At 42.8% G+C, this 212,460-nt stretch overlaps 9 protein-coding genes across 30 annotated transcripts; all 9 read left to right on the forward strand.

The window, feature by feature from the left end:
• The first annotated feature begins 5,105 nt into the window (after nucleotides 1-5,105).
• Nucleotides 5,106-17,393, forward strand: HSDL2 (hydroxysteroid dehydrogenase like 2). Its single transcript, XM_031609773.2, has 11 exons — nucleotides 5,106-5,201; nucleotides 9,160-9,323; nucleotides 9,734-9,832; nucleotides 9,980-10,094; nucleotides 11,099-11,202; nucleotides 12,092-12,190; nucleotides 13,751-13,945; nucleotides 14,427-14,498; nucleotides 15,818-15,964; nucleotides 16,533-16,661; nucleotides 17,082-17,393. The coding sequence occupies exons 1-11, from the start codon at nucleotides 5,185-5,187 to the stop codon at nucleotides 17,192-17,194; spliced, it is 1,254 nt and encodes a 417-aa protein (XP_031465633.1). The 5' UTR covers nucleotides 5,106-5,184; the 3' UTR covers nucleotides 17,195-17,393.
• A 25,960-nt stretch (nucleotides 17,394-43,353) lies between these two features.
• On the forward strand, nucleotides 43,354-98,584 carry PTBP3 (polypyrimidine tract binding protein 3). Of its 12 annotated transcripts, XM_090131068.1 has the most exons (18): nucleotides 43,958-44,444; nucleotides 45,478-49,316; nucleotides 49,917-49,995; nucleotides 50,817-50,943; nucleotides 51,987-52,020; nucleotides 66,308-66,383; nucleotides 70,155-70,324; nucleotides 71,166-71,312; nucleotides 77,684-77,848; nucleotides 80,686-80,796; nucleotides 82,215-82,389; nucleotides 84,913-84,990; nucleotides 85,726-85,811; nucleotides 89,425-89,458; nucleotides 90,080-90,172; nucleotides 90,719-90,935; nucleotides 91,948-92,025; nucleotides 92,735-98,584. In XM_090131068.1, exons 4-18 carry the CDS (start codon nucleotides 50,882-50,884, stop codon nucleotides 92,865-92,867), a joined length of 1,659 nt encoding a protein of 552 aa, XP_089987194.1. In that variant the 5' UTR covers nucleotides 43,958-44,444; nucleotides 45,478-49,316; nucleotides 49,917-49,995; nucleotides 50,817-50,881; the 3' UTR covers nucleotides 92,868-98,584. The 12 variants fall into 12 exon arrangements, with proteins under 12 accessions (XP_031465630.1, XP_089987200.1, XP_089987197.1 ...); XM_090131066.1 differs by lacking the exon at nucleotides 43,958-44,444 and having other exon boundaries at nucleotides 44,451-49,316; XM_090131070.1 differs by lacking the exon at nucleotides 43,958-44,444 and having other exon boundaries at nucleotides 44,451-45,582.
• Nucleotides 98,585-106,090: 7,506 nt separating this feature from the next.
• LOC149912856 (E3 ubiquitin-protein ligase PHF7-like) lies at nucleotides 106,091-109,200 on the forward strand. 4 transcript variants are annotated; one of them, XM_090131575.1, is made up of 9 exons: nucleotides 106,091-106,315; nucleotides 106,513-106,604; nucleotides 106,692-106,793; nucleotides 106,954-107,078; nucleotides 107,258-107,420; nucleotides 107,509-107,615; nucleotides 107,832-107,945; nucleotides 108,106-108,224; nucleotides 108,363-109,200. In XM_090131575.1, exons 1-9 carry the CDS (start codon nucleotides 106,264-106,266, stop codon nucleotides 109,115-109,117), a joined length of 1,629 nt encoding a protein of 542 aa, XP_089987701.1. In that variant the 5' UTR covers nucleotides 106,091-106,263; the 3' UTR covers nucleotides 109,118-109,200. The 4 variants fall into 4 exon arrangements, with proteins under 4 accessions (XP_089987701.1, XP_089987699.1, XP_089987700.1 ...); XM_090131573.1 differs by having other exon boundaries at nucleotides 107,509-107,945; XM_090131574.1 differs by having other exon boundaries at nucleotides 106,235-106,604.
• Nucleotides 109,201-112,837: 3,637 nt separating this feature from the next.
• LOC149912857 (E3 ubiquitin-protein ligase PHF7-like) lies at nucleotides 112,838-116,677 on the forward strand. 2 transcript variants are annotated; one of them, XM_090131577.1, is made up of 9 exons: nucleotides 112,838-113,035; nucleotides 113,233-113,324; nucleotides 113,412-113,513; nucleotides 113,674-113,798; nucleotides 113,978-114,140; nucleotides 114,229-114,335; nucleotides 114,552-114,665; nucleotides 114,826-114,944; nucleotides 115,083-116,677. In XM_090131577.1, exons 1-9 carry the CDS (start codon nucleotides 112,984-112,986, stop codon nucleotides 115,835-115,837), a joined length of 1,629 nt encoding a protein of 542 aa, XP_089987703.1. In that variant the 5' UTR covers nucleotides 112,838-112,983; the 3' UTR covers nucleotides 115,838-116,677. The 2 variants fall into 2 exon arrangements, with proteins under 2 accessions (XP_089987703.1, XP_089987702.1); XM_090131576.1 differs by having other exon boundaries at nucleotides 112,955-113,324; nucleotides 115,083-116,675.
• A 2,880-nt stretch (nucleotides 116,678-119,557) lies between these two features.
• On the forward strand, nucleotides 119,558-122,640 carry LOC149912858 (E3 ubiquitin-protein ligase PHF7-like). Its single transcript, XM_090132021.1, has 9 exons — nucleotides 119,558-119,755; nucleotides 119,953-120,044; nucleotides 120,132-120,233; nucleotides 120,394-120,518; nucleotides 120,698-120,860; nucleotides 120,949-121,055; nucleotides 121,272-121,385; nucleotides 121,546-121,664; nucleotides 121,803-122,640. Exons 1-9 carry the CDS (start codon nucleotides 119,704-119,706, stop codon nucleotides 122,555-122,557), a joined length of 1,629 nt encoding a protein of 542 aa, XP_089988147.1. The 5' UTR covers nucleotides 119,558-119,703; the 3' UTR covers nucleotides 122,558-122,640.
• A 3,610-nt stretch (nucleotides 122,641-126,250) lies between these two features.
• LOC149912859 (E3 ubiquitin-protein ligase PHF7-like) lies at nucleotides 126,251-130,121 on the forward strand. Of its 2 annotated transcripts, XM_090131447.1 has the most exons (9): nucleotides 126,251-126,475; nucleotides 126,673-126,764; nucleotides 126,852-126,953; nucleotides 127,114-127,238; nucleotides 127,418-127,580; nucleotides 127,669-127,775; nucleotides 127,992-128,105; nucleotides 128,266-128,384; nucleotides 128,523-130,121. In XM_090131447.1, exons 1-9 carry the CDS (start codon nucleotides 126,424-126,426, stop codon nucleotides 129,275-129,277), a joined length of 1,629 nt encoding a protein of 542 aa, XP_089987573.1. In that variant the 5' UTR covers nucleotides 126,251-126,423; the 3' UTR covers nucleotides 129,278-130,121. The 2 variants fall into 2 exon arrangements, with proteins under 2 accessions (XP_089987573.1, XP_089987572.1); XM_090131446.1 differs by having other exon boundaries at nucleotides 126,395-126,764.
• A 2,876-nt stretch (nucleotides 130,122-132,997) lies between these two features.
• On the forward strand, nucleotides 132,998-136,843 carry LOC149912860 (E3 ubiquitin-protein ligase PHF7-like). The gene is made up of 9 exons (XM_090131448.1): nucleotides 132,998-133,195; nucleotides 133,393-133,484; nucleotides 133,572-133,673; nucleotides 133,834-133,958; nucleotides 134,138-134,300; nucleotides 134,389-134,495; nucleotides 134,712-134,825; nucleotides 134,986-135,104; nucleotides 135,243-136,843. Exons 1-9 carry the CDS (start codon nucleotides 133,144-133,146, stop codon nucleotides 135,995-135,997), a joined length of 1,629 nt encoding a protein of 542 aa, XP_089987574.1. The 5' UTR covers nucleotides 132,998-133,143; the 3' UTR covers nucleotides 135,998-136,843.
• A 2,847-nt stretch (nucleotides 136,844-139,690) lies between these two features.
• LOC149912861 (uncharacterized) lies at nucleotides 139,691-143,452 on the forward strand. 4 transcript variants are annotated; one of them, XM_090131445.1, is made up of 8 exons: nucleotides 139,691-139,915; nucleotides 140,113-140,204; nucleotides 140,292-140,393; nucleotides 140,554-140,678; nucleotides 140,858-141,020; nucleotides 141,109-141,215; nucleotides 141,432-141,545; nucleotides 141,706-143,452. In XM_090131445.1, exons 1-8 carry the CDS (start codon nucleotides 139,864-139,866, stop codon nucleotides 142,715-142,717), a joined length of 1,767 nt encoding a protein of 588 aa, XP_089987571.1. In that variant the 5' UTR covers nucleotides 139,691-139,863; the 3' UTR covers nucleotides 142,718-143,452. The 4 variants fall into 4 exon arrangements, with proteins under 4 accessions (XP_089987571.1, XP_089987569.1, XP_089987570.1 ...); XM_090131443.1 differs by having other exon boundaries at nucleotides 141,109-141,545; nucleotides 141,706-143,451; XM_090131444.1 differs by having other exon boundaries at nucleotides 139,835-140,204.
• Nucleotides 143,453-148,483: 5,031 nt separating this feature from the next.
• On the forward strand, nucleotides 148,484-187,093 carry SUSD1 (sushi domain containing 1). Of its 3 annotated transcripts, none has more exons than XM_031608332.2 (16): nucleotides 148,485-148,839; nucleotides 150,075-150,188; nucleotides 150,799-150,954; nucleotides 151,581-151,733; nucleotides 152,487-152,663; nucleotides 154,187-154,366; nucleotides 156,264-156,443; nucleotides 165,818-165,912; nucleotides 167,462-167,651; nucleotides 168,588-168,682; nucleotides 169,792-169,978; nucleotides 179,093-179,186; nucleotides 180,242-180,497; nucleotides 182,294-182,333; nucleotides 184,244-184,337; nucleotides 185,938-187,093. In XM_031608332.2, exons 1-16 carry the CDS (start codon nucleotides 148,749-148,751, stop codon nucleotides 186,065-186,067), a joined length of 2,232 nt encoding a protein of 743 aa, XP_031464192.1. In that variant the 5' UTR covers nucleotides 148,485-148,748; the 3' UTR covers nucleotides 186,068-187,093. The 3 variants fall into 3 exon arrangements, 2 of the variants coding, with proteins under 2 accessions (XP_031464192.1, XP_089987444.1); XM_090131318.1 differs by lacking the exon at nucleotides 148,485-148,839 and adding an exon at nucleotides 148,851-149,502; XR_016461620.1 differs by lacking the exon at nucleotides 182,294-182,333 and having other exon boundaries at nucleotides 148,484-148,839; nucleotides 185,938-186,027.
• The last annotated feature ends 25,367 nt before the right edge of the window (nucleotides 187,094-212,460 follow it).

A 212,460-nucleotide genomic window follows, 5' to 3' on the forward strand; every position in this document is an offset into this window, starting at 1 on the left:
GAGAGGATTTGTTCCTAAATGCAGCGTGGATGTGACCAGAATCATGGAAGAGAAAACAGCTGTGGAATGATAAATTCACAGCCAATTCCATACCTGAGTGGGATTTGCCGCTCCAGGTAAATAAGTATATGGGGCCCAATGGGATTAATCCCAGGATACTCCAAGGGCTGGTTGACATCATCCTGAGAACTTTCTCAATTATTTTTTCAAAAGTCTTGAAAATCTGGAGAGATCTCCGTTGCCTGGAAGCTGGCAAACATTGTCCCTGTTCCCCACAAGGGTCAGAAAGAAGGTCCTGGCAACCAGAGGCCTGTCAGTCTCACTTCAGTGGCTGACAAAATTATGGAGAAGATTATTCTGGGACGCACTGAGAAACACCTGAAGGAGAATGTTGCTGCCAACACCAGTCGGTGAGGGGAAAGTCCTGTTCAATGAACTTAGTCTCCTTTAATGATAAGTTTACCCACCTAGTACAAGAGAAGACTGCTGATGTCATCTATTGGTGTTCAGCGGAGCTTTTGATAGTTTCTCACTGGATCGCCCTGGACAGAAGGACGCATCAATCAACCAGACAAAAGCTATCTAGACAAAACATGGGTGAACCATGGGCTGACAGCTCAACCTCAAAGGGTTACAGTAAAGGGGTTACATCGGGCTGGCAGCCAGTCACTGGTGGGGCTCAGCAGGGCTTCGTCTTAGGGATGGTTCTCTTCAACATTTTCACCAATTACTTGGATGCAGACTTTTTACACAGGCTTTTTACACAGTTTGGGAATAGATATACACTGACAGAGGGAAGACTGCCGTTAGGTGTTAGGAGGGAATTCCTCGCTCGGAGGGCGGTGAGGCCCTGGCACAGCTGCCCAGAGAAGCTGCGGGTACCCATCCCTGCAGGCGCTCCAGGCCAGGTTGGATGGGCCCTGTTCTAACCTGACCTGCTGGGTGGCAGTGCTCCCATGGCAGGGCTCAGTGGACTCTGAGGTCCCTTCCAACCCAACCAGTCTGTGGCTCTGTGATCCTCAAGAGCCCCTTCCAAATCGGGCTATTTCGTGATTCAGTCTCGTGTGCTGAGCACTCCCTCTGCTGGCACGCACACAGCTGGATTTTTCCCCAGTCAGCCTGGGAAAAAACGCACCGGTGGAGCTGTTGAAGTACAAGAGGTCATCAACACAGAGCCCATAGGGACCTGAAGCCTGAGCTTACATTTTCTTCTTGGTACAATTAGCGATCAGTCCCATTCATTACCTTCAGCAGCATGCAGATAGTGCTTGTATTTTACATAGCCTTTAGAGACAGTTTTCTTTTCACATGTTCAAATTAACTGGAACTGTCACTAAAATAATCTGAAGTTTTTCTTCAGTTTCTGACAATAACAGAACAATGAGTTTTTTAGTCATTTCTTTTTCATAAGCCTCAAAAGCTGTGACCTGAGGAATAGATTTACAAGCAGTGCATTTCTGCTCTCATGTAAAAATCCCATGGAATGCAAATGTCCACAAGAATTTTAGCACCCACTTGCAGGGCTTGTCCTTACAGTGCAGAGCAGACTGGCACATTGCTCAGCCTTGTCAGCTTAGAGCATGAACTTCAAGAATAACACCATATGAAAATTCATAATGCGAGGATCAGGTACACCTAATAGTCAGCACCACGGTATCCCACAGCACAGCCCCAAGGCTCTGAGTGGAAGGTGGTGGATACCTATCTTTGTTCTCATGATGTGCCTCTAGGACACGTGCTCGACCCTGGATCAAGTAGCATAGCATAAACATATGCCATTAGAAAACAGAGATGCCATCTTTCTGTTTTCCCTTGTCTTTTGCTACTGAATTGTTGTTTCATTGGACTTGCATCCATAATAGCTTATATATGGACATGACAGTCCCTGCGTTTCTCCCCTCCACCATGAGCAATGACTAGTACAACCACAGAAGCAGTTAGACACAGCCCTGACCCAGTTGCTGTTCACAATCACCATTCCCCAGGGCAGCATGGCAAGCTTTCATCCCACAGGAAACAGTTTCTGTAATACAGACAGAAAAAACAGACTGGCCAGCCAGATACAGCTTTGTTCTGCTCTGGATGCATCTCCAGCAAAATCACTTTTCTTCTAAGGAAGACATTTGTTTCTAGGATAACACCAGCAGCAGTGAGTGTCATCAAATGGCATTCATTGACAGCTGCTGGCAACATTGCACAGGAGCAGTATTACTGAATGCAAAGGAAACACACATAGCACAGGCAGGAAAGCAAGCAGGGCACCTTGTGCCTTTAGGTTGCAGGACATATCTAATATTGAACAGAATGGTGCACATCCTTTCCTCCTCCCCAGCCTGCAATCCAGAGAAATAAAATGCTTCAGCAGGATAGTTGCACAGAAACCACAAAGGCATGGGGACTGCTGATGACACAGACATAAAAGTAAGAAACTTGCTCTTGATACCCAAGTTCTTCCATCTGCTTCATTTGCTATGGTGTTACAGGGCAGTGTTTGGAAACACACACTTCAAAAATATGCGTTCCTTTCAAAAACACTGTCTACTATCTGCAGGTTTCAAAGCATGTCTCATATGGATCCCTAAAGAAATAGGCACTTGCACTGTGGTTTTCAAGAGCTTGAGATCATCACTCTTTTTCGATATCATCTAATGAGATGATCAGCTCCTACAAGCTTTGTGACCATTGGCAAACTGTGCAGACCAAAAAAGAGTTGCATCCCACTCAGAGGATGAGTTCGCTTTGAGTTCAGCTCTAATGATACAATGGAAATCTGCTGTGCTTCCCCTACTCCTGGCATCAGATCTCAGATCTCATTACCTGATAATTCAAAGACATGCTAATAAGAAATCATGTTCAGTTAGATGGAGTACCTCTCACAGTAATAGAGGGCAGTTTGCTATCTGCAGAAAAAGTGAAAACAGAAAAAAAAAAATTATCCATGAAAGGTAAAAAAATATAATTGTTATATAATTTCTCTTTGATAATTATACAGATAAATGTACAGATAATTATTACAGAAAAATGTAATAACTGTATAATAATAACTGTATTTCCTTGCTGGGCATTACAGCAGAATCGAGTTATGTCTTCTAGAGATTCACATCTTATTCACGCTTACACTGCATCAAGGTAAAGTGAGGACCAGCATTTTAAAGCTGTGTTCTAACTACATATGAAAGGCCAGTACTCTGTTAGTAATGTTTTCCTCCCAAAGTTTGAAGGCAGCACCTTCTTCAGCCTCATTTCAAATTATTGTATCACATTTAACTTCTGACCTTCTTAATACAAATGCGATGTTAGGAAGCCTTGTGAGGAAAGCCAAAGATGGCTTTAAGTCACCAGAAAAGAAGAAAGAGGATCATCAGAAAAGAGGGGAGCAGAGGCAGACTGACCAGGAAACAGTAACTCAGTTCCAGGAAAATGCGCGAGTTTTTAGAAATTCCCCTTTGCTACAGGCTTGCTGTTTTGATCTACACAGTAGAAATGCTAAATCATGCTCTTTGATTAAATCCCAGCCATTTCAAATATCACAGCCTAATAAAGTATTTCCGCATGCATGTATATTTAATGCATACATTAATTAACAGTGAAGCACATTACTGAGAAAAGGTGGCTGACTGACTGAAAAAGAATTTGCTTTTCCAAGCCATTTCTGAAGGTACAGCCAAGGGCTAAATCATAACTTTAGTTGTTGAATAACATTTGTGTGTCTGCGTGTTTTGTGTTTTGCTTTTCATCATTTTGCCGGTTTATCTTATAGCTCTGTTCCAAAGTTTTGCTGAAGGGAACTGAGAAATGATTTGAATAGCAATAAATGTGGAAATCACAGATCCAAAACACTGCCAGAACTCAGCACTGCTCAATAAATTGTACATTTTAACAAGTGAAAAAGCACCAGCTTTTGACTGAGATGAAACCATGCAAATCAGAAGAAAGAAACTGAGTTACTGACTACAAAATTCTGCGGTAAAAGCAGTACAATTTAAGAAAAACAGATCAGAGATGTACACAAAAAAAGTCCAACAGATTGGCTGGACGCTACATGTACGGCAAACATTTCATTAGCTACTGAACAAAGCAACAGAAACTCTCGCACTCTTCTTGTTTGCAGATCACGAGAGTTCAGAAAAGCCCATGGAATTACATGTGATTTATAATCTGATTTATCAGCTGTATTGTGGCATGTTCTGAGACAAGGTGGGGGATGAAAGGATAGAGCACAGCTCTGTTGAAAAAGACCAGGGGCAGCGGTGGAAGGAAGGCTGGACATGAGCCAGCAATGTGCCTTCACAGCCCAAAGTCAACCGTATCCTGGGCTGCGTTATAAGAAGTGTGGCCAGCAGGGCAAGGGATGCGATCCAGCCCCTCTGCTGTGTTGGAGAGGCCTCACCCGAAGCGCTGCGCCCAGATATAGAGTTCCTCAGTACAGGAGAGACCTGGCACCGAGCCACTCTGGAGCCATCGGGCATGGCCACAGCCTCTGCCCCACCGCCCACAGGCGTCCCTCCGCCTGACCCCAGCCCCTCCCATCCCACCGCTGCCCTGGGACCCCGAGGTATCAGCAAATCGCCCAGGCCTGTCATTGGCGGCTGATGAAAGCGTCAGGAGCGGAGCGGACGCGCGGCTCCGGCCGTGAGGCGGCAGGCTGCTGGCTGCGCGCCCGCGGCTGTGATGGAGGCGACCGGTGGGCGCCCTGGGGGGGAGCGGGGGTGTCAGCAGCCGCGCGGAGGGGCTCCCCAGGGAGCGGCCGGTAGAGCGCCAGTTGTGAAGATCAGATATCTCGGCAATAAATTGTCTCGGCTGCTCGTCGCGTCCTTCCGGTCTCGCTCCTTCAGCGGCGGCGAGAGCGCGGGGCAAAGCTGCAGTTTCTCTCTGTCGAAGGGTAAGAACGCCGTGCGCGTGGCGTGGCAGCGCGGCGCAGGCCGCCACGGCTCCGCTCTTGACGCTTCCATCAGCCGTCCGGCACGGCTACGGCCGCTTCGCCGCCTTAACTCCTCCTGCCGCAGCTCCGAGGAAAGGCCCGCGCAGCTCCTGTCGTGCTCGCAGCCCCCCCCAGCGGCAGTCCGCCCCGTGCCCCCGCTCGGCTTGGCTCCGCCCGGCTCCCCGGGCCGCGGCTGCGCGGAGGGCGGAGTGACGGGCTGCGCGTCCTGCGCCGAGCCGGCAGCCGCGCTGAGCCGTGCCGCCATGCTGCCCAATACTGGGTAAGGCGTCCTCGGCGTTCCTCCTCCCTTCGCTCCTTCGGCGGGGCCGCGAGCTCCGAGCCACCGCCTCCCGCGCCTCGGGGTCCCGGGGCGGAGCCGCGCTGGGGCGAGCGGGGCCGGGCGGAGGGATAACCGCGGGCTCCGCAGCCCGCTCTGGGCGGGGGGAGGCGAGGCGGAGCCGGGCGCGGTGGCCTCGGAGCGGCTGGGCGGCGGGGCCGGGCCGGGAGCCCCGCTCGGTGCTGTGCGCTCACGGGCCGGGCTGTGTGAGAGTCCGGAGGGCAAAGTGCGGCCGTGGTGAGCTGTAGGATCTGCGCTGAGTGGCTTTTGCAGCGTTTCTCTCGTGCCCGGCACTGCTAATGAACGAGGGCATACGGTGTCCTTATTTGTAGGTTGTAAGTAGTTGTCATGAAATGCTGTGTAAGTGCAAAAAAACGTCCTCGATGCAGCCTGTGAGCTCCTCTGATTGCAGCCGTGCCCGCTGAGTAAGGAGCCCAACTTCAGGATTTTAACGACCCTGAAACCGCAGGGCTGGGAAGTGAATGTGGCATTCTGTCTGGTTAGCAGAATTCAGCCCATTGGAGCCTTCACAATATTGGCAACTTGAAACAACTTCCTACCGACTTTGTAATAACTTACACTGTGGAGTGCCTTAGGAAAGTCTTGCAAAATGCTTCACATTCTGTGCAGTTTTCTCAGTGACAGTGAATAAACACGAGAAGAGGCTGATGCATCTGGCTTTGCTGGCACTCTCACACTGTACAGAAGGGGACAAATTAAATACTTACAGGAAAACTAAGCAAGAAGGTTTAAAAAGCAAGCAAACAAGAAAATCCCAACACAATAAAAGCGTGAGAGTATTGAGTCAGCTCAGTGTTTCAGTGGGGATGAAATGAAGGTGAATTTTCCCTTTTAAGTCTCTGATGTTGATGAACAGTTTGTGTGGGCTTTTGTAGGAAACAGAATCTGCAGGACTGATGGAGCTCCAGAAAGCCCCTGAGGGGCTGCTCTTGGGTTTCTCCAAAGGTGTGCATTCTCCAGGCTGAGCTAGCCCAGTCCCTAAGTCTGTCCTCACAGGGAAAGCGCTGCAGCCCTTGGCTAATTCTCCTTCCTTCTGCTCAACTCCTACTTATCAACGTATTGAGAGGCCACAGTTCGAACACAGGGTCAAAGTCTGGTCTTACAGATGCTGACTGAAGGGGCACAATCCCTTCCCTCCATCTGCTCTTTATGGTTCTTGCATCCTCGGATACTGCTGGCTTTTCCTGGTGGGCATACTGCTGAGTTACGCTCAGCTTGCTCTCTGCCAAGTTCCCCATTGCTTTTTTAGCTTTGCAGCTCCCTGGCCATTCTTTCTCCAGCCTGTATCATTGCAGGGACTCCATCTTCAAAATTGCGTGACTGTCCTTGCTGACTGTCATGAGGCTTCTTTTGACTTTCATCTGATCTGTCAAGGCTCCTCTGGATGGCAGCCCTGCCCTCAAGCACATCAGCCATTCGTCATACCTCCCCAGTGCACTTTGTATTCTCCTCTAGGTTGTGATCCAGATGTTGAACAGGACCAGTGCTGAGGCAGATTCCACTTAATGGTAGTCTCCAGGCAAAGTATTTTTTATTACCCACCACCCCCTGAACCTTTCTTTTACCCCTCAGGCTGTTCAGCCACCCAGACCGTTACATATTTACTTGGATACAAAAATATTTTGAGAGATGGCAATGAAAGCCTTACTAATGTAAATGGCACCAACTGTTCTACTTTGGCTGCAAATTCTCTCATTCTATCACAGAAGGTAATCAGGTGCAACTGACCTGATTTTACCTACGGCAAGCCCATGCTGACAGTTTCCAGTCATTATAAATACATATTCAGGGGAGGAGCTGGTCCATGATTTTCACACCAACTTGGGGAAGGCTGAAGAGCTAGCAGATCAGTGAATTGGGGGGGCATTTTTTTCTGGCTTCTTTGACTATGTGTCACCCATTCCCTTTCCCCTAGTTGACAGGGGACTCCAGTGATTCCTATGGCTTGTCAGGTATGAAGAGAGGGGCCTTGCAAGGGCATGAGCATGGCTGCTACAGCCTGATCTATGGAATGTCTGGCTGTGTCCTCTCAAGAAGCTTCTAGTTCAACTCATGTTTGATATTGTGTAAAATTTCTTCTCTTGAGAATGATGATGCATTGGAACATCTGCCCAGGGAAGCGTGGAGTCACCATCCCTGGTGATGTTCAGGGATGGGTTGACAGTTGGACTAGATAGAATTGAGAAGGTTGGAAAAGACCATGATTACCTCTCATCTATGGCGAATTTTTCTTGTCCTGGTAAATTGTGTTCCTAAGCAAGGAAGTGCTGGTGAAGACCAAGGCACCTAGCACCTTAGGCACTACCAGTGTCTGTTCTCACTGAATCACCCACACCACTCAGCAATGCCTTCTCCTTGTTCACCATCTTCTTACCCATGTAACAGCAGATAAACAAGTTACGACTGACTTTCATTACAAGTCTCAGCTGCAGGTGAACTTTGGTTTTCCTCACACCACGCTGACGTACTCAAGCAGTATTCTCAGATCCTTCTTTGTAGCTCACTGGTGCTTCCACTCCCTGTGTGACAGCTTTGTACATGGGGACTTAGTCACGAGTTAGCTGTGCAGCTGTGTCAGCCTGCTGGTTCACCTGCACTCTAGGACCCAATTCTGCAGAAGGCAGTGGCTTGAATTCACAGCATCACAGAATGGCCCGGATTGAAAGGGACCTTAAGAATCATGAATTTCCAGTACCCCCCACCACAGGCAGGGCCACCAACCTCCACATTTAATTGGCTCCTGCAGGGCTTTGTTGGCTTCCAGGAATTGCTGATGACATAGAATGCCAATGTAGAGGAATATTCCTACCCCTTCCTGCCTTGTTTCATTTTTTTGCCCTCTGAAAGCAAATGCCCTTCTGCAGGCTGTTTTAGACGGAAGTTTTCAGACTGGAGGGTGAAAAAGAAGAGCCAGAGAAACACTGATTACATTGAGTGTAGCCCAAACTGGAAAGGAAGCTGTATCAAATTTGCTTTCTGAAAAACCTCAAAGTTGCTGCAGCATGTGGCTTATAGGGATTCTTTAGTGGGATTGCTGTCTTGGACCTCTTGTTTTTTTCATTCAGTTATGGAAAGCAGCATGGGCTTGATGCAGAGCATCAAAGCCTAGATTCCTTCATTTGGAAAGCCCATGGTTTGTAGGGCTTTACTGTGAAATATGCTGTAGTATAGACTTTTTTTGCTCTTCAAAAATTCCATGGCATTTTGTGTGTAAGAAAAATGTCTTTCTGGTGCTCTAGAATTTGTTAGTTTCTCCAGAAGGTTCAGTTGGACAGATTTGTGGGGAATTATTGGATTAAATGCAGTTACTGGGAAACTGAATTTACTGTAAAAGCCTTAAGAGAAATCATGATCATTTCTGAAAATCTGATTTTTGGCTCTTGTCTTTGGCACCCCACACTGGCATGGTGATTCCGGACTTTGCCTTTATAGTGCATTGAGCCACCTGTCCTCTGTGTTCAGAGGGCTGAAAGAAACAGAGAGCTGCGGTGAGTGTCAAAACATTAGAATTGGTTGGTTTTGTTGTTTTTAGAAGTAACACCTTTTCTGTTTTTGGAGAATGCAACAGTTCTGTTGGGGGCAGTCTTGGATTATTGTACAAAAAGGGAAAAATGCAATTGGGAGACCTGTACAATCTTCCCGTTTCCTTGTATTGATAAAGGAAGTCATCATATGTTCAGTAGTGGTGAAAGGCTTTGCTACAGCTTTATCCATTTATTCTGTATTATGGGTCTGTTTTCTTTGTAAAATGTTGAAGGCAGTTGAATGTTGAGAAGACTGCACTGATTGTTTTTGTCCTGAAGAATGCAAGAAGTCACTGAATTCCAGATTTTGCTTTGTTCCCCCTCTTGTTTTCCCTCTACCTCCCACTCATCTTCAGGAAACTAGCAGGCTGCACGCTCTTCATCACTGGCGCGAGCCGGGGAATTGGCAAAGCCATTGCACTGAAGGCTGCCAGGGATGGTGCAAACATTGTGATCGCTGCCAAGACAGCAGAGCCCCATCCTAAACTTCCTGGAACTATCTACACAGCTGCAGAAGAGAGTAAGTTGTAATCAGGGTGGGCTTCAGATGGTGGGGTGTGTGCATGTCCTCTCTTAATTCTCTTGTATGAGTGGGAAACTGCTTAGACTCTCCTAGCTCCCATTCAGCTTTATAATAATAAGCCCAAGTGCTTCTCTTCTCTCGCAGGAATTCTGTGAGGTATTAAAGTTTGATGGTAATGAATACACATTGCATAAATGTAAAAATGCCATGTTAATTAAAATGTGCGGTGAGTTATGCACGTTCTCAGTGTCAGGATTTTGTCATGGCATCCCTATTTATTATGCAGTATGTGAAAGGGTCACACTTTGAAAGGTGTAATTTTTAACGTGTTCACTGAATGTGAGATTTTCAGTAGTCAGTTTGTGCAGTCTGAGACAAACTCTGTGTGTAATTTTCTAATCACACAGTCGAAGCAGCTGGAGGAAGGGCATTGCCATGCGTCGTCAATGTGAGGCAAGAAGAGCAAATTATTAGCGCCGTGGAGAAAGCTGTGAAGACATTTGGAGGTATGCTGAGGGCCGGGGACAGGCCACCAAGCAGATTATTCAAAGAAGAAGAGGAAAGAACACCCTAACCTGCTTTACTCCTGTTTTTGTTTGTTTGTTTGTTTGTTTATTTCACTGCTAATGTGAGGTGACTTATTTTAAAACCAGGGATTGATATTTTGGTGAACAATGCAAGCGCCATCTCTTTGACTGGCACTTTGGAAACAGAAACCAAGAAGGTCAATCTTATGATGGATGTCAATGTACGAGGAACCTACCTCACGTAAGTGCTGAGACAGCGAACTAAAGCCATTTTAACAAAATGTTTAATGCTATCTCAGCTTATCTGAGATATTGGTGCAGAAAGTAATAACTAAATACATGTATGTATATAGTGTGGCTTTTTTGTCTGTGGAGAAGGCAGGGAGAATTTCCCATCTGACAGAGTATATCTGTTGAAGTCTTTTTGATTCCTGTGCAGTAAGAAATCTGTTAGTGAGTCTCAAACACTGTCACTGGAAAGAGTTGAAACCCCAGCTTGTTTAAGCGGGTGGTAAAAGACAGCATCTACTTTAATGATTTTACAGTTAAGAGCGTTTTCTCTGTGGCTGACAGTATGCATGTATCCAGATTAAATACATGAGTAGCAGGCAGTTAGTGTAGACCATGGCAGTGCTGCTCTCCCTAACATACTTGGTATAAATTCTGTTAGATAGCCCATGAAAATGTGCACCACAGTTGTAGAAGTGGCAATTATACTTTACAGATTCACATAAATTCCAAGTTGAATTAAATATGTGACTTCCAGTTTCTAGAGCATAGGTTTCAAGTTTTTCTTGAATAGTCATCATAGCTTTTCACTATACCATATTATTTCTTAAATGTGATTTTAAAAATGAAATAAACGTGTGATCAGAACACAATAAATATGGGACTAGATGATACTCTGCAATGGTAATTTGGCTTGTTACCACATCATGGTTTATTGCCCTTCCAGAACTATTACAAGGAGACTATTACTTCTGAGCATCTGGAAAATCTGCTTTAGTAGAGGTTGCTGCATTGCTTGGAGTATGCAGCCCAGCTATTAGACACGAATGCTATTCTCGAGATAAGTGAGATAGGAGATATTTTTTTCTGTTCTTTTCATCAGTTAAATATTTGATTACAAGGGAAGGGTTTTAGCTTATCATTGGACCTCCGTGAAAGTGAAACTATTGCTCTGCTGTAATGGTAAGTGTTCTGTAAAATAAGAGATGACTGTCTTGCCTGATTCCTCTCTTCCAGGTCTAAAGCGTGCCTTCCCCACTTACGGAAGAGTAAGAACCCCCATATCCTGAACCTCAGCCCACCTTTGAATATGAAACCCACGTGGTTCAAAAGTCACTGTGGTAAGTAGCATCCACTGCCTTTTTTGTTATGTGTTGAGAAATGTATGAATAACTAATGAAAAGTGAAGGAATGCCAGCCAAGAATTCCAGATGCTGTGTTTTTAGTGATCACTAGAGATTGACAGGTTCCTCAGGGTGTTTTGCACCTTACTTGAAGGAAATTGTTTTCTGGTAAAACACAGTGCAAATCTCATGCCCTGATATATCCTTTATGTTTTCAAGAACGTTTTACAGCTAAGAGTTACAAATTTTTCATAGGATTTCTTAAGACTACACAGTGTTTTCTATTTCCAATAGAGATAGAAAAGCAAAATCTTTTTTCTCTGTGCTTCTGCATTTGACTTGATAGCTATAATGCTCAGTGCTGTCTTTTTAAACAGAAATTATCTTTGAGGAGTGAAGGAGACTCCAGTTGTGTCTTTAGGCTAGAACATATGTTGCTCATTTTAAACCTGTAGACTACCTTTTAAATTTCAACACTTGTAACACGTTTAAATTCCTCTTGCAAGTCCATGTTCCTTCCACAGAAGATTCCCTTCTCAAAATAGACAAAAAAAATTTACAACGTGCTTTTTTCCTTTTCTCTTTTTTTTTTTTCCTCTCTTATTAAATAGTGGTGTAAAGGGTCTCTGAGAAAAAGAGAAGAAAAACACCATGCAGTTAAGGTTCAATCATTGTTTCCATTTGTCAAAAAATGTAGACATAAGAACTACAGATCTTATCTGCTGGGGATGGGGGGAGTTGGGAGAGTTTCAGTACTGTAGGAAGATACTGCTTTGATCACAGAAAGTTGATTTTCCATAACTTATATCCTTCAAAAGTAAAATTCTGTGCATAGACTCTAAATCTGTATCTTACTAAATGTAGGATTTTTGTGTACTTTTTGTAGCCTACACAATTTCTAAATATGGCATGTCCATGTGTGTCTTGGGAATGGCAGAAGAATTTAAAGGAGAAGTTGCTGTCAATGCTTTATGGCCTAAAACAGGTGATTATTATGAATTTTTGTATTTTGTCTTATACAGGTGTTTTATTTAGCTCTGAATAACTGCTGGGACTGATTCAGGAAACTGAGCAGTTCTGCATATTTTTTTGTGATCAAAGATGTTGTGGGGGTATTGGCTTTCTTTCCTAGTTTTCACTATAGCCTTGCCACTTTCATTCAAACTTACCTTCAGCCTGAGTGCATTCTGCTCTTTCTTGACCTGTCTTGCCATTGCTCCTTTCAACATGACTCAAGCCTTGGTTACACAGAATTGCTGAGTACTAACATACTTTTATTTGTAGGTATTAAATGTCCAGTACCATTTGGAATCCTCAGCTAGTTAGATTGCCGGAGAGTAGATGAAACTGACAAAATATATACCTCTGTAGATGTAAAAAACAATTAAAAAATCCCATTCCTTGAAGTTTTGGCTCAGTGGGCCAGCAAGTGCTTTTTCACACAACCATCTAACACTTCTTGCAAGTCACAGCACATTAAAGAGCTCTATAGTAGAAAAATAACTTGTGTCCATCTTGTACTAGCTCCAGTTTATTGTCCATGGGTGAGGATCAGGGCTGCTGTTCAAGGTTTGGTCAGCTGCTGAGCAAAGAGACAAGTGTCTTGAGAGCATTAGAAGCATTTAAGTGAGCTCTCAAAATTGTGTATATCAGTGTTTCCTTGATGAAAACTGTTCATGTGACCTGAAGTATAAAAGTTTGTGATGTGCAAACAGTCTAGAAAGAAAAATGTTGCTTTGAAAGGTTTTATCTGCCAAAACTAAGAAAGTTAACTACTTTAGAGAGTGAGAGAGAGATGACTTTCATAATATCTACAATACAATTAAGTTTCTAATTTAAAGAAAGTCATATATATTGTGATTAGCTTCAATGCTGGAGATTACTACTGTGCTGGTATGGTTCTATTGGTTCATCCAACTCTTTGAAACATATTTTCATGTTTCAAAGAGTTGGATGAACCAATAGAAATACCATCAACCAGCAAAGAATGCTCAACCAGCAAACAGTTCTCCAAGTGTAAAGATTCTTTTAATTGAAAAGTATTAAGGAACCAAAAGATGAATAATGGGAAGAACTCCTTATAACATTCATATTATTTAACCCTTCTATCAATACTTTCCACACAAAGACTTCCTCTGGCTTTATTCAGGACATGAAAAACTAACAGGACAACTATCTTTGTCAAAGTGAATGTGCATCAGTAACTAAAATATTTTCTGCAGCAATTACCATACTGAAAATCTCAATACTTAATTTTAGCTCCGCAATAACTGATCAGCTGATTTGAAAAAAAGAAACTGAGGTTTATCAAAGGTATGTGTACATACAGCTAGATGTTTTTCGTCTTATAAAATACAGGAAACATATTTGCCTTTCTTCAGTCTGCTGAAATGTGATGGCCCAGTAAGATTCCTCATAAGACAGTTTTGTCTTATGATAAACTTTCATGTGAGAGGAAAATAAGTTTTGTTGCCAGTTGCCAAAGACATAAGAATTTCATGTCATCAGCATTAAACTTGATTTTCCTGTCCTCCAAATTTTCCAGCCATACATACAGCTGCTATGGATATGCTGGGAGGATCCGGAATAGAGAAGCAGTGCAGAAAAACTGACATAATTGCAGATGCTGCATATTGCATTTTAACAAAACCAAAAAGTTTCACTGGAAACTTCATTATTGATGAAGTCCTACTGAGAGAAGAAGGCGTTACGGATTTTGATGTCTATGCAATTGCACCAGGTAAAAGAGATCTTTAAAAGGAGAAGTTTGGGAAGGAAGGAAGCCTGTATGGGAAATGTGAATATTCCATTCCCTTGGCATCGTAAGTGAGTCAGTGAAAAGATGCTTTGTCTCAAGTTTGAGAAAATGAATGGGAAAACTATATGGGAAAACACATAATAGTCCACTGAGGCTCTAATCATCAATGTCCATAAAATTAAAAAAAAAATCATTAACAAAAAGTAAATAGACTTGTATTACTACTTACCGAATAGCGAGATAGCGTATCTTCATCTTCAAATGTTTCTCACTGCATTTGTAAGAGGCTTCTAGGTCTGATTTTAAATGTACCAGATCCTAAACATGTCATCTCATGCTATGTCTTCTTTCAACCTGTAATTCATTTACTTGTAAACTGGGGTGCTGTTTTCTTCAGAATGGATTGCTGTTTGTGCAGTTCACCTTTACTTGGGCTTACTGTTATTGTTCAACTCCCCTTTAGGTCACCCCCTGATTCCTGACTTCTTCTTGGATGCTGAAACTGATATGACAGCCACAAAATCAGAAAGCCATGGTATTGCCCTACTCTGCATGTACAAGTTGATTATTTGTGATGATAATGAATTTCTGCTCTATTTCAGTTTATTTATTTTTCTTTTCTCCCAAGCATTTGGATTACATTCAAGCTATTTGGCAAAATCTCTTTTTGTATTTGGGATGTTTGATTTATGGAAGTGACTGTAGTGTCTGCAACTTTTATGGTTTATAATCAGTGCCTTATTTTGAACAATCTTTTTTTTTTTTACCACCAGAATTAAGTAGTATGAAGATTATGAGTAAATATAAAAAAAACGGAAAAAAATTTAAAAGCAATCAGCGTATTTTGCAGGAGTGTTACATCTGTCTTGCAGCATTTAGAACTTGACAGAGCCTCTCTTTCTACATGAAGTTCTCACAGTCATACATGTCATGAATGTCTAGAAGATGAAGTAGAGAAGTTTTTTACACAAGCATCAGTTTCACTTTTTCAGAATAGTAATGTGTTTAGTTGGAGGGCAAATAGGAATACTGAATAGGTTTTATAGGAGCACCAAAACAAATACAGGAAAGGGAATAAAGAGGCTACGTTTGTATAGAGTCCATTTCCCTTGAAAATACTGTTTGTGAGTGTGCTCTTGAACTTTTCTGTCAGGAACTGATGCTGCTAACTGCCCGGACATCCAGCACAGGTTATTTAGTAGCAGTTCACAGAGTAGTCCTAATCATTTCCTGATACATAAGACACCTAACTGACATTCTACAAGACTTTTAGAGGTTGCTAAGCTTTATGTGCCTTGTAAATTGCAAATGTTCTTTCTTAATGTTAAATGAACACATTCACTGCAATGTAGAAAGTTGCTGATTAAAGTCGTAAATTGATTTACAGCTTAGAAGCTTTTGCAGAAGAATTGCTGAAAATATATTCTGAAAATATTCTTACAAAGATACACAAGTGAAGCATTTCAAGATGAAAGTTACATTACTAAGGCACTGATAGTTTTGTTTATGCTGTCAGGAGTCTGTTGAGTAAATTATGAAGAAACTGTGAGTAGTCAGAATTAAACTTTTCCTGTGGTTTCATTTTTAATATTTTGACATAGTCAAATGTCTTAAAGAAATGAAACAAATTACAGAATTCTTCAGTGCTGTATACCAGTTCCAGTTCCAGTTACTGAAAACTTCCTTTATTATTATTAATAGTAAAATAACAAAATCTTCACTTTTCCCCAAGAACTAAGAAGTTAAAATCTTAGAAAATTGGCAGTGGTCAGCAATGCTGCATTTATACTTCTTCACATATTAAAACAACAGTGTTTTGGTATTTTACAGAGAAAAATCATCTGTCTCTTGTAGGTGCTTCACAGGCAACAGATGGACCCAAGGTTAATACAGAATCTGCTTCAGCTGGGCCTGTTGCAGAAACATTCAGAGTTATTCAGGGAGAACTCAATAAGGAAATGGTGAAATCCACCCAGGGCATCTTTCAGTTTGAATTGTCAGGTAAAACCATCTCTTGTAAAATCCTCAAATGCTTGGTTTTCTAGCAAGAGGCAATCTGGGTTTTCACATGTAAATGCTCATCTTTCAAAGCTGGTCTAGGAACAGGACATCCTTGGGTATGCTCTGTAAGATGCTGCTTTTCAGGGCCAACTTCAGCACATGCAGGATTTACTGTGCTGCTCTTGTCACAGGGAGATGCTTTCTGTGCCAGCAGCATGTACTGCTCTTTTGAGGTCTGTGGTGTGTTTTCCTAGTGTTATGTTTTTGCTGTGTCACACTGCTGGCCGTGCTGCACAGGGTCAACATGGAAGTTCTGTTCCAAGCCCTCGCTGTCTCCAGCTTTGCCAGCAGCTGCTGCCTTGGGCTTGTCCCCTGACACATGGCACTGTGGGGCATCTGCTGGGGCTGATCTTGTCTGCACAGAAAGTGTGGGGCAAGTGGCAGCTTCTGGCACAGTACCTCCAGTGTGTCTAGCACGAAGATAGGAGAGGAAAGCTGGCTGGGATAGCAAAGGGTGGGGCACATCAGTCCTTGCGGTGCTGCCACAGGTTCTCCCTGTTCTGCCCAGGTGATGAAGGAGGCACTTGGTACCTTGACCTGAAAACTAGCAGCGGGAGCGCTGGGTTTGGGAAGCCTCCTGCAGTAGCTGATGTTGTGATGAGCATGTCGAGCGGTGACTTTGTGAAGATGTTCACTGGTGAGTAACAAATGCATTCGGCAAAACAGAGGCAGCTGTTGGTGGCAGGAAACATCCTGCTGATGGATGAGCAGACAGGTTCATCTCTCTTTGTGGTCTTGGAATTGGATTAGCTGCGATTGGAAGTGGATGGCCTTTAAGTTCCCTTCCAACATAAGTCATTCAGTGAGTCTATGATTTTATAATAAAAATTTCTACTGCTTTGTTCAGTAGCTCTGAAATTTTCAGAGTGTAGCTTCAGAAAGCATCCAGCCTATCTGTTGAACTTCTTTTCTGCACATCTCTATTTTTTTATAAGTGTGTGCTGCTTTTACAGTAGAACTTGGTAGTGAAGTAACTACTAGATACTACTATATGATATCAAAGTTTTTTGTCTCCAGTTCCTTTCCTTTTCCTGATGATTCTGTATCTTCTTTTTAGGTAAACTAAAGCCAACCATGGCCTTCATGTCAGGAAAATTAAGGATTAAAGGTAACATGGCCCTGGCAATAAAGCTAGAGAAGATGCTGACACAGTTTAATGCTAAACTGTGAGGGGGAAGCTGTACCAGCAGAACATCCAGCCTTTCTTTTATAATAGCAGTGCTACATTTTAAAATGATCATCTACTGTTTTTTTTTTTTTTGATGAAATATAATAACTGTGGATAAAATATTAGTTTGTTAGAGAAGAACAAATTAGTTTGATAAAGACTGGAAGGTGTTTGTGATTAAACAATTCCTTCTTGAGAATACTTCCTTTATGTTACTGGTGTTTTCTTTTCTTACACTTCTTCAGAGCAATGCAACACATCTGAAGTGGGTTTTCTTCTACACATTTGCTTGCATGCATATCCCATAAGAAGTCTGGGAGGAGCAAATGTCACCTTGCAGATGTGTTTCTGAGATACAAATGCCCTGCAGAGATTCCTGTGCTGACATAAAACACTGTGGATGGTTTAGCAGGGTACCACATAGCCTTGGTGATGTGTCTTTTTTTTTTTTTTTTTTGCTTTCCTGGGCTTATTACCCACACTAGTTCTTGTACCTCTGTGTTTCACAGAATTAGGCTACACACATGTGCACACAAACACACCCTCATCCCAGAGTGCCACAAACAAGGTAATCCCTCCCACAGCACCTGCATGTAGCACCAGAAGATTTAAACGAGAACTGTATAAACGAGTATCAGACACATCACCGTCCTCCTTTAGTCTGGAAAGTATGGAAACTCATGAGAAAAAGCACAAATGCTCTCTAAATGGACAAGAGCACACATACTCCTGGTTTAAGAGCATGTGCAAAGCCAGATGTATCAACCTCTCAGTGTTACGAACAGAGCTGCTCAAAATTTAGGGCATTTTACTCTCGTAACTATGTAGAAATTCTTTCAAGACTTAGAATTTATATTCTAACACATGTAATGGTCAAATAGTTTATAGTCTTCAAAGCCTGTGCTCATGCAAAATTATTTGTACTGTAAAGGTTCCATCCCTGTTGAATTCTAGTAATAATACAGAAAATGTTGCATTCACTTATGTGCTCTGGAATCTCAGGGCCATGAAAAACATGAAGGTAGATTCCTTTCTTACCAGGCTTGACAACTTGGGGCACAGAGGGGTTGAGATAAGGAGCAGGTTATCTATGTGGGACAGCACAGGTTCGGAGGCACAGCTTGCCTGTGGCTGTATGGTTGTTCCCAGAAGACTTGGCCCTGGAAATCAAAGACATCCTGGGGGAAAATGAGCTGGCTACATTGTGCAATTATGTGTGTGTAACACTGGTTGCAGCAATGCAGTCAGGAAGTATGCCTTAGGATTGCCAAGGCTGTTAGATCTGGAAAGAGATGTGAGCAGATGTGGCTTTTTCTCACCTAGATAAGACGAAGAGTATTGAAGGGATAGTTCAAGAAAAAAAGAATCTTTTGAAAGAAGTCACAGAAGTGCTTTGCTGCATGATCTGAAAGGATGATGGTACCAGATCCTCTTGGTGGGAGCACGTGTTAAGATTTGCATGTTAATAACTAAAGACTTGTATCTAAGTTAGATAAAACTGCTCTTCTCTGAGCTGAATAAACATCAGTTGGGGGAACCTCATGTATGGGAAGAGTATGGGTGAGAAGGAGGTGGTGTGTTTGGAAAGTGGGTGTGGCTGGGATCTGGGAGATGCAAAGTTAGCTGCCAAAAGATGAGGGTTGAAAACAAAATTGGAAAAGAGTTTTGCTGATTCCTCAGCTGGTGACCTTCCTGAGAACACTAAGTGGGGAAAAATTAATCAAGTGAAATTCCAGCTCCTTCCCTTGAAGACTGAGGAAGATTTTAAAAAGGTACATTTTCATGTTGGACTACATCTTTTTTTCCCATATGAATACAAGACCTTACCTTGAAAAACGGGGTACCTTTTCCTTCTTTGATCCAGTCTTGCTCAGATCTGCAGGAGCTGGAGGGAGCTGAAGATCTTACAGGATTTTTGAGCACAACTTGGAGAAGGCAACAGGGCAGCAGCATCTCCAGTGCTGTGGGCTGCTCCTGGTAGCATTGTTCAATTCCCTGCAGCTGGAAGTTGCTTGCAAAATGCTGAACGTGCAGCGACTAGCACAGTGACAACCTACAGCGAGCTCTGAAACCAAAAGACACACAAAAGTAACAAGGAGTCAAGCATGCCTACAACATAGAAAGGAGGTTGTTTTACATGATGCAGTGTAAACCTTTTGGCCTCTCATGTCCCATAAAGCACTATGACTCAGTTTTCAGCAAATTTTCCATCCATCCATAGCATAGAGTCAAGCAGTTTCCAACCTATTTATTTCTACACTGTGCTAACGTGATAGATGTCTCTTCAACTTCACCTGAAGGCAGTGGAGCCTTTCCTCCATCTCACTTTTTGCCTTCCCTCTTGGAATAAAGGACCTATTCTACCACAATTGCATTTGTGTAAAAATGAATATTTGAAACCCTGTTCTTCTGATGACTCAGCTGATCTCCCTTCTCTTGGTAGTAGCCCTATGTTTTTTCACACCTTGTACCATCCTTAGTCATCTGCCTGTGCTCTCCTTTCTCTCTCTCTTCTCTACAAACATTCCAACAAAAAACTCAGGGTATTTAAATATCCTTGGGTGGTTCAAGTATTCTTTCAGAATGTAGGAGGAAGGAACAATTAGCAAGATGAAATGTGCTTTAAGCACCCATGTATAAGTAGCTCCTGCTACACTCACAAATTAGATTTAATCCAACATCTGTGAATAACAGCTCCCCTCTGTCTTATAGTTTAGCAGTTCTTTTGGAAACCTTAATTGTGAGTATTGTGTGACAAATACTTGATGCAATTAGATTTGCTGGAAAGAGTAACAACTGTCACTTCCTTTGGAACAAAAGGAAGTATACCATATTGTGTTTTTCTGTCTAATGTGACAGCACACAAGATAATAAACAGCAGACTAGCTCTATTGGAAGACCTGTAATATATTCTTTCCACAAATAAATTCAGGTTCAATGGATTTACTACAGTTAAATTTTCTCATGTACCTCAAACAAGATCAAGGTTTGGCTTTTCAAAAGACGTGTTTGCATGTGGGAGGGACCTCTGAATATTATGCATAGAGCTACAGCCTCTCTTCAGCCCCTAAATTAATGAAGATCTGTCTAAGTGTGTTCAGTACACAATCAAAGCGCAGTCAAACCAGTCCTGGTTAATGCAATTATCAGCTACTCTGCACTGTCTGTGATTTCTCTTTGTTGGCATCCATAACACAATGTGGTCACAAGGGGAGCACGCAGGTGCACAGCCCTTGGCAGCCCTTACTCCTGCATCTTGCTGGGCAGAGGTGAGAATATAAAGAGGCTCAGCAAAGAAGGCATGGAGTGCCAGTATCAGGTGTTCTGATGGTGTCATGGGCACTCTGGGGACGTTCCCCTCCTAGGAGGTGTATTTATGGGCTCAGTGAGAGAGTTCTGAAGACCCTCCAGGAAAGCATGGTTAGGGAATGGAAGATTGGTATATCATGCTGGTGACATGCATCCTAGCAGAACAGAGAGCACACCATTCATTCACACTCCCACTGCTGCTCATTTAAGCTTCTCCTACAGTATGCAGTTCTGATTTACCTGCAGTCAGTAAAGAAATCATAGCTTCTTCCTATTTATTTCTCATTTGTCTGAGCAGACAAATAAAACAATTTGTGTCAAACTTTTCCCTTTGTAACACCTGCTGTAGCCTGGAGGCGTCTCCCTCAGACTCAGACAGATAAGCATTCTGATCCTGAAGGATTCCAAATCATGTCTCTCACCATAGCCTCACTGACTTGTCAGGCAGCTTAGACGCTCTGTTACACTGGGGCAATGAGCATAAAGGTTAGACTTTTATTTCTCAGATTAAGTCAACTTAATTGCATGTGTCCCCTAATTGTTATCATGCACACAAAAGTGCAGAATATACATAGTTCTGTTGGAATTCTTTATCTAGTTAGGGACCATATTTTCCACAGCAAGGCACTTCACTGCCAGTTGTAAACACTGTTAGAGAAAAGGAAGAGATCATCTTTTTTTTTTTTTTTTTTTTTCAATTGAAACATACCTTTTTTACAGTTATAAATCATATGTGAAGACCATCGTACTCGATTAGAATGCATGTGTTTTGACTTAACTAAATGGTACTGTGTGTGGTAATAGATCTTTGCAAAGAGTCTGCTCTGCTCTCCAAGCAGTTTTGAAAGTTGTGTGCCTCTAAGACTTACTGTTCCGATTTTTCTGTTTAATAACTCTTTTATCCACATTTCTGTGCCTAATTCAGTCATACTGTAAAAGTGAAGGTAGTTACATGGACTTACAGCTCCTTTGGGGTTCAGCAGCAACCTGGAGACATGAAGAACACGTGCTCAGAGATTCATACTGCCCAAGTGCTCTTTTCTTCATCAAATGTCTTCTTCCTATATTAGAGGGGGCCACAGTGGGGCTACAGGATGCTTCTTTTGGGTGATTTTATCACCAGAATGAGGAGATGACTATATAGAATTTGTCCACATGGGTGTGTTTGTGGGAATAGTAAGGATGGGGTCATTGTGAAGTGTTTTGGGGAGCAAGATGCTAAAAGACAAACCCCAGCATCTGTGGATTCCTCCACTGACCATTTAACATTCAGTGGAGATAAACACCCTATTATATTTCTATATATGTTCTGTATATATTCTAAATGTAGCAGTAATAATAAGCTCATGCTCAAAAACAATCACGTATTATTGAGAGCACTATTCCAGACCTGAAGAGTTGTTTTTTTTTTTTCTTTATCTACGACATGATGATGAAGGATCATTCAAATTTTAATAAAAAGCACAACCCAGACATGACAGAATGCACAGCATGATTTCCTTAGGGGCTAATGGAGGGATGCCAGTCTGCTGTGCACCAAAAGGTTCCCAAAAAACTTACTTTCACACACTTATTGACTGTAAAAAGGAAATGTTTCCTTAACACCCAGTGTAATGAAATTAACAGAGTGACAAAGATGTAATCCGTAGAGGAAATCCTCCTTAATATCTTATGGAAAACAGAAAGTGGATCGTGTAAGTAGTCCACTAGGGATAAAAACCTAAAGCAGCCATGACAGGAAGAGAAAGCTGCCCTGAAGCAGTGGCACCTTATGAAAATACTAGTTGTTAAAACTAACAAAAGAAAGATGTCTAAAACAGTCTGAAAAGTAGGTAAGTGCAATCAGCTTTAAAACAGCTGGAGGCTACTCATGTGTGGTTTTCTTCTAAGCCTGAGCACATTGCTTAAATTAAGAAGAAATAAATAGAGTTGGTATGTGGGAGAACATTGCAAGGTCCTCTGGAGCTATCTCACAGACAAAGCATATTCCCAGTCCCTTGATGTCTCCACCTGACCTTGGAGATAAGAGAAAAATCTCGGAAGGAGCTAACAGCAGAGAACTGCTTTTTGGTTATGAGAAAATTTTAATCCTTCATCAACTGAACCCCTACAAATCGGATCAGGAGGCTTAAGCGAAAGCATTACAACAATTCTGAAGGGAGGATATCAAAGTCTCTTCCTTACTTCTAACTAATCAGTAGATAAAAGTGAGCCTTCTGTTATTTCAAAATTAGAAGGGGAGTTTATTGTTATTAACTCGAAGCCGAGAGACAAGTATTATATGCAAGAGTCACAGAGTGTTATTCTGACACCTGAAGGCATGGTGATGTTGGGAAACACGTTTTCTTTGCGGTTATGCCTTGTTCTGTGCAATTCAGCAGGAACTAGAGATGGGTCTGAAGCCAAAAGACAGTTTTAAGTCAGCATAATGGTAAATGCTTTGTTCTCACCTCTTGATTTAATAGACAAAAAACTGTGAATCCTATAGGGAGTATATCATAAAGGACTACTTCAAATAAAAAGAATTTAAAATGTTTCTTCTATTTTGATGGAGTGAATAAAGAACATCCCGGTTATCTAGATTGCTGTAGTCTAAACCTGTGAGCAGCAAAATACATTTCTGCTCCTAATGATTTTAGACATCTCAGAAGTAATGTGACTCACAGTGAGTAAAGAATCTCTTTAAAAATTTGACAAAACTGTTTAGTTATTACAAATAGTAGTGGGATGAATTAGCCTTAAAACTTACAAATTTGTCAACTGCATCTGCACTGGATTTTATTGATTCCTGGTATTTTCCTGTTTGACCTGCAAAAAGCATTCAGTTGCCATTTCCTCTGTAACTCCATCAGGCTATTTCATAACAGCAGAGCGGTTCCATTATGCACACTGGCAGGAAAAAATGTGCTCTTAGCAGAAAGTTCTTGATTTCAATGTTTAGCAAGAGGTTTCTGCAAAACAAGAACTGCTCTAACAAAGCTTGCACTTGACCTCTATTTGATGTGTTCTGGTTGCTGTAACCTGAATTGCCTGGGAGGCTGGTCAGCCATGAACACAAGCTGAGCACAACCTGTTCCACCCTTGTTCCCAGGAGCCACTGGTACAGAATGCACAGCCTGATCGCAGGTTTATGATTCAGATCTCCTCCACCATTCACATCTGCTGTGAAGGGTGAATCCTGCAAGCATCGTGCTGCAACAAATTGCTCTGACACAAAGACACGGGATTCCACTTTCCCTCTCCCGCTGTCCTGTTCCTTGGCTCTCATGCAAAGCATTGCTGTCAGCTGAGTCAGAGAGAAAATCAAACCAAAGGAGGGAAAGGGTGAGGGAAGGCTACTTTCTGTCTTCAAAAATTTCCACTAACTTCTAGAAATTAGAGTTGGTTTTCAAGAACTCCTTTGTTGGCATATTGGAATGAGATGTCAGCGTAACACTATCAAGGTTGCTGTGTCCTTGGCCTTCAGGCAGGTATGCAAGGAGGAGGGTATGGTGCTTTCCTCCCTCATTCCTTTGCAAAAGGACCAAAACTATCCGACCTCTGTGCAAAAATCCAGAGAAGCCAATTATAATGGGACCTTAATATGAATCCTAATCATAAGTAGCACATAAATACATGAAGAAGAGTCACTAAAAGTCCTGTTTTCTCTATTATAACCCCCAAATCAAAGCATCTGATTTCTTAGCAATTTACAACAATAAATATTCAACACTGTATGTTTCACAGGTGGTAGAGAAGATCGGTATCAGCGCACAGAATTAATTAGTCATCACTCAGGTCTAATATAGCCAACATATGGCTAAGAAACACAATTCTAGCTTGCATTATGTAGCACAGAGATTTCAAAGGGAAGGCATTTTGATTAATTTAACCAAAATCAGGCAAAGTTAAAAGCAACTACATGAGAGAAACATGATGTCCAGATTTTCCTTTACAAGCAGATTTATTTCTGCAGAGGAGTTACAGGATATCCTTAAGCAAGGATAATGAAAGCAAGTCCTGTTGGATTTCTAACAAAAGCAGAGAAGCCTAACTACTGCCTTAAAGTTCTAGCTCATCTCCTTAAGCAAACTAATTCAGATGTTACTGTTAGTAGACAGCTTTACTTAGTGGCCAGAAAAGAAGAAGCAATGCAAATATTACATGTAAGTCAAGTACAAGAATAACTGGTGGATTTATAACTGTTTTAAAACAATCTGACATTCAAAATGCTTCTACTTAGGACACTTCCAGATTAGATTCAGTATTGTCATAATAATGTCATATGCTGTCTTAGAAAGTTAATTGAGATTTAAGTTCTGGTTTCACTCATTATACCCCTGAAATGAAACCATAAGTAACATTATATGAAGGGTCAGAAATTAACCTAATGCTTCAACTAAGAGCTGAGATATGGCACAGAAACTTACAACTAGCCCTAGCAAGCCTTTCTGCCAGCAGGCAGTCCTTGACTCCAGTGGAGAAAACAAAAATGCAGTATCTTTGTTATTCGTATTACATAGTATTTCTTCTTAATTTTGGACACATACTTCCACAGTGTTTACTCAGCCTTGATAAACATGTTATGGAAAACTGCATGGATGAATTAGTCTAACTGCTTTTTGGTAAGCAGTAAAGGTAAAAGAGGATCATTAAGTGAATAACTGTTTTTCCGTGCAGGAAGTGGTTAATAAATGCTGAGTGTTTTGCAGTGAGTTAGGGTCTTTGATAGAGAGTGTGGCAAAGACAGTGACTCTGCAGGCTGTCATCTTCTTGGCAATTACTATCATGAAGTGTGCTCCCAAAAGCGAATATTTTTCTTTTTTAAAGGCAATTAGCATACCAGGAATATGCTGAAAAGTCATCCTAACTGATCCTATTATTGTGCAAATCAATCAGTGTCTCTATTAGTAACTGCATCCAACAAAGTACAGGCCAATATAAGATTTGTCACTGAAATATCTTGTCTAATTTCATTCTTAGCATGCAAAGCTGAAGCAAATAAACATAACTGCCTTAGCATGGGATAGGATCTGGCAGAAAACTGGAAGGAGTCACTGTACCAGTTCCATATTTTCCTAGAAGTGAGTTGGAACAAGATACTGCAAAAGGAAAACACTGCAAAGCCACACACAGAGGCACACACTGCTGTGTGTAGTGCCCAGAGTTGCAGGATCACGAGGCACTCCTGCAGAAGCTGAACAATAGCTTACTAGAAGGGGAGTTTTCCCTACGAAGAGATGCATCTTATTAAGAGTAAAGAAACATCTTCAAAGCAATATGTAAAACACTAGTTCATCAGCCAAATGTTTCCTGCTGTTACAAATCCATAAGGATGTCATCTCCTCCAACCACAATTCCAGAGAAAATGCAGACTGGAAAACCTTCTACCAGGCAAGACCAGTATCTTTAGCCTCCTGATCCATGCAAGAACCTGTCTTGGGAAAGGCACATTTTATTTATAAGGAACTGCTTGACAGGTCAGCTTGCAGAGCAGTTATTTTATAGATCAAAGGGAAGAGAAGGGAAATGTGCCAGGAATCAGAATGACTGTCTTCTGAATTATGTGGTATTCTAACAAACAAGTCAAAGGAAAACTGTGAGAAAAGGTCCTAAGCTGACTGCAATGATTAACTGAACATAAAAAAAAAATAAACCCAGAATGAGTATAAACCAAGGAAGTTGAAAGAAGATCTGATAAGAAATTCAAGGAAAGGGAAATTCAAGTGAAAATAAAGAATTTTGCTCATTAGAAAAAGCATAAGGACACCCCAGCATGATGAGATAATACCAAATACAAGCAGGACTGTGTCAAATATAAGATAAAATAACTTATTTTGGGGATAAAAAGAGTCAGTTAGTAAAAAATCCCTCTGAAATGAAGCAAAACAAGAGAGCTGTGATGCTAAGGCTTGAGCAACAACTCAAATCTATGAATGTTCTTTATGGAGAAATACTTACTACTACAAATTAACAACAACAAAAAAACCAGTCATGTACTGTGAGATGTGCAGGATCAGAACAGGAGAACCCTACACAAATATTAGTCAGCATCCTCATTAAAATCAAAACGAAAACTAGTACGTAAGGATGTGGTGCTCAGAGACATGATTTAGCAGAAGATTGTTAGAGCTAAGGTAATATGGTTAGGTTGTGTTTGAACTTGATGATCTTTAAGATCTTTTCCAACCTAAGCTATTCTATGATTCTATGATTTTGCAAAATCAATGCTTTGTAATACTATCATAGGGTAATACTATCATAGCGCTTGCTTGGATTGAAAGAAATTGACTGCAAATACAGGTAATAAAATGAGTGTTAAAACTAATCTAGGACAAGGAGAAAATAAATACAACAAACCCCTAAACCCAGGAGAAGCTGGTAAAAGTGTTTTCTTTGTTACCTAGTTGATGCTAAAGGATTATAAAACATTACTCCTCGTTAAGGTAAGGGGAGCCTGTATCTAGTGACTCCAGTGGTTGTTATTATAACAGAAAGCTGCCTGAGGCTATGCAGTGATTTCAGTCAGACACTGTGCAGGCACAAAGCACTGCCCACAGGGATCTAGCTGTGAGATGGGACTTGACAAGTACGTCAACAGCAACAGCACCTGCCAGCACCACCATTCACCACTCTTAGTCAGTGTCACCTTCATGACTGATCAGAGACCTCTGACTCCAGGTTTCTGCACATCCTCTCTGGACTGCTGTTCATTTTTCTACAGAATCCTCCCTTGAGATTTGGATTCTGAAATTCAGCTGTCTTCTGAGTCTGGCTCTGCCTGGGATCTTCTAGTACCCATAGCTAGTGGAAAAACTCTTTCCTAGAAGATGAGGAAACTGAAAACTTCAGGAACACTCCCAGCCCTCGTGGGTATAAAAGATGATGGACAAAATGCTCATTTTTTCTAGACTCGTTATTACTTTCATTTCAAGAAGGAAAACTAAATGCATAAAGACAATTTAATTAACTCAAACATTTTTCAGTGTTCAGTATTATTTGCACTGGTTTTCATGTGGAAATATCGCAAAAAGGAAACATCACTCCCATTTTTAAGAAGGGTAGAAAGGAAGACCTGGAAATCACAGGCCAGTGAGCCTCATATTTGTTACCTGGGAAGATCACTCATCATCTTAGAATTTATGTTAAGGGATATGTAAAAAGAGGAAGTGATCCGAGCCAGCATGTCTTCACCAAGAATAGATTGTGCTTGACCAGTCAGGTGGCCCTCTACACGGAGTGATGGCATCGGTCAACAAAGGAAGAACAACTGGTGTCATCTACCTGGACTTCTGCAAGGCCTTTATGTGCTCCCACATCACACTCTTTTCTCTTAGTTGAAGAGTTATGAAGAACAGCTCCACCTTAGGTATCTTCTTAAGTTTTTGATCACAGAATCATAGAATCATAGAATCCTCATAGTTGGAAGGGACCTTTAAAGGTCATCTAGTCCAACTCCCCTGCAATGAACAGGGACATGCACAGTTAGATCAGGTTGCTCAGAGCCTGGTCCAGCCTGGCCTTGAAAGTCTCCAGGAATGGGGCATCAACCACATCCCTGGACAACCTGTTCCAGTGCCTCACCATTCTCACTGTAAATGGTTTCTTCCTTCTATCTAAACCTCAGTCTACTCTTTTCAAGTTTGAAGCCATTTCTCTTTCTTCTGTCACAAGAGACCCTGATAAAGAGTCTGTCCCCTTCTTTCCTGTAGCTCTCCTTTAGATACTGAAAGGCCACTATCAGGTCACCTCACAGCCTTCTCTTCTCCAGGCTGAACAGCCCCAGATGTCTCATCCTGTTCTCATAGGAGAGCTGTTCCATCTCCTGGATAATTTTTGTAGCCCTCCTCTGTATGGGCTCCATCAGGTCTATGTCTCTCCTGTGCTGAGGACTTCACATCTGGATGCAGTACTCCAGGTGAGCTCCCACCTGCACAGAGCAGGATCACTTCTCTCGTTCTGCTAGCTATGCTCCTTTTAATGCAGCCCAGGATACAATTGGATCTCTGGGCTGCAGAAGGCACATTATTGGTTCACATCCAGCTTACCATCCTCCAGCACACCCAGGGTTGTGCTCAATCATTTAATCCTCTAGCTTATATCAATAGTGGAGGCTGCCTTGATCCAGGTGCAAATCCTTGTACTTGGATTTATTGAACCTCATGAGGTCCTTTTGGGCCCACTGCTCAAGCCTGTCTAAATTCCTCTGTATGGCATCCTTGACACTCGAGTGTGTCAACTGCACCCTACAGCTTGGTGTCATTTGCAGACTTGCTGAGGGTGCACTCAATCCCACTATCAATATCATTGATGAAAGTATAAAAGATTATCAGTCCCAGTACAGACCTCTATGGGACATCAGTTGTCACCATTCTTTATCCATACATTGAGCCATAGAGCACCACTCTCTGGATTCAGTCTTGCAGCCAGTTCTTTGTCCACCAAATGGTCCACCCATCAAATTCATATTTTTCCAATTTGAAGAGAAGAATGCTGTGGGGTATCATGTCAAAGGCCTTACTGATGTCCAGATAGGTGATATCAGTGGCTCTTCCCTTATCTACTGATACAATTACACTATCACAGGGGGTGATTATGGTGGTCAGGCAAGACTTGCTCTTGGTGAAGCCATGGTGGTTCTCCTGTATCACCTCCCTGTATTCCATCTGCCTTAGCACAGCTTCCAGGAGGACTCGTTCCATGATATTCCCTGGCACAGACAGGTTGGTAGTTTCTGGAGTCATCTTTTTTACCCTTCTTAAAACTGCGCAAGATGTTGCCTTTTTTCCAGTCCTCAGGGACTTCACCTTATTGCATGATTTTTCAAATAGCATCAGGAATGGTAACTACATCAGCAATTCCCTTGGGACTTTGGGATGCTTTTCATCTGGATCCATAAACGTGTGGATATTTGGGTTCCTCAGGTGGTCATGAAGCTGATCTTTGCTTACAGCAGGAGTGACATTGCTTTACCAATCCCTTCCTTCCAAACCAAACATTTGAAGACTTTTGATGAGCAGTTATCAGAGAAGACCGAGGCAAAAAAAAAAATTATTGAGTACCTCAGCCTTCTCCTTGTCTGTTGTTTCCAGCTTGCCTCTGTCACTCACTAGGAGGGCTGTGACACATCTCTGGGCTTTCCTTTTCTGGTTGAGGTACCTGTAAAAGCCCTTCTTGTTTTTCTCATCCCTTGCCAAGCTCAAGCTCAGTTCAAGCTGGGCCTTGGCTTACCTGATCCCATCCCTAGATTGCTTAGCAGTTTCCTAATACTCTTCCCACGGTACCATTCCTGTTTGCACTGCCTGTGCATTTTCTTCTTGCTCTTCTGTTTGACCCACAGGTCCTGGTTCAGCCATGCTGGACTTGTGCCTTCCTTTCCCAACTTCCTACACCTGGGGATGGGAGAGCTCTTGTGCCCTGAGGAAAGCTTCCTTGAAGATCTGCCAGCTCTGCTAGACAGGAAGAGCTACCATTAAATAAATACACCAAGTGTGAACCTGTACCCATTCTCTGTTATATTACTTTTACCACTGCAGCTAAAAAGCCAATGGTAATTTCAGGTATGCTGTGGTTCTCTTTGTAAAGGCAATGCAGGCTTCTACTGACACAGCTAATTGAGCAAGCCTCTTCCAGTTTGCATTTTAGAGATATTGATGATGATCCTTCCATTAGTCTCAGCTAGAGAATTATATACTGGCAAAAGGATTATTTTTTCATGTTTTTGTCCGCTATGTTTTATGGAGATATGTCCAGCAAAGAGGTTAAGAAATTTTTCCAGGTTCCTTCTTAATCTGTACCATACATGCAAAACTTTTTCAATGTTGATTACATCTAAATAACAGGCAGTCTTGACATGTGGCTATTTCTATTTTAATTACATTTCTGCACTGAAGCAGTGGTGAGGCTGGTGCACTGTACTTGTGTTGTAGATTCTGCAGGCTACATTATGTATATATCATACTTGAAAGAGAAAACAGTAAGAGCAATATCTAGCCCATAACCTTCATTGTACCACATCTCAAAATAGTTTGATAAATGGAGAACACTAATTATAACAGCAGACCAAAATGCAGATGGCTAGAAAAATGTTTGACTAAGTCAAGTGTCAAATGTAATTTCCTATTTCTGTTTAATGTCTCACTGGTGGTACACCTTTTAGACATTTGTGTTTTTAAGAAAGCCAGCAAAACCAATATCAAACAAAACAAAAAGACATGGTGAAACTATCATCTTAATCTTCAAAGCAAAGCTTTTTAATAAGGCTGCAATAAATTAGCAGTGAGTATATCTACCATGAAAACAAAGCTGAACAAAAAGAAAACATTCATTAAATAACATCAACATCAATAAGATGCAGCCTCCCCCTTTTACATTCACATACATAGTCATACAAAGAACTAAAGGGCCGATGTGAACAAGAAGATTAATTAAAAATACTCCAGCTACATCCTTCCTTAATATCATATGCCAGGGCTAGCTTCAGACAAGGCTAAATCACCCGTGTCAACCAGAAAACTTGTTTTTTATTTTTATTTTCCAGTGACTTTAAAAATGAGGTACTCCTACTTAACGTTCTTCTATGACTACACGTTACTGTTTTCACAGATCAGACTATACACAAAATACTACATCTAGTGCTGAGTAATAGTGTGGCTCTCCATGTTACTTTTCTTCAAAAAGCTGCAATTAGCTGTTGTTGTACTAAGGATGGATATTGGCAAGAGGATGGGTAAGGAGTGAGACAGAAGGAATATTCAGAAAGGATGAAAAAAAGCACTAAAGGAGTGACTAGATTTCAGCATTTATTGTGATAACAGTAAAAAGGGTATTGGTATTTCAAAGCAAGTACAAATGGGTATCTCTGTTTCAGTGAGAATATGCAAAATTGGCATTCAAGATAGCCTACAAGGTGGAGGCTGAGGAAAAGAAAGGAAAAACCTGGCACCATCTGTTGTAAAAACAAGTTTTACAAAGCTTGAAGAGAAGGCCAGCATCGTCCAAGGGCATGTACAGGAAACAGTAATCAGGGCTGCCCCTGCTGTCTTGTGCCTACTGCTCCATGCAACTGATTACAGAAATAAGCCATAGCAGGGTACACATTAGGTAGTCATTGGTGCCCACATCCAGTGAACTGTTAAAGAGCATGCTGGAGGCTGAGTATATCTCCAGCCACCTGATAAAGACCTCAGGAAACTGAAAGTGTACACCCCCCTGCGTTTTGCTGTAATCAGGAGAAGGCTTTTTCATCTCACAACTTATCTTCTGTAACTTTCTGTTTGTAATTCTGGTATCTAGAAAGAATGGAGTGTCATCCTGCATATTTGTTCATAGTATACTGTTTTGTACAGTATGTATAATAATATAGTAATTGTATAATATAGTAATATTCCTCCCTCAATTTCATGTTTAAACTACTTTTGCCTCCAAATATTCCTAACTCTCTGTTTAAATCTTGTGGTTTGGAGCCTAATTTAGGTTTTGAATTAGCAGAGAGAGAACTGTTACCCAGTTTTGTCTCTACTCACCCTATCTCTTTGTCCAAGAGATAGAGACATTCAGTTTTTTATTGAAAGGAAGAGAGAGATAGCTGAAGGACACAGCAAAGAAGCAGAAGTTTTCACCCTTTCATCCCTTAGTGACCGTGTATTTTGTAAGGATAAGAATATCTGACCATTCTTTCAATGTCATGTTGGAGGATCAGTACAGAGCACCATTCCCAAGAACAAAAGCACACCTGTTTATCCTCGCACTTTTCATACAGATAACTGAGCTTCAACAGCTTTATTCAAAGCATTCCTACAACCTCTGTAAAAAAAATCCCAAACAGTACCAGCACCGGAAACACACTGAACAATTTTACTGTACACAGCTCTGGCAAAGGAAGAGAGACTTGTCTAGGATGTTCTGCTACAAGATATTACTAAAACTGGTCCTGTTCCCTTCTGGGAAGTCAGCGAGAGTTAGACAAAACAGGAGGAGTAAGAATTTGCATCAAGGCACTCCTGTTTCTGTTCTGTATCAAGGTCATATTAGCAAAAATCAACAAGAGTACTCACTAACATAACTTTTGACTTTGCTCAGCAGTCTTCCATGGGGAAGTGAAGCACAGACTACTCTGACACTTCCATCTGCTTGAATTACTTTCATACATAAAGAAATAGGTGAGCTACATGTTCAGTCCTGTTCACGTAACACATGCTGGAGGTACCACTGAGATCAATAAGACTGTTTGACAGAATACAGGGAAAATAGAATTTCACCTGTAGAACACATGGCATGAAAATACTAACTTTTAAAAACAGATTTTGTGTGAGTGTGTGTGAAGCCTGCTCTTCTGGTGTGCTAAGTAAGTGAGTGGGCAGCAAGAAATTACCAACTTTGGATGAGCTGTGAATCTGTTCTAGACTGCCCTCATTGTATCTATGACTGTTCTATCATCCACAGGACTCCTACTTTTGAATGGGTGCACTTACTGGATTTATATTTTAGAGGACTCATAAGTATAAGCCTAGTGAAAGACAACAGCAGTAGGAATTCTCTCTAAACATACGAGGTATTTCCTAGGCATGTTTACAAAAAATATAAGAACGTGGTCAATTAACTTGGTTCTGACACAATGCCCCTTAAAGACTTCTCAAAAACAAAATTAATCACTGCTACAACTGACCATATCTTCTATTAAAGCTCTGAAAACACAGTTTGATACCAGAAATACACCACTAAATGCATATGAAGATCTAGTAAAGTGCCCCAGGCTCAGAAATGAATGCTTCATAATTTTGACCAAGTATCTCACAGAATTTGGATTCAACCCTCGAGTCTGTGCAAAAGTCCTGCAGAATTGGGCATTGGTGCTTCAAGCACTGCCCTGACAAGAAGGTGTGCTAAAATGACTGCCACCCAGTGAATTATATAAATTCAGTTTGTATCTACAGCAAAATACAGTAAAGTCACTGCTTTGTACTACATACTTCTTTCAGAAAGCAAAAGACAATGAAGTTTGCTACAAATCATGCTTACAATGTTAAGATTTCATGCTGTGGTCAAATTATATGTGTATTTAAAAATAATGGAACATACCTGCTCACAAGATTTTCCTACTTTGAGCTTTCAGGAAGAAAGAACACCAAGAAATACTCAAATAAATATGCAGAGACATTAGTGCAACTGCTTGAACTAAGTTTCTCAATCTTCATTCAGCTTTCTGAAAGAAGCAGAAGTGAAAATCAAAAAAGAGTAATGGCTAATCCTTTCACTAGCCTGTCTTAACAGTTGTAAGATTTTGTATCTCTAGTGTAATAAGACTGAGTCAATCAAGCAGTGATCTGAACAAGAGGGTTGAGAGCACCCTCGCTAAGTTTACAGAGAACACCAAGTTGGGCAGCTGTATTCGTCTACCTGGGAGTAGAAAAGCCCTGCAGTGGGATCTGGGCAGTTTGGATCGATGAGTTAAGTCCAACCACAAGACATCCAACAGGGCTCAGTTCTGGATCCTGCAGTTGGGTCACTACAACTCCATGCAGCATTACAGGCTCAGGAAGGAACAGCAGAAAAGCTGCCCAGGCAAAAAAGGCCTGGAAGTGTTAATTGACATTCAGGTGAATATGTGCCTGCAGTGTGCCTTGGTGGCTGAGAAAACCAATGGCTCCTGGCTTGTATCAGAAATAGCATAGTCAGTAGATCCAGTGAAGTGACTGTCCCTCTGTACTTGTGCTGCACCGGAAGTGCTGTGTTCAGTTTTGGGCCACTTACTACAAGAAAGACACTGAGTTGCTCAGTTGGGTGCAGAGAAGAGCAACAAAGCTGGTAAAGGGACTAGAAAGCAACATATATGAGGAGTGGCTGAGGGAACTGGAGTTGTTTGGTCTGGAGAAGAGATGGCTGAAGGAAGATTTCATTGCTCTCTACAAGTAACTTAAAAAAGGGTGGCAAAAATCAGTGAGTGTGTCAGTCTTCTCTCAGCTGACAAGTGATAGGATGTGAAGAAACAGCCTTAAGTTGCAGCAGAACAGATTTAGGCTGGATATCAGGAAGCATTTCTTCAGAGAGAGGGTGTCAAGCATTGGAACAGGAAGTGGCAACCTTCCATTACCAGATATTCAAGAGATGTGTGGACATGATGCTAAGGGACTTGGTTTAGAGATGAGACTTTGTAGGCCAGACTGATGGTTAGACTTGGCGATCGTGAAGGTCTTTTCCAAACTAAAAGATTCTGTGTTTCTGTGGTTTTAATTTCCATCACTGTTCATGAGAAGATTTCCCCACAGCAGCACAGTCAGAGTTGATTTGTCATTCCTCACAACTTACGGGGAGATAACTGAATGATTAAGGAAGAGCCAGAGAAGTGGAAAAGCACTTTCCTAAAACATGAGCCAAGTCTGTGTTGGACATTTTATCCCCTGCCAGACTGTCAACTTCTTTCCAGCTCTGTAAGGTCAAGTCTTCTTATGACTGGACTTCAACGGAGCTGACAGAAGCAATTTCTTTAAGAAGGGAAGTACTTTTGTATTATTTTCTAGTTGTGCCTGCAAAGCAAAAGCACTCCATCTCTCATACTTCTTTTGTAATTTTACTGTTCATTTGACAGCTACTAAAAGAAATCAAAATACAGAAATTAACTGAAAATTCTAAACTCTGTTCAGTTTAGTGTACAGGAGAAAGCCTAGGACTGAAGCTCCAGGTTTAACTCTAGCAGTTATCAGCAGTGACTGTTACCAGCAGCAATTAAGTGCTCTTCCAATGGAAGAAGCAAAAGACTGGGCACAAAATTACCAGTCATGGTCTCTGTTCTTGAGCATTACATAGACATTTGGAGCATGATTCAATAAAAGACACAAATACTCAAAAGTTGCATTATGCAGCAGTTGAACCAGTTTTTGGGTAGCTGGCTATGGCTTGAATCTTAAGTCTTTTTAGACCCACACAAGTGCAAACGGAAAAATGTCTTTGTGAGTGCACTCTCAGAAAATGTACACCCACTCAAAACTGTTTGTGGCCACACATCATCACCATAGACAAGTAAATGTCAGTGTGAACTCTTCAACAATCACCAAAACAGCATTTGGTTCCAAATAATTCCAAATGTCTGCAGAAGAGTAGCCAAGTAATAGATAGATATTGCATGTAAAAAGCAACATTGTGCAGTTACAGATGTTTCTTATTCCAGATGTCCAGATATCTAACATTTAGCAGATGTTCCCATGGCCAGGACTTTTCATCCACTAGTGTGTATATCGGTACATTTGGTTACTTACAAAGTTCAGGTGAGATAATGCTTATACATCTGTTATTAAAGAAATTCTGCAGATCTGGAAATTATAGTTTGTAAAGCACAATTTGGGAGTGAACTCTAAAATCACACTGCGGCATCTAGTAAGACAATCAACTAACAAAAAACATATGTAAAAGAAATGAGTCATAAGAATGATGGGACACAAGATCCATCAAAGACTGTAAGGGGACAACACAGACACAAAAAATCTCATAGTAAGAAAAGTAAAACATAAGCATGCTAGAGCTTTACAGTAAATATGTGTTTCAGTTTACTAGATAATTACTCATTGAAAGTTTGGTCCACTGATGGAACAGAATACTGTAAGCCTATATGTAGATCTGAAAGAATACTGAAGAAATTTTTTTTACGGAGAAAAAAGTTGTGTAGTATTGATATTTCAGTACAACAATTAACAGCTAACTGACCATCTCAGAAGTTTTGCTTCCTCAGCACTTTCAAATGCATTATAAATAAATAAATAAGCTATCTGCCAGAGGGTACTACCATGTAATGTGGAATAGAAAGGCATTAGAGATGGTAATGAATCTACTACATGTGTTATGTCAAGATGGAACAGAAAGGCAATTCAAAGAGGTAAGAAATCTATTATACTTGAGCAGAGCTCTTGGTAAGTAGAAGTACAAAGAGTTTTTTCTAAAAAAGATGTTGTCATTTCTCCATTATTTAGCAGAGCGGTGGCCTCAGTTATAAAAGGCTGCATGACTTTGTGGAAAACTACACAAAAGAGAGAGGACAGCACTTTGCACACTGAGTGGCAAATCTTCATACAATTTATTTGTACCTTTACCAATCTGAATAGGTCCCACTTCAAAACTCTTGGTCACAGAACATCAAGATGTCAGTATGATAAATAATTCCCTATCCTGAAAAGTGGACAGCAAAAACTGGTAAGACAGGATAATAATAATAATAATAATAATAATAATAATAATAATAATAATAATAATAATAACATACACAAAACTACAAGAAAAAAATACATGTTTCTCTTTGGTCAACAACCAAATCGACTAAGAAACCCTAGGCCAAATGGTCTTCAACATTAGGAATTTAATTAGTATTATCAGAATTATTAAGGCATCAAAATATTCTTGCATGTTATATTGTGGCAGTAAGTACTGTTAAATGTGAAGTAAATCACGATGCCAAAATGCATCATTGAAAAAATGCATATTGAAGAAATAAAACAGACTATATGAAATAGAATTTTGGTGTTATTCAAGGGGTTTGGAGATTTATTATTTTTTTTAACAAAGGAAACTCACATACACACAAGGAAGAAAAAAATAATATTTTGCCCAAACAGCACAATAAAAATGTAATGAGAAACACTGGATGATATTTGCTGACCATTTTGAGGCATGTATTCTAAATTAGATTGAGAACAGGCCACAATCTCACATGCATCTACAGAACAGCCACTAGATTTGCAATGAGTCATTACATATACACCCAAGCTTGTTGACTCCTGAGAGAAGGGCAGCAAAAATGACTAAGAATGAGATCTCTGCTGCCATACTCACTAGATGGATCCTAGACAATTTTATTTTTCTCGTAAGATGAGGATTATCTCAGAACAGGCAGGTGCAGCAGGTTCTGTTTAGTTCTATTTTATCAGCAAAGAAAACTAGTTATCCACAGAGGTGAAACAGAAAGTCCCACATTCAGTCTGAGCTTCTCACTTGTCTTCTGACCTATGTGATTAAAATGGCTCCCTCTGAGCTTAAAACTGGATTTGGGGTGGCATTCCAAGGGTTTCCCATGAACTGTCCAATGCCCAATGCTTATTTTAATAACAGAATTTATTTAGTGCTCTGAGAGGTGGAATTTTGCAGCTCTAGGTGGTTCTACTAACATGCTAATTTTCTAGCATAATTTTATATATCCAAGCTTGCTAGATCTTGCTTTAGAGATTAATCTTTGGTAACAACAAACACAAATGATATTTTTTTCTGCTACTGCTTTCTATCATGTACCATTTCCTAGTGCATTCAACACTCAGACCTGCAAAAATCATCTCTGTCTTCACACAATCTTTTATCCTCTGTGACTCAGATCTTGCTAGAGTATTCCAGCAGTTCAGGACTTACAGCTCACAAGTTAGCTACGTTGTTTTCATCATGCATGATTTAGTTGCTTTGGTCTCTTAGCAATTCCATGAGATATACAAATACTATTTTGCCAATTGTCAACAAATGCTATTTAGGCTCAATACTGTCTAAGAATGGTTCCACATTGAAAACAGGATATGAACTAAAACAGAGTGGCTATCAAATCCTAACTAGAAAATCATTTTCCACATCAGTATATTTCAGACTTTCTTGTGAAGCAGTTTTAATTGAATTCCTCAGTAGAAACCTAATATGTGACTATTGCAATAGTACATATAGTTTAACACATTTGTTCTTTACACTTGCTAGCTGAACAGAAATTTGTCAAGCTCATCTCTCAGGAAAAAATAAAGTTAAAATCCTTTTAAACCACGGCCACACAAAGGCATTCCAGCATGACTTAAATTTGGCATTCTGATAAACACAGCTTTTAATAGCCTGGAAAAAAAAAAAACATTTCTCCTTTTTGTGCAGTCAGTAAGAGCCTGCTAAGATTCTGCACCCAGTTTCTGTACTGCATCAGTCTCCTGAGTAAAGGACAGGAATGTAAACCACAACATCTAATTGCCACCTGGGTCCACTCAGCAGAATTAGTTCACTTGGATGAAATGCCTTGCTAAGCATCTCCCCAGAATCCAGCCAAACTCAGAGATGCAGCTTGTAATGCAGTGTACTGCAGGGACCAATGGACACAACCAGGAGCAAACAGCCATATGGCTGTTGAAAGTGATGTCAAGGTTGGTTGGTTTAAGTTCATGGCTACTTTCTCCATATGTCTGCTGTCTGCATTGCTGAAAATTATTATCCTCACTTTGGCCATCAGGACTGACCCCAGCAGGAAGCAGAGAAGGAGGTTATTTTTTTAAACTGAGTTTGAGGAATGACCTTAATAAGTAGTTGGGTTAAAACAGCAGAGGACACAACAAATTACAGCGAGTTGTCAGGCTTAACTGGGACTAGTCTTGAACCACGGTTGTTAGTAAAGTTCATGCATTGCCAGTTAAGAGCAAACTATATGTCCTAGTCATGGGCAATAAAACTATTTATTTATTTTCCCCTAACAAATTAAACAAAGAAAATCCCAATAGAAGTTGTATTGAATTTGCAGAAACAGCACATCTAAGTACATACACCATTATACAGAGAACTGAAAAGGTTCAGTATGAGAATTTCATGAAAGACAATGATGCAAAAAATTATTTCAGATAAATGGAATCTAAATAAAATGGAGAATGGGATATTTTCTCACTACATTAAATACAGGTTAGAGGATCTTTTAGCTGCCAAAAACAAATAAATGTAAAAAACTCAAATTCTTAAAACCATATAGTAATGAGTGTGTTTCTATGAGTTAGAACTGATTCAGCACTCACTTGACACACCTGGTTGGTACAATAAGAAATGTAGCAAAGATGTGTAAACTACGAATCTGTTGTGATGATAGTACTGTTCAGAAGACAACTATGAAAGCCAACATTTGACCGCAATTGTGTGTATTGCTTAAAATGACTTAACAGTAAGTGTTAGAAAAGAGACAAAACTCATACTTTTTACTAGTTAGTGTGGCAAGAAAAGAGTAAAGGTGATGCTAAATTGCTCATCACTGTTAAAGTTAAGCATATTCTTTCTGAGATGGTCATTAATTTCTCTGTTACGAAATAAATACAATTTCTGACTTACAGATGTATAAATTAAATCACGGAAATGTAAGCAGTCATGTCAGGTGAGACACAGGGAAGAAGGAGATTTGGAACCAAGAGTTTTATGTCTAATTTTGATACTGAGTCAGTTTATACATTATGTTCTCTTCTTGGCAACAGTATATGAGAACTATTACTTGAAGACTACACAGTGATTTTGTGGCAAACATTAAAAACTGAACCAATCAGAAAAGAGAAAATGTTTTAGGTGTCCAGCATCATAAAAGAAAACCTTTCAAATAGGTGAGCCTAAATCAAGAAGAGTTTCATGCAATTAGTTCAAAAATATATAGCTAAAGAACATGAAAATTCTGTTTATTAGGGATGTTGTAAGCAAGTATTATTGATATTCCTTTTGACCTTATTAATAAGATACACGTAAGATAAAATATGCAAGGTACTAGTTTGTTTGTTTGTTTGTTCTAATTTGATATACATAACTTCAAAGACAGTTATTTTCTATAAAACACTTTGCTGCTGAAAATAGGTAAACATATGTTGTTGACATTATGTTAACTGATTTTACCTATCTAAACATTCATATACTGAGTGGAATAGCTATTGCACACTCAGGCTTTGATGCTACAGTTGGATCTATGCATACAGACTGCTGCCATTGCTAGAAGTTCTATTTAACTAAATTACACTATACACTTTAACGTAAACAAGACCATCATCCAGTATATATGTATTTATAAAAGAGTCAGATGAAAAACAATATGTCCATTCAACATCATCACTCACTCCCTATTTGTAGACAGTACAATTCCACCAACTTCCCTGAAGTTACAGTAAATATTTGACATTTATCAGGAAGAGTGCTATTTACAGGAAAAGGAAAGTAACAGACACGACTGGCCAAGGAAGCAAGCAGAAAAGAAAAGGATGAGTAAAATTGCTGAACAATTAGAAAAAACAAGAAAACGTACCAGTGAAAGCAGCCAAGTGAGGGTAGAAACAACTCCCAGTGCCTAATCTTACTTCCTAGGAGTGTTTTCTTTCACATCCTTTTTACATCTTTCCCCCTCTCCCCTTTGCTTCTTCCTTTCCATGATGAGAATGTTTAATTTTTTCTTTTTTTCTTTTGTTCCCTGCATGTGATACAACCAGATCACATGTCTTATCACAAAGGGTTTATTTTCTTTTTATATCATAGCAACCTATTAAAATTTCTATTGGCATTGTGAACAGCAGCTGGAAATGAATTAAAAAGCATTCATCAATGGCAGCATGATCTAGATAATTACTGGTGAAACACATTCATTTCTTTTTTTATGGTGTAGAGATCAATTACAAGAGAACACTCGTAATATTTCCAAATTACATTGTGTATTTCACTTGTAACGCGTGCCAAGGAATTAAACAGCAGGGCATTTTTCACAGCCTGACTTCCAGAGAAAAGATCTTTCAAAATTGATCATGTAACACTGAAATATATGTGTATAAACAATTGCTGATGTATACGTATGTTATAAAACATAAGCATATTCTAATGTGTACGTACTAATACACTCTGATATATTGACTACACTTGTAGATTCCAATGCATATAAACAAATACTCCTAATATATATACTAGAATCTATCTCTGTGCTCTTTTATCATCCCAAATGATTCAGATATTACAGATTTTAGTTTGATGTTAGGAATAATATTTATTTCTTCAAATGCATGTTCGTCAAAGTACTTCTAATCTTACCTTAACAGTCATTATGCTGGGCAGGTTGTTTTTTTCTTTTTTTGATGGCCATGGTTTGTCTTGTTCTGTATTTCATGGGGAAACTGAAAAGCAAGTTTTTAAACATTTCTATATTGTTCAAAAAATCTGTTTTCAAGAATTCCTTTTGAAAAATGACCAACTAAAACAAACAACACATTCATATCCTCATTTCTTCCACAGGTGACATTTAATTTTTATTTGAGTTTTAGTTCTCTAAAATTCTTTAAATTCTTATTTGAACTGAACTGAAAAAAAAAAACCTATTGTATTTCTATTCACCCATATTTAGAGCAATTTAAAAAATAGCTTAAGACAATATGATCTTTACTGCCTGACCCAGTACATTCAGCTGTCTGAAGTAGCAATAGCATTGAACGTTTTGTTCATGGAAGAGTGAAACTGTGGAAACCATGGTGGTTTCAGATTGTAGTTTATATCAATTGTTTGTCATTTCAATGCATTTTGCAATGAACAATGTTTTGCTTTCACTAGAAGGCAGTTAAACAAAATCTAGTCTAAGTTGGAAAGCATATAAAACTTTCTTTTAATTTCCACTTGAGATTACAACTTTTCCCAGGTTAGTGAATTCAGATGAGTTTGAAGTACATATGAAACTGTACTTTCAAACTAGAAAAATTTGGGAGACTTATTTCAAACTTCCCTGTTTCTGCAAGTGACTTACTCTTGCTTCCTGCCCTATGAATCCATTCTTCACCCTGAGGCAGAAAATCAGCACAGAAATCCACTTTTTTTACCTTGCATTAGGGGGCAAATCTAGCTTAAAAAATAAGGGTTTTTTTTGTTTTTTTGTTTTTTTTTTCCCCAAAGGTCAGTTCATACTTAACATTGTGTACAGGCTGGCCTCACTAGCAGTTGTGCTTACAATGCACCACCATACTTTGGGGTACAAAAAGTAGAAAAGGGATGATGGGTCTTGCCACTGTAGACTTCACAGCTTTCAAATGGATTAAAAATTCATCCTATTTATGGAATCATAAAATCATTAAGGTTGGAAAAGACCTCTAAGATCATCAAGTCCAACCATCATCTCAACCCCACCATGCCCACAAACCCTGTCTCTAAGTGCCACATGCACACATTTCTCAAACACCTCTAAGGCAGTGACTCCACCACCTCCCTGGCCAGCCTTTTTCAATAACTCACCACTCTTTCTGAGAAGAAATTTTTTTTTAATAACCAACACTGACTCCCCACAGGACTCGTGCTCCAGATCCTTCACAGCTTTGCTGCTTTTCTCTGGACACACTCCATCGCCAAGATTGACAAGACTCTCAGCCTACAGCTGTTGATCAAACCCAGACCAAAGCTTTGGCATATACGTTCCACCATCTCCAAAGCACCCACTCTCCTGGGCGCTCTTTGTTGCGGACAAGAACCAGGTCAAATTCCTTGCAGCTTCTCATCCTGCAGTGGGTGCAGGTGACGGGACACAGGTATCGCTTCTTAGGAAGTGCTCACAGCTCACTCCCCCTGTGCTCTTTCATCACTTAATGGGAGACCATTAGGTTGCAGACCAGAAGCCTCAGTGACGGACTGCATCTTGCACTGCATGAACTCCAGGAGATGCAAATATTTAGCAAATCCCACTGCTTCCCATAAACGGTGCTGTCACACATTCTGTCTGCGTGAGGCACTGAATGTGAAACAGTGAAAGCCTTTTCCCCACTTTGTGTCAGAGGATTCATACTGTAAGGGCACCAAGCCTGTCAGGTGGGCACTGACACCACACACAAGGTTTGCACTGAAGCAGTCTCTCCTTCTGCCACTCACACCAAGAGAGATGCGAGCAGCCTCCACAGCACACGCACTTCTGCGGGGACACACTGGACAAAGAGCTCTACGGGAGCGCAGCAGCCGGCCTCCACGCCCCGCTGCCGGCTGTGGGAGGCACAGGGCTCGGGCTGCGCCAGGAACCGCCTCGTGACTGGGACCCTTCTGCCTGGGGCTGCGGATTTCCTCCGCGCCCAGAACGAGGAACAGCGCGGCGAAACGCCACCAGCTGAGGGAACGGCACCACAGCCGAGGGCCTCCCCTCTTTCCTCCGAGGGCCTGAAGCGGCTCGCCCGCTCTCCGCATCACCGCACAGCCAGCCGCGCCCGAGAGGCAAAGACCGTCCCCGCGGCAGCGGCCCCTGCGCACGCGCGGCGAGGACGGGTCGAGGCTCCCTCAGCGCGCCTGCGCAGCGGCGGCGGGACCGGAGGGGCGGGAAGGCAGTGGCGGCCGCGCCCCTCTCCACGCCCACCGGCGGCAGCTCTCGCCGGCCCCGCGCCCCCCGATTGCGCAATGGACGGGTGAGTCCCCGCCGGCGGAGCGGGCGCTGCGGCGGAGCGGCGGCGAGGTGCCGCGGCACTTGATCCCGGGGGCTGGCGATCCTCGGGGGGCTTCACGTGGGGCGGGGCGGGGAGCGGCCTCGCCTCGCCTCCCTCCTCCCACTTCGGGGGAGGGGAGAGGGGCCCGGAGGACGGCCCCCGCCCGGGGGAGGCGAAAGGTGGGAGCCGGGCGGGGGGGGGCGGTGCTCGCGAGGGGCCGGGCCCGGCGTGGGGATATTGCCGCCCCGCCGCCCCGCCAGGTGCTCGGCAGGACGGAGTCGGCTGGCGGCGCGCCGATCGCTTTCTGCTCTCTGGGTTCGTCCCTTTTTCCTTCTTGCCTCTCCCTAGCCGGCTCGGCGGCGGAGTCGCGTTGCGATGCCGGTGCCTGACTTCCCTCCGGCGCCGAGACGCTGCTTTATTTCCCTTCCCTTTTCCTGGAGCGGCGGCCGGGCGCGGTGGGTGCGTGCCGCGGGCGGGCAGTGCCGTGCTGTGCCGGGCAGTGCCGAGCCGAGCCGTGCTGTGCCGTGCGCGGGGCCGGGCAGCGCGGCGCTCCGCTCCGCCGCGGGCATTGCCGTGCGCGGGGCCGGGCATTGCCGCGGGTCCTGGCTGGAGTTTCAGGACTGGGTAATAAAGTGGAGCGGTGATGCGTGCTGTCAGCTTTGCTCGTTGCTTAGGTACGAACGCGGTTGTGGATGGGTTTTTTTTCGTTTGTTTGTTTCGGGCTTTTTTTTCCTTTTTTTTTTTTCTTTGCCTGATGCTTTTTTCAGCGTGCTGAGAAATTTGACTGTCCCGAGAAGCTGTTCTTGACGTAAGTTCTGTCAGGTAAAAGCGGGCTGTTCTGTTCTTTCTCCTTATGCGTGAAAGCGATCACTCAGGGCAGTACATCTTTATGTGAGATGTAGGTATCACCAGCGCTAAGTTCACACTGCGACCTGGAGCAGCCGGACTGCTCCCGGGATCCACGTACTCTGAAGCAGAGAGTCAGAAGCTTCCTTCTCTCCTTTTTACCTCAAGACTGGTGGCAGTGCAGCCCAGCCTTCTCGGATGCCTTTCGACACGGTTGGGGTGGAAGCTGTGATAGGGAGGCAGGTTGAGGGCAATGCTTGAGTAAGTGCTGATTAATCCAGGAAAAATGGTGTAAGGAAGATGGTGCAAGGTATCTTTTTGGAAGGTACTTGAAAAAATGAAGCATATGTTCAGTGCCATCAGCTTTTTTTACCCTTTGCTTCAAAATAAGCTTTTGAGAAACTTCAGAAGGAGTCTTAGAGACTTAACATCACACTGAGAGTGAGAATAAGGCAAAGTCTGGGGACGTGTTACAGGCAGATCAGTGGAGCATTTTGAAAGAAATTTTCCTAGACAGAGCTTTTCAGGTGTTTTGGGAGTGATGCAGGTTTTGATGATAACTGCAGGTTTTATGCTGTGGTTTGTGATGCAGCCTTGGCACTGCAGGAAGGCATGCTCTGCAGGGTGCTTGAAGGGACTGGGTTTTTGTTGGAAGGTGCTGAGGGCTTTCTGAGAGCTGAACTTGATTGCAGGATGTCCGAACTGTCAGGCAGTTAAAACACAAGCTGCTGAGGCACTGGAGTAAAACTACCCTACAATGAATAATTAAAATAATAATAATAATAAAATCTGTCTTGTATTTTAGTTGTTAAATACCTTTCAGAATAAGAAGAGTGATAGAATAAAATTGTACTCTTTGGAACCAGGGGATGGTACTTACAGGGAGTAGTTGTGTCCTGTTAGATGCAGAAGCTACTTTGAATACAAAACTTAATTCTAGTGGGGATAAGAAAGCATGAAGTTAAACAAAGAGGAAATGTTTTTGTTTGGATCAGGAACCTTCTCTCCAGCAGCAAGCTGAATGTGAGTCAGCACCGTGCCCTGGAGCCCCAAAAGGCCAGCTGTGCCCTGGGGTGCATCGGGTCCAGCACTGCTTGCAGGTGAGTGGAGGGCTTATCCCCTCAGCTCAACGCTGTGTGGCCTCTTGTCCAGCACTGCGTGCAGGCTGCGTGCTGGTGTGAGAAGGGCATCAGACTATCAGAGTGTCTGAAGACAAAGATGGGGAAGGGTCTGGAGAACAAGAGGTGCAGGGAGCAGCTGCGGCCCCTTGTTTTGCACGGCGTAGAGCACAGGAGCTGAGGGGATGCTTCATGGCAATGAGCTGCCTATGAGCAATAAGCTCTGCTCTGTGACAGCGACAGAGGGAGCGATGTGGAGCAGTGCCAGGGGATGGTCGGGGGGGGTCAGGGAAAGGCTGTGCCCCAGAGGGCAGCAGGCATGGCACAGCTCCCCAGGGCAGCAGGCACAGCCCTGAGCTGCTGGAGCTGCGGGAGCGTTTGGGCACTGCTCTCAAGTATAGGGTTTGGGTTTTAGATAGCCTTGTGTGGAGTCGGAGACTGAGCTCGGTGGTCCTTGTGGGTCCCTTCCAGCTTGAGTTGTTCTGTGATTAAATGAAAATTTTCCCTTTTTATGGCAAAGCAATTGGCTGTCTGTTAATATTATTGCATTTGGAGGTAAATGTGATCCAAGTTAAGGTGATTAAGTTGAAAGCCATTAGCAACGATATAAGCTATAATTTTCAATTGACTGTTGATGGCAGAGCTTGTGTGTACATGTATATTGTATATTCTTTAAGTGAAGATACTGACTTTCTTAAGGGGAAAAAGTCAGGAATAGCAGTAAATACTGAAACTGAATATCTATTTCCTAGTTAAATTCATCCACTCCATTATCGGACCAAACCTCTATGTTTTACAAAGCTTCTGAATTCTGGAAGCTGATGTTGAATTTGGACTTGGTGATCTTTCGGGTCTTTTTCAACCCGAGCAATTCTATGATTCTATGTTCAAGCTTTTAAAGAGATGCATATATGTAATTATCCCTAGAGTTCACAAATATTTACGGGATTTGCATTATATATTTTTCATATGATAAGAAAATGTAGGATTTATAATTCTAACATAACTCCTCTGTTGATATCTGATTCTAATGCAGTTTGAGTTATATGTCCAGGAAAGATGTTCATACTAAGTAAATATCGGGTGAAAACGTCCCTGCACATGAGAATACTGTTCAGTGAATAAACTTGCTTACTAGCAGCATCTAATATAATTGGAAGTATGACTTTTCTGACATCAGAAACATGAAAATAGCGAATTCTAAATCACTCACAAATTCTTTACTCGTTCTTAAAATATTGTTTACATTATTTCATCTATAGTCAAGAAAACTTTTGGTGCCCTGGGGGGGAGATCAGCAATTGAGTATGCAGACTCTCACCAGGGGCTGTTTATGAATGTTCCCACTGCAGGAATGCCGTGCTAGCTGATTGCCTTTGGCAAACATAAGTGTGTGTAGACTGACATGCTTATTAAACCCGCATTGTATCAGAATGTGAGGGTGGGACTTAGCTCTATAATGAAAGTAAGCCTGTAGCTCTGCTAAGGAACAGTGTTTCATGGAATGTCACTTTTGCTTTCAGTTTTTCTGATGTTGACCATTGTTCATATGTATTTTAAATTTCTTTTTGTACTGCATGAGCTTTGTGTTTGAGACGTTTTTCCATATCAGTATGTGAATACAGAGTTCATCTTATCAAATCTGTGGATGCAAGTTTTACATTGCAGTTGAAGGCAACATTTTTGACACTGTTGCAAGTAGGTAGATGAAAAGGAAAAAGTGTTTTGACTGTTGCTGTTGATAGCATTCTTCCTTGCTATTGCTGTTTACCATTTAACTAAAGCTGTTCTAACAGGTCAGTTGCTAGAAGTGCAGCACCATCCTCAGCAGCTCATTTCTGTACTTGCATAATAGTGAAGCACTTGTGTGTGTGAGCTACATGGTAAATTGTGCTGGTACCGTGCTGCCACGCTGCTGATAGCTTCAGGGAAAGCTGTGAAAGTAGGTGGGTGGGGAACGGTATGGCTGGTTCCTCTCACTTTAGCCTTAGATCAGCATAAAGTGACCAGGAAACCGCACCCTAAATTTCCGGTGATAGCCGATGGGATGAATGCTCATATGCTTCAACAATCTGACCATTATCTCTGCAATTAACTTTCTTAATCACACCATACTACAAATAGTATAACATGGTGATGTTATTCATTATAAGACATGTGTATTGTAGCGGCATTTGAAGGCTAGGAGAAGACATACTTCCTCAAAAGTGCATACCAGAAGCACAGGAATCAATATAATGCTTTCTTACATAGATTCTAGTCATGTGGTTGACCCCACCAGATGCTCACGCAGTAATCCCCACTGGGATCTTATCACTGTAAACAAACAGCCCTTGGGATTTAGATTGCTTTTACCATGGAAACAAGGGTGATCCACAGACAGTTCAACAGGCAGAAATCAAATCTTAGAATTTCTTCTGGTTTGGTATCAGACAATGTAGAGAAATCAGGGACTTGGTAACCCTTTTCTTGACTTTAGGGGGCATGGTTGCTACGTGTACAATAGCATGTGAAAAGTACGCGAAGCAATTTCCCTCTGTAACCAAGACCAGGCTGCTGCTGATTTGTTCTCCTGTATCTTGCAGTGATTTGATAGAGAGCATTGCTCCAACTTTGATTCTTGCTTTCTGTGTAACTCCTAGATTCCAGTACTTTTGGAAAGCATGGAGGATTTCAAGAATGTTTATGCAAATGTCAGAGAGACGATGTTTTTGTAGGGCTCTTTTTGAGTAAGCATGTGAATTAAGCTTCATTCATTATCAGACAGCAGACTGACACACACCTTCGAACTCTTAACCAGAACATGTTGTACACTAGAAACACTTAGAATGCAGTTTGCCAGTCAGCGTTAAATGCATGTTGCCACAGTGACCCAAAAATCACTGCAAATTAAATGAATACAGCATTTGAGATGCATGCCAGGTAACTTAGTGCAATCTGTAAGCTGTACATAACCCCTCTTGATTTTCGTAGGTCTTGTTTTCCTATCAGGCTTTTCTTGGCTTGATGAGGATTTTCCTTCTAGTTTCATTTCTCTGGGATTTTTTGTTCATTTTTTTTTTTCATTTTAGTACCTACTATAATGCATATGTTTTCTTACTTTTTTAAATGTCACTTTACTTCCCTCTCTCTATTTTCCAGTCTCCAGTCTCTCTAATTTCTTTTTCTTGCTTTATGTATGCAGACAAGATACTCATTCAGATCTTGTGTTACCAGAAGAATTACTCTAGCTTTACATTTGTTCATTCTGTCTTGGTTCATTACCTGTCCTTTCCCAAAACACCATCAGATTGTAATCTGTAGGGTTTCTTTGTTTATTTTGTTTTCAAGTTATTCATTGCACAGTATAATGCACTGGATATGGTAGGAACTGTAGTATGAAAACTTCCTCCATGGAAGCCTCGTGAACTCATACGTACATTATTTGTTAACCTTTCATTTGGCTTCTGGCAATGCTGACAATGCTGACAATCTTCCTATATGATTGGTAGAAGTACACAGAAGCTTGCTGTCCATATAGGATTGGGCAATTTCAGAAGATAAGTATGAATGCAGGTACTCTCTTGAATTTTTTTTTTTTGTCTTTAAATGTTTTTTTTTTTTTTTTTTTCCCTTGCTCTTTCTGCTCTGAAGGACCAAATATTTATAGGGAAAGGGTGCCGAAGAGTAACTGAAGATATACACTGAAAAAATACAGATGTTGCCCAGTCTTATAGGTCTGTAACATTGTTTAGCTTGTGCCCTAAGGAAGAGTCAGTGAAAATATACATTGTTTCCTGATAAACAAAATAAACTGGTGTCTATAATTCTATTTAGGTACTAGTTATGTTTTTTGTTTGTTTGTTTTACCTAGATGAAAAGGTAATTTTTGGCTACCTGTTGCTTTAGAAATGGAGTTGTCTTATCCATCATTAGTCTGGAAGTGTTTGGTAGATCAGTTACTCCAGGCTGATCTTTTCTGTCTGAATGACACCACTTCCTCCAATAATGTGTTATTCAGTTTATTGAAACAATTTTTTTACATATAATGGTTCTCTTTTCCAAAAATAGAAAAATATATATGGAAATAAATTTGGGTACTTAAAAAGTCTGAAAGTAACTTGAAAGTAGTTCTTCACTGCTAAGTCTTGTCTGCAAAATCACTTGAAATACTTTGCTTTCTGTTGGTCAAAGGATGAGACAGTAGCAATGTAAATAGTGCTGTAGAATCACTAAGGAACAAGGTTGTGATTCCGTGGGAATTCTTGTTTTGTGAATTTTATTTTGCAGCCATGGGATTTATCTTTTTTTTTTTTTTTTTTCTTTGTATAAAATAGATGTTGTTAACACATACTTGTGACAAGCATTGTTTGGACTGTTGTGAACAGTGTTTTATTGGAGGAGCTCTTTATCATGGTACGAGTCATCATATTAGTATTTGTCTTAAAAGATATGAATGGAGACTGATAATAAACAAAGTCTCAGTAGGATCCGGAGTTCTCAAAAAATGCCATCTGAAGCCTAGATTAAAACTGTTCTAGTGTAATGAGTGCCAGTAACTTGACTTTTAACTAAAGCAATCTGATTTAAAATTGTAGGCTGCTCTAAGGTGATAACTGGTTGAATTACCAGTGTAAATACCTAGAATGCTAACACGATCTGTCGATTTAAATATTAATAGAATTCAAAAATAAGTTTTCTTATCAGAATCAGGTCTGTCCCCCCTACCAGAAGGAAGTCATACTTAACATTAAAGTCATTTTACTCTGACAGTTATATCACTTCAGTATACTTTGATCAGGAAAAAAGATAATTTTTCATGTATTCAATTCAGAGTTTCAAGAAATGAGGGCTGTTAGAGGATGCACTGGAGGGAAAGTTGCATTCTGCATGAATGATGATATTTGGTGGCCCTGCATGAGGCAGGGGGGTTTGGAGATTCATGATCCTTGAGGTCTCTTCCCCTGGCCATTCTGTGATTTGAGGGGACTGAATGACGGAGGGAGAGGCGCTTGTTGCTGCATACTGAAAAGATGCAGCATTCATTTCTACAGGAGATGTGGGCTTTATGGATATAGGGAAATATGAAACTCTACTGTAGTTTACATTAAAGTTGTGTGCTTTCATGAGTCTGTAGACAATCGGAGAGATTATTTTGTCCTTTTTTGTATGATTAACTATGCTATTACCAAAGCTTTTTTTCTGAAAAATGATTCTAACAGGGGCTGTTCTATTAGTGCTTGTTTCAACAGGTGAAACAGACTTGAGCTGAGGATCAAAGACTACTGCATGTGAACATACCATGCAGGAAGAAATGACGAACGAGGATGAAACAAAGCAGACCAGCGAAAAGGAACAAGAAGAGTGGGTATCATAGACATGACTGTGCTTTTCTTTCAAACAACACTACTCTCCTAGAAAATCTTAAGCAGTAATTTGAAATTCAACTTGTTTATGAAAGTATTATTCTCTATTGTTAATCTTGATGCAAATCTTTCATGTAGCTTATTCATGTGATACTTAATTTACGTGATGCACATAATTGTGCAGACTTCTGTTACTTTACATCTGCTTGATTTCAAGTGTGCAATTCTCAGAGTTTTTAAATCTCGCAATTATATGATTGTTTTGTGAATATGAATCTTCATTAAAATATATACATCCATGGCATTTGTTGTGGATAGAAGCTTAAAATGTGAATCCAAAAATTAAAAACTCGAAAAGAAAAAAACATCCAAAATATGTGTCTTTGGAGTGTTGTGATCAAGTTGAGAATAGGATCACTGTTATGTTCTTGAATGATTTTATCACTCCGAAGTAAATATTTACCAAAGTAGTTTAATGGTTTTAAATGAATGATCATTCGAAGAGGAAATCTTTTTGGTAGCTTCATATCAATTCAGGTTTTTTTGGATGCATGGGAAGGGAGGTTGGTGGTGGTGTTATGGGGTTGTTTTTTTTTTTTTTTTTCCCTTCCAAATATGCTAGTCATGAGCTAAGTTTGGTACATTATTTAGTTTTATAAAACAATAGAGATAATAACAGAAATGGGTGTCCTTCATTCTATAAGGTTTAGCTGTTGATAAATACCTGTAATACTGTTCATGCTTTTTGTTATTGTTATTTTCACAAGGAACTATTTTTAAAAACTAATGGTAAAAAGGGTATGGTTTATATAGCAATTTTGAAGAACTTTGACTGGTTGCTATTGTGATCCAGACTGTCATGTGTTGTTTTTTCTCCGTACTGTACATTGTTAAACCATTTCCTTTGCAAGAGAAAAGTCCACAGCTCATCACAGTTCTACTTTTGCAACTGTTTTCTTTCTTTCTTTAGACTTTTTACCACTATCTTTGCAATAATTTGCCCTCTAACATCTTTCATTTTCTCTCATTTTTTTTATACAGCCTTGTTACAGATGTTTCAGCTGTTGATTTAAAGGTATGAATCATTTTTCATCTTTTCCTGTGCACTTGTTCCTTCTTTTAGTATAAAACAGTAAAACACTTGTGGTTGGCAGGGACCTAAAATATAATCAATGTTCAAGGCCCTGTGCTGTCAGAATATAATGCTGCTTATTTTTACTGTTGTTTAACTGGTCTATTTTATTAGTTCTGCTTTGCTTAACCATATTTTTCTGAATATTAATCATTCACAATAATATATTATAAAATAGATAGTCCAGTAATGGCACTTCTATACTTCAGAAGTGTGTGTAAGGTTTTTTTTTTCTGACCAAATGGAAAACAGATAAGCTTGCTGATGATTTAAGTAGGAGACTGTTTGTTTACATCATGTAAATATCTTCAGACTTGTGGATAGTAAAATGTAAAATACAGCAAAACTATACGTGGTACCACATCATACAGATAATGTATTTGCGATGTGGAAAAGTATTAAGATTAAGGAAATGAGGTTCTCACAGCATAGGATTCTGTGGTGTTTATTTACAGATGCCTTCACACATTCAATTGCTTTTAAAGAATTAGGATGGAAATTTTGGTAAGGATTGTGTTGAGTATCATATTTCTTCTTTAAAGAAGGAATATATCTGAAAAGAATCTACTGAAGTAACTTTCTCTTCGAACAGAAAGCCTGTTTTAACCTGTTGGGAAAACTGTAATTTTCATCTTTACATATTTAAGTGTTAAGTAGGAGGCATTCATCTTTCTTGCTAGTAAAATTTGTATTTATACTATCATAAAACAACATTACTGAAAATTATAAGCTAAAGGTAGCAGTACAAATAAAAGCTGTCTTTTTTTTTTTTTATGCACAGCAGGGTTTGTGTGTCACAGTGCCTGCTTGGTCTCTGCAGCATTCAAAATTATACATGGATTCTTATCCTTTAGGATGAGTTTAAAGTGATGAGTTCTAGCTAACAGGCAGGTATTATGGAAAAGAAGTGTTAAATTGGTAGAAATAGCAGAACTAAAATCAAAATAGCAACATGTGCTCAGTAACTCACTACACATATAACAGCTCAGGACTGTCTGCCAGCTAATAAGGGACAAGCTGGTAGATGCTTTCCACCTTGTAAATATCTAATCTACCTCAGCCTGAATGAATGAGACACAACAGGGATATCTGGCCTTGGAGGATATCCCAGGACACCTGGGGTCAAGCTCATGTGGCTGTAGCTTTCACACTCATTGCCTTGAACTTCTGATGCTCACTGCTCCTTTTAACAATGAAGTGGAGAGAACCACTTTTCTACAACTTTGTAATGATCTTCACATTAATTATTACTCTTTTACAGAAGGGATAAAAAGACGAATACTTGATATTTGTCCAAGTTGTTGTGAGTTAATTAATGCATTTATTCTGCCCTGATCAAAACCATGGCATTATAGAGCTTTGAAGTCCATGTTTTATGAAGCTGAAATTCTTACTGCTTTTCTCTAGACTAATGTGTTACCATCTGCATTTTTAGGGTATAATTCTTTGTAGATATTTTGAAAGTTATATTAGTATTCTGGAGAAGGAAGAAGTGTGATTACTATGCAAAATAATTTGGCATTTGTTAACTTTATTAAAATAAGGAGATAATTATGCCTGTATTGTGTAAACAGACAAGGCATGTCTAATAGCGTTGTCTCAGAGTTGTGATCAGTAGCACAGAGTCTAGGTGGGGATCTTTAGGTAGTGCTTTTCCCAAGGGACCAGTACTGTGCCTAATCTTGTTCAACATCTTCATCAATGACCTCTGTCAAGGGATAGAATGCACCTTCGGTGAATTTGCTGAGGATATGAAGCTGAGTGGAGAGGCTGAAACACTGGAAGGCTGTGATGCCATTCAGCAAGACGTGGACAGATTGAGTGGAGAGGAACTGCAGAGGGTTCAACAAGGACAAGTGCAGAGTGCTGCACTTGGAAGGGAATAACTGCATGTATCAGTACAAGTTAGGGGCTGACCTGACTGGAAAGGAGCTCTACAGAGAAGGAGTTAGGTGTCCTGTTGGACAGTGGGTTGAGCATGAGGAATCAGCATGTCCTTATGCCCAAGAAGGCCAATGTTATCTTGGACTAAATGATCTCCAGAGGTCCCTTCCAACCCCTATGATTCTTTGATTTTCTGGCTTTGTGTGTATCCTTGTATCCTCTAGTAATAAAATCTGTTTCACAAAGCCAAAAACAAAAAGAAATGTTTCAGGGATGTCTGTCCCAGAAATGTAAAGATTTGTTATCTGAATCTTAGTCCATTTTTTTAGCCATTTTTTTGTAGGTTTACTGCCACAAGTTTTTGGAAGGCAATTTAGAGAGCAGTGAATGTTATTTAGGTCAAGATTCCTTGTCTACAAATTTGTTTTGAATAGGATTGGCATTTTTGCTTCTTCCTTTACTTAGGTAATGATTTTTCTATTGTGTGTCTATGATGATACACTATATTTACGTGCTTGCTGTGTTTAATGTGTTTATATCTCTAACATTTTAGTCTTATTTTTAGATCTGTCTATGTAATTCTGGGGAGAATACTCTGTCAAATTATTGCTGTGTGCTTATTTTCTTCTGTCTCAGGTACTCTTTGCAAGTGTTGAAGACAGGATTTTGGGCCTTGTGAACTTTTGGACTGTCACATTCTCAGTTTACATAGGAATGGCAATGCTGTTAAAGTAGACAAATACTTTAAGTACTTCTTAGTTAAATAACAACTTTCAAATCTGTTGAACATATGTCAATCAAACTGAATTTCCTTCAGCAGATCTTTTTCCAACAACAATTTTATTTTTGCCTGTTCACTTGTTTGCTTCTTTTGATGGAGACTGTCCACTTCTGGGATTACTTGCTAGCTTTGGTTGAGGTGACATACTAATGCATAAAAGTGCATGAAACGTGGAAAGCATGTAAGCACATCTGAATTTGAGCCTGGCACAAGTAAGTTATGCTGAAGTCAGAAAATGTTTGAAAAGAGTTTAAATGTGAAAAACTGAGCTGGCAAGTAAACCTGTATATGTAATCAAAGTTGTGAATCAGAATCCAGTACAGAGAAACTGTTTCAAAACTCAGGCTTAATACAGAACAAGTGAAGCTGCATTCATTAGATCTTATGTGTGAGTTACAAAACTTTGCCAATCTGGACTTGATATTCATGCTGCTAACTGTGAAGCTTTTGTCCCTGTCATTGGTATTTTCCTCCTGTCATAGTAGAAAAGTACACAGAGGTTTCTGTAATGCTGATTCAAGGCATCATGAGAGACTGAACCTAGCATTAGCTTTTTTGATGAAGTCCCCTTAACACCACTGTGCCTTGTCTGTATTTAACTTTTAAGTTGGATGGTGCTAGTATTTCTGTGAATGAAAGTGTAGTTTTAGTAGGAGAAAAGGAGTCTCTCATTAAATAATAAGTGGAAAGAGACATGTAAATATTGCAAATATTACATTTGTTAAATTTTTTGGGGAGAAAGATATTAGAATAATATTGATTGACTGCAAATATCTTTTGTTAAGTGAAAAATAAATGTTAATTGCTGAATTTTATTAGAGACAACAAGTACTTACTATGGAATATACTATATAAATTCTGACCTCTTTATTAGTAAGTTCTGTGCAATATAGACAAAATTGCTTCCCCTTTGCATGGCTGCTTAGGCTGGCCTTTGCAAAATGTTGCTAATCATGATACGCTTTCAGGAAGGACCTTCAACACTTCTATTGATGCTGATAAAGTGAAGTTTCATTCTGACCTCCAGATGCTGTTCATCTGAACATGGAGCAGATTGAGTATTACTTACAGGAGGAAGAAACAACCTTGTCTTTATTTAAAAAATTGTTTTCCATCTTGGCCTGTTGAATTTGATTCCCAAGATGGAGCAGGGTAGAGGGAAAGCAAAAGATTCAATAAGCTGCTTATTCACCTTTGTGTCAGTAAGCTGTTAATTCAGCTGGGATGCATTGTGCCATCAGGTATGCAGCCACAGCTCTGTGATTCTGCTGTAGAGATGATAAGTTATTTTTTTATTCAGTTAGGTTGTCCTTTTGACAAACAGTGGGGAAATAGTATGGAATATATGGGAAAAAGAGTCTAAGCTGGTATTCCTGTTGAAGATTTTGCGACAGAAAATTCAGTTCTGGTGTCAGTATGGATAAATTTCTGTTATCCAATTTCATTGCTAGGTTTTTGTTCAAACATTGGTCTTGGTTGTGCCCTAATTTAATCCAATCTGAGTGTTGTAAGAATATAGGATAATAACACTGTTAGATACAGGTTTTCTTGGTACGTATATGTAGTGTTTACAAGTGAGGACCAGTGAATCAAACTGCTGGTGTACCTTTTTCTATTCTGACCGAAAATTGAAAACAGCAATTCACTTTTTTAGAAAAATATTATAACAAGTGTCCAAATTGTATTCCTTAATGCTGAAGATGACCTAGGCAAGCTGACTTTAGGAAAGAGAAAAAGCACACAGTATTATAGTTATGTTTAGAAGAGCTAATATCTGTGCTTAACTGAAACGGTGATTGAGTTGTTGTCAGTTTAAGTACTTTTCATTACTGTGTCCTTGCATAATGCTGGCCTAAGGTTTGAGAGGGGTCAAGCAGACTAAATGACTCTTTAGTTCTTCCTGAGCTTATTGCTTAATGAAAATTCATGGTGCTTACACCTAACAAATATTTAGTTGCATTTTGTTTTTTTGGAAGAAGGGAATAAAAGGATTTTTAGAATCTGCTCTAAGATGGCAAGTGGAAAAAGAATGTTTACAGTCATATTTAGTGCAGGATGATGAGGTCCTTTGATTTTTTTTTTTCATTCTTTTTCATTATTGTACTTAGTAACTACAGTAGAAAAAAAATGTTCAGTTAAATAAAACCATTGAGTGTTTAAAAAGCAAATACCTTGATTTCTGGTTTCTGTTATAGCAGTTAGGGGCAAACATGATTACTGAATGGCTATGGTGAAACTGTATGCAAAAAGCTGAAAATGGCTGGAGTATGACTTCAGGGTTTTAACTGACAAAGTTGCTTTTTCTTTATTTCATCCCCTATATATAAAACCAGAGTACACATTATTTTGAGCTTGTGATTTCTTTATTTTTGTCAAAATCTAAGATAGTTTTATGACTTAAATGATGTTTTACCTCAAATACAAGGAGTCAGTTTTGTTCTAGAATCATACCACATGTCTCTATTTCAGTTGAAAGTTTCTACGGGGAGGATGTGTTTTAAATTTTTAAAGCATTTTACCTGTGGCAAGGCAAATATTTTAAATGGAAAGACTGTGACCTGTGCTGCCAGGTAGCTGTGGAAGCAAAAACTACTGTTCAATATGTTAGCCATTATGGATGACCTGAGGATGTATGTGCAAGAACAGTTGGATTCTTCATTTTTATCCTTGCACTTCTACGGTGTATCCCTAGCTTCAAATGACTTTAAGTTAGCAGGTTGTCACTATATTTTGTAATTTCTCTCTTTGTTTGTAGAGAGAATACTGATTTAACAGTGAGATACAGTGTATTAATAAGATTGAACTTGAATATACAGTAAAATAGTATGACCCGTACAAAATAACTTTCCTCTCAGTGCTTACTTGCCTCTTTCATTGAGTTAGACCTGCATGAGCTGCTTCTCTGCTTGGTCCAGAGTCTGTTAATAATTTAAGTGATAAAAACTATACAGGATTCCTTTAATACCTTTAAAATGGTGCTTTCCATGCAAAGTTTATTGGTTTGTGTTCTACTTCTGGAGCTCCAGCCATTGTCATGGATGCACTGAGAATTAACATTCCCTTCTTACCCAACTGTTCTGTGGTAATTGTAACTGTATTCAGGTCTGATGAAGAGAGTGACTGATTTTACAATCTTGCAATTTAAGCCGAAAACAGAAAGGAGAATACTTACATTTACTACAAAAATATTTATCTGATTTTTTTAAAAGGCCTTTCATAATTTTCTTAATTTTGATACTTATGCAATAATAGAATATGTACCAAGAGGTGTTTTGGTGTTGCTGCTGATGTTGCTCTGCTGGCAATCTGAGCAGCACTTTTTTGAGGTTAATTTGACAACAGTAACCCTGAAGTGTTTTACAGTGCATGAATAATTTGTCAGTGCTCTGTAGTCTAATCTGTTAGTCATGCTAGCTTCATTTTCCTGGTTAGCAGAGGAAAATTGAAGGCACTTGGAAGGTTGCCTTCAATTGGAGGCAGCAACAGTACTTAAAACAGCAGTCACATCTACTTTGGAGTGTGCTAGTATCTCTCAAGTTATAACATCTTAACTTGAATGTTTTAATTATTAAAAGAAGCAAAAAGAAAGTATGATGCCAGTATTCTTGGAAAAAATCAATGATGTTTGGTATTTAATATTTTTAGTAATATTAATTAAAAAGAAAGAAATGGTCCACAGCAGACAGTTATTTAAATAAGGTGAGAGTAATAGAAACTTAGTTGCTAATGGTAGTGTCATCTCTGTTCAGTTTGGTGTATGTAATTGCTGAATTTGGCCAAGATTTAGAGGCCTGAATGTTACCCAGAGCACTGCTGCAATTATCTTGGCTGACAACAGGTAACAGTTGGCTAGCTGATGTCTGTGTTGGTGGGGCTGGCTCCTCCCACATCATGAAAGATGTATGTGTCACAGCCACGAATGTTGTCAGCACATTCAGCTGCATTCGTTGTGCTTTACATACTTGTAAAGTGAAAGCATCACTTTATCTATTTGTTTCTCAGTCTTGTCTGCTTTGAAAGGCAGAATGTAATATGCTAGTCATTGCTACCTGAAATAACCTGTGTATTTTCTAGATATGGAGGATAAAACAGGGTCTTTTTATGGTTAGTGAGTGAGAGTTTTATTGCATTTTCACTGCTGCATAGGAGTCAATGCACACAGCGAGCACACCCACAGCTGGTTTGCCCCTGGGCAGCATGGTGATACCTCCTTCACCCAGCAGGATCCCAGATGAGTCACCTGGTGCTTTCCCTTCTCCAGAAGCCCTCTGTTACTTGCTAACTGCAGCAGTGATCATAAATTGAAACTCAAAACACTTCATTTTTATGCACTTTGGCTTTGCTTGCTGAAAACATCTGAGCATGGAAGAATTTCTCAGTATCAATCTGTTTGGTAATTCTTATGTCTTCTATGTTGTACATTAAAACCATATTGTATTTTTAATGTGAGTTGTTCATACAGCAAAGGAGGTAAATGGCCTAGGTGTATAATGTGCAGGAAGTGTATTACATGTCTGTGCTGGTTGGCATGGTGAGAAGCAGGAATTAAAGACACTGCCTGAGCTTTCCACTGCCTCCTTCCCCTCTCTCCTCTCCCTTCCTCCCCAGCAGGGCATGATGAATGCTATAGCTTGGTAGAGCAAATCTCCTTTTCCATATTCTTTCTGCTGATATGAACACTCACCATGTGTAAACTGCAGACAAGCGTAAATCATATCCTTGGTGTGATTATAACCATTGTACTTTAACATTTAGAAAATACTTAAAAATATATTTATTTTGCATTTCTTTTAAAATTGCTGCATGAATCTTGAAGAAACCACACAAAAAAAGAAGGCAAACAAAATTGTCTGTAGTCTCAAATGAGAAACGCCTGTTTTTAAGAAGACAGTGAGACAGTTTTCAAAATTATTTTGTGTACAGTTCTTGAAACTATTGAATTTGAAATTGTAGTTAAGTATTTCATGCAGTATATTCAGGACTTCTTAGAAGTCTGCACTACATCTTCGACTTCAAGTATGGTATCTGCCCTTAGAAATTGTTTAAGCTATTATTGTGTTATAGTAACTTCATATTTCAGCAGTGTACATCGTCTCAGCTTCGTTAATTATTTGATATTAAATCTCTTCTTCTGAAGAGAGACCTTTGTCTCTTCTTAATGAAATCAGTGAAGCTAATACTTTGGTCATTTTTTTATTCCATTTTTAGTCTTTTTAAATTAAAAAAAATTTTTTTTTTTAAATTGCCATTGCATGGCTTTTTAAGAGTGTACTGTATCTTGTTTCTGGTGTAGCAGGAAGCTTCAATAATTGATAACAGAGACAGTAGAGCTGACTGTGTTGCTAAAAGAACCATAGAGCATTCAAGCCTACAGAAGAGCAGCTATCTATGCTAAAACAACTTTCTTTGATGGTGTCTGATGATCACGCTGTTGAGCCAATGTGTTTGGGAGGGAACTTTGCAGTGGAGGAAGAAAGGTTTGCCTGTTTATGATCATTGACTATAATTTCCTTCTGTTTCAGCATATTGAAATGTCAGTTTTCTGTGTTTGTTTTTAATGCAAATATATCACCTTGAAATTTTTATTAGTTTAACTTCCATTTTCTTTGAAATGTTTTCATTTTGACATCAATAACATTGTACCTCACATTAAATCCTCACTTTGAAAGTAGAGTTTTCATCTCTGCTGTTGCAAATGGAGTCTATGGAAGAAAGAATAAAGGAATGTGAAAAGTTCTTGGAAAGATTTTTGCAGAAGTAGAAAATAATGGGAATTTTCTCACTTGATCGTGACCCTTAAATTTTGTTTTTTCCAATGAGATTCTGCAAAAATTAATAGGGTGTGCATTAGAACTTCATTTAATGAATATTTAATAACAATTTGTAGCTAGTATAACTTGAAAACATTATTCACAGTGTAGATTTTGGGACAAATTCTTTTGCTTCTGAATAGAATCACATAGAAAAATATCAAAGCTACAGTTTATATGCAAGGAGAAAGGTGTGTTCAGGATGAATTATTATTTTATTGGGACAATTTTTTTGTTGTTCTATTTGTCGCATGGTAGAAATGCTATGATCATATCATTATTATTATTTTTCATCTTGGAAGCAGTCCAGAAAGGAGATATTCTGTAGGAAAACAAACAGTATATCTTTCAGATGAAATGTGAGTTAGTTAATTACAAATGGAATAATCTGTGACTATACTGGAAGATCTGCGGCTAGCAAGAAAGACAGGAGGTTGCTCTAACTTTTTGTTATAAGTGCCTGAGTTATGGAATCTTTGACACATTGCTATCAGAAATCTTAAAATCATGGAACAGTTTTCAAGGAAGTTTCATGTAATTTCAAGGAAGGTATCACTTGCTGTAATCTGCAGTTTTGTAATATGCTTTTAGTCAGGGAAATTGGCCACAGTAGATTAAGAAAAATTGTTTCATGAAATTGTCATTGGTTGTTGCATCCTGTAGACACCACTTGCTGGACTAGTAATTTGCCACTACAGATTTTACTTATTTTAAAGAAATGCTTAAAATTATACTTTCCACCATTTTTGAATTCCTACTCAATAACTAAAGAATCAATTTGATCTAGTTGTTGGATGCTCTGTTGCTCTTATCAATGCTCAGTAATTCCAAACAAATGTGGAAATCTTGTAGAGAAAGAGGAGAGGTGTAAGTCAGCTTGTGATTTAAGAAAAAATAATCTTAACCCATTATGAGGTTATTGATGTGTTTGGGATGCTGGTATGAGAATGGGGACAAAAGATACCGTGGTTAACTCAGACTGTTGTGGTGTGAAAGCTGAAACAGCAGCATAGGTGTAAGGGCCTTGTAAGCTGACATCTTTACTGGAAGAAGTTCCTGCCAAGTGTGTCAAAATCAGTGGCAAGAAGGATATCAAGAGTAACTTTGCAGACAGGATTTGGTTGCTCTGACTGGTTTCCCAGCTGGAGTTTCTAAACTGCAATTAACTAAAAATAAGCCAACTGAAAGCTTGTGTACAGAGAGAAAGTAGGAGCTCTGGCAAGACTGAGCCACAACAGAAAGACTTAATAAGGATTTGTAGCATAATATCTAGACGAAAGTAACTTCTTGTGTAGTCATTTTTAGCACTTGCCTTTTTAGCAGAGCAGTGTTTAGAGCTTTGTCCTACGTCATACTTTATTATGCTTCAAAGCATTTCTTTCAGTGCTTTCTGGGAAAGGGAGAGGACTGAATTGGAGAACTTGAATTCTGTCATCCCTTTGTAGACTTGTGTTAATAAATATGTAGGAGGACACTGGTGGTCAAAATGTCTTATTTCTTTCCTTCTCCAGACTAACCCCAACACTTGCATGTTGTGCTTCAGCTTACAGGAGAACTGTGTCAATCTTTGCATTCTTCTAGAATGTTTCCACATTGGGTTTGATTTTTGTTTCAGACAGTGACTGAGAAAGCTGGTCAGCTCCATGGTCAGGTAAAGGACAAAATGTAGAACATTGTCTCTGTGGTGTTCTTGTGCTTCTGAAGTAGGTTGGTCATCTGTCTGCAAAAAGTTTGTTGATAGCAGTTCTCTTGTAGCAGGCTCTTGTAGGGAGCACAGCATAATAAGTAAATAGACTGTAACTGTGTGTGAGTAGGTAAGTAATTTAGTATTAGGACAGAAAGTTACATATCAGAACAGTATTTCAGTGGAGTATTCAGATAATAGAATAATAAAAAATTGTGGATGTGAGAAAACAAGTTTTGTTATAAAAAAAAAAAAACAACACTCTAGAATCAGTGTGGCTCTCAGGCCAATTGTTCTGTAGCATCTTAATTTAACATGTCATTGTTTTGTTTACAAAAATTTAAGTACAATCTTAAGTACACTTCATGATACGCAAGCAAATTGTTGATATGAAGATAGTTATATATTTGTAATGATGACTGTTTCTTGTATTGTAAGAGACTCAACACCTTCATTAGATCAAGTAAAACAGCTGACAAGATGGTGACCTTGTGGGTTAAAAGAGCTTTCACTGTCATGGCTATCTATATTCCTAAGTTAATGGCTGTCAAAAGATAGGTAGAACCTATGCAGCTGTGTTAGGAGATACTAGTTCAATGATGCATCTGCTCAGGTGCAGGCACGTGTCACCACTGAATGTTGTGATTACACTTTCTAATGGAATGATTAGTCCCACTTTTCTGAAGCAGTTCATTCTATGCTATAGCTTCACTGCAGTTCTTCAGAGTTGTAGTATAGACTGTTGCAGACACCTGAATTATTTTGTATGTCCGTGTGCATATGTGTCAATAACTTGGATTTGTTTCCTTGATCTGGTTTGCAGCACCAATCCACAAGCAGTGTGGAATTCCTTACTCGAGGAAGCTGCATTCATGGAATGGCCCACAAAGATTTCAGAATATGCTTGGACTTGTTCTGAGATGGCTGAAATATCATTAAGAGGAAGATTGTTTGATTTACAGACTTTCTGTGTTATCTCTTATAGTGAGTTACAGCCTTTGTGATTTGCTGTGAAGGCTTGTCTGTTCTTCTTGGTGTTTTAAACCCTGAATGTTAATATTTTTTGCGGAAGCAATCTAAGAATTTTGCCCAGAAGTCAGTGTCAAACATTCCAGTTACAATTTCATGTGACATACCTGCAAAATATCCTATGCTGTAAGTTGTTGATGCTTCCTTTTTATTGGAAGCAGTAAAATTTTGGTTGAAAGCAGACCTTTTTTGTTTGTTTGTTGTGCAGTATAAATCCCATGAAATATCTATATCTAATAGTGCATAGTTTGTAGATTTTTCTCAGCCTTAGACAACTTAATTTGACTGGTAAAAACCGTGCCTTTATATACTTACTTAATTTCTGCATATATTTTAAGTAAATTGCTTGTTAAAATCATAGGTTCTGATTTCTGTCTGAAGATGCTTATTTGAATCCTGAGTTGAATCAGTTGTGAAAGCCTTTTAAAATGTAAGGGATTGGAAAATTATTTTGTTCTGAAAAAGCCTTCAGCGTATTTTTTGGGTATCAGCTCATTTAAATTAAATATGAAATTGTGAGAATGCATATTACATCCTTGAAGCTAACTTGATCTGTTAAAATAATCATAGGTATGTTTGGTGTCAGAGTTCTTAACAAATAGCTACAAGATGGTCTGTTAAGGCACCTACTGCTGGAGGTTGTCATGCTGAAACAACAACTTTTGATTCAGCCTTCTTAAAAAATGCAGATATTTATTCTGTTGAATAAACACTTATTTAAAAAAAAAAAAGCTAAAAAATCTGTCAACTGAAGTTACAGCAGTATTTTATAAGCAAAATATCCTACTTAGAAGTTCAGAACCCAGGTGTTCGCATACTCAAGATACATGTAATAACTAAAAATTAATACTGGTTTTGAGTGTTAATTAAGTTCCAGCATCTAACCAAACAGAATATGAGATTATTGGAAATCCAGCAATCATTTCATCCACAAACAGTTATAAAGTTAAAGCATGGCCATGCAAATAAATTTGAGTAGGGCTGTATGACTTACAGTGTACTGTATTTCTCAACTAATTAGGCTGCTCCTTACATTAGCTTATATTTTAATTGGAAACAGATTTAATTGGGGGCAAGTGAAAACAATTAGAATCAGAATTCCTTTAAATGTTTTCTATATTTTTTTCTTTTTTTAAAAGATTATTTCTCAATGCTTACTGTAATAGATGTTGCATTTGTACTGTCAAGATGTGATTTCTTGATTCAAAAGTATTTTCTGCTGCCAGTGAGGGATGAACACAGTCTTGTTTTAATCCTGACTCTAACACTTGTGATATTCTGTGAGCAGCTAACTTTGCCTGAGAAATTTTTTTTACCACCCTAACCTAGACAGACCATTCTGTTGTGAATGACCTTCCTAGACCCCACTTGGAGTATTGTGTCCAGTTCTAGGGCCCCCAACATGGAAGAACATGGAGATGTTGGAATGGGTCCAGAGGAGGGTGATGAGAATGATTAAAGGGCTGGAGCAGCTCCCCTACAAGGACAGGTTAATAGGACTAGGACTCTTCAGCCCGGGGAAGAAAAGGCTCCAAGGAGATTGATCTTATAGTGGCTTTCCAGTACTGGAGGGGGTCCACAGGAAAGCTGGGCAGGGACTCTTTATAAGGGCAGGTAGTAACTGGATGAGGGTGGCTCTAGACTAGATATTAGGAAGAAATTCTTTACTGTGGAGGTGGTGAGACATTGGAACAAATCCACCAGCAATGCCATGGATGCTGCTCCCACCCTGGAGATGTTCAAGTCCAGGCTGGATGGGGCTTTGAGTAACCTGGTGTAGAGAGGTGTCCCTGCCTGTAACAGGGGGTTGGAACTACATGATCTTAAAGGTCCCTTCCTACCCAAACCATTCTATATTTCTGTGAACACTGGGGAAGCAGCAGGAACCCATGGCAAACTGCAAGGACAAAAAGGACTGAATAGCTGCTTTATGCAGTTTATAACCAGTCCTCAATGGCAAATACTTCTGCAGCCCATACCAAACAGTATGGCTTACTGTTGCCAAAAGGATGCTTTCATAGAAAAATCTCTCCTTGCCCTTCCCTTACTCTAGATCTTGCTTTCAGCTGATAAACTTATTCAAACTGCTGAAATTCACTAGTGAAGGATTGAATCATCTCATAATGAATCTCCTAGGCACCAGAACTGATGCAGCACAAACTGCTTATTTTGTGGAGCTGGTGGGAATACTGGGGCAAGGGCAATGGGAGCTTCTCCTTTCAGGAAAGTTGTGTTGTTTTCTGAATCTGCTTACTCCATTTTCTAGATTATCTCCCTCAGTCTCAATTTTTTCATGTAAGTACTCTTATAGAGCGGTGTACTGCAAATTTCAAGAACATTAATTGTCTTAGGAAGTACCTTTCTGGCATTTTGAGGAACTGTGTGGAAAGATGATGCTTGGCTATCATACTAGAGCAGACCTAATGGGTAAAATCAGTGCTCAGTTGTCAGTTAAGTCTTGGATTTGGCATTTTTGGACAAATAAACTGTATTGCTCCAACTCTTTTCTGTTAGTGGGTAGAGTCACAAATTCTCCATATTCCTAAAGAATGTACTATTCATTACTACTTTTTTTTTTTTAATAAGTATGGATGATCCACAATCAAATTCTCTGGCTGATAACTAAGTTTAAAAAAACTATTACAGGTATATTGAAAATGTTGCAAGTTAGTGTTTCTAGATCAGCACAACTGCTGATCAGTGTGGCTATGTGTTTATTTGTATCTGGAAGCAAAGTTGAGCACAGACTCAGAGCCTGCTACCAACTAATTTCTTTTAATAATCATTTTTTAATCTTTTAAAACATGGGCTATAGTAAGATAAATGAGAGAATAAGTGTAACATGTCTGAATTTGCTAACTAGCATGAGATCGAATGAGCAGTTGTACGGTTAGCACTGTTTTTCTGAAAAATAAATTCACAGCAATAGTGGATAGTACACATAGAAAGGAGATTTTCTTCAGAAGTAGTTGTTAAGCTTTGTTTTATCAGGCTTTTTCTCTGTAACAACTTTTACTGGTAAACTTGTCTTTTATTTTTCAGCATGGACCTGACAATGTGCTTTCTTCCAATGACAGTGGAAAGTCTCTTACTGTGAGCAATTCTACTCCAGCTAAAGGTATAAGAAAAATGTATTTTATCACAGTTTATTTTTATCACAGTTGTTCTTCAATGTATGTATTTTCTCTGAATTTTTATTTATTTAGTTAGATCTTAATTGTCACAGTTAGCATTCTCACCAGTCTTGAACTGCGTAAGGTGACTCTAACAGTAGAGGCACTGGAATCTACCCAGTTTTGTTCAGTTGCAGTGTTGAGGAGCTCTAAAACTGACTTGTTGGGATGCGCCAAGAAACACCAATTTTGTGTAATCATGATCAGGCAAGTAGCCTTCTGTGGAAATTCTCTAACACCTGCTCCATTTTTCTATAGTTGGACACTTAAAGGAATTTCTTCTTAAGTATTCACTACCATCTAGACTACAAAGCCAGGAGATGAATACATAATACTGGTCTCAGTATTTAGTGGAGTATAGGGCATGTTGTATGGATTTGTGATAAACATTTGAGTTGGTTTTATTAAATGTTTTTGTTCATGCTTTCTACCCTGCTTCTAAGATTTGAGCAGCAGCACACAGTCCAATGATATATTTTGCAGCTGTTTTTCTGCCAGTTCATGTCCCCAGATGAACTCTCCATGGACAGAGATGAATTGCAGGGCTTCTATTTTATTTATTTATTGCAAGAGAAACAGTAGAAAAAATTATATGTATATTTTTCTTGATCAGAAGGTTCTTTGGTCTGATTCACCACATTTATGCACAGATTGTTCTTCAGCACACTGGGTTTCTTTGAGAAATGGTGGGAAACTCAGTAGAAAGACAGGGTAAGGAGACATTATATTTAAGTGATTTGTGGCTCAAAGTCAAACCACTGCCATGGTTTCTTTGTATGGAACTGATATTACCACCTAAAAAAGATCTTGCTCCATGTGTTGAGAAAGATGCAGGAACTGTATTCTAGTACAGGAAATTTTAGGTCAAGCAAAAAGTTAAGTGTGGGAAAAGGCTGGGACTATTTCCTTTAGAAATATTTTCTGTTTATGTGGGCTTGAAGTATTCATGGCCCATGACTGCAAAAGTTAATTTATATTACTTACAAATAATTAGCTTGTGACAGACAATTTTCCATCAGTGTTTGATTTTGTAGGAGTGCAAGGGACAGTGCAAACAACCTCCTTATAAGCACTTAGGATCTGCTGGCTGTGTTTCCAATGGGAAATAAGATTAAGGGAGGAGACAAAGGAGCTAATCTGAACATTCTTCTTTTCTATTTCTTATTTGCACATGTTGCATTGTTCATAGTTCTATTAATTGTTTTAGTATGACATCCAGAGCCTCTCGCTTGTTGTGAAATAGCGTAAGTCTATAATTCAGTAATTTAATAGCTGAAAGATATTTCAGGCCTGCATAGATAGTACTTTTTGTAAGAAATTGCCAGCTGGCAAGGAATATAAATTTGTATTTAGTTCATTTGGCTTTTATTAATTATCAGTGTAATCACTCATATTCACAGTGACTTCCAGGGTTTCTAAATGCTATTGATCTTTAAAATAAAATGGATGTTTGTGGCTCCTAACAAGTCCAGAAAAACCCTAGTTCTCACTGATGACTCTACTTCTTTTAATAACCTTTGCTGAGATGAAGCTTTTTACTAAATGCAACAGCTTCAACTGCAGAATTTCTTATATGTAGTGATCGTTTATCTAGAATCTCTTTGCATTTCTCAATTTGAAGTTATTCACCCAGAAAATACATCTATACAGTCATGAATCATGATTGTAATGAGCTTCTGTTTGTAGTACTGGGCTCTAATTTAATTTTGTTTAAAGGTGTCTCTTATCAATATCCATTTTCTCCCAATTGAGTGTGGAATTCCAAAGAGGAGATGATCCTGGGCATGCTTTGAAGAATATTGTATCCATTTTGAAGCTTAGATGCCAGTAAATGCAAGTGGATTGTCAAGATCCATATCAGACAATAGCTAGAGAAAGTTTGGTTTAAAATATGCTGAGGTCTTTGTGTTTGGGATGGAAGGAGGGCTATCTTTTATTATTAATTTAGTGAGTTAACTCAAATCCCAGAAAACTTAGTGTATTTACAGTGTTACAGAAAATATGAAATTTTTAGGTCAGATGTTAGTCCTTAACACATATATACTAAGGGGTAGCTAGTAAAATGGATGATGTATGCTGCAGATACACAGGCTGAAATTGTTCTGTTAAGCACTGTCCTTTTTGTCTGAATGTCTGATCAGTGAACTCCTCTAACAGGCAAGATGCAGAGAGATAGTGCTGTGCTTGCCACTTAGTTCCATCCTGTCACCTTCAGAAATGATTCAGAACTCACAAGATGTCTCTCTTGCAAGAGATGCTCATCTTAAAGTCAGTATCTTTGTTAGGTTTCATTTTCTGCTTTATTTAGTCAAGCGGTACCCAGCTTAGTAAAGTCAAAGACTTCATCCTATCTTTTTTGAACCTTCTAATTACATTTAGCAAAATGGTACAGTTCATTGGGGTTTAATAGTAATATACCCTGTCCTGGTTTTGTACTGATGCATGTTTAGTATATTTCTCTTTGTCTTAAAATCTCCTTCCCAGCAAGCTTGCCACTTTTTCATGTTTTCTAGAATGCAGAAGGAGTATACAATAGCATTTAAAATTTCTTGATGGATAAAGCAAAGCATAACAAACTCTTATGTTATATGGGCATTAAATACCTTTCCTTGTGCACAAAAATAACCTGGGTGAAACACTGCACTGCAGTCAAAATCTATAAGAAAATCTGAAATAACTTGCTAAATTCATACAGAGATTCGTCATCTTTTGTGCTTCTATGAAATGGCAGATGCAACAGATGAGGTCTTAAGCTTCTCTCTCTTGCTGGAGTGAAGCTGTTTGTAGCACATAAATAGGAGGAAAACAAAAGTAAAGCCTGTGTATACCGTAGTATGCAGTTACACTTAAATTCAGTTTTGGGATATTTTTCCAAGTCTTTTGTATCTCTGTATCTTCCTCTAGGAGTATCTATTACTAGCATCTGTAGATTGGCTGGTGAATTTCATTTTTATTACTTTAACTTGTATTACTCCATTGTGATACCCTCTAGAACAATATGCCAGGTTTTTTTATTGTTGTTGTTTTTTGAGGTGCTCTGCATAAAAGTGCTCTCAGGGAATCAACTCTTGGGAAAGCAACTGTTGATCACTTACCAGTAACAGGATTCAAATAGGCAAATCTAAAAAAAAAAAAAAAAAAAAAAAAAGCCATTTGCCAAATGGCTCTATGGATTTCATGCTTCACTGCCTTGAATACTTTTCAAAGGGAATTCTTTTAAACTGAGTCATATGGGACAGCAGTCTTTCTTTAATGTTTTTTTGTTGTTAATTATTTGAGGTAGCAGCTAAGTCTGGCTGCAGAACTAGCAATGCAGGAAGATAAGTTAGTAATAAAATAATGAATATTACCTCCCAGTTACTATAACTTGCCCTTTTTTTGTGTAATTAATGCTCTGTAAATATCTTTTGTGCATATTTGGAAAGAAGTTATTAGCATATCCAGTTGCAAGACTTTAAACAAAAAACAACAGAATACAGGGAAATGAAAGAGAAGGAAAAAGGAAAGTGGAAGGACCTCACATTTATTGTGGAGATTTGGAACAGGTGAAGGGAACCTTTTTAAACTATGAGCTGACCTTTCTTAGAATTCAAAAAGCTATAGGAAATAGTTAATGTCTGTACTGAGACAGCAGTTTCTCCCATTTAGGTTTTGGCATTTATACTGCATAATAAGTTTGTCTTATTTGTTTGTCCTTTTTTCATAAAACACTTTAGGTGATGGGAATGACAAAACAAAACTTAAAGGAGTGAGATTGCCATGCATGCCTTCTCGTGTCCTTCATCTTCGTCAAATTCCAGATAATGCCACTGAAGCAGATGTCATTTCGTTAGGCCTCCCTTTTGGCAGAGTAACCAATGTACTGATTCTAAGAGGAAAAAGTCAGGTAACAATTATAACAGCATGCCTGCTCAAGTCATTCATTTCTTTAATGCTTTTGGTACTGTGTTTGACTGAAATGATTGCAGTGATGTCTAAGTACTTCATTTATGGCTCAAAATTTTCATTCTTTCACAGTTGGGAAAATGTCTTGGCATTCATTTCTTTTCATATATTTTCTGATTACATAATGGTTTAGAAACTCGTTGACATTAGCTGTAAACATAATATACATCTTATGTAAGAACATATGCTGATTGAGAACTACTTTGCTGATATTTATGTTGACAGCTGTCTTGAAATCATCTGCTTGATAAAATAATTAACATGAAGATTAATTCTTTTATGTAAATTTTTTTTTTTCAAATCCTTTCAGATGCTGGGTGATTTATATCATCAATAATCACTGAAATCCTAAAACCAATAAGCATTCATTCAGAAATTGTATACAGCACTGGGCTGGGTTAATATTGTGCATAAACCAATAGATATTTAGTGCCCTCTTCCTACTTCAATCATTGTATGCATTTGCAACTGAAACAATAAACTTGTATTCAGGATTCTAATAAATTCATTAGCAATGATTTTTTATTAGCATGCCTTCCCATATGTCATACTTATTCCAACTCTTCTTTAATAATATATTGTACTTAAAATGTATAAGTCTATTAAGAGATTCAGATCAAATATCCCCACAAACTTGCATAAATGAATACGTTTTAATGCAGTGCTATACTTTCACATGTTCTTTTTCTGGTGAGAGTGGTATTAGGAATATGTTATGATTTGATGTTTTGTTCTTTCCTGTAAACAAAACAGTGTTGAATACTGTTATAATTCTACTGCAGGCTTTTTTGGAAATGGCTTCTGAGGAAAATGCGGTTAGTATGGTGAACTACTGCTCTTCTGCTATACCTCACATCCACAATCAACCTGTGTATATTCAGTATTCCAACCACAGAGAACTTAAGACTGACAATCTACATACTCAAGCTGTAAGTATATTATTTTCATTCAGTAATATGGAATGATATATGACTATAGTAAATAGTCACTAGTAAATAGACTATTTTCTATTAATACTACACTAATGATCATATTATAATAGATATTTTTTTTCTGTCAGTTGTAATCTGGACAGCAAGTTCTTTCAGAAAGAGACTTGGTACCTCTAGAATTACTGTGGAGGAGCTCAAGTTGTTGTAATATGCAGAGTTGTCATAACAGACTGACCATGAGCCAGCAGTGTGCCATTGTGGCCAAGAAAGCCAGTGGTATTCTGGTGAGCATTAAAAAGAGCATGGCCAGCAGAGTGAGGGAGGTGATCCTCCAATCTACCCTGATGACACCACATCTGTAATATTTCTGTCTTGGCTCCCCAGTTCAGGAAAGACAGGGAACTGCTGTGGAGAGTCCAGCAGAGGGCCACAAAGATGATTGAGGATTTAGAATGTTCCATATATGAGGAAAAGTTGAAAGACCTGGGGCTGCTCAGCCTTGAGGAAAAACTGAGACAGGGTCTTACCAGTGTAACTACTGTAGTATTAACTACAGGGAGGGAGTCAAGTGGATGTCTCTTTTTGGTGGTGCCCAATGACAGAACAAGAGGTAACGTGCATAACCTGAACTTAGGATATTCCATCTGAACAAGAGGAAGAACTTCTTTACTTTCAGGGTGACAGAGCACAGGATCAACCTGCCTGGAGATACTGTGATCTGCTTCTCTGGAGAGAATCAAAACCCATCTGGTAGCTTTCTTGTGCAATATGCTTTAGGGAACCTGCTTTAGTAAGGGGTTTGGACTTGATGGAGTCCCTTCTAAATCCTGTGATTCTGTGATCTTCATTTACATCACTGGTGATGACATGGAAAACATACTCAGCATGTTTGTGGATAATGCAGAACTGGGAAGAGTGTTTGACATCCCAGATGGTTGCACTGCTTGTTGTTGAGAGGAAACTAGACATGGTGGAGAAATGGACTCATGAGAATCTGATTAAATTAAACAAAGGAAAATGCTAACTCCTACACTTGGGAAGGAGTAGACCCAGGTGACAATTGTGTGTTAGGAGCAACTAGTTGGAAAGCAGCTAGCTAGCCTACAGAATGATCTGTGTTTGCTCATGAACCCTAACTTTACCATAGGCAGCAGTGTGTCCTTCCAGCAAAGAAGGCCAACAGCATCCTCAGCTGCAGAAAGCAGAGTACTGCCTTCAGATTGACAGGGAGTGACTCTTTCTCTCTATGCAGCACTGGTGAGACACAAATATGGAGTTCAGTCCTGGACTCCTCAATAGAGAGACATAGTTGTAGTGGAGCAAGTGCAGCAAAAGACCATGACGGTAGCTGAGAAACTGGAGTATCTGTCATACAGGTGCAGAGAGAGCTGGTTTATTCAGCCTGGAGAAGAGAAATCAGATATTTTATCAATGTGTGCAAATACCTGGGAAGGGGTAAGATGTAGACAGCCTCTTTTCTTGTCACTGAGTATCACTGAAAAGAGTCCATGTTCATAAACTTAAATACAGAAAAATGCACTGAAACTTAAAAAGCAAACAAACAAAAAGCTTTTTATTTTGAGCATGGCCAAACATTAGAATGTGTTACTCAGATGTATGGAGTGTCCATCTTAGAGGCATTTAAAACTTAGCTGGAAACAGTCGTAAGCAATCTAAGCTAGGTGACTTCTTTGAAGCAAGGGTCTTGGACTGGATAATCTCTGAAGGTACCTTCCATCTTCAACTGTTTTTTTAATTGTGTTTTCAGCTACTCAGAGACTTAGGATGCACCTGTCTTGCTTATGTAAAGGGAGACTGAGGCTGTGCTCAATTCAATTAGAAAACAAACTAGGAAGTAATCATCCTACTAGGTCTGTCAGCTGACTTGAATATATGTTTCTGAAAAAGCAAATCTATTCATTGTAGTTTTGTATGGTGAACTTTTTCTTCAAGTTCTACTTAACTTCTTCAGGAAAATCTAATTTCTCTCTCCTATGAGACATGATATAGTCAGAGTAGAGCTTATTACCTACTGCAGGAAAGTTCCCTACTTCTTCTGGGAATTTCCCTATTTGTATTCAGTGCTGAAGAGTCAATTGTTTGCCCCATTCTGCTCTGGAGCTTCAGTTAAATACACTCTTTGATTGTTGGGGAAGAAGCATTATGCACTCTTATACATTCCTGCAAGAATCCAAATGCCTGAACAGAAAATGACTTTTTGCTTTTCAACCACAAATTATAAATCAAATAATAAAATATGAAGGAAGAAATGCTTCTGGTTCTCTGTCCTTGTAGTTTCTAAGAACTTAATTATTTTTCTGGGAATTAACAGATAAAATTAGTGAATTCTTCAGAGCTCTCTGTTCCTGGCTGGTTGATGAATAGTCAAGACTGCTGCAAAATTATTTTTCTTTTTTTCAAATATATCGGAAGTGTTGGTACATAGAAGTTATTATCTATAGCTTCTTTCTCACGTAGACTAATTTTGTTTCTTAAACCCCCTTTTCCTACAATTGGTGATAAATTCTCAGCAAGTAGCTATATAACTATATTTGCTTTCTAAATTTCATATTATGAAATTTCATATTATGTTTTCTAAATTTCATATTATGTCTTGCAGATGTAGAGATGACTGTTTCTAGTATTATTTTCTTATGTAAAACATATACTGTTGAAAAATAAAATGCTTGTCTTGTTAGCACTGAGATATCTTTTTGTTTTCTTGCACGTAATGTCAGAAGAATCATTTTATGATGTCGAAACAGCTCCATGAAGCTTTTCTAGGTAACTTCCAATCTGGCCTTAAACACCTCTAGTTACAGGGCATCCACAACCTCTCTGGCAGCCTGTTCCAGCACCTCACCACTCTCTCTGTAAAGAACTTCCCCCTGACATCCAACCTAAATCTCCCCTCCCTCAACTTAAAACCATTTCCCCTTGTTCTGCTGTTATCTATCCTTTCAAGGAGTTGATTCCCCTGCTGTTTGTAGGCTCTCTTTAGGTACTGAAAGGCTGCAATGAGGTCACCCCTCAGCCTTCCTTTCTCCTGGCTGAACAAGCCCAGCTCCCTCAGCCTGTCCTTGTAGGGAAGGTGCTTCAGACCCCAATCATCTTCATGGCTCTCCTCTGGACCCTCTCCCACAGCTCTCTGTCCTTCTTGTACTGGGGACTCCAAACTTGGACACAGTACTCCAGTTGGGACCTCACAAGAGCAGGGTGGAGGGGAACAATCACCTCCCTGTCCCTGCTGGCCACCCCTCTTCTGATGGAGCCCAGGATACCATTTGCATTCTGAGCTGCAAGAGCACACTGCTGGCTCATGTTAAGTTTTTAATCCATCAGGACTCCCAGGTCTTTCTCTGAGATGGGCAAGTGTCTAATTATAGATTCAGTTTCCAGTGACTGAGAATACTTTCTGTTGGAGAGTGGATCTTAATGCAAGATAAAGGCTTAGCTTCATTTACCTGAAACTACTGTAATCTGTACTAATAATAGTCATATAATGCCAGGGTTTTGATCTCTAGAAACTACATGACCATGCTTCATTGATGGACGTATTATATTGTTAGTTGTGCCCTTTGTGCAAGCTGACATTTGTAATATCCCTCAATTCCTAGAAAGCAAGCTCTTAAATGATGAATTTATCAATTGGGATGGAAAGTATGTAACTTTTTAAAAAGTCTCTATGTTTAATATTTTATTTGTATTTCACAGCACTAGTATTATCATTGTTACATTCAATATTGAACAGCTGGGGAAGAAGTGACTAAGGGATATTCTCAGAGGCATCTACTCTAAACAATAACTGCTCTCTAGTTGGACTTCTGGACTAGGTTTCTAGTAGAAATCTGACATTAATAATACTTTCTTTTAATGAGCATTTGTTAATTAGCAGTATTAAAAACTGAAGGAGCTTGAGATATTCTTGATGTAGCAATTCTGTGAATAATTGAACTCGCCTAGCAGCATTTTACTGTCAAAATGAGCTAGTCTTGGATGTTGTTTCTTCTGCTTCCATCTGTATGTTCTACTCTCTGCTTTATAGCTTTGGTGCTTCCTGGATTCTTCTGAGTGATTCACCTCATAACTTGGAAGTTAAAGACTGAACAGTTTTCTGGGGTAATATGCTGAATACTTTAGAATTCAGAGAAAAAATGTAGCGGGATTGTCTCAGTAGTAGTGATCTCTATGATCAGTGTATTACACCTTAAATAACTGCACTTGAAATCTCAGCTTACTAGAACTTGTCATCAACTTCATTATTGTTAAAGTAACCATGATACTGTGATTTCAAATGCACATTTTTATGCCTGCAATGTGTAAATCTTGAATGTCTGTTAGGTGAACACCATGCTGTGCTCACTCCATCCGCAGCAGAACACAATGGAAAGAAATACAATGATGAAACTCATAGGTTGTGATAATGACAGGGGTATTGCTCACCTGCTGCCATCATAGATTAAGAGGATTTGATTTGAGGAAGATAAACTTAATTTTTTGCCCTTTGAAAATAGCGTAAGATAGTAAGAAGAAAAAGAACAAAAAACAAACACACCACAAAACCAAAACCCAACACAACCCAAAAACCATCTCTACCTGAAGGCCTTTCCTTTCACTTCTGCTCCCTTCACTGCTGTTACCTCTTCCCCTTCCCATTCAGTACAGGAGAAAGACCACAGCTTCCATTCTCTATTTGTATTTCTTTTTCTCTGCTCCTTCCTGCTCTAGTCTGACATGTTTTCTCTCCCTAATCTTGCTTAGAGAAATGAGGGTGAGAGATGCATGAAGAAGAAATCTTGCTATGTACTTCTGAACAATGGCAAAAGCAAACTGATTCAGTGGTTTGTAGGTCCAAAAGATTGCTACTTTTGCTGTCTTCAGAAGAAGTCATGTCAGTTTGCCTGGATTACATTTTTTTTATATGTTGTGAAGTCTATCTTCTAAAGATTTTATTTTTGAAGTGTTATTACTGCTTTGATTATTTTTTCTTTTTTTCTTTTTTGAAGCCTCTGACTTGTATTAGCTTGAGATACTGAGACATTTTCTTCTGTGGCCTTTATGTTCTGCATGACTTAAAAATACTACTTATAGCATGTTTTGAAAGAACTATTTTCATTCGTAAGTTCTAATATTAGAAGATAATTTCAGTAGCTTCAGGACCTGAAGAAAATAACCACATCTTCTACAGTAAACCCTTTTCACTGACTTTTTCTTTTTGCCTGTTAATGTGTCAGTAAAATAGTAGCAGGCCTCCCACAGAAACAGGGCTTCATTTTTACATTGTGTTTTCTTAATGATAAGTGTATCTTAAATAAGTTCTGGAATGTGGTTGGTTGGGTAACAGTTTCTATTTTCTGCACTAATACTGCGTATAGGGATTACAGCAAAAATCAGTGCTCATCTTTAACTTGTGCTAACATGAAAGGTACTGGAATCTTGCTAACTTGTCAGTCTGGTAAGTGTCGTTTGTCTCTTTGCTGGATTGGTTTGTTATCTGCAATAACAAATAAATAAGGCAACACGATTCAAGGGTATGGTGAAGGTAACAGCCTCAGAAAAAAATGACATGTTTGCAAATAAGACTACTTATCATTTTCAGTTCCGTACATGAGGGAATATTTTTTCTCCTTCTACAAAAACAATATTGCCTACTTTTTGAATTTATTTATATGTATATATATTCAATTATGACCCTTTCATTTGAGTTTTTTTTTTTTTTTTTTTTTTTTTAATTTAAATTTTAGAGAGCTTAGCAACTGAGCATTAATTTACAGATGTCTTAGTGTCTAGGCTCAGTTCTGAGGGACAGTTTATTCTGGAAGCTTAGAAGAAAATAGGTAACATCCACACCTTGTGTCATGTTTAGTCCATCCTCGAAGAGAAGAGTGTTACTGAGATATGGCTTCAAGTCACAACGCCATGTTTGGAAAGGAATGTCTCTCTGCAAGGCTATCCAAGAAGCAATCTAAAGGTCTTTTTGAGAAAAGCCCCGTCAAAAAGACTTCTCAAATTCCAGTGAGGTGGTTTGAGAAGTGAGTTTAAAGATGCTATATTTTGTGGCTCATAGTTTGGTTCTGGGAAGAAAAAGAACAGGATGTGCACCTTTTAAGCTTGTGTTTGCCAAAACTCAGTTCCTGGACAAAATCAAATCCTAATAAAGCAAACCAAGCAGTTTGTGCTTTACTGACTGGTTGAAAATCCCTTACCATGTTGTATTTCTATCGATATTTACAAAGAGGAAATACGGCTTTTAAATGCTGCACATTGACTGCATTGTACATCTTTGTTTTGTAAGAGATCATTATTTAGACACAAATAGTTTGCATGTGTGTAAGTTAATTGTGGTTTCTGCTGTGTTGTGATTTCAGAATGTTCAAGCTGCGCTGCAAGCTGTGAATACTGTGCAGTGTGGAAACGTGGCTATTACAAGTACTCTTGCTCCTGAAGCTGGGGTCTCTCCAAGTCACAGTTCTGTTCTTCGAATTATTATTGAAAATCTTTTCTACCCTGTCACTTTAGAAGTGCTGTATCAGGTAATAAGAATTGGTAAAACAAACAGTAAAATCTGTTTCTATGTTGCCACTATAAATAGAGCTTTTTTTTTTTTTTAAGTACCTATGGATCCTCAGTTGTGCATTACTCAGCTTGAATAAGCACTGTCACTTCCAACATTATTTGTTGTAATTTAGAGATCTAGGCTTAAATTGGTTTTACTCCAAAAAAATCCAATTAAACAGGACTTTTCTAGTTGAATTTTCATGATTTTTTTTCTGCTTTGGTTGGGTGGTTTTGTTTGTTTCTTCTCTGGTTTGTAGTTCTTTAACTTAGTTAAAATCGTAGCAAGAGTTCTGTGGAAGGAATAATAAACTCAAATGGTTACTTTGAATTTGTGCCTAGGAACAAGTGAATTCTTGCCTTATTTTACTACTCCTTATGTTCAGTAACTTTTTGAAGTTTGTGTTATATTTTAGCATTTTATTATATTTTAGCATTTTAAAATCACTTTTGAAGTTTGGTACAAGGGATGTTACATGAAAATATAGTTGGTTGGGCAAATATTTTAAATTATCATAAGCTCTTAAAATGTCACTTTGTTTACTCACTGAGAACTATAGTAGTAGACTATAGTTATGAAAGACATTACCGTAATTTCTGCTTGTAATTATTGAGGATTTGTCAATATTTTTCTTTCAGGTATTGCAAAGAATTTCATACTTGAAGCTTTTATAAATACTGTAAATCTTTGCGACAGAAAACATGCCCCTAATATGATTTTCCTGAGTTAATATGATTTAAAATGATTAGCAATCTTTTACAAGAAGCTGCAGTCTGGACAAAGATATTTTTGCTGCTCTACTTAGTGTCTCAGATGCTTATTATCAACACTTGCTTTTTCCTCTTGTTTCCTTATATTAATTTTTTCTCTTTATCTCTATCCTCCCAACAATTATGGATTAATTTGTATGCTATTAGCTGTCACTTAGAAGTCAAAATCTTTGTGATCTAAACTTTTGTTTATATCTTCAGGTGTTTTTTACTCAATAAATCATACAAGTTGTATGTCAACTGTTTAAAATGATTAGCTTGTACAGAATAATCTATTAGCTAAGTATCAGTGCATAGCAACAGCAACTCCTGGATCTAACCTTGTGTGCTTTTTGTTATTGCTCTTGGGGTTTTTTTTGTTGATATTGACAAAGCAGATAGTGGAAGAAGGGATTCATATTATATTACTTCAATCTGACTAATGTTTACTTTTGTGAAGCAAAGTTGTATTTTTCAGTGTTTGAGTTGTCCAGTAACCCTCAGTTAACTATTTTTGCAATAGGTCTAGAAAATCAAGTAACGCTTGAAAAGGGAGCTTAATTGGAGTTCATAATAAGGGACAGTCCTCTAGTTAAAGCAGCACTTTGTGCATGGTAGAGAGCTACAGTGCTGCAAAGAAACATAACTTTGCAAGTGTGGAAGGTTAATGGAAATGAGAGAATTTCACTGATAAGTGTAGTATCATATACTTATAGGCAGACTGACATCTGTTTACATATAGTATTTGTTTTTTTATTTGTTTATTCACAATCTACCTTAAAATATCTATTGTAAGAAACAGAATACTTGGTGTTATATTTGTAGAAACAAAACTGTGATGTTTAGGTTTAGAAACAAACACGTATATCTTAATATGTCTATTTGTTTTTGTGGAAATCTGCATGGAAGCATACATTTAGAAACTGCACTTAGACCTTTCTTAAGGGGGAGCATTTTGTGAACAGGAACTTGATAGCTAACTTTAAATTGCTTTGAAAAAAAGTTTCTGTTCTGTCTTCTACCAGGAAATGATGACTGTAGCATAAAATCCTGAAAAACTGAGCATGAAGTTTTAGAACAGTGACTCCATGACTGTAAGGCTGATAGGCTGGAAAGAGATGCTTGTCCTTATCTCTTGTGTATCTTTCCCTTCTAGAATTAATACTTTTCTAAAGGGTTCTGCTTTCCTGACTGCTGTGATGCTTCTTGTTGCTTTGGAACTTTGTTCTAAATCTATTGGCACTTTCAAAACTCACTTTTCCTCTTTCACTTTTACTTCTGTAATCATTTATTTGCACTTACATGATATGTCTTAACCTCGCTACATTTTCTCCATGAGTGCCCCAGAATCTGTCATCATGTCACGAGTGTTTCATGTATTACATGCTCTCATTCTGAATGTAGTTTGTATATATATATATATTGTGTATATATATATATATATACAAAATTTCAGCCTTTAAAAACTTTTCTACAATGCCTACATTTGGAGTAAATCAAACACCACTCAATTATAAATTGATACATTTATAAATCGATAAAAGGATGGGTCTCAAGCGAGTGCTTGTCTTGCTTCTTTCCTTCTTTGTCTTCCACTTAAGACAGCGGATCTATGTTGTTAATGTATCTACAAATTACTTACTGGAGAGATGTTTGATCATCAGTTTGCAGAAATTGCTTGAGATATAGGCTGTAAGGGTACCTATCTTGATAGTTTGCAGTTCCTATCTAACTGACTTGTGAAAGTCCATTTCTCGTAACTCAGCTTTGACATGGGACATAAGCCTCCTTAGGCTGATCTTATCTTTTTTAATCATTGTTATTAGTTGATAGAATTAGTCATTACTAATTCTTTAGAGGAATTTTATCCTTCTTCTCCATTTTTTATATATTCTTTTTTTTTAACCTGAAACAAATTCTGATAGCAATTTACTTGTGTTCAGCTCTTACAAAACGTATGTCTCAGAAAATTTATATTAAGTATTAAAATGTAGGCTTTTTTTTAATCAGGGAATGAATTCTTTTTTTTTAAAGTCCATTTTTTTAAAAGTTTCTTTCTTCTCAGATTTTCTCTAGGTTTGGATTTGTCTTGAAGATTGTCACCTTTACAAGGAATAATCAGTTTCAAGCTTTGATCCAATTTGCTGAGCCAGTGAATGCATATTATGCCAAAATGGTAAGTGTAATGTACTCACTCACTCTGTTTTCCTCACACAGGTAAGATGGCCATTATGTATAACGTTACTGATAGCTTGCTTATTAACTTTGATTTCTTTTCATTCTAACTCTCTTACTGCACTAGAATAACTTTGACAACCCTCATTAGAATAGTACTCTACCATCAAATGTAAGAAAGTGTATAGCACACAGACAGAAATCAGCATGGTTCTACCAAATCAAGTTTAGAGCTGTTGGTAGGGAAGACTGATGGTAGCTGTGGTTGTGACAATGTCTTTTCTGTGTCAAACTAACTAAACTCTTTTTGGTGAGGATTAATCTGAAGAGTGGGTTAACCCTCAAGGGTTGCCAGTTGCCCACCAAGCTGCTCTGTCAGTTCACTCCTCAGCAAGACAGGAAGAAAATAAGATGAAAAGCTTGTGAGTTGAGATAAGAATGAGATCACTTGCCAGTTACCATCATGGGTAAAATAGATTCAACTTGAGGAAGATAAATTTATTTCACGTTGACATGGATAGTGAGAACTAAAAACAAAACTAGAAACACACCTTCCTCTCACAGCTCTTCTTTTCATGTTCTGTTTCATTCCCGTCTCTTCTACTACTTCCTCCTTCTGTAAGCAGTACAAGTGTGTGCAAAATGGGATTTGTGGTCAGTCCATAGCACTTAGTCTGTACTGCTACTTCCTCTCCACGCTTTTCCCCTGGCTACAGTGTGGGGTCTCTCCTGTGGAATATGGTTCTTCATAAAGGCTGCATGTGTAGCCCCTTTCCACAGGATGTAGTTCATCAAGAATTGCTCCAGGATGGCATGTAGTCATTCAGGAACAGACTGGTTTCCCTGTGGGCTGCATGCAGCTCCTGCTCCACTCTGGGTTCTTTTCCATAGGCTACAGCTCCAATCCAGGCCTGCTTCTGCAGGGGTGTGAGTTCTACCATAGGCTGTACCTCTCCAGGCCACATCCACTGCTGCACCAGGGGCTTCTCCACAACTGCATGGGGAGATCTGCTCTATGCAGTGCCTACAGGCTGCTGCCTGCTCTGCTGTGGGCCTCTTCTGAGCTGCAGGGAGCTGCTGCTCCACGCATGGAGCACATTAGGGCCCTCCTCCTGTACTGACCTTGATTCTCTCATCTTTCCTGCTCCTCCCTCTGCTGATGTGCAGTTTTGTTTTTTTTACTCTTTCTTAAAAATGTTATCACAAAGGCACCACTGGTGCATTCTCCTTTTGAACTGTCTGGAATGGGTCTAGACCAAAAGGGTTGCCTTTATACTCAACTTTGAGATGAAAGGCACAGAATATTTATCTAGTGGTACTTGTACTTTTTTCTCTTTTTTGATACAGATAAAAATGAACTTAGGAGGGAGGTTTGTAACAAAATGTTTTGTATCTGAAAACTTAACTATTTGTTTCCAGGCTCTGGATGGCCGAAATATCTACAATGCATGCTGCACTCTACATATTGATTTCTCCAAGTTAACAAGCCTTAAGGTGAAGTACAACAATGAGAAAAGCAGAGATTTCACTCGCTTTGACCTTCCAGCTTCTGATGTCCAACTACCCCTGGATCCAGCCATAATTGCTGCCTTTGGTAAGAAGCCCTTATTTTGTGATAAATATGCATTATGATCATTATGCTTTTTACTTTGCATACTCTTGGGAGTTTTATTCTCTGGCTGTATAATAGATTCTGTTAAAAACAAACAAACAAAAGAATATTTTATATATAATTCTAATTGTTAGATTCAGTAAAGTTTGTGTGGAAAGCAGAAAATCCTATTAGACAGACATAAATGAGTATCTGAAACCTTGTTCAGATAAACAGTTATCAGAGTATATTCAGGTGGGCAAACTAAAAGCATTATCAAAAAGCTGTATTTTTAGAGTGATGTGGAATTATATCATTCGTGTAAGGCAATATAATAAACATTGCATATCAGAAAAGTCAATGGCAGCCATTCAAAATTGACCAATTCCCTAAAGCTACTTGAAAGTAAATGTTTTAAAGTATGCTAGCTCTTGTTTGCTGCTATTTTAGGATGACTGCTTGCTGTTTGCTTTTACTTAAGCTATAAGAAATACACAAATATTACAATTATATTTTATAGTTGCCTTCTAAAAGCAATCTAGACTGTTGGCTTTTTATTTTCCCAAATTGGGACACACATAATCAGTACATGAAACCTACAAATCTGCGGTGTTTGAGTACTAAAACTTTCATCACTGACTAAAAGTAAGTTATGCTCACTAACGAATGGTTGATACAAATAATACTACTTCTGAAAGAGAACTTTAGTAATTCCTTTACTAAATTTTGAAAGTCACTTCCATTGCATAGAGAAAGCATATCTGCTTGAAGAGACTTTGGAGAAGCCTTTTTGGCATAAACAGCACATGCATGCTTGTTTATTCAACTTTGATAATAAGTGCAAATCATCAAACAGATTTATGTATTATGCTGCCATACGTGTGTTCAGATAGCACTTGGCTGAATTATGTGATGAAAAGACATTGGGAGTCTTGTCAGTACTTATGCTTCCTGTTTTATTACTGTACAGGCATGTTTGATGGAGAACTATCCAAGCCATTCTATAATTTTAAAATGAAGCAGGTATCAGAATAATGCATCCAATTCTACTGTAGACTTGAAGGTATCCTAATAGTAAAACTAAAATTTTTGAGATACTGCACAGTAAAAAAAAAAAAAAAAAGGCAGATTTTATGAATGTTTTGAATTTTAAAATCTTCCTCACCCATTCAGCATGGGCAGAAATGCCTGAATGAGTATGCTTTGAAAGCTACCTGCCAGCTGTAAAGCAAATGACTTTACAAATAAAACATGCATCAAATTGTTCCAGATCTTTCTGCATTAGTTCTGTTTGACTACTTTTACATGTATGATTTTGGTATCAGTGTGCAACATGCAGATCTCATTGGCAGAATGAAAGCTCTTTATCTCTTCATTAACATTTCCATTATCATTCTTGGACTGTGAATAAGTGATTCGTATCTTTATTCATATCTTTATTGCCAGAACTTGTCAGCATAATGCACACACTGGTGTATTATGAAGAACACAATGACTTGCTTTGGTCTGATGAATGTATTCCATTGTTTGTATTAAAGGTGCTTTGACACTACAGATAAGAGGAGGTGTAACATTATGCAATATTTATGAGTACTTGATCTACGGTGTCTCTTTCATTTTTTGTTATTGTGATTCATAACTGATGCTTCATATGGTGCTGTATTATTTGTATCGACCATTTGTTAGTGAGCATAGCTTACTTTTAGTCAGTGATGAAAGTTTGAGTACTAAAACACTGCAGATTTGTAGGTTTCATGTACTGATTATGTGTGTCCTGATTTGTTAAAATAAAAATCCAATAGTCTAGAGCGCTAACATATGAAAGAATCCAGAAATCAAGCTTGCATCGAAGACTATTTTGTTACCCAAGGTAGTGCTTAACTCCACATAGTAGCATGAAAGCCAGTGAGTCACCTTTGAAGCAAGATCTTTCTACACAAGTCTATTTAGCAGTTGTAAAACTAGCAGCTGCTGGTTTTTTGATGTATTTATACTAGAAAGGTGCTTCTGCTTGAAAAGAAAAATATACTTTAATAGCTACTATAATTCAGAAACTCAGACTGGTTTGGTTGTTTAATTATTTAGCCCATACTTCCGCACAAATATCTAGGAAATAGTGATATCTCATCATTGTAGAACATTGCATGATTTACTTCCAGAAAATTTCTAGAATGTATTTCAGTTTTATTAACAAAAAATATACTTAGCAAACACTGCACCGCAGATGTCTTCAATGAATACTAATCTATGCTGGGCTTTCATTGTCAAATTTGTCGAAATTGCATTTTAGAGAGGGACACTGAGAGACATGTAATGTTAGACTTAAGAAGTGACTAAAAAATGTAAACACAGAAATGTGGATTTCAATTAGAAGGGTTTTTTTATTTTTATTCAAACATTTATAGAAGATGTAATCACAGATGAAAGTGAGAATAGCAGCGCTGGCAGCTGTCTCATTCCTCAAGTCTCTTCTGTTTTCCAGGAATGTCAAAGCCTCTGTTTTAATTAGATGTCTTCTATTACTAGGGTCCGAAGGTATCATCTTCCAACCACATGTAGCGACTGGTGGATTTGGCCCATTTGCATACATTCCTCAAGGTGCTGGTAATGTTCTATCTTCAATTTAAAAAAAAAAAAAAAAAAAGGCAAGCAAAGAACCAAACATGCATGCACCAAACAAACAGACAAAAAACCTAAAGCCATCAGTGCTTGCATTGCATCTGGGGCTAGCAGTCTATCAAATACACCTGGCTTCAAAGTGGTGTGTTTTAAGTGTAGCAGTCAGAACACATTTTAGTCATTCTGGTTCTCTTTGTGTATCATAGCACTCAGTAAAATTTCTTGCCGTAATAAAAAACTTATGTTGATATAATTTTTAATTTAATAAATGAAGAAATGTAATGCTTTGAAAAAGATTAGCTGCAAGAGAAGAAATTCTAAGTATCTATTTTTCTAAGAATTGAAAGTTCTCTTTGACATTCAAAGGTAAAAGGGGAAGTCTCTTTTCTAAATATAAAATGAGAAGTAAGTAGTCTTCTAAACATAGCAATCTTTTTCTTTCTAGCACAGGATAAACTCTGGGCTGCGATTTGTATCCCCTTTTTAGTGGATCTGTTGCTGTGGCTCAATATTACTTTATCATTAGAAGGGAAGTGCATTTTGCTTTATTAATCAGATACTAGGAAATACCTTAACTTCCAAACATTATTTTTATTGACGATCAAATTTTTTGAAAAGCCTAGTCTGCTTTTGTCTTCTAAAATGTCTCAAGTGAAGCTGTAAGTACAATTTCAGATCTTTCAATTTCACCTCTACCTGGAGTACTTTCTTTTCTTGCAGTCACCACATCTGTGACATCTGTACAGATGAGTAATCCAGGTGTTCAAGGAAATTCTGTTTTACTGGTCAGCAACCTCAACCCTGAGGTAGGTTTGATCAGTAGTATTGATGCAAGTGACTACTTGTACCAGCTGCCAGAATCCTTACTGCAAATTAACTTTAGTTGAAGCAACAAATGAGCAAAATTCTATGCTGATAATACCAAAATCTGTGCATTACTTATGGAGCAGATCATCTTGAGGGAGATCACACGGCATGTGCAGGACAACCTGGAGATCAGGCCCAGCCAGCATGGGTTCACCTAAGGCAGGTTCTGCTTGACCAATCTGATCTCCTGTGATGAAGTGACCTGCCTGGTGGATGAAGGAAAGGCTGTTGACATAGTGTGTGTAGATTTCAGGAAAGCCTTTGACACTGTCTCCCACAGTATTCTTCTGGGGAAGCTGGCAGCCCGTGCATTGGACAGGTACACTCTTTGCTGGGTAAAAAAACTGGCTGGAGGGCTGGGCCCAGAGAGTGGTGGTGAATGGAATTAAATCCAGCTGGTGACTTGTCACAAGCAGTGTTCTCCAAAGGTTGGTTCTGGGGCCTGTCCTCTCCAATATTATTATTGATGATCTGGATGAGGGCACTGAATGCACGCTCAGTAAATTTGCAGATGACACCATGTTGACAGGAAGTATCAATCTGCCTGGGGGTGGGAAGGCCCTACATAGAGATCTGAGCATGCTAGCTAGCATCCTACTTGGCCAGTAGGATGAAGTTCAGCAAGACCAAATGCTGAGTCTTGTTCTTTGGCGACAACAACTCCAGGCAATGCTACATGCTTGAGGCAGAGTGGCTGGAAGGCTGTGTAGAAGAAATGGACCTGGGGGTATTGGTTGATGTTCGGCTGAACATGAGCCAGCAGTGTGCCCAGGTGGCAAAGAAGGCCAATGGCATCCTGGCTCGTAGCAGAAATAGTGTTGCCAGCAGGAGCAAGGAACTGATCATCCCTCTGTACTCAGTATTAGCGATGCTGCACTGAATATTGTATTCAGTTTTGGACTTTTCACTGCAAGAAAGACATTGAGGCCCTGGAGTGTTTCCAGAGAAGGGAAAGAAAGCTGTGAGGGGTCTGGAGCACTGGCCTTATGAGGAGCAGCTGAGGGAACTGTGATTGTTCAGTCTGGAGAAGAGGAAGCTCAGGTGAGACCATATCACTTTCTACAAATACCTAAAGGGGGGTTATGGCAAGGTGGGGGGTTAGCCTCTTCTCCCATGTAACTAGTGATAAGACTAGAGGGAATGGCCTCAAGTTGCACCAAGGGATATTCAGGTTGGATGTTACAAAAAAATTCTTCTCCGAAAGAGTGGTCAGGTGCTGGAACGGGCTGCCCAGAGAGGCGGTGGGGTCACCGACCCAGGAGGTGTCCAAGAAACACTTAGATGTGTTACTGAGGGACATTGTCTACTGGGAAAATGTTGGTGATAGATGAAGGGTTGGACTGGGTGATATTAGAGGTCTTTACCAACCTAGGTGATTCCATGATTCTAGGATCTCTGTTTTTGTTTGAGCAAATTTCCATTACTGATAAAGCTTAAAAATTCTGTTCAGCAGTGAAAAGGTTCTAAGCACAATTTACTTCAGGAAAAAAAATAGGTTAGTAACGTAATGGTGAGTTTGTAATTAGTGAACTGTCTGAGGTTACACATGCAGAGTAGGGCTAAACTCTTTGATTCCTCAGTGATATTACAGTTCTTAAGATGCCATTTTATCATTAGAAAAACTAAAGAATTTTTCATTTGATACATGAGAAGTCAGAGAAACCGGAGGGAAGAGAAATAAAGATGAAACCATGACAAGTTACTTTTTTTTAAAACATTGGTAGAATATTCCTTGTCTTTCATCCCAGAGCAGAGGAGGGAAGGCCTTATGCAGCTGCAGCTCCTCACATGAGCTGTGTCAGAGGAGGTCAGGGAAAGGCTGTGACGCAGACGGTGGTGGGCATGGCAAACTCCCCAGGGCAGGGGCACAGCCCTGAGCTGCTGGAGCTCAGGGAGCATTAGGGCACTGCTCTCACACATAGGATTTGGGTTTGTGTGGTGCTGTGTGGAGCCTGGGGTTGGAAGGGACCCCCAAGGACCACTGGATCCAACTCAGGATATTCTGTGATTCCAGTTTGGTAAGCTTTCTCAGACTGAAGAGGAGGGGCATGGGTGTCCCTTGGTATGGCATATCTATAAATCCATTTTTTAACGTCAATAAATATGTACATTCACTTTTCATAGTACCACGTAATTGTTTTTTTCTCCTATGCATTCACAATAAAACTGCAAAAGGACAACTTGGGTAGTTACTTTTTACAGTGGTTTGTTTTATAGCCTTGCACTTGTTACTCAAACTTTACGTAATAATCTATACTTAACTAGAAGCAATCTACATCTCTTAGTAAGCTTTAGAGAGGCTATAACATAATATAGAGTTTTACTTAACTGCTGATAAGCAAGTCTACTAAAGTAATGTAAAACTCTTGTTTTATGCTCTCATTGGATACACTTAACCATAAATGAAATTAAGAGTTATTGTCAAAATGGAAGTCGTTCATATTTCAAAAGCTTAGAAGTCTGTTTACCAATTCCTTTAATTTTTAAGTAATTGCTGTATTTCATACTTTTTTCTTACTAATAATTAAATTTCACATTAACCATAAAAAAGCTATAGATTCAGATTGTAAGACAAAGCAATTACACTGTGTTTTGTCAGTGTATCTTATCAAGTAATTACAGATTTCTGATGAGCTTTGTACAAATAATTATTTAAGATGATTCTCTGAGCCGCAAGAGGCTGTGCTTTTTCAGAGTAAGGATATGTGAAACAGATCAAATCTTTTTTTAGGAGTTTGCTGCTTTACTTAATATTAATTCTATCTAAGAAGTTACCATTTAGATCTTTATACTGCAATGCATAATACAACATAAATTTTTAGTGCTCACTACAGGCAAAACTCTTGTCTCAGCTGAATAAAGTTTGGGTTGATTAGAGTTCAAATTCTCTTCTTTGGTGACTGGGGAACTTTGTACATCAGAGATTTTTCATTAAATCCTGAAGAAAAATTACTTATTTCAGGCTTTCTTTTCAAAGCTTTTAATCAGACAAAATTTAATTATCACTCCATATGTGCTTCATGTATAAACAATTAAATAGTGTGCATATTAGTAACGTATGGTCACAGGGACAAAATTTAAAACAAAGCAAATACATGTTGCAGCAACAAGTTCTAGTTTTTTAGGTGGTATTTGCAGTTCAGAAAAAACAAATGACTTATTGAATGCTCTTTTCTACCTTTAGCGTAGCAAATTGCTTTGATTTATCAGTGTATGAAATGCTGTCTTAGAAAGCTTAGAATAATTTCAAGTAATTAAGCCACTTAACATATTAATAATCTCTCCAGCATGACAGACTCTCAGTTTTGAGTGGTGAAAATGCATGAGCTGAAGTGTTAGCCTGTTTATGTATTTGATATGTGCATAATAAATATGTATTAACAAGAATGAATATGCCCTAGTTGCTGATGCAAAATACTTTTGGTGAAATGGTTTGATGGTATTTGTACTTAGAATCTCTCCCATTCTTTTAGTTTTACCATGTGCTTAAGGTCTAGGTTTCTTTATTTGCCTGGCTTTAAAAATAATACACTCATTTTATCATTTAAACAGGCCATCACACCACATGGACTTTTCATCCTATTTGGTAAGATATGTCAAATATACCTTTAGAAACTACAGAGCTAGAGTTCTTTTTATTTAAGTAGCAAATGGTGATTAATTAAACTTCAGTTTTTCTGGTTTTGTCCAGAAAATGCACAAGAGAATGTGCTGGTTTTAAATGACGGTCTTTTGAGTCAGTGTCTGTAAGACACAGGTACCAAAAAGACAGAATTGTTGAGTTTCAGAAAAATTTCACTGTATGCTCAGGTTTCTTCACTACAAAGAATGGCAAAGCAAAGTAAGATGGAAAAGCAAAGGTTGTCTTGGAGGAAGTGGGCTACAGAAATGGCATATTTGTTATTTGCAGGGAAGAATATTGACATGGTAATGTTTTAATACTCCTCTGTTGAGAGGACTTTTAACACTTGCACTACTTGACAGCTGAACATAAACATGCAATTTTATCACTGAGATCCTACCTGTTGATGTGTTTTTTCCCCTATTTCTGAGCCTCAAAAAATAATATACAATAGTATATTTCATATTAATGTTCTAACCAAGCTGTTTAATGAGATGATTATTCTTTGTTAATTTTAGTGAAAAGCAACAGACTTGCACATGTGCTTTTTGTAGTAATACAAATTTTCTTTCTGGATTTTCATAGGTGCCTATGGTGATGTGCTTCGTGTGAAGATCATGTTTAAGAATAAAGAAAATGCTTTGGTTCAGATGGCAGATGCAACCCAGGCTCAAATAGGTACTGATTTTAAAGGCAGTTATGGTCCTAACTATCATGAATATGATAAAGCTCAGGAATCTGCCTTCTGTCGGTGGCTATATTCACCTAATTAAATCCATCATTGTGAACTCTTCTATATATGAACTTTTGCTTTCAAATGTTGACATTGATTAGCTTGCTTTCATGTAAGCAAATGGTTTTCCTGTAGTGGCTTAAAAACAACCCTGCAAGTCTTAATCTAATAAATGTTTCTATTAAAAATTTGTACAATTTTCCAGTAGTTTATCATACTAAGTCATACATTTTTCATGTATCTTATCTTATTTCTAGCTATTTAAGAATAATGCCATTTTTATTTCCATTGCATTTAGACTCGCACTTGTTAAATTGTAATGATATGAAGGGAAAAAAACTTAGCCCACTTTGTAGAGATGGAGCTTGCTGTTTAAATTGAGGACATGAAATCTGACACTAAATAGAAGGCAAGAGCAGTATCTAAAGAACCATTTTTAATTCCTCTTCGATCATCTGTTTTTGTGTCCAAATGATATTTCCATTGGTTAGCTATCAGCAATTTGAATGGACAGAAACTTTATGGGAAATTCATCCGTGCAACTCTTTCAAAACATCAGAATATTCAACTCCCTCGTGAAGGAGAAGATGACAATGGTCTGACAAAGGACTACAGCAATAGCCCATTACATCGCTTTAAGAAGCCTGGCTCTAAGAACTTCCAGAACATCTTTCCTCCATCTGCCACCCTACATCTCTCCAACATCCCGTGAGTACCAATGTGTATGATCTTTGTGGAAAGAGAATGTTTCTTGGGTTGTACTCTTAAAGCTACAAAATCTAAGTGGTATAAGCTGTAAATTTTCTTGATCTTCTGTCTCTTCCTCAAAATGGGTCATTTTGCTGTATAATTAACAATAAGCAAATTGTTTAACTGCCTCTGTTTTTATTGTTAATGAAGAGGATAATGGATTGAAAATCACTGCTCTTCTTGACAAGTTTTAATATATATTTTCTTGAAAAAATGAATTTTTCACATCTGAAGTTCTGTGTTATAAATTTTCATGGAATATTAAAGACATTGCTTTTTGAGAGTTACACTGCATCAAATTTAAGATTAACATTGTTATGTAATGTTGATACAGTTTTTAATCATTCTAGTACTGTTTAAAGAATGGTCTTAACAGTCATTCAGAAAGCTTACAAAAAAAGAGTTATTAAGAAAAAGTAATTAAGAAGCATTTTCTCTAAAACTGATGCAACCTTTTTTCCTTGCTAGAATGTTGCCAACAGTGAAGTGATAGCTCAACATAAGTTTGCACAGGGTTCTTTAGTTCTCCAATTATTCAGAGGAAAAAAAAGGGAGAAAACTACAGAATTTTGTTCAAATAATAATAATAAAAAAAGACATAGGACACCTCTGAGATGACACTTGGAGTAAAATAGACTTTCAAAATAGAAGATATATGAAGTGCTCTAACAGTAATTAAAAGACAAAAATATTTCAGAAGCTACCAGTTAATCTTTACGCTTTCTGAATATATCCAAGGCAGGAATGGGAGAGGATGAAAAGCAATGGATTGTATCTGAAATATTTTTTGTAGCACACTGCAGTGCTAAATCAGAGTCAAAGCTAAGATATTTGAGCTGGGCTTGTGGGAGTACTATTAGATGGTTAAATTTAATTTAGCAATAAGAACTCGTGGTTTGATACTATGCTGTAGACTGTGCTCTTTTACAGGTTGAGAAGATTTTGATTTGTTTTGTTTGTTTTTAAATAGGACTTCTGTTTCTTTTGATGACCTTAAGAGTCTTTTTGCACGTACTGGATCTACTGTGAAAGCCTTCAGATTTTTCCAGTAAGTTCTCATTTAAAAATGCTGTGAAATCTTTCATCCTGAAAGATGGCTAACTGCTTTTTGGAGAAATTCCATTTGTGTATAACACTATCTATAGGCAAAAGCTTAACAGCTTGTGACAATGCTTATGCTAATTCTAATCTTAAAATTTTAAGTGATTAAATGAAAATATGATGCTAGCATAACTAAATGGAAAATATTTGACCTTTTGATAAATTCCACGTGTTCAAAGTAGGTAAATTTTAGGAAAGTGAATGTAACTCTAACTTCTTTGAAAAGATGTACAAGATTTGTACGTGTAAAATGTCAAGTAAACGATTACAATGAATCTGTTCTAGCATTCATTAAGATATCTTTGCTATATTATTTGTGCATGATCACACCTGCTAGAATCTCATATAGAAAGACAATACCAGTGTTTTTCAGAGGGTTTTAGGCATATTTGGATGGTGTGTGGTTTTTTTTTTTTTTAATACAGTGTTATGGAAGAATGGCATGGCTGTAGATTATCAATCAGTAAAATTCAGTTCTGTTGTTTCCCTGTTTTATGAGGTGTATGACTAAATCTATTTCTGTCACTGCGCCTGCATTTTGTGTAGGAAGAGCTGTATATGATGTGGCTAAAAAAATATTTGCATCACTTTTTTGTGTGTTGATTACTACAATGACAATTTGATTCTGATTAATAATGTTATTTGTCGTTCTTCAGGAGAGATTGCAAAATGGCTCTTATCCAGCTGGGCTCTGTGGAAGAAGCAGTTCATGCTCTCATTGAACTTCACGATTATGACCTAGGAGAAAATCATCACCTCCGAGTTTCCTTCTCAAGATCTACAATTTGACTTTTCTGCAAACATTCCTTTTAAAACTGCATTGCAGTTTTCTTACTCTAATCAAGTAGAGACTGAAGTAGCTGTGACCAATTCTGCTCTTAAAAGAAAAATCTCGTTCATACACACAGCAAAGAATTAGGGGATAATCTTTTCTGATTTCAGCTGCCAGTATATGATCAAATCTTATTCATCAATAAAAAGATTAAATTTCTATAGAAATATTTATCATCAAGTTTCCTATTTTAATTTTACTTTTGAGAATATATTTTGAATTTTTGTTTCAAATTAGCCTTATGAAATATTTTAGAGTGCTTTTTCAATATACCAAACTGAGAATGTTTCTAACAAAATGGTGAATCCACTCTACCCATATTAAACACTGATTTGAATGTGAAATAGCACTTGGCTTTCTTGAAGAAAAAACCAAGCGCTGATTGCAAATGCCCTCTGAACAGTATTTATGTTACTAGAGTGTGTGTTCACACTTTGGCAAATCCTTACGATAGCTTTTTTAAAACATAAATGTTGTGCTGTTCATATGGGTTAAATTATTAGAGGAAAGGCAGTGCCTTTTCTTAGTGGAGTAAAAGATGTTTGACAAGTTTCTCCAAGCTGTAACATTAGAGTCTTAGCTTGACTTCATCCTGGAATGGAAGTCTGTGTTATTTTACTATGAAGTGGTATTGTGTAATAGTATTTTGAAGAAAATAAGAGGAGAAAATAGTCCTGATTTCAAAGAGTTTTTTACATTTCTTTAAAGAATAAAATGTTTACAATCTTATAGAAAATATTCAGGTCTGTGATGGCTTAATGAATTTTTAAGAAGTTATTTTTGGTAAGGTCATCTTTGGGGATGAAAAATGAAACCTCAAGAGTTTTTTGTATCAATATAGTTACTGTGTATTTACTTAATTTCTTATTATGTGCCTTACTGTGTGCTTATGACACAACAGCTTTGAGTTTTATCTGAAGTATCTTGAAAAATGTATTGCAGGCTTTTAAAATTCTTTTTTTTGTCTTGTAAATATTTTCCTAACTGCTACTTTTGTGTTTCCTCCCCATCCCCAGTAATATTCTAACTTCTAGTCTCTGGTGCTTTAGTATAAAGATAAGGTAGAGGTGGAAATTAAGTTTAAAACATTAATTAAGTTTAAAGCAGAGTCCTGTAGGCCTCTCTGAATTTATCTGGTTACAGTTGTCTGATACCTGTATTTGGCTAAAAAAAAAAAAAAAATTATTCCCAGAAAAATGCACAAAAAACAAACAGACAAAATAAAATTATACATAAAGGCAAAAGAGCAAACACCACTCCAGTTTCTGCAGTTTAACTTCCTGAGGGATGGTGTTTCAAATAATTCTTTTTCAGGTTCTTGAGTTTACCATGAAAAGCAGTCTTTCATTTGTCAAAAAGTTCAATACTGAATGTCCATTTGGAGCTGTGATGCGGTTAGATTTTGTATAGAAAGTTAAGAACATTGCTGATTTCTGTCATTAAAGAGTTCTTTTTTCTTTTTAAGGGCTATTTGTTTTCAGAATTTACCGAAAATACATCACTTTTTAAAATGTGACATATCACATTTGCTTGTTTATAACTACTGGAGAATTTTTTGCCACTCATTTATTTTGTTTTTTAACAATTTTTATTAGTTGTAGAATTCCTCTTATCTTTCCAGAACAAAGGTATAATTCTGGAAATATCTGAGTATTTTGGAGTGAGCTTCTTCAGACTGTTACTCTGAATGACTTCTGTAAAAATCAGTGATGTACTAGCTTGCCTTGCTTTAATGTCTGTAACTTGACTTGCAACAGCTAATCATACTAAAGAAGGTTCTGGGTCTCTAAAATAAACAAAAGCATGGCCTTTTGACAGTAAGTAAAATGCTGACTATGTAGGTAGCTATAGTAGGTTCTATTCAACACAAGTAAATAACTTTTCAGAATGTTATATTTAATGGAAAGCGAAATGCTTAGGAATAACAGACAATGTTATCTTTGGGATTTGAGGTACTCTTCCCATTTTCCCCTCTTTGAAATGACTGATTCAATTTAGTGAACTGTCAACCTTTTTTAAAAATAACTTCAAAAAAAGAATTGTAAAAAAAGAAGTGAAAGAAATGCAGAATCAGAGCTCCCAGAGCAACCTATTAAAAATATCATCTTCATGTTTTTAGCAAAGTTCCATGTTGTAAAAGCCTTGTTGAAAAGGTCCTGTCTGCAAATGAACAGGATACTTAATTTGTAATTCATGTCTATGTTTAACCTTTTTAGCTGTCACTCTGATAATAGTTAAAGACAGTTGCTAAGAATGTTCCTTGTTGCTGCACATAGTGGTTTGTTAATATTGGGACATTATTCATAATGTATGATTTATCACTTTTTTAATGAACTACAGCTAAAGGGCAGAGGAATCGTATTAGACCTGAATGTAATTCTAAAGCAGAGAAAAGGAACCTTAAATTTGAGAATGAATATTGACACACATAATATTAGTATGTGTATGCCATATCACGTTATACATGTATACAAACATACAAATTACATGCCCTTTTAATTTGTGTAATCTAATAATACTTAGTGCTAATACTTAAACAAATTTGAAGGGATGAGAATGTACAGCATTCTCACAGAAAGAGAAGAAATAATCTTTTTATTTTGTCTTAATGTTAGAATAGAACTAATGTCAGCTCTGAACTACTTGCAGTTTGAAATGGAGGCCTACAGTTTAGGCTGCCAGAGATTTACAGATTTTTAATATAAGAAAAATCTGGATAGTAGATTTTTGTGATCTTCTGTTAGTTTTTTTGGTTTTTTTCTTTTATTATATATTTCTCCTGTATCTTTTTGTCATTTTCTCTTGTTATCATTGTTTCTTTAATTAAATAACTCTTGTCAGATTACTTGCAAATTTATGTATTTCTCAGACTCTGCCTCTTAAAGAGATCTGCTTTTACAAGTGCAGACAAGCCTCAAAAATAGCTGTACATCTTAATGTTTCCTTAACAGAATGATGGTACTAGATAAGGCTAGCCTATCTTATTCAGTATTCTGCCTTGAATAATTAATTAAAAGCAAAAATCTTACTATAATGCACTGTTAGTGAAGGATGAGGACAAAAGGAGTAATTCTTAAGCTGTGCTTGACTCATCAATGCAAAAGCACTGTTGCACTCAGTTTGTGAATCTCTAAAGAATATATGAGCTCAGAACCTCTGAGAAGAGCAGGCTTTATTTTACAGATTCTTACACTGATGCATGTTAAAAATGAAGTTCTAAGGCCTTAATCTTACCTCTCCCTGGGATTAGGGCCGGCCACTCTGTCAGAGATATTCCTACTATCCCACCTAGCAATATGTTGCCTTTTCTATAACAGCACAACTTCCTGAAAGATTCTGGCTTCATCCTCTCAATACAATGGTATTAAGTTATTAAATATAGGTTATAATTTCTTTAATATAATTTCTGTTTAAGTCACTTGTGAAGCCTGTTGTAATGTGTAACACAGAAGTTGTACTCTAAAACACTAGTGGTTAAATTCACAGCTACCAGAAGTGGATGAGGGTGGAGTTCTCTGCCTTTGTGTTTTTTAAGTCAAAAATCAGCCCTGGGTTACTTCCAACTCCTACTTTTGTTCAGTGGCAGCACATTGATTCAAAATGTAGTAAGGCATTCTTAACCCAGGAGAAACTTGGTGGCTTTTCAAATGACCTGTAATATGTTGCCTAATAGTAAAGCTTCAGCTTCTATGAATTTCTTTAAATGCCTTGGAACATCAGCTGAAAATTTGAGTTTTAGCTTGACTTGGTTGCGTTGTCTGCTGGTATTGTCAATTCTATTTTTTGTGCTCTGAGGTAGATTTATGTCTTTTTTGTGCTTCAGTTATTCCACGGATCTGAAGAGACTTGCCTATATGACACTTTCTGTTTACAGGTGGCAAACCTGTTTGTATTCAAACTATTTAACCATGCTAAAAAAAACAACAGATTCAACTTCCCCTCCTCAGATTCGTTAATTTTAAGTCATAAAATGATACAGATTTTTTTTTTCTGTTAAGGATGCAGACCTATTCCTTGTCATTGTATACAACTAGCATGTGCTGCTGTTCTTCAAATGCTTTTAACTTTTGACTTGGTATGTTTTTATCTAAAGCAGATCTATCACACTTAGAGCTTTTACTGTTGTGCTGGAAAGATACTGTTCAGATTACACAGTTTTTCTTTTATATTTAACAGTCTTCTGATGATTTGTTTGCTCTGTACTAGACTGTTGACCTGTTCTTTTAAAAGAAAATCCTAACGGTTGGGAGTTGTGAATTATTTCATGAAAGAATATTCATGATATTCTTTCTCAATTATTGAGAATAATGGAAATATTCTCAATTTAATACTGTGTGAGGTGACTGCGATATAACAAAGCGGGACCAAAGTTTATGTGCCTTCAGTAGTCCTGTGTGTAGGGTTTTCTCGTATCTACTGCTCTTTCATGTACAATAAATACTCTATTCCTTTCCCCTGGAAATTGTATATTTATATTGTTAAGATAGAAAGTTGTCCGCTAACTGTACAGGCAGTCAGTTACAATTTCAGTACAGATTTAATGATAAAATTGCCTTCACTGCTGCAGGTTTGGGTTTGTATTTTGGAGGGTCATACCACAGAATGGCAGAATCCAAGTGTAATCCATGTATTTCCAACCTGAATAGTGACAGTAGTTTGTGTTTGGAGCAGACCCCAACAAGGGGTCTTGTGTAGCTGAAGGCCCTTGACACTTGCTATGAAAGCTTTTACATTTGACTAATGTCATCTTATTGCTGTAAACGTTCTTCAGTTCCTGGAAACTGCATTGCTTATGAAGAGTGGGAATCTAACCACTTAGTCCATTTTAAGCACTTTCCAATTTTCCTTGAGCATGTTATCTGCTTTCTGCAAAATTTCACCCTAGAACTGCAGCAGCAGACAAAAAGGGTTACTAAGCAAGCCAATTCTTGCATCAGAACATCACCTCATTTTCTGACCAAAGACTGACTGTACTGGTCTGAGTGATACATTATGTGTAAACTTTTCTCTCAAGTTCCTTTTGGAAGGGAAAAGCCAATGCGAAGTGGCCTTTACTTGCTGTTTGTTGATGAAACACTTAGTCCATAAAGAAAATGAAATAGATTGTAATGTGAAACAATACTGTAGGCAAGGGGTTAATGGACTACCTTTAGTATTGTATCTAAGACATTCAAAAGCATGGCTAGGAATTGTTGAAATTCCTTCATTTACATTATCTGTTCACAAAAGTCCATTTTCAGATTATAAAAATGTTGATCTAACACAAGAAAATAATGTAAATATTTGTAACATCTTTAAAAAAAAAAAACAAAAAACTGGTAAAAATGGGTTTGGTGGGCAAATGAAAGTGTAAAATGGTTTCATATTAAAAAAAAAAAATCAATTGTCTTGTATGTTCTAATAAACAACAGTACCAGCTTTCACTTGTAAAGCAGCTTCTAGCATTGGAGAAAAAAGATTCTATGTTTGCTAATGTAATATGTACAAAAAAGATGTAATATTAAAAAGAAACCCTATTTTCTAATTGTGTAATGCATGGTTAGTTTGAATTTGTTTTGCTGCAATATATTGTTTCATTGAAGTTCACGTATATGCTGATTAATTGATACCTATACCTAATTCCCTAACTCTAGTTGTTGTAGCATGCCTTTTAATAAATGTCATTACATCTGCACTCTGAATTTTTCCTGTGTTCTTGTCTATTGGTTTGGGTTTGTTTTCTCATGCAACTAATAATTTTCCACTTTTTTTTCCTTTTAACATGCTGTTTCTTAGGCAGCCATGGCTGCTATATCAAATGTATTTTGAGAGCACTAATGCACATCCTCAACAATAGCTGAAGTTAAACAGCACCTGAGCAGAGTAGAAATGCTCATTTTCAGTAGGATGAAAATAACAACCCTGAGCTATTTCAGTGGTGGAAGACTACTTCATTCTATGAGGCAGAGATGAGACACTTCAAGCCCTAGGGTTTCATCAATGAGAAATGTTTTGTTTTCACTTTAACATGGCTGTGCTCTTTTATAGCCACAGGAATCAACTCTGTAACTCTTGCATACAGATTTCTAAAACTTAAGTACTGGCTGAAAAAGATGCTCTGCTTTTAGCTTCCTCTTTCTCAACTTTCTGGTTGCTTCTCTTCCATACTGCCTGCTTGTCCTTCTGTGTGCTACACAACAGTAATTTGGATTTAGGGCTGATACACTAAAGGCTAAATACGAGTATTGAAGTGATGAGGGGAATGCAATGCCCCTTTGCTGAGCTAAAATTCTCAGCCAATCCGGCAAATATTTGTCTGCTACAGTGTCTAAGACTAGCAGATCTTGAAGAATCAGAAGTCTCATAGGTATACTTAATGACTGTCTGAGTCTCAGTGTTCTGGTGGAAATCCAGAGCACTGAACAAATCTAGTGTAAATTGTGCTGGTATTGTATGAGAAAATTAGCAAAACTGCCCAGTCATAATAGGGACAGACTTCTTTGAGGTAGTGATTTCACAGCGTAGATGATTGAGAACTCTTGTCCTGTATTTGTCCTACCCCTTCTTTATCAAAGAATTCACATCCTTAAACCAAACTTCCTTTCTGATGTTCAAGAGTTGATCCAAACTTTTTCTGCAAAGTTTGATCTGCCTGACAAGAGGCATTTGATCTAATAAGCCTTCCAAGAACTTAGATTGCTTGGATTCAGAAACAAAATGAAGCTAGAATGCACTTCAAGACTTCCTTGGTTATACAGCATATGCAAGGCTCTATCTTCTCACACTACATAAAGGATTCTGTCCACGTCTGGAAAATGCAGAACTAAGCTCTCAGGAAGATCAGCTACCTCAAGGTTCTGGTTGAACTAGTGCCTTTCCAGACAGATCATCAGGGAGATTCCAAAATACATCTTTGAAGGAGATTAATGTTTCAGTCTCAAGTTCATGATAATTCCTACTGCTTAAGCTAAGTCAGTTGAACGACGTAATGCTTCCAGGTGGAATGTGTTTCACCTACAGCCAGTTGGTGTTTATATGAGAGAATCTTCACTTTTAATGCGAGCGTTAAAATGATTTAATTGAAAATAATTGAAAAGGACCTGGCGTTAAATGTACTCTGTAAAGTACTGTTTCAGCTGTGGTTTAACAGATTCTTACATGCATGCATATTACATGTATGCTGAAAAATCTACAGTAGCTTTTAAAGAGTTCTCTTTATTTCTTTACTTTTATCTCCAAAGCACAGTTTTGTCTAAAAGCCATGTCCCTCCATGCTTGGGCACTTGGGCTGGCTGAAGGATATGGCATGATGCTTGCAGCTCTGTGGCAGAATGCAGTTTCTGTTTCTACCCTGTGTGCTACCTACTTCTCAAATAATGTTTTTTGCTAATTTTGCTTGGCGAGTAAATGTCACCACTTGTAAAAATGAAGTAGAAGCTTTTTTAAAATTCTGATCTTGCAATAAGAGTGACTTTTAAAGTTTTTTCAAAAGGCAGATAGATCAAGGTAGTTCCTTTGTTCATCGCTATGAATTTTGTGGAAGGTCTGGGCAGTACTGCCTGCAGCTCTCAGTCACTGCAGTGTGGATGGGTAGTGAAGTGAGGATTGTGAGGTCTTTTCAGATTGGGAACATTCAGTTAAGTATGGAGAAAGGACAGAAATCAGCAGGTTTAGCTCTTACCAAAGAATACCAGAACGTCACTGGCTATTTTTTCAGCACTTCTAACCAGTTCTTTCCCTCCACGCCCATTTATCGTTCTCTCCATGTTCAAGTAGCCCAATAGCAAGGTGAGATTCTGTAGCTGTGATGTAAACAGTTCATGAAAATGTCATTTCTATCTATACAGAATTTAACAAATCTGATCAACAAATTTGGAAATATCTTGTAAATTACGTATCTAAGATTCCTCTTTTAAGAATCTGGGAAAGGAGTTTTTCTATTCAGCAGCTCATTTCAAAAGGGTTTTAGTAGCTGAGTACTCTATCATGTATATTGATCATAAGTTGTTCCTACAGTCTGCTTAATTTGCAAATTGTTGCTTTGTGTATTGTTTTCCTTTTTATGTGTGTGTTCTTACGGTGACTGGATAGCTTCAGGTTCTCTCTGGCTGGCACTAATTATCATGTCAAGAGCATAAATTGTTGTAACGTTCACATTTTCCCTCTATGTGTATCAGTAAGCTTCAGAAGCCTTCCTAGATGCACTTCATTGGTCTAACTAGTACATTTTAATAGGAGCTTGATCCCAATTTTAAACGTGTTGAAAATAAGCTTTAAGTTTGTTGATCATAGAATCATTAAGGCTGGAAAGAACAAAAAGATCATCTAGCTGTACCTGTTACTGCAGTGAGTGTCTTCAGGTTTGTCACTTTGTCAGGATAGGAGCTTTTGGTATTAATTCAACCACAGCGATATAAATACTAATAGACAGTACCATGCTTTGTGATGCTAAGCCTTTTTTATGCATAAATATCTTTTTTTTTTTTTTTTTTTTTAAATTTTTCCTCTGGTTGTTTTTCTTTGAGGAAGCTTTTCTACTACCGCCTATCTTTATCTTTAACTGTTACACAGCTGCTTGCTATTCTATGCGTCATAGATTCGCCTTTATTTTATGGAAAGAGTAAACAGATAGGAAAGATGAGTTTATATAATCTCATCTTAATTTTGATGAGCAAGATTTTAGTCAAGGTACTTGAAAAATATTTTCATGGTCACTATGAAAACTCATATAAAAAATAAAAAAAGATAAGCACTAAATTATTTCTGAAAGATCTGACACAACCATCAGATGTTAGCAATGACATCCTGTCTTGCCTGGGATATCTTAGTTGCTTACTGTCTCATGTAATCTAACAGGAAAATTGCTGATAATTTTGCAGGCCAATCATACAGATGAAGATTCGGAATGTATGTTGAGAAATTCTGCTGAGTAATATTGAATTTTATGCCTTCCAAAGCCCAGGATCCAATCTAAATATACATACCTGTTCATTTAACCTCCCAGTGTTGGGACCATGTCATCAGCCTAACTATAAAACACTCTCTGCTTATGGCTTGGGAGACTGGGAGGAAGTCTAAAATCCCTTACAAGGATTAAACAGTGTGCATTAACAAATAATATGTTAACAAATAATATGTTAATGCACACTGTTTAATCCTAAAACAGTTATAAATCGGGATATTTGATTTATGTTACTCTACAATGATCATTGTATCATAGAATGGTTTGGGTTGGAAGGGACCTTTAAGATCATCTAGTTCCAGTCTCCCTGATTCCTCGCTCTAGACCAGGTTGCTCAAAGCCCCAAAAGGATGAAGTATCTGTATTTCAAATTTGTCTGAACTAAGTAACTATGGTAATTATAATTAGATAGTGAAATGGTATATTGCATAGCAGAAAAAAAAAAAAACAAACTTATTATTTAGTTACCACAGTCTTGCATTATTTGAATCTCAAGTTCTTCTGATGTACTTAAAGTTCCTCAAGAAGGCTAGAAGAGTATTAAGTGGGAGTACCTCACTAACAAGGCTGTGTATTAACTGTATGTTACCCACATCAAAGTTTCTTGCTCAGCGAGGACAGTTCTGTTTGTTCATTGATTTTCTGTATGCTTTTGTCAGTAAAGCTTAAATTTTTGTGCGGGCTTTTTTTTTTCCTACAAATTTAAAGGTTACAGCTGGCAGTGTGTTGTAATACAAACTGTGTTTACTTGCTCAGGTTATGCCTTTTTTGTGTGTGTGTGTGAGTTTAATTTTTCTGTTTCCCACTTTGTGAGCTTTGAGAGGAATATTGTATGTAGCAAACACCAATTGCTGTGCTCCTTCTACAATACTAAAGTGCATTTTAGTCGCAAAATCAGAAAAGTAACCTAGGAACAGCAGTTTCTGATGTCTCAGATGTTTACTAACAACTTTGGCCAGGTTAAGAATGGCGGAATCTTCTGGAATATAAGTAGTCCATGCATTCCTCAGGAAGTATTACCAAGTTTTAATTGTATAGCTTAAGATTTTGATTCCCAGTATTAAACATTTATTACAGGTCAAAGTGTTCACTTTATGCATAACTGTATTTAGTATAAGTGAGAGCTGAATTACTTTGAGTTTTTAAAATATATACATATTGTAGTTCTGAATAAAACATACGCTCTAAACTATGTATTCCTAATTTGAGATAAGCTCTAATGGACAAATATAGTTCAGGGACTATTAGAAAATGCACAGTTAATTTGCATTCTACTTCCAGTACATGGAAAACTACAGTGAAATGCTCAGACTGTCATTAAGGGACATGTTTTCTGTATGAAGAATTAAAAAATGGAAATATAAGGGCAGAGTAGGTTGTTTCTAGCTGTAATTTCCAAGTTGTAGTTACTTTAATTTGGGCATAATAATACCTCTATGTGCTCCTGTGCTTTCAACACGCAGATATCTTGAGTGTCTTTCTGCCAATAATGCTTTGCTTTTTCAAACATTTCACCAAAAGTAAGCAATAGCTTCCACACATTATTATTTTCTTCTTCCTTACAACTACTTGCACTGCTTCTGTGCTTTTATCACAGTCAGGACTTCATAAGACAAGTTACAAAAAACCCTTCATTTTCTATCATTTTTGGAAGCTTAAAAAATGTTATCTGGGGTGACTCCATGATTCCCTTTTTTGTATGCTTTTCCTTCAGAAAGAACTGAGGAATTTGTCTCACTAGGTCTAATTCTACAGGAAAAAAAAAAAGCACCTCTACTTAAGAGGCATATATTTTTCATGAAGGTATGATGTTCAAATGCATTTAGCTTGTTTCTTACTTATTATGCCATCTACAATGACATTTTCTGCCTAAATTTTCAGACTAAAGCAGAGAAGATTAAAGAATAGTTTTATTTATTTATTGTGCTCAGTATTTATTTATTAAATTCTTGTGCTCAATAAGCACTTTGCCTCAGTCTTCATGGGTGTCCAGGTTCCTTCCATCTGCCAGGACCCTGAACGTCTCGGTGTGGGTGAGAGGAGTGGATTCCGTCCCACTGTAACAACGGAATGAGTCCGAGACATCCTGATGAAACTGAAGGTATATAAGTCCATGGGGCCAGCTGATATCCATCCTAGGGTTCTGAGAGAGATGGCTGATGTGGGTGCCTAGCTGCTCCAAATCATGTTTGAAAAATCATGGCTGTCGGGCGAAATCCCCAGTGACTGGGAAAAGGGAAACGTTACTCCCATTTTTAAAAAAGGGAGAAAGGATGACTAGGGGAACTCCAGGCCGGTGAGCCTCACCTCTGTGCCTGGGAAGATCATGGAGCAGATCCTCCTAGTCACCGTGTTAAGGCACATAGGAGACAAAGAGGTGATGCGAGACAGCCAGCATCTTGGCTTCACCAAGGGCAGATCGTGCCTGACCAGTGTGGTGGCCTTCTGTGATGGAGTGACAGCAATCGGTGGATGGGGGAAGGGTGATGAATGTATCTTCCTAGACCTCTCCAAAGCCTTTGACATGGTCCCTCACCAAATCCTTCTCTCTAAATTGGAGAGGTATGGTTTTGAAAGGTGGACTATTCAATGGATTAAGAACTGGTCGGCTGGTCGCAGCCACAGGGTTGTGATCAGTGGTTCTATGTCTGGGTGAAAGCCAGTCACAAGTGGTGGTTCTTGGGACTGGTGCTCTTCCCCACCTTTATCAGTGACACAGATGATGGCATCGAGTGCACCCTCAGCAAGTTTGCAGACAACACCAAGCTGAGCAGTGCCATCAATCTGCTGGAGGGAAGAGAAACCACCCAGGGAGACCTGGACAGGCTGGAGAAGTGGGCCCCCGTGAACCTCATGAGGTTCAACAAGGCCAAATGCAAGGTGTTGCCCTTGGGCCGGGGCAATCCCAGCTATTTCTATAGACTGGGGGAGGATCTCCTTAAGAGCAGCCCTGCGGAGAAGGACTTGGGGGTCCTGGTAGACGAGAAGCTGGACGTGAGCCAGCAGTGTGCATTTACAGCCCAGCTGTCTATCATCTGTGAAACCTCACGGAGAGCAAGAGAGATGCCTGAAGGCTGGAGGATAGCCAATGTCATTCCAATCTTCAAAAAGGTCAGGAAGAAGGACTCAGGAAAACATAGGCCAGTCAGGCTCACATCCATCCCTGGGAAAGTGTTGGAACAACTCATTCTGGATATCATCTCAAAGCAGGTGGGGAAAAAGAAGGGTTATCCAGAGTAGTAAACTTGGATTTACTACACAGACATCATGCCTGACTACTACCGTGGTAGCCTTTGTAGATGTCAAGACTGGCTGGGTAGGTGCCTTAGTAATCCGGCTTAACGCTGGATCTGACAGGTGTTTTGAATCGCAGGATCCTGGGATGGCTTGGGTTGGAAGGGACACTGAAGTCTATCAAGTTCCAAACTCCTGCAGTGTGTTGGTTGCCACCCACTAGATCAGGCTGCCTGGAGCCCTGTCCCGTGAGGCCTTGAGCATCTCCACAGAGGGCGGCTCTCAAAGCGTGGGGGCTCTCCCATCGGCGTTGGCCTGACTTCCATGCAGAAGCTGACTTTCACGGTCAGGCTGGATGAGCAGGGATGCTCCAGTGTGACTCCAGGACTGCAGCCCTGGACAAGGGACAGCTCCTCTCCTGTCTCTGGCATGGTGACAGTGCCAGCAGGCCAAAGAAAGCAAACCTCAGAACTTTTCCTGACTCATTTTATATGCAGGCTGAAGGGAATCGCGCCCTGCCTATGCCACTTTGCCTCTGGGAACTGTATAAGGCTTGGAGCCTTGATGTGTGAAGACATGGATCGGAAAGGATCATAAAACCCACCCAACCCCAAGTGCCTGCCATGGCAGCGCTGCCACCCAGCAGGTCAGCTTAGAACAGGGCCCTGTCCAATACGGCCTGGAGCGCCTGCACGCACAGCTTCTCTGGGCAGCCGTGCCAGGGCCTCACCGCCCTCCGAGTGAGGAATTCCTGTCGCAGTTCACCAGACCTCCTCTTTTCTCAGGTCAAAACCTTGCCCTGTCACCATCAGGCCATGCAAAGTCGGTCAGCACACACACACTAGAAACGCTGGCCGTGCTGTTGACCCGCAGACCTTTATTAGACTCTGTGCTGCGACGTCCCAGCGCGGGCGCGGTGCAAAAGGCCTGAGGGAGGCCATCCTTGTTCCCTGCTGATGGCAGCACCGGGCCCCTCACCCCACACTGCCCATAGGAGCCACCGCCCTGCCACGCCCTCAGCTCCGTGAGGCGGTGACCGTGATGTCACAGTGGTGGCCATTGTGACCCGCGGGGCCGGGAGCAGAGCAAAGGCTGCCGGGCTGGGGCCCTGCTCATTGCGGCCTGGTGAGGCGCGGAGAGAGCAGGGACTTTCTTGACTCTCTCGTTTCTTGCCGTCGATGCCGAACATGCCTGAAGGAAAAGAGGAGGCCCCCAACTCTGGGGAGCCAGGTGAGAGCCCCAGCTTGCACTCTGGCTGCCCGCTGGAGCTGCTGGGCCTGCAATGCCCCCTTTCCCTTCACCCCCTCCAGCCCTGCCCCTCAGCCGGCACGGCAGGCACGGAGCAGGCCCTGGGGACGGCCCCCAGGAACTCCCGGCCCTGCCAGGTGCTCACCGCTGCTCACGGTTGCTCTCTCCTTCCTCTCCAGTGTGCGTGCTGTGCCGCCGGGCACAGGTGAACCCGGACATCTGTGGGCAGATGTTTGTCAGCGGTGGGCTCTGTGCCCACGAATTCTGCTTGGTGAGTTCCCGCAAGGGCTAGGGCTCCTGCCAGGGATGCTCCCTTCCTTTCCGGCCTCACGAGATCCCGCTCTTTTCTCTCCTACAGTTCTTTGCCAATGGCCTTTTAGAATGGAGATGCCCAGTGGGGGGAATTTTTGGCTTCCCCATTGGCGCCATCCAGCACACAATCCAGGTGGCAAGCCAGAAGGTGAGGACCTGAACGGAATGGGGAGCTTGGTGCCGGCAGAGGCTCGCACACAGCAGACGAGCCTTGTCTGCCAGGCAGCTCTGCGCCCTGCCCGGAGAAGTGGGGCTGGCCGTGGAGCCCCCGAGCCCACCGCTAACAGGGGCTGCTCTGCTCTTTCCAGCACTGCTTTGTCTGTGGCAAGAGGGGAGCTGCCATCAGCTGCGCGGAGACAGGCTGCGAGCGCAGCTTCCATCTGCCCTGCGCCGAGGACGGGGAATGCGTCACGCAGTACTTTGGGCGGCACAGGTAGGGGCTGTCAGCAGCAGCCAAGCTGCCGTCCCTCCCTGTTGCTCCAGGGAGGAACCCGCAGCGACACCTTCCAGCCTCCTGCCAGAGCCAGAGCCCGGGCCTGGCGCTCTTTCCTGGTCCTCTGCCCTCCTCACAGCACTTCTCACCATGCCCATCCCTTCTGTCCTCCTGTCCAGGTCCTTCTGCTGGGAGCATCGCCCTCGGCAGGCAGCGGAGGCAGCTCCATCGCAGAACACCATCTGCGTCATCTGCCTGGAGCCCGTGGGGGACAGCACGTCCTACCACACCATGGTGTGCCCGGTGTGCAAACAGGCCTGGTTCCACCGGGGCTGCATCAGGGTAGGAGTCCTCTCTTCACCCTGTGGGCACGGCCGGTGCTCAGCAGCAGCCAGCCCCGCTCACGCTCACGCTTGTGCTTCTCCTACAGAAACATGCCCTGCACGCTGCCACCATGCGCTTCTTCTGCCCCGTCTGCGGAGGAAAAACACGATTCCGCTCCCAAATGAGCACGCTGGGGATCCAAATCCCAGTCAGGTTGGTGTCCTTCTGCCCGGCTACGCAGACACTCGGGCACAGGTGCTGTGCCTGCCCAGGAACTGCCCCTAGCCCTGGCAGGCCATCCTGCGAGCACTGGTCTCAGCTTCATGGAGAAGCTGGGAATGAGCTCAACGGGCATGAGCAGAGATGCCCTGAATCTGCCTCATGCCTGGGGCACCCGGGACTCATCAGATTCCCCCTCTCCTCTGGCAGACGACCATCCTGGTGGGACGATGCAGCATACCAGCTGCTGCGAGAAAGGCACAGCCGCTGCGATGCCGCAAAGTGCCTTTACCTAAGAGGCAGGGAGACGGCACAGGAAAAGGGGTGAGTGACCTCCACAGTCCTCTGGGGCTCTGCGTGGGATCTCAGCCTCACCACAGGCTTGGAGGTGTCCTTGGAGCAAGACAGAGCACCAGAGCCATGCCGGCTGCTCCCTGCCTTGGCGCGCTTTGTCCTCACACCCACAATCCGTTTGCTTCCCCAGGTTCTGGCAGCTGTTCATCTGCAACTCCTGTGGCTCACAAGGCACGCACTGGAGCTGCTCCTTCTGGGCCATTGACAGAAGTGGCTGGGAGTGCGACACCTGCGCTGGTGCGGGCACCGGTAAGAGGCACAGAGCCGCGTGCTGCGGGACTGGGGCCGGGCAAGGCCTGGCAGCGAGTGCTCAGAGTGGCCTTGCCACAGTCTCTCTGCCCTGGGGCTGCATGTTCATCCTGCTGAGCTTCCTGTCTCCCCTTACAGCCTCCCGCACCAACTCCGAGTTTGCCAGCCCCAGCACTTCCAGCCAGGAGGTACCGGTGCCTTCCCCCGTCTTCACAGGACCTGAAGACATCAGCTCTGGTCCTGCTACGCAGGCAGCATCCAGCTCATCCTGCAACTCCCAGCTGCCTGAGCTCAGTGCCCAGCCCACAGTGCCGGAGACCGAGCAGACAACCCGCTCACATCCATCTGAGGAGCGGGACACATCTCAGCAGCGCCGAGGACGTGGCGGGAGAAGAGGGGCACCAGCTGCAGGCGCTGAGACCTGCTCCCAGAGCCCCACCAGACGGGGGACCACGCGGTCCTCCAGAACCTCCCGCGCACCTGCGGCCACAAATCGTCCCAGGCAGCGGGAAACCGGCCGCACAAGAAGCCGCTCCCCGTTGCGAGGCCGGGCCTCGGGCTCCCAGAGACGGCCCCAAAGACAACGTGGTGGGAGCCGTGCAACACCCCGAGGTGCTCAGAGCAGCACCCGCACCTCGGCCAGACCAACACCATCAAGGTCCTCGAGGGCTTCCCCGCTGCCTGCACGCAGGAGACAACAATCCAGGCAACGAGGGCGGGCCTGCACTCGAAGCCGATCCCCAGTGGGGCGTCGCGCTTCAACTTCCCGCAGCCGGCCCCGACGAGGCCGTGGGAGCCGGTCCAGGCAGCGCGGACCAGCCCGGGCACGAAGCCGCTCCCGGGCAAACCACCAGAGAAGACGGCCCCACAGCCAGTCCCGAAGACGGCGCTGATGCAGCCGTGTCCCATCCCCAGGTGATGGCTGTGGTCCCAAGCGGCAGAGGAAATCAACCTTCAAGAGAGTCCACGCATACCACCTTCATCTTTCAGTGGACCAGCCCGGGCACAAAGCCGCTCCCGGGTCCAACATCAGAGAAGACGCCCCCACAACCCAAACTCCCAAAGACAGCGCGGAAACACCCATGTCCCATCCCCGCGTGACGGTTGTGGTTCCATCTTTCAAAAAAAAATACACCTTTAACATACTCCCCACATGTTGGCTTCTCTCTTCTCTGCTTGTCCTGCGGTAGGCAGTGTTAGGAGCTGAGACCACGGGGTTGTCTTCTCCCCAGCACCTTCCCAGATGGTTGTCGTGGCCTTATCTTTAGATCTATCCGACAGCATGCCCACAGGCCCACAGGCAGCATGTGCGCAGCACCCACAGCATACTGCAGCAGCAGGTGCGGTAGCTTGTGCAGGACGGCACAGAAATAACTATCAGCAACTATCGAAAATAACTTCAGGGCTTGTGGGTGAAAATCAGGGATCGGTTCAGTAAAGTGCTTCTTGTGGTTGGGGTCTGCTAGAGGCTACCTGATCGGGGGAGCCTGCTGACGAGGCCTTCTTGCTTCAGTGCTGGAGATGTCGTGTTCGTGGGCTCTTGTCCTGATGGGGGAATTCAACCACCCAGATCTCTGCTGAGATAGCAGCACAGCAGGTGGCAGACAATCCAGGGGATTCCTGGAGTCTGCTGAGGATTACTTCCTCGTCCAGGTACTAGGCAGACCGACCTGAGGTGAAGCCCTACTGGACCTGAAGCTCACCAGTGCAGAACTGAGTGTTAGAGAAGTTAAGATTGGAGGCAGCCTGAGCCGTTGTGGCCATGCCCTTTTGGAGTTTGTGATCTGGAGGAGTGCAGGCTTGGCAAAAAGCAGAGTCAGCACCCTGAACTTCAGGTGAGCAGAATTCCAGCTGCTCAAGGAAATGCTGAATGGGATCCCCTTGGGAACTGTCCTTAAGGGTATAGAAAGAGAATGCAGCTGGCAGCTCCTTAAATACACCCTTCGGCCAGCGCAAGAGCTCTCCATCCCCCAGCAGAAGAAATGGAGCAGAGGAGACGGACAACCAGCATGACTGAGCAAGGACCTGCAGCTAAAACTGATAGAGAAAAGAGAAATGTACAGGAAATGAATGCAGGGTTGTGTAGCCTGGGAAGAATATAGGAACGCTGTCTGCATGTGTAGAGATAAGATCGGGAAAGCCAAGGCATCAGTGGAACTGAACTTGGCAAGGGATGTGAAAAATAACAGGAAAGAGTTCTACAGGTATATAGGCAGGAGCAGACAGACCAAGGAGAGTGTTCCCCCTGTAATAGATGAGGATGGAAAAGTGGCTTCCTCAAACATGGAAAAATCTGAGGTGCTCAATAAGCGCTTTGCCTCAGTCTTCATGGGTGGTCAGGTTCCTCATGTCTGCCAGGACCTTGAACTTCTAGGTGTGGGTGAGAGAAGTGGATTCCGTCCCACTGTAACAACGGAATGAGTCCGAGACATCCTGATGAAACTGAAGGTATATAAGTCCATGGGGCCAGCTGATATCCACCCTAGGGTTCTGAGAGAGATGGCTGATGTGGGTGCCTAGCTGCTCCAAATCATGTTTGAAAAATCATGGCTGTCGGGCGAAATCCCCAGTGACTGGGAAAAGGGAAACGTTACTCCCATTTTTAAAAAAGGGAGAAAGGATGACTAGGGGAACTCCAGGCCGGTGAGCCTCACCTCTGTGCCTGGGAAGATCATGGAGCAGATCCTCCTAGTCACCGTGTTAAGGCACATAGGAGACAAAGAGGTGATGCGAGACAGCCAGCATCTTGGCTTCACCAAGGGCAGATCGTGCCTGACCAGTGTGGTGGCCTTCTGTGATGGAGTGACAGCAATCGGTGGATGGGGGAAGGGTGATGAATGTATCTTCCTAGACCTCTCCAAAGCCTTTGACATGGTCCCTCACCAAATCCTTCTCTCTAAATTGGAGAGGTATGGTTTTGAAAGGTGGACTATTCAATGGATTAAGAACTGGTCGGCTGGTCGCAGCCACAGGGTTGTGATCAATGGTTCTATGTCTGGGTGAAAGCCAGTCACAAGTGGTGGTTCTTGGGACTGGTGCTCTTCCCCACCTTTATCAGTGACACAGATGATGGCATCGAGTGCACCCTCAGCAAGTTTGCAGACAACACCAAGCTGAGCAGTGCCATCAATCTGCTGGAGGGAAGAGAAACCACCCAGGGAGACCTGGACAGGCTGGAGAAGTGGGCCCCCGTGAACCTCATGAGGTTCAACAAGGCCAAATGCAAGGTGTTGCCCTTGGGCCGGGGCAATCCCAGCTATTTCTATAGACTGGGGGAGGATCTCCTTAAGAGCAGCCCTGCGGAGAAGGACTTGGGGGTCCTGGTAGACGAGAAGCTGGACGTGAGCCAGCAGTGTGCATTTACAGCCCAGCTGTCTATCATCTGTGAAACCTCACGGAGAGCAAGAGAGATGCCTGAAGGCTGGAGGATAGCCAATGTCATTCCAATCTTCAAAAAGGTCAGGAAGAAGGACTCAGGAAAACATAGGCCAGTCAGGCTCACATCCATCCCTGGGAAAGTGTTGGAACAACTCATTCTGGATATCATCTCAAAGCAGGTGGGGAAAAAGAAGGGTTATCCAGAGTAGTAAACTTGGATTTACTACACAGACATCATGCCTGACTACTACCGTGGTAGCCTTTGTAGATGTCAAGACTGGCTGGGTAGGTGCCTTAGTAATCCGGCTTAACGCTGGATCTGACAGGTGTTTTGAATCGCAGGATCCTGGGATGGCTTGGGTTGGAAGGGACACTGAAGTCTATCAAGTTCCAAACTCCTGCAGTGTGTTGGTTGCCACCCACTAGATCAGGCTGCCTGGAGCCCTGTCCCGTGAGGCCTTGAGCATCTCCACAGAGGGCGGCTCTCAAAGCGTGGGGGCTCTCCCATCGGCGTTGGCCTGACTTCCATGCAGAAGCTGACTTTCACGGTCAGGCTGGATGAGCAGGGATGCTCCAGTGTGACTCCAGGACTGCAGCCCTGGACAAGGGACAGCTCCTCTCCTGTCTCTGGCATGGTGACAGTGCCAGCAGGCCAAAGAAAGCAAACCTCAGAACTTTTCCTGACTCATTTTATATGCAGGCTGAAGGGAATCGCGCCCTGCCTATGCCACTTTGCCTCTGGGAACTGTATAAGGCTTGGAGCCTTGATGTGTGAAGACATGGATCGGAAAGGATCATAAAACCCACCCAACCCCAAGTGCCTGCCATGGCAGCGCTGCCACCCAGCAGGTCAGCTTAGAACAGGGCCCTGTCCAATACGGCCTGGAGCGCCTGCACGCACAGCTTCTCTGGGCAGCCGTGCCAGGGCCTCACCGCCCTCCGAGTGAGGAATTCCTGTCGCAGTTCACCAGACCTCCTCTTTTCTCAGGTCAAAACCTTGCCCTGTCACCATCAGGCCATGCAAAGTCGGTCAGCACACACACACTAGAAACGCTGGCCGTGCTGTTGACCCGCAGACCTTTATTAGACTCTGTGCTGCGACGTCCCAGCGCGGGCGCGGTGCAAAAGGCCTGAGGGAGGCCATCCTTGTTCCCTGCTGATGGCAGCACCGGGCCCCTCACCCCACACTGCCCATAGGAGCCACCGCCCTGCCACGCCCTCAGCTCCGTGAGGCGGTGACCGTGATGTCACAGTGGTGGCCATTGTGACCCGCGGGGCCGGGAGCAGAGCAAAGGCTGCCGGGCTGGGGCCCTGCTCATTGCGGCCTGGTGAGGCGCGGAGAGAGCAGGGACTTTCTTGACTCTCTCGTTTCTTGCCGTCGATGCCGAACATGCCTGAAGGAAAAGAGGAGGCCCCCAACTCTGGGGAGCCAGGTGAGAGCCCCAGCTTGCACTCTGGCTGCCCGCTGGAGCTGCTGGGCCTGCAATGCCCCCTTTCCCTTCACCCCCTCCAGCCCTGCCCCTCAGCCGGCACGGCAGGCACGGAGCAGGCCCTGGGGACGGCCCCCAGGAACTCCCGGCCCTGCCAGGTGCTCACCGCTGCTCACGGTTGCTCTCTCCTTCCTCTCCAGTGTGCGTGCTGTGCCGCCGGGCACAGGTGAACCCGGACATCTGTGGGCAGATGTTTGTCAGCGGTGGGCTCTGTGCCCACGAATTCTGCTTGGTGAGTTCCCGCAAGGGCTAGGGCTCCTGCCAGGGATGCTCCCTTCCTTTCCGGCCTCACGAGATCCCGCTCTTTTCTCTCCTACAGTTCTTTGCCAATGGCCTTTTAGAATGGAGATGCCCAGTGGGGGGAATTTTTGGCTTCCCCATTGGCGCCATCCAGCACACAATCCAGGTGGCAAGCCAGAAGGTGAGGACCTGAACGGAATGGGGAGCTTGGTGCCGGCAGAGGCTCGCACACAGCAGACGAGCCTTGTCTGCCAGGCAGCTCTGCGCCCTGCCCGGAGAAGTGGGGCTGGCCGTGGAGCCCCCGAGCCCACCGCTAACAGGGGCTGCTCTGCTCTTTCCAGCACTGCTTTGTCTGTGGCAAGAGGGGAGCTGCCATCAGCTGCGCGGAGACAGGCTGCGAGCGCAGCTTCCATCTGCCCTGCGCCGAGGACGGGGAATGCGTCACGCAGTACTTTGGGCGGCACAGGTAGGGGCTGTCAGCAGCAGCCAAGCTGCCGTCCCTCCCTGTTGCTCCAGGGAGGAACCCGCAGCGACACCTTCCAGCCTCCTGCCAGAGCCAGAGCCCGGGCCTGGCGCTCTTTCCTGGTCCTCTGCCCTCCTCACAGCACTTCTCACCATGCCCATCCCTTCTGTCCTCCTGTCCAGGTCCTTCTGCTGGGAGCATCGCCCTCGGCAGGCAGCGGAGGCAGCTCCATCGCAGAACACCATCTGCGTCATCTGCCTGGAGCCCGTGGGGGACAGCACGTCCTACCACACCATGGTGTGCCCGGTGTGCAAACAGGCCTGGTTCCACCGGGGCTGCATCAGGGTAGGAGTCCTCTCTTCACCCTGTGGGCACGGCCGGTGCTCAGCAGCAGCCAGCCCCGCTCACGCTCACGCTTGTGCTTCTCCTACAGAAACATGCCCTGCACGCTGCCACCATGCGCTTCTTCTGCCCCGTCTGCGGAGGAAAAACACGATTCCGCTCCCAAATGAGCACGCTGGGGATCCAAATCCCAGTCAGGTTGGTGTCCTTCTGCCCGGCTACGCAGACACTCGGGCACAGGTGCTGTGCCTGCCCAGGAACTGCCCCTAGCCCTGGCAGGCCATCCTGCGAGCACTGGTCTCAGCTTCATGGAGAAGCTGGGAATGAGCTCAACGGGCATGAGCAGAGATGCCCTGAATCTGCCTCATGCCTGGGGCACCCGGGACTCATCAGATTCCCCCTCTCCTCTGGCAGACGACCATCCTGGTGGGATGATGCAGCATACCAGCTGCTGCGAGAAAGGCACAGCCGCTGCGATGCCGCAAAGTGCCTTTACCTAAGAGGCAGGGAGACGGCACAGGAAAAGGGGTGAGTGACCTCCACAGTCCTCTGGGGCTCTGCGTGGGATCTCAGCCTCACCACAGGCTTGGAGGTGTCCTTGGAGCAAGACAGAGCACCAGAGCCATGCCGGCTGCTCCCTGCCTTGGCGCGCTTTGTCCTCACACCCACAATCCGTTTGCTTCCCCAGGTTCTGGCAGCTGTTCATCTGCAACTCCTGTGGCTCACAAGGCACGCACTGGAGCTGCTCCTTCTGGGCCATTGACAGAAGTGGCTGGGAGTGCGACACCTGCGCTGGTGCGGGCACCGGTAAGAGGCACAGAGCCGCGTGCTGCGGGACTGGGGCCGGGCAAGGCCTGGCAGCGAGTGCTCAGAGTGGCCTTGCCACAGTCTCTCTGCCCTGGGGCTGCATGTTCATCCTGCTGAGCTTCCTGTCTCCCCTTACAGCCTCCCGCACCAACTCCGAGTTTGCCAGCCCCAGCACTTCCAGCCAGGAGGTACCGGTGCCTTCCCCCGTCTTCACAGGACCTGAAGACATCAGCTCTGGTCCTGCTACGCAGGCAGCATCCAGCTCATCCTGCAACTCCCAGCTGCCTGAGCTCAGTGCCCAGCCCACAGTGCCGGAGACCGAGCAGACAACCCGCTCACATCCATCTGAGGAGCGGGACACATCTCAGCAGCGCCGAGGACGTGGCGGGAGAAGAGGGGCACCAGCTGCAGGCGCTGAGACCTGCTCCCAGAGCCCCACCAGACGGGGGACCACGCGGTCCTCCAGAACCTCCCGCGCACCTGCGGCCACAAATCGTCCCAGGCAGCGGGAAACCGGCCGCACAAGAAGCCGCTCCCCGTTGCGAGGCCGGGCCTCGGGCTCCCAGAGACGGCCCCAAAGACAACGTGGTGGGAGCCGTGCAACACCCCGAGGTGCTCAGAGCAGCACCCGCACCTCGGCCAGACCAACACCATCAAGGTCCTCGAGGGCTTCCCCGCTGCCTGCACGCAGGAGACAACAATCCAGGCAACGAGGGCGGGCCTGCACTCGAAGCCGATCCCCAGTGGGGCGTCGCGCTTCAACTTCCCGCAGCCGGCCCCGACGAGGCCGTGGGAGCCGGTCCAGGCAGCGCGGACCAGCCCGGGCACGAAGCCGCTCCCGGGCAAACCACCAGAGAAGACGGCCCCACAGCCAGTCCCGAAGACGGCGCTGATGCAGCCGTGTCCCATCCCCAGGTGATGGCTGTGGTCCCAAGCGGCAGAGGAAATCAACCTTCAAGAGAGTCCACGCATACCACCTTCATCTTTCAGTGGACCAGCCCGGGCACAAAGCCGCTCCCGGGTCCAACATCAGAGAAGACGCCCCCACAACCCAAACTCCCAAAGACAGCGCGGAAACACCCATGTCCCATCCCCGCGTGACGGTTGTGGTTCCATCTTTCAAAAAAAAATACACCTTTAACATACTCCCCACATGTTGGCTTCTCTCTTCTCTGCTTGTCCTGCGGTAGGCAGTGTTAGGAGCTGAGACCACGGGGTTGTCTTCTCCCCAGCACCTTCCCAGATGGTTGTCGTGGCCTTATCTTTAGATCTATCCGACAGCATGCCCACAGGCCCACAGGCAGCATGTGCGCAGCACCCACAGCATACTGCAGCAGCAGGTGCGGTAGCTTGTGCAGGACGGCACAGAAATAACTATCAGCAACTATCGAAAATAACTTCAGGGCTTGTGGGTGAAAATCAGGGATCGGTTCAGTAAAGTGCTTCTTGTGGTTGGGGTCTGCTAGAGGCTACCTGATCGGGGGAGCCTGCTGACGAGGCCTTCTTGCTTCAGTGCTGGAGATGTCGTGTTCGTGGGCTCTTGTCCTGATGGGGGAATTCAACCACCCAGATCTCTGCTGAGATAGCAGCACAGCAGGTGGCAGACAATCCAGGGGATTCCTGGAGTCTGCTGAGGATTACTTCCTCGTCCAGGTACTAGGCAGACCGACCTGAGGTGAAGCCCTACTGGACCTGAAGCTCACCAGTGCAGAACTGAGTGTTAGAGAAGTTAAGATTGGAGGCAGCCTGAGCCGTTGTGGCCATGCCCTTTTGGAGTTTGTGATCTGGAGGAGTGCAGGCTTGGCAAAAAGCAGAGTCAGCACCCTGAACTTCAGGTGAGCAGAATTCCAGCTGCTCAAGGAAATGCTGAATGGGATCCCCTTGGGAACTGTCCTTAAGGGTATAGAAAGAGAATGCAGCTGGCAGCTCCTTAAATACACCCTTCGGCCAGCGCAAGAGCTCTCCATCCCCCAGCAGAAGAAATGGAGCAGAGGAGACGGACAACCAGCATGACTGAGCAAGGACCTGCAGCTAAAACTGATAGAGAAAAGAGAAATGTACAGGAAATGAATGCAGGGTTGTGTAGCCTGGGAAGAATATAGGAACGCTGTCTGCATGTGTAGAGATAAGATCGGGAAAGCCAAGGCATCAGTGGAACTGAACTTGGCAAGGGATGTGAAAAATAACAGGAAAGAGTTCTACAGGTATATAGGCAGGAGCAGACAGACCAAGGAGAGTGTTCCCCCTGTAATAGATGAGGATGGAAAAGTGGCTTCCTCAAACATGGAAAAATCTGAGGTGCTCAATAAGCGCTTTGCCTCAGTCTTCATGGGTGGTCAGGTTCCTCATGTCTGCCAGGACCTTGAACTTCTAGGTGTGGGTGAGAGAAGTGGATTCCGTCCCACTGTAACAACGGAATGAGTCCGAGACATCCTGATGAAACTGAAGGTATATAAGTCCATGGGGCCAGCTGATATCCACCCTAGGGTTCTGAGAGAGATGGCTGATGTGGGTGCCTAGCTGCTCCAAATCATGTTTGAAAAATCATGGCTGTCGGGCGAAATCCCCAGTGACTGGGAAAAGGGAAACGTTACTCCCATTTTTAAAAAAGGGAGAAAGGATGACTAGGGGAACTCCAGGCCGGTGAGCCTCACCTCTGTGCCTGGGAAGATCATGGAGCAGATCCTCCTAGTCACCGTGTTAAGGCACATAGGAGACAAAGAGGTGATGCGAGACAGCCAGCATCTTGGCTTCACCAAGGGCAGATCGTGCCTGACCAGTGTGGTGGCCTTCTGTGATGGAGTGACAGCAATCGGTGGATGGGGGAAGGGTGATGAATGTATCTTCCTAGACCTCTCCAAAGCCTTTGACATGGTCCCTCACCAAATCCTTCTCTCTAAATTGGAGAGGTATGGTTTTGAAAGGTGGACTATTCAATGGATTAAGAACTGGTCGGCTGGTCGCAGCCACAGGGTTGTGATCAATGGTTCTATGTCTGGGTGAAAGCCAGTCACAAGTGGTGGTTCTTGGGACTGGTGCTCTTCCCCACCTTTATCAGTGACACAGATGATGGCATCGAGTGCACCCTCAGCAAGTTTGCAGACAACACCAAGCTGAGCAGTGCCATCAATCTGCTGGAGGGAAGAGAAACCACCCAGGGAGACCTGGACAGGCTGGAGAAGTGGGCCCCCGTGAACCTCATGAGGTTCAACAAGGCCAAATGCAAGGTGTTGCCCTTGGGCCGGGGCAATCCCAGCTATTTCTATAGACTGGGGGAGGATCTCCTTAAGAGCAGCCCTGCGGAGAAGGACTTGGGGGTCCTGGTAGACGAGAAGCTGGACGTGAGCCAGCAGTGTGCATTTACAGCCCAGCTGTCTATCATCTGTGAAACCTCACGGAGAGCAAGAGAGATGCCTGAAGGCTGGAGGATAGCCAATGTCATTCCAATCTTCAAAAAGGTCAGGAAGAAGGACTCAGGAAAACATAGGCCAGTCAGGCTCACATCCATCCCTGGGAAAGTGTTGGAACAACTCATTCTGGATATCATCTCAAAGCAGGTGGGGAAAAAGAAGGGTTATCCAGAGTAGTAAACTTGGATTTACTACACAGACATCATGCCTGACTACTACCGTGGTAGCCTTTGTAGATGTCAAGACTGGCTGGGTAGGTGCCTTAGTAATCCGGCTTAACGCTGGATCTGACAGGTGTTTTGAATCGCAGGATCCTGGGATGGCTTGGGTTGGAAGGGACACTGAAGTCTATCAAGTTCCAAACTCCTGCAGTGTGTTGGTTGCCACCCACTAGATCAGGCTGCCTGGAGCCCTGTCCCGTGAGGCCTTGAGCATCTCCACAGAGGGCGGCTCTCAAAGCGTGGGGGCTCTCCCATCGGCGTTGGCCTGACTTCCATGCAGAAGCTGACTTTCACGGTCAGGCTGGATGAGCAGGGATGCTCCAGTGTGACTCCAGGACTGCAGCCCTGGACAAGGGACAGCTCCTCTCCTGTCTCTGGCATGGTGACAGTGCCAGCAGGCCAAAGAAAGCAAACCTCAGAACTTTTCCTGACTCATTTTATATGCAGGCTGAAGGGAATCGCGCCCTGCCTATGCCACTTTGCCTCTGGGAACTGTATAAGGCTTGGAGCCTTGATGTGTGAAGACATGGATCGGAAAGGATCATAAAACCCACCCAACCCCAAGTGCCTGCCATGGCAGCACTGCCACCCAGCAGGTCAGCTTAGAACAGGGCCCTGTCCAATACGGCCTGGAGCGCCTGCACGCACAGCTTCTCTGGGCAGCCGTGCCAGGGCCTCACCGCCCTCCGAGTGAGGAATTCCTGTCGCAGTTCACCAGACCTCCTCTTTTCTCAGGTCAAAACCTTGCCCTGTCACCATCAGGCCATGCAAAGTCGGTCAGCACACACACACTAGAAACGCTGGCCGTGCTGTTGACCCGCAGACCTTTATTAGACTCTGTGCTGCGACGTCCCAGCGCGGGCGCGGTGCAAAAGGCCTGAGGGAGGCCATCCTTGTTCCCTGCTGATGGCAGCACCGGGCCCCTCACCCCACACTGCCCATAGGAGCCACCGCCCTGCCACGCCCTCAGCTCCGTGAGGCGGTGACCGTGATGTCACAGTGGTGGCCATTGTGACCCGCGGGGCCGGGAGCAGAGCAAAGGCTGCCGGGCTGGGGCCCTGCTCATTGCGGCCTGGTGAGGCGCGGAGAGAGCAGGGACTTTCTTGACTCTCTCGTTTCTTGCCGTCGATGCCGAACATGCCTGAAGGAAAAGAGGAGGCCCCCAACTCTGGGGAGCCAGGTGAGAGCCCCAGCTTGCACTCTGGCTGCCCGCTGGAGCTGCTGGGCCTGCAATGCCCCCTTTCCCTTCACCCCCTCCAGCCCTGCCCCTCAGCCGGCACGGCAGGCACGGAGCAGGCCCTGGGGACGGCCCCCAGGAACTCCCGGCCCTGCCAGGTGCTCACCGCTGCTCACGGTTGCTCTCTCCTTCCTCTCCAGTGTGCGTGCTGTGCCGCCGGGCACAGGTGAACCCGGACATCTGTGGGCAGATGTTTGTCAGCGGTGGGCTCTGTGCCCACGAATTCTGCTTGGTGAGTTCCCGCAAGGGCTAGGGCTCCTGCCAGGGATGCTCCCTTCCTTTCCGGCCTCACGAGATCCCGCTCTTTTCTCTCCTACAGTTCTTTGCCAATGGCCTTTTAGAATGGAGATGCCCAGTGGGGGGAATTTTTGGCTTCCCCATTGGCGCCATCCAGCACACAATCCAGGTGGCAAGCCAGAAGGTGAGGACCTGAACGGAATGGGGAGCTTGGTGCCGGCAGAGGCTCGCACACAGCAGACGAGCCTTGTCTGCCAGGCAGCTCTGCGCCCTGCCCGGAGAAGTGGGGCTGGCCGTGGAGCCCCCGAGCCCACCGCTAACAGGGGCTGCTCTGCTCTTTCCAGCACTGCTTTGTCTGTGGCAAGAGGGGAGCTGCCATCAGCTGCGCGGAGACAGGCTGCGAGCGCAGCTTCCATCTGCCCTGCGCCGAGGACGGGGAATGCGTCACGCAGTACTTTGGGCGGCACAGGTAGGGGCTGTCAGCAGCAGCCAAGCTGCCGTCCCTCCCTGTTGCTCCAGGGAGGAACCCGCAGCGACACCTTCCAGCCTCCTGCCAGAGCCAGAGCCCGGGCCTGGTGCTCTTTCCTGGTCCTCTGCCCTCCTCACAGCACTTCTCACCATGCCCATCCCTTCTGTCCTCCTGTCCAGGTCCTTCTGCTGGGAGCATCGCCCTCGGCAGGCAGCGGAGGCAGCTCCATCGCAGAACACCATCTGCGTCATCTGCCTGGAGCCCGTGGGGGACAGCACGTCCTACCACACCATGGTGTGCCCGGTGTGCAAACAGGCCTGGTTCCACCGGGGCTGCATCAGGGTAGGAGTCCTCTCTTCACCCTGTGGGCACGGCCGGTGCTCAGCAGCAGCCAGCCCCGCTCACGCTCACGCTTGTGCTTCTCCTACAGAAACATGCCCTGCACGCTGCCACCATGCGCTTCTTCTGCCCCGTCTGCGGAGGAAAAACACGATTCCGCTCCCAAATGAGCACGCTGGGGATCCAAATCCCAGTCAGGTTGGTGTCCTTCTGCCCGGCTACGCAGACACTCGGGCACAGGTGCTGTGCCTGCCCAGGAACTGCCCCTAGCCCTGGCAGGCCATCCTGCGAGCACTGGTCTCAGCTTCATGGAGAAGCTGGGAATGAGCTCAACGGGCATGAGCAGAGATGCCCTGAATCTGCCTCATGCCTGGGGCACCCGGGACTCATCAGATTCCCCCTCTCCTCTGGCAGACGACCATCCTGGTGGGACGATGCAGCATACCAGCTGCTGCGAGAAAGGCACAGCCGCTGCGATGCCGCAAAGTGCCTTTACCTAAGAGGCAGGGAGACGGCACAGGAAAAGGGGTGAGTGACCTCCACAGTCCTCTGGGGCTCTGCGTGGGATCTCAGCCTCACCACAGGCTTGGAGGTGTCCTTGGAGCAAGACAGAGCACCAGAGCCATGCCGGCTGCTCCCTGCCTTGGCGCGCTTTGTCCTCACACCCACAATCCGTTTGCTTCCCCAGGTTCTGGCAGCTGTTCATCTGCAACTCCTGTGGCTCACAAGGCACGCACTGGAGCTGCTCCTTCTGGGCCATTGACAGAAATGGCTGGGAGTGCGACACCTGCGCTGGTGCGGGCACCGGTAAGAGGCACAGAGCCGCGTGCTGTGGGACTGGGGCCGGGCAAGGCCTGGCAGCGAGTGCTCAGAGTGGCCTTGCCACAGTCTCTCTGCCCTGGGGCTGCATGTTCATCCTGCTGAGCTTCCTGTCTCCCCTTACAGCCTCCCGCACCAACTCCGAGTTTGCCAGCCCCAGCACTTCCAGCCAGGAGGTACCGGTGCCTTCCCCCGTCTTCACAGGACCTGAAGACATCAGCTCTGGTCCTGCTACGCAGGCAGCATCCAGCTCATCCTGCAACTCCCAGCTGCCTGAGCTCAGTGCCCAGCCCACAGTGCCGGAGACCGAGCAGACAACCCGCTCACATCCATCTGAGGAGCGGGACACATCTCAGCAGCGCCGAGGACGTGGCGGGAGAAGAGGGGCACCAGCTGCAGGCGCTGAGACCTGCTCCCAGAGCCCCACCAGACGGGGGACCACGCGGTCCTCCAGAACCTCCCGCGCACCTGCGGCCACAAATCGTCCCAGGCAGCGGGAAACCGGCCGCACAAGAAGCCGCTCCCCGTTGCGAGGCCGGGCCTCGGGCTCCCAGAGACGGCCCCAAAGACAACGTGGTGGGAGCCGTGCAACACCCCGAGGTGCTCAGAGCAGCACCCGCACCTCGGCCAGACCAACACCATCAAGGTCCTCGAGGGCTTCCCCGCTGCCTGCACGCAGGAGACAACAATCCAGGCAACGAGGGCGGGCCTGCACTCGAAGCCGATCCCCAGTGGGGCGTCGCGCTTCAACTTCCCGCAGCCGGCCCCGACGAGGCCGTGGGAGCCGGTCCAGGCAGCGCGGACCAGCCCGGGCACGAAGCCGCTCCCGGGCAAACCACCAGAGAAGACGGCCCCACAGCCAGTCCCGAAGACGGCGCTGATGCAGCCGTGTCCCATCCCCAGGTGATGGCTGTGGTCCCAAGCGGCAGAGGAAATCAACCTTCAAGAGAGTCCACGCATACCACCTTCATCTTTCAGTGGACCAGCCCGGGCACAAAGCCGCTCCCGGGTCCAACATCAGAGAAGACGCCCCCACAACCCAAACTCCCAAAGACAGCGCGGAAACACCCATGTCCCATCCCCGCGTGACGGTTGTGGTTCCATCTTTCAAAAAAAAATACACCTTTAACATACTCCCCACATGTTGGCTTCTCTCTTCTCTGCTTGTCCTGCGGTAGGCAGTGTTAGGAGCTGAGACCACGGGGTTGTCTTCTCCCCAGCACCTTCCCAGATGGTTGTCGTGGCCTTATCTTTAGATCTATCCGACAGCATGCCCACAGGCCCACAGGCAGCATGTGCGCAGCACCCACAGCATACTGCAGCAGCAGGTGCGGTAGCTTGTGCAGGACGGCACAGAAATAACTATCAGCAACTATCGAAAATAACTTCAGGGCTTGTGGGTGAAAATCAGGGATCGGTTCAGTAAAGTGCTTCTTGTGGTTGGGGTCTGCTAGAGGCTACCTGATCGGGGGAGCCTGCTGACGAGGCCTTCTTGCTTCAGTGCTGGAGATGTCGTGTTCGTGGGCTCTTGTCCTGATGGGGGAATTCAACCACCCAGATCTCTGCTGAGATAGCAGCACAGCAGGTGGCAGACAATCCAGGGGATTCCTGGAGTCTGCTGAGGATTACTTCCTCGTCCAGGTACTAGGCAGACCGACCTGAGGTGAAGCCCTACTGGACCTGAAGCTCACCAGTGCAGAACTGAGTGTTAGAGAAGTTAAGATTGGAGGCAGCCTGAGCCGTTGTGGCCATGCCCTTTTGGAGTTTGTGATCTGGAGGAGTGCAGGCTTGGCAAAAAGCAGAGTCAGCACCCTGAACTTCAGGTGAGCAGAATTCCAGCTGCTCAAGGAAATGCTGAATGGGATCCCCTTGGGAACTGTCCTTAAGGGTATAGAAAGAGAATGCAGCTGGCAGCTCCTTAAATACACCCTTCGGCCAGCGCAAGAGCTCTCCATCCCCCAGCAGAAGAGATGGAGCAGAGGAGACGGACAACCAGCATGACTGAGCAAGGACCTGCAGCTAAAACTGATAGAGAAAAGAGAAATGTACAGGAAATGAATGCAGGGTTGTGTAGCCTGGGAAGAATATAGGAACGCTGTCTGCATGTGTAGAGATAAGATCGGGAAAGCCAAGGCATCAGTGGAACTGAACTTGGCAAGGGATGTGAAAAATAACAGGAAAGAGTTCTACAGGTATATAGGCAGGAGCAGACAGACCAAGGAGAGTGTTCCCCCTGTAATAGATGAGGATGGAAAAGTGGCTTCCTCAAACATGGAAAAATCTGAGGTGCTCAATAAGCGCTTTGCCTCAGTCTTCATGGGTGGTCAGGTTCCTCATGTCTGCCAGGACCTTGAACTTCTAGGTGTGGGTGAGAGAAGTGGATTCCGTCCCACTGTAACAACGGAATGAGTCCGAGACATCCTGATGAAACTGAAGGTATATAAGTCCATGGGGCCAGCTGATATCCATCCTAGGGTTCTGAGAGAGATGGCTGATGTGGGTGCCTAGCTGCTCCAAATCATGTTTGAAAAATCATGGCTGTCGGGCGAAATCCCCAGTGACTGGGAAAAGGGAAACGTTACTCCCATTTTTAAAAAAGGGAGAAAGGATGACTAGGGGAACTCCAGGCCGGTGAGCCTCACCTCTGTGCCTGGGAAGATCATGGAGCAGATCCTCCTAGTCACCGTGTTAAGGCACATAGGAGACAAAGAGGTGATGCGAGACAGCCAGCATCTTGGCTTCACCAAGGGCAGATCGTGCCTGACCAGTGTGGTGGCCTTCTGTGATGGAGTGACAGCAATCGGTGGATGGGGGAAGGGTGATGAATGTATCTTCCTAGACCTCTCCAAAGCCTTTGACATGGTCCCTCACCAAATCCTTCTCTCTAAATTGGAGAGGTATGGTTTTGAAAGGTGGACTATTCAATGGATTAAGAACTGGTCGGCTGGTCGCAGCCACAGGGTTGTGATCAATGGTTCTATGTCTGGGTGAAAGCCAGTCACAAGTGGTGGTTCTTGGGACTGGTGCTCTTCCCCACCTTTATCAGTGACACAGATGATGGCATCGAGTGCACCCTCAGCAAGTTTGCAGACAACACCAAGCTGAGCAGTGCCATCAATCTGCTGGAGGGAAGAGAAACCACCCAGGGAGACCTGGACAGGCTGGAGAAGTGGGCCCCCGTGAACCTCATGAGGTTCAACAAGGCCAAATGCAAGGTGTTGCCCTTGGGCCGGGGCAATCCCAGCTATTTCTATAGACTGGGGGAGGATCTCCTTAAGAGCAGCCCTGCGGAGAAGGACTTGGGGGTCCTGGTAGACGAGAAGCTGGACGTGAGCCAGCAGTGTGCATTTACAGCCCAGCTGTCTATCATCTGTGAAACCTCACGGAGAGCAAGAGAGATGCCTGAAGGCTGGAGGATAGCCAATGTCATTCCAATCTTCAAAAAGGTCAGGAAGAAGGACTCAGGAAAACATAGGCCAGTCAGGCTCACATCCATCCCTGGGAAAGTGTTGGAACAACTCATTCTGGATATCATCTCAAAGCAGGTGGGGAAAAAGAAGGGTTATCCAGAGTAGTAAACTTGGATTTACTACACAGACATCATGCCTGACTACTACCGTGGTAGCCTTTGTAGATGTCAAGACTGGCTGGGTAGGTGCCTTAGTAATCCGGCTTAACGCTGGATCTGACAGGTGTTTTGAATCGCAGGATCCTGGGATGGCTTGGGTTGGAAGGGACACTGAAGTCTATCAAGTTCCAAACTCCTGCAGTGTGTTGGTTGCCACCCACTAGATCAGGCTGCCTGGAGCCCTGTCCCGTGAAGCCTTGAGCATCTCCACAGAGGGCGGCTCTCAAAGCGTGGGGGCTCTCCCATCGGCGTTGGCCTGACTTCCATGCAGAAGCTGACTTTCACGGTCAGGCTGGATGAGCAGGGATGCTCCAGTGTGACTCCAGGACTGCAGCCCTGGACAAGGGACAGCTCCTCTCCTGTCTCTGGCATGGTGACAGTGCCAGCAGGCCAAAGAAAGCAAACCTCAGAACTTTTCCTGACTCATTTTATATGCAGGCTGAAGGGAATCGCGCCCTGCCTATGCCACTTTGCCTCTGGGAACTGTATAAGGCTTGGAGCCTTGATGTGTGAAGACATGGATCGGAAAGGATCATAAAACCCACCCAACCCCAAGTGCCTGCCATGGCAGCGCTGCCACCCAGCAGGTCAGCTTAGAACAGGGCCCTGTCCAATACGGCCTGGAGCGCCTGCACGCACAGCTTCTCTGGGCAGCCGTGCCAGGGCCTCACCGCCCTCCGAGTGAGGAATTCCTGTCGCAGTTCACCAGACCTCCTCTTTTCTCAGGTCAAAACCTTGCCCTGTCACCATCAGGCCATGCAAAGTCGGTCAGCACACACACACTAGAAACGCTGGCCGTGCTGTTGACCCGCAGACCTTTATTAGACTCTGTGCTGCGACGTCCCAGCGCGGGCGCGGTGCAAAAGGCCTGAGGGAGGCCATCCTTGTTCCCTGCTGATGGCAGCACCGGGCCCCTCACCCCACACTGCCCATAGGAGCCACCGCCCTGCCACGCCCTCAGCTCCGTGAGGCGGTGACCGTGATGTCACAGTGGTGGCCATTGTGACCCGCGGGGCCGGGAGCAGAGCAAAGGCTGCCGGGCTGGGGCCCTGCTCATTGCGGCCTGGTGAGGCGCGGAGAGAGCAGGGACTTTCTTGACTCTCTCGTTTCTTGCCGTCGATGCCGAACATGCCTGAAGGAAAAGAGGAGGCCCCCAACTCTGGGGAGCCAGGTGAGAGCCCCAGCTTGCACTCTGGCTGCCCGCTGGAGCTGCTGGGCCTGCAATGCCCCCTTTCCCTTCACCCCCTCCAGCCCTGCCCCTCAGCCGGCACGGCAGGCACGGAGCAGGCCCTGGGGACGGCCCCCAGGAACTCCCGGCCCTGCCAGGTGCTCACCGCTGCTCACGGTTGCTCTCTCCTTCCTCTCCAGTGTGCGTGCTGTGCCGCCGGGCACAGGTGAACCCGGACATCTGTGGGCAGATGTTTGTCAGCGGTGGGCTCTGTGCCCACGAATTCTGCTTGGTGAGTTCCCGCAAGGGCTAGGGCTCCTGCCAGGGATGCTCCCTTCCTTTCCGGCCTCACGAGATCCCGCTCTTTTCTCTCCTACAGTTCTTTGCCAATGGCCTTTTAGAATGGAGATGCCCAGTGGGGGGAATTTTTGGCTTCCCCATTGGCGCCATCCAGCACACAATCCAGGTGGCAAGCCAGAAGGTGAGGACCTGAACGGAATGGGGAGCTTGGTGCCGGCAGAGGCTCGCACACAGCAGACGAGCCTTGTCTGCCAGGCAGCTCTGCGCCCTGCCCGGAGAAGTGGGGCTGGCCGTGGAGCCCCCGAGCCCACCGCTAACAGGGGCTGCTCTGCTCTTTCCAGCACTGCTTTGTCTGTGGCAAGAGGGGAGCTGCCATCAGCTGCGCGGAGACAGGCTGCGAGCGCAGCTTCCATCTGCCCTGCGCCGAGGACGGGGAATGCGTCACGCAGTACTTTGGGCGGCACAGGTAGGGGCTGTCAGCAGCAGCCAAGCTGCCGTCCCTCCCTGTTGCTCCAGGGAGGAACCCGCAGCGACACCTTCCAGCCTCCTGCCAGAGCCAGAGCCCGGGCCTGGCGCTCTTTCCTGGTCCTCTGCCCTCCTCACAGCACTTCTCACCATGCCCATCCCTTCTGTCCTCCTGTCCAGGTCCTTCTGCTGGGAGCATCGCCCTCGGCAGGCAGCGGAGGCAGCTCCATCGCAGAACACCATCTGCGTCATCTGCCTGGAGCCCGTGGGGGACAGCACGTCCTATCACACCATGGTGTGCCCGGTGTGCAAACAGGCCTGGTTCCACCGGGGCTGCATCAGGGTAGGAGTCCTCTCCTCACCCCGTGGGCACGGCCGGTGCTCAGCAGCAGCCAGCCCCGCTCACGCTCACGCTTGTGCTTCTCCTACAGAAACATGCCCTGCACGCTGCCACCATGCGCTTCTTCTGCCCCGTCTGCGGAGGAAAAACACGATTCCGCTCCCAAATGAGCACGCTGGGGATCCAAATCCCAGTCAGGTTGGTGTCCTTCTGCCCGGCTACGCAGACACTCGGGCACAGGTGCTGTGCCTGCCCAGGAACTGCCCCTAGCCCTGGCAGGCCATCCTGCGAGCACTGGTCTCAGCTTCATGGAGAAGCTGGGAATGAGCTCAACGGGCATGAGCAGAGATGCCCTGAATCTGCCTCATGCCTGGGGCACCCGGGACTCATCAGATTCCCCCTCTCCTCTGGCAGACGACCATCCTGGTGGGACGATGCAGCATACCAGCTGCTGCGAGAAAGGCACAGCCGCTGCGATGCCGCAAAGTGCCTTTACCTAAGAGGCAGGGAGACGGCACAGGAAAAGGGGTGAGTGACCTCCACAGTCCTCTGGGGCTCTGCGTGGGATCTCAGCCTCACCACAGGCTTGGAGGTGTCCTTGGAGCAAGACAGAGCACCAGAGCCATGCCGGCTGCTCCCTGCCTTGGCGCGCTTTGTCCTCACACCCACAATCCGTTTGCTTCCCCAGGTTCTGGCAGCTGTTCATCTGCAACTCCTGTGGCTCACAAGGCACGCACTGGAGCTGCTCCTTCTGGGCCATTGACAGAAGTGGCTGGGAGTGCGACACCTGCGCTGGTGCGGGCACCGGTAAGAGGCACAGAGCCGCGTGCTGTGGGACTGGGGCCGGGCAAGGCCTGGCAGCGAGTGCTCAGAGTGGCCTTGCCACAGTCTCTCTGCCCTGGGGCTGCATGTTCATCCTGCTGAGCTTCCTGTCTCCCCTTACAGCCTCCCGCACCAACTCCGAGTTTGCCAGCCCCAGCACTTCCAGCCAGGAGGTACCGGTGCCTTCCCCCGTCTTCACAGGACCTGAAGACATCAGCTCTGGTCCTGCTACGCAGGCAGCATCCAGCTCATCCTGCAACTCCCAGCTGCCTGAGCTCAGTGCCCAGCCCACAGTGCCGGAGACCGAGCAGACAACCCGCTCACATCCATCTGAGGAGCGGGACACATCTCAGCAGCGCCGAGGACGTGGCGGGAGAAGAGGGGCACCAGCTGCAGGCGCTGAGACCTGCTCCCAGAGCCCCACCAGACGGGGGACCACGCGGTCCTCCAGAACCTCCCGCGCACCTGCGGCCACAAATCGTCCCAGGCAGCGGGAAACCGGCCGCACAAGAAGCCGCTCCCCGTTGCGAGGCCGGGCCTCGGGCTCCCAGAGACGGCCCCAAAGACAACGTGGTGGGAGCCGTGCAACACCCCGAGGTGCTCAGAGCAGCACCCGCACCTCGGCCAGACCAACACCATCAAGGTCCTCGAGGGCTTCCCCGCTGCCTGCACACAGGAGACAACAATCCAGGCAACGAGGGCGGGCCTGCACTCGAAGCCGATCCCCAGTGGGGCGTCGCGCTTCAACTTCCCGCAGCCGGCCCCGACGAGGCCGTGGGAGCCGGTCCAGGCAGCGCGGACCAGCCCGGGCACGAAGCCGCTCCCGGGCAAACCACCAGAGAAGACGGCCCCACAGCCAGTCCCGAAGACGGCGCTGATGCAGCCGTGTCCCATCCCCAGGTGATGGCTGTGGTCCCAAGCGGCAGAGGAAATCAACCTTCAAGAGAGTCCACGCATACCACCTTCATCTTTCAGTGGACCAGCCCGGGCACAAAGCCGCTCCCGGGTCCAACATCAGAGAAGACGCCCCCACAACCCAAACTCCCAAAGACAGCGCGGAAACACCCATGTCCCATCCCCGCGTGACGGTTGTGGTTCCATCTTTCAAAAAAAAATACACCTTTAACATACTCCCCACATGTTGGCTTCTCTCTTCTCTGCTTGTCCTGCGGTAGGCAGTGTTAGGAGCTGAGACCACGGGGTTGTCTTCTCCCCAGCACCTTCCCAGATGGTTGTCGTGGCCTTATCTTTAGATCTATCCGACAGCATGCCCACAGGCCCACAGGCAGCATGTGCGCAGCACCCACAGCATACTGCAGCAGCAGGTGCGGTAGCTTGTGCAGGACGGCACAGAAATAACTATCAGCAACTATCGAAAATAACTTCAGGGCTTGTGGGTGAAAATCAGGGATCGGTTCAGTAAAGTGCTTCTTGTGGTTGGGGTCTGCTAGAGGCTACCTGATCGGGGGAGCCTGCTGACGAGGCCTTCTTGCTTCAGTGCTGGAGATGTCGTGTTCGTGGGCTCTTGTCCTGATGGGGGAATTCAACCACCCAGATCTCTGCTGAGATAGCAGCACAGCAGGTGGCAGACAATCCAGGGGATTCCTGGAGTCTGCTGAGGATTACTTCCTCGTCCAGGTACTAGGCAGACCGACCTGAGGTGAAGCCCTACTGGACCTGAAGCTCACCAGTGCAGAACTGAGTGTTAGAGAAGTTAAGATTGGAGGCAGCCTGAGCCGTTGTGGCCATGCCCTTTTGGAGTTTGTGATCTGGAGGAGTGCAGGCTTGGCAAAAAGCAGAGTCAGCACCCTGAACTTCAGGTGAGCAGAATTCCAGCTGCTCAAGGAAATGCTGAATGGGATCCCCTTGGGAACTGTCCTTAAGGGTATAGAAAGAGAATGCAGCTGGCAGCTCCTTAAATACACCCTTCGGCCAGCGCAAGAGCTCTCCATCCCCCAGCAGAAGAGATGGAGCAGAGGAGACGGACAACCAGCATGACTGAGCAAGGACCTGCAGCTAAAACTGATAGAGAAAAGAGAAATGTACAGGAAATGAATGCAGGGTTGTGTAGCCTGGGAAGAATATAGGAACGCTGTCTGCATGTGTAGAGATAAGATCGGGAAAGCCAAGGCATCAGTGGAACTGAACTTGGCAAGGGATGTGAAAAATAACAGGAAAGAGTTCTACAGGTATATAGGCAGGAGCAGACAGACCAAGGAGAGTGTTCCCCCTGTAATAGATGAGGATGGAAAAGTGGCTTCCTCAAACATGGAAAAATCTGAGGTGCTCAATAAGCGCTTTGCCTCAGTCTTCATGGGTGGTCAGGTTCCTCATGTCTGCCAGGACCTTGAACTTCTAGGTGTGGGTGAGAGAAGTGGATTCCGTCCCACTGTAACAACGGAATGAGTCCGAGACATCCTGATGAAACTGAAGGTATATAAGTCCATGGGGCCAGCTGATATCCATCCTAGGGTTCTGAGAGAGATGGCTGATGTGGGTGCCTAGCTGCTCCAAATCATGTTTGAAAAATCATGGCTGTCGGGCGAAATCCCCAGTGACTGGGAAAAGGGAAACGTTACTCCCATTTTTAAAAAAGGGAGAAAGGATGACTAGGGGAACTCCAGGCCGGTGAGCCTCACCTCTGTGCCTGGGAAGATCATGGAGCAGATCCTCCTAGTCACCGTGTTAAGGCACATAGGAGACAAAGAGGTGATGCGAGACAGCCAGCATCTTGGCTTCACCAAGGGCAGATCGTGCCTGACCAGTGTGGTGGCCTTCTGTGATGGAGTGACAGCAATCGGTGGATGGGGGAAGGGTGATGAATGTATCTTCCTAGACCTCTCCAAAGCCTTTGACATGGTCCCTCACCAAATCCTTCTCTCTAAATTGGAGAGGTATGGTTTTGAAAGGTGGACTATTCAATGGATTAAGAACTGGTCGGCTGGTCGCAGCCACAGGGTTGTGATCAATGGTTCTATGTCTGGGTGAAAGCCAGTCACAAGTGGTGGTTCTTGGGACTGGTGCTCTTCCCCACCTTTATCAGTGACACAGATGATGGCATCGAGTGCACCCTCAGCAAGTTTGCAGACAACACCAAGCTGAGCAGTGCCATCAATCTGCTGGAGGGAAGAGAAACCACCCAGGGAGACCTGGACAGGCTGGAGAAGTGGGCCCCCGTGAACCTCATGAGGTTCAACAAGGCCAAATGCAAGGTGTTGCCCTTGGGCCGGGGCAATCCCAGCTATTTCTATAGACTGGGGGAGGATCTCCTTAAGAGCAGCCCTGCGGAGAAGGACTTGGGGGTCCTGGTAGACGAGAAGCTGGACGTGAGCCAGCAGTGTGCATTTACAGCCCAGCTGTCTATCATCTGTGAAACCTCACGGAGAGCAAGAGAGATGCCTGAAGGCTGGAGGATAGCCAATGTCATTCCAATCTTCAAAAAGGTCAGGAAGAAGGACTCAGGAAAACATAGGCCAGTCAGGCTCACATCCATCCCTGGGAAAGTGTTGGAACAACTCATTCTGGATATCATCTCAAAGCAGGTGGGGAAAAAGAAGGGTTATCCAGAGTAGTAAACTTGGATTTACTACACAGACATCATGCCTGACTACTACCGTGGTAGCCTTTGTAGATGTCAAGACTGGCTGGGTAGGTGCCTTAGTAATCCGGCTTAACGCTGGATCTGACAGGTGTTTTGAATCGCAGGATCCTGGGATGGCTTGGGTTGGAAGGGACACTGAAGTCTATCAAGTTCCAAACTCCTGCAGTGTGTTGGTTGCCACCCACTAGATCAGGCTGCCTGGAGCCCTGTCCCGTGAGGCCTTGAGCATCTCCACAGAGGGCGGCTCTCAAAGCGTGGGGGCTCTCCCATCGGCGTTGGCCTGACTTCCATGCAGAAGCTGACTTTCACGGTCAGGCTGGATGAGCAGGGATGCTCCAGTGTGACTCCAGGACTGCAGCCCTGGACAAGGGACAGCTCCTCTCCTGTCTCTGGCATGGTGACAGTGCCAGCAGGCCAAAGAAAGCAAACCTCAGAACTTTTCCTGACTCATTTTATATGCAGGCTGAAGGGAATCGCGCCCTGCCTATGCCACTTTGCCTCTGGGAACTGTATAAGGCTTGGAGCCTTGATGTGTGAAGACATGGATCGGAAAGGATCATAAAACCCACCCAACCCCAAGTGCCTGCCATGGCAGCGCTGCCACCCAGCAGGTCAGCTTAGAACAGGGCCCTGTCCAATACGGCCTGGAGCGCCTGCACGCACAGCTTCTCTGGGCAGCCGTGCCAGGGCCTCACCGCCCTCCGAGTGAGGAATTCCTGTCGCAGTTCACCAGACCTCCTCTTTTCTCAGGTCAAAACCTTGCCCTGTCACCATCAGGCCATGCAAAGTCGGTCAGCACACACACACTAGAAACGCTGGCCGTGCTGTTGACCCGCAGACCTTTATTAGACTCTGTGCTGCGACGTCCCAGCGCGGGCGCGGTGCAAAAGGCCTGAGGGAGGCCATCCTTGTTCCCTGCTGATGGCAGCACCGGGCCCCTCACCCCACACTGCCCATAGGAGCCACCGCCCTGCCACGCCCTCAGCTCCGTGAGGCGGTGACCGTGATGTCACAGTGGTGGCCATTGTGACCCGCGGGGCCGGGAGCAGAGCAAAGGCTGCCGGGCTGGGGCCCTGCTCATTGCGGCCTGGTGAGGCGCGGAGAGAGCAGGGACTTTCTTGACTCTCTCGTTTCTTGCCGTCGATGCCGAACATGCCTGAAGGAAAAGAGGAGGCCCCCAACTCTGGGGAGCCAGGTGAGAGCCCCAGCTTGCACTCTGGCTGCCCGCTGGAGCTGCTGGGCCTGCAATGCCCCCTTTCCCTTCACCCCCTCCAGCCCTGCCCCTCAGCCGGCACGGCAGGCACGGAGCAGGCCCTGGGGACGGCCCCCAGGAACTCCCGGCCCTGCCAGGTGCTCACCGCTGCTCACGGTTGCTCTCTCCTTCCTCTCCAGTGTGCGTGCTGTGCCGCCGGGCACAGGTGAACCCGGACATCTGTGGGCAGATGTTTGTCAGCGGTGGGCTCTGTGCCCACGAATTCTGCTTGGTGAGTTCCCGCAAGGGCTAGGGCTCCTGCCAGGGATGCTCCCTTCCTTTCCGGCCTCACGAGATCCCGCTCTTTTCTCTCCTACAGTTCTTTGCCAATGGCCTTTTAGAATGGAGATGCCCAGTGGGGGGAATTTTTGGCTTCCCCATTGGCGCCATCCAGCACACAATCCAGGTGGCAAGCCAGAAGGTGAGGACCTGAACGGAATGGGGAGCTTGGTGCCGGCAGAGGCTCGCACACAGCAGACGAGCCTTGTCTGCCAGGCAGCTCTGCGCCCTGCCCGGAGAAGTGGGGCTGGCCGTGGAGCCCCCGAGCCCACCGCTAACAGGGGCTGCTCTGCTCTTTCCAGCACTGCTTTGTCTGTGGCAAGAGGGGAGCTGCCATCAGCTGCGCGGAGACAGGCTGCGAGCGCAGCTTCCATCTGCCCTGCGCCGAGGACGGGGAATGCGTCACGCAGTACTTTGGGCGGCACAGGTAGGGGCTGTCAGCAGCAGCCAAGCTGCCGTCCCTCCCTGTTGCTCCAGGGAGGAACCCGCAGCGACACCTTCCAGCCTCCTGCCAGAGCCAGAGCCCGGGCCTGGCGCTCTTTCCTGGTCCTCTGCCCTCCTCACAGCACTTCTCACCATGCCCATCCCTTCTGTCCTCCTGTCCAGGTCCTTCTGCTGGGAGCATCGCCCTCGGCAGGCAGCGGAGGCAGCTCCATCGCAGAACACCATCTGCGTCATCTGCCTGGAGCCCGTGGGGGACAGCACGTCCTACCACACCATGGTGTGCCCGGTGTGCAAACAGGCCTGGTTCCACCGGGGCTGCATCAGGGTAGGAGTCCTCTCTTCACCCTGTGGGCACGGCCGGTGCTCAGCAGCAGCCAGCCCCGCTCACGCTCACGCTTGTGCTTCTCCTACAGAAACATGCCCTGCACGCTGCCACCATGCGCTTCTTCTGCCCCGTCTGCGGAGGAAAAACACGATTCCGCTCCCAAATGAGCACGCTGGGGATCCAAATCCCAGTCAGGTTGGTGTCCTTCTGCCCGGCTACGCAGACACTCGGGCACAGGTGCTGTGCCTGCCCAGGAACTGCCCCTAGCCCTGGCAGGCCATCCTGCGAGCACTGGTCTCAGCTTCATGGAGAAGCTGGGAATGAGCTCAACGGGCATGAGCAGAGATGCCCTGAATCTGCCTCATGCCTGGGGCACCCGGGACTCATCAGATTCCCCCTCTCCTCTGGCAGACGACCATCCTGGTGGGACGATGCAGCATACCAGCTGCTGCGAGAAAGGCACAGCCGCTGCGATGCCGCAAAGTGCCTTTACCTAAGAGGCAGGGAGACGGCACAGGAAAAGGGGTGAGTGACCTCCACAGTCCTCTGGGGCTCTGCGTGGGATCTCAGCCTCACCACAGGCTTGGAGGTGTCCTTGGAGCAAGACAGAGCACCAGAGCCATGCCGGCTGCTCCCTGCCTTGGCGCGCTTTGTCCTCACACCCACAATCCGTTTGCTTCCCCAGGTTCTGGCAGCTGTTCATCTGCAACTCCTGTGGCTCACAAGGCACGCACTGGAGCTGCTCCTTCTGGGCCATTGACAGAAATGGCTGGGAGTGCGACACCTGCGCTGGTGCGGGCACCGGTAAGAGGCACAGAGCCGCGTGCTGTGGGACTGGGGCCGGGCAAGGCCTGGCAGCGAGTGCTCAGAGTGGCCTTGCCACAGTCTCTCTGCCCTGGGGCTGCATGTTCATCCTGCTGAGCTTCCTGTCTCCCCTTACAGCCTCCCGCACCAACTCCGAGTTTGCCAGCCCCAGCACTTCCAGCCAGGAGGTACCGGTGCCTTCCCCCGTCTTCACAGGACCTGAAGACATCAGCTCTGGTCCTGCTACGCAGGCAGCATCCAGCTCATCCTGCAACTCCCAGCTGCCTGAGCTCAGTGCCCAGCCCACAGTGCCGGAGACCGAGCAGACAACCCGCTCACATCCATCTGAGGAGCGGGACACATCTCAGCAGCGCCGAGGACGTGGCGGGAGAAGAGGGGCACCAGCTGCAGGTGCTGAGACCTGCTCCCAGAGCCCCACCAGACGGGGGACCACGCGGTCCTCCAGAACCTCCCGCGCACCTGTGGCCACAAATCGTCCCAGGCAGCGGGAAACCGGCCGCACAAGAAGCCGCTCCCCGTTGCGAGGCCGGGCCTCGGGCTCCCAGAGACGGCCCCAAAGACAACGTGGTGGGAGCCGTGCAACACCCCGAGGTGCTCAGAGCAGCACCCGCACCTCGGCCAGACCAACACCATCAAGGTCCTCGAGGGCTTCCCCGCTGCCTGCACGCAGGAGACAACAATCCAGGCAACGAGGGCGGGCCTGCACTCGAAGCCGATCCCCAGTGGGGCGTCGCGCTTCAACTTCCCGCAGCCGGCCCCGACGAGGCCGTGGGAGCCGGTCCAGGCAGCGCGGACCAGCCCGGGCACGAAGCCGCTCCCGGGCAAACCACCAGAGAAGACGGCCCCACAGCCAGTCCCGAAGACGGCGCTGATGCAGCCGTGTCCCATCCCCAGGTGATGGCTGTGGTCCCAAGCGGCAGAGGAAATCAACCTTCAAGAGAGTCCACGCATACCACCTTCATCTTTCAGTGGACCAGCCCGGGCACAAAGCCGCTCCCGGGTCCAACATCAGAGAAGACGCCCCCACAACCCAAACTCCCAAAGACAGCGCGGAAACACCCATGTCCCATCCCCGCGTGACGGTTGTGGTTCCATCTTTCAAAAAAAAATACACCTTTAACATACTCCCCACATGTTGGCTTCTCTCTTCTCTGCTTGTCCTGCGGTAGGCAGTGTTAGGAGCTGAGACCACGGGGTTGTCTTCTCCCCAGCACCTTCCCAGATGGTTGTCGTGGCCTTATCTTTAGATCTATCCGACAGCATGCCCACAGGCCCACAGGCAGCATGTGCGCAGCACCCACAGCATACTGCAGCAGCAGGTGCGGTAGCTTGTGCAGGACGGCACAGAAATAACTATCAGCAACTATCGAAAATAACTTCAGGGCTTGTGGGTGAAAATCAGGGATCGGTTCAGTAAAGTGCTTCTTGTGGTTGGGGTCTGCTAGAGGCTACCTGATCGGGGGAGCCTGCTGACGAGGCCTTCTTGCTTCAGTGCTGGAGATGTCGTGTTCGTGGGCTCTTGTCCTGATGGGGGAATTCAACCACCCAGATCTCTGCTGAGATAGCAGCACAGCAGGTGGCAGACAATCCAGGGGATTCCTGGAGTCTGCTGAGGATTACTTCCTCGTCCAGGTACTAGGCAGACCGACCTGAGGTGAAGCCCTACTGGACCTGAAGCTCACCAGTGCAGAACTGAGTGTTAGAGAAGTTAAGATTGGAGGCAGCCTGAGCCGTTGTGGCCATGCCCTTTTGGAGTTTGTGATCTGGAGGAGTGCAGGCTTGGCAAAAAGCAGAGTCAGCACCCTGAACTTCAGGTGAGCAGAATTCCAGCTGCTCAAGGAAATGCTGAATGGGATCCCCTTGGGAACTGTCCTTAAGGGTATAGAAAGAGAATGCAGCTGGCAGCTCCTTAAATACACCCTTCGGCCAGCGCAAGAGCTCTCCATCCCCCAGCAGAAGAAATGGAGCAGAGGAGACGGACAACCAGCATGACTGAGCAAGGACCTGCAGCTAAAACTGATAGAGAAAAGAGAAATGTACAGGAAATGAATGCAGGGTTGTGTAGCCTGGGAAGAATATAGGAACGCTGTCTGCATGTGTAGAGATAAGATCGGGAAAGCCAAGGCATCAGTGGAACTGAACTTGGCAAGGGATGTGAAAAATAACAGGAAAGAGTTCTACAGGTATATAGGCAGGAGCAGACAGACCAAGGAGAGTGTTCCCCCTGTAATAGATGAGGATGGAAAAGTGGCTTCCTCAAACATGGAAAAATCTGAGGTGCTCAATAAGCGCTTTGCCTCAGTCTTCATGGGTGGTCAGGTTCCTCATGTCTGCCAGGACCTTGAACTTCTAGGTGTGGGTGAGAGAAGTGGATTCCGTCCCACTGTAACAACGGAATGAGTCCGAGACATCCTGATGAAACTGAAGGTATATAAGTCCATGGGGCCAGCTGATATCCATCCTAGGGTTCTGAGAGAGATGGCTGATGTGGGTGCCTAGCTGCTCCAAATCATGTTTGAAAAATCATGGCTGTCGGGCGAAATCCCCAGTGACTGGGAAAAGGGAAACGTTACTCCCATTTTTAAAAAAGGGAGAAAGGATGACTAGGGGAACTCCAGGCCGGTGAGCCTCACCTCTGTGCCTGGGAAGATCATGGAGCAGATCCTCCTAGTCACCGTGTTAAGGCACATAGGAGACAAAGAGGTGATGCGAGACAGCCAGCATCTTGGCTTCACCAAGGGCAGATCGTGCCTGACCAGTGTGGTGGCCTTCTGTGATGGAGTGACAGCAATCGGTGGATGGGGGAAGGGTGATGAATGTATCTTCCTAGACCTCTCCAAAGCCTTTGACATGGTCCCTCACCAAATCCTTCTCTCTAAATTGGAGAGGTATGGTTTTGAAAGGTGGACTATTCAATGGATTAAGAACTGGTCGGCTGGTCGCAGCCACAGGGTTGTGATCAATGGTTCTATGTCTGGGTGAAAGCCAGTCACAAGTGGTGGTTCTTGGGACTGGTGCTCTTCCCCACCTTTATCAGTGACACAGATGATGGCATCGAGTGCACCCTCAGCAAGTTTGCAGACAACACCAAGCTGAGCAGTGCCATCAATCTGCTGGAGGGAAGAGAAACCACCCAGGGAGACCTGGACAGGCTGGAGAAGTGGGCCCCCGTGAACCTCATGAGGTTCAACAAGGCCAAATGCAAGGTGTTGCCCTTGGGCCGGGGCAATCCCAGCTATTTCTATAGACTGGGGGAGGATCTCCTTAAGAGCAGCCCTGCGGAGAAGGACTTGGGGGTCCTGGTAGACGAGAAGCTGGACGTGAGCCAGCAGTGTGCATTTACAGCCCAGCTGTCTATCATCTGTGAAACCTCACGGAGAGCAAGAGAGATGCCTGAAGGCTGGAGGATAGCCAATGTCATTCCAATCTTCAAAAAGGTCAGGAAGAAGGACTCAGGAAAACATAGGCCAGTCAGGCTCACATCCATCCCTGGGAAAGTGTTGGAACAACTCATTCTGGATATCATCTCAAAGCAGGTGGGGAAAAAGAAGGGTTATCCAGAGTAGTAAACTTGGATTTACTACACAGACATCATGCCTGACTACTACCGTGGTAGCCTTTGTAGATGTCAAGACTGGCTGGGTAGGTGCCTTAGTAATCCGGCTTAACGCTGGATCTGACAGGTGTTTTGAATCGCAGGATCCTGGGATGGCTTGGGTTGGAAGGGACACTGAAGTCTATCAAGTTCCAAACTCCTGCAGTGTGTTGGTTGCCACCCACTAGATCAGGCTGCCTGGAGCCCTGTCCCGTGAGGCCTTGAGCATCTCCACAGAGGGCGGCTCTCAAAGCGTGGGGGCTCTCCCATCGGCGTTGGCCTGACTTCCATGCAGAAGCTGACTTTCACGGTCAGGCTGGATGAGCAGGGATGCTCCAGTGTGACTCCAGGACTGCAGCCCTGGACAAGGGACAGCTCCTCTCCTGTCTCTGGCATGGTGACAGTGCCAGCAGGCCAAAGAAAGCAAACCTCAGAACTTTTCCTGACTCATTTTATATGCAGGCTGAAGGGAATCGCGCCCTGCCTATGCCACTTTGCCTCTGGGAACTGTATAAGGCTTGGAGCCTTGATGTGTGAAGACATGGATCGGAAAGGATCATAAAACCCACCCAACCCCAAGTGCCTGCCATGGCAGCGCTGCCACCCAGCAGGTCAGCTTAGAACAGGGCCCTGTCCAATACGGCCTGGAGCGCCTGCACGCACAGCTTCTCTGGGCAGCCGTGCCAGGGCCTCACCGCCCTCCGAGTGAGGAATTCCTGTCGCAGTTCACCAGACCTCCTCTTTTCTCAGGTCAAAACCTTGCCCTGTCACCATCAGGCCATGCAAAGTCGGTCAGCACACACACACTAGAAACGCTGGCCGTGCTGTTGACCCGCAGACCTTTATTAGACTCTGTGCTGCGACGTCCCAGCGCGGGCGCGGTGCAAAAGGCCTGAGGGAGGCCATCCTTGTTCCCTGCTGATGGCAGCACCGGGCCCCTCACCCCACACTGCCCATAGGAGCCACCGCCCTGCCACGCCCTCAGCTCCGTGAGGCGGTGACCGTGATGTCACAGTGGTGGCCATTGTGACCCGCGGGGCCGGGAGCAGAGCAAAGGCTGCCGGGCTGGGGCCCTGCTCATTGCGGCCTGGTGAGGCGCGGAGAGAGCAGGGACTTTCTTGACTCTCTCGTTTCTTGCCGTCGATGCCGAACATGCCTGAAGGAAAAGAGGAGGCCCCCAACTCTGGGGAGCCAGGTGAGAGCCCCAGCTTGCACTCTGGCTGCCCGCTGGAGCTGCTGGGCCTGCAATGCCCCCTTTCCCTTCACCCCCTCCAGCCCTGCCCCTCAGCCGGCACGGCAGGCACGGAGCAGGCCCTGGGGACGGCCCCCAGGAACTCCCGGCCCTGCCAGGTGCTCACCGCTGCTCACGGTTGCTCTCTCCTTCCTCTCCAGTGTGCGTGCTGTGCCGCCGGGCACAGGTGAACCCGGACATCTGTGGGCAGATGTTTGTCAGCGGTGGGCTCTGTGCCCACGAATTCTGCTTGGTGAGTTCCCGCAAGGGCTAGGGCTCCTGCCAGGGATGCTCCCTTCCTTTCCGGCCTCACGAGATCCCGCTCTTTTCTCTCCTACAGTTCTTTGCCAATGGCCTTTTAGAATGGAGATGCCCAGTGGGGGGAATTTTTGGCTTCCCCATTGGCGCCATCCAGCACACAATCCAGGTGGCAAGCCAGAAGGTGAGGACCTGAACGGAATGGGGAGCTTGGTGCCGGCAGAGGCTCGCACACAGCAGACGAGCCTTGTCTGCCAGGCAGCTCTGCGCCCTGCCCGGAGAAGTGGGGCTGGCCGTGGAGCCCCCGAGCCCACCGCTAACAGGGGCTGCTCTGCTCTTTCCAGCACTGCTTTGTCTGTGGCAAGAGGGGAGCTGCCATCAGCTGCGCGGAGACAGGCTGCGAGCGCAGCTTCCATCTGCCCTGCGCCGAGGACGGGGAATGCGTCACGCAGTACTTTGGGCGGCACAGGTAGGGGCTGTCAGCAGCAGCCAAGCTGCCGTCCCTCCCTGTTGCTCCAGGGAGGAACCCGCAGCGACACCTTCCAGCCTCCTGCCAGAGCCAGAGCCCGGGCCTGGCGCTCTTTCCTGGTCCTCTGCCCTCCTCACAGCACTTCTCACCATGCCCATCCCTTCTGTCCTCCTGTCCAGGTCCTTCTGCTGGGAGCATCGCCCTCGGCAGGCAGCGGAGGCAGCTCCATCGCAGAACACCATCTGCGTCATCTGCCTGGAGCCCGTGGGGGACAGCACGTCCTACCACACCATGGTGTGCCCGGTGTGCAAACAGGCCTGGTTCCACCGGGGCTGCATCAGGGTAGGAGTCCTCTCTTCACCCTGTGGGCACGGCCGGTGCTCAGCAGCAGCCAGCCCCGCTCACGCTCACGCTTGTGCTTCTCCTACAGAAACATGCCCTGCACGCTGCCACCATGCGCTTCTTCTGCCCCGTCTGCGGAGGAAAAACACGATTCCGCTCCCAAATGAGCACGCTGGGGATCCAAATCCCAGTCAGGTTGGTGTCCTTCTGCCCGGCTACGCAGACACTCGGGCACAGGTGCTGTGCCTGCCCAGGAACTGCCCCTAGCCCTGGCAGGCCATCCTGCGAGCACTGGTCTCAGCTTCATGGAGAAGCTGGGAATGAGCTCAACGGGCATGAGCAGAGATGCCCTGAATCTGCCTCATGCCTGGGGCACCCGGGACTCATCAGATTCCCCCTCTCCTCTGGCAGACGACCATCCTGGTGGGACGATGCAGCATACCAGCTGCTGCGAGAAAGGCACAGCCGCTGCGATGCCGCAAAGTGCCTTTACCTAAGAGGCAGGGAGACGGCACAGGAAAAGGGGTGAGTGACCTCCACAGTCCTCTGGGGCTCTGCGTGGGATCTCAGCCTCACCACAGGCTTGGAGGTGTCCTTGGAGCAAGACAGAGCACCAGAGCCATGCCGGCTGCTCCCTGCCTTGGCGCGCTTTGTCCTCACACCCACAATCCGTTTGCTTCCCCAGGTTCTGGCAGCTGTTCATCTGCAACTCCTGTGGCTCACAAGGCACGCACTGGAGCTGCTCCTTCTGGGCCATTGACAGAAGTGGCTGGGAGTGCGACACCTGCGCTGGTGTGGGCACCGGTAAGAGGCACAGAGCCGCGTGCTGCGGGACTGGGGCCGGGCAAGGCCTGGCAGCGAGTGCTCAGAGTGGCCTTGCCACAGTCTCTCTGCCCTGGGGCTGCATGTTCATCCTGCTGAGCTTCCTGTCTCCCCTTACAGCCTCCCGCACCAACTCCGAGTTTGCCAGCCCCAGCACTTCCAGCCAGGAGGTACCGGTGCCTTCCCCTGTCTTCACAGGACCTGAAGACATCAGCTCTGGTCCTGCTACGCAGGCAGCATCCAGCTCATCCTGCAACTCCCAGCTGCCTGAGCTCAGTGCCCAGCCCACAGTGCCGGAGACCGAGCAGACAACCCGCTCACATCCATCTGAGGAGCGGGACACATCTCAGCAGCGCCGAGGACGTGGCGGGAGAAGAGGGGCACCAGCTGCAGGCGCTGAGACCTGCTCCCAGAGCCCCACCAGACGGGGGACCACGCGGTCCTCCAGAACCTCCCGCGCACCTGTGGCCACAAATCGTCCCAGGCAGCGGGAAACTGGCCGCACAAGAAGCCGCTCCCCGTTGCGAGGCCGGGCCTCGGGCTCCCAGAGACGGCCCCAAAGACAACGTGGTGGGAGCCGTGCAACACCCCGAGGTGCTCAGAGCAGCACCCGCACCTCGGCCAGACCAACACCATCAAGGTCCTCGAGGGCTTCCCCGCTGCCTGCACGCAGGAGACAACAATCCAGGCAACGAGGGCGGGCCTGCACTCGAAGCCGATCCCCAGTGGGGCGTCGCGCTTCAACTTCCCGCAGCCGGCCCCGACGAGGCCGTGGGAGCCGGTCCAGGCAGCGCGGACCAGCCCGGGCACGAAGCCGCTCCCGGGCAAACCACCAGAGAAGACGGCCCCACAGCCAGTCCCGAAGACGGCGCTGATGCAGCCGTGTCCCATCCCCAGGTGATGGCTGTGGTCCCAAGTGGCAGAGGAAATCAACCTTCAAGAGAGTCCACGCATACCACCTTCATCTTTCAGTGGACCAGCCCGGGCACAAAGCCGCTCCCGGGTCCAACATCAGAGAAGACACCCCCACAACCCAAACTCCCAAAGACAGCGCGGAAACACCCATGTCCCATCCCCGCGTGACGGTTGTGATTCCATCTTTCAAAAAAAATACACCTTTAACATACTCCCCACATGTTGGCTTCTCTCTTCTCTGCTTGTCCTGCGGTAGGCAGTGTTAGGAGCTGAGACCACGGGGTCGTCTTCTTCCCAGCTCCTTCCCAGACGGTTGTTGTGGAGTTACCTTTAGTTCTACCTGTGTCCGTGAAGGGGGACAGCATGCCCACAGGCCCAACGGCCTGGAAAAAAAGGGACGGGGACAAAGGGGTGTCAACGGTTTACAGGCCAGTCCAGCCCTTTTCCATGACTAATGGGGAAGGGGGACCCACAGATCCACATCCCGGGAAAGGGGAAAGGGGTGAAGGGGGGAAGGGTAGGGAGATGCGAGAGAGGCCCAACGAGAAAACAGCAGCAGTGATCTGAGGAGGAAAGTCAATTTCCTAAATATGGTATCGGAATGCAAGATAACACAATATAACACTTGACGTAACCCTTGACTGCCGAGGTTAGCTGCTTCAGAGCCACCCCAGCCAGAACGGCAGCGACTGATTGCAAGCTACAGGGACGCTTCGGTCGGTTCATTACCAGGGGAACCCCAAGCCAACAGAGCAGCCCAACAGTTCTTGTGAGAGCGGCTGATGTGGCGTGGGAATTGCCAATGCAGTGGAACTGCATCCACGCCCCTTGCCTTAGGAAAAGCTGATGGGAGGGTCCCAATGCATCACTGCCCACCAGATGCAGTGAGGAGAAGGCAGCATGTGCACAGCACCCACAGACTACTGCAGCAGGTGTGGTAGCTTGTGCAGGACGGCGCAGAAGTACTGTCCCTCCTCACTCTGGAGATCAGTTTCCCTACTGACAGTCTTCGAGACCATAGATTTACCAGCTCAATGAGGAGGTGGAGAGGTTACGGAGCGTCAGGGAGTGAGAGTGAGATGTCAAAGACCCAAGAGCAGAGATCATGCTGTTATAACCATACAGAAGCACTCTCTCTTTGTATACCAGAAATGAATGCATAATGTTATGAACCTAAGGGTCCAATTCATCCTATCGGCTTTGTATTACTGTAGTCTAAAAATACAGCAAATATGAGACGGTTTCAAGTTGGGATAATAAAGGTTTATTTTAGCTGGATAAATAGCATGTGAAAGCTGAATTGCTTATGAAACAACTCTGAGATCAAAGGTCAAGGTATTTACAATGAAAGGTTTTATCATTAGGTTCCTCCCTATTTCTTTCCCCCTACAAAGTGTTAGTTCAGTCAAACGACCAAGTGACAAAATATAGAACTTGTTTTACATACAGGCTTTAGTCGATATTTGTTTTTCATTCTCATATGACCCGCATACGGGATTTTTTATTTTCTGAGGTAAATTTAAGATGTTATCATACTTCTCATCTAATTACTACGGCACTTTTAGACTGATTGTCTTTAAATGTAGTAAAGCTAATGTTAAGGATAGTACTGACAGTGGATGGGATTTGGTTTTCCTCCGATACCTGTAAAAGAAGTTACCATTAATTTCTCTCTTAACTAGAAGATACTAAGTTTTGTGCAGCTGCCATAATAAAGCCAACACTGCTGTCGATGAGCTTTGGGAGCCTGGCAAAGAAGGAAGAATTCAGATCATTGCCCAGTTCTTTCTTTTGTGACATCAGCAAGTATGCTAGGATTAGAAAGGAAAAGCTATCTGTGTATCTGTCTGAAGTTAAATCACAACACTACAATTCTATGAAACACCGATTGTTGTTTTAAATTTTCTTTAAAATAATGTGTGAAGTAACTGCTATTTTGTATGGTACTGTTTCTTACTTACACTTTCTGACTCTCCACCGCTCCTTAAGGGTTAGTTAACTACTGAACCTTCAGTCAGCATAGCCTTCATAGAATCATTAAGGTTGGAAAAGACATCTAAGATCATCTCATACAACCTCAACCCACCCTCCACCATGCCTACTAACCATGCCCATCAGTGCCACACCTACAAGTTTCTTGAACATCCCACCATTACCCTCTACAGGCTTTTCCAATACTTGACCACACTTTCAGGAAGAATATTTTCCTAATATCCAGCCTGAGCCTTCCCTGACACAATTTGAGGCCACCACCTCTTATCCTATCAAAGTAATGACATAAGGTACATGCAACAGCACAGATGAGCTAGGAGCAGTGGCAAGTCAGTAGCCTTCTTATATGATATCCTAAGATCCACCAACATGAAAGTGCTGACCCATAAACTGACTGGGCTGAAGTCTTTCTATCTGTCCCCATAATTTAAAAATTGGGGCAGGCTGTGGTGACATCAAAGGGTCTGTCAGACAGTTTACATGCCATCATCACAGACCTGCTTTTATAGTATTAAGTCTGAAAACATCTCTGTTGGAATATTATCCCAGTTTCACAGCTGAGGGAGGAGAGAGAAGCCAAGAGAGGCAGAAAGAGGTTATCTTATCTGAGGTCACAGTGAGCTTGTGTAAAGCTCAGTTTGGGCTCTGACTCCGGTGCTAAAGCCACAGATAGCAGCCCTTTTGCTCTGTAGAACTGCCTTTCTGATTAGCAGCAACTGTCAGCAGGCTTTATCACCTAGCATGTTTGTGCTGTGAGATGAGTATGCTGAGGTCTGCCTCATCCAAGGCCTAACTTCCAGGGAAGTGCTACAGAAGCATTCAATATTTAAGGTTAATAAGGTTTGACCAAATGCGGATATCTCTAATTCCTTTGCAAAGATTTCATTTATTTTTTTAAAAATCTTGACTCTGTTTGTCAGGAATTGAGGCAGTGGCATAGATAATGGCCTTAAATGGCACCTGAGAGCACACACAGATATGCTGGAAACAACTGGAGTTTAACTATTTCCTCTGTAGCAAGAAGCATTACAGCAGAATGTTTTTCCTCTCTGCAATATTTACTGAAGTGTTTTCATGAGATGCTGAAGAGGACCGGCCAATTTTCCAGTTGTTTCTGTTTCAGCAATTGCTATTTCTTGTTCTGGAAATAAAGTGGATAACTAGAAAACAGTTATTAATCTGACTCATTTTTAAATAAGCTGGAGAGGCAAAAAGAAGCAGAAAACTTGACCTGCTGTCAAGTTACAGTCACTCCTTGTTGCCAGCTGGAGAGAAGGGCTGGATAGCAAGCTGCTAGAGAATGCCACTGAATTATGAATAGCTAGCTGAGTGATCTGTTAGCAAGGATGAGTTACGTTACTCAGTCTGGCTGAAGATGTTTGCTGTGCTTTTACAAATCTGTTTGACAAAAGAGCCATTAGTATAAAATATTTTGTCTTTGTATGTCAGAATAAGTAGTGCAATCTCTGCCAAACATCCTTACAAAATGAATGGGATTTAAATGGCATAGTGACATTCTATGTCTTCTAAGGAGACAGAACAAACACAGACGACTGAGATGTTTAATCCTGCTTGCCTTTTGGGTTTTCAATTATCTCCATTTAGACAGCTGCAAGGAAGAACTGCACTGGAAACTTCCAGGTGTCTCTGGATGAATTCAATTACTTTGACCATCACAACTGTTTTCCCATCACAACAGGAGAAATGGAGGCAAATACTGGTACAGTTTCCTGCTAGGTAGTGTATGTAATGCTGTCAGGTACAGAGGAAACATTATTACAAACTGGGTCCTTTGAATTTGACAATGAAAAGATTAAAAAACTTATGCTGTTAGAACAGAATTTTTTAAATATGTTTTTCCATATATTCAACAGACAGATTTTTGTATGGAATAAGCTGAATGTGCCTAAGCTGTTTGGACAGCTACTTGATCCTCCTAGATCTTCATCCTTCTAAATGAGTAACTCAGGACTTCAGCAGGTGACCACAGAACAGATATGTTATGTGGCATTTCATTATCTGTTTCACATCTGGATCTAGATCACAAAAGCTGCTGTGAGCAGGACAAAGGCTTAGCATCTTGGCATCTTTAATTTAAAAGTTGAGCAGATTACCATTACAAATTGAGTGGGTTACCATTTTAGATTACCAGGAAAGCAAAGTACTGGAACAGACTGCTTGTAAATGCTGTGAATCCTACACCGTTGTCATGTTAACCATCAGTCTATGTCAGGAACCATTTATTTACAGCTGAGCTTGTATTAGAGCAGAAAAATGGATTAGATGACCTCTCAGCATCCTTTAGGCTCTTATTTTCTATGACTGTGCTTTCAATTTAGATATGTGAACAATAGAGATGTGATTTTAAATAGCCCTGTGTATACTTTGATTATTCTGCATTGAAGTATGTCTTAAATAACAACTAATAAGCACACAAGGAGTTTAATTCCAGTCTAGGTTCTGTGTTTTCCTCAATCAATACACATTTACTTGTAATTCTCTTTTGTTTTCTAACTTGTTCTCTTTAAAATATAATGATATATTTGTTCATACTTGCAGCCAAAAATATTTTCCTGTTTCTCATGTAAAATGTTTGTAACTATAAGGAATCATTCACACTACTCTCTATGGAAGGCACAGTAGAAACTGCAATGCATAGTTGATTTGTATCTTGCTGGGCTACTAAGGGAGGGAAAACAATGCCCTCTGCAATCATTTTCAATATGTTATAGAATCACAGAATGGGTTGGGTTGGAGGGAACCTCAAAGCCCATGCAGTTCCAAGCCCTACAATGGGCAGGACCACCATCCAGCAGATCAGGCTGCTCAGAGCTCCATCCAACCCAGCCTTGAGCACCTTTAGGGATGAGGCACCCACATCTTCTCTGGGCAGCATGTTTCACCATCCTCACTGAGTAGAATTTCCTCCCTAACATCTAATCTAAATCTCTCCTTTTTCAGTTTAAAACTGTTCTCTCTTGTCCTGTCACTATTTACCCATGTAAAAAGTTATTTTTCCTCTTGTTTATAAGCTCCCTTTAAGTACTAGAAGGCTGCATTGAGGTCTCCCTGCAACTTTCTCTTCTCCAAGCTAAACAAGCCCAGTTCCTCCAGCTTGTGTTCATAGAGAGGTGCTTCAGCCCTGTGCTTATGGCCCTGCTCTGAATCCACTCTGCCATCTTCCTGGTGCTGGGGGCCCCAGTGCTGGACACAGTGCTGCAGCTGGGACGTCGTGAGAGCAGAGAAGAAAGGAACAATTCCTTCACTCTCCCTTCTGCCATCTGTTGATGGAACTCAGGATACCATTGGCCTTCCAGGCTGCAAGTGCTCTCGGTCTGTTGGTGTTGATTAAAAACAGTGCTTGGGGACATGGCTGTACCCCAGGGAAGACCAACAAGGCAAAAGATTTCCTCCGTTCCAAGCACAGACGCATAATTCACATGAATCTGTAGTGCTTAAGATGCCCTTCTAGCAGCCCTAGGTGCTACGGGACACAAGACTCTCCATATCCTGTTGCCATCTCCGAGTCCAGCTTACAGCAGGGGCGAGAGGTCCCCCAGCAGGCACGGAGTGCCAGCAGGATGCATGTCGCGTGAGGGACGACCTTCCCGCCGTGCTTCCCCATTTCCCAGTAATCATAAACAATCTTCTCCTCTGCGTGCCCCCCCCTTCGCTGAAAGCCGGCCGCTGCAGAGCGCGGCAGCCCTTATCAGCGCTGCCACCCGCCGGGCTGGGGCAGAGGCGGTGTCCTGGGGAAGGAAGGGGTTGTGCCAGGGAAAGCGGGGACGAGGGGGGAGGAAGAGGGTTTTGCGGGCAAGGGCTCTTCGTTGGAGGGACGACAAGGGGCCTGGCCAGGGGCAAGCGATAAGGGTCGGGGGCAGGCGCTAGGCGCAGCGCGGCGTTCTCGGCCGGGGGCAGCCGCTCTCTCCCTCCGCGCCGCGGGGGGATGCGGAGGCGCCGGGGCCGCGCGGCAGCGAGGGGCGCGGAGGCGGCGGGGACATGAGTGCGGGGAGCGGCCGGGCCCTGAGGCCGCCGCTGGCGCTGCTGCAGCTGCTGCTGCTCGCGCTGCCGCCGGGCGCGGGGCAGGAGGGTGAGTGCGGCCGGCTCCAGAGAGAGCGGGGGGCTGCTGAGGGGTGGGGGTGTACGGCTGGTGGGCAGCGGCGGTGGGAGCGCGTCAGTCTGAGGAGGGTGCTCCCGTCTCTGATCGGAAGATAGAGGCGGCCTCAGAGAGCTCGTACCGTGGCGGCTTCTAAGTTCGGTTTTGTAATCGGTGCTGAAAGGATTTTGCACAAAAACGTGCATGAAAGCGGTGGGGTTGGGGTGGGAGGCCTGATGCTCCCTGCGAGTTCCGTGCACCGTGAGAGGAAACCGCCGGTGAACCCACCAGAGATTGGGGCACAGGGGCTAGCTGGCGTCGTCAGCTGCCTTCTGCCTTGCGACATGTATTTGGAAACCGTGTAGAAATACAGAATTTTGTAACGCGTGCGGTAAAATCTGCATTTTGTAAGTACTACAGCGTCCCTATCAGCCCTGCCCGCTGTAGGAAGGTGAGAAGTTGGCACTGCTGCGACGGCGTTACGCTGCGCGCTGCTCCCAAGAAGCACGCAGCGCCTGCGAGCGTGGCCAGGCTCTGCTTTCAGCCGTCCGTTCTGGGACTGGTTGCTCGGAAAGCCGGTGTGTGCCTGCAGGCAGAGAGACAAACTGGCAAGAAGGAGAGAGAGAGGCACAAAATGCCCCAAAAGCATGAATGCAAGTAACTAATTTTGTATGTTATTTTAGTTTATATATCCCTACCAAATTACACTACGTTAGGTTGTGTGCAGTCAACACAGAAGCATTCATAAAAAGGCATTTTTGTGAATGCCTTTTGTGCTGTGTACGTATTGATGGAGTACGATACCACCAGGCTGACAGAGCCCAGGCACGCTGAGGAACGTGGCTAGTAGGCATGGTGGGGTGGGCTGGTGGTTGGGCTTGGTGTTCTCAGTGGTCTTTTCCAACCCTAATATTCTGTAATTCTGTTCTGTGATTCTGTGAGTAAATAACAGAAACAAAATGAGTAGGCAGCATGGCTGCCATGGAAATACAGCAGGTTTGCTGTCCAGGAAGAGGTAGGTGAAAAAAACTGTTTAGCTGTTTAATCCTTTTTTTTTCTATGGTTTTCCTTCAAGTTTGAAAATGAATTAGGAGGACATGGGATTTTATTCTGTTCCAGATCTGGATGGATTTTATTTACAGTTAAGACCCTGTTCTAGTTACCCATTGCAGACCAGTTTTATAGCTGTTACTTTTGTTTTTAAAGTAATTTTTTTCTTTTCTGGTCAGTTTCAGATGTCTGCGCAACCTGCCACACTCATGCTACGTGTCACCAAATTGAAGGAAAAAGTACCTGTATCTGTAACTATGGATTTGTGGGCAATGGAAGAACCCACTGCCAAGGTAGGCTGTGTCAGTAAAATGACAAGAAACTATTGACAGCCCTAAAACGCCCTTTTTGGATAATCTTACTGAATTCCTCAAAATGTGGTAACACCTTTGTCATTTTTGGAGTGGTTTACTTTGTATTTTTTATCAGATCTCCAGAACCCCTCCCCCCCCCTCCCCCAAAAAAAGCATTCAGTTTGACTTTAGCATTCCTTTCAACATGTATTCTTGAACTGAGAGCTAGACTGTACAATACAATCAGCATTCTTCACTGACTTTTTTCTGGTTATCTCAGGATAGTGGGTAATTAAAATTAAGTTTTGTAAGCCAAAAGCCTATTCTTAATGACAGTGTGCAAACAGACACAGATTTATTAAGTGTCAGTGTTTCCTATGAGAAATGTGCCATGTTTTTTATAACTATGGTTGATAACACCCTTGTGGTACAATCTCAAAGAACAAATCAATATGTGTATCAGAGGGTGATGTCAAATCCTGTGTCTGAGTGGGTATAAGCTTACCACTGGTTTGAGGGAGGTCCTTCACCTCTGGTCTCCACTGCAGGAAGGAAGTGTGGAGGATATTCTAATTTCTAATCTCTCTAATGTTTGTAAACTTGCTTTTAGATAAAGACGAGTGCCAGATAGGAGCCAGCAAGATCTGTGGAAATCACACGCTGTGTCACAACACATACGGAAGTTTTTACTGCGTTTGCCTGGATGGATTCCGGGCCTCTAACAACAACAAGACATTTATTCCCAACGATGGCACCAACTGTACAGGTAGGCATCACAGGAATTTTATTGCAAAAGTCTTTCTTATCCGCATAGAGCTTACTTCCTGAAGCTGTATCAGAGCACTTTCTGCTGTGTCATGCACTTCTTTGACACATAAACTCTAATAGCTATAAATTAGTTCAATTTTTCATTTTTTTACTCTGTTATTATAAATTGTTGCTGCAAAATTACACTCAAGCAATGAGCTCCCCAGAAAAGAATATATATATGTAAGAAAATATGATGCTTATCTTTCCCACTGAAATGTCATATTTTTGTTTAATGTGGATGTTATTCGGTTACTTATTGCGCGTGTAAACTTGTTACTAAGGTATCTGCTGAAATGGGATTTCTGTGGGATTGCTATAACAAGAAATGCATCAGAAACTATTTGTCAGGTGAAATAGATCAGAAATCAACTTAAAGTTCAGCTAACCATGGAATTCTGAGTCTCCTTCCAGATGCTTGGGTGCCAGGCATGGTAAGGTCTTTTGTTTCCCAGAAGAGCCAACAGAAGATATGTAGAACCTTCCAGGGAAGGATGTGTTTGTTTTAAGCTTGAGTCCTATGGTGATTCATTAAAAAAGAAGAATCTGTTATGAAGTGCATATATTTTTTCTCTGAATTTTTAGATATAGATGAATGTGAGGAGCCTGGGCTGTGTGGTTACAACGCAAGGTGCGTCAATACTGAAGGAAGCTATGAATGTTACTGCAATGATGGTTATAAATTAGAAAATGGAGAGCATTCTTTTCACCCAAATGCAAGCAGTGCTTTGTGTAAAGGTGAGAGCCTTTGGATGCTGTTTGTGTAAGCAGATAAAATCAGACCTTTTGTGATGTAGTAGCACCTGCTGTGACCTGTGCTTCTCAGTCAGCAGGCGGAAGCCCTCTCCATGGGCTCGATCTGCTGAGTGATGTTCTTTCCCCTTGGGTTCAACTTATTCCTGCGATGCCTAGATGTTAGTGTCAGCATGGGACGTGATTGCTACAGACTCTCAGCAGCAGATTAGGTGTGCAGCACCATAGAAGCTGTAGTAGTGCCATAAAGATGATGTAGTTAGTTTCTAAATAGGGAAGAAATATGGCATGACCATTTGCCAGTGTGATCACACTGCTTGCAGAGAAGGGAAGAGGGGATAAATGGCTGGTGGGAAAGGTCAAGTGAGTAAAACAAGCCTGGAGAGAGGAATAATAAAGCAATTATTTACCCATCTGTTGCACACTATGCCACCTTCCTGATTGAACTGCTCTGCTTATATTGCTGGGAGGGGGAAAAAAGGAAACAACCTTTCAATTTGAAACTGTTCCTCCTCCTTTCTTCCCTGGGGTAGATTTAATAGATGCAAAGGGCTAGCACTATTAGAGGTAGAAGGAGCTGCCTTGTTGGTAACTCGGCTCCCCTTTCCCTGTTGCAGGAACCATTGGTGAAACTCTCAGCCTGGTTTGCCCAGTTTACCCAGCTGGAGTGCTCTACTTTGTTTTAGTTATGTGCTGTGTTTTTTGTGCTGTGAAAGCTTCTGTCCCAATCTTTTGCAGAAATTAGATGTGACTCTCCTCCTGAAATGAAGCACGGCTACATTGTGGGGAACTACAGCCTGGTACCAGGAAGCACGGTTCACTACGAATGTAAAGAAGGGTTTTACAGCAATGAGGGAAAGTCCTCGTACTGCACTGTGGACAAAGCTTGGGAGCCTGCCACACTGAGCTGTAAAGGTGGAGTGAGTTTTTGTAGTTTTATGTTTCTTGAATTCTCTGCTAAGGATTTAAATGAATGGTGAAGTATGTTGGTGAAATACAGTAGACTTAAAAGAGAAAAAGAGGACAGGTTATTCTAGCTGTTTTGGTGTTTGTGAATTTGTATCCAGTTCAAAATCAGTATGCCACATATAGCATGAACAATGAATTCCTATTTCTCTCAGGATTCTTTATAAAGTTTTTTTTTTTGCAAGAGCAGCCTTATTTTTTAGTAATAATATAATAAAATTAGATTACTTCTTGTTTTTATAATGACATCTTCAGTACTGGTCTTTACACTTCTAGAAGTGCTGCAGTGTGTTTTTATGTTCCTGTCTGTCTAGGAAACCTCTGCTTTGCTGTAGTGGGAAAGGCCATGGAATTGGAAAAAATAACAGTGACCTCATGAGCAAAGACCCAAGATAGCTTTCGAGACTTTGTCTGAAGGTTGCAAAAGAGACTTCATACCACCTGTTATCTCCAGATAGCCTTCATGATGCTGGGTGCTTTTGTGTTAGCGAGCACTTTCTGATCTCTCAAATGTGAAGTTTTCCCTGAGCTTCTTTAAGAGCTCAATTTGGTACTGTAATCACCCATCTTGTTGAAATGCTGCTGCATACAATTGTCTAGATTATTAGTAGCAGTTATTCCTGAGTAATAACATACATGAACATCGAAAATAAAGGAATTTAAGTAATATTTTGGTTTTTTTTCCCCTGAAATAAGAACAGTGAATTAAAAAATGAAAAGGAAGTACTTGATGTCAGAGAAACTTTCTGAAAGAAACCTTATGGAGTGCAGCTTTTCTGAATCATTGATGTTTTTTTTCAGCAGTACTTTTCAATGGCGTTTTTGTCACATGATGTTTTGAATTTCTGCAGTCAAGCAGGAGATCAGGCTGAAGTTTCTGAGCACACCTCCAATAGTTAACTGAAATAGAACACATAAAGCCCCCAGAAAGAGCCCATGAGTTGAAAAGAAGAAGTATTTCCCCTTTGCACTGCGAGGTCTTTTCCTGAATTTCAAGCAAGATTTCTCCTTTTCTGAATTCGACATGATTCTCTCTTTTTTTTTATTATGATTTTTAGTTATATATCTGTAAAAGCACCTTTAAATAATTATTAAGCTCTAGTAATTTCCTCGATGGGTTTTCATCATTGCTTACTGAAGAATTTCTCCTGGCCAGATGTAATGTCTTCTCATTCAGCAAAATCAACAAGTTTGCCTTTTATCTTCATTCCTGTGGTAATTTAGGAGTTTATTTCATGTGATGATTAAACTGGCCATTGGTTCTGGCCAGATGAGAGAGAGGCAGACATAACTCACTTTATTTGGAAGAAGTCATTTCAGGAGGATGTCAGTGGGGAACTGAGGGAGAGCTGGATAACTGCAGGAGAAGAGAGTTAGTTGATAGTGATGAAACAAATTGATAAATGGAGTGCAGACATCCTGACTTCTGCTGTTGACTAACAGTTAATCTTCCTCTTTCTTTCTATCAATAGGTGTGGATTGTGGAGTTCCACCTTCTATCTTAAATGCACGTCAGGCATCTCTAAGCGGGACCACGTATGGAAGTGAAGTTACTTACAGTTGTGTTCATGGTTACTTTATTGCAAGTGGCAATCAGACTGCAGTGTGCAATGCCAAAGGACGGTGGGATGGTGCTGATTTGGTGTGCAAAGGTAAATCAAATCTGCCTCCAGATTAATAAGAATAGATATTGTTTCAGACATCACTATAAAGCAGCCATGCAGTCATCAGAGACAGCTTCATGTGGGAATGTGGTTTACACAGTTTTCTGGGAGATGAAGTGCAATCGCAGAACAAGAGCCATATTTTAAGCAGTTTCTTTTATCTGTGTTGCTAATGAAGTTGCAATAAATTTTTAAAAATTACCTTTTTAATGAGAAAAGATACCTTCTCAGTATTTTTTGCATGTTAGACTTTGGGATCTCCATGAGATGATAATTCACCCAAAATTGCTGCTAGCGTATAATCTAGCCCACAGTTGAAGCCCCTACTCAGAATTTGAACCATCACTAGCTGTTAGCCTCCCCTTAGAATTCCCATGTTCAGACACCTTTCAGTTGCTAACTGTGATTGCTTAATCTTGCAGTTGTTATTTGATCTGAATCATAAATGATTTTGTTGTTATGATTTGAAGAGTGTAGTCTACCAAGTTCCTTGTTAAAAGGAAACATACAGTACATTAAAAAATGTGTGTTACCCCCCCCTGAAATGTGGGTAAGTACAGTCAACTGGCACACTTTTACTCACTCATTTACAACACAATTAATGTCCCATCAGCTCAATCCAGCAAAGCCAGGTCTTCTCTTCATTGCAGTCAAACATAGTCTCCCTACTATTAAAATCTTTCTTAATATTCTTGTCCAGGGTTACCAACCTTAGCAGAAGGTATTCCATCTTACACATGTGTGTAATTCTGCATCTCTGCTTTTCAATCTCATTACTGGATGGCTGTGTGCAGATAGCTGTAGTTACGGAGTGGTACTTTTTGCCCCACATCACATACTGCTCTTATGTAAGTTAAACATTCTTTGCATGCAAATTAGCTATTCTAAATCTTCCAGATGTTTTGTAACAGATGCATACACTCATACATGTTGGCATATTAGAAGGTAGGTTGTGTTGTATTGTGGTGAATGTATTTCACACTGCAATTCATACGATGAACTTCTCCTCCACAATTCTCATTTCTTACTTCTTTATGAGTAGAATTTTAGAATCACATAAGATTAAACAATTTAAAAGCACTTGTTTTCTGATTTAAGCTATAGTGTAGGTAAGATCTTTAATTCTTCCACTGTTTGTGTCTCAAAAAGAAAATGCAAAAGTGAGGGTTAATGTTCATCAGTTAGAAAGGGAATTTTAACCCCAAATAATAGTACTCCATTGATTTGGTATTGTCTCTTTGTTCTTACAGCTCCCTATTTTAATTATGAAACTCCTGAAAGCAGTCGAGTAGATAAATTAATTTTCAAGTTCACTACCATATATTTCCAGTTACCTCTATAGAAGTCTGTATAATTCATTGATTTTCTCCCCAAGAAATAGTTCCTACTTGACCAGGGCAGCTTCTCCTTTCTACACAGTTCAAGTCCACTGGCAGAGGATGTAACTTTGTTATTGCTATTACTTTTTGGACCATGTGTCATTCTTCACTTTGTTGTTGCTAGTGGTGGTTATGATGAGAAATAAATAACGTGTGGTGGATAAGAGTTTCTAAAGTTTCTAAAGTGTTTAAGTTCTAAAGAGTTTCTTAGTTCCTAAAAATTTGTGTAGAGACTTTTGTTCTCCATTTCTAAACAGGATGCTGTTCTATGTTATGATTCATCTTGAAGAATAAATGTTTCGTTCTTCTAGAAACTCCTCAGTCATGAAATTCCAGGTTCTAGAAATCTAACCTGACTACTAGAAATCACTAGGAGATAAAAAAAAAAAAAAAAAAGGGAAATATTATTTGCTGGGATGATTCACATCTCTTGCTTAAACTCTTTGACATGCCTTGCTTGTTTTCATTTTCAGGCTTTGTTATCATGTGTTTTTTTTCTGTTCCAGAAATAGATTGTGGCAAACCTTTGCTGATTCCACACACAGAAATAATCTGGGACAATTCTACCACTCTGCTGAGCAGAGTGTTCTATAAGTGCAAAGAAGGGTATTATTTCAATGGAGAGAGGAATTTTTCAGAATGCACACTGGACCAGAAATGGGAGAGTATTACATACATATGCAAAGGTAAATATTACTGTAGGAAATTCCTGTGGGGTGTGCTATTTAAATAGTTTCTAATTCCTGTTCCTGAGGTAGGGTGGATGGAAGGCAAGAAATCCCTTTTTAATTTGCAATATATAGAACATGGTAGTACTTTGTGATGGAAAAGTCAAGAAAGACAATGTTAAACATACAGCAGTTTTTAGTGGAGGTCATAGTTAGATCTTTCTGTAGTTGCTCGCTTTTTATTTCAAACAGGAAGAGGCTGACACAGCTAGGGTTCCATTGCTGCACAGAATTCTCAGCATTAAAGACAGGGAACAGTAGAGAAGGTGGGATTTAATGATACTCTGCTGTGGGCCTGATACTGTTGTTGCAGTGGACGTTACAGTAAAGCTGGTGGAATTTAGAAGTCCTTTCTCTTCTTCCCTCCTAAAACCCTGAATAAATTCGGTTTGGAGTTGTCTTTTCAGCCAGATCCGTTTCTCTGAATTTCAGTTGAAGAGGATTTTCTTCCAAAACAATGAGTTCTGAGAAAGGAGATTTGTGAGGAAGGTGCTGTCTGTATTACATGGTCTTGGAAACAGGACGTAATGACATTTTAGTGATAGTTAAGAATTAGCAGCTGTTTGGCAGTTGTGCTCCTCAGTTGTTGCTCTTTGTGTGAAAGCAAGGTTGTGCACTATCTTTGTGACAGTCCAGCTCTTGCTTCTAAGTAGCAGTGCTGTCTTTTGCAGATAACAATGCTCCTCTAGCTTTTTTTCCTCCACGTGTTTTCCAGAAGGACTGGAAGCATGTCTTTGACTGCTACTGCTTCGCAGACCAAACTTTTACAAAGCACTGCCACTTGATGCCTCTGTTGACTCACGTGATGTCTTGGGCATTCACTGGGGATGTAAACCATGTGACATTACATAAAATCAGCACACAGAAAAACAGTTCTCTCACTTTTTATAGTGCCCTTGTGGAAAATGGAATGGCTGTTGTTTAGAATTCACAGTTCACAGTTGATTTAGGCAATTTGCATGGCTCTGGTTTCTGAATTGGTTTTGAAGGGAGCATTGTGTGGATTGGGTAGGTTAATCAGGTGGATAAGTTTCTGTGATGCCAAGAGGTACTTTGAGCACTGTGAAGCTTTGTAGGACCCAAACCTGCAGAGTGCACACACAGGATTACTGTGAATTTCAGCAGGGGCTTTGTGGGAGACAGAAAGGTGGACTCCAGCTCTGGCTGTTAGGTTAGACAGCAAAAAAAGGATGTAGGTATGAACAAGTGGAATGGAAAGCCTTTTTTTTTTTTTTTTTTTTTTAATAAACTAGCCTAGCCTAGGCTCATCTGAAACAGGAATTATGAATGAGAAATTAATACAAAGGTTTTCGATCTCTAGTAGTATGTTTTTTATATTCATTAGCAGTAATGAGAGATAAAATGTCAATGGTTATGTCTCTCGAATGTGTATGACCTTGAAGGTGTGCATGATTAATCAGTATTGTCTCATTATAATGGAAGAAAATCATGCAACATTCCAAAATAAATTCTGTTATAACAATAAGAAAAACATTTCTCTTTTTCTACCGCTTAGAAAACCTCTTTAGAAGAAAGGAAGAAGTTAAGGAATTCCCCTAAACATCTTCCTGTTGACCAGTAATAACATCTCAGCCACTGCGATGGAATGCCCTTTATTTGCATTCCTTTTTGACTGAAATCTTTGGACTATGTGTGTTTGTGAACACTTAATAATATCTACTTTAAATATTTCAAAAATTGCTTTTAAAAATTAATTTTACTTAGAGATGCTGACCGGAATGAACCATCAGCAGTGAAATCTGGCAGTAGTCAGCTGAAGTACAGTCTTTGTTTCCTAATCCTCGATATGAACTCAAGAGACTGAAGTGCAGAGAACTTATCAGTAGTTAAATAATCACTGTCCAGCATGATGAATATGTAAGTCTGGACATCCTGTACAGCTTGTCCTGAAAAAGCTTATTTTTCTTCTGTGGAGCAGGAATCTGTGGTTTCATTTAGTTTTGTTACAGGAAATTACTTGGCAAATTTGGGATCTTCTACTGAGAGGGAAAATAAGATACTCTTGTGGGAATAATATTTTAGTTTGTTTCAGGGAAGAGATTTAGAAATAGCATGCTGTAGCATGCAGCAGTGGAATAGAAGGTAGTCTACAGCAAGAAGCTTTGTTTTCTGCTTGTTGGGAATTTTGGAGAAGAAATTGTCAAGTCTGAGCTGGTTTTGGTAGTAGTGTTTATCTCCTCTAGACTGATTGTTCTAGGCGTGAGCACCAAGTGTTATGTATAGTTACATAAGAATTACGTTTGCGTTCTTTATTAAATGGAAATTCATAAAAGTCCTTCCTACTCTGTTTTTTCTTGTTGATTGCATTCATTGCAGATGTGAGAATTGGTGCCTTTGTTATATCTGAGATGTTTACTCCTGAATCTGCACTTGCAAAGCTTATGTCCCAAGACATTGCCAAGTTTCTAGGGATAAATTTTATTTGAGAAGGATGAAGAGAGTTGTTGGAGCATATTTGAAATGAAAGAGTAAATCGAGTTGGTTCTGTCTTTTATCAAGCTTGGATACAAGTACTTCTTAATTAAATGTCAGGAAGGACTATGACAGTGATGTGAAAACTTTTCCCCTCCTTATACATTTGTGGATATGCGGATATGTACACCCACCTATCCAACCTAACTTTTGAGACCTTGCCTCTTGAACATGCAAGGCAAATTAAAAGTAATTATGGTGAATTGGGTTCATGTGCAGAAGAGTGAGTGTCTGGAGCTTATCATACTTTTGTATGATAATTGAACAAAGTTTATAATATTTTTGAGGAAGATGGTCCCTTTGCCTATTGAAGCTCTCTTGATTCTATTTGCAGAGTCCTCTTTTCCCCTTCTTCCAGTTTCCTACCCCAAAGAGATATTCCTGTTGTGGAGAGTTTTCCCTTATTTGTTGATCTTCCTGTAAAAATTTGCCATAGCTCTGGCTACAACCACATATAGAATCATAGAATTACCAAGTCACCAAGGTTGGGAAAGACCTCCAAAATCACCCAGTCCAACCATCCACCTACCACCAATATTTCTCCACTAAACCATGTCCCTTAGCACACAAGAAGCACTCTTCTGGAGAAGAAATTTTTCCTAATATCCAACCTGACCTTCCCCCTGGCTCAACTTGCAGCCATTCCCTCTTGTCCCATCGCTGTCATCCGAGAGAAGAGGCTGACCCCCACCTTGTCCATGTCCCTCTGTAGGGCCTTCCGACCCCCAGGCAGATCAACACTTCCTCCCACCTTGCTGTCATCTGCAGACTGCTCCTCATTATTCTGGACCCAGAAAACTCCTTCTCTATGCTTGTTTTATGCTTTGTGTATCCCTATGTTAGTGTATTCTTAGTGTAACTCTATGCTTAGCATCTGTTGATGTGGGTGGTGACAATAAGGGATCTAAGAAATGATAACAGTTTACCCAATTTCCTTATTTGTAGATGTTTACATCTTTCCAGTGAGAAGTTTGTATTAAATAATAGCTTCTCAGTATTTAAATAAGTTTCCAGTATCCCCATTCACTGTATTTTTAGAAATGCATTTACTAAAACTTTTTTGGAAGTGTTAAATGAAATATAGTCCTTGCAATTGAAGCAGCTGCTGCGCATGGGAAGGAAAAATAAATGAGCATGTAAGAAGAATGGATCTGACCTGTGTGGGAAGGTGGTGCACATTCCTTGCAGAGCATTCCAAAACTCAGGCAGTAGGAAATAGCTGCTGGTAGTCAGAAGAGAAATTTGACCCCTATTTCCCCATACTGCCAAGTCTGACAGCATAGATTTTTTACTGATGGTTGTGAGAGCCTCCCAGAGTAGACTCAGGCTGTATGTGCTGTCAGCGGTTTGCAGGTTTTTGTACACAGGGGAAAAGGTGATTCAGTCGCAATGTACTGTGAACCTGGAACTTAAAGTGGAGCTTCTCCTCTTCCATACCAGCATGCATTGTATCTGATCTGATGTTGAAGCTTCTTTTGTGTCTTCACTTCATGTGTGTGTGCATGCTCTTTTTTTACAGTGCTCCTACTCAATACATTATGAATTGTCTCTTTTTCTTGAAAGATTAAATTTATGTTTCAGAACGTTTCATTCTTCTGTGATGTGGCTCTCTATCTACAAATAGGGATTAGCTGCATGTCTTGACTTCTGAATCTTGAATGTTATGTCCCAAATGTCTATTGTGTGCCAGCACTGAAAATCTTATGGGATGGCACATATTTGCTGATTTCTTAAAAATGCTTCTTTAGAGTTGTGAATGCATAGAAGGAAGAGCAACTTAATGAAGGCATGACAGATTTTCCACACCTTTAAACGTGTACTTTAAACGCTCTCAGTTGCGTGGATGTTATCTTTATTTTACAGCTGAAAAGATGGTCCTGCCCCATTTTTCCACATTCAGATTTTACTCCTGATTTCATAGAATTATAGAATTGTTTGAATTGGAGAGGACCCTTAAAAACCAAGGAAGTCCACCTACAGCTCGATCAGGTGCTCAAAGCCCAGTCCAGCCTGACCCTGTTCCACACTTTTTTCCAAGATTTATTTCAATATGGAAGTACTAATTTCCTTTTCTGTGGTGTTTTAGTAACTCACTTTTTCATTTGGAGTTGTTTTTATTTGCTTTCAGTTTCCCTTCTTCTCCTGCGTTTTATCCTTATTCTCACTGGCTGATTTCTCCTTTAGCTAGATGTCAGCTCTTACATTTTCAATTGTATAATAGAGATGATACGGAAAGACAGCTGGGATGTCTCTCTGTTGGTAGTGTCAGTAATTTCCGCACATCAGTGAATGGTTTAAATATAATTCTCCTCCTAATTTTTATTCCCAGCCATGTGTAAGCAATTCATGCCAGGAGATACGATCTTAATAGAAAAGGTGTCACTCACATCTGTAGGCACTGATTCAGAACACATGGTTCTGTAGGAATAAGAATCCCATCAAACAATTAAGATAATTATAGTCATCAATGAACAGGACCTGATTGGCCTGAGTTCTTACAAAGGGCTAATTGGATATGTCAAATCCAGATGTGTGGCAATCAGATAATTTCTTTAACTGCCTGGAAAAACACAGGTGGAATCTGTTTTGGGAGATGCTGTTCCTTAGATCAAAGCGATGCACAGCCCAGCGGCCTGTAAATAAAGTACAATGAAAGAAGTATAGCTTTTTGCTCAGTAGAACTGTTTAGGCTCTTTGTTTGTTTGAAACCAGCTTTTGATGGCACACAGTAGTCTCTGTGTGAAAAGTGAACCTCTTTCGCCTATGGAGTAGATCATGTGCATTTCTAGTCCCAGTCCAGGTAATCTCATCTAATCTCACACTGCTGATTGATACATCTTTCCACTGTAATGAGACTTATAGCTGTATCTCTTTATGTGTTTGTTAGTCTTGATCAGTACATGAAATACTCTGCATGCAATTGTTTTCTGGTAACGTTTTTAGACCAAAGAAGCAGTAAATCATTAGCTGTCTGCCTCCTTCCTATCTCATTCCTATATGGCTGTCTCTGCCTACAGTCTTGTTTTTTGTGGGTTTTCTCTGTTTAAATTTCAGGGCAGAAGGTGAAAACCTGCTGAAATTTGTAATCTTAATTAAACTGGATGCAAGAATGAGCAAACCTCTTAAAAAAACAACATGATACCTTTCGAGATAGGTACAAATGTTGAGTGTATCTCTTTCTAAAATAAATTCTGTGTTTATCTGCAAAAAGTACCATGGAAAATGAATTTGCCTGTATGCAGTGGAACAGGTGCTTTGAAGCAGATTGAGCAGGAAGTCCCTCTTGAAATATTGTTTGTCTGAACATGTGTGTAATGCATGTTAGTAGCAGGTAGCATTTGCAGCACCTTTCACAGGTTTCACAGGGCTGAAAATGAAAAGTATCTGAAAAAAGGAAGATAAGAAGAGTGAGTGTGAGAAACAACCTGTGCATGCATGTGCCTCTATGGATGTCCCTTTAGCTACCTGCAAAAGGCAAAATGGCAGGATGAAGCTGGTTCTGACTGCGTGCTGGTAAATGCCTTTTTTTTTTTTTTCCAAGCAAATTCAGGAGTACCTCTCTGGTAAAATGCATCTCAGGCTCACCTCAATAGCAGTCAAGTGCTCTTTTTCAGCTGAGGACTAATGGATGGTATATCTGAAAGACATCATGTGATTTTAATGGCTGTTCAGGCATACATTGTCTGCCTATTATGTTTCGCTCAGATTCTGCAAATAACAGTGGAGCACTGGGACCTGAACTGATGGAGGCTGGGGACGTGAGGGTGCATCAGCACTGGGTTGCAGAAGGTCAGCGTGACAGTGCAGGTGTTTACATACTGGCTGTAATTAATATGAAGGCTTTTTTCTGTGCACTCAAGCACAGAGATAAACTCTTCTTCCTAGCAAAGCTTTTTAAAATGAAGTAAAGAAGACACTGACCTTCACTTCTTTTTCTTCTTAGAGTCAGTTTCTGTAGTTTTCCTAGCTTGATTTCTCCCCCTGTGATATCACTGCAGTGCTGAATCACTCTGTTGCTTGCTTTTTGTGTTCTCCCACTTGTGCTTTGTTGACCAGCACCTGCCGTTCCTGGAAGCTGTTAGCCAGGTGTTAGCTGTTAGCCCTATTCCAGGTTTGTTTTTCAGTGTCTGACTCATCCAGGGCTTTTTTCACACTGTTACCCTGATGCCTAGCCATTTGTGTGCTGTTTTGAGGACCCTGTCCTTTGGGATGGGGTGCATGCTGTGGAGGTAAACTGGATGCCATTTGAGCAACAGTGGCATCCAATGGCCTAACTGGCCAATCACAAGTTGAAATTTTTAGTGCATGTGAAAAGTATGCCAGCTATACTATGGGCATATGGTAAACTCATGATGGCCTTGTCCTTTAGAAAAGTGCAGAACTCTTGACAGTACAGACAGATGTAGCTACAGAAAAGAAAAAAAAAAAAAAGCTACTTCTGCTGTTTGCTTCCTTCCAAGGAGGCCACTGTGTACGATATGTTTCCTTGCCTAAATACCTTGCACTGTAAATTTTTTACTGACTTCCTGAGCAATTTCATAGATTGGCTTTTTTTACTCCCTTCTCGTTCTGCATTTTCATGTGTGTATAAGTAGAATCATAGAATTGCTCAGGTTGGAAAAGTCTTCAAGATCAAGTCTAACCTCAACCTTACCATACTACCCTAACAACCCTCCACTACATCAGTGTTTTCCCTCCTGCTGTACTCTTTAATTGGTGATTGCTGCCACCCAGTTTTCAGTAAAAGTGATTTACTGAATTTAAAAAATGCTTGATTTTTTTTTTTAAAATACAATAACAGGACATATTCTTCTGTGTTAGGGCAGCGGCATTAATATCATGAAATTTCTAGGCATTGCTATGAAACAAATAATAGGAATAAACATTTAAATGCAGTGAATCACACAACCAACTGTAAAGAAATTGTTGTGGGGATGGCATCCATGATCTCTTCTGTTCTGCAGGAGAGGAAATTTTCAACAGCAATTTGGAATGGGGGTATTAAAATGAGCTAGTAGGTAGAAAAACTGATCTAGTAAGTGAGGCATCTGTTTGCTGGATACTTGGAGATGTTGTTCGTATTGTTTGAAAATAGTTTTGTGACAGCTTTAATTAAAAAAAAAAATTAAAAAAATCAAAGGTTGTACTTAAGTACTTAAACAGTTATACTTCAGTTATGAATAGCAGCTTCAGTTACAGGAATTTGGGGGATTTACCTCTATTTTGATTTATTTCAGTGAGAGATTAATGTCTGTGTGCAACAAAGGACCCCCATGAAATGAAGGGGATGTACAGAGGAGTAGCTATTTACATCTTTACACCAAAGCATTACACCAATTTCTTCATGAATATTTCTGAAGTATCAACAAAGACTATCATATAAATCCCCTTTGTGCTTTCAGTAGCTAGTTAGGGCTTCTTAGCTTAGAATCAGCATAAACTTGGATTTGTACAACCTTATTCATGTAGTAAATCTGATAAGACAGTATGGCAGTATTTTGCAGTGACATATTTGAAGGCTTGTGAAGGCAAGGAGGAGATCAAATACCTTCCCTGTCATTGTAAACTGCATCCAGAAGGAGCTATGTTCTTAGCTCTGGGAGGATATTTGATTATCTTGTCATGTGAAGGCAACTGCTCTGTGTCTCATGACAGCAGTGAGAGAACTGACTATAAAAAGAACAGATGAGTAGATCATTCTGGCCATGCTTTTTCTGAGTCACGAACCAACTCTGCATTTCCAAATGAACACAGGTGACAAAGAGGATTCTACTGTTGGTTGCTGCAGCTGTACTCCCTGCATGTTTCGTTCTGTGCACTTCTTTCATTTAACCTAATGAAAGTCTGAAAAGTTACTAGTGTGGCTGTGTCATTTGATTATTTATTATAGCTTGTTAAAAAGAAAGCCCAAGCAACCAGTGAACAAAGACGTTCATTCAGACAAAGAAACCTCTTCTGAAGCTTTCTTAAAATTCAGATTGTTGAATTCAGAGAAGCGTTGTTTTGTTTTCTAGAGTTTGTTTGTTTTTAAGTTGGCTTATCAGTACCCCCTTTACTTGTGAACAGATCTTTTAAAACATTGACTTTTTTGATTGCTGTTTAATGCAATTTCTAATGCATGAGATTCAGTCGTCTACAAAGTCTTCAGGTTCATTCGTGAATGGCTCATGCATAAAAAGACAGATCACTGCATTTCATGAGATCCAGATGCTGGCAGCCAAGCTCAAGGACAGTGTAGAACAGGTGGCATTAGTTGTGGGACTGGGGCATTGTTTCTTGCTCTTTGTTTTTAGTAGCACAAGCACAAATCAGTGAATGTTTCTGACCAGGAATACATGCTGATGGTATGAGTGTAATGTATTATAACTAGGAGGAGCAACCTCCTAGCAGAGCAGAATCTCTCTAAAGAGTCGTTCTTTCCTCTGCGTTGGTCACCCAGAGTTCTGATGGGTTGAATGACCTAGTTCATTTGCAGACAGGAAACTGTACCGTTGCTTTAATCTGAAAAGCTGTTAGGATTAAAATTACTCCACATTAAAATGCAAACTTAGTGAATTATTTTTGTTTTCATTATTTGTGGTACTTTACATGATATTGGCTCTGTGTTTAAGGACTTTGTAGCCATTTAGATCAGAATGTTCTTTTTCACTTAACATTGTATTTTGATTTTAGGAGCCACCACATTTAAGGCAAAGCTTGCCACCCAATTTCTGCCTGCTTTATTTTATTTACCCTTTGTGAAAGAAACTGGGAAAGTGCAGAAATAAACTGTTGCTCCAAATATATGAAGATCTATGTGAGAAATAATAACTATTTTTGTTCTGTGTTTTTGCCCACAGAGGAGGAATTATTCAGTAATTTGACCATATTCAATGAAACTTGTGTGAAATGGCAAATGAGAACTGGAAGACTGGGAGTGCAAAAAACTTACACAGTAAGTGAGGCAGTATTTGAAGCTGAGAGAAGTCTTGTTCTAGTTAATTTTTGTAAGTCATTACTGGAGATTGGTTCAGTGGGTTTTGTTTATATGTTGAGTTTTTGGCTCACTCTTCCCAGTAAGCCACACTGTGACTGGTCTGGGAAACAAACATATATCTGTCCTAATGTTAGTTGAAAGACTTAAGAGCTGTTGGATCCAGTTCCTGTAAAGCATCTTTATACCTGCTTGAAACTACAGGAAGCATTTCAGTACAAGTTCATGCCTTAGTGAAATTCCATTGCAGAGCATTGACATAGAAAACACTGCAGTTTGCTCTCTGTCCCTATCTGTGATGTAAACATTTCAAGCAAGCAACATATCACTTGTGGATATGGGATATAACTTATTTCAGAAATACAAGGTAGATAGTATGCTGTGCCTTGCTCGAAAGATTCAACCATCTTATCATTTGAATATTCTTAGAACTGTTTTTCTTGGAAATCAAAAACAACCTTTGTAATTATTATTGTTTGCCACCTGTAAACCTAAGAATAAAAGTTAAAATACAAATTCATAAAAACAAGTTTTCAATCAGCAGTTATTCAAATCCAAAACGATGCAACTAGAATTCTCGTGTTTTAGGAATAAAAACAGCTCAGGAGAGGTCGTTTTTTTGAGCATGTCCAAATATGAAAAATGAAAAAGGATGGGGAAATTAATGTGGAAAAGCATTTCAAGGTAGGGTGATAATTTTGGAAAACAACCTGGCTTTCTCCTGCTGCATTATAAACCAGTGCTGTTTTAGTCTGAGTGCTTTTATTGAGCACCACTGAGATGGAAAAAAACAAGTTCCAAATTACCTTAATAGTTCAAAGCAAATGCTCTTCATTGTACCCTGTGGTACCTGGCAAACTATGGATCTCTAAGTAATGTGATCTGTGTGATTTGCTGCTGCCTGAAATCGGTTCTCAGTGGGACACTTCAGAATAGTCAAATTCAGGACAATACACAGATGGAGTAAAGTTCCAAACACTGTCTGGACTGGACTGCCTTGATCTCAATTAGATAAGCTTAATCTGCCCCTTCAGCTCAAATACCAGATTGTACTTCACAGTGCTGGGAATGTCAGCTGAAATATTGTCTTTTACTGTTATGTAGCCTTATTCTTATTATTCACCCTTGCCTGATTCTCTAGGGCAAGGCTGAAAAAATAGGGAAAAAACAGAAAGTAGCGACTTGTTCCATGCATGCTCTATACAAGAAGCATTTAGTTACAGTTCACTTTTTGTGTTGGTTGTGGTTTTTGAATCTATGTTAAAGATTCCTTTTATTTGTAGTAGAAATAAACAAAATGTATTATTTAACAGCCAGAAGAGATTAAAAGTCTAATTTAGTAACTGAACCATCTGACTGCATCAGAGATTGGTTCCAAGCTTGTTTTTTCATTTGAGCTGATATTCTAAAATGGGTGACACCTGGATTCTTTAGGCTTATTTGAATTGATGTTCTGAATTTTGGAGAGCCACAACCTTTTGCAAAATTATTTTTGTTAACCCTTCAACAGTTTCATATTCTTGGCCAAAGATGGGATGAAAAGACATTCTCAGAAGATGTGATACTTAACATCACTACGAGTGAAGATAATCCAAAGGTGTGTTTAGACCTCAACTCTGGCAGTAACTACGTGGTGAATATTACTACCATCTCTTCCACAAACATACCTGTTTCAGTTACAGTAGCAGTTCAAACAAAGGGTAGGTTTTGTTTTGTGTTCACTGTGCTTGTAGAAGAATTTATTCTGGTGCAGAGGTAACTGTTGGATCCTTGCAGAGAGGTTAACAGCTGTTTGCTAGACAAGATCATTCTTGACGCTCACTACAGAGATGTAGCCACCATCACCACCATCTTTTTCTGCAGGTGCTTTTCTTTGTGCTCACTTCAGTCACTGAATCTGTACTCAGAGCTGTGACAGTAGGTGCCCTGCAGAAAAAATGGGAAACATGCTTTTTCAGAATTTGCCTTTAGCCTTTGTCAGGATTGGTACAGTGCAATTGCTAGCTACATGCAAGGATATCAGACCATGGCACGGTGCTTACTGTTTTCCATTCCTTGTTTTTACAACCAGTTCTGTGGGAGAATTCACTGTGACAGAGCTGTGTGATATTGATCTAAGTGACATGAGCATTACAGATAACATCCTTATGCTTAGCGCTGATGAGAAATGTTCTGGCAGCTTTTCAGTAACTGCGAAAGGCATGTTCTAACTGCAGAGTTCTGTAAGTTTGGTCATGGAAATGTGAAGCTTGCCTTCTGATATTGTAGTTGTAAGGGGGCAGATGTTGAGAAATAAATGTCTATGAAATATTTGTGTTTTTTTAACTCTCAAGAGTTTTTTTCTGAAGGGCAGCAGCTGCAACAAATAATTCCTTGATAACTTTATTTCTGTCAGAAGCTCTGAAGCACTGAATCTTTGTCCTTACACCCTCCGTTCATCTGGGTCTTGATTTCCTGAATATCACTGTGCCTGTTCATTAAAAATAAAAATTAAAAAAAAAAAAAAGAGGTTCTATCTCCAACTCAGAAGGATATTAGAAGTAGATCCTTCTTTATTTTCATCTACTTGCATTCAGATTGTTGAGGAATGTGAAGTCCCTGTGATAAGTTTATTTCTTTTATTATTATTTCTACAGTAAAGGAAGCTTTCAATAACGTGTTAATTTTTAATGATACCTGCTTGAAGTGGCGGAGAAATGTAAGGGGAGCTGATATGGAAGACAGATACTTAGTAAGTAATAATCTGTATTTTGAATTTGACCCTCTATAGGAAACAGTGTATGTCAATCATATATGTGAATAACCTGCAGTGTTTCAGGTACTTGTCACTTATTCCTTGTTCTTTTGCTGTCCCTCATAAAAAGCTTCACAGCAACCTTCAAAATAGAAATAAACCACTTTTTTCTTGCTTATTGTTTCCCCTGTTTTACAGTTCCCTATCTGTACCTCCCCTGTCAGTACCTTTTGCCTCACATGACTGTACCTTCAGCTTTGTCCACTCCAGACAAGGCTGTTCCCATTGCAGGCAGTACACTCTGCCTTGTGATGTCCCTACAGGCTTCCTTTTGTCCAACAAGGCTTTTCTTTGTGAGCTGTCTCTACCAGAACTGTGACCACCTGCTGTTGTCTCAAACCTCCATCTTCTAAGTAGTGCTCATTGATTATCCAAAGGCATAAGATGCATTTAAAGGACTATCAGCAGGAACAAAATACATCAAGCAGTTCAGTTTAGATTTATAGAATGATCAGGAAAAGCCTTAAGTTAATAACTTATCATTTGGGATATCAACAAGAAAATAACCACACCAAAAATCCAACTGCAATAAGAACAGTGGATCTATAAGTTTTCCTGGAGCCACAGCTGTTTGTCAGAACATCCTGGACGGCACTTGGCATTTTCGCATAGGTCGGAGTTGCTTGATTTTCACTTATTCCTCGTTGTTAAATCACATGTATACGCACGTGAGCTTACTTTTGTAATGCATCGCTTTGCGCCATGAAAGTATAGTGGCATTGAAAGTGCACCATTACCAGAAGCCTGTATGTTAGGAGGCAAGAGAGACTTGGGGGAAGTTATGGTCCGAGAAAAGAGGAAAGTAGAAAAGTAGAAAAGAGGAAAGACTGACTAGGAGAAGTGGAAGCACTACCACAGTGTCAGAGATGATCTACAAGAGGGACTGCACTTGTCAGATTTTCTACACGTAAGAACTGCCAGCAATTTTGGTACTCTATTCAGTGATGTGTTTTTGTGCTATTCCTTCTAAATTAGAGTGTGACATGAATAAATGTAATAATATATTAAAACATTACAATTTGCATCCTGTAATTGTTTGGTTACAGTTTCACGTGCAAGGCCAACGTTGGTATCAGAAAGAGTTCTTGCATGAAATGACCTTCAACCTTACTACACGCAAGCAGACTCCAGAAGTTTGTTTTGATTTGCAGCCAGGCACCAATTACTCCATTAATATTTCCATGGTAGCTTTGAATTTTTCACTGCTGGTTTCCATGACAACGCAAATCACAGGTAGGTCCTGCCATTTATTTTTTGTGTTCTCAACAGAACTTATTAGGTATGAGAGATGCGGGTGAAATAGCCTGGTTCATCTCCGTGTTGAATGGTGGGCTATCAAAAGGGCTCTTTCCGTGCTTAAAATTCTGCATTAATATTTGCTTTCACGGATTTAGTACTGTTGGCATTCCAGCAGGTGAAGAGGGGGAGAAATGAAGTGTTTTGAAGTGTTCTTTTTGCAAGGCAGGGAAAAGATGGATTGTTGAGTTACATGCAAGATTGGTACCTAGGGGAGAGAGGGCCAGTTCCATGTGCTGTTAGGTGCTAGGTCACTTACTCTTTCCACGCCAGTTCTCTCCACCATGGAGACTGTAGCACAGCAGGTATTTCTAAAGTATGCGTGGGTACAAAGTACAAAGAATCCTGCAAGTACTTGTAAGTACCTCAGAGAGATCCCTTTATCTATAACTAGTAGAATACAAAACATAAAAGCCATTTGAGCAAAAAATGCACTGTCTGAAGATACTCAACCTTAATATTTTTGCAAGTGTATGGTACTAAAATGTTATGCTAAAAAATCTGTCTCTTCCTAACCCATTTTTGCTTGGAACGTTTTTATACCACACCTCTACTTTCTGTATTTGGTTGTTATTATTATTACCCTGTGAAGTACAGTGCTTGGTGCTAGTGCCCTTTCTTACCGTTTGGGCCACAAGTTGAAATAGGTGGGTGAGAATCCTTGAAACTCTCTTTGTGCACGTAGCTCTGTTCAGCCACTAGATGGAACCGGTCCTCTTCTGACTGCAAATGAGGAACTGGAGACTGGTAGTTCTAGAAATTCATATTTCTACAAGGTTTTTAAAAGTAAATCTAACTTTTTTAAGCTTCACAAAAGGCAAAACATCTCTTGTTTTCTGAAGGTACGGTATCTGGTTAGGGTATACAATGACTGGGATTGTTAACATGTTTTGTCAGTTACTTTGCTGTGACTCAAAAGTAGTATCCATCAGTACATGTATCATAGAATCAGAATCATGTATCTTTGTGAAAACTAATTACTATCTTACAGTGTGGTTGGCTGAGGAAATGTGCACTTGGAATAAAGGCAAAGTAAAGGTACTCTTTACTGTGTTGTCAGAGTTCCTAAACTTTGCCAGACCATGTTGACTCACTTATCCAGAAGAGCTCAAGAGAACACTTTGCAGTAGGTGTTGTATGAAGCAGTATTTGTGACTTGTCAGCTGGCATGTTCCCTTCTCCACTGAGTCAGTGCTTAGCAAATGCACTTGCGTAGCCCTAGATAGAAGAGATCCTCTCATAAAAGTTAGGTCATTTCCATTTTGAAGGGAGATCTTGCCACACAAGATGTTTTATAACTGGTAGTTAACTTCTTTCAGTGAGCAATAAAAGGTAGAAATTCCTCTGCAATTAGGAGTCTATATCAAAAATATGCCCAAAAAAACTGCAATGCCAAGAAGCATTTACATGCTGCAAAATTCACCAATTAAGGAGAATCTAAATAAAATGTTATGTTTTATGCTGTTTTAGCTAATCTAAGATGAAAAGGAAACAGATAAAACAATTATTCTGGCAGTATCTCTTTGACTTCTGTGCCTTCTATTTGGAGAATTGCATTAGCTTACAAACAACTTAATTTATATAATTATTTTTAATTTTAGAGTAGGTGTATAATTTGCTTTTTCATTTGTCCAGCTAATTTGTAATAATGTATGTTGTTAAACCAGATGGTTATGTTTCTGTGGTGGGTGGAATGATCTCAGTTTTTCTGCCAGCTTAACTTTGGAAAGTGTTGTCTGGCTCTGGTAATTTTCTGGCTAAACAGTACTGTGTAAACATAAGATATGCCTTAAAAACAGAGACTCTAAAGAAGCTGAGACACACGCAGATGTTTAACTGTTAATTTATGGAAGCAACCTCACTTATTGTCTAAGATTTCATATAGCATCTGTTAACAAATGCACATTCAGTTGGTCTGTTTCCCAGATGGGGGCAAATCCGTAATCTGGTAGGTGTGGCATCTCCTTGGCTTCCACACACTTTTCATATTTGGGGAGCTTGGAAAATTGAACCTGTGGAGTTTCAAATACTGTCAAGAGCCATGTCCCAGATGATTGGATAATCAGGTTCAATTTCCCAACAGTGTGTGTAAAGTCTTCAGAGTGTTGCAAAATATGGTGCAAAATAAGTGCTTGTGAAAAGTTTTCTTCAAAAAGGAAGACTAACAGATGTCTGTTGAGAAATCCGTTTCCAGTTTATATATCCTGAATGAGTATATCTTGTATCCACAGGATTTGTAAAGAAATTAAAAAAAAAAAAAAAAACCCACACAAGAATTTGGGACTCAAAAGCCTGCTTCAATTCCTGGCAAGAAGCATCCTTTTAAAATAGTTCTGTGCTGAGCACATAGCTGTTTTTGCCTATCATCTTGTGGATGGTAAATATAGTCTACCAAATGTTTCATGGATCATTGAAGTCCTGCTCCTTTCCTACTTCCAGTAACAGGCATCTCGCACAGTCTTTCACAGTCTTTTATGTCTTATTTTAGTTGAGCTCTCAACATTTGTCTACTCACGATAGGAAATTAAGTCAATTATGAAGTGGTTTGCCAGTGATTACATTGTAGGTGTGAAATGATGGTAGCGAGACTGTCATTTAATCAAGGAGGGAGCTCTTGTCTTTTTCCAAGGAAGAGAAGGAAAGTGTGTTTTGAGTGTACTTTGTATTTTACAATTTCTGTCAGACTTATTCTAATTACATGTGGCTCTGTTGTTTTTTCATTTTGTAGTTTTTATGGAGGCATGCTCAGACAACCCCTTGTTAATTTTGTTATTTGCTTCAGATATGAATTTAAGAAGACAGGGTTTTATAACCACTTCCAAGCGTTTGAAAAACAGAATAATAAATTTGCTGTGTGTGCTTTCACTTCTAATATTCTACATAACAGTAATTAATTCTTGACATGAAAATAATGCTGATATTTGTTTTGGGATAGATTCTTAAAGATCACATGTGACAAAATTCATATGAATGTGTACATCGGAAAGTAGACTCACAAGCAGGAAGTTGAGGAAATGGTCAGAATTAAAAGAAAGAATTTCATCACAGACTGAGTGTAGTATTCTAGAATCCTCTGCTTTGGACTTAGTAAATGAAAAATGTTCTTCATTGGACTTGATAATTTTTAAAGGTCTTTTCCAACTAAATGATTTTACAATTCTATTAGGGTACAGGTAGGGAAGTCTGATGTGTGTGCGCGCGAAGGGTATACACACATATAAAAAGATGCATTATTTTTCTGCTCCATCATATAATGAAAAATATTTACACTTTTTTTTCATAGATGGAGTTTTTTGATATCTGGAGAAAGAGAGGGAAAAATCAAATCTGCTTTCACTGAGGAAATGGAAAGATTGTTGGAGCTGTGATATGACAGTTCATACTCTCACAGCACATTAAAGACCTCCAGAGAAAAGGGGAGTGAATAAAACCTGAGCATGAAAATTGTTCTTTTGTGAGGAGGAAATAAGACGCTAATCCTGTAAATGTTTCTATTTAAATTCCATGTGTGCACTTAGTATTTACACAAAGATCATTCAAATGCATATTTAAGTTCATATAAACCTTCTCAATAATTTTATCTCCTGAATTAAAAAGATTTTTTTTTCATAAACATCCATGAAATTATGGTCATTCTCATCACCTCTATTATTTTGTTTACAGGGTACTTGATATCAATGTGCTTTATAGCCTGTGCTTTACATGCTCACTGAAACACTTATTTTAGTATCTTCCATCTGGAAGATGGAAGGTCTTTAATATTGCTGTAGGTGCTTATCGTTCTTTGCAAATTTGTAGTGATACACTTACGTCAGCTGTTATTTTCCTTAAGTAGTTACCTTAATTTACACTGAGTAAAATGAATGAGATGCAAAAAGGAAAGAGGCAATGTAAGAATAGGCTACCTTGGGGAGGAAGGTAGATCTTAAGGCTTTTTCAGCTATGAATTCATATACACATACACACATGCTGCTACTATTTCCATTTTTAAGGGACAGTGTTTTAAAGGAGATTTAAGTCATCATTTTCTGTAGATTTTATCTTGATTATTTCCTTTCCCTTTTCCCTTTTCCTCTGCTAATAACGTTTTTCTCCAAAGTAAAAATCTTTCCTCATTGTTAAAGAAATTTAACTGAAATGTGTAAACTTAGTTACTCATTAGACAGTAATATAAACAGTAAAAAACCTTTTCTACTGAATGAATGCCTCTGCCTTATTTTTTGTGCATATTTTACAGCAGTGTTTTTGACTACCGTGTTTTAAAACTCAGTGAAATACTTTACTGGGTATAAAACCCTGGAATAACCATTAAACAACAAACAAACAAACAAAACCAACACAAAATCACAGCAAAAGAAGTCTTCAGTTTGATTTCCCCAAACTTGAGAAGATTTACCAACTGGTTTTGGGATTTGTGATTTAGCTCTTTATTCTTAAATCTGTATCAGTAGCACAGCATAAGAAAGGGAAGTATTAAAAGGACTGTGCTGTCCCCAAACAAAGGTTGCTTAATAAGATACAAGTTTTAATATGTTTCATCTGTAATGCTATATGAAGTGGGATGGATCTGTGCATCTGTTTTTGACTTATCTGTGTACCTAATAAACCTGTGCTACAACTTTGCTTGCTAGCATTGTATCTCCTAAAGTAAGCAGCACAGTGTTGTCCTAGAATTACAGCTTCAGAGTTGTACGTAGAATCAGGTGGCAGGAAAGGTATTAAATATTCCTGTTACCACTCCCAGAAAATTTCATAAAATACCTTCACACTACAGCAGTTTGCAATTGCAGTCTTGGGCTGTAGCAATAAACAGTGCTGGCAAATTCATATCTGTCAAACAGTACATTTCCAAGACAAAAGAAAAAAATATCTGTTCCATTTTGAATTTTTTTTTCATGATTATTAATGTTTACAGCATTTTCTGAAGAATATGATTACATTATGAAAGGTTTTCACTCCAGCTTTGAGACGTGCTGTTTTCCTGTACTTTTGCAGTGGTACTTGGAAAGCAGGTGCACTTCTTTCCTGGAGCCTTTGGGTTCAAGGGCAGACTCAGCAGGTTGATTTTTATTGTGGAGAATGAGCATGATAATGAAATGTCATAGCAATCCTGGTCTACTAATGCTTGGACAAGTGCTAGAGTGGGACTGCCTCTGGATATGCTTATATTTCTTGCTAAGTTCTATTACATTTTCCTGGTACTGCTACAGATATTAGTCTGTTTTGCTGGTGGAGAGCTAAAACAAAAGAACACACAGTAAATGCCTATACAAAAGTTAGGTGCCAACGGCACCTGAACACGTTGGAGAGTCTTGCTTTCTTCTCACAATCAATATTCATCCATTCGGTGGTGTTTCTCTTCTCCCTCCAGCTGTTCTAGCTCTCGTTCTTTTGTTTTTTATATTTTTTATGTAGATTCTTAAATCAGAACATTATGATGGCTTTAGAACAGATTATTTATTTATTTTTGCAAATATTGAATTTCTGGAAGGATGCTTTGAATGCTTCTAGTTGCCAAATGCTGTATGTGGAAGAGTTTCTTCTCTGATTATTGGATTCTTCTCTGATTATATGGATTTCAGAAATGAAATCCATTCCTTTCATATGTCCTTATTATCATTACTTTGCATTGTTGCAAGCTGTTTTCTATTCTTATTAAAGCAGGCAGGTTGTCTTGTGCATCACAATTTGTATTTCTTGCCAGCAACTAAAAGTGGAAAAGATGCTGAGCTTTAAAGCTAGTGTGGTATCTACATCTTGTTCTCATTTGCCCCTGTACTAGGGCTGTCAGGTGTGGGTGGCAGTTTGTTTACGTATATTGCAATTTTCCTGTCAAATTCTGGGAAAATATAATTGTTGTGAACTGGGCCAGCATGAGTTTTGCCCTCTGTTCCCCTTTGCTCTGCTTGTTTGAAAACAACACAAAACCACTGCAAGACCTGGGGCTCTTATGCAAATAAGCTGTGCATTTGTTACTCTTCAGTCAGATACCACATCAGAGGCTTGCTGGACCAGTTTTCAAACAGCCTAGCTGTACCTGTAAAGATCCAGCTGCAAGCTTGGAGAAAAGAAGGCTGCAAGGTGACCTGAGAGATGCCTGTCAGTATCTAAAGGGGAAAGAAAGGGAAGACAGAAGGGAATGGACTCTTTTCTTTAGCAGGGTCTGTGGCAATAGAACAAGGGGAAATGGTTTCAATGGCTTAGAGAAGGTAGATTAAGGTTGCACGTAAGGAAAAAATCTTTTACCTTGAGGGTGGTAAGGCACTGGAAGATGTTGCCCAGTGATCACAGAATCACCAACGTTGGAAAAGACCTACAAGATCATCAGTCCAACCATCCACCTATCACCAATAGTTCTCACTAAACCGTGTCCCTCAACTCAAAATCCAAACGTTCCTTGAACACCTCCAGAATTGGTGACTCCACCACCTCCTCAGGCAGCCCATTCCAGTGCCTGACTGCTCTTGCAGAAAAGTAGTATTTCCTAACATCCAGCCTAAATCTCCCCTGGGCAGTTTGAAGCCATTCCCTCTAGTCCTATCACCAGTTACACGAGAGAAGAGGCCAACCCCCAGCTCACTACAGCCTCCCTTCAGGTAGTTATGGAGAGCAATAAGGTCTCCCCTAAGCCTCTTCTTCTCCAGACTGAACAATCCCAGCTCCTTCAGCTGCTCCTCATAAGGCCTGTGCTCCAGACCCCTTACAGCTTTGTTGCCCTTCTTTGAACACACTCCAGGGCCTCAATGTCTTCCTTGCAGTGAGGGCCCAAAACTGGACACAGTACTGGAGGTGCGGCCTCACCAGAGCTGAGTACAGGGGGACAATCACTTCCCTGTTCCTGCTGACAACACAGTTTCTGATGCAAGCCAGGATGCCATTGGCATTCTTGGCCACCCGGGCACACTGCTGGCTCGTGTTCAGCCGAGCATCAATCAATACCCCCAGGTTCATTTCCTCTACACAGTCTTCCAGCCACCCCACCCCAAGCCCATAGCATTGCCTGGGGTTGTTGTGGCCAAAGTGCAGGACCCGGCATTTGGCCCTGTTGAACCTCATCCCATTGACTTCAGCCCAGCTATGCAGCCTATCCAGTGTAATTGATGCCCCATCTCTGAAGACTTTCAAGGCGAGACTGGATCAGGCCCTGGACAGCCTGATGTAGCTGTGGTGTCCCTGTTCATTACAGGGGAGTTGGACTAGATGGCCTTCAGAGATTCCTTCCAACTGGCCTTTTGCATTTATTTTGGTCATTCTATACTTAACTTGTTCCTTTCCCATATTGCTGCAGTCTTATTTAAATCAGACATCACATAAGCTCTCAAATTTAATTTTTAGAGGTACAAAGTCAAGTTTCTGGTTCTTTCTTGTAATACAGTTTTTCCATTGTTAGGAAAAAAGAGCACCATTGTTCTGCTCTCTTGGACTGTTGATTGGAACTTCACATGGCTGTGAATCAAGCTCTCTTGGACCCTCTATGCTTGTGTTGGTACTATCCTAGCCTAACAGAGAACTTCATGCTTTTGAGAGATATCTTTTCCTGCTTATTTTTTCCATTACCATTCTGATGACTAACACTTATACTGAGTTGTACTAGCATGCTCCTCGTACTACTCAAATGAACTTCAAAAACACAGCAAAAAAGCCCGCAGAACATGCTGGTTGCCGCATGTATATCACTTTGCATGTTATGCTGTTATACTGCCCCTCTTTTCTTCTGAACAACAGCTCCTAAGATTGTTCATTTCTTCTTCTGTAACATTTCCCTACTACTTTAGTTTTACACTGTCTAGCATTTGTTGAGCCTCAAATTCATCTGAACGCACCTGGATTTTGCACCACGATTGTTTACAGTATGGCTGTCTTAGAACTTAATTTCTTTAATCTTGGAAGAAATGTAATGACCTTCCTGAGTGCAAGTCCTTGTGCTTTCAACATGTTGCATTCTGCTAGCTCCCTGTTAATCAGTTCTCAACCCACTTTACACTTTTTCTACCAGTCCTCATTTTCTCCAGCTATAGCGATGATTCACTTGTACATTAACATATATGTGCATGTACCTCTATTCCAGTTGCTTGAAAAGTCCACACATCTCAGTAAGGATTTGCCTGAAATGACTTGTCTTTTGTAAATCTGCAGTGATTTTCTTGTCTCCATAATGTTGATTATTCTTTCTAATATTTCAATATTGTTTTTCTGCAAATAAGCTTTTTATTATTTTATTATATGCATTTGTTACTCTTTGGTCAGATACTGCATCAGAGGCTTGATGGACCAGTTTTCAAACAGCCTACCCATACCTGTAAATATCCATGCTAATTCTTTTGGACTTCTGGGGTAGGTAGTACACAAGCTTTGCACTGTTCTCTCAGCTGCATGCACTGAAGATCTCTTCATTTCCGCTTGTAGGCTGACCTGGCAATTTCCATTTCCATAGCATCAGTCTCTGTCAGAGTGCAGCTGTCATCATTGCCACTGTAATTGGCAGCAGGAGTGTTTGTTCAGTTTTGGCCTAGATGCACATTCCCAGAAGTACAAATCAGAGCACCGTACTCATATCGAAATCCTATTTAAGGGGCATGGTATTGCTAGCTGACTGTTGCAGTAACTAAGAAAGTTGCCTTCTTAAAAGTGCTTTTGGTTCAGATTGATTGTCCTTTATTCATACAGACTGATCTCTCATAATGAACTGTGTGCCCAGAGATGGGCATGTTTTTCTTCTCCTTGGCCATTTCATTTAGTCTAATAAATAATCCTTCTTCTTCCTGCCAGTCTTTCCTCTCTCATTTCAGGGCAGGCTATCATTTTTCTTCGATTTCTGTGTTTTTCCAAGTAGCACGTATACCTTACTGCAGGCAGTCTAGTCAGGATTGCCATGCTATAGTGCTCATACTTGCCCACTGTTAACTTGATCAGGTTCTTCTTATTGTCTGCAGACTTAAGCCTTCGAAGTTTGAAGTTGAGTGGATAGAGGAAGTTCTGGGGAAAAATTATCTAGGAATCCTCATGCCTACAATGTTGCTAAAACCTCTCTGGCATTTGCTTGCCTTTTAGATCCCCCCTTCCCAGATATAGAATTTGTTGCAGCAAAAGGTTCTGCACCATTGCTCAGACTCCGAAAAGCAGAAGATCGAAATGGACCCATCAGGTTTGTCTCTGCACTTTTTACCCTCTCAAACAACATTCTGTAGATTTGTGTTACATACTGGAGCTTTCTGTTTGGGTTATATTATTTTTTTTAGCAGTAGGTGAGGAGTTACACTGTAACTCCCAGTGTTGCCTCCATTGGCAAAATAATGTTTAGCTTCAGACTCTTGCTTGATTTCTGGACCAAAATTTTGTTTTTGAGAATTATGAGTTGTTTTTTCCCCACTTAACACAGTGAAATCACACAATGTTTACTGATGCATTCAAAGCAAAACTACCCCTATTGTTTTTGTTTTCCAAGTAACTTAATGGTACAAATATTCTTTTTTCTAGGAGTCAGAGGAAATTGAGAGCAAAGTCTGTATTTGTACATGTTCTGAAGTAGTGTTTCCATACTAGAATATTACTACCCAAATACATTTCTAGAGAAAAAGGATTTGCGTCTTACTAACTACTGTTTGTGAAAGAAGAAAGTAGGTGTAACTCATGTTACACTAAAGCAAAAAACATTTCAAAGTTTATAGTATGGGAAATAGTGAGGGTAACTGCTGTAAGAATTACTCTTGCTATGATTGGATACTATAAACTAAACGTTGTTTTCAGATAACAAAGACAGATATAATCAGTTTTCTAGAAATGGTATCTGTCTTTAAACAGAAAGTCTAGTTGTAGGGAAATTAGGAATTGTTTTTAGATCCCCATGATGTGTTCTATTTCATAGGTGAACTTGTATGAAAGGTGGGAGGAGCAAATGGCCACGTGCAATAACTCAATAGTCTTCTGAGCATGAATGAACATGTAATGTTACTGTGCATGTCATAAAAACTCCTAGCTTTAAATTGTGTAAATTGTGTGTATTGCTTTTTGTTCAAAACACAAGGATGAACACGCACAGAGAAGTATTTCAGTACAGGAAGAGTTGATACTGGGCACTGATGATTAAAAGCAGTTAATGGGCTCAAAGTAGGAAAGATAATATAAAAATGTAATAAACGTCTGATGTTTTATTCACTGAACTGAAAGCTAATGCTTACTTTTTTCTTTTCCCCACTCTAGTCTTTATCAAGTGATTGTGCTTCCACTTGATTTGCAAAGTACTTTCGTTTGTGACTCCTTTGCCTCTGCAACTTTCTTTAGCAACACCACTGATGCTAAGGGATATGTGGCAGCTGAATTTCGGGCAAAGGATGTTGCTGATAACATGTCAGTTGCTCTTGGAGACAGACATTACTACGGAAAGTTTTATAATGCTCCTTTAAAACTGGGAAAAGAATACTGTGTTTTTTTGAGAATAATAAGCAAGTGGAATAAGGTAATTGGTGTTATGTAAACTTTTCTTTATACTGATTAAATGACATGTTGCTGGGAAAAAAAAGGAAAATGTTACTTTCCTGTTAAATTTTTATGATTCTAATCGACAGAATTAGTTTAAATCTGATGCTTCTTTAAATAACTCTTCTAACTCCTTACAGATATTTATGTAATTGTAATTCTGGAGCAACTCTGGATGCCAAAAGGCAAACAATAGAAAGAATTTAAAGCAGAGGTTCATCTCTGCCCTCAGTAACTGGGGGCATCTGTTGGGCTAAACTTAGGGGAAGAAATTAGTTTTAGAACCTGAAAACCACTCCTAAGCAATGAAAAATTCTCACAATATTGAATTGTAAGTTATATGCCAGTTCTCCAAGTGATAAGGGAAAAATATGTTTTGTAATGTGTATTGACTTCCATACAGCCAGCTCCCTTGAGGAAGCGTTGCTGGAATAAAGCACGCTACTAGCATTTTTTTGATTGTCTATTTTAAGATAAATACAGATTTTATTTAGAAACAAAATGTCCCTAAGCTATGTTCAGTGTTCCAGTGCCTTGCCTTCCGTGATGTCATGCCACTAGTTTTCCAGTCACTACCTGTCTTGGCAGTCAAGAGCATATCATTTTTTCCTAATAAAGGTAGTTTTTCTCTGTGGGTAGTTTTTCTCAGGTGCCATATTTTCCACATGCATACAGTTCCCAAATGTCATAAGTAAAAATAAAACACCTACTAAAGAAAAAAACACCTAATTGTATCTTGGCCTACAGCTCATAATATGAAAATAGAGTTCAGCAGTCTCGTGAATGCAACATGAAGTAAGGAAGGAAGTAGGCAAAAGCTCATCTGTTAATCACGTGTAAATAATTCCCTATAATTGTGGAAATCTGCACCCAAAACTGAGTAATTGAATACAACTTCCAGTAAGAAATGTGACTTCCTCTATCCAAACTGAGTGAAATAAAACAAGTGAATGTAAGAGCTGTTACTGATATTTGGTAATATGTGTAAACTATATCCTGTGTGCCATCCAAAACATTTGGTTCACAGTGACAAGTTAGCCTAAAATATTCTGGAATTTGGATGTTGGACTTTATTTTTTTTTCCCAGAATTTACTCTGTGAAGCCTGATTGTTGATGAGTCAAATATGTACAAGTTTAGCCTATCTAAATAAATCTTTGAATTCAGTTTTTGCATCCCACAGCTTTATGCATTGGTAACCCCAGTTCTTTCCCTTTCTTACTTTTCTGATACTGAGGATTTTTTTCTATTATTACTTGTGCTGAGCCTTTTCCTGCACTGAACAGCACAGATTGCTTAAATATCTCTGCAGTCTGTCTGTTGAGCTGCTTCTATGTTATATTCCTTTTCTCTTTGGTATAGATTATTTCCTGTATTGTTTTTTTTTAATCTCTGGCATTGCCAGATGTGTTTCCTAGGCCACTGGTTTAATGGAACATTATTTCTATTATCTGTATTTTTGGCTTCCTTCCACCTGGAATACATCAACCCCTTAATATACACTTTTCTATATGGCTTTTTGGATTTAATGAAGCACATGAGGTTACATGCAACACTTCTAAATCATCATTGGGATTGCAAACACCAGCCAGCTTTGGTTCTCATCTCTTCTTTGAAATGAAACTCATACCTGTGTCTCTCAGGGTTGCTACCAGGGGAAAAAAAAATCATCTCAGTTTCTCAAAGTAAAAACATTCAGTATGTTGAGGATGACTGCCCTTGCAGAGAGTGTAAGTGGTGATAAAGAAACAGTGACTTTTATGCTTTCATTTTTCAGGTAAGAACACAATCCTGTGCAGTATGGGCACAAATTAAAAGTAAGTGAATTTTAACTTCAGTGAGAAAGAAGGCTTAATGTCTGTGCTTGGCAGCATAATTGTAAATAATTGTTGTGGCTGTTCTTTCATTTGCCATTTATAATCTGTAGATTATGATCATTGGGAAGGTTAGAGTCAGAAAATTTGCTTTGCACTTGATAACTAGAGGACAGTGTTCTAAAACGGATTCTATTTTTTAAAATTTATCAGTCTTTCTAGACATCCCATCCAAATGTTACATAAATCTTTGTGCACAATAGACTTGTAGAACAGAAGTGAAGTTTTAATGATTAGCTTTAAGATAGTTCTGTAATGGCTTAGAGATTTATTTTATTTTGTTAAACATCTTCTAGCTATTAGTAGCCACTAAAGACCCCTACAGACTCTAACTTCTGCTTTGGAGTGGAAAGACTTAGGAATGCAGTGACATTGGAGAGTGACAGTGCTTCAAAATGGTGCATGGCTCTTGGTGCTCCTGCTCCCTGTTCAGCAGAAGACACACCTGGCTGCTGTTACTACAAGCCTTCTGCAGAGAAGTGCATATTTCTAGGCTGCTTGCTGTTGTTCAGTCTCATGACCTGGTTCACTTATTGCCACAAAGAAAATGTCAGTTAGACAGCCTGTATTTATGAGAAACTCTGCTAAGCTCAGGAATTCAGTAGGGTTGATAGCTCTTATTGCTGGTCTAAAAAGGCAAGAGCTGTCAAATAACTCTGGAAAGATTAAAAAAACTGTCCTCTCTGAACTTGTTCTTTATCAGTTTCTAGAGTGCTGTCAGAGGCTGCTAAGTATAGATGAATTTTATTTTGGGAAAAAGAATGAAAATAGCACTGAACAGGCCCTTGATTTCTTACTGAGTATGTTGCCATTATACTGGATAGACTTCTAGCCAGTGTCCTTGGCCTAGTGTACTTCTGCAGTTAGAGAGGCAGAGAGTATTATTGGTTCACTGAATCCTATGAGGGACGTTACTTAATGTGTGTGAAGAGCAGATCTGTAAATTAACTTTTAACCAAACTGCAGGGTTTCAAGTCCCATATAGACACGCCTGCACACTGTTGGATAAATCATCATAAAAGGTGGTAGAATACTGTTGTGACTGTACTTCCTTCAGTTACAAATAGTTGTCCGAATAAAGCAGATCTTGAATTATTTCACAAAACAGACTCTGCCATGTGTAGGCAATGCATTTATTTCATTTTATGGAAGACTAGTGTCTGTTCTGTGTAATTAACATATGGAAATTGGCATCACAGTGAATTAAGGATAGGTATTACCTGTAGCAACACTGAAAGGGCTTTGAGGATTAAACAGATGTTCCTTGCAGGGTGTCTGTCTGAAAATCTTTATTTTCTATTTTTCCAGACTCACAGTAGGCTAGCAGGTGAGAGTTGAGTTTCTCTTTTCTCAGGGTTCCTTCACAGGTAGTTCTTAGTAATTCTGTTTTTGAATGTAAATCACTATAAGCCTTTTATTCTATCCTTTGGTAGCTTATGGTATGATCGACTTGGGTAAGGTTATCATTGCCTTGGGAAGAAAGTCAGATGGGGAAAAGAAATCGTGCCTGAATTCCAATAATTATGAAAGAGATGCATCAAGCCATTTAATAAAGCATTAGAACTGTCTGGCACAAGAGACAACCTTGGCATATGATGTAGACCAAGTTGTTCATGGAAGTGGGGAGTGGAGAAAGGTAATAATTTTTGAGAACTATGTCTATAAGTCTTACTTCCTCCTCAGCCCTGTAGAGCTGAACAGTCAGCTCTAGGACTGCTTGGTGGAGCAGCAAGTCCATCCAGCACAGGAGTTTTGCTAGATTACTTCAGCTTTGAGCAGACTCAGTTGGTTTATCACCAGACTGAAGCTACATAATTTGATATTTGCTCATTTGATCTGATTATTTCTTTCAGATTCATCGCCAACCCTTCCATACATGACTGCTGTTGTGTTAGGGTCGGTTGCTGCTGTCTGCCTTATACTGTTCTTGTCATTCTTAGCAGCACGGTACGTATTGCTTTTATTTCCACTTTTCCAGTCTTCCTGCACAAAGTTTACATATTTTGCTTTTCAGTTAGTCTTTTTTGCCAGTCTGCTTGATTAAGGCCTCTTGGGTGGATTATAGACTTTATCAAGAATTATCGCAATGGCCACTTAGTCTGACCACTGCTGGAACGGATATCCTTTATATCTTTCCAGTCACTGGGAAAACATCTGAAAAGTATGGGACTCATCTTAATAAAAGGAGGATTCAGAAACTGAATAGCATAAGGAATTTCATTCAGATATGTTTTGACTTTATGATTACTAAAAGTTTTTGCGGTATGCTACTCCAAAAGTGAAGTCATGACCAATGGAAATGTTGCTGTATGTTTCTGATTTAAGAATCCATTTTCCAGTATTACCAACTTCACTCAAAGATAGTTTTTTAATAGTGGTCGATATTTAGCTAAGGCCTACAGTAGAAATGTTATTGAAATTTTTAAGAAGTTGATTCTTAGGTATTTTGTGATCCTTCATAAAGGGATAACAACTTTGTAACTGTCCTCCTTTCAAAACTAAAATAAACATGTGCCTTTCATCAACTGTGTGTGTTTAGGTGACAAAAATGTGACAAAGGGACATAAGTACTTTTCAAAATTGTGTCCAGTCAGTTAGCATCAATGTTAGAAGTGAGCTGTTTAAATATCTGATTGCTTTCTGACTGCTGCTAGCACTCAGAAAGCAATTATGGAATGACCAACCTACTCCTGTCCATGGTGCCCATAGATACTCCTGTGCACCTCTGAATGGTGAGAGAAGGAGCTGTGAGAGTAAACTGCTGTGAGTGTTGTGAAACTGCCCTCTGTGTGGTCTGTAAGAGCAGATTAAACAAGGATTTTTCAGGAATGACACAGCTACAGCTGCTTTTGCCATTGAGGTCAGGTGGATGGTCTCAGATTATTTCTTGGGATCCTTGTAAGCTTGAAATTTCTTTGATATCTGTCACAAAAATCCATGGTATTCAAGTGATCACCAGCTCATTGCGTCTGCTCTCTCAGGAGTTATATTAGTCCAATGGCACAGATTATGAACTCCTAGTGTCATGGTTGCTGAAAGACATTCAACTGTCCCTCAGTGCGTTTGCCTGGCGCTGGATTAACAAAGTGTACAGCCTGACTGCTGTACGCCCTTTAATATTTTTTCATTTAAAACATGTATTAGCCCATAGTTGTTATTACTGAGATACCTTGTCATAAATTCACTTTTCTTCTTTCCTATGCTTCCTTCAGTATGTGGTGCCTTTTCAGATGTAAAATAATAGTGCCAAAACTTCAGCTTTGTAAAAATTTCCATAGGGCTTGAGTGTTGTCATTATCAGGGTTAACCCAGGTCAAGCATCTGACACAATAGGAATGCTTCCTACTTATATAACTTGCTAACTCTATGTTCAGAATTTATACTAGCATCTCAAGTCTTAAAATAAAAAGCCATCTTTATAAACTGTCTTTTATCTCATCAGTATGAACAAGGCACTGCCTGTCAGATCTGTACTTCAGTCTTCAATGATTTTGACAGTTTGTTGGTTGTTTTGTTTTTTTGACTGAAATGTCTTCTCTTTCTTCAGCTCTTATCTCTACAGGACAGTGCACTCCCCACCTGCTGCTTTAGCCTGCGAGGGTGTACGTTTATCTGCTACCATGGACACTGCACAAGCATCATCATTACTAGGGACTGAAAATGTCTCTCTTCTCTAAGGCGGTATCCCTTGAAGTCAGCATAGTAAAAATGCAGTCTCCTTACCAAAGCCAACATCTGTCAGGATGTATCTGTAAGGCACATCTGTACTATAGCATTGACGTTTGAAATCTGTTTGTTATTGAGTTGTTTATTGTATCCCTTTGTTTTCAGACAGTGTGGTGTATAAAGAACCTCCCATCACAGATGCATTGTGTCAGAGTCATTAGCATGCATCTCTTGTGTTGGGCCACACATTTAGCTATTCCAGCCACATGGGCGCCTGGAAGTAAGCATGTTTATTATACCTGATTACACAAATAATCCCTGATCCAACCGAGACTATCTGAAGATCAACTCCTGCTTTCAGTGCCAGAGAGAACAAACTGACCCACAATGAGAGAAAATGCAGATCAATCCTAATGACAAAGTGCCTATTGTGTTTCCCAGTAAAAAGATAGATGTTATCCTTACTTATGGATAATGCCCCAGTAAAAAGATAGATTTTATCACTTACTTATGGACAATGCAATTCCAATAACGAGTACAGAGCTTTTAGAGACTTGAAATAGTGTCATCAGGATTGTGTTCCAGAGATATTGCAATTGTTCCTCTTACCAATGAGCAATAATTGCAAATAGTAAAAAAGGATAGCTTTAGTGGCATGTGAAACTGTTCTGAAGCAAGAGCTACCTGTCTTAAACATAGTTTTACTTTATTAATCTCTGTTTTATAATTGCAATTGAATAAAAACTTTAAAATTACTGTCTGGCTGGTGAGCTGGTATGTAACATCTGGTCAGTGTCAATTAGTAAAATGTAGTTCAGTAATTTCTTATGACATACAGAAAAGAATCCAGTGCATGAAGTAAGAAAGAATCAAGTGCATGACCTTATTTTCACTCCTGTTCAGAAGTTGCTTTGAAATATATTACAAATTCATTCTGTTAACTAGTGAAATAAATAAGAAAGTGTTTTGGTTTTTAGCCATTTTGTTGCTTTTCCAAGTTATGTTTTGTATTTCACATTTCAAATATATGATAGCCCTTTTTGGAATCCTAAATGTTTCTGATTCCAGTTGACTTTCTTATTTCAGAGACGCTGAAATAAGCGTCTCTCCGGGTTATGTAATTCTCTTTTTTTTCCTGTGTTCAAAAAGGATGTTTTCAAGTGTAACAGCAGACTTTGTAGTTAGTAAAGCAGAGAGGGGTTACAGTCAAATTGCATACAGCCAGGGGTATTTTATTTTTAAATTTTACTTTATGTTCTTATTTTGTATTGAAGTATGAGTAATAGCAGTGTTCAGATATTACATCTGTTATCCACAGTGTTTTTCCACTGATTCCCACATCTGCTCATCACATTAGTAAGTCTTCAGTAGTTGGCAACTGAGTAAAAATGCCCTTGTCTACATTAGTGATTGTAAGTTGGTAGCATTTTCCTTCACTGATTAAGAAAGAATAACTGAACTGTTCTTATTGGCTTACTGTTCCTTGATTTTGCAGTTTGAATTCCTCTGGAATTCATTCTCACACATTCTGTTCTTAACTCCATTTCTTGGTGGCATAGATGGCCATGGTTTGGTGTAGCTGTACGAAGTGCACCACCCTGTTGTGGTTCATTTTCTTTAGGCCCATGTCCTCAGAGAGTTCATGAGCAGCTGTTCCTAAATAAGAGAGAATTGGAGAGTCAGGAAGTAATTAAGAGACATGTCATCCTCTGCAAAAAAAAGACTTTCTGCACCTGTGCTGCAGTTGCATTATGTTACACTGGAGTAGGAACGTAAAGTCTCATCTCTCTGGTGTCTGGAAAGTTTAAAATCTCTGTGTAACCTTGAGCAACTCATTCCTTCTCTGTAGGCCTCTTTTCTACCAAGGATGTCTTTTTGTAATGTAAACTTTTTCAGAGTAAGTCTTTCTTACTAAACATCCTTCTGCTGTCAATTACGTAATGACTCATAGGAACTTCCCTGCGCAGTGGAGTGGTGCAGCATATGTAAGGTCCAGGAGCGGACTGACCAGGGAGAAGCAGTGAGGCAGGAGTCCCTGCCAACAAGTTATCGAAAACAGCTATGGTCTTGCAAGATTCCTTCTTTCTTTCTTCCTCCTTTGTCACTTGGCAGACCTACCTCTGGCTGTGAGCCTGTCTTCGTCTGTTGTGTACACGTCTTTTTTTCCACGTACATCTGTTCCAGTTTAATGTGGGAAGCATAGAGGAAAAACAATTTCGCATTGCCCTCTTCAGATCACTTTGCAAATGTTAACACTTCTCTTGTTAGATACTCTGTTGCTACCAACCTTTTCCAATGCTTTTTAGTGTATTTCAGGAACAGGAAAAAGAGTTTAACAGTGATTAGAAGCAGATTCTTCAAAGTTCTACTCAGAACAGCTATTACTGGACTGGACAGAAAAGACAATATGAAATTATGCTTTCCATCTGTTACAAAAGCATGTTTGCACAGTGCAGTGAATCTGATTTAGGAGCACTTCTGTTTTAAGCCAGTTCTCTGAGATTTCCATCAGGAGAGGATATGCCTGTATGCTAAAACTGATCTCACTGCAACTTCTGGACTTCTGTTCAGATAGGTCGTTTACAAAAGTACTTGTTAGAAGATGCAGGAATCCTAAAAGATGGCGCCTCAAATGGGGCTTTTGAGTTAAGAATATATGTCTTCAGGGGTATTTCTGCTACCAAGGTTTGTAATCTTTACAGTCAAGTTCATGGAATGATACAGCTGCTTTGATTTTTTTAATAGCAACATTAATATATCTCTGCCCTCATGGTTCGAGAGGTTCTAGAGAAATTTCTAATGATTCTTCTCTGCTGCTCCTTCTGTTAACACCGAAATTCTCCTTGATTGTGTTCCACACTCAAGCCACTTGCCAGTTACAAGAAAGTAAAACCAGCTGAAGCTGCCCTGGTTTTACTTTTGATCTGTAAATGTTTGTGGTGTTGTACTGAGAAGGTGCTGTACTGAGGAACTGTTTGGTTTATAAACATACGCATGCCTGCATGATCTCAGAAGTCTTTTTCCTCTACAGATGAAAGAGGAAATTATTAGCTCTGTGTGACAGTTAAGCAATCTTATAAATCTTTTCTTGTGAAATTAGTGTGCTGGTTGTTGTAAAAATGCAGCATTTATATGGGTAGTCATGATGGTGGGTTAAATGAAAAAGTTATTGTGAGAAGCATTTTAGAGTCACTTTCAGCATTTTGATTGGGATTTCTTTATCTTGGGCATGATAGAGACAGTCAGCAAGCCAAATAAGCATTTTTGTTTGTTTGTGCATTTTGGTATTGCTAATCTCAATCAATTGCATTTTAGGAAATGGATATTAAATGTAGCTTCTTAAATAATCTTTGAACACTTGTGCTCCTTATAAAAATAAGTTTAAATTGGAAGAAAGTTTTCAAGAGACTCAGAAGTCAGCATGCAAATATCTGCTCCATGTACCTGCAGGGCCAGGTGTGGGAGGCAGTATGCTTGTTATATCTGCATTTCAGATGTAGCTGTTTTCAGTCATATTCTCATTTCATAGGTCTTCTGCTGTTCTGCAGAACTGTATCATCTTTAGCAGAATTCAGCCGGAGTCCAGCATGAGCTGATGGACCAATGGTCATCAGCTCAGATGAAAGCATTGCTGCTCTAGCAATAGCATTGCTAGGAAATTGTGCAAGTCTCTGCAACTGGACACAGAAGAAACTAACAGTTGCATTGCTTTTAAGATGATGTCCTGAGGATCTGTGAAATTAGCTGGTGATCTCAGTGCAGAGCTGTAGTGGAAAGGAACAGATGTCAGAATTGCAAAATCAACTCCACAACTGCAGTTCCTGTCAGCAGGAAAAGTGGCTCTGTGGACAGGCAAACACTTGTTCCTTCTTGCTGTGTCAGAGGTGAGGTCTGAGGAGACAGATGGCCATGACAGTACTTGTGGCATTACTGTTACAAAGCTATTTCCATTTTGAAGGTAACAAAAGTGTCACCTTCATAGTCGCAGAAAGGAGGACTTCGGCCAAAGTTCTGTTTTATCTTCTCTCCCCAGCTCAACATTTGTGTTTGTTTTTCCAGAAGTACTACTTTTGTTCTTGGAGTCCTGGAGCTGAATGATTTTATTGGTGTTCTAGCATCTCAAGGAAGCACAGTTGGTGTTTTTCAGTTGCAGTGTCTTATGCTCATTATTGTCTTTCATTGGACGATCTCCTGTGAAAAACTTTATATATTATGTGTATACTGTGTATATATATATATGCATGTACAGTTTTTTGTTTCATCCATTTTACTTTAGAATTTACTTATTCTAAATTTACTTAGAATTACCCAAAGGCATAATCAGAATTTCACAGCATAGGTGAGAAAGTTCCATTTCAGCCCCAGTGAAGTTTTTTTTTAAAAAAAAAAAACAGCCTGGGGAGCAACAGAGAAAGGGTGATAGCAGTTAAGCCAGTTCACAATAGAAGGTAATTTCCAAAGGCTGTGATTTTACTGAGCAGCATTTTAGACCCAAATATTTTGGTTTAATGATAGTTCATGTAAAAGTGTGTCCTGTCATCCTGGAAGAAGTGAAAAGATCACTGATTGAAGCAGTTTGGTAACAATTATTCAGGCTTGTGAGCACAGGTCAGCTGTGCCAATATGCTGGATAAAGGCCGATGTAGCAACAAAGTGAAAGTAGTATAAGCCAGTTCTAAGCTTTCTATTTTAACTGTGTGAAATGACCTATTCGGTTTGGCTCTTGGCTGATGAAGATGTTAGGAAGTTCTGCTGTCCTGTGACTTCTGACTCACTCTGGATGTTGTATTTCCACGTGTACAATTAGCCAGTCCTTTTCCATCACCTGGAATATTAATCTGGGCTCACAAAACCTGAGCCTGGTGAACATGAAATACCAAATGAGCAGCAGTTATAGATTCCTGCTGAGTCAGTGACATAGCAGTTCAGTAGCAGTTCTGCCTTTTTGCAACCACTTACTGGCAAATGAATAAAATGATATTTAGGTAATGATGCAGCATGTTTTGGAGTGCTGTGTAGTTAAATGAAATTTGTCTTTATCCAGTTCTTTTAAATAGTACCTCACTCCGTTTATTCTTCATGGCTTTAGTCTGCCAGATATTTATTTTATTCATTGTGGTAAAGCAGGTGCTAATTGGACATACATCCAGATATTCTGAGAAATTCAACTTTCTGCCCCTTTTTTTAAAAAATTCCCTTGAAATCATGGAGTCATCCACATTCTCACAGTTTCTTTTAGTACAGTTCTTTCTAAAATTTATGGCAATTGTATGTACCTATGTTAGTTTAGAATCTGCTCTTAGGTTTTAACTTAGGACAGAGAGAAGAGCCCAGACAGATGAATATGTTGTGTATTTTCGTGAGGTTGAAAGCAGGAGCTGTAAGGGTGTTTCCTAGTATGGCCACAGCAGGACCCAGAGATTCTCTAGCAGCACTGTTATTTATCCAGTTTGTCTACACAGGAAGTCACTGTGAAGAAGGTGAGAGGGAAGTTGTAGCTGTGCATTGTCTGTGTGGTGATTCCTTCTCTTGTTCAGAGATTTCATCCTACTTTTGCTTCTTTATAAGATTGTTCTACTGGTCAATCCAACGCCTTTGAGATTAAACAGTGTTGTTTGAGTTAGCTGGTGTAAGATCCTATTGGGCTGTTGCACTTTTTGGTAGGCTTGCTGGGAATTAATTTTTTCATCCCACATCCCTGACAGTAATTATCAGGCGGGACTGATAGATATTTTTCTATCAGTCCGGACTGTCTGAGCATATTTTCATGCATTTGAGCATTTTGCCATAAAAAGCCATGCCATCTTTGACGAGGTATGACAAGTAATTCTTACAAAACAATAAGACTTAATATTTAGGTTCACCTCCAAAACAAAAGCCAGAGTTTGTGTATTTAAAAGGGATTGTATTTAGAGTGATAAAATAGGGCTTGAATGACCATGATTTCATAGTCACAGGGATGATGAACCTAGAACACCGGTAGAGAGCCCATCAACAAGCAACAGTGCTACTTTAGTATGAGAAATGATTCAATTGAATCCCATTTAGATGTTGAATGTTATTGCATTTATCCATAAATACGTTCCAGCAGATAACAGTAAATCAGTATGATAGTGAAATACTCTTGCCTTTAGACTTTTTATTTGGTACATGGAATTTCCATTCCCAAATACTTTCCTTATTTGTCTTCCTATGGTTAGTCATATTGTAAAGTGCCCTTTCTGAATGAGTACAGTCCTCTGCAGGGAAAGTGGCCACCTAAGAGTTGTTAGAAGTGGTTAGGTACTGTGCAGAAAAAGATACCAAAAAAAAAGACGTTATTTCACAACACTGACCCTCTGCAGTTTTGCAGTTGGTTTTTTTCTTTCTGAAGAAACAAATCTAGTACAATAAATATCAGACTGTTTCCTCCCATAATGCTGTCTTTATCTATAGACAAATTCAAGAGTCACAAGAATCGCAAAGTAGTCGTGTTGTGAGTTTAGTGAAAAGCAGGCAATTGAGAAGGGCAAGAGTCCAATCTCTGTTCTTGTCAGATACCAAAGATTCACATAAGTAAATGATGTTGCGAATGCTCTGCCTATATATTTGGAAGCTGTGTAGTATGAGAGAATCCACTGCACAGACAGTTGTCTCTTTCTTGCAAAAAGCAGTGGAAGCCTTTTATTGCCTGATAGGTTGTTACTCTTCTCTGTATGCTGGAAGATGTTTTCATTTAAAAGCAACTCTCCAGGAAGTGTGGAGTGTACAAGATTTGCAAGCCCAATCCTTTGTCGTTCACAGGAGCAGAGGAAGCAAACAGGTGTATGCAGTAACACTATGTTGAACCTTTTTAATGTAAAGCAAGGTGATGATTAGATTCATTAAGTTAACAATCCTTTTGTGTCTCACGCTTTGACAGCTGGCTTTTAAAAGTGACTTCTAAAACCCTTCCCTTCACCCAGACTCAGCTCACATCTTTCCAGGAGCAGCTGTGGGTTGGCAGGTACCATGTCAGAAGCTCCGTACATGAGGTACCGCTTAGAGGTCCTTGTTGGTTAGCTTCAATACTCGATTGCTTTTGCAGTTCATAGTTAATTCTCCTGTTATGTAGATCAAGCAAAAATGTGCTGTTTTTCACGAGAAATGAGTAATCTGGGTATCAGACTTTTTCAGAGTAGGTTCCTGTTGCAGCTGTAAAAGTCTGTTTACTGACTGTTAGGAAATCATAGGCTGCAGATTACAGGTCTTGAAATTGCAGAAGCAGCATGTTTCTTTTCAGCCATCTTGAAGGGCAAATCACTATAATCAGTCTTTGTTTTTCTAAATAAGTGCTTTAAAAAAGAATACAAATCTTTTCCTGTCTTTGACATCTGTAAGCAAACACAGTGTTTTTTGACTTCCACTTTGTTACCTTTTTATCTTGCATTCTTTTTCTTTTATGTTCTACATTTATTTCCCTCTGTCTTTTTCCCAGTGGAGTCAGCGTGCTGTGGGAACGTACAATAGCATTTTTTCCTGTTCATTGTGAGGAGGGAACAATGACTTTTTGTTGGAAAGACAAATTTTCTTCAATTGTGAAGCCCTAGGAAGCTAGGAAATACATAGTATTCAACAGATCTTCTAGACAGAAGGAGAGACCAGAAGTTGAAATGCATTTGCTCTAACATTTTCTGTTTCACGGTGTTCTTCTCAGATTTCAAATCAAGGCAAAAAGGTGCATGGTGTACTTTGGAACTTCCTGTGCAGCAGCATGAAAGACACAGGGAGATATAAAGGTGTTTGTTATCCTCATCTCCCATAAGGAATCCTTATCTTGCAGTCTGATACCAATAAAACTTTTAGCTGATTCTTCATTACGAATGATTGATCTAAGAAAAATTGTAGAAGTTTGTATTTTAAAAGTACAGTGAAGAAGTTGTCCCACACTGGGAGCACCTTCCCAGAAGGAATGGCCTCTTTTCTTTATCCTGTGCTAGGAGTCTTTGATCTGCATTCATTGTGGCTTCCTACAGGGATGTTTGGACATTGCATATAAAAATACATTTTATGAAATCAATGCTGCTATCCCCAGGCTTTGCATTTCTCCATGGCACTTGAGACTGTAGCTCAGTACTGTTAGTCTTTTCAGCCTGTTTGGCAGGAGTTTTTATCTTCACCAACAGGTTTTTAATCAAGGGACAAAAAGGAGACATAGAGTAAATGGCAGAACTCTCTGTTCATTCTAGCTGCCGGCTGCAAAAACTACTTTGTAGATGGCTTCTAACATATGTGTCTGTAGGAAGGCATTACCTTAGTCAGAATTAGAGACCCAGCCCTAGAGAAGGTCTTGTGTTGTTTTGAAGCTACTGTAGCTTCAAACCTAAAAGCACTGTGGCTGGCTCAGAGAGAGACTTGTCATTGAAATTATTTAGATTTCTTTTCAAAATTCTTTATTTTCCCTCTTGACTATCCTTGGGCAGGGCGGTGGAACTTCATTAAGAGAAGAATGAGGTAAACAAGATCTTATCACATTCCTTAAGTAAATTAGTTTGCTACAGGGCAGTGCTGATAAGTTATGCCTGTAAGGTTAGTATGAAGAAAACAACTTTAGAAAAAGGAGAGCAACTTCTGATATGGGGCTTGGATGTATGTCGGTGGGCAGGATTTGCTCACTTGCTTATGCTGTCACATGATGGAAGCATTTGAACCATTCATGGATTCACATTTTTGAAAAATATGGGGAAGGAATGTGTCTTGTTTCTAAAGATACAAGAAATCTGAAGCTTTCTTTAAAGAACAGAATTAAATCAGTCAGTTGTGCAAAAAAAAGAAAAAAAAAAGAGACATAGATGATACAGAAAAACTGTGTTATTAAGTGTTTTCTGCTGCATGCATTTCTTCATTTGTTTTTAAACAGTTTCTTCTTTGTGCTTGGAAAGAATCTTGTCAGTACCCAATACTCTTTCTAACCTTTGTACAATAGAAGTCTTTTTACAGTGTTTCCTCTGTTGTTGGGCTAGGGTTAATCATCTCCATCTCACTGATAAAAAGAACCATATGCTGTGATTCTGAATGTGGATAATCATCATACTCCCACATCTGTCAGTCTATCCCTGCTTTCATTGCTTGTTCTTCATAGAACATCTTTTTCCTGAAGAACTTAAAATAGTGTACCATAAGAAGTGTGAGTAACTGTACTGGCTGTCACGGGAGTGAATCAGTAAAAACATTAAACTAAAACAATTATAGTTTGACTGCCAGTTTTATGTTGTGAGCACTGATTTAGACAATGCTATCTCTTTATCTTCCGATAATTGTCTTTTATGGCTCAGAATGTGTGTCTGCCACCTACCTTTCTGTGATAAAGATCTGGTTTTCAGTAGTATAATACAGATTGGTTTCACGTTACTTTGGTGAATGAGAAGTTGCACAAGGTGCTTGCTATTTTGGGGCTATTACTCCTGGATTTTTAGCCAACTTTGTGTGGTAAAAATATGTTAGTTATGAAAATCATTATTTAAATATTGTGTATTCTGCAGCTGTATGCCTGAAATAGTTTCTAGGAGGAGGCAAAAGGCATGTAACAGACTTGTTAGCTTGCTTACATAAAGAAGCTACCAGTAGACTGCATTCTGTAAAGGTGGTGTCAACACTATGCCATGCTAATGGTGCAGATCCCATGAACATAGAGTCATCTAGGCTGGAAAAGATCATCAGTATCATAAAGTCCAACTGTTAGCAGACCTGCCAATTTCCATCACCAACATGTATTGCTCAGTGCCCCATCCACACATCTGCCTGCAGGGATGGGAACTCACTCCACCTCCTTTCTGGGCAACCCCTTCCAACACTTGGCTGGCTTCTCTGAAGAAATTCTTCCCGATACCCACTATAAACCTCCCCTGCAACTTGAGATTATTTCCTCAGGTCCTGTCATTGTCACCTGAGAAAATAGAATGACATGTCCTTTCTGCAACCTCCTTTCAGGTAGCTGTAGAAAGCTACAAGTCTCCCATCACTCTCCTGTTCTTCAGATAGAACAACTGGAGTTGAGTTCTCTCAGCTGCTTCTCTTAAAACCCATTTTCTAGTTCCCTCACTAGATGTTTTCTTCTCTGCACACATTTGAGCAACTCACTGTCCTCCTTTCTTCCTGTGGAGGAGTAAGAACAACAAATTCAGTCATCTGTCTTGAAACTAATTTTTCTTTTCTCCTCTTAAGTGAGAAACAAACCTTACTAACAATTGCAAAACAATGCTAAGCTGTAGCTGACAGTCATCTCTTTGGTCCACAGTGAAGTCACATGTGGAAATGTTCTAGGACAAAGGACAATTGCCATTAAAGAAAGCCTTGGGGAGAGGCTAAGGAAAAGAAGCTCTATCATAAGAGCATGAGTAAGGAGGGGAATGACTTGTACAAGATGTAGCAAAAGCAGACAGAATCTGGGAAGATATGTGTGTGCCACTTCTGCTTTCTATGCTGGTTGTATGCAATATGCAATAACCATGTTTCTTGTAGTCCACCACAGCCAGCTATGTTCATGCTGGGGAAAGGCCAGACCAATGATTTCCAAGTCAATTGTACGTGCGCAGCAATTTCAACATGGTGGGTGTTCCAGGTGTGCTGGTGTGGGAGCAGAAGGAATTGTGTTTCCTCAACAAAAGAAAGGAAAACAAGGACAGTGGAAGGAGCAGGAGGTGGGGGCTGAAGCATCTCTTGGGGTAAAAGTTATCTCATAGGTACTCCTGAAACCACTATGATTTTTAGTAGTTCCATATGGAAGATGGGAAGTTTGTTCCTGACATTAATTTTGCAAAGCCCAGGGTGGAAACAGACACCAGTGAACAACTTTCTAGCCTGATTGTGAGAGCATCAATCAAAAGACAGGTCTTTTCTTTGTCCAGTCCATTGCAGGAGCTTCAGCTTGAATCTTGCTTCTTGCAGAAAGCTCTGAACACCATAATCCTAAAGACTTCCATAACTACTACAGAAAATGCATCTCCTTCCCCCCAGCAAATCATACTCCAGTTGGTGCTTTCCACACTAAAATCCCTGTGATCCCTTTGAAGAAGCAATGAAACAAGGCCTTCTGCAGTTTGTTTTTTTTTCCTGCAAGTAGCGTTTTTGTATTGTTTTTACATAAAGCAATGCATTATAAGTTGAAATAAAGTGTCTTCCTTGTGTCTGTGAGTTTTCCTGAGGCAGGAGCTGTCTGTAACTGTCCCTAGATGAAGAGGAGCAGCTTGCTCAGACAGTAGCTCCTTGCCCTTATGGTGAGCTGTGGATGAGACACTGGTCCTTTTGAAGAGAGACAGCGTGTAGGCACCAACGGGCCTCTGCAGGAGCCCAAGGGGCCACAGAGAATGGCCTTGGCCCACCACTTACAAGGCTGTTATGACAGCAATTGGAGATACGCTCATCTGCCAGCATTGACATCAAACAAATACTCTTCTCACTCAAACCTGTGCTGCCAAAAGCCCACAGAGGGGACCAGATGCCTGCCTTGCCCCTAGGAGCCACAGTTGTATCTGTAGAGCTCCAGGTTCTCACAGTCTTTCAGGCTGATGGCAAGTGAGCAAATCTGATGTCCCTTGAGGCTGCGGTGGGGCATGCATCATGTTTTGTCTTGCACCTTGTGTTTGTCAAGGGGAAATTGATTGTCTTGCCATAAAATGGCTGTAACTCTGTAGATTCAGTGCCTTCTTTGACACTCTGCTTCTGAGGAAACACAAGATTTTCTCACGCCTGTTTGTTACAGCACAGCTTTGCATTGGTCACCTCTTGACCACCTTGCTTTTCTTGAGGCAGATCTGAAAATCTCATTGGTATGCCCAGACAACTGAAAGCCCTACAGGAACCAAGCACAACATAAATCGGTATGGCACCCGGGCCAGAAAACTGGCATTGTGAGTGAAAAATAGCCTCTTACTTAGTGTCCAACAGAGAAGAATTGAACAAACAATAAAAAGCCACCACGAATAGATGAGCCAAAGTACTTTAGTAAAACAAATGGTTCCCTTTAGCTGCAATGGGAGATTGCCTAAACCACAGAAATGTTTGCTTAGGAATGATTACTGTTTGAATTAATTTCTTAATCATTGGGCTTGCAGTGCCCCTTTACTGAACATGCATCTGCATGGTGAAGATATGAATGCTGGATGCAATCATGGATCTGGATCCTGTATAGCTTTGCATAGCACGTACTCACAGGTATGCCTATGCCATATACTAATTGCACAGCACTTGTAGTATGTGTTTGCTTGCAACACTTTTACGTTTAATAATCCCCTATCACAAGAGGAGAGTGGTAAAAGGTGAAAAAGGAGCTTAGTTGCAAAGCTATGTGGCTACTGTGACAAATAATCTCTGAAAATGGTCAGATGGAATATATGCTAATAAAACATATTGAAAAGAGCCCACAGTGTCCACTGCCAGCTGCTGCAAGTCCCCAGCTCTCACCTGGTTGGGAACGTATCAGCCCTCACTGCCTCCACTTCCACTCTGCCATGTGAGTGCTGTGCCACACTGACAGCTTGGCAGGGCTGGAGCATTCCTCTGCATGCTGTGTTCGACAGTCTGGGAGCACTACCATCAAGTTCATTGTTTCAGTGCCATAGGATCCTACTCCAAATATGGAAATACCCATGAGGACCAGCAGAACCTCAGCACTTGGTCAGCCTGGTCGCCACACATCTCTGCAGGAAGAACATTGTTCTTCCAGGCGGCCCTCATGCCTTGCACCCAGGCTGCTTATTCCTTGGTCCTTCAGGTTCCCATTCTGCCTTAGTTTTTTTGGAAATCGGGGTGAGAAATCATGTGGAACTTGATTCAGGAAATAACACCTTGGTCCTCTTCAAACTGCACCCAGTCTGCACAGTGTTGAGGTGAAAAGCACACGTCGTATCTTCATCAGTCCATCCAGCACCACACAGGAGTCACTACCATTTTTCCAGTGGTGTGAAACCAAAATCCAGTGAGAATTTGGTTTGTGTGGATGTGGGTTTTTTTTTTTAATGATCTTTTTGGAGCCCAGCTGACATTCAGTTATACCTGGCACCAGAACTGCTCATCTCTAGAAACTCCAGCCATGTGACTCCCTGCTGACAACATCCATAGTTCTCCTGGTCTGTGGCCAAGCATCATACTAGCCCCTCCATCACAGTGAAAGCAGGAATCAAGCAAAGCACAGTAAAAATGGGAAAGGTCCAAGGCTCTGGCCATATGTGCTTGGCCTCCTTCTGGTTTGGCTGCTGCACTGTGTGGGGCTGGACTCTCTCTGTAAGAGTATCCTCTGCTCCAGGACGTCTTTGAAGAAAAAGTGTTCCTAGAGAAAGAAAGAAAGATGAAAGCAGGGAGATACTTGTTGGAGAAGTCTTAGTCTCAGAGACACATCAGGTGACCTGCCAGCACACCCACGTGTTACTGTAGATCACAGCTGTCACATGTTCTCTGCATCAGAGCAAAGCATTGAGCTTAAATTCGTCCAAGAGTCAAGCAGAAACAGGGAGGGATACAATGCAGAGATGAGCTTTGAGAAGAGCTTTGTGGGCTTGCTGATCTGCAAGCCCCAGGCTGTGCTGGCTCGTGGTTTTGCAGGGCAAGGGGTGGAGGTTCCCACATAATGTCATGAGTAAGACAAAGAGAAAGTTCATTCTGGGGCACTACGTCTCCCTTTCTTAGATTGTGAGGACTGATAAACCTTCTGAAGCAGAAAAGCTACGGTGAGGGCAAACTGCAGGAGTGCTCAGTTTATTTGCACAACCTCTTTCCCTCTGAGCACCCTTCAGGCATTCCAAGCCCATCTTCCATCCTTCAGCAGTATACAACAGCTCCGTGAGGAATTCCTCAAATGTTTTGTGCGATATTTGCCAAAATTGCTGCTGTTCTGATGCTGTGAGATGGCGCTCAGCACATGAGGATGAAAAGCTGGATGCTTTCCTGTTGGCTGCCTTGGCTGCAGCTGCATGATTTCTGATATATACTTATCTGAAAAATGCTTTATTTTGAGGTTCCCCTGGGAATATATAGCCCTCACAATGGACAGATGAAGCCATAATCTTGCATATTATTATTATTATATATTTTGTTGTGAGTCCCTGGCACAGCTGTCCAGAGAAACTGTGGATGTCCCATCCCTGCAGGTGCTCCAGGCCAGGATGGATGGGCCCTGTTCTAACCTGATCTGCTGGGTGACTGTCCTGCCTGTTGCAGGCATTGCAGCCTACTGCCCTGGAGAGCTGTGCCATGCCTAATTCCTTCTGGTGCAGAACGTCTCCTTTCAATGGCAGCAAGAACATAAAAACAGAAATTGAGCAGTTTTCACTACAAAGTTAATCCATCTCAAGAATTACTAAAAAACAAAGGGTACTGAGTCATCCTCTTAAATGCTGAGAGATTGCTCCTAAAGATGCCATGTAGTTGGAGAATTTGAAGTGTCTATTCAAGAGACACAGCAATGCAGCTGAAAGTAGGATAGTCATTCTTACATCTTAAAGCAGGCCACTTGCCTTCTGAGTTTCAGATCTTGTTTTGTTTCTGTTGTGATGTTGGCTCCGGTGGTATTTTACATAGCCTGACCATCTCACTAGCAGGAACACTTTGAGTTCCCACACACACTGAGTTTCTGCTTCTGCATTTCTTACTTCTTTCAGTTTTCAGCCATCCTCATGCCACAGCTTGTTGCTGGAAGGGTTAAAAGACGTGCACAGGGAGATTAAACCCCTGGAGAAGAAAAGATCAGGGTGATGTTGCTGTGCATTGGTGGCACCAATGGGGACAGCAATATGTTTCCTCCACACATGGAAATTAGCAAGTGTTCTTAACAGCTGCACCTCATTTCTTAGTGCTTCATCTTACATGGGCGAAGATGGTAAACTAAGGATGTACAAGCTTGGGAGGGCAATTTCATTGTTTTCTATTATTAGAAAAGTAATAATAATAATAATAATAATTACAAATTTCTATTATATTTAGAGTCAGTAGGGACACAACTTCTGTCTGTGATCCACATCTTGAGGTGAAATTTGCTATGTAAGGGAGAGCCTCTCCTACGAGGACAGACTGAGAGCTGGGGCTGTTCAGCCTGGAGAAGAGAAGGCTGCAAGGTGACCTGATAGCAACAGCCTGTCAGTATCTGAAGGGGAGCTACAGAAAAGAAGGGGACAGCAGGGTCTGTGGTGACAGAACAAGGGGAAATGATTTCAAGCTTAAAAAGGGTAGATTCAGGTTGGATATAAGAAAAAAAGTCTTTTACAGTGGCCTTGAATGTCTCCAAGGATGGAGCATCCACAGCTTCTCTGGGCAGCCGGTGCCACGGCCTCACCCCTCTTTGAATAAAGAATTTCTTCCCAACATCTAACCTAAATACTCATTTAGATTTAAACCATTCCCCTTTGTCTATCTGTCTGTGTATAAGTCAAGCTCCCTCTTGTTTATAACCATTATATACTGGAAGGCCACATAAAGGTCTCCCTGAAGCCTTCCCTTCTCCAGGATGGGCAAGCCCAACTGCCTCAGCCCATCTTTGTAGGAGATCTGTCTGATCATCTTCTTGACCCTCTTCTGCACCTGCTCTGCATTTTGCTTGTGCTTAGGGCCCAGACCTGGAAGTAGTTTTCCAAACAGAGCCTCACACTGTGTCACACGCAGCCTCTCATTTGGTATATACTTAATGCACATTGGTGTGAGCTGGTTGATTTTCATAGACTATTTCATACTAGCTATGCTTTTAATTTCTTAATTTAACACTTAGTTTTGTCCAATCAGATGCCTACTTTTGAACAATAAAGATGAGTAGGTGTTCAGCACCAAACTGTGTCACTGGATTGCATCTTTAATGAAGACAGCCTAAAGAAAAACATCTGTGTTAGAAACTGCACTTCTGTTTGATGGCATCCCTCATCAGTATGGTACTGAGAGTGCTAATCTACCAAAATAAAACTAAAAAAAAGCCACCTTTTTTTTCTTCCTACCCACCAATCTTCTCTCTTATGCAAATATATGGTAAAATGATGGAATGTGCAAATATCATGCTATCAAACTGACTGAAATTTGTCTAAGGATATTTTTTAAATGAAAGAATATAGTGGTAAATAACATACTGTTGGAATTCAAAATGGAGAGAAAAAGCTCTTCTCCCTCCTCCCCTCCCAAAAAAACCAAAAAAAACCCCAAACTTCTAGAGTACAGGGAAAAATATTGTCCTTTAAAACACTGAAGAAACCATATAGTTTTTATACAGATTGCAACAGAACCATTTTAAAACTATCCAGGATTACTGCATCACTCATTAAACTACAGACCAGAGATCTTGTTACAGATAACTGTTGAAAAACGCAAAGGAAAAAGAAGTACTTGTGAGACCAAGATAAGAACAGAGATCACAGAATCACTTCTAATAGGAAATAGCCTTATGGAATATATCGGCAGTGTGAATCCTCAATTTAATTTAAACTCAGTAGTTAGCTGCCCATTACAAAATGAAATGTAAAACAGTATCACTGGTATTTTGTGTATGGAATGATGATTCTGAACCCAAGTGTAACACTTCTGTGAAATGCAAAGCATTTTCAGGCTCATACTAAAGTTCAGATCATATCTATGGGGCCACTATCCAAAATCACTCAAGGGAGCCAGCACTTGGTGGTCCAGCCACCTGGGGAAAACAGATGGAAGATTTTGCTCGAAAAATGTACTACAGGCGTCATTGCTAGAGTCCAGACAAAGTGAAGGGTCACTTCAACATTACATTAAATCTGATGAAAAAGATTACTCTCTTTTGCAGACAAATTTCTTCTGAAGTCTTCACCAGACCTCACTGCTGGGGCTGCAATGCTTGGCCACCTGTGAGCTAGGAACAGCCAGTGCACCTTTGCCTGGTAGTCATCAATCTCAAAAAGCTCCTGCATCAAAGAAAGGTCTTCCATCCAGAAATATAAGTAGTCTGTTCAGCCTGGGGGGATAGGGAAGGCCTCATGGTGGCTGCAGCTCTCACGGGAGCAGTGCCAGGGGATGGTCAGAAGGTCAGGGAAAGGCTGTGCCCCAGAGTATGGTGGGCATGGCACAGCTCTCCAGGGCTGCAGGCATGGTCCCAAGCTGCCGGAGCTCAGAGAGTGTGTACCACTCTCACACATAGGGTTTGGGTTTGTGTGGTGCTCTGTGGAGCTGGGGGTTGGACCCCATGGTCCTTATGAGTCCCTTCCAACTCTGGATATTCTGTTTTCTGTGATTATTCCAAAAGTACTGAAAGGAATAATGCTGTCAAAAATGTGTCCAAAAGATATTTTGCAGAAACCATCCACATTTATGCCAGTAAACTATTTTTCTATGAGAGGATACTGTAACTGCTGCCTGCACTAATGAGAGGAACATCTAAAGGAACTTTGATCCTGTGGAAATCATCTCTTAGATTTTCTGAATGTGAAACAGACAGCTTTATTGCCCAAACTTCAGTTAAATATACTTTTGCTACTCAGGAATTCTGGGATGCTTTGAAGACTTCAAAAATATCAGATTTTTTCAGGAAGTTGAAAATACTTGTCAGGAGTAAGAATACATATTCTCACTCCATTTCAAACATGTGATGGACCAACTCATGAAAAGAAGTATGAAATCCAAAGGGGGGAGAGGTTAATTATTAGCTGGTCTGATGTTATGTCCACCACTCTTTTCAAAGAGATTTGTAAGATAGACTATTAGAGATTTAAAAGGAAAAGGGTAATAATTTTACCCTGCTTTCCAGGAAAATAGTAATAGTGAATTATTACTGTGGTTTAACACTGATGGACAGCTTATCAAACAAAAGATGCTGGGAAAAGTCTTGTGCAGAATCAGAATTCTTCAAGTTATTTCAGACTAAGAGCATCTGCATCATTTTAAACAAGAAGCATAAAGCTCCTGATCAACAAGGAAGAGTAAAATAGCAGTTCTCAGGTTTCATGCACAGAAATATCAGCTCAAGAAATAGGTTTCTGTATCTGATATCCAGGAGGCCGAATTGAGTGTAGGAGAATGCAGCAGTAATTAATTTGTCAGCTCTGTGAGCTGCCGGCCACATAGGAGGCAGCAGCCCCTGTTCTGGAGCCAGGCTGCCTTTGTTGTCACTTCCACAAGAGGAAGGCCCCGGGGCAGTGGTTTGCTGGCTGGAGTCATGTCCTTGTGGTTTGTGGAGTCAAGTGACTCCCCACATATCAGCTGAGGATGACGAGAGAAACATGCCCTGCAAAAGAAAAACTCTCCTGTGCTCCCGGCAGCTTGAAATGTGGTTGCTAATTGGAAAGCAGCTCCTTGCTCTACGACATGCTAAGAGACCCAGAAAGAATTTGTGATGAAAGACCCAGCAAAATACAAGTGAACTTCTCCCACTCTCAGAGCTGCTATGAATAAGACTCAAAACAGCAAAATCTAATAAGCAGGATAAAAAATATCCTTTTATAAAAACTGAAACTCCATAATAATTGAGGAGATGAAGCAAAACTTAAGGCAGCCACTGTGTGGGTGCCTTTTAATTTCTCCTCTGCTTGCTGCAGTGTCAGCAGGGTGAGGCTCATCATGGCAGCATTATTTCCAGTGCACAGAAATAACTTCGCTCAGTATTTCATGAAATGGGCCCCAGTCACCTTCTGCCAGCATTGGTAGACTGTGGAACTTTCTGATCACTTCTTGGATAGGGAGGGAATTCAATATGTATATCTCTTCCAGAAGTTTCCAGATATCCAGAGAACCAGCAGCACTGGGATATGGCAGTGACAGCCAAAAGCAAACCCAAGCCTGAATGGAGAAGGACATTGCAGGCTTTTTTCTCAATTTGTAGTTCATTGCAAGTAGCTGACAAAGCACTGGTAAGAACAAGGTTTTGAAAAGGATAAAAGTCTACCCCCAGCCTCGAGATAAAGCTTAATATCTTCTGTATCTATATAATGTTCTTCTCTGGAGACATACCAGGAAAACAAAGAAAAACAAAAAAGAGAGAAGGGAAGAAACCCTGGGAGTATTTCCTGCTAGGTACAGGGTCAGATGTGAGATCAGGTGGGATTGCTCTGGGATCATCCAGCAGGTGCTTGGAAACCTCTAAGATCAGGCTAGCACATCCACAGATCATCCTTCTGGGGGAAAGCTTTTCCCTTCGTTCCAGCCTTTCTGACCCTGCTCAGCTCAGGGGCCCATGGCCTTCTCTCCAGAGCATCCCAGGCCTCAAGGCAGCGCAGCTGGGATTCTGCCTACCCATGGCCTCTGCAAGTGCTCATTGGTGTACTAACAATTGAGACTAAGATACTTCTTCAGAAATCTGAGGGATGGGGGTGGGAGGAAGAGGAATGTGGAGCTCCAAGAGTCCAGACCTCTAGACACAATAACGTGAAGACCACCAGAGTATGCTGAGTTTGTACACACTATGGAATAGGCCCCAAAAATTTTGGAAATTTTGGGAAATTTTCTTCCTGCTCATAAACAAATGTATCTTCTGCTAGCTGACATTTCCAATTTAAAATCAGCATTCCCAACAAGCCTATTTTGCTGTCTGAGAAATCTTGTGAGAGGAATTATTTCAGCTATTCAGAATTTGGGTTAAAAAAAAAAAAAAAAAGACCAGTCTGAATGGAAAGAAATTGCTGGAAATGTCTGGTTCAGCTTCCTGTGCAAAGCTGTGCCAGCTTTAGTGCTAGGTCAGACTGATGAGGGCATTATTCATTCCATTCTGAATTCTCCCAGGGAGGGAAAGGACAAGGGGAAATGGCCAGAAACTGCAGCATAGGAAGTTCCACACAAATGTGGGCAAGAACTTCTTTATGGTGAGGGTGATGGAGCACTGGAACAGGCTGCCCAAGGAGGCTGTGGAGTCTTCTTCTCTGGAGATATTCAAGACCCACCTGGACACCTACTTGCGCAAACGGGTGTAGGGATCTTGCTTTGGCAGGGGGGTTGGACTCGATGATCTCTGGAGGTCCCTTCCAACCCCTACAATTCTGTGGTTCTGTGATTCTGTGAAATTATACTCCTCTCTCAGCAGTGTTCCCTATGCATGGCCCTCCTCCCACTGAATTGTTTTGCCTTTTGACATTTTACAAGTATCTTCTGTCCCTTTTTCTTAAATCTTCCTCTGTAATCTTCCTTTAGGTTTTGGAGTGAAGGCAATAATCACTAACATTAAGCTCCTACCTGCACTGTTGCCTCAGAGCCCTGCTTGCAGCCATAAAATTCTTGAAGGTGGTCATGGAAATTCAACCGAAAGTGCAGCTAACAACTTCACACCGCCTTGGCTAAAAACAGCTCTCTGCTTGCACTCTTATTTAGTACTGTTCTTTCAGAGAGGTAAAGTGCTTCCAAAAAAAGGCAAAGCTGTTCCTTGCTGTGAGCAAAGGCAGTCCACCTCTCTCTGACCTCTTCTGCCAGTGCCATACTGCCCAGGGTATGTAGGAAGCTTGAAATTTTCCTCAAAGCCAAAAACAGAGACAACACTGAGGAGTCGTATCTTGCACTTTCTTTCCATGAGTGTTCTTCTGACTGCAGACACACCTGCAAGCACACAGTTACCTGCTGGAATTGAGAAGCCTAGAACTGTTATGCTTCATTTCTGTGGTGTGCTGTCCCTAACAAACCATGTCCCTCAAGGAGGACTTTCCATCTGTTGTTGTTAATCCAGGGTATGAATCAGAGAATCAGAGAATCATAGAGTGGTTTGGCTCAGAAGGGGCATTTAAGATCACCTAGTTCCAACCCCCCTATATAGGAAGGGACACCTCCCACTAGACCAGGTTGCTCACAGCCCCATTCAGCTTGGCCTTGAACGCTTCCAGGCAGGGGGCATCCACACATCACTGGGCAACCTGTTGCAGTGTCTCATCCTCACAGTAAAGAATTTCTTCCTAATACTAGTCTAAATCAACACTCTTCCAGTTTAAAGCCATTTCCCTTCATCCTGTTGCTACATCCACTTCTAAAAAATCCTTCTCCAGCTTTCCTGTGAGCCTTCAAGTACTAGAAGGCCACTAAAGGTATCCTCAGAACCTTCTCTTCTCCAGGCTGAAGAATTCCAGTTCTCTCAACCTGTCCTCATAGAGGAGCTGCTCCAGGCCTCTGATCATCTTTGTGGCCCTCCTCTGGACCCACTCCAACAGCTTCATGTCTTTTTTGTTTTGGGGGCCCCAGAATTGGATGCAGTACACCTGATGGGATTTCACGAGAGCAGAGTAGAGGGGCAGAATCACCTCCTTTGACCTGCTGGTCATGCTTCTCTTGATGCATCCCAAGATTTGATTGGCCTTCTGGGCTGCAAGTGCAGACTGCCAGCTCATGTTTTTCATCAGCCAAATCCTTCTCCTCAGAGCTGCTCTCAAGCCATTCTCCACTCAAGCTGTATCTGTGCCTGGGACTGCCCTGACCCATGTGCAGGGCCTTGCATGTGGCCTTGTTGAACTTCATGAGGTTGGCATGGGCCCACCTCTCGGGCCTGTTCAGGTCCCTCTGGATAGCAACACTTTCCTCTGGTGTGTTACCTGCCCCACTCAACTTGGTGTCATTTGCAAAATTCCTGAGCATGCACTCAATCCCAGTGCCCATTTTGCCTACAAGGATTTTAAATAACACCAGCTCCAGCACTATTATCTGAGGAATGCCAATCATCACTGGTCTCCACTTGGACCCTGAGCCATTGACTGCAACTCCCTGAGTGCAACCATCCAATTAATTCCTTATCCAGCAAGAAGTCCATTAATCACAAGTCCCAGAGTCTCAGTATAAGACATTTGTTGCTCTTTCTTCATCCACTGATGCTGTAATTCTATCATAAAAGGACACCAGGTTTGTCAGGCATGACTTGCCCCTCGGTGAAGCCATGTTGGTTAACACCAATCAATCATCTTTATTTTCCATGTGCCTTGGTAGGCTCTCCAGGAGGATCTGCTCCATGATCTTGCCAGGCATAGAGGTGAAACTGACTGGCCTGTAGTTCTTCTTCAATGACACTGACAATAGGGTTGAGCGTACTCTCAGCAAGTAAATGAATGACATTAAGCTGTGTGGTGTGGTTAACAGGCCTGAAGCATCAATACCATTCAGAGAGATGAAGATAAGGATATGGTAAGGGTGCTGAGGCACAGGTTGCCCAGAGAGCTGGTGGATACTGTCTTTGGAGACATTTAAGGTCAGGCTGGATTAGGTTCTGAGCACCTGATCTGTTCATTGCAGTGGAGTTGGACTAGATGACTTTTAAAGATTTCTTCATCTCACACAGTTCTGTGATTCTATGATAAGGATTATGTCAGGCCATAGTCATATCAAAATGAAGATCTTAGCTCCCTAGGCACAACCCTGTGTGATATTGCTACATTGCAGAGATTTCCTAGTTACAGACAGTTTTGAACAGGAGGCTGTCTTTTTTCTCTTTACTTTGTGTTTGGAAAAGGGGGACCCATGGGGACGACAAGAATTTCACAAGCACAAACAGCAGCCTGCTGAAGAGCTCTGCTCCTGCCTTACATTTGCTGCCAGTCTTACATCTTAACTGTGCCTCTGGTATAAACATCACTTTTCAGATCCTCCAGGCTGACTCCTTCAGCAAATCTGTGAGTTTCTTCACTAATGAACTCTCCTTGGGCTTGTAAACATTTCTGCACCTCATTATTTGCTGCTTCTGTATAGAAGCCTTCTTGGAACTTCATTAACAAAGATTATCATTGTGAGCCATGACTAAGTCCTCCCAGAGCACTTCTCTCTCATGATCATTTTTAAGTTTAAAAATAAATCCCAGCTGTCCCTCTTTGATGTAACTTGTGCAAAGTACAATGGCTGCCTGATAAGATTATTTCTGCACTGATCACATGCTGGTCTCTATCACAGGCAGTGGAAAGGGCATATTTTGTTATTTTGATCAAAGAAGAATTTCTGTAAGCTTCAAGGGAAATTAAAAAAACAAGCTTTCCCTTACTCTGCCATACTGACATGTTTACAGGAACAAACTTCATAAACTTGTAAAAACAGGGACTGGAAGATAAAAAATTATTCACTTGAAATAAGGCAGGAAAAGATGTGACTAGGACCATTAACAATGACCTAGTAGCAACAACTATGCTTTAAGAAAGAAACAAAGAAAACAGCAAGCTGCTTCTCTTCACACAAATAATCTCTGGATGTGTTTGGTTATGATGGAAGAACATGGAGACAATGGGTAAGGTTATTATCAACTGTACTCTTAGGCTTATGATAAAAGTAGGTATAATAAAGGCCTTGGTCTGTGCCAACACTGGCTGCACATTTACATGAGTTCTCATATTCAGAAGTTCCATGGTGACACAAGGAAGAACTTTTTCATTGTGGGAATGGCAGAGCACTGGAGCAGGGTACCCGAAGAGTCTCCTCTGGAGATATTCAAAAACTGCCTGGATGATTTCCTGTGCAAACTTCTGTAGGGTATCTGCTTTAGCAGAGGTTGGACTAGAAAATCTCCAGTTGTCCCTTCCAAACCCTATGACCCTGTGATTCTTGATCTTTCCACAGCAGCCTGAGCAATAGTGTAGGTAAGGGAACAAGTCTCCTAAAGACAAGTCTTTTACACAATTAGTTCTTCCAGTGTATATCAATGTATATTTGAGTGATTTCAGAGCAGTAAACAAAAAATATGTATTTGCCTAGCTTTGGTATTGCTTTTTTAGAAAGATTTCTAGCATGCTGCTGTTATGCAAAAGGGCATCAGGCATCTGATTTCCTGATTTGACTGCAGCAGGATAGCAGTATGAATTAGCATGATTTACACAAACTTGAGAAGTCTTTGTAATGAATGTTAAAACGGGAAAATATACTTGCTGTTTCCTAAGGAAGTGCAGTCACTGTTCCTCTCCCCCTCCATCCTTAGCTGCCGTCTCCTTCTGTGTCCTGCTGATGCGGAGATGAGCATGCCATTTTGGTGACTGGATTGGTGCAGGTAGGCCTGATGGTAAGGGCTCATTTCAGAAAGTCTGAGCTTGAACATCTCTCCCTAAACCTGGGCTTTTTTGTCTAAACTTTCTGGTGTTCCAGGAGGCTGTCACCCTCCCAAAACAACAAACATACACTTTCAGGATTTAAAATTTCTGTGTGCCTGGCTGTGCTGGATGGATGTAGCCATGCAGCTCACTCCTCCTTTCTGCCTCTTCCTTGCCTTCAGACCGCACTGGTAAGCAAGAAAGCAAACCTCACCTGCAGTCAGAGAGATTTTATTATCTGCTCTCAGCAGAAGGCATGTATTGCTACAAACAGAGTGCAACCTCTCTAGTTTCAAGAGGCTCTTAGACATCTTCTGCTCTTTCTCTTGTACCTTGCAAATAGCTCTTCATCAAGCTCCCCTGACATTTTTTAGCTTTCTTTTAGTTGGTTCATATGTTCACTTTTTATGGGGTTGGCCTTTCTGCTGTAGTTTGAGAAAGAGGCAATGAGGGTTAAAGAGATATTCAAGCATATTCACAAGGTAGGCTGGCTTGGACTTCTGCTCCTGCTTCAACTGCAAACTGCTCTCAGCTCTATGCCATGGCTCCTTTTGGACAAAAATAACTAAAAGAAAATTGTTTTTAGCCCAGTTCCTTCTGTTCATCTCCAGTTTCTCCGTCAGATTCAACTCTTCTTCTTTACATTTCTTCCATCTCAAAAAATATTTTCTCCATAGTGAGGGCAGTTGGGAGGAGATGCTTGCCTTTGAGACCTTGGCCATCCATCTTGAGGTACTTAAGTTCCATCTTGATGTACTTAGAAATGGGCAGGTATCTCAGTGGAGGCTGTTTGTACTGACAGACCAGCCCCTCCAGACTAATCACACTCAGGTTTCTTCATGGTTCATGATGCTTATTCAAGGGGATGTGTGGGATCTGGGGACAATCCCTTTTTTCCTTTCGGCACATATACAGCCAGCAAGCAAAAGGGTGTGCTGAAAAGGTGTCTTTATGTGGGCTTCAGAAAGCACCAGCAAACCTTGGGTGAAGATCCAGCTCCACATATCCCTTGGTGGGCACATCTGCCCAGTACCAGGTCTGACCATTGGGGTTCTTTGGTCCTCCTTCCAGCACTTCTGGATAAGAAAACAAGCATAGTGTCTCTTTCCAGAGGAAAACCTTTCCACTCATTCCAGGGTTTGGACTTCTTAGAACGATACCAAACTCATAAGCTTTTCAAGAGATACCTGTATAACTGGTCTTGATTCAAATCCTCATAAAATCCAGCCTCCCAGACAGAAGAGAGATCAAGCAACCATGTGAGAAAGTCAGATGTCTTATTCTCTTCCAGCCATGTTATTTGGCCTTGGCTAAGGATATATCACCACCATTATGGTGAGTTGACCTCGGTGAGTCTATAGGGTCTTTGGGATGGACATGGAAATCCATCCATAGAAGAAGCAGAGCCATTGCCCATCCTGCAGTGGCATGCTGAGATCAAGCTGGCAATCTGGCACAGACATGACAAACTCCTCACCACAGTGGGTTGTCTAGGATTTTTAGTTTTATGCAGCAGATTTACATTTTTGCATTGTGCTCTAGAGAAAATCTACCCTAAAGAGTATATGGTACTAGGTACAGACATTAGAGCATCCTGTGCTCCTGGTAGCTTTTCTGTTCCTGTTTTTCTTGCTGTGATCTGTACTGGTGCACCCTCCCACTGAAGCAGGATAGCATGATTATCCTGCTGATATACTGTCTGATCTTTCATTTTGCTTTCCATGGGAAAATTCCACAGCCATAAAACACCTGCTTTAGAAGAGAATCTTCCCCTCACAGATACACATTTTTGGCATGTAGGGAAGATGCTAAGCTTGTTCTCTAGCTGAGAGATGCCAAAATGGCTCCAAACACATGCCTTTAGGATCAAATACCAGGAAGCTGTTCTTTCCTCTGCAGCTCGCTGACTTAACCTCACATAAGCAAATTGCTCTGCAGTAAGATCAGGTTTGTAGATCCATTCTGTTTCTGCATCAGTCAGCAACAGAGAGACAGTGAAGTCAGTGCCACAGTGATGCTTGGCATTTCAGTGCTTGAAGCTGTTCAAAATCATTAGTGTGGACTTTGGTTCCAATACTGTGGTTTCCTATCTCCATCTGGGTCCATAAATGGTTGTCTAGAGCCATAAATGGATACCTAGGAAGCAGCAGTAGTTCTGCTACAAGGAGTTATGCTATACTTCCCCTGAACTGTTTCCCAGCCTCAAACATTTTGGCTTCAGGCTTTTGCTATAATAGATGCAATTTCTCTCTCTTTTTAACCACTGAGTATTTTATTTCCTAATCTTGATATATCTGCCTTTTTCATAATATGATTTTTGGTGGATCTTTGAAGAAACATCACGCTGATTCTGCTGCCCTGGGTCACTGTCAGATGCAAGGTAAGTAAGTGATGGTTGAGTCTGACATGCTTTCATAGAATCATCAAGATCATGAAGCTCAGCCATCAGCCTGACCTACTGAGTCCCAGAACTAAGCCACATCCCTTAG

Source organism: Phasianus colchicus, chromosome Z, assembly GCF_987193195.1.
Source record: "Phasianus colchicus chromosome Z, bPhaCol1.hap1.1, whole genome shotgun sequence".
Taxonomy (NCBI): domain Eukaryota; kingdom Metazoa; phylum Chordata; class Aves; order Galliformes; family Phasianidae; genus Phasianus; species Phasianus colchicus.

What these genes read in the sequence shown, in the direction of transcription:
- LOC149912861 (XM_090131442.1), top strand. Translation starts at nt 139,968, where the DNA reads ATGCCCCCTTTCCCTTCACCCCCTCCAGCCCTGCCCCTCAGCCGGCAC. An exon ending in GTGCCCACGAATTCTGCTTG is followed by an intron (nt 140,205 to 140,291) that starts GTGAGTTCCCGC and finishes TCTCTCCTACAG; the next exon opens with TTCTTTGCCAATGGCCTTTT. An exon ending in TCCAGGTGGCAAGCCAGAAG is followed by an intron (nt 140,394 to 140,553) that starts GTGAGGACCTGA and finishes TGCTCTTTCCAG; the next exon opens with CACTGCTTTGTCTGTGGCAA.
- PTBP3 (XM_031609770.2), top strand. Translation starts at nt 50,882, where the DNA reads ATGCAGGAAGAAATGACGAACGAGGATGAAACAAAGCAGACCAGCGAA. An exon ending in TCAGCAACCTCAACCCTGAG is followed by an intron (nt 85,812 to 89,424) that starts GTAGGTTTGATC and finishes TCATTTAAACAG; the next exon opens with GCCATCACACCACATGGACT. An exon ending in TGCAACCCAGGCTCAAATAG is followed by an intron (nt 90,173 to 90,718) that starts GTACTGATTTTA and finishes TCCATTGGTTAG; the next exon opens with CTATCAGCAATTTGAATGGA.
- SUSD1 (XM_031608332.2), top strand. Translation starts at nt 148,749, where the DNA reads ATGAGTGCGGGGAGCGGCCGGGCCCTGAGGCCGCCGCTGGCGCTGCTG. An exon ending in ATATGGAAGACAGATACTTA is followed by an intron (nt 168,683 to 169,791) that starts GTAAGTAATAAT and finishes GTTTGGTTACAG; the next exon opens with TTTCACGTGCAAGGCCAACG. An exon ending in TTGTCATTCTTAGCAGCACG is followed by an intron (nt 184,338 to 185,937) that starts GTACGTATTGCT and finishes CTCTTTCTTCAG; the next exon opens with CTCTTATCTCTACAGGACAG.
- LOC149912860 (XM_090131448.1), top strand. Translation starts at nt 133,144, where the DNA reads ATGCCGAACATGCCTGAAGGAAAAGAGGAGGCCCCCAACTCTGGGGAG. An exon ending in CCCCAACTCTGGGGAGCCAG is followed by an intron (nt 133,196 to 133,392) that starts GTGAGAGCCCCA and finishes CTTCCTCTCCAG; the next exon opens with TGTGCGTGCTGTGCCGCCGG. An exon ending in GGGATCCAAATCCCAGTCAG is followed by an intron (nt 134,496 to 134,711) that starts GTTGGTGTCCTT and finishes CTCCTCTGGCAG; the next exon opens with ACGACCATCCTGGTGGGACG.
- LOC149912858 (XM_090132021.1), top strand. Translation starts at nt 119,704, where the DNA reads ATGCCGAACATGCCTGAAGGAAAAGAGGAGGCCCCCAACTCTGGGGAG. An exon ending in CCCCAACTCTGGGGAGCCAG is followed by an intron (nt 119,756 to 119,952) that starts GTGAGAGCCCCA and finishes CTTCCTCTCCAG; the next exon opens with TGTGCGTGCTGTGCCGCCGG. An exon ending in GAGACGGCACAGGAAAAGGG is followed by an intron (nt 121,386 to 121,545) that starts GTGAGTGACCTC and finishes TTGCTTCCCCAG; the next exon opens with GTTCTGGCAGCTGTTCATCT.
- LOC149912857 (XM_090131576.1), top strand. Translation starts at nt 113,088, where the DNA reads ATGCCCCCTTTCCCTTCACCCCCTCCAGCCCTGCCCCTCAGCCGGCAC. An exon ending in CAGTACTTTGGGCGGCACAG is followed by an intron (nt 113,799 to 113,977) that starts GTAGGGGCTGTC and finishes CCTCCTGTCCAG; the next exon opens with GTCCTTCTGCTGGGAGCATC. An exon ending in TCCACCGGGGCTGCATCAGG is followed by an intron (nt 114,141 to 114,228) that starts GTAGGAGTCCTC and finishes CTTCTCCTACAG; the next exon opens with AAACATGCCCTGCACGCTGC.
- LOC149912856 (XM_090131572.1), top strand. Translation starts at nt 106,368, where the DNA reads ATGCCCCCTTTCCCTTCACCCCCTCCAGCCCTGCCCCTCAGCCGGCAC. An exon ending in TCCAGGTGGCAAGCCAGAAG is followed by an intron (nt 106,794 to 106,953) that starts GTGAGGACCTGA and finishes TGCTCTTTCCAG; the next exon opens with CACTGCTTTGTCTGTGGCAA. An exon ending in CAGTACTTTGGGCGGCACAG is followed by an intron (nt 107,079 to 107,257) that starts GTAGGGGCTGTC and finishes CCTCCTGTCCAG; the next exon opens with GTCCTTCTGCTGGGAGCATC.
- LOC149912859 (XM_090131446.1), top strand. Translation starts at nt 126,528, where the DNA reads ATGCCCCCTTTCCCTTCACCCCCTCCAGCCCTGCCCCTCAGCCGGCAC. An exon ending in CAGTACTTTGGGCGGCACAG is followed by an intron (nt 127,239 to 127,417) that starts GTAGGGGCTGTC and finishes CCTCCTGTCCAG; the next exon opens with GTCCTTCTGCTGGGAGCATC. An exon ending in GGGATCCAAATCCCAGTCAG is followed by an intron (nt 127,776 to 127,991) that starts GTTGGTGTCCTT and finishes CTCCTCTGGCAG; the next exon opens with ACGACCATCCTGGTGGGACG.
- HSDL2 (XM_031609773.2), top strand. An exon ending in AGCTGTGAAGACATTTGGAG is followed by an intron (nt 9,833 to 9,979) that starts GTATGCTGAGGG and finishes TTTTAAAACCAG; the next exon opens with GGATTGATATTTTGGTGAAC. An exon ending in CACAAAATCAGAAAGCCATG is followed by an intron (nt 14,499 to 15,817) that starts GTATTGCCCTAC and finishes TGTCTCTTGTAG; the next exon opens with GTGCTTCACAGGCAACAGAT.